Consider the following 237,455-nt stretch of genomic DNA (forward strand, 5'->3'; position numbering starts at 1 on the left):
GAGATGGAGACAGTAACAATCACAGCAGAAGCAGCAGCAGTAACCGACACGCACACCGTTCTTACTGTGGGCCGGGCACTGTTCCAAGCCTCTGAAGTGCCGTTACTCATTTAATCCCCACAACAGTTCTAAGAAGTAGTCACTACTATTCTCCCCATTTTACAGATTAAGAAACAGAGACAGAAATATTAAGAAACCTGCCCAAGGTCACAGAGCTCCTGGCAACGCTCCTAAAATACCACCTGAGGGGCAGCTTTCTCTACCTGGGGCTGGCCCTGGCAGCCCATGGGTGAGGCCTCCACATCGAGCTGCAGCCTGCAGGGCCCCATGTTCCACAGAGTGCCCTCTCCAACAGTTTGCTAAGAAGATTTAGCCTTTGCGGAAACAGTTCCCAAGCTATAGAGTCTTTCAAAAGCCCCTGGAAAGCTTGTGAAAGTACAGATTCCTGGGCCTGGAATTTGGAAATTTTGATTCAGATCAGAGAGTGAGAGCCAGGAATCTGCATTTTTGATCAGCACCCCCGTGATTGCGATGCAAATAATCTGTGGTATACACTGTGATAAACAAGGCTCTAGGGAATTTATGTGAACCAGATGCTTCTACTCCGATTGTGGTTATTAGATAGCTTCCCCCTGGTTCCCTTTTTATAAGACAATCAAAAGATCATAGCAGCCTCCAGTTTCCTTTTGGGGACGTTAGCGGTATTAAGAATTAGACAGATCTTCCATGCAGAAATCCACTTCAGAACACCTCTAGGAGCCGCCTCTCTGGGGGTGGCTTGAGAACCTGCATTTTTAATGAGCAGGGAGGCAAATCCTATATGGAAAATGTGAGACCCACTGATCTTTGCAGACAACTCTGTTTGGGGCTGTGCCAAGACCCCATCATGCCAGTGGGCCCCACTGGAGAGCCAAGGAGAGACTTCTTACTGTCCTGGCCACTGAGGTTCCTGAAAAGCTGCTCTCCACGTCCAGGTGGGCATTCAGTGGATTTGGTTTGAGCTTTTCCTCCTTTATGGGACCTAAAAACACATTACGGCCCATCTTTCATGGTGTGGAAGAGAATCAGACAAGAAGGTTGCTTCATTTTTTTGCCAATCCTCTTCCTACTTATTAAACCCTCACAGAGGACTTGAAATTGAAGCAGACTCAGCTGAGAGCGATAGGATTGTCCCCTGATTTCAGGAAAAGTCTCTAACCTCTGCTAATTACAAGGGTTACTGATGGGGATTTTTAGGCTGCTTAATTTTAAAACGGTTTATGATGAGGATTTTTAGGCTGGTTACTTTTAAAACTACAGATAAGAACCAGGCTCCAAGGAGTGGAATTTGTTTGCCCTTTGATCAGAGACAATTGCATTTGTAAAGGAAATCTCCATGCCTCCCTCTCTGGAATTTGTTTGCCCCTTGTTGGGAAACATTTACATTTCTAAGGGAAACCTCTATCTGTGAAGATGCCTCCCTCTCTGAGCCAGGAGGAAGGGGGGATGGCCTTATCTCTGGAAACTGTCTGGCAACCTCATGTAACTGACCCTCCCCCCAACAAATCCTCCTTTTATCTTTAGCCGAGGATAAAATTCAAGCGGTGACTTCTGCCATTTACTCAATCCGGTTTGATTCTTATCTAAAAGTTGTGGGACCGCCAAATGGCCAGACCAAACGGGCACTAATAAAGAGATAACTCACATACCTATGCCTTAAATTTGGCCCTAACCCTCAGTTCGGGGCAGCAGCAGGAGCTCTGACTGCCCGTGGGTCCTGTCCCCACGCACCAGCTCTGCCTGCCCATGGGTCCTGTCCCCATGCCAGCGGGGGCAGCAGCAGCAGCTCTGCCTGCCCATGGGCTCTGTCCCCATGCCAGCGGGGGCAGCAGAAGCGGCAGCAGCAGAAGCTCTGACTGCCCATGGGTCCTGTCCCCATGCTATTCCACACTATTCTCTAAATAAAAGAGCACTACTGCCAGATCTTGAGAGTCTAAGAAATCTTTCTTTCGACTCCTCGGCTCACCGACCCCGCATCAGTTACCACTACCCAAGAGGCCAAGTTGGACCATGGTGTCAGGCAGGAAAGACTGAACACATGGGAATGGTTAAGTAAAGACAAGACACAATTGGGACGGGCTTTTCTCTGAAAGGAAACATGATCCTGAAGAGAAAAAGTCTAGCTGTTTTCTACTGTCAAAAGACGAAACTAAACCAATTTAGTAACAAGTTTGACGTCCTTTATTCAAGGGAAAACAATCCATGGATTGGGGGAGTCCAGCGCCTCACAAGCAGTGGTGATTGACTGGGGTTGAATATCTGATCTTGTTTAGCAAGATCAAGGAACAATGAAAGAAGTTTAGAGCCCAGAGTTGGCTTGGCGTTTGGGGATTGGCTGACCGGATATATTGCATTTCTGGTTAAGCGGAGCATTTACAGGAATATGAGAGTTCAGTTTGCTGACATGGCTTCCCGGGCAGGAGCAGCTCCATCTTGGGCCTAGAAATTTATTTCAACACTACTGTCCCTGAAGTGAGGATACAAGGAAACAGGCTCGAATTGCAAGAAGGACACAGTTGTTAGATACAAAGACTTTCCTGGTCATCTGAGGATTCTTGGATTCTAAAGTGTGGTAAGGAGGGAGACAGCGTTAGTCAGAGAGAATAACACCAAAGCTGCAGGCTGGTGGTGAGGCAAGCACGGACAGACGAAATTCTTCGGAAAGAGATGGTGCTGGAGAAAGAATAGGTGGGGCTCCATTTGGGGCTTTTTCTTTGTCCTGGGAGGCGTCATTCAGTTCTGTGGTCATTTAATGGAAGCAAGATGATGGTAAGTCCCACACGTAACTTGATCCAGGGAACAAGAGGTTCAGCCTTCTTAGAAAACAAATGGGAATTGTAATTGAATTTCCCTCTGAAAACCATGAAATTGTTTTTGGTAACAGCTGATTCTTTTATGCAAGTGGCCAGCAGCTCTGTTCAGGCCCAATTGCATTATCTGATACTTCAACAGGAATCTGAATTAGCACAAGGGGAAGGTGATAGGAGGGCTTGTGGGGGACATTATTGGAAATTCAAGGGGTAATTGGTCAAAGTAAATAGGCTAGCTAAGGAGGCTTCCTGAATTAGTAGCAGCTCTGTTTGTGTTCATATGTGGAATCAAATTTTTAAACATAAGTTGATCTTCTAATTATCAATGGGGAAGACTACAGTGGCAGCCACTTCCAAAAGCAATGTCACATATTACACACTACAGAGGACAGCTTTACACAGACACACAAGCAGGAACGTCAGTCACTGATAACCTGTGAATGGATGGGGCTCAGTCACAGCATGCCAGGAAAGGAAGAAAACTAACAACATCTCGGTGTTTCAGTTGAATTTCTGGGAAAAGCAGTTTGCTAACCCTCTACAAAGTTCTCTACCTTGAATGGCATTTCTTCTTATTCAAATAATAACAATTATTATGATAATAACCAGATGACTTATCAGGCACTTAATACTTTGCAGGCACAGTGTAAAATGCTTTACATAAGCTATTTCGTATAATTCTTATAACAATCCCAAGAGGTAAGAATCATTGCCCTCATTTTATAAAAGACCGAGCTCAGAGAGGTTGTATGTAGTATCCAGAACCTGAAAAAGATCAAAATAGAGAAATTAGTGTAACAATGTGGTTCTCTTTCCAAAGCAGTCTCCATTCTCAGTTGATGAGCTATACCAACCTATTGTATTCATTCATTCATTCATTTGTTCACCCATGCATTCATCCATAAGATTTTTATTGAGTGCATCCTCTGTGCCAGGCACTGTGTTAGGCACTGGGGACACAGCCATGAACCAGATGGATACTGACACTGTCCTTGCCCTCACAGAGCTTAGACAGAGGTGAACATCATGGGGAGGCAAGTACCCTCCAGCATTTTAGTAGATCTCAAAGTAAAGATAGATCAACAGGCAAATAGATGAATAAATTGTGATATATTCATAGATCACAGTAGACTCCCACTAGAATATAATAGAATACACATTAGAATACGGTCATCACTGAGTACTAGTCAGCAATGAAAAAGAATTGAACTACTGATACACACAACAACATGGACAAACCTCGAAAGGATTATGCGAAGTGAAAGAAGCCACATACAAGACCATATGCTCTGTGATTCCACTTACGAAAAACACTAGAAAAGAAAAAACTATAGTAATTGAATCTGGATCAGCAGTTGCAAGGGGCCAGGGTTGGGAGTGGAAGGAGATTGACTACAAAGAGCAAGAGGAAACTTTTGGGGGTGATGGAGGTATTCTATATCTTGATTATGTTGGTGGTTATGCAACTGAATAAATTTGTGAAAACTCAAGGAATTGTGCACTTAAAGCTGGTGAATTTTATTGTATGTAAGTTACACCTCAATAAAGCTGATAGAAAAACCAATGGAAACCCTGGCGTCCACATCTCACCTCTTCCGCTGACATACCGTATGACATCGGTCAAAACATTGAATGGACGTTTTGGTTTCTTCTTTCGTAATATGGGGCTAATGAGAGCCGTTCTGCTACTTTTATTACTAGGTCAAGAGAATTTCAAATGCGCAGGAGAAAAGCTTTACCATGTATTAAGTACCATGTAAATAGGTAACTTAATTGCTATTGTTCCCTCACTGAGGACCATCTATCTCAATTCTCAGGGGTCTAGAGTGAATTTAGCTTGATAGGTTTCATAACGTTTTAGTCTTTGATCTTGTAGGCAGGGCAGAGCAGAGGCTGAGACGGGGCTTCCTAGACGTGTGTCAGCATGTTTTGGAGAAGACCCACCCATCTGCTCTGTATTTGGACCATCAAACGACTGAGCAGATGGAAACATCATCTTCTGAAGTTTTTTGCCAATGACCACACATCCCTACATAATTAACAAGTCCGCGTCCCCGTCTGTCTGGATGAGAGACAAATGCTGAGAGTGGTTCCATGGAGACCAGTCGCAGAATAAAATAAGCAATTGCTGGTTGGCTGTGTTTGGAAAAGCTCTTTGATTTTCATCCAGAGATTTATCTCTTTAGTGCTGGCTATTTTCCTGAAGAAGCAGAATTGCTTTCTTCTCAATTCTGAAAGCAATTCTTATGCCACCAATTTATATTTTAATTAAAAATAAAATTGCCTATTTCATTTTCATTTTAAAAACAAAATTACTTATTTTACAGTTCAATATGTCACTAATTTTGAAACTAGTCACACTAAGAAGGAACATGAGTAGCACAGATAATCCAGCTTGACATATTAACCAGCCAGCCAGTATTTGATCCAGTCACCAAGATGCACAAGGGCCCATGCTGAATGCTGAGGGAGAAACCAAGAAGAGTACTGCACATTCCACGTCCTCAAGACCCTTTTACATTTAACTTTTCCTGAGAGGTCAGCCTCTTTGTTCATTGGGTCAGAAAAAAAAAGGTTATAATATTAAAACATGTCCATTATGGAGTATTTTTAAAATTTAAAAATATATAAAAAAGAAAAATCACCATGAATTCCACTCTTGACGCATAGTCTGTTTCCTTCCATTTTTTAAGTTTATAAATGCATATTTTATAGTAAGACAAATTTTGACCACTAGGGCCTTCAAGGAGTGGTTGAGTTGGAATGTCATTTAGTTTTCCTAAATTATTCTTCTCAAGAGCTCTCATCAGCACTCGATCCTCCCCAGCAAGCTATCACCGGTACAGAGCCCCAGCAAAAACACTGCGGGTCCTCGGATAACTCAGCTTTCCAAAAAAATAATGTTTATTAAGTTTTCCTGTAATCACAATTAATAGTTATTCAATGCAAAAAACTGGAAAATGCTAACTTTAATTCCACTACCCAAAATAACCACTACTGGCATCTTGGTGTATGTCCTTGATATTTCCCCCATGCCTATTTTTTTTCATAAAAATGTTGGTTACGTTAGATTTACAGCCTGGCTTGCAAATGCTTCCTCGTGTTGATAATTATTCCTCAACAACAAGCTTTTCAGTGACTACATTCAATTCCACTGAATGAATATCCGGGATTTAACTGACCAGGCCTGGGTTGTGGATGTAGAAGTCATTTTCAGTTGGTTTTGCTTAGGACAGGTAATGCTAGGGTAAATATCCTTTCGCATTGTATGTACCTCAGGCTGCTGCCTTAGAACAAATTCCAAGTGGAATTGCTGAGTCAAAATATACTTTGTTTTATTTTTTTAAAGGAATGTAATTACAAAAGATCTCCAATGTCCCCACCCTCTGAAAGCATGTCATAGAAAGGTGAAGGTAGTTTGAACTCCTTTAGCCAAAGACCCTAAGAATGCAGGAAGTAACTCTTTAAGACAGAAACAAAGTAATTTTACTGTAGTTTGGTGGCTTACAAAAGGCAACACAAAAGTGAGAGCTATTAGGGCTAATACCATGGAAAAAGTATTGTCATTGTTCCATTCTTTGTTAGATGCTGTAAAACAAGCTAAAATACATTTAGCGAGAGTAGCAAAGTATGTTTCCTATAATGGGATAATGATTGAAGTTTCCTTCAAATGGGATAATGATTACAAACACGATAGACATGACAAGTCTCTTAAGGCACAAAGGAAGTCAACTTTTGTTACCTGTACGCTACAACCAGAATAGAGCCAGTGTTTATGTCATTATATCACTTAATCTTCACTCAAGCCTTTTAATGTATGTTATGGACTGAATGTTTGTGCCTGCCCCTCCCCACATTCATATATTCAGGCCCTAACCCCCAGTGTGGCTGTATTTGGATATGGGGCCTCTAAGGAAGTAAGTCAGGTTAAATCAGGTCATACGGGTGGGGCCCTGATTCTTATAAGAGATACCAGGAGCTCACGCTCTCTGTCCACGTGCGTGTATCAAGGAAAGGCCACGTGAGGAGACAGCAAGAAGGCAGCTGTCTCTAAGTCAAGAAGAAGACTCCCACAGCAGCCGAATTTCCCCGCGCCTTGATCTTAGACTTCCCAGGCTTCATTATTTATGAGAAAATAAATTTGTATTAATTAAGTCACCTGGTCTGTAGTATCTTGTTGTAGCAGCCCGAGTAGACTAATGCCACAAGGGCATTATCACCATCATCTATGTCATACATGAGAACACTTTGACTGAGAGCGGTTAATAATTTGTTCAAAGTCACACAGTAAGTAGTAATCAGCTTTTAAATTCACCTCAGTCTGCTGTCACAGCCCATGTCCTAGCTGCTTTATCTCCCTGACTCTACAAAGAAGGACCATTGGTGACCATCTTTTAAGTGATTTGAGAAACTCTATTCGTCCCTTCTAGGCCCCCGAAACATGCCTTTTATCATCTGTCTCAGTTCCTAAAAATCCACTATTAAAGAATCTTTGCCCAGTGTTCCAAAGTCTTCTCCCTTTTCTTGGAACCCCTTATAAAATTCTCAAACCCCTGAAAGAATAATGTTTTAAGCCAAGGAATCGGATATGTATCCCCTGCCCGAAGGGACAACCCATCTGAGTTTTCAGACTACATGTCTAATCATCTCGACTATGAATGAGGAGACCAGCCAGGCTTAACCAGTTGCCTACCCATGCAGTTACATTGCAAACAAATGTCAGCCAGGAGGCTTGAATCAACAAGTGATCATGATTAAAACCTAATGTGATGATTACACACTTTAAAGCTGATTTAATTTCATTGTAATTACATCTTAAAACTGGGGCATCATGAAAATTTACTAAGAAGAACAAGACAGAGAAGAACAAAGTTTCCATTATGCCCTTGACTTTGTCTTTTTAGTCTCATCAATACTTGCAAGCCAGGCATGGACTTTCTCCAATCCCCTTGCTATCAGTTAAGTGTCCATGTGAACATGCACACACACACACACACACACACACAAGATTTCAGACTATGTGTCTCAATCCTCCAAAACTCGTAAACAATTCGCCTATTAACTTTTTTTGGTCATCATTTATTCATTTAGCCTGCTCTTGCTCTCATATTCCGTACCTCAGTTACCATCTATCCAACCACCCCAAACCAGCAATATAGGAAGCATCCTTGCCTCTTCCCTCTCATGGAAGTTAATCTCAGTAAATTCTGTGGATTAACCCTTATAACCAACTCTCAAAACCATCCACTTCACACCCTTCCCATAGCCCCCATGCCATCGCGGGTCAGCATCACCCCTCCCTTCTATAATTGCATCAGCCTCCTAACCAGCATCCCCACCAATTCCCTCTAGGTAGCTTGAGAAACTTCAAGAATGTTTAAGGAAAAGGTATCACTAAAAGTATGGTATATTTGCCATACCATAGGAATATATTTCTCTTGACACATCTCTACGTAGTCTTTTATGGATACTCAGCATGATAATGAAAATCATGAAAGGTCATAAATTCTTAGCAAGACCTCAGATTTGTGATGTTTTATGGTTTGAGAACAAGTCACTTCACTTCTTTGAGCTTTGGTTTCCTTATCTATAAAATGATGTCATACCTTGATGATGCAACATCTCAAATTCTAAGATTCTATGATGTCTTGAATAAACTTATCATCCACTTCTAAGATTTTGTTTGCTTTTATAATTCAAAGCTAGGGATGCAGTGTGAACATTGATGAGGGCTACTGTGTTTAGACTGTTCAGTACTTCCTGACTGAAATCTTTCTTTCGTCTTATATAGTCCACAAGAGGGCGCCCGCTTTCTAGCAAATTGGACATTAAAGCCTTGGTTTCACAGAAATCAATTCTCTTAAATTTAGGGAAATTCTGTTAAGCACAGGATTATAAGCAATTTAAACTGTACTCGTAGTTTATTTAGTTATTTCAAAAGATAATTCTTAGTACAAATTGATTTCAATTTTTTAAAAAAGAGTATCTCCACCAATGGGGTAAATTTGTGATTTTACCCATGATATTTCATTTGTGATGAAATATATGACGTTTGCCTGGAGCTAGAGTTGAAGTTCTATTCAACACTATAGAGAATCCCCAATTCCTTAACTTACCCACTTCCTACTTAATGGTTGTGCTTCCCCATTACTTCTGCTTGATTTACCTCAGAGGACTTTATGGAGATTAATTTAAAGGATATGAAAACGGATTTGGAACACCATCTAAATGTAGGCTATTGTTATTAGGCAGGAGTTTATTGCTGAAAAAAAATCAGGACTTAGGATGTGTGTTAATTGTCTTAATTATAATTAGATACTTGTATGAGAAAAAAGAAAATGAAATCATAGAAAGATCCACTTTGTCTTTTTGAAATGCATTTACGTGAAATTCCCATCAAATGGAAGAAAGGTACCACATAAACAGCATGAGTGCACTCAACAGCGTCCTACTTTTTATGCTGCATGGTGGCTTTATCAAAATAAGGCCATTGAGTCAAATGTTTTCCTTATAAAAATTATTCTGGGCACAATTCTTCACAAAAACGAAATATTTTGGAGAAAGAATAAGTAGTTTTGAGGGAAGATTTTTCTACCCATTGAGCGAAGTTGATTCAAGGATGCATATTTATGGGCTTTAGGTAAATTATGATGAAATTTGGTGGTGGAGGTGGTAGTGATGATGAAGAGGATGGGGCCAAGTTGATAGGGATAGGGAAGGGAAAAGAAAGGAGTTGGGAGATCTAGTGGAGGGGGTGGGCGGAGGACGAACATATCAGTAATCACAGGGACCTTGTGGGCGGGCGTTAGGTCAGCACTTCTGACACCAGAGAGCAGCTGTCAAGCAAACTGGACACGAGGTGGACTAGCAAGTCTCATAAAAGGCAGAGCAGCTACCCAGAAGGCTGGTCAGGGCATCACGAGAAGGTGTGAGATGATGTCCATGAGAAGGGTTTCTTATATGAGGTTGTAGAATTAGTAGAAAGAGCATGGGCGTTTTCAATATGGGTTTGAGTGACCCTGAGAACATTAATTAACATCTCTAAGGCTCAGTTTCTTCAACTGTGAAATGAGCGTGATAATACCTACCTCTCTGTATTGTGTAAAGATTTAATGACTTAACGTGTATAAAGCCACCCACGGCAAGTATAACAAAACACAACCATCGTTGTGAGCTTCCTCTCTTCCTACTCCTCCTCATTTTTATCTTCATCATTATCTCCACGTGTTTTTTTCATTCTAAGGCCTGAGGATGAAAGTCCTTCAGTGGACATATCTAGCTAAAGGCTCCTGTGGCTTCCCATGGATGAAAACTAAATTGAAAACAAAACTCTGATCAAGTTTAACATACACCTACCCTCTGACCAAGCGATTCCACTCCTAGGTATTTACCAGAGAGAAATGAAAATATGTGTAAATAAAAAGTTGTGTACCCAATATACATTGCAGTTTTTTAAAATTGTAATGAGAACATCTAACATTAGATCTAACTTTTTAACAAATTTTTCAGTGTACAATACAGTATTGTTAGCCATAGGTGTGTTGTACAGTAGATCTTTAGACTTTGTTCATCTTACATAACTGAAATTTATTCCCATTGAACAGTAACTCCCCAATTCCCCTTCACCTGAGTCCCTGGCAACCACCATTTTATTCTTTGCTTCTATGAGTTCGGCTATTTTTGATATCTCATATAAGTGGAATCATGCAGTATTTGTCTTTCTGTGTCTGATTATTTCACATAGCCTACTGTCCTCAAGTTGCATCCATGTTGCCACATATGACAGGGTTTCCTTCCTTTTTAAGGCTGAATACTATTCCATTGTGTGTATCTGCCACATTTTCTTTATCCATTCATCTGTCAGTGGACATTAAGGTTGTTTCCCCGTCTTGGCTACCGTGAGTAATCTTCACTGCAGTTTTAATCATAATGGCCTCAAACTGGAAGCAACTCAAGTGTTCATCAATTCCTATTATTATGAACTAATAAATAAATCGTGCTATATTCATCCAGGGAACAATCTACTGACCCAGTCAATAACATAGCTGAATCTCAAATACAGTATGTTGAATGAAAGAAGCCAGGCACAAAAGAATGCCCATGAATGATTTCTTGATATGAAGCTCAAGAATAGGCCAAACTAATTTCTGGTGACAGAAATAAGAACAGAGGTCGAGGGGATGAGGCTGAGGAGGGTAGAGATTGACTGGAAAGCGGCATGAGGGAACTGTCTTGGGATATGAGAATGTTCTGATCATGTTTAGGGTGTAGATTTCATGGGCAAGTGCGTTAAACTGTTCACTTAGGCTTTGCACATGTGACATTTGTAGATTATACACCAGTAACATTTCAGTTCTTTGGAAAAATAAGACAAAACAAGAGAAACAAGTCTATGATACTTGACTAGCCAAAAAGAGCTCACAAAGCAAAGCTGAGCTACCAAGATATAGTAACGGCAGCACGTCCAGAGATAGCTTCCCTGGCAAACAGACAGAAGCATATAGTGTTGAATAAAGCAAGAGCAACTTTCCAGAAGAGTAGGCACATCTGTAGTCATTCAGAAAAAGAATCAGCTGACAGAGGCCACCCCAGCAAGAGGATTTCCTCTGTGAAAGCTGAATTGTCATCAAATACAATCAAGGTCTGTGAAAAAGGGTTGATGGGGCACAACCCGAGCATTTGTCTATTTTCTGTTAATTTGTGTATTCACCCTACAGCCGGATCCTCTGCTCTCCCTCCAAAGTACGTCCATAATCTGGCCGCTTCTCGTGGACTTCACTGCAGCCACTGCAGCCCAAGCTGCCATCATCTCTAGCCTGATTGCAGCCATAAGCTCAGTTACTGGTGTCCCTGCTTCCCTCCTCGCCTGCTACAGCCTGTTCTCAGCACAGTATCCAGAGACATGCGGTTGAAACTCCCCAGTGGTTTTCCATGACCCTTAAAATGAAATGCTCAATTCTCGCCTTGGCCCACAAGGTCTACACAAACTCACTGCTCCACCCCTCCCACCTCGGCTCCTTTCCTGAGGTCCCCCTCCCAGCTTCATGCTCCAGCCGTAGCGACTTCTTCCTGTAGCTTGGATATTCTGAACTTGTCCCAAGTACACGGTCTTGTACTTGCTGTTCCCTCCACCTGGAATCATCGCCCTCCACACCTTCTTGCTTTTACTTCATTTAGGTCCCTGTTCAAATGGTCTCTCCTTGGAGATAACTTCCCTGACTCTACTTGATAAAATGGCGCCCCCAGTTACCAACTTTCGTGTTAACCCAGATGATGGTCAATTTTATGTGCCAACTTGACTGGGCCACAAGGTGCCCAGATATTTGGTCAAACATTATTCTAGGTCTTTCTGTGAGGGTGTTTTGGGATGAGATTAACATTTAAATCAATAGACCAAGTAATGCAGATTGCCCTCTATTATGTGAGTGGGCCTCGTCCAATCAGTTGAAGGCCTGAATAGAACAAAAGACTGACTTTCCCCCAAGTAAGAGAGAATTGTCCTGCCTGACAGCCTTTGAACTGAGATATCGGCTGTTCCTGGCACTATAACAGCCTGCTCGCTTTCAGAGCTGAATGGAACATTGGCTCTGCAGATTTTGGACATGCCAGCTTCCACAACTGTGTGAGCCACTCCCTTATAATGAATTGAGAGGGAGAGAGTGTGTTCCATTTTTCATTTTTTGAGGAACCTCCATCCTGTTTTCCATAGTGGTAAGAGAGAGTGAGCTCGCCTCGAAGTTCTGTTCTCTGGAGAACTCTGACTAACACAGCCTGCTTTATTTTCCCCACAGCACTTCTCACCCCCTGACGAACTATGTATTTCCTAGTTTATTTGTTTATTGCCAAGCCCCCTCACATAAGCTCACGAGGGCAGGGACTCTTATCCTCTGCTGCACTTAGTGCCCAGCACATAGCAGGTACTCAGGAAACGTGAGATGAGTCATGCTACTTGAAAGGCTACTAAGAATACACAAAAGCCTTTTGCAACACCAGACACCTGGAGTAGTGGCTCTCCATTTTCGTTACACGTGAGAATTAATAAGAAACTTTTACATATTTTATTTTATGCTTTTAAAATATGATCCTGAGATGAGGCCTGTAAGCATCACCAGACAACCAAAGGAGTCTGTGGGACAAAACAGTTAAGAACGTCCGCTTCTCTAGAACTTCCTCTATAGCCCCAGCGCTGACCACCTTGCAGATGCTCGGTACACGGGCGCTGAGCAGAGCAACCGAGGGGAGCACCTTGGTGGGCTCCTGCTGCCAAGACCACATGGCTGCTTAGCAGGCTCTGTGCCAGGCCCTGTGTGGAACGCCGCGCACGCCCCTGTCACTTACTTCTCACAGGAACGATCCTTTGAAGACAGTACCATTATTTTCCCCACTCACAGGTGAGAAATTCAGAGAAGTGAAGTAATTTTCCCAAGGTTGAGCTTCTCATGGATCCGTCTGACCTGGGAATCCAAGCCGTAACCACTAGGCTATCTGCCTCCTAGGGGCATCTCTCGCCTGGGTTTCTCCAGTGCTGTCATAGCTGGTCTTCCTGTCTGTGTTCTTGCCCTGCTCCAATCTGTTTGCCACGCCACCATGTCACAACCAAACCTGCCTAAAGCCCCTCAGAGCTTCCTCATGGCCCTCAGGACACCATTCAAATGCCACACGGTGACCAATTGTGACCTGGCTTCATTTACCCTCAGGGTCACCCCCACCCCCGGGGTCACCATCTGCCCTCATCTTCCCTGCTCCTTCTCACATGCTGTACTCCAGCCTTGTGAACTCGCTTTCATCCCTCAAACTCAACATACACCCTCCCACGTCTGGGCCCTCGTAAGGCGGTTCCCTGGCCTGCAGAGTCCTCTCCCCAACCCTCCTGCTGCTCTCCAGCACACCCTTCAGTTTTCTGTTCAGATGCCACTTCCTCCAAGAAGCCGCCTCTGACTTCCTCAGACTGCTTTCTGAGTTCCAGGTAAGGGTTCCCAGAGAGCCCTGGGCCTCACCTTTCACAGCCCATCACCTTCTCTTGGTTTCGGATGTTCCCTTGCGGCTTCCTTGTTGGCCAGGATCTAGTCTGTTTTGCTCCCTGTGGGGCGAGCACCCAGCATGGTGCCTGGCACACCATGTGTGATTCTGGGATAAGTTCTTCAAGTGAGTGATTGAGTTTATAAGTAATAGAGACATGATTATCGACTCTCAAAAACCCATTATCTATTTGTATAAAGTGTCTAGAAAAGGTAAATCTATAGAGAAAAAAAACAAATCAGTGTTGCTGGGAGTGGAAATGGGAGTCACTAAGCAATGGGCAGGAGAGATCTCTTTGGGGTGACGAAAATGTTTGAAAATGTTCTAAATGTTCTGAAATTCTAAAAATCTTTGGATGGTGCACTTATAGTGAGAACAACTTATGGCATGTAAATTATACTTTGAAATCATTGTTTAAAAAAAAAACAGGAACTAATCTGGTGTCTGCTGGCTTCTTGCCAGCCAGTTCCAGAAGTTTCTCTGATGGCAGGAAAGAGACTTCAAAATCTTATGAAGCTTAATATTTTGATAAAAGCAGTAATATCCAGACTTCAAGTTTCACTGTTTCACATGCAACCTCACCCTCTCGGTGGAAGGTATTTTGCTGCTTTAGCTTCTGAAGGGTCTGTGATCATCAAGTTTCACGGGCAAGTGGCGAGGTGGCTCAGAGTCACACGGCCATGAGAATTCCTGCACTGAGTGTTAAAAAAGAAATCTTGGTGGCTTCATTTGCTTAAACTCTAGCACGATGTGTGCATGTGTTAGACAAGGCCAGAGAAATGTCTCCGTGTGAGCAGGCCAGACATAGGAAGACGCTTAGAGAGTAGAAGCTGTTCTGTCAAATTTCTGGACCCCTTGCTGCAAAGTTGCTAAACAGCTACATGGTTTCTAGGGGACAGAATGCCTCTGATTTCTTGTCCACAAATTTAGCAAGAATTTGGAGTTCCCTAGCCCTACGTAAGGGAACATACGTGGGCAGGCCTTGGCACCCCAGTCATATTCTGGGAGGGAGCTGCCTCTTTGCCCTGATCCGATCAAATGAGATGGGGCAAGAAATGGCTTGCTGAGGGCCGCTGCTTCACCAGTAAAGCCGCCACATGCCATGCTTTAGTCCCCAGACAGAAATATCATGGTGTTTCTCAGGCCTGAGGTCCATGGAGAGCTCAGGGCTGGAGGCCCCAAAGTCCCTTGATCCCATGGAACCTAGGACTGCCCACGTGATGAAGGCAGAGCAGCAAAGCCAGCAGGGGCGAGAACTCCATCACGCCAGCCCCGCACTTCTACCTGCTGGATATTTGCTCTGTTGCATGGGAATTATTGGCGATATTTGATTGCCATGTCACTGGCCTAAGGAATTTTACAAGATGGAAGGAACAAGCCTCAGGAGGAAGAGTGAGTCAATGGACAGATTACTGGACTGGAACATCGAAGGCCTGAATTCAGATCCTAGTTCTGTAACTAACCAGCTATGTGACACTGAGGAAATCACTTTTCCTCTTTGAGCATCCGATTGTCTATCCGTAAAATGAATTTGGGCTAGATGAATTTTAAGGTCCTTTTGACTCTGATAATAAGAATGGTGATAACTCTACTTTCCTAATCATAGGTGCCAGGTACATTTGCATTTAGTTCTTGGAGGAAGCATAGTTTTTGCTGTTTACGAAAGAGGAGTGAAGATAAGGCAGGCTAACCACACTGCTCAAGTTCAAAGTGCTTGGAGACAGAATTGCTTGGACTCACCCAGATCTGTCTGCTCTCCACTGGGTCCTGAGCTCCAACTACACAACAGAGCACCAGGGAATCAGTCCTCATTTCTTGGGCTTGTGGGCACCATAGACATTTCCAAAGGCCACTTGCTGCTATAGAAAAGACTTTAGACATTTTTCCCCCCAACATTATATTTAGAAAACTCTTAAACAGACAGGAAAATTGCAAGAATTTTACAGTGAACACCCTCACACTATTTTCTACTAGCTCTTACTGCTTGCGTTGTCACACAGTGAGCCATCTCGCCCTCCCCCTATTCCTCTGTCAGTCTACCTTAACTTTTGTGGCATCTTTTGGCTTTGATTAACTTTGAGAAAGGTTTCTCCCATCAAGTTTTCTCAATCCTTTCTCCCTGGCCACATATCATTTAATCATCACAAAAGCCAATGCAGCAGGTATGATCCTGCCTTATGGATGAAGAAACAGGCTCACGAAGGTTAGCAGCTGTCTCTGTCACTGAGCTGGGAAGCGCTGCAACCCACATCTCTCTTGGACTGAAGCCTAGACTCCCTATGCTCTCGTGCCCTCTGACCCAGCACTTTTCCAAAACATAGGCATTATGCCTTCACTTTGACCAATCTTCCGCTATTTCCACAGGGGATTTTTTCCCTAGGCAACTAACATCTTTCATAGCCAAATGAAACAAAACGAAAACAACTCAGGGTTTATTCATAAGTACAGTATCTTAAAAGAGAATACAAAAAAGATGTGGTCCTTCTCCCAGAGAGCTTAACGTTTACAGTTTTGTGCATGTATTTTCCTGTGTGTGTGTGTGTGTGTTTGTGTACTTGTGTGTATTCTGTAATATCTGTTGCTTTTACAAACCAATGTCTTTGAACTCAGCTCACAACCTTGGCTGTTTGTTTTTGGTTTTTTGCTTTGTTTGTCATGTTCTTGAAATCCTAGAAGAGGTTTCATCAGGGTGCATAGTGTGTCAGTCCTTGGGTGATGTGAGATTGCTCAAATTGCTCAATGTGTCTCTCCAGATCCAAGCTTGTTACTCTCAATCTGTCAGCTCGGCTCAAATAAGTAAACAAACTCTCTTGCCAGTCTGAGTGAGCAGAGGGGTGTTGTTCACCAGAAATACCTTAGATGATCCAAAACCCAGTCGTCACCATTTATGTTTTAGACTAGTTTTCCCCTCTGCTTTCATTTAAACATGGGCGTGCCTGCAGTTATGGGAGCCATCAGACTTCAAATCAGGAAGACTTACCATGAAAGGGCTTAAATGTCTTGTCCCATGGGCCCTTTGGCCATCTGGTGAAGCCTTGGACTTCTTCTAGGAAAATGTTTTTAAATTAATAAAATGCGAAAGAGTACAAAGAAAACCAACTTTATTCAAGTGTAATTATCAAAATATTAAAATAACAGTTTGTGATTCTTATTTATGTTCATTAATGTTTCAAATAACTAGGCACAGGGATAATTCCAATAGTTACAATAATTTCCAACCAATGATGAGTGTTAATTCTATTTCAAGACATCTGAAATACTATCAAAATATTTCATAATCTGAAATACCATGATTTGTAATATCAGGTGAACACGAAATGAAAATATTGGAGATGTCTGTGTGCGACAAAGTCATAAGAATTGCTAATATTTCTGAGTTTTGTGACCCAAATTCACAGTTGAAGGAAATGCTAAATTTCAGTTAGGATAAGCAAAAGTAAAGATGCCTTTTCCCCTAGAGAAGTTCACATACACCCTAAATTCTATGGAGTCAGAGGAACGTTTAGTTTGGAAAGGACTCAACAATTACTTGTCTCAAGGGTTCTAAATCTAGACGACTTCACAATAATTCCGCAAATATTGAAGAGAGAGAAATTCCTGGAATCCAGCCATGATTTATTGAATTAGAATCTCTGAAGTGAAATCCATGTATTTTTCACAAATTCCAGAGGTGATTTCGAGGCATAGCCAATTAGGGAATTCATTGAACTCCTGGTATCTCCGAAGAATTTCTCCAAGAATTTCTGCTATATATTCCCTTTTCCACCCTCTCCTCTCACGGACCTGGTGTTTTGAAAAGCTTTGTCTCAGCGTACACGTTAAGTAGTCATTAATTCCTTCCTCCTATAAAAAAAACTATTTATGATATAATTTACGTATAGTGAAATTTGTACTTTTTAGTATGCCGTGCAATCACGCGACCACCACAACTATCAAGACATAGAACGGTTACTTACGTTACCCTAAAAAATTACTTGTGTGTCTTTGTAGACAACCCTTTCTTCTGTCTCCAGTCCCTGGCAACAACTGATCTGTTTTCTGTTCCAATTGTGTCTTTCCCAGATTGTCATATAAGTGAGTCATACAGTATGTAGCCTGTGTCTAGCCTTCTTACGCTTAGTGCATTTGAGATTCGTGCATGTTGTTGTGCGTATCAGTAGTTACTTCTCTTTTATTACTAAGTAATATTAATTTCATGGTATTGATGTACCAAGTTTGTTTCACCAGTTGAGGGCACTTGGATTGTTACCATTATTTTTGGCAATTATGATTAAAGCTGCTATAAATATTCACATACACATTTTATATAAATGTCAGTTTCATTTCACTTGGGTACAAATCTAGGAGTGGAGTTGCCGGGTCATATGGTAAGAGTATATTTAACTATGTAAGAAACTGCCGAATGATTTTCCAAAGTTGCTGTACCATTTTGCATTCCCACGAGCAGTGAATGAGGGTTCCAGTGGCTCTGTATTCTTGTGAATGGATGCTATTGTCAGTTTCTTTTTTTTCTTCCATTCTAACAGATGTGTAATGTGTCTCATTGTAGTTTTAATTTGCATCTCTTTTACAGCTAATGAGGTTGAGCATCTTTTCATATGTTTATTTTCCATTTTTGTATTTTCTTTGGTAAATTCTCTGTTCCAATCTTTTGCCCATTTTGTAAATTGTGTTGTTTTTATGGAGTTTTGAGCTTTAAAAAAATATATATTGTGAATACAAGTCTTTTGTCAGATACGTGTTTTGCAGAGAAATTCTCCAAGTTCGAACAACTAAACAATGTCTTTTGAGTAGCAGAAGTTCTTACGCATCATTTTTTCTATTATAAACAATGCTTTCAGTGTCACATCTAGGGCATCTTTGCCTAACCCAAAGCCACAGAGACTTTCTCCTTTTCTTTGAATAGAAGTATTAAAGTTTTGTGTTTTATTTTCAAATCTATAATCCAGTGTGCATAAATGTTTGTATTAGGTGCCAATTATGAATTGTTTTATTATTATTATTATTTTGCATGTGGATATTCAATTGTTCCTATACCATTTGTTGAAAAGACTTCATTGAATTCTCTTGGCATCTTTATCAAAAATCTGCTCAGTGTATTTCTGTGGGTCTATTTCTTGACTTTCTATTCTGTTCCATTAATCTATGTGCTTGTATTTCTGCCAGCATCACACTGTCTCGATCGCCAGTCACTGCCTTGAAATCAGGTAGTGTGAGTCCTCCAACATAGGTCTTTTTCTAAATTTTTTTGACTATTCTAGTTCCTTTGCCTTTCCTTAAAAATTCTAGAATTGGCTTGTTAATTTCTACCAAAAGAATCCCTAGCAGGATTTCCGTTGGGATTGCGTTGAATTTACAGAACAGTTTGGGAAGAATTGATATCTTAACAATATTGAGTCTTCCAATCAATGAATATTTATATCTCTGAGTTTATTTAGATCTTCTTCGATTTCCCTCATCAGTTTAATAGTTTTTAGCATACAGATATTGCTTATATTTTGTTAGACTTATGCCTAAGTATTTCACATGGGCTTGGTGCTATTACAAATGGTACTTTTTACATTTTTCAATTGCAAATAGTTCATTGCTAGTGTATAGAAATAGGACTTATTTTTTATATTGATTTTTCATCCTTTAATCTTGCCAAATGCACTTATTAGTTCTAGTAGCTTTCTCTGCAGATTATTTGGAATTTTATAAATAGACAATCATCTCATCTGAATAGACAAAGTTTTATTTCTTCCTTTCCAATCTACATTCATTTTTTTTTCTTGCCTTATTTCATATGTCAGAACCTCCAGTATAACGTGGAATAGGAATGTTAAGACATCCTTGTCTTGTTCCCAATCTTAGGGAGAACATATTCAGACTTTTACCATTAATTGTGATGTTAAGTGAGGTTCTTTTGTTAGATGGCCTTTGTTAAGTAGGTTTTCCAAGTGTTTCATTGAATTTTGTCAAATGTTTTTTCTGCATCTATTGAGATAATCATATGGTTTTCTTTCTTCAGTCTGTTGTTAATGGTGAATTATCTAAGTGATTTTTGAAAGTTGAACCAGCCTGGCACTCCTGGGGGAAAAAACCCACTTAATTGTGATGTGTTCTCTTTGTATATATTTTGTATATTGCTTGATTCAATTTGATAGTGTTTTGTTAAGGAATTCTTCATGTGTGTTTATGAGAGATATTGGTCGGTAGTTTTCTTGAGATGTTTTTGTCTGTTTCTGTTATCAGAGTAACGTTGGCTTCATAAAATGTTGGCAAATGTTCCCTCATCTTCTATTTTATGGAAGCATTTATATAAAATTGTTATTATTTCTTCCTTATATGGTTGGTATTTGCTAGCAGAGCCATCCAGGCCTGAAGTTTCCCTTCCTGGATAATCTTAACTACAAATTCAATTTTTAAAAATAGATATAAAACTATTTATCTGTTTCTTTTTGAGTGAGCTTTGACAAATTGTGTCTTTGAAGGAATTTTCCTATTTCCTATAAGTTGTCAAATTATGGACATACACAGAGTTGGTCATAGTATTCTCTTGTTAACCTTTTTAATGTCTGTAAGTTTCTCCCATTTTTACTAATCAAAAACTATCAAATTTGCTGTCAGATTAGCAGGAACCAGGATCATCTCACCGAATTGATATAATTCCAGACCAAAGCAAAAATTGGATGTTTGAACTCATCCGGTCAGTCTTAGGTAGTGAGAACAAATGATTTCTGTTAGTCATTTTGAAATATTATTCTTTCAATGTCCTCATTGGCATGTTTGCAATCTAGTGACTTAATTAGTTCTCCAGCTTTTCTTTGAGATTTTCTAAATAAACAATCATGTCCACTATGAATTCCATCTTTATAAAAGAGAAAACTGAGATCAGAAATGTTAAGTAGTTTGCTAAGGAACATTTATGGATGAAGACTAAAAACCAAGAACTCAGCTAAATCCAAAGGAAAGGAAGCTGGGAGAGCTACAAAAGAATGGGCTTGAGGATTCAAGTGCGACAGGTGTGTCCTGCCCCCCTACGTCAGTAACTTATTGATCATTTGATTTCAGACACATAGCTTCACTAAACTTCCGTTTCTTTCTCTCTAAAAATACTGAACTTAGTGGGTGAGTACAATGTTTTGAGGAGATTGATACAAAACCCCTGGCCCATAGTCACTGTTCAGTAAACAGAAGCTTCTATTATTTGCCATGGCAACCAGCTCAGCAACCTGAGTTAAACTTGTGCCAGTTTCTAAAGGTTAGGCTTGGAAGTCAGAAAGGTCAAGTTCCTCCATGTTGCAGAGAAAACCACCCTTAATGTCTTACAGACTCCAGCACAAGTTCTCTGAGGTTGTTTTCAGACTGTGTGTGGGAATCCTTCCTCATCTTCATCTAGAAAAGAGTGACTCCCATTTAGTCAAGAAATGTGTATCAAACGGTACAGGTGACTAGCATTGTGCTAAGCCCTATGGGGGAAGCCAAAGAAGTACTTGCAGAGCCTTGCTTTCAGAGAGTGTAAAGGAGAATCAAGCTTAAAGTAGAGGAAAGTGATATGCATGGACCAATTAAGACAAAAAGAATAGGATTATAAATTTAATAAGAACTCAACCCAGGGCTGGATTGTGTAGGCCTTGTAATCTGAGAAGGCTTCTTGGTGCAAGTGGACCCTGAAGGAGGCATAAGGTCTGGAGATGCAGGAGGGAAGGTGGACAGTGCCCAGCAGAGGCAGCAGGAACCAGGACCCAGGGCGGAGGGGCAGGGCAGCACAGTGGGACGTGGCCAGGCTGTGAAGCTGGATTGCTCAAGTCCAAGTTCCAGCTTTGGCCCCTGCCAGCTGTCTGACCTGGGCAGATTACCTAACCTCTCTCAACCCTTGTGTCCTCACTTACTGTAACGATTACCTCAAAGAATTATTGAATGGGTCACAGTAACATGCCTAGTGCATAGTGTACATATTACCGGCCAGTGAACAGCCCAGCTTGGCAGGCACCAAGGGTGCAGAGGGAGGAAGATTCAGAAGTGAGAGTAGATGATGGGCTTGGCATCAGATAACAAAAATTCTGTTATTCTTCATAGTTTTGATTTCTGTATTAACTTTATTTTAAAAACCTGTCTTTTCTCTGGAAATTATAGTCCCATGCAAATAGTATTATTCTTGATCAAAGTGATTTTAAGAGTCTCCTTCCAGAGAGATGATTTTGGGTGTGTGCATGTGTGTGTAAGGAAGATTGGCCCTGAGCTAACATCTGTTGCCAATCTTCCTCTTTTTGCTTGGGGAAGATTGTCTTTGAGCTAACATCTGTGTCAATCTTTCTCTATTTTATATGGGACATTGTCACAGTGCGGCTTGATGAGCAGTGCCAGGTCCGTGCCCGGGATCTGAACCTACAAACCCCAGGCCCCCGAAGCAGAGTGTGCGAACTTAACCACTATGCCACCGGGCTGGCCCCCAGAGAAATGTTTTAATCTACAGTTTAGTCACTTTATCTTCACTTAATTACAAAAATGTGGTGGGGGCGGGTGGGATTCAGGAGTCAAGATATTGCCTCCCGAGCCAATGTTGCAATAATAAAAGAAGATGAACTGAATGATCCTTTTAAGCACTACAGGATACTTCAGTGTGAAATATGGGATTTGGTTGCCTCGGCTTTTGGTTAAGTGCTTTTCTTTGGCTTCACCCATGAACTTTCTCTCCCCGGGCTTTTACGCGAACGTTGACTGCCAAAGGAGTACACAAATCAGGAACAGAAAACAGACTGTGGGCCCTGATGCATAAGGTCAAGGATGAAGGTCAGAACACTAGGAAGAAAAACTTTACCAACACTGTTGGCCAAAACCAAGCTATTTGGGACTCTTTCTCAAGTAATGCCAAATAACTTATGCTGTTAAAAATAAATCCGACCAGCTTCTTTGACATGATAAATACTAAACAATAAGACTGTTGACTGCATTTTTTGTGTTTCTAACCAGTTGCTTTTACTTCATGGAGATATACCCTGAATGGTACAGTTCTTAGAATCTGTTCAGTAAATTTTTATTTTTAAAAATAAGGTATAAAACTTTCGATGGCCAAGAAAAGATTTCCGTGTAATTCAGTCGTTGGCCGGAATAAAAACCTAATAGCTATGCTGAAGAGCATTAAAAATATATAATGTTATTTATCCTTTTGATATATTAGAAGTATCTCTGAACTGAATCAAAAGATTTGGGTTGTAATCTTGGTTCTGCCCTTCAAACTTCGTGGTGTTCAATAGCGCCACAAGAAACGTTCGTTAAGCCCTACTGATATACTAGGTAACTCTGCTCAAAGACATGACATTGAATAATCAGAGAATGTCCTCATTCTGTGATCAATACTATATTAGGGTTCTCCAGAGGAGCAGAACCAGTAGGATATATACGGAGATATAATGTAAGATTTATTATGAGGAAGTGGCTCATGTGATCACAGAAGCCACAATCTGCCATCAGCAAACTGGAGACCCAAGAAAGCTGGTGGCATAATTCTAATCCAAAGGCCTGAGAACCAGGGGAAGCCTGAGAAGCAGAGGAGCCGAGGGTATAAATCGCAGCCCAGGGGCAGGAGACGGAGGTCCCAGCTCCAACAGGCAGGCAGGAGGGAAAAAGTGGTGATCTCCTCCTTCCTCCGCCTGCTGTTCCATTCAGGCCCTCCCTGGACCCCATGGGGCTCGCCCACGTTAGGGAGGGCAACCACCTTACTGAGGTCCACTGATTCAAATGCTAATTTCATCCCATAACACCCTCAAGACACACCCCAAAATAAGACATAACCAGATATCTGGGCATCTCCTGAGCCAGTCAAGTGGACTGTCACGAATACTATCATTTGAAAGACTTCCGTGTTAGTTTGCAGGGGCTTCCACAACAAAGTACCAGACACTGGGTGCTTTCACAGCAGAAATGCTTCGTTTCCCAGTTGTGGAGGACGGAAGCCTGAAATCCAGGTGTTGGCGGAGTCGGCGCCTTCTGAGGGCTGTGAGGGAAGGATCTGCTCCAGGCCTCTCTCCTCAGTTAGTACATGGCAGTTTTCTCTCTGTGTCTCTTCACATCGTCTTCCCTCAACACGTGCCGCTTTTCATAAGGACACCAGTCATATTGGTGAGAGGACCACTCTACTCCAGTATGACCTCATCGAAACTAATTACATCAGCAGTGACCCTATTTCCAAATAAGATCCCATTCTGAGGGGCTGGGGGCTACGAGTTCAACATATGAATTTTGAGGGGACACAAGGCAACATATGACAGCTTCCATTTCTCATCTGTAAAGTCAAGACAACAGCATTTTCCAGTCTTTTAATAACTTGATTCATTTTTTTCCCAGCAAACATTTATAATTATGCTTCTAGGCAACGGGCATCCAAAATTGAATAAAGTACCCGCAGTAACATACACCCTACTCAGACCTCATTCATCTTTTGATTCTCAGAACCAAGCATAGTGTTGGACACAAAATATGGGCTCTATAAACATTTGATGAAGGCAAAAAGCAAATAAGGAAAGAAGGGGGGAGAAAGGAAGGAAGGGGTGGGGGGAGGAAAGATTCTGTTTACCTTAGACCTTCCCTAGTGACAAAAAGTCATTGCTTGTCATTTCTGTGAGCTCAGGCTTTGTATAGGTCCCAAATTAATGCTTCTAGCAAATGTGACCATCTGAATGTAAATATAAGATTGGATGCCCAATATGACTTCATTAGGGACAAGATCTTGTCTTATCTTGGTTTCTTAGCCAGCCTAGGTCTCAGGGTCCCAGGCTCTCCTATATAATATCAGCATTAGATGTGAGCTTGGAGGTCTCGCTCTGCCTCTTGTTTCACAGGTAGAGGATCCCGTCCCAGAATCAGTGCCCACAGTCACGCAGCCTGTTCCCTGACAAGTCAAGCCTAGAATGGCCTCTCTCCTCTTCTACTGTCCAATGCTGACCTGCTTCCTACACAATAATGTAACAACTAATTCCTCCCTCCCAAGACGGTGGGAGAGAGCAGGTGAATTTTACCCCAAATAACACAACCTCCAGCTGCTGCAAATCCTCACCTAGGCCTCACCGCAATGGACTTGGTATTGCCGCCGAGTGAGGGCGGGACGTGCGAAGTCCATCTATTACTACCTGTGCGCCTTGCGAGGGATGAGCCCCTGGTACTGTGAAGGAATCCCAGCCATGAGGCTACTTGACTGAGAGCTCAACCTCAAGGGGCAGAAAAATAGATGGGCACCTTCATTCAGGGCTTTGGTGGGCTTCAGAGAGAACACTGCCCTCTAGTTCCCCCTCTGGACTGATGCTAACGCTTGTTAGCAAGCCATTCTTTGTTACCTCTCTGGGACACTGAAGGTTGTGAAAACAAGAAGCAACACAATAATTGACATGAACTGACCCTCACCACGTGGACAGCATTGTTCTAAGTGCTTGACATGCATTCTCTCATTTAGTCCTTACCACACCGTGGAATAGGCACTGATATTCTCCCCAATTTACAGATGGGGAACCCTCCCAAGGTCCCACAGCCTGAAGGGTTAGAGCTCCATCCAGTCCAGGCAGGCTTTAAAGGTAGCCGAGGTAGCCTAGGGTAAGCCACTCAACTTCTGAGAATTTCAGTTTGTGATGTCAGCTGGGGACAATGATACCTGCCTTGCAGATGCATCATGCAGATTAGATATAAGACATGTAACATACTTAGTACAGAATCTACATTGCAACACATTCTTCATACAAGGAAGCTGTTGGAGTGTCCTCTTCCTGTTGTTCTCATTTACTGTACAAAATCTTGTGGAAGAAGAAACATATTCCTTCTCCTAATGCCTTGATGAGATTAACAATGAAAGGAGGACTTGGTGAGGACACTGAGAAGCCATGAGGTTATGGATGCAGTAAAGGACCCTAAGAACACTTATCACAGATTGGTCTGGGTCTGTCCAGCCAGTGGAAGGCAGGCTATTATCCACGCCATGAAATTAGATAGGGGGGATTTATGGACTGGACAATGGAGAACCTCACTTGACCCATAAAAGGCATTATTCCCAGACCCCTTCGGGATTCTCAGGGAAAAATTGAGCTCACTTTTATAGTAATATAAACCCCATGACATGGACCAATTACAAAGTGCCAATGTCAGCATCTGACGCACATCGTCTCATCTCACCCTCAGCAACCCCAGGAAGGAAGGATTATTTCGCCTGTTTCTTAGAGAACGATACAAACCTAAGTCTGCTTGACTCATAACTTCATGACCTTAAAATACCGTACTTACTAAAAAAGACTGGTTGCCAGGGGAAAAAATCAATTCAATATACTGTAAGCAAAAGAGGAAGTATTATGACGAAAGTAGTATTTCACAAATTCCCTGAGTAAGGAACCAGAACTGGAACCTAGAAAGTCGTACGCCCTCTTGCTCTCTCTCTCTCTCTCCACCTTTTCCTGTCTTCTCCTTCTCTTTGTAGGACAGCTCTCCACACTCCCGCAGCCCTACTGGAGAATTAGACACTCCTCACTTCTGAGGTTATATGCTACTGGTCCATCTTCTCAGGAAGACTTCTTTTCGAGTTCCCACGGGAAGAATCTTTTTTCTTTTCCTTTATTATCTAGGTTGGGGTGCAAAAGCCACAGAGGGAGCCACTAAAATTCCAGAGAACAGCCGACTGCTCCATAGGAGTCTTGTGTATCCTTGCAGCCCACCCTTTTCAGTTTGGACCCCTCCAAGGCCGCCAGTTGTATTGTGGGAGTCCTGGCTGTTAAAATACCCTCCGTTATATTGCTCCTGCCTCTGTTAATTCCGCTCCGTGGGTCCATCCCATGCTGAGGGGGCAGGTCTGGGAGGCAGCCCAGGCCCGAAGGTTTCCCAGTCCCTCCCATGCCAGCCCCTGACCCCCGACCTCTTGGTCATCAATGTTCCTCTGAAAATGGGCACCCAGACCAGACTGCCGCCCTCTAGGTCTGACCTCTAGGCAAAATTTCCCTGCCCTATGGTCAGCACAGTACCTGGTGGCCAGGGCCCACAAGGACAAATTGCCCCAGAAGAAGAGCCACGGGGAGTCATTCACTGGCCAGAAGCAATGATGAGGGAGGAAGTGGAAGTGGAGACCACCCTGCTCCTGAGGATGCACAGGGAAGTAAGCACTCCAGGAGGGTCCCAGACAGGTGGGAGGAGCTGACTCCACGGCCTCCTCCCCTCTGGGCCCAGTTCAGGCTGACAGGCCTCCAGCACTGCTATTCTGAGGGTGTGGCCACCGCCGAGGGTGGAGGGGAAATTGTGGAGAGGGGACTCCTTGAGGGGGCTGAGGACTCCCAGCGGGCGGGGCCTCAGTGAGGCAAGGAGGGCCCACTGAGGGAGGGGGCTCATCCTTGAGGGGTCCATCAGTGAGGAGCCCCGTGAGAAGCTGGGGGCTCAGCATAAGTGAAGAGGGGTAAACGATGGGGAGGGGCTGAATGTTACAGGTTGGGCCCTTTTCTGCTTGCTCCCCTCCCGCCCCACACCACTCTCTCCACCCACAGGTCTCTGCACGAGCTATGGTTGGTGGTCCGGGAGACGTGTGAACCTGGAGAGAAAGGATGGAAACTCTAGAGGTCAAGGGAAACGTGGGGTGGGTCAGGAAGAACGTCAAACACCCCAAGCCCCCTGAGCTTAGCCTCAAGCTCCAGAACCAGCGGGCCCAGGGCCTCCCCCTTCAGACTCCCCGGAGAAGAATCTTCTTGGTCCAGCTTGAGTCAGGTGTCTTCCCATGTTCCTATCTGTTGAAGACCAATACAAGTGTGACCCGCAGGAACCACCCCTGAGAATCACAGGGCGCAGAGAAAGGGCATTGATGCTCGGGATGGCTCAGCACTGCAATAGGTACCCTCCATAGCTCACTACTTTCCTCTAAGATGTTCAAGCATTTATTCATTTCAGAAGAGTCAAACCAAACACGGCCTGTATTAACATAAGCATTAACTGAGGATGCATAATAAAGACATTGGGTACCTAAAGACATTGATTTAGGCGAAGAAATTAGTAAACTTAGAATGTGGGGCAGCCAATTAAAGGGCACCAGGCCAGCTACCTGGTGGGGGCTTTAAATATTTTCTGGTTTCCATAGCAGTGCTAGCTGATAAGGGAAAAAAAGCAAGCTACTTATGTAATTTTAAACATTTCAGTAGCCGTATTCTTTTAAAAGTGACAGGAAAGAGGTAAAATTCATGTTCATAATACATTTTATTTCACTCAATATCCAAAATATTATCATTTTGACATGTAATCAATATTAAATATTATTCGACCTTTTTTACATTTTTTGTTCTAAATCTTCAAAATTCAATATGTCTTACAGCACACATCAACATTTTCATTGGAAATACCTGATCTGGATTTAGATTTCCTAAAATATACAGTTGAACAATTAGAGCTGTAATCACATGTTCCATTATTTTACGCTGTCTCTCATTAGTTGTGTGGGATTAAATTAATTCATGTCAGGGCTTCCAGTTAATTCTCCCTGAGCTGGTCTATTGCCCAGATTCTTCCTTCTATGCAGAAGTGATCATGGGTAAAATGGCGGCCCTGAGATTGTGGGTCCCTACCCCACAAAGGAAAAAATGGCTAGAAACTGGGAGATACATTTGTTCTCCTCTTTGCTTGGTCTATGTGACAACAAACAATTTTATTTCATAGATTAACTGAACCAAGTGTGTTGGAGATTTTCGAGATTTTGTTGTTACTTTTCTCTTTTTTTCGTTGAAACAATCAAGTTTTCTTAGGAGGACCTCTTTCTTAGCCCCCTGAAATTCCATAATTGCGCCTAGGGGGTTAGGAGGCACTCAGAGTGCAAATCGCTGATGACAAAATGCAAGCAGCTGATATTTATTCCCTCCTGGTAATTCTCATGGGCAGCAGGTATTAGCAAGGAGGCAACAGCCCATGTAGAGATCACCCAGGCCAGACTTCCAGATTGAATGACGGGTCATGAGCTCTCGGGGAAGCCGTGAGGGTAATGGCCTACAAGTGAAATCACATAAAGACAACACGCGCCTAACACTTTCCAGTCTGGCGCCAGGGAAAGTCTCCCATCGGAAAATGTAGGTTCCAGTCGCTCAGGCGCCGGCCTCCTCACCATCTTCTCCCCTTGGTATTGCTGAGCCTGGTGGGGCCTTGACTTTTCTTATTCTTTTTCTTATTAGTGTTTTGATTGGAGGAAGGAAGAGACAGCTCCAGCTCCCTTTTCTTGGCGTCCCAGTCTTCGTCCCTCTGGTCCAGCGGCAGCCCCTGCTGCCTGGCGATGCGGCGGTGGTCCCGGCACTCCGGCTCGGCCCTGCCAGAGGGGAACAGGGCGGCTCTCAGCGCGGACAGGAAACAGACCTCACTTCCCGCCCCCTGCACACAGCCTGGGGTTTCCGTGGTACAGACAAGAAGGGAGGAGGCCAAGTTGGAGCATTTCCAAGTGTCCCCTTAGGGAGGTCTTAGACACTAAAGAAACTACTTGGAGGTGGAGAAAAATGGCGTGCTCGGAGTGGGATGTTAATAGAATCTGAGACAGGCACTTAACTTGAAGAAGACACTGCTAATTCTTAAAGTGCTCACATTTATAGAGCAACCAGCATATTATTGGGAGGCTGTTTTCCTTCATTTATTTTATTTTTTCTTTTTTGAGGAAGATTAGCCCTGTGCTAACATCTGCCACCAATCCTCCTCTTTTTGCTGAGGAAGATTGGCCCTGAGCTAACATCTGTGCCCATCTTCCTCTATTTTATATGTAGGACTCTTGCCACAGATGGCTTGATAAGCCACGTCTAGGTCAATTCCCAGCATCCCACCTGGTTAACCCCAGACCAACAAACCAGAGCAGGTGAACTCAACTGCTACACCACTGGGCCAGCCCCCTTCATTTATTTTTTAATTGTAGTTTTTCCTAATTATAAAAGCCATGTCTCTTCATTGTATAAAATTTTAAGGTACAGAAACATCTAAAGAAGAAAATAAAAATTACTCATAATCGCATATGTATTTTATGTATAGATGGATTTATGTAAGGAATAGTTAGATGATACATAGATGATAGATATAGAAAAATAGAATAGATGATCAATAGAGAAATAGATTGATGAATTGATCATCAGATACACATGGACAATGGGAAGCATACAAAAGTACCGTTTTATATATGAGGCCAAAGGTGAGTGTGTGACTCACTTAAAGATGTGGCTTTAATGTGAAATGTGAAAGCCACTTCACAGAGATAAAATTTGAGCCAATATGAGGACAAGTGGAATTTGAGAGGCTAGATGATGGTATGGGGAGGGCAAACAGTATCTTAAGTGCAAAGCATTATGAAAAGCACAGTCCATTCAGAGGATAGAAGCACAGTCCATTCAGAGGATAGTAAACCTGCTTGTCCGTCAGCCCCCATCTCCCTGAGCAAGCTAGAAGTGACCTCTCCATATTCAGACCACATATGCTGTTTTGTCACTTTCAGTCTTGTGTTAGTGTTATTTATGTAAACAAGTTATCTCCTCTCCCAGCCAGGGAACTTCTTAATGTCCAGCACTGTATCTGATTTATCTTTGAATCCTTTTTGGTATCTAGTTCAATGCCATGCACATAGTAGGGCTCAAAAATATTTTTCGAATGAGAGATTTACTACTTAGAGAGGTGGAATCAAAAGTTGAATTGTTCCGCTAGGATCCATAGGATAGTCAGAAAATTATGAAATACTGTCTAGGCTTCTTTTGAAATTCATTTATACCGTTCTCTTCATCTTCCTAGCCCAGAAATCCACCCTCTTGCAACATGAAGCGTTAAGAAATTCCTTAAGTGAGCTCCTTGCCTACAGGCTGAGTGCTCCAATGCTGCCTGCACAGCACCACGGCCACCTCTTCCACTACAGGAGTGACTTTGCTAAAGTGTCTGTTTCACCTTGTCAATCCCCTGCTGAGTTCACATTCATCTGCTTGCCCAGCTCTCTGTGGTCACCCACCCACCCAACCTTATTCACTACTTCTCTCAGCGTGAATGCTCTACTTAGCTAGCCCACTCATCCCTCCACTATCCCTCCACCTCCTCACATATACACACAATGTATGCACATTTCCAACTTGATGCCTTCACGCCAAATCAAGACTCTTTCTCCCTCCTCCGTTAACCAGATCTTAGCTATATTTCAAGATCCAGATTAATCTCCCCTTAACCAGGATTCCTTCTCTCTAACCACTCTTTCAGGAAGGAAGCTCCTCATGATGATGATGCTAAGTAGAAATGACTTGCATGTGATATGGGAGATGATGATAAGTAGAAATGACTTACACGTGATGTGGTTGACCTTCCTTGTTTTTGTTGGCTCCGCACTTCCTGCCCACTTTTCCTGGTGATAGCACTCCCCATTATTTGGAGGAACCACTCCTCCTCCACGTCAGTTATGCTGGAGTCGTGTACCATGTTCACCCACCCATTGGTCATGAGGGTGAGACTACTCAAAGAAAGTCAGTAGAGGAGAGTCACACAGGACACTGAGGAATTTCAGCATCTAAAAGGTATGCAAGAACAGGAGCTTAGAAACATCATGAGAGGAATGGCCAGATAGGTAGAAGGAGAAGTAGAAGAGAGTAGCATTAGATAAAGCAAGAGAGAATTATCAAATAGCAAATTAAGTGGCGGTAAGATGTGAATTGAGAAGAGCTCACTGATTTAGCAACAAGGATCTCCCTGGAGGAAGATTCAGTACAATGATGAAGAAAGGAGCCTGCAGAGTGAATGAGGATGTAGAGACGTTTACATAGATTACCTTTCAAGTAGCTAAGAAATGTAGGGAAGATGAAAGACATGGTAGACATCAGAAGGGCCTCCAACCGTGTGTTTGTTCAATAAGATCTATTTAAATATGTTCATAGGCCAAAGAGAAATGAAGGGAAGAAATAGGAAAAAAACTGAAAATACAGAAGAGAGAGTGAAATATACAACAAAGAATATGGATGGATGATCTTGTAGGAGACGCAAAGGATTAGATCAAGGGTCTGTAGGGATGGATAACACTTCTCAAGAAGGATGGACAGGATGGCGAGAAGAATCAGATGTAGATTTATATGCTATATGTAGGTGTAAGAGGTTTAAAAATGTACACGCATGGCTTCAATATTCTCTGTGAACTAGACAGCATACCCTCTGCGGGACAGGCTGTGGTGGGATGGGGACTTGGGATTGTCAAAGAGGAAGTAGGACAGGAAGAGACAGATAAACTGCTCTGAGGGCTCAGCTGAAGACAGAAATCTTAGAACTTCTGGTGACACCTACTGATCTGGTGGTCTACTGATCTGTGGGCTTTTCTCTAGTAGACCAAGCATAGGAATGGAGAAGACAGAGACTGATCCAAGGTTGGGAATTCTGGCTTATATGCTACAGAAAGACAAAAGATTAGAAACTTTAGAAAAGTGGGAAGAGAGTGGAAGAAGCAGTGTATCCTAGTGTCCAGATAGCGACAGATGGAAGATAATGAAACCTTCAGGCAGGTGATAGATTGGGAGGGAAAGAAAAAGTTGAGTGAGAAGAGACCTTGATGCACTCAAATAACTGTGTGATGATCCAGGAATGGGTAAAATGAATATGGTCACACTGTGGTATGTTGAAGTTTTAAACAGTTCAGAGAACAATGTTGCTGATACTGAGGTGCACAGCTGATGGAGATCATTGAATGTAGGGGATAACGGCAGGATGGGGAAGAAGAAAGAGGCTTCAGGTCAGGACTCCAGGTTATGCCTCTTTACTCCCCATATCATCTTGATTATGATTTTGAATATTTTTAACATGGGTCATCACTTGTAAGAGAAGTTCTCTTGGGTTACTTCTGCAGATAATCAACCTCATCACAGGCAAAGATTTTACTAGTTTCACTTTCTGAAGCTAACTTTATTTTCAAGTTTTTAGGAGGACATTTCACTGTCATGAACTGCCCTAATGATACGTTTGCTATTATCTCATTTTATCAAGCAATGCTGTCCTCACTCTCTAACTTTCCTGTCTCTTGTATGAATTACTTATTAATTCAATCAGATTATAAGCTCCTAAATTTTATTTCCATTCCTCTCAGAGCACTAACTGTCATGTACATCATTAATACTTAATTCTATTTGAATGCTTGGCTAAGAGAAAAAATTAACAAATGCTAGAAAAGTTCTTATCTTTGGCAGGTGTGTGAGTAGGAGATTCATAGATGAGTAGAAGTTTTAAAAAGTAGAAGGGTCCATATGAATGATAGCTGAATTCACCTGCTTCATCTTAAATATGAGGAAACTGAGGCTCCGGAAGGAGATTTAATTTGCCCAAGGTCAGGCAGCTAGTTTGAATACCTTTGAGGAATCGGAGGGGGTCCATGAATCTGGTACCATGTCCCATTTTCAAATTTGGTGTCCCACCTCTCTTATCTGAGATCATTTTTGTATAATCCAAAACAATAATTAGAAATTATATTATTAAAATTATAATAATTATAATTTTTGTACAATTTAAAAACAATAGATCTTACATAATCTAAAACAATATAGTTTCCACCTCCAACTAGTCATTTCAATGGAAAATTAATAAAAACGACTCAAACAACAGTTGGCTGGATTTCCTCACTTCATTTTTGTCAACCTGAGACCACTGAGTCTGCAAAGACTTTAATCACAGGCTCCTGGTTCTCTGCCCTTTCTAGAGCTGGAAATAAATGAAACTTACTTCTCCAGGAATGCCACACAGGCTTTCTGCCCATAGATCTCTGCGATCCTCTTTGGTGTGTCTCCAAAGAAATCAGGGGCATCGATGGCGGCATGCAACGCGTGGAGAATTTTGAGCACATTCAGATGTCCTGACTCAGCTGCAAAGTGAGCCGGGGTCCAGCCCACATCAGTTACCAGGCAGGGCCTGGCTCCGTGTTCTATGAGAATCTGCATCACCTCCATATGCCCTTCGATGTACCAAGAAGAAACAGGAGGAGATTAAGATTAAAATGTCTGCCAGACTGAGGTGAGAGCGGGCCTAGGTAGCACAAAAAGAGGTGAAAACATTTGCCTTTGAGGCCCCTCCAGTTTCCTAACTTCAGCCCCTCCTCCCTTCTCCCGCTCCTTCCCAGGGGACTCAGTGCCCCACCCTTATCCCAGGGACCTCACTCCTACCTGGGGCCTGAGCCCTGCCATACCCCCTCACACTCCTGCCCGGGCACTCCGCTCCCCTGTCCCTCCCCGCAGGCCCTGCCTAGGAATCTTGCTTTCTCTCCCAAGTCACTTTGCACCTGCCTCTGCTGGCACTGGCAAGCCTCACTGGGCTTTCAGCAGTCCCAATGCTGGTTTCAAAAACAAATATTTTGCCACAAAACGGATGGGCTTTGAGGGCATTATGCTAAGTGAAAGAAGTCAGACAGAGACAAATGCCATATGGTCTCACTTATATGTGGAATCTAAAAAAAAACGAAGCTCATAGATGCAAAGAACAGATTGGTGGTTACCAGAGGCAGCGGGTGGGAGGATGAGTGAAATAGGTGAAGGGGGTCAAAAGGTACAAAACTTCTAGATATAAAATAAATAAGTCGTGGGCATGTAATGCACAGCATGGTGACTGTCGGTAAGAAGCCTGGACGGCATATTAGAAAGTTGCTAAGACAGTAAATGTTAAAAGTTATCACAAGAAAAACAATTGTGTAACTACATATAATGACAGATGTTAACTCGACTTACTGTGGTGATCACTTCGCAATATATACAAAAGGCAAATCATGCTGTACACTTGAAACTGATATAGCATTGTATGTATATTATATCTTAATATAAAACAATTTAAGTTCTACTTACATTCTAGCTAGCACAGCTTAAGAGTGCAGGCTTTCTAGTCAGATAGATGTGGGTTCATACCTGACAATAAATACCAGTGCGAAGTAGGTACCCCAGACAAGAAACAAACGTGTGAGGCTCAGTTTCCTCATCTGTAAATTAAGGCTATTACCACTTACCTCACCTAGTTCTTGTCAAGTACAAATGAAATCACAGACGCGCGTGCACAGCACAATGCCCAGAAAACAGCAAATAGTCACTAAAAGGTGCTCTAGCATAGCTACCATCACTTCCTCCTTAAATTTCTACAAAATTCTCCCATCTGATTTCTCTGCAGCCAGTCTTGCTTCCTGCCAATCCGTTCTCCATAAGGAATCAAACAAATTTTTACAAAGCAAAGTTGACTATAATACTTTCTTATTTAATTTCTTCAATGGTGTTCTGTTGCCGAAGGCCCTGACAAGCCCCTTGGCTGAGTTTTTGCCACTATCTATCTCCAGTTCCATAACTGAGCCATACTGGGCATGGGAGATACAGTGATGAGCAAGGCAAAGTCCCTGTCCTACAACAGGAATGATGCTCCATTCCTGTTAGAGGGCAAGAGGGCAGAGGACTAATATTAACTGACAGCAGACGATGTGATAGGCACTGTACGCCCATTCTCTTACTGAATCCTCCCCACAAGGCTCCAAGGTAGCATTATTGCTCCCATTATATAGATGAATAAATTAAGGCCTAGAGATGTTAAATAACTTGTTTACGGCACTACAACCAGTAATTGGTGGTGCCAGGATGGAAATGTTCTGTCTGGTTCCCAAGAAGTGTTCTTTTTACAACCCCACACAGACTACTGACTGATAACTTCATGAATGGTGGACTCAAAGGGGTGGATTCTACCTAAGCCCACTCACCGTTGATTGCAGCCCAGTGAAGTGGGGTTCGGTCATTCCAGTCCACGTCCTTGTAGTTTGGGTCACAGAGACCTTTCTTCAAAATCTTTTTCACTAAACTGTAATTCCCCGCAGCCACAGCTTGGTGGAGCTTTGTCATGTCCGACATTTTGGTCAGTGTTAGTTCCATGAGAAAAAACAACTGTGGGAAAAGCATGCCGCTTAGGAAATTCTACAACTCCTTATTCCTAGTGAGTGATTCCATAGGATTCTTTATCGTTTATTTTCTTTCCTACCTCATAAATTTGCATCCAGGGCTGCTTCGTGTGCATGCTCTGCTGAGTGTGTGTTTGGATCTTAGCCACTGCGGTTAGTGGATGCCAGTCCCCTGACCCAAAACTATCAATGGCTCCCCTCTGCCTACAGGATTATCAGGTAAACTCATGGGGCTGGCATCTGCTATTTGGCCTCAAAGCACTTTCCAGTGCTATTTCCTACTCTTGCTCCAAAGAGCAAGTAGTGTGACTCTGAGTTAGTTGTGTAATTCTGTGCCTTACCTTTCTCACCTATAGAATGGGTATAATTTGCCAGGGTCGTTGTGAGGATATAATGATGATCCATGTGAAAAGTTTATATTGAATACAGATCAAGTACTCCCTGGAAATTAAATACTACCGCTACACCAATTCAGGAGATGAACAAGATGTAAACATACAAATAAAATGGCTACAAATTGTTTACAACATTAAGATATAAACCAAGAATTCTCAAACTAGAGTCTAGAAACATTTAGGAATCCCTGGGATCAGGGGATCCATGAGGTCAAAGTTATTTTCATGATAACGTTAAAATGTCATTGGCCTTGTTCACTGTGCTGACCATTGCCCTGATGGTTCAAAAGCAATGACGTAGAAGACTGCTCGTGCCTTAGCACGAAGCAAGGCCCTGGGCAGTGACGCGAAACTGGGCTAGCAGTAATGGTATTCTTCACCACCACGCACACACAGTTAACAAAAGCTGGTTTCAGTAAAGCAACTAAAGCAGTAAGATTTATTTTTATTAAGTTTTGACCCTTGATTATATGACTTAATAAAAGCAGTTTAGAAATATTGTGTAATGAAATGTGTCAACATATGGAAAGGCTGCATAACTCTGTGAACCACTATTTTCCATATGACAAGTGTATGACGTTACAAAATCATGCATAAGTAAAGAGATCCATGCAAGACAGGGCAAGGGAGTTTAGTGGAACAGGGTATGAAAAGTACATTGAGACTGTTTCAGATCCCAACTAACCTTTAAGGCACTGCCACTTGTCCAGTTTCGGCATAGTATTAAAGAAGAATATCCACAATTATCTGAAAAGACTATAAAATACTTTTCCCTTTTCTAATTTTAAATATGTGCAAAGCTATATTTTCTTTATAGACTTCAACTGAAACAAGAAATCGAATGCAGAAACAGATATAAGAATCCAGGTGTCTTCTATTAAGCTACATATTAAAGAGATTTGACCAAAAAAAAGTAAAACAATACTACTCTTCTCACATTTTTTGTTTTAGAAAATATAATTACTTTTCATAAAAATGTTATTTATGTCGTGCATTACAGTTATTATGATTTTTGTATATGAATTAATAAACATTTTTAAATGTTCTCAGTTTTAATTTCTAGTCGGGTAAATATTGATAGCTGTAATCCACATAAACAAAAGCTCTCTGGGGTTGTCCATAAGTTTTGAGAGTGTAAAGGAGTGCTGAGACCGAAAAAGGTTGAGAATTACTGATATAAACAAATAAGGAGCTGAGATAGAAAAAAAAGAACCAGGAGAGAGTCACTTGAGATGGGGCCATTGGGAATGTCGCTTTGATCTCAACATTTAAGTTGAGATCTCAAGAAGAAGTTGGAGTCAGCCATGCAAACTGTGGCCCAGCAGGAGCAGCACCACTCGAGAATTTGTTCCAAACACAAATCAGATCTACTGAATTAGAAACTAGAGTCGGGGGTTAGTGACCTGAGTTAGAGTAAGTGCTCCAGGTGAGTCTGATGCACACTGAAACATGAAGACAGTCCTAGAGTGGAGAGAAAAGAAGTAAATAACATAATTAACGTGCAATGCCCTAAGTGTCATGATGGCAGTGGTTTTCTGGGGACAGACGGAAAGGACCATTCACCAAGACTAGGAAGTGAAAGGCACTTTCCTCTGAAAGTGACATAAGCTGGGTCCCAAAGCTAAGAATAAGAGTCATCTTGGGGACTGACAGTGGTGGAGGATCCCAACACGGGCACAGAATGTCTGTGGCGGAGAGGCACATTCTGCAAAGTGCACATAGCTCCAATTTAATGTGCAGACCAAGCACATTATGTAAATGACGAGATAGGAAATTTTTTAGGCTCTGTAGGCCAAGAAGCAAAATTAGGATTATTATGCAACAAGAGAAAACTCCTGCCCTGTTTACCAGGTGTGGGCCATCCTGGGGGAGGAAGGGCTGGTGGTTGTGGATGAGCATGCTTTGTACCCGGGAGCCCTCAGCTGAAGATATTCTCAGGGCAAAGGGCAACCAGCCTGAGGGGCAGCGACTTGGCCTGTGGGATGGTCACTTTCACTCTGCCCCAGTGATGCCCAGATCCCAGCGCCCCCTCTCTCCTCTCCAAACCCGACCATCTCAAGTTGACAGCTGGCGAAGGAAAGACGACTTGATTAGATTGAGATTGCACTGCTCATTGCCCGGCAGCTGCCAACAGCAGAGTCCCCAAAGTGTAGGTGGTGACCAGCAGGGCCCTGGGCAGTGGCTAGGCACAACCATGGTCTTGGGAGGCAAGTGCTGGGAGCAGACAGGGGAGCAGAAGTAGAGAGAGTCACCTCAGCTGGCTCTCCCACTGAGATCCACCACCCTAGGTGGTGACCATGGGTCTACAAAAGCAGAGGGTGAGCCAGATTTTGCCTGTAGACCATGATTTACCAACCTCTGGTGTATTGTTAAAATATAGATACTGCTTCGGTAGGTTGGCAACGGGACCTGAGATCCTGCATTTGTAACAAGTCCTCATGGCAAAAAATAAAAAACTTATTTAACTTTATTTTAAAAAATAAATACCTGGGCCTTCCTCAAGTGGTTCAGAATCTCTGAGTGCATAGGACAAGGACATGCTCCTTTGCTTGAAGTGGGTGCTCAGTACAAATGTTAGGTAACAGAAGACGGCACAGAATGCATTTTATCTTTTTGGTTTGTTTGTTTTAGTAGAAAACCTTTACACTGGAGCATTTGATCAATGACAAAATAAAGCAGTAAACAGAAGTACTACAGGGTTTCTAACCTGCAGGTGTCATGAAAGCCAAACCATTTCTAGAATCAGTGTCTAGAAGTCTCTTTGCTTGCTTTTCACACAAATCTTCAAGCAGATTTACGCTTAACCACATTTGAGTTCCTATCAAGGAAATTCCACAACTTCCCATGGATAAGGTATAATTCAAGCAGAAGTTTTCAATGGGTAACTAAGTTTGTTTGAAGAGAAATTGATGAGGTGATCCTAAAAACTCATATGGAAATGCAAGGGACTCAGAACAGCCAAAACAATCTTGAAAAAGAAGAACAAAGTAGAAGGACTACACTTCCTGATTTCTAAACTTACCACAAAGACGGTAATCAATACAGTGTTGTACAAAGTACACTATGTGGCATAAAGATAGACATATAGAGCAATGCAACAGAATTGAGAGTCCAGAAATAAGCCTTTACATTTATGGTCAATTAATTTTCAATAAAATTGCCAGGAAAATTCAATGGGGAATGAATAGTCTTTTCAAATGGTACTGATGCAATTGGATAGCCACATGCAAAAGAATGAATTGGGCCTCTATCTCATGTCATATATAAAACTTAACTTAAAATGGATCACACACCTAAACACAAGACCTAAAAGTAAAACTCTTAGAAGGCAACATGAGAGCAAGTCTTCATTACATGGGGTTAGGCAGTGGTTCATAGATGTGACAATAAAAGAACAAGAAACTAAAGAAAAAATTAAATAAATTAGATTTCACCAAAATTTAAAAAAAATTTTTTTCCTTGAATGATACCTTTGAGAAAGTATAAAAGCAGCCACAGAGTGGGACAAAATATTTGCAAAACATATATCTGATAAGGGACTTGTGTCCAGAAAATATAAAGAACTTTTGCAACTCAACAATAAAAAAACAAATAATTTAAAATGATCCAAAAATATAAACAGAAGTTTCTCCAAAAAAAAAATAAACACAAGGTCAATAAGCACATGAAAAGCTGCTCAACATCATTAGTCATTAGAGAAATACAAATGAAAACCACAATGAGACGCCACCTCACGCCCACTAGGATGGATATAATAAAAAAGACAACAATAACAAGTGTTGGTGAGGATGCGCAGAAATTGAAACCCTCACACACAGTGGTGGGAATGTAAGATGGTGCAGCCCCTTTGGAAGGCAGTTTGGTATTTCTTCAAAAGGTTAAACATAGACTTATCCTATGACCAGTAACTCTGCTCCTAGATATCTACCTAAAAGAAATGAAAACATACATCCACACAGAAACTAGTACACACTGATTTATAGCAGCCTTATTCATAATAGCCAAAAGGTGGAAACAGCCCAAATGTTCATTAATCGATGAATGCCTAAAGGAAATGTGGAATAGTCACACAACAGAATATTTTACGACAATAAGAAAGGAATGAAGAACTGATGCATGGGACAACGTGGATGAACTTTGAAGACATGCAATGTGAAAGAAGCCAGACACAAAAGCCCACATATTGTATGATTCCATTTATGTGAAATGCTCGGAATAGGCAAATCCGTAGAGACAAAATGTAGATTATTGGTTGCCTAGGACTAGGATGAGGTGGGGGTGGGAAGTGACTGCTAAATGAGTAGTACAGGATTTCTTTTTGGGGTGATGGACTGTCCTAAAATTACATAGTGGAGGGTGACACTTTCATAACTTTGAATATATTAAAAACCACTGAACTGTGTACCTTATATGGATGAATTTTGTAGTATGTAAAGCGTATCTCAATAAAGCTGTTTAAAAAGTAAATGAAGGGCATAGTGTTTAAGTTTGCACACTCTACTTCTGGGGCCCAGGGTTCGCAGGTTCGGATCCCCGGTGCGGACCTGTGCACCCTACTCATCAAGCCATGCTGTGGCAGCTTCTCGCATACAAAACAGAGGAAGACTGGCAACAGATGTTAGCTCGGGGCCAATCTTCCTCACAAAAAAATAAAATAAAATAAATGATACTATTCATTAGAGGCTTTCTTAAAAAAACAAAAATTTATTTGTAGAAAACATATGCAATCCACTAGCTTACCACTGACTACTAAAATTTAGCAAATACACATGAATCTTTGTAACTGATTAGGTGCACTCGAATTTCTATCTTTCTGGTACAGGTGTCTCAATGTAAAAATGTAGCCCATAAATATAAGTTCTAATCAGTATGAATGAACTATAATAACTGCAGTAAACATCTGAAGACAAGGCTAATGCAAAAATACTTACTGTCTTGGCTGAAACTGGAGGTGCTCCACTCCGTGCTGGAGGGAGTCTTAGCTGCCTGTCTTGTTGTGTTCACTCCATGGAAACCGACCCCTCCTTCCTCATTAAAGCCAGCTCGTCAACATCAACGTCAGCTTCACCAGGAGGTGACTGTCTCCTGGAGAGCGGACTGCCCTTCCGCTGTGCACTGAAGCTGCTCCACAATTCCAGTCTGCTTCCGTAGTCCAAGTGTGGTCCCTAACAGGTTCTTTTCAAATAGCATTTTATAAAAAAAAAAAACAAAAATTGAAAAACTGATTGCCAGTTCTCAGGACTTAAGTTTTTCTTTCTCCCTCCTTCCCTTCCTTCCTTCCTCTACCCGTGCCAGGTACTTGATAAATTATTTCAGCTACTCTTCTTTCATAGCCCTAGGAGAAAAGTATTACAACTTCATTTTCTTGGTGAGAAGAAGAGGCTCAGCAAAGGTAAGGGCCTTGCCCAAGATCTCACAGCTGGTTCCGAATGTGACGGGTGCACTGTCTGCATGACTCCTCAGAGGTGACCGAACAGCTCCCTTACTCTAAGCATCTACCATCTTTATGATGATGCTGGTCTAACAGATTTTATTCCTCCTTCTCTTCCTCTTCTCTCCACTTTCTTCCTTCCCTCCAATTCCTCCTCCACCTCCTCCTTTTTCTCCTTCCTCTTCCTCTGCTCTCTCTCTCTATCTCTCTCTCTGTCTTTCTTTCCTTTCTTTTTTCCTTTATCCCTCCATTTTTCTCTTACCTTTCTTCTCACCTGTGTTTATTGAATACCTTATAACTGCCAGACACTGTCCTGGGCCCTAGGGAGAACAAGGCACTCATTGTTCCTGTCTTGAGCTTAGAGTCCAGAGAAAAAGACAATAAGCAAGAAAACAAATAAATGTATGTATAAAATTACAACTTGTGTAAGTACTGTAACCAACAACATGCAACAGCAGAGAATAATGGGAGAGGCAGGGTGATCATGGATGTCCTGAGGCAGTGACATTTAAGCTAAGACCCAGCATAAAAGAAGAAGCCAGGCATCTGAGGAGCTGGGGAGGTGCTCCGGGCAGAGAGTGAGAAATGAAGAAGAGGCGGATGCATGTGGTCTATGGGTGTGGGCAAGTAGAAGAAGATGAGTTTAGAATAGGCAAAGACTAGATCATTCAGGGTCTTCTAGGACATGGCAAGGAGTTTGGATTTTATTCCAAGTACAAAAAGAAGTTATTGACAGGTTTTAAGTAAGGACCAAGATGGTTCAATGTATATATATATGTATATTTTTTTTTTAAGATTTTATTTTTTTCCTTTTTCTCCCCAAAGTCCCCCAGTACATAGTTGTATATTCTTCTTTGTGGGTCCTCCTAGTTGTGACATGTGGGATGCTGCCTCATCGTGGTTTGATGAGCAGTGCCATGTCTGAGCCCAGGATTCAAACCAATGAAACACTGGGCCGCCTGCAGCGGAGCGCGTGAACTTAACCACTCGGCCACGGGGCCAGCCCCTTCAATGTATATAGTTTTAAAAGATAACTTTGGCTTCTACACAGAGAATGGACTGAAGAGAGGTAAGATTGAAAGCAGGAAGACCACTGAGGAGGCTATTGCCCAAGTCCAGAGAAGGAAGGATACTGGCTTTGTGTACCGGGCAGTGGAGATGGAGAGAAGTGAATGAAATCAAGGATTATTCAGGAGAGAGGATTAACAGGACTTGTCCATTGATTAGACATTGAGCAGCTGGGGAAATGGAGGACCCAAGGGTGATCCTTGGGTTTCATATTTAACCAACTTGATGGTAATGTAGTGACATTTGGCAGTGTTGTGGTGACTGGGGGAGGGCCATGTTTGGGTAGCCGAAAGGTAGTTTAAATTAAATGTTCTGTTTTGAATGCAAGTTTGAGATACTTGTAAGACATCCAAATATCAAACAGGAGTCCAGACTTTTGTGACCTTTGGGCTGAAGATCCGCATTTGGGAGTTGTCAGCATATAGGTGATATTTAAAGGGATAGGTCTATGTAAGATAAGCTAAGGGCAGCAGGTACTGAGAGGAGACGTCCAGCATTCTGAGATCTGGGAGCAGAGGAAGAATTATCAAAGGAGACTAAGAAGCACTGCCAGGGAGGTAGGAGGGAAACCAGAAGAACACAGCCTCAGAAGCTAAAGGAGAAGAGTGTGGTTGGAAAGAGAAATGGCCAACCACATCAAGGAGAGCGGAGTTTAATGAATGCCTATTATAAGCTGGAAATGATGCGCATTAGACCCCATGCCAACCCTCAGAAAGCTCAGTGTCTCATCGTGGTTTTTAAGCCTCGTAACAGTTCCAGTTCAACTCGATTTCATTCAACAAACATTTAATAAACAACTAATATGTGTTGAATGATGCAAGGATACAAGGACAGAGATCCACCCTCAGGACACTTGTAATCTAATAAGGGGTAGCTGGTAGGAAGCTGTAGCTGTTGCCATCAGCAAACGGCATGTATCTGGGGCCGCACCCCCTTCTCCATGTCTCCTTCCCCTAATTATAGCTTTCCGACCCCTAACTCCTTGACAAACCAGGAGCTGGCCAGGGAGTGAGGCAATCAAAGGGAAAGAACCTCGAGATATCTCATAGATCAAGAGTGAAGGTGAGATACTTCCATTGCATTAAAAAAAATGGAGAAATGACTAAAAAAGGGTACATTTTGAATCTAAAAAAACTCAAAATTTTGACCAAATGACACACAAGTCTACATAAAAATAAGATCAAGATGAATCCTGATCTTACAAAAATATTAATTCTTTGTACACCCCAAGTGGTAGGATCTGCTAACGGGATACTCAGTTTGTGTGGTAAATGCTTTTCAATGGTGTCAGTGCAATCTTGTGACAGAATGAATAACTTCATCTGGGGTTAATGTCAAAAATCTTCCCTTGAGGGTCTCTTATCCATATGCTGGGCAATATCTGTGGGCCAGTCATTGGTCTTTGGTCACGTTGGCTCAAGCAGTGACACTAAAATTTCTGACTGAGGTGACTCCTGTGAAGTCTTTTCTCCACGGCATCAAAGCCACTCTTAGATCAGGAAAGGACTCTAGAAACCAAGAGCCAAAAATCATTTTATAGATCAGAATATTGAGACCCAACTGAGGGGCATCCCTGCACCCCTCGGCCCTTCTACTCATCAATTATTTATTATTTATTGCTTTTAGGAGAAAACCTCTATAACATTTTAACAGAAAGCAGCAGGTCAAGAATAATATATAGATACTTCTTGATCATCCAATTAACCAGCAAACTTAGAAGGATGATGCATATATATATTTAGACAAAGAACTGGAGGGAGAAGGAAACATTAACCAAATAGAGGCCATAAACCTAATTCGACATCTTATCTGGGCAGGATTCCTTTCTGATTGTCTCAAATGGGACTGTGTGCTCCTCCATTAATTAACTGAAAAATATCTTGAAAGTTACCTGCAGGTGGTCACCTTCTCTTACTATATCTAATTTTCCCGGGAGGTAGTGCCTCCCAAGCAGCCACCCAAAGGAGTGAAAACTGGAGGTTAAGAAAGGAAAAGGAATGAAGGGCAATTAGAAGCAGCACAGGTTTCAGAAGTATATGAGGGGCCAGCCGGTTATTCTTCACCAAGGGGCAACCCTGCACCCCTAGGCATTAATCGGCTGGACCCTGTCAAACAGCCGATCAAATGATGTAGCCACGGCTCCCGGCAATTGAGACCCACTGACATTAATTTATTTAATTAAAGTCACGCTACTACTGTGTTTTAGTTCATCTCTGACGACCTCCCTCCTCCCTAGTTGAGCTCAGCATACAGAGTAGATGCACAGTGACTGCCAAGTTCAAGTGTGGGCTGGGCAACCTTGCCACTCCCTTGCATTTGGACTCTTTACTGTTGACCCTGCTTGGGACACTGATTGGATTCTCTTCTCCCTCCTCCAATTCCAAAGGAGACAATAATAACAAACCTGTATCGGCTTTGTTCTCAGGGCTTTAACATTCATTAGCAAGTTTAATCATGTGAGGCAGGTATAATTTCATCCCTACTTTACTGAAGAGCAAACTAAGGCACATAGTAATCAAGTAACTTGCCTAAGGTTACAAAGCTGGTTGTTGGACGACCAGGGAGTTGGGTTGCAGTGTCCATGTTCTTATCTCCTCTGCTACATCACCTCCTCAGATGGTGAGTCAAAGTCACATGCAAAAGTTGTTGAAGTTACGGCCTCTCTGCCTGGAAAATGATGCAATTCCATTCCAAACATATACTGTGAAAGAGGCAGTACAGTGAGGTAGACGGAATACAGAATGGTGATCTGGGAACTAGGAGTGGCAAGAAGGAAGTGAAATATTTGTTGAATGCCTCTGTGCATCAGGCACTTTTCTTAGTGTTCTGTGGATATTATCTCATCAATCCGAATACCAAGTCTGAAATACGGATAGTTTACAAGCAAGGAAACTGAGGCTCAGAGGGCTTAAGCATACTCAGACCAGGTCTGTCTACTTCCCGTTGAGAGTTGAGAGTGAGAGAGGTGATCAAACTCAGTGCCTGATGTTGTTACTATCAGGGCCCAGATCTCAGGAAAGTTCCAGGGTTTCCTGCATCCTGGGACTGGGAAGGTGAGAGTTGGGTACCATTTGTGACTTCCAGGTCCTTCTGCCTACATCCATCTTGCAGGAGCTGTCACAGAGCTTCCACGGAGGCTTCTAGTCAGGAAGGAGGACCTTAAGGGGTGGACATCTTGGGCCATCCCTGGGATCAGACTGGAGAGGAAAGACGGCTGGGTCTAAGATTCCAGCATTACTGTTGATCAGCACAAGCTTGAGATATGTGCCAATCCAGCATGAGGCTTCTGAAATCTTGTCCTGGAAGTTAGGATTTCCAGGTTGGCCATGTTTTCTCTAAGGTGTTATTTCGCCATCTTCCATCCTTCAGAGACACAGCTGTGGTTCTTCTCTCAGCCTCTACTGGGTGCTGCACAACCTGAATATGGGTCTATGAAGCTCCCGCCCATGCTGACTTCTGGATGGGGCTTACGTAAGGGTTCTGAATTACTGTCTTGGTAACTGGTACCCCTTCCACCTAGCAGCCCTTATGTAGGCATTTCATCTTTTCTACCATCTCCTATAGGCCTGTTGCCTCTGGCTCAACTCCCTTGAGGACACTCCTTCCATTTGTCCCATCGGACCCACGCTCCGCTATTCAGTACCCTGGAGGCATACCCGTGTGGACAGTATCCACGGGCTCCTGTGCCCTCTAGCTTCCAGATTGGCCAGGCCAATTTTCAGCAGGTGATCGGAGGGTGGATGGAAAGTGGGCCTGGAATATTTAGTCCTTAGGCTTCCTGCCTAGTTGTCAGGGCTTTGCTGCAGAGGTCACAGCTCCTGTCAGGAGGCCTTAGAATTACCCTCATCAGGTCCCCATCATTGCTTCTCCTCCCTGGTGTTATTTGCTTAGAGGCATGGCCCACTGCCCTTGTGGGGTTGCCTAAATTCTGCTCTCACCTTTGTAAACAGTCCCTTTATCAGACACTCATCAAATAATCCAGTTAAGGATGCCACATGCTTTCTATCAGGACCCAGACCAGTAAAGTAAGAATTCTACAAACAAAGAGGATGCCCCAACAAGGAGTCCAGATAGTCAAGTGTAAAGGGAGTTGAACATAAGAAACCTAAATGAAAAGGAGTTTGAGGCCAGATCTTGGAAGCCCACAAATGCCGTGTCAGGACATCTGAACTTTATTTCTCCCTTTGTTGAATGGGAAACATTGACACTTTACGAATGGGGAAGTAAAATGATTACAAGTTCATCATTTACAGGGACGTAATTTTGCCACAAGAAGGTATAATGATTTCTGGGGTGAGGGACACCCCTGGAGAAGGGAGAAAGAATTAGAAGGCAATAAAAATGCATACACATTGACTCAGAAAATCCATTTTTTGGAATTTATCACAAAGGAAAAATTAAAAACATGCACAAAAATTTAACCGCAAGGATATTGACTGAAATGCTACTTCAAAAATTAAAAATTGTAAATGACCCATATTTCTAATAAATAACCCAAATTTCCACTAATAAGGGAAATGTTATGTAGGCTTTTAAACTGATATTATAGATGTGCATTTATTGGCTTGGTAAAATGTTAATATTATACCGCTAAATTAAAAAAAATCTTATCAAAATGACCAATAATTTAGTACATATGTATGTACTTGTTTATGTAGAGAAAAGCTTAAAAGATACACATTGAATTTGTATTAAATAGCATTTTTCCTATAATGAGCATGTACAACTTGTATCAACAAAGGAAACATTTTGCAATTGTTCAGGGTAGAGCTTTTGAGGACCTTGATTATCGTGGTGACAGTAGGAATGGGAAGGAGGGAATTGATGACATTGCACGTATAGAATCAATTAACTTGGCAACTGGACAGAGGAGCCGGGTGACTGTGAATCATAGTGCTGCTGAGAGACACCTGGGAGTCTTGGACCTGGCACAGAGCCTCCTGCACCTTGATGGAGGCCACAGGGGCGTTATCAAGGACTTGGGCAAGGAAAAACGTCCTGGAGATGGGTTTGGTAAGCTAGATCCTAGAGTCCAGTTACTGAATGCATAGAGATAAGTCAGTTGTGGCATCCACAGTTCCAGGGTCTCCAAGTAAACCAACTCTACAAAAGGCTTTAAGACACCATCAAAGAGCAGTGAAGACTAAGCCTGGCATTGGATAATGAATTTTGGAATTGGTTAAAATATTGAATAAAAGATTCTTCATCTTCTCTCTACTTTAGAAACTTAGAGGCATGACCATCTGGAACCTGTCGTCCTGTGGAAGTGTTTCCCTTCTGAAGTCTTATGCTTCAAATTACACTCTCCAACTCTGACAATCTACCTTTCCACTTCTGCCACTCTGCCTCAGGGCAGGTTCTTCCAACCCACTCAAATCACCAGCATTTTTCAGTCCTTCCTGATTATATATGTTACGTGTGTACGTGTGTATTTATATACATGAATTCTTTCTCATAGGTGTGTGTGTGTATATACATATATATGTGTATGTTTCTACACGTATACACACGCTTATATGAAACTCTTGCCAAATATTGTTCCAAGCAATTTACATGCATTATCCCTTTTAATCCTCACTGCAACCCTGTGGTATAAATGCTATTCTTTCCATGTTACAGACTAGGAAACTGAGGGGTTAAAAGGCTATGTAACTTGACAGAGGACGTAGAGCTAGTAAAGGTAGGACTGGATTCGCGCCCAGGTTTATCTGACTCAGTCCTCTTAATTACTACACTTACGTCTGGAAAAATATCTGGAAGATATGTACCAAATGTTAAATAATTACCTAATGAGGTTGGGGATATTTTTATTATTAGTTTTTTATTTTTATTATTTTTCTATTTTTATTATTTTGTTTTGTTTAGGTTTCTAACAATACAAATATATTACACCTTAACTAGAAAAAAAAACTCTTCAAATTGTCATCAATTCCCTCATTTTCTTTGCCTTTGGCCAATCACTCTTCTAGTTCCCAAGCCCAAATAACCCTCTTCTCTGTTCTTGTTCCAGGACTGACAAACATCACCAGGAAAAGCACATCATCAGACAGATTAACTCCATGACTAACGAGTGAATTCCAGCCAGCCCCATGCTGGGGCTCAGAAAACTTCAAATATCCTCAGGCAGATCCCATGACCATCCCCCAGATTTTCACCCTCCTAATGCTTTCTCTCACTCAAGCTACAGCCATGTCGCTTTCCTTTCCTTCTCCATAAAATGTCTTAAAAGTAGTCTATACTTATCATCTTTGTATCCTCAGCTCTACTCCTTACTGACTCCCTGCCTTCATCCCTCTATTATATTAAAATTGGTTTTAGGGTCATCAATGCCATCCTAAGTGCTGAATCCCATAGCCCTTTCTTCAGCCTTCATCCATTCTGTTTAATCAACAGTGTTGACCGTCCTTATCTTTAAAAACTCTTTTTCCTCTTGACTTTTGTAGAGCTTCTCTCTTTGTTTTTCTTCCTCACTTTGACCAACCTTTCACGATTTCATTCACTAGCTCCTCTTCCTCCTATCTTCCATGAAAGTGATGTTCTTTAGAATTCTGTCTTCTACCTCTGCTCTCTTTAAAAACTCTCAATGGCCAATCCTATGCACTCTTGGCATTTTCACTTCCAAACAAACAACTTCTGCCCAGGTCTCTACACTGAGCTTAAGATCTGCATAACTACCCACCCATGAGATGATTCCGCCCAGAGGTACGCCAGCTCACAACAAGGGAAGAAAGTTCCATGTGGTAGTGTTTGCTGATTTCTGTGGCATGAAGTCCCCACTATGGCTGATTTCAAGCTATCAGCGTGAAGTCACTGAATACAGAGTTGGAAAGAAATATGCACAAGTGGCTCTCTGGAGCAGGAGTAAGATGACTCCACACACCATTTGTTCTGCCTGGTATCCAAGGGCAAAGGCTCTCAAACATTTTTTTGACATATGGTAGAAAATATGTTTTATGTCAGTTACATGCATATATACGCAATGGAAATAAAAGTTCCATGAAACAACACTTAACCTTACCATGTGATACACTTTAAAATTTATCACGTTCCATTTCATTAAAAGTTACTTGTCTCAACTCACCAAGTAGATTTCAAAAGCCATTAATGGTTCAAGACCCACAATTTTTAAAACGTCATCCTCGGGTCTTTCAAACTCAATATACGCAGAATTGCATTTATTAACTCACTTCTACAACCTGTTCCTTTCCCTTATTTACCTTTCTCAATAAATGGCTCTATCATCTACCAGGTTTCCCCAGCTAGAAATCTCAGGGCCATTTTGGACTCATCCCCCTTCTTTATCCTTCACATCCATTATAGCCTTATTAATATCTCTCCAGTTGATCTTCCAATCTCAATTCCCACTGTCACTGTCCTGTTTTATATCATCACTTTTCACCTAACAGCCTCCTAATTCACCCCCTGCTTTTGGTTTCCCTAACCTCAACTCATCTTTTGTCAGTACAAAATTATCTTTCAAAAATAAGTAACACTACTGCTCTGCTTGAAAACTTTGACGGTTCCCTGTTGCCCCCAATGAATATTTTTCATTCATTCAGAAAACATTTATTGGGCAACGACTGTGTGTTAGACTCTGTACTGGATGGCAGAGTAATAAATGTGAGTAATTCCTGTACTCAAGGAACTCATAGTCCAAACTCCACTGCATTACTCAGAAGACTCTAGTAGCAGTCCCAGCTCACCTGCCATCCTTCCCTTCTGCTATACCCTATCTATGCTCTTGCCACAGTGGAGAACTTGACATTCTCAAGGCATATCATTCGCTTTAGTCCCCTGTGCCTTTGCTCATTCAGTCTCACATTCTGTAGTACGCTCTCTCCTTCTCTTTCCTCCAGATGAACTCCTTCTCATTCTTGAAAGCCACTGTCTCGGCTAAGCCTTTCTTTTCACAAATTCCTATTCTTAAAAAGTTTTAAATATTTAATCAATATAATCATGCACATACTCTGAATAGTTAAATAGTACTGAAATACTAAAAGAGTCTCCCATCTCAGTGGACCCCAATCCCAGATCATTGCTCCAAAGATAATCACTCTTAACGATTCCTGTTTTTAAATTTCTGGTTGTGATCTCCATGTTTCCAAAACAATATGCTATATTATTATTTGTTGGTGTATCATCTTAGGCACTATCTATCTCATTTCTGCTAGGAGAATGAGCATTTGACTCACATACACACTGGTCCTGTCTTTTCTCATCCCTAACCCTCCTAATAGATTTACATTTCTATCCTCAGGCCCTCTACTGCTCTCTTTTCTGCAATGTTACTATGCATCCAGACCTTTATTTCCTGTTCTACCAACTATAGACAATATCTCTTGACCCTCAACTTTCTAAAATGACACCCTTAGTAACCAAACCTTCTCTCCACCCTGCTCCCCACTTTGACCTCCTTCTACCTATCTTTCCTTTTTATTAAAAAAATTGATCATATTTACATTCCCTGATATAATTATAGCTAATTCTTCTTTGGGTTCTTTGATTCTAAAAATTGAAAGCAATAAGCAATAACCATGAGAATATGTGACTGTTGTTTCCTGCAGCCTAGTGGAGTGCTCTGATCATACTTTCTTCTCTGGGGCATATTTTGGATTTCAGGTTTAAATGTAGTCTCTGTTTTTAGATACCTCTCCATAGCTCAAAATCAATCCACTGTAAATTGCACCACACTTGCATCATGCCTCTTAGACATTTCACCCTTGGAGTTCCTAGTTTTAACTTTAATTTTTTTTATTTTAAATTTAAGTAATTTAATCTTTAATTGTTTTCTTTGTATTCTGTCACCTCCTAAGAATCTCAAGGGGTTTCCAAGTTCTCAATCATACTTTCACTTTCATTGAATCCCATTTTTTCCTCCAGTTTAATTATTTCAGTCAGGATGGGTTAGTTTCTGGGCCTAGGCACAGCTGTCACCCTGGGACTTCCCTCCTCTGCTTTTCTGGATTGGAGTCTTTTTTCCTTAAATCCTGTGCAGTGGGGATGGCTTTGACTTCCACCCCTTGCAAGGACAATTGATAACTGACTTCTCTGAACTCCCACAGTCCTGTATTTACCTACACAGAATAGCACTCTGTGTCATTATTTCCTTAGCCTCCAGGGCACAGACTGTGTCTTATTCACCCTTGCAATGGTACCTGACATACAGTTGGCCATCAACAAATGCCCTGGAACACTATTGAGCACATGATTACTATTTAATCCATTATCATGATTGAGAGGAGAGGCATCATTTTTGCTCATATTAAAGAGTCAATAAGCACTTCTGTGTTGATGAGAAGTGAGAGTAAGAGTTAAAGAGATAAGAAATAGCTCAACAAAGAATCAACTTATAAACACGAATACATTATTTTTTTCTTCACTACATAATATTAAAACCAAACCCATATCAGACCCACCTTATAATTGGTATGTCCGCGCTGACTTGCCATCCTTTTGAAATGTGAGGCCCATTCTTTATTAATTTCTTAATTTCACTGGACTAGGGTTGCCAGGTAAACTACAGGATGCCCAGTTAAATTTAAATTTCAGATAAACAACAAATAATGTTTTAGTTTCAGTATGTTCCAAATATTGCATGGAACATACTTATACTAAAACCTTTTTGTTCTTTATCTGAAATTCAGATTTAACCTGGTGTCAGATTTATTTGCTAAATCTGGCAACCCCACACGGGGCATTTTCTCAAGGCAATAACCTGCTAAATGCCAACCACTCTGAAACCCTCAGAGAATATGATCTGATGATGATGGGAGAAGGTATAGAGCTGCATTGAGAGAAAGGAATAAAATATTTCATATATGCCTTTAAAGACCTGCTTTCAAAGCCCACCACACTTTTAGGTGTGATGCAGAGTCCCCTGCTTCTTCATCCAGTCTTAAGGTCAAATGGAGGAGGTCCTTAGAGACATATTGGGTAGGGCATAATGTACTCTACTAGATTAATATTCTGGAGCAATTTGTGTCATAGGAGGGTAGCGCAGGAGCTACAGGAAAATGTCGTTGGATTGATAGAGTTTTATTTAAACTTTCATCTATTATTGGTTTAAATAAGTCACTGCTTCTTTAGAGATATTCATATCAGATAACAGTGTGAATGCTTTCCACGTGCCAGGCTCCCTTGTCCTAAGCATTTCATATGGTTTTATATTTCATTCTCACAAGGGGACCTCTGACTGATGTACTTTATCTCCATGCCGCCTAGGAGGAAACTGAGAAGCAGAAAGGATAAAGAACTTGCCCAAGGTCACACGACTAATAAGTGGGGGAAATGAGCTGTAATCCATGCCTTCTGACTGCAGAGTCCTGAGAATAAAAATAAAATTTATTTTACATATATTTATATGTATTTTGATATATAGAAAATGTTAATACATTAAAATTTATTCTTAATATCTACAGTTGTCACCTTACCAAAAAACAAAATCACTATTTTAAAAATACAAACTTTTAATACTCAAGAATAGCATTAAAGATAAAGGGAAGGAAAATACCAAAAACAAAGATAATCTGTCATTTAATCATAAACTCACAATACAAGGCAGAATAAGATGTGAGAAAAACAACTTAGGAGGGGAAGAGGAAAGGGACTGAATTAGTTTAAGAAAATAAGAGGCCATCAGAAAACAGATTATCTTCTCTACGAGATTTTGAATACAAACCTCATGGTAACCACTAACAAAAAAGCAGAACAGAGACACAAATAATAAATAAGGAGAAAACAAAGAAATACAATATAAGAAACTACATAACTCAATTGGTAGACTGAAACACACGGGATGAAAAACAAAGAACATACAGGAGAACCAGAAAATGAGTGATAAAATGGCAGCATTAAGCCCTCATATATTGATAATCACCCTAAAGGTAAATGGATTGAATTCTCCAATAAAAAGACACAGAGAGGGGGCTGGCCCCGTGGCCGAGTGGTTAAGTTCACGCGCTCCGCTGCAGGCGGCCCAGTGTTTCGTCGGTTCGAATCCTGGGCGTGGACATGGCACTGCTCGTCAGACCACGTTGAGGCAGCGTCCCACATGCCACAACTAGAGGAACCCACAACGGAGAATACACAACTATGTACCGGGGGGCTTTGGGGAGAAAAAGGAAAAAATAAAAATCTTTAAAAAAAAAAAATTTCTAAAAAAAAGACACAGAGAGGCAAGATGGATTAAAGAACAAGACCCAACAATATGCTGCCTCTAGGACACACATCTCAGCTCCAAGACAAACACAGGCTCAGAGTGAAGGGATGGAAGATGATACTCCAAGCTAATGGCAAACAAAAGAAAGTAGATGTCGCAATACTTATATCAGATAAAGTAGACTTCAAGAGAAAACAGGTAAAGAGAGACAAACAGGGGCAGTATATAATGATTAAAGGGACATTCCACCAAGAAGACATAACACTTATAAATATCTACGTACCCAACACAGGAGCACCAAAGTACATAAAGCAACTATTAACAAACCTAAAAGAAGATATTAATAATAACACAATAACAGTAGGGGACCTCAGCTCTCCACCCACATCAATGGATATCTCATCCAGACAGAAAATCAACAAGGAAACCGTGGAATTAAATGAAAAGCTAGACTAGTTGGACTTAATAGACATATATAGAACACTCCATCCAAAAACAGCAGGATACACATTCTTCTCAAGTGCATGGAACATTCTCAAGGATAGACCATATGTTGGGAAACAAGGCAAGCCTCAATAAATTTAAGAACATCTAAATAATAACAAGCATCATTTCCAATCACAATGCTATGAAGCTAGAAATTAATTACAACAAAAAAGCTGAGAAAGGGACAAAGATGTGGAGACTAAACAACATGCTGTTGAACAAGCAGAGGATCTTTGAAGAAATTAAAGGAAAAATCAAAAAATATCTGGAGACAAATGAAAATGATATACCATACCAACTCATATGGGATGCAGCCAAAGCTGTATTAAGAGGGAAATTCATAGCAATACAGGCCCACCTTGATAAACAAGAAAAATCCCAAATAAGCAATCTCAAACTACACCTAACTGAATCAGAAAAAGAAGAACAAACAAAGCCCAAAGTCAGCAGAAGGAGAGAAATAATAAAAATCAGAGCAGAAATAAATGCTGTTGAAACAAAAGAGGCAGTAGAAAGGATCAATGAAAGAAAGAGCTGATTCTTTGAGAAGATAAACAAAATTGACAACCCCCTAGCCAGACTTACAAAGAAAAACAGAGAGAAAGCTCAGATAAATAAATTTAGAAATGAAAGAGGTGGGCCCAGCCCGGTGGCACAGCGGTTAAGTGCACACCTTCCGCTTCGGGGGCCTGGGGTTCGCCGGTTTGGATCCCAGGTGTGGACATAGCACCACTTGGCAAGCCATGCTGTGAGATTCCATGCACATGAATTGGAAGATAAACATAGTCAAAATGTCCATACTACCCAAAGCAATCTACAGATTCAATGCAATCCCAATCAGAATCCCAATGACATTCTTCATGGAAATAGAACAAAGAATCCTAAAATTCATGTGGGGCAACCAAAGACCCTGAATTGCTAAAGCAATCCTGAGAAAAAAGAACAAAGCTGGAGGCATCACAATCCCTGACTTCAAGATGTATTACAAAGCCTCAGTGATCAAAATAGCATGGTACTGGTACAAATACAGACACACAGATCAATGGAACAGAACTGAAAGCCTAGAAATAAAACCTCACATCTATGGGCAGCTAATCTTCGACAAAGGTACTAAGAACATACAATGGAGAAAAGATAGTCTCTTCAAAAAATGGTGTTGGGAAATCTGGACAGTCACATGCAAGAGAATGAAAGTAGACCATTATCTCACACCAAACACAAAAATAAACTCAAAATGGATCAAAGACTTGAAGATAAGTCCTGAAACCATAAAACTCCTGGAAGATAATATAGGTAGTACATTCCTTGACAGCAAACTTAAAAGGATCTTTTCGAATATGATGTCTTCTCAGACAAGGGAAACAAAAGAAAACATAAACAAGTGGGACTTTATCGACTAAAGAGATTCTGCAAGGCAAAAGAAACTGGGATCAAAAAAAAAAAAGACAACCCACCACCTGGGAGAAAATATTTGCAAACCATATATCTGACAAGGGGTTAATCTCAGTAATATATAAGGAACTTGTACAACTGAACAACAAAAAACCAAACAGCCCGATCAAAAAATGGGCAGAGGATATGAACAGACATTTTCCCAAAGAAGATATACAGATGGCCAATAAACACATGAAAAGATGTTCAACATCACTAATCATCAGGGAAACACAAATCAAAACTACCCTAAGATACCACCTTACACCTGTTAAACTGGCTATAATCACTAAGACTAAAAATAGCAAATGTTGGAGAGGTTGTGGAGAAAAGGGAACCCTCATACACTGCTGGTGAGAATGCAAACTGGTGCAGCCACTATGGAAAACAGTATGGAGATTCCTTAAAAAACTTAAAATAGAACCACCATGTGACCCAGTTATCCCACTACCGGGTATCTACCCAAACAACTTGAAATCAACAATCCAAAGTAACATGTGCACCCCTATGTTCATTGCAGCACTATTCACAATAGCCGAGACCTGGGAGCAATCCAACTGCCCATCTACTGATGACTGGATAAAGATGTGGTATATATACGATGGAATACTACTCAGCCACAAAAAAATACAAAATCATCCCATTTGCAACAACATGGAAGGACCTGGAGGGACTTATGCTGAGCGAAATAACCCAGACTGAGAAAGACCAATACTACATGATTTCACTCATGTGTGGAATATGAACAAACACATGGACAAAGAAAACAGTTCAGTGGTTACCAGGGGAAGTGGGGGGTGGGGGTGGGCACAGGGGGTGAAGGGGAGCACTTTCGGGGTGACAGACAAGAAATAATGTACAACTGAAATTTCACAATGATGTAAACCATTATGAACTCAATTAAAAAATGCAAACTTTAAAACCACCACATATACATTTCAGACTATTTTCCCTGAGTCTCTAACTGAAGCTTTAAATGAGTATGTTTTTGTTAGAAAGTGGATTGAAGAGAAAGCATCGGGAAATGAAGGAGCGAATGTCAGTTAAACCCCAAATAACTGGGATAAACTGAGCTATACGAGATGACCCCTTCTTACACCATTTCCCAGAAGTCATAAATACTCTGCCTGACTACTTTTCGTTATATTTCCACGGAGAAATGAAACTAACACAGTGGCAGGCTTTCTAATCCGGAGCGTAGTCCACATAATTTCTGAGTTGGCATCCACTGTACAATGTACCAAAATGCAGAATGCGCTGGGCATTTCAGCTTACAGATGGAAGCAGAGCAACTCGGCATTTAGTGAAACAAGCAAAACTGGCTGGATGGGGGGCGAATTAAGCAGAGAACAGATCCGATCAGAACCGAGTCTGAGAACAGGCACTGCGGGGTAGAACACCCACCCCAGGCGCTGTCTGGATCCACCTCGGGGCAGGTTAAGTTAACTCGCCGGTCCAGGTTGCGGAACCCCGGGCTGGGGAGAGTGTTGGGTGCGCTGAGCACGCTCGCGTCCCAAGCTGCCTCTGCTTGTGGGAGGCTGGTGGCCACACGCTCCTCCCCGGTCCCTCGGTCACTCCTCCCCCAGCACAGGGAGGAGAGGGTCGGGGCAGTAAGACCGCGCGGGGCGGACGGAAGGCAAAGGCCGCGCCAGCCCACCGCCCGCCGCCCGCGGCCACGGGGACTGCGGCGGCCAAAGGCCCGCGCGCCGGAGCGAGCAGCAGCCGGGCCAGCGCCCCTGCCGCGTCGGTGCGCCGCGGGACGCGCCCAGGGACCCCGGGTCCTGCGAGCTGCTCAGCCAGCGCCGGGTGAGGAGGGACCCCGGGGCGAGGCGGGAGCCCGAGGGGAGGCGCGGGGACCCGGGAGCGCGACGGGCTGGGAGATGAGGTAGCTGGACCCTCGCCTGCCCTCCGGGCGGGTCCTGGGCTCTGCGTCCCCGCCGCCCTGGGAACCGCGCTGGGATTTTTGCGAGGAGCGTGGTGGAACTCGACCCTCGTTCTCCCAAACCTCTTCCCGAGGAAGCAGCCCTAAGAATTCGGTGCAGAGAGGGAGAATCAGGCCAGAGCAACCGGGAACACAGGGAGTTTTCTTCTCTGTGGCTCTCCCGCGGGGACCAAACAAACAGACAGCTCCCATTGGGGGAGTTTGGCTTCTTCTGGAGCCCAGTTTTGAGTAGCTGTTGTAGGACCAGAATTTTAAAAGCAAAGCAATACCGCCTCCGCTCAGCTCTCTCCCTCCACACCTCCCAGAGCTGCCCGCTGGCGTCCAGATAAGATCAGGGCTGCTCTTCTCTGAGTCAGCAAGGAGGCTTGTTTTTCAAAGGTCAAACAAAACCAGAAAGCAGAGAACATTCTCTTCCCCATCATCCCCTGGAGCTTCTAGTAGAATTTTCTATCTCCAAAAACAAAAAGTTTAGGCTTTCATTCAAGCCTGTGGTTCTTGGGGTTGCTGCAGAGGTGATGAGCAGGGAGGAGGAGAGGTGTGTGCTGCGCATAAAGAGGAGCTTGCCTCCTTTGAGGGACACGGGGGTTCAGGTTGGGGAGGGATTTGTGTTAACCAGTCAGTCTTGCACAAGTTACCTTTGACCCCAATGAAAATGCTGAGCTGGGAGACTGGTGTGTGAGTAGGAGCTGGAAAATGTATTGCTTACAGTGTTGACAGTCTCAAAAGGCTCAGGACCAATCTTGGGCTAACGTGGAACTCAGGGATCAGAGCCTTGAGTATTAGCCTGGTCCATAAGGAGATGGCCTTCTGGCCACCACGAGGGACTGGTGAGCTGCCAGCCCTGGGAGGAAGCTTTCCTCACAGAGGGAATTCTGATGACCCTACAGAAGCTGGTGAGAGAGCCCGCCGACTTGGAGTTTTCCAGCCTGCGGGCTTCCACTCGAGTGTTGCCTGTGGGCACTGAGGCTTCTCTGCCTCCCCCAGACTTTTGTGCAGGACTTGCTGGTGTGGACGGTGTGGCACGGCTCTTCATTGAACTGAGCCTTTCGTGCTCCAGGCTGACACCACAGTCTGTCACCATAGAGTATCACCAAGGCTGTCACCGTCTGTAGAGCTACTGAGAGAGAAGGAGTAGCAGAGTGGGGAGAGATAGTAATGTGGTTCAGCTACTCATCGTACAGTTGAGAAATCCCTTCTGAGGTGTGAAAGGGCTTGCCCGGCACCCTGAGGCGTTTCCTGCAAGCAGAACTCTGAGCAGCTGGTTCCTCAGTTCCTCTCCGTGGGATGTCTGTGCCTTTTGCACTTTAGTGTCTTGAGGATTATGCATCCCCTCACCCAGCTGGGTTTGCAGACGGTAACAACTTACCATCCTCCTTGAGGCTCTCTCAGCATAGAGCCTTAAGGAAAGTGCTAACTAGGTACCTGAGCAGCTGGAGTGGGACCCCTGGGGATGTCAACTGGAATTTAACAATCTGTATTCCTTTCCCTGACACCTCAGAAAATGGATATTTCCTGGAAAGGAAGGTGATCATTAGGATATTTATACCTTGGTTCCTCTTAGGCCTGGTTTTTTTTCCAAGACCCATGAGAATTGGCCTGACTGACCTGAAGTTGAGAAATTTCCATAAAAATGAAGCATTGAAGTATTGGGTGAAGAGAAATTGAAGGGGAACACTTAGCTCTAAAATCATATTGTTCCAGAATTCTGAGGAAGCTTTGTCGTTTGAAGGGATGTCAGTGGGTTCTTACTGCCTTTCTCTATGAAGCCAGGCACGTGTTCTGTGCCCTCACTGTCACTTTACTCCATTTTACAGGTATGACTCATAACACACTAATAGAAACAGTCTAATGTCTATAGGCTTGTAGTTTATTAAAAGCATAATCTTAGCAGTTGAGGAGAAAGAAAAAGTCTATGATAAGAGTAGATACTTGATTGAATTAAGTGAGCTCGTTGATTCCTAGTACAAGCTTTGTTCATTCCTCCATTGGCTTCAAGAAATATTTATTGAGCACCTACTGTGTGCCAGGCGCTGAGCATAGAGCAGTGAAAAGACAGATACGGTCTCTGCCCTCCTGGAGTTCACGTTCTAGAATCGAGGGATGAGCAAGGTAAATTTAGACAGTACTAGATGTTTTGAAGAAAAGGAAAAAGTGCTGTGGTAGAGTATGGAGTATTGTGTGTGTGTGTGTGTGTGTGTGTCTGTCTGTGGAGAGAGAGAGAGGAAGAGAGAAAGAGAGAGATGGACTGGTGGGAGGGACCCAGCTTCTTGGATTGGGTTTTGAGCAGAGACTTCTCTGAGAGATGCCCTTGAGTTGAGCAGACACTTTCAGCGGAGGGAACCATAAGCACGCAGTGCTGGGAACAGGCTCAGTGTGTTCCAGACACAATTGGAAGGCGGTGTGGCTGGAGTGAGGTGAGGGAGGAGGAGAACCGAGGGGTGAGGTTGAGGGGCAGGGGCCAGGTCACGCGGAGCATCTGAGGCTGAGGTAAGCAGTCTGGACTCTCAGTGCGGAGGGTAGCGAAGAGCAGAGGCGGGACGTGATAGATGTACACGTTTTCAGAGGTTGCTCTGGGTATTAAGTGGAGAATGGATTTCAGGGGGAGAAGAGGCGCGGTCAGGAAACCAGCTCCAGGCTTGTTGCTGATGATCTAGTGGATGGCACAGCAGTAGGTGGGCAGAAGCTATTTTTGAAGGTAGAGTGGGAAGTTACTTCATGTTTCTCTCTCAGATTTGCCACCTGCATAATGACAATGACATTGCTACATCTGACCCACTTGTCTTATAAAAACAAATAGGCTGGTGGATACACTCTTAAGGGTAATTTAAGATTTTATTACTGTTATTATTTGCTAATATTGTCTTACTTTGAATTCCCTGTGCTTCATTTTCCAAATTTTTATATTAAATTTCAGCATCTTTATTTATTTCATTCTTTTCAACAAATATGATTTATTAGACATAAAGAATATTTTGCTCTGTTCAGAGTATTAGGAAGCCTTAACTAAGAGTTACCAATATAACGCACCAGCATAGAATGCAGTGGAATTAATAGCCAGCTTACTTTTAAAAGTTAATGTGATCAGGTAAAATTCAGAATAGAATATTTGAAGCTGGGAATTGGAAAAAATACAAAAAATAGTTAAGAGCTTTGCCTTTGTCCTGGAAGCAGTTGTGCACAGGTATCTGCGAGTGCAAAGTTCTGTTGGTAATGGAAAATCGATAGTGGCAGCGGCATTTCTGGAGAGCGCCGGGAAGCAGAGTTGAATGGGATTGTTTCCCTTAATGAAGCATTCTCTCTCGGATGAAACTCTTGAACTTTTCCTACTTGATCACTAGCTAAATATGAGAGGGCGGGGGAAGAGCTTCGAAGTTGTTTACCAACTAGGGTAGGGGTGACCTCAGCCCCAACTAGGGTAAGACAATTAACTGCCACAGTGAAGCAACCCTCTTTCCTGCCTCGTTTTGAGGTGCAACTTCATAGAAGGAGATGCATCTGTTGAGAATAGAGGCTCTTCCTCATTTGCATTGTGTGCAGTGGAAGACTCAGCTCTTAGTGACTTGATCTGTGCCTTATCTTCTGTCGCCAGACTCCGAATTATTTATTGGTCAGTGCGTCTGAATTTCAGCGTGAAGTGGTCAGTCTGATGATTCAAATTGCAGACAAAATGTGACAGTAGTTCTGGGGTCTGTATGGTTTCTCGTCTGCTTTATCTACCATCACAGTCCTTTAGGGTTGGAGGTGGTTGGGGCGTCTTCAAGGGAGAGGAGGGTACAGTGTCTCCTGGAGGACACTAATCTAGTCTGCTTGATTTATATAATATTTTGAAATGTTGAATTAGTTGCTGTGCTTTAAAAATCAGTAGATTTTACTTACAAATATGGTTTTCCAGCTTTTCTTGGGGAAAAAAATGAAGATCTAGTAACATGGAACTCTCCTTCCTTTGTGGCAGCAATCAACTAGAGTAGAGTGGTGTTAATCCCTTTCAGATGGTCCCGTTTGCCATGGTCCCCACCGTGGCTTTTTCTGTTTCAAAGGTCCTGTTTAATTTATTTAAGTTACCCGGCTGGCCCTTGTAGACGTCTACTCTTACACCTCAGGTTTAGGGTTATATAGTCCAGCATGTCCATTCCACTCTCACCCTCATCCAATGCAGGAATCCCTTCTTCAGTTTCCTTGCTGGTAGTCCCCAGACCTGCACTTAAACTGCTCCTCTGATAGTTCAAAGTAATTGTTGAAAAGCTCGTGCTAACAGAGTTCTACTGTCTGGGTCCCCATAGGACGTGTCCCTTTTCCATAGAAGTGTGGCTGTCATGTGCCATCTGGGTTTTCCCCAGAGTAAACATCCCTGGTTCCTTCAACAGCTTTCTCATGTGACTTACGGCTTTGTTCCCTCACCAGTCTGGTTATTGTTGGGTTTATTGTCCTTTTGAATGAACTTTGACTTAGTAAAGTCCTTAAAGCCCCACCAGTTCAGTGAGATGTGATTTCACTGGTTGTAGAATGTCCCAGTAGGCTTCCAGTATGGCAGCAAACTGCCCAGTGATCTTAGATAATGTGTAACATTTGTCACCTTAAAGCTGTGTAGGGCACCAAACATCTGGATGTTTGCAAACTGGATGCAGATGGGTTCCCATTTTCAAAATGTGAGTAGAATCAATTAATTTTGTTTTACTTGCAGCTGTTAAGTATTTGTACTTATAAATAGCTGTTCCATTAAATTGTTTCCACAATAGGGAAGTGCTTTGTATTTGCTTTTTTGACCCTCTCTCTTTTCTTAGGTTGTGAAACGATTACGCAAGACCTGTATCTACAGTGCCCAAGATCAGAGGCGTCAGACGCTTTTGCACTTGAGCGTTGTACATTTGCAATACTGTCCAGATTAAGCTTTAATTCCATTAGCTAAGATGGTAGAGAGAAAATAATATTAACAGAGTAGGTATTATCTTTTCTCTTTCCTAGTTTCAACATTAGCAAGTATTAAGTAGGGAATTTTTGCTGATGCTTGTAAAAGGAATCAGTATCTTAGATAAAGATAGAACCTCAAAGTCCAGCCACACCCATGCACCTGTCCCTTTTTCAGCATCCCAGCAGGGGACCAGTTGGCAATGTTTCAGTCCTTCTGATGACAGAGAACTCTCTCTACATTGTGAGGTATACATCCCAAATGGCCTGATTATTGAAAAGTTCTTCCTTGTGTTGACGTCTACCTCCCTGTAGCCTCCCTATACCTCCCTATAGCCTGTTTCGGAATGAAATAAGTATTTCTTCCTTATTAAACGAGGATATAGTTTCTCCAGCCTCCCCTTAGACCAGGGTTTCTCAGTCTCAGCATTATTGACATTTGGGCTACATATTTCTACGTTGCGGGATCTGTCCTGTGCATTATAGGATGTTTACAGCATCTCTGACGTCTACCCACCAGAATCCAGTAGCAACCTCGGACAAAAATTTCTCCAGACTTTGCTGGATGTCTTCTGGGAGGCAAAATGGCTGTTTTTGAGAATCACTGCTATCGGATAATGTTCCAGCTGCCTTTAGCCTGTTTCAGATTGAAGCAAATATTGTTTCCTTATCAGACAGGGGTATAGTTGCTTAAAAAATATTGCTTATAGAAAACTGTATGAGGTTATTTATATCTAATTATGAACAGGAGTTTTCACTAGTTCCTGAGCAGGGGAGAAAATAAGTGTAAAGTTATAGAGATGTGGACTTTCAAAGTTACACCTTTCTGTAACTTTTGGATTTTTCAACGGGGAATATGTAACACTAATGTAAAATACCAACAAAAGATACTGCAATAAAAAAATGGTAAAAATTGCTTAAAAATCAGGTCCAGAAGACTGACAGTCTCCTGCCTTCATCCTATTTAAAATATCCAAAGCAGAAGATTTTGTGTTCTTCCTCAATAATTCAGTTTGGTATTGGGTCAATTTTGAGATAGTTAAACTACTTTCTGCGTCTTTAGTTGAAAGTTCATTGGCCTGTTATTTACAATCTTGTCTCGTTCCGTATCTTTATATGCTCTGTGTTCTATTACTGCTGTAACAATTGATCACAAATTTACCATCTTACAGTTCTGTAGGTCAGAAGTCTAACGTGGCCTCCCTGGGCTACAGTCCAGGTGTCATGGGCTGCATTCTTTTCTGGCAGCTCCAGAGGAAAACCTATCTCCTTGCTTTTTCCAGATTCTAGAGGCCGCCCATATTCCTTGGCTCATGGCCCCCTTCCTTAGTCTGCAAAGCCAGCAAGGGTGGGTTGAGTTCTTCTGTGTCTCGTCACTCTGACTTCGTCTTCCCCTCGTCCACTTTTAGGGAGCCTTGTGATTACATTGGGCCCACCTGGATAATCCAGGACAATCTCGCTATTTTAGAGTCAACGAATCAGCAACCTTAATTTCCCTTTCCCACGTAACGTAGCATATTCACAGTTTCTGGGGGTTAGGATGTGAACATTTTTGGGGGGGAAGGGGAGTATCATTGTTCCGCCTGCCGTCTACACCCATTCCAAAAATTCATCAGAAATAATTCGACAAAGAGAGTGCTGATATTTGTGAAAGAGCATTTTCTTGCTTTTTACCAGTAACAGAAGAGTTAAGGCATATGCCCTAATCTCTGGCCAGGACTGGGTTTTACTTGGATTTATCACCAGCTTTTGACAGAAATTCTGGACTTGAAAGTGGACATTTTACCTATTAGTCTGTCTTTTGTTCCAAAAAGAGAAATGAAGCCTGGTGAGAATTTAACAGTGACAGACAAAGAGGGGAAGATAGGATTCGCAGAGGTCACGATAGCGTGTGGGGAATCTCAGCTGAGGTTTGAAGCGAAACTGGTTTCAGTGGTAGACACGAAGTCCACAGAAGGAAGGCAGAAGATGGTATCAACTTTTCAATGGATTTAAATAGAATTTTCTCTGAGCTCTTATTTAAAGGTCTTCTCCATCTGCCAGATTGATATTTTATTGCCAAAACTGAAGAAAATGATTTTCAGGCTTTACTGTTTAAAAAATTGTTGATTATTTAAAGTAAATATTGTCATTAATTTAAAATACTGGAAAAGGGAACAGCAGAAAGAAGGATACAAAAAATTACCTTTAGTTTCTAACTATACAGAACTCTTCAAAGAAGATAAACTTTGTAAATATTTCTTTTTATTTATTTTGTTTCTTCTCATTCTTGTTTTCTCCTCCTTCTTTGTCTTTATTTTTATGTATCTGAGATAGTGGATAATTCTTTTAATTCTCTACGTAACATTTTACTTAAACATAAATACTTTCATGGTCATACAAACTCTTCTTATATATCCTCTTAAAATTATTAGTAAAGCAATACATTTTGTTGTAAAATATGTGAAACAAAATGGGGAAAACACTCATAATCCCATCACCCCTATTATATTAATTAGTAGTCTTTCAGTGTGAATTTTTACATGGCAATTTTATATTGTTTTTTCAATTAATACTGCATTGTAAGCAGTTTCCTAAGTCATAAAGAATTATTTTGTAACTCTCACCTTACTAACTGAATAAAATCCCGTTGGTGATATCCTCTTACTGTCTGACATTTGTAGGGTTTCCATATGTGTGTGTGTGTGTTGGCTCTTACAAATACAGTTGGAATAAACGCTATAGTGCGTTATGTTTTTAGGGTTTTACTTCCCTGTGTATAAGATTTTTTGTGTGCTGATCTCAGAAATGTTGTGGAAAGGTCAAAGGATATGGACAATTTAAGGCTTACCAAATTGCCTCCCAAAAATCAATATACCTATTTATACCCCTGCTAGAATTGCTGACTTTGCTTTGGCAGATTTTGCAGTGTCAAAGAATAGGTAAGTCCTGTGTTCTCTGGCTTTTGGGTCGTCAGTTCTTGCTCTGTCTGGCCAGTTAGGAAATTTTGTGTTAGCTGGTGGTAGTAATGGATTTTCATACATTATGCTAATGAAGACTGCTGTATCAAGGGTTTTAGTGTTGTCGCCTTGAATTTTGCAGTTCTAAATGTCCAAAATAAATATTAGACTTTTCAGAGTTGTAGTTCACAAAAGTAAATACCTTTCTAGCTAACTCATATCCCACAGTTGAGAAAACAGCACTTTTCTGTGGAAAGAGAACTTTGAGAATTCGAAGACTTCTTGTGAATTATTCCCCTGTGTTCACATTCAGAATCCTCCATGGTCATCCTCTCAGAGATCTCAATGACCATCAGAAGACACAAGAAGCTAGTGTCCGAGGAAGCCAGGGACTTGCAGCCGTTTATAGTAGCTCTTTGTTCAGGAAAGCAAGAAGCACTCTTTGATTTTAGTGCCATGGAAAGTGTTTGGTCGTATTTACCTAAGGTGTGTAGTACTTCTATAGAGGATTGGTGGTTGCTTATAATAAAATCACAGGAAACTATAAAACAGCTTATATAGGAAATAAAGCTAGAGAAATGGACCAGAAACCAGAGAATGTATTATTAAGCACCCACCGGACACATAGAACTGTGAGAAATCTAAAAAGATGAAGGGTATTGGATCATTTTCACGAGCAGCTTCAATCTATTTGGGGAAAGAAAATGGACAAGAAAATATTTTAAATGTTAAAAAGCAACACATGAATTAACTACAAAGTAATAGCATGGAGTGAGCATGGTTTATGGGTGCCGAGGAGGCACTGGGAGATGCTGATATGGTCCTCGACTGAGCCAAGATCCCCTTGACTCAGGAAGGGCGAGGCTGGAGCCTGGAACCAAGAGCCGGTTCTAGAGAGGAGGGGCTGACCTTTGGTCTGGTATTAAGTGAAGGTAAAGAGAAGAGCTTGCCGAGGGAGTGTAAGCCTGGTGTTCTCTGTTTTCTTCTGAGAAGAATGTTTTCAGGTCTTCAGTTGTAAGAATAGGATGACAGGGTGAAGGAGAGTGTGTCCATTTAAGGGGAGAAGACTTTAACCTAATGAGGAGAGGTGAGCTAAGGAGGGAAGACGGGGGCTGCCATGAAATCACTAGGATATATAGTGGATATATATGGCAGAGCTGAACTGCAGCCTGGGGGCACAGCTGTGTTCAGAGAACAGGTTGAGGCTCCAGACCCCTCTACTTTACATTCCCTGTAACCCCCAAAACGCACACACACATACGCACGTCACTGGAATAAGGACACACAGAGATACCATTCTGCAGGACCAAAGTCATTCCTGTGTTAATTCAACAGACGTTCATTGTACATCTGGTAGGTGAAAGACCCTCACTGCTAAGTGTAGTGGGAAATACCACTGCCTGCGGGACACAAGTCCACACTCAGATGTACTGCCAGCATGGGTGTCTGTTCTGCCCCCTGCTCTTACCTCAACGTCCTTCCTCCCAACACCCACCTCCTAATACCTCCTACCACCCTCTTACTGATTCCTAGGCTGCATCACTCTCAGTATTGTCAGCGTGACATGCCTTCCTGCTTCTTCCCATTAACCCAGGTCAGTCTGCTAAGGCTCCTCCTCTTTCAACAGTCAGCTCCAGCGCCACGTCCTCTAGAAGGACTTTCCATAGCTTCCGGCACCACCCACCCGCAGACTTGACCTTTCTCCTTTGTGCTCACACGGAACTCACTTCTGTTAAACTATCTCAAATTCCAAATTGTATTTAAAAAATCCACGGCTCTCTCCATGCCTGCTCAGCACTTAACCAAAGCAGGATTAAGGCCTTGAGAAGCTCCAGGTGCTGCAAATACTATAGGATCCTCATCCTCTGTGTGAAATTCAAGATAAAGACAATACTAGGCCAAAAAACATAAAACTCATATGTATATTGACTTAGAATAATTCATTTCTAGATTTTTCTGATTGAAATATACTAAATACATTCATCAAGGCTGAAATTTTCCCATAGCTGTGGAGCCCCTGCTGTACTGTTTTTTGCATGGGGTTTGGTGTGCTCAGAGTAGAAGGCAGCCAGACATTTAGCCCTCAGTACTTGGCACAGGCATGTGCTTAGTAAATGTCTGAATGGACGGTTGGGTCAGTGGGTGGTCTGGTGTATAGGCCATTGAGGTACAATTCACTGTGCAAAAAATAAGCACTATAAGAGAGGAGCAAACAGTGCTGTGGGCATTGTGGGGAGGGGCAGGTACTTCGGCTGGGGAAACTAGCAAGGACATTATGGCGGAAGATCCCCAACCGGATTAAGTAGAGAATACGATAAAAGTCAAGTGCAGTGATGCATTCTTGTCACCAGTTGAGTACATTCAAGCAGGATTCACATATCTTTGTCAACCTACACAGACAAACAAACCCTATGTCTAGTGTTTGATAAACCTACTTGCTTATCAAGAGGGCTCCTAGTTTCAGCTATGTCTCTTAAAGTAGATGGTTTTCCACCCTGTCCCATCTCCCAGGTGAGGTAGACCCCTGGCTGTGTCTGCTTGCCCTTTATGTAGCCCAGTGGTTCTCAACTGGGGGCCATTTTACTTCCCCAGGAGACACTGGCAATATCTGGAGATGTTTTTGTTTTTTGAAACTGAGTAGGAGGCGTATTGTTGCTGGTGTTTGGTGAGTAGAGGCCAGGGATGCTGCTAAACACCCTAGAGTGCACAGGACAGCCCCCCAGCAAAGGATTACCTGGTCCCAAATGTCAGTGGTGTGGAGGCTGAGAAGCCTGATGGAGCCTGAGCCTGCACCACTGATGTTGCTTTGGCAACTAGGCAGGATAAAAATCACCAACTCTCACACCTCTGGGCTCTTTCTTTTCTCACGATGTAGTCTCTAGAGTCTAACATATTTTGGTCCCAATGGGGCTAAGCTGGTTCCTGGTGAAGAAAGGAAAGGACGTTCATTGAGAGTTAGTGTGTTTGGCTCTGGGCTGGCACTCTCCCTCACCTCAGCAACCCTATGAGAGATATTATCAATCTCGTTTCACTGATTAGGAGACTTAGGTTTCGGATGTGCAATGACCAGTCCAGAGTTGATCCTTCCGTTTGCAGGTTCAGGCCCTTCTCGTTGCCCTTGGCAGCCTCACAGTCCCTGTTCAGATCTCGGTGGGAGCCATGTTCTCCACAAAAGAGCTCAGATGCATTCTACCTAGAGTGTAGGGCTGACTGATGTTGCAAACCTGATGGCCTGCTGACCAGGGAGCAAAGTATTTTGATCCCAGCTTGGCCACTAATTGTCTGTGTGGTTCCAGGCAAGTTGCTTCCCCTCTCTGGGCCTCAGTTTCCTTATATGTAAAACAAGGGGATTAGACTAGGTAGTGTCCCATACTTTGACCAGAACTCAAGTAGGTTATGTCCATCTTTATCTAGACTACAAAACCAGGCACTCTTTAAGCATGGTATTCTCTTTTGTTTGTCATCTTGCACCTTACCATACCCCGTAAACACACACATACATACACACACACACACACAATGGGCCTCCCTTAAAAGCCTAGCACAGCGCCTGGCTCATGGGTACTACTCTGAAATTGTAATAACTACAAACCACTCATTTTTTCAGGAAAAAATCCCTACCCCAAAATTTCAAACTGAAACTAAGCGTACCTTTTTCCTAAAATTATTGCTTCAAAGCAAAGCCTCAAGTCCAATATTACCTAAATCGGACCTCAAACCTCTAAGGGTTCAGCTTCTCTCTGACAGGAAGCCATTTGTTTAGATTTTGTTGCCCAAGGAAAGAGCTAGGATTTTGTTTTTTTTTTTTCCTAATGCGTGTTCATTGTTGACACACTGGAAAAGTACATGTTAAAAAAAAGGAAACTGAAGTCACCTATAATCCTGCCACTTAAATATAACAACTGAGAACGTTGTGGCTTTATATTCATTGTGGCTTTATATTCATCCCGACTCTTCTTTTTCTATTTGTGTGTAAATGTATATGTTTGAATAAAAACAAGAGCACACTTTACTGATAGATGTTTGTTGTTACCTCGGAGTCTGGGCTGGTTGATCAAGCCCCTGAAACCTGTCAGTCATATGGGTCAGCCAGTGTCCCCGACGCTCAGTGTTTTTTAAGTGTCAAATGGAGGTGATAGGACCTGCCTACCTCTACTCCTCATGAGGATGAGAGATTACAGAAAGTACCTGGCTAGACAGTGCGCTCAATAAAAGGTAGGTAGTTATGCCTCCAATCACCTTCTTATTTCTTAACGAAACCAGTAATCGGATTTTGGATTCAGAAGGTCTGAGTTGCAGTCAAAATACTTCTTTGTATATCTTTAGCAGTTTCTGCCTGATGTTAAAGCCAGTCAAAGCCCAAATCAACAAGCTGAGAAATTGGAAACCAATCCCGGGTCTCTTCTCAGATGCCGGAGCTGAGTTAACAAGGAGCGTCACTGGGACTTCCGGAGGCGTGCCTCTTCAAGTCCTATTCCTGGTCCAAGGAGTTCTTGTTCAGGTTTTTAGAAAATGTAAAACTGAGTAAAAAATGCCTATCAAAATCATCTTTCTTATTTCTTCTTTAGTCTTCTGCCATAATATTAAAAGGACTTCTTGTTGAGACCCACTTGTTTCACTATTAAATCTCCTGAGAGAGGACTGGCTTATGTCTCATCAAATAGAGAGAAAAATTTGTTTCAGAAGAGAACAATTTTTCCATTTTTGTTTTCAATTATAATATGAGAAGAAGTGGCATCCCAAGAACAGAACTGTTTGCTCCGAGGCTTTTTCCCCCTTAAATATTGTCTGTTCCCTCCCTCAAACACGGAAGTTCCATCGCAATCTCTGCTCTGAAGAATTCAAGCTCCTGGTTTGTGGACTGTCTCTTCACTGCAGTGCTGGATGTTAGAGCACCACGTCGCTCACTCTTGTCTGAAGCTTGGTGGCCAGAGGGTGCTGGGCTGGGCAGAGTGGCTTACTGCCCATAGGATCTGATTTGAAGACAGTAAAATTCCTCTTGTCTCCAAAGCATTTCTTTCCCATAGCATGTGATTCTTCCCTTTGGAGTAAATTTTCAGGGACTTTGATAACTTGCCTCCAGGAGACCTTGCTTAAAAGAAAGGATCTGGAAGGAAAGAAGGAAAGAAGATCCTTCTTTGTTAAGAAGGATCTGATTAGGAAAGGCTCCTGAGCACATTGGTACCTTGTAGCAGCTTGTTAGATTAGGGGTGTGGAACTTTTGCTGTTTTGTGAGGCATGCCAGGGTGGGAGACCACAAGGGGTGCCCCAGGCATTATCAGGGCACTAGCAGCCTGCAGAAGGGAAGAAGGGCAGTGAACACAAAGTTCCCCAAGAAATGTAGGAGAAATGCTAATTATAGTGCTAGGGGAAGTTGGAGCCCTTAAATAAGGAAACCTGTAAGGTCTATTCAGCAGAACCGCCTATGGACAAAGGGGAAAATGACCTTGGAGGGATTTCAGTCAGCAAAGAGAAAGTCTTCCTGTTCCTGTCTCAAGGTCCTAATTCACACCTTAGTTTTTCTTTAGTTTATTGAGCAACTGCTTAAGGGGAATGCATGAGGCTAGGAGTACAAAGTGAGTAGGCTAATGTTTGTATTTAGCTACATGCAAAAACACTATTTTCCATATTTTTATCATTTAACCCTGGGTAATATTATTATCATCCTCAGCCTCATTTTACAGACAAGAAAATAAGGCACAGAAGGTCTCCATAGTTTGCAGGAGGTCCACTGCTGGTGTCAAGGCTGGGATTCAGACCCAGACAGTGCAACTCCAGGCACTAAAGCCCACACAGTGGACCCCTCCCCACGTCAGTGAATTGAAAAGTCACATCCTGCTGTGAAATCATCTGAGAAGGTGTTTCTGGGCTCCCTGGCAGTCCACACCAGAAAGAAGACAGGATCCCTCATCTTCATTCTAGAAGCCTTTACAAGTGCTTGCTATATGCTGGGCCCTCTGCTAAGTAGTAATAATAAAAAGACAGATGAGGGGCCAGCCTGGTGGTACAGCAATTAAGTTTACACATTCCGCTTTGGCAGCCCAGGGTTCGCCGGTCCAGATCCCGGGTTCGGACATAGGACCATGTGGCAAGCCATGCTGTGGTAGGCGTCCCACATATAAAGTAGAGGAAGATGGGCACAGATGTTAGCTCAGGGCCAGTCTTCCTCAGCAAAAAGAGGAGGATTGGCGGCAGATATTAGCTCAGGACTAATCTTTCCCCCACCGCTCCAAAAAAAGACAAATGAGACCAGTCTTTGCTCTGGAGGAGCTAACAGGCAACTGGGTGAGGCAATGTTGTGAACAGAGCATTGCAGGGGAGGGTGAAAAGTGCCTGAATGGAGGCATGTACAGATACTGCTGGAGCAAAGAGGAGGCTGCCTTCGTGCTGCTAATGGTCCCGTGGCCTGACTGTGCCCAGACCCGTGAGCCTCTGTTGCTGAGGTGGAAAGTGCCTTCTCCTCTGGTACCCCATGGAGTCAGGCCCAGAGAAGACCTCCTTTCCTGACTGTGGGAAAACTTGGGTGATGGTGATGGTTGTCTCTGCCTTGGACACAGCTGTCTTGCTATCAGCTGGGGACAGCCTTGGCATATCTTTCTCTCCCACAAAGCACATCAGCCAGAGGCAATGGGGAAAGGCAGTGCATTTTGTGGCACTGGGAAGGTGGAGAGAGGAGAGCCATCCCATTTGGGTCATTCTGTCACTCGGTACATGGGGGAAGACCCTCCATCTGGTCCTGCCCATGCCAAAGACTCACTGTGTGACCTTAGGCAAGTGGCATCGCCTTTCTGTTTTTCTTTGATCGTCATCCCCCAAAATGAAAAAGGGAGGTCCTAAAATTTGCTTCTCTTCTTTTATTCCCACTAGGCATTTTCTCATACTACATCTCGTAAATAAGCTGCAATAGCATTTGTGATGATTGTTTGACAGTCTTTCTCCCTGCTGGGGGTTTTGAAGACAAAAACCACATCTGCTTGAGAAATCTTTTTATCCTCGACATAGTGACTGACATGTAGGCACTCTTAAAACTGAGTAAATAAATACATGAATAAATGAATGAATGAATGAGTTAGCCAATCATAGATTATTTAGAGGATTATTACTTTGAGAATGAGGGTGGTGAAAAAACTCTACACAAATAGTACTTATATATTCCACTGCAGCAGTTTCCAAGCACTGTATAAATCCTGGGATTGACTGTATCCAGATCCCTAGGGAGATAAAATGCAGATGCCTGGGTCGGCCATCTGAAGATTCTGAGGCAGTAGGTCTGGAGTGGGGGTCAGGAATTGCAACGTTTGAAAGTTCCCTCAGTGCGTTGGTAGCTTGCGCAAGGTCAGGTTGGTAACTCCAGCATGCCGTGTCACCCAGCCTTAATTCTGCCTTGTTCTGCCATGAGGATGGAGGTGTTAGCCCTGGCACTGGTCTGGTAGGAAATGCGGGGAGGGCAGAGCACCCCACTCCTGCTTGGAGGACTTGGGGAAGCCCTGCCGGCCATTGGCTGTCTCTGCTTCTTCCTGAGGCTGTTGACATCGAAGATGTGATGAATACCAAGGAGCTGTGGGCAAGCTCTCCTTTGGGTTAGTGCGGTGTTCCTAAAACTCAGCTGTGGATCTGCTTGTGTGTTTCACTTTCGTCTCTTCATCCTCCATGATCGTCCAAGTGGCTGAATGACACTCCCCTTATTCAATCACAGGCTGTCAGCACCAGGGGTAGAAGTTCCTAAAGCCCTCGGCTTGTGTCTCTGTAAATATTTTCTGTGCATGATGTTATTTGAGGAAAAACCAAGTTGTAACAGCATAACAGTGGGGTAGTGGTGGCAGCTGGGGAGCATCTAGCCTCTCTTCAGCTCAACTTCTTCTGTTGCTTAACTGGGAAATTCAGGAGCTATTTCTCTGGATTCATACACAGTACTCTGCTGTTTCCAAGGGTCTTAGCATGTTGCTCCCGATATAAATTAGGGCAAGAACAATGAGACAGAGTCTCATTTCATTAAAGAACAATTTCTAATTCCTTGTTAAGTCATTTTCTCAATCCACGAAGCAGCTCCTGAACACCTGAGCATCATTGAAATAATTGTTCTGTTCATTAACTTTAGAAGACGTTGGTTTTAGAGTGAATAGAAATTGATGCTTCACAAGGATGGTATGTTGTGGTTAAAAGCAGGGAGTCAGATATTCCGGGTTTAAGCCCTGCCTCCAGCATTTGCCAGCTGTGTGGTAAGGACGAGCCCATTGAACTCTCCTTAATTTCCTCATCAATAGAATGGGGATAATTAAACCTCCCTCACAGATTGTTCTGATGATAATTGATTAAGATGCCATGTGCCAGAAACTGTGCACAATGCTTGGCGCATAATAAGCATTCAAATGTTAGCAATATTATTATCCATTTAGTGAACAAACTTTTGAGCACCTAAGTGCCATTTTAAAAGAAAAAGAAAAATTATAGTGCTGTGTGCTCATATGAAAAGATTTCTACAACATATTATCAAATTAAAAATGTAAGTTGAAATATAAATGAATAGTATAAGGTTTTATGAACAAATTTTAAAACTATATTTATATATGTGTATGTATATTTATTTATATATATGTGTGTGTATGTATTCAAGTATAGAAATACATCTGGAAAAAAATCTATGAGCAAGTGATTAGCAGTGAAGAGACAACTCAGTTTTTTATTTACCTTGTTCTGTCTTGTTTGAATTTTTGAAATCACATATTAACTTTGTAATAAAAATAAAAATGATACTTAAGTAAGATAAAAATCAACCAAAATTATAAATAATCTAAAGAATTCCACTATGCATACTTTTTTTAACCAAAAAAGAAGAGATAGAATAAGGAAATACAGTCACTCTACAAGTAGCCCAAGAAGCTTAGAGCTCCAGGGACAATTTTCCCAGCTACCTGTCTGGATTTTTAGCCTGTGCCATAAGAGCTGACCTGGCTATAGTCTGTCTCCTCTGAAATCTTTCTCTCTGAATTCCTGTTGCCCTGAGAATTTATGCCATATCATTTTAGAATTTTAAATATCCCTGTAATTTGCTCTCTTCCTGTATTATATATGCTGGTCTTGACCCTGAATCCCAATTGTAAGCTCTTTTAAAGCAGGGGTTGTGTCAAATTCTCCAGTATTTACCGCAATTGTTGATATCAGAGGGTATGTAGTATTTGCTCAATAAATACCCATTGACTGAGTGCCTGCAGATCTGACATTAGTCAGGACAGGCCGTGCTGTGCTGCAGTAAGGCAGAAACAACTTCACCTGGAAATTTCAGTGGCTTGACCCAACAAAGGTTTATTTCCTGCTCATGGACAGCCATATGAATTGGCCGGGCACTTCTCTATTGGTGACAAGTGATCCAGGGTTCCTCTGTCTTTAGACACCACATGTGGCTTCTGAGTTTGCTGTGTGAGGGAAAGGAAGCGATGGGGAGGACATACCCACTCCTAAGCGTCCTAGACCACTCCATTCAAATTCCCATTTATCAGAAATCAGTCCATGGCCCCAGTCCAGCCACAAGGGAGGTCAGGAATGTAGGGGAGCACACAGAGATTTAGGAACACTAACTCTCTGTGCCACAGGTCTGTGTTTATATCTGCCTGCTGAATAACTATGCCAACTTGTTAATACCCCATTAGTATCAGTGGGACCAATACCCACATGGATCGTTAACCTTGGCTCAGTTTGTGTTAGTAACCATGTGTGTTAGAAACTACTAGGATTCAGAATTTATTCACTCAACAGGGGCTTATTGAGTGTCTCTTGTGTACTAAGCACTATTCTACGTCCTGGGAATACAGCAGGGGAAAAAACAGTTAAAATTCCCTACTCACAGAACTGACTTCCTAGTGGAGGAAGATAAACAATTGACAAATAATGTCCAGAGCATGTTAGTTGGTGATAAGTATTATGGAGAAAAATTAGGTGGGGGAAATAGGGCGTGTATTGGTGTGGAGAGCGGGGTTGGGTTGTAATTTTAAATTGATTACGGAAAGGCTCACTGAGATGGTAGAAAGGAAGCAAAAACCTAGAGGTGAGGGAGCCGGTCACTGGGGTCTCAGGACCAAGAGGCTTTCTGGAAGGAGGGGTCCATGTGAAGATCCCAGGCAGGGCAGGGAGTGCCTGGATGTTTGGTGAATGGCAAGGAAGCGAGTGTGGTTGCAGTGAGTGTGTGAGAAAGGATGGGCTAGGATCGGCGTCTGTTGAGTACGGATGATGTAGAGCCTTGTAGGTTGCTTTAAGGTCCGTGGCTTTTGCTCTGTGAGATATGATGCCATCTGGGAGCAGAGGAGTGACCTGATCACTCTGGCTGCTACTTTGGGAATAGCCTACAGGGGCAAAGGTGAAGCTAGGGAGACCAGTTGGAAGTTATTGCCAAAATTCAAGTCAGAGATGGTGATGCCTCAAGCCATTCCCATCACCCCAAAAAGTTGAGGGGAGAAATTTTAAAGGGAATAAGTGATGCACAGATACAAGATAGTTTTTGCAAAGGAGATGTTAGCATAGAGCCTCATTGTAATATAATTTATTATTACCACGAGTTCGATTTCATCCGTCAATTCTACAAACATGTTCAACACCAACTGCAGGCCAGGCCCTCTGATAGGCATTGGCTCTGCCTTTGGGAAGCTTTCAGCGTAGGAGGATCAGAGAGATCACCAAAGCTAGGACATGCACAACACCAAAAGAACCACAGCTGCAGCAAAATGATCATTTTATAATTATGATGGAAACATTAGCCAACACTTAGCGAGTGTGTACTATGTGCCAGACAAGCCGGGGGACGTTATTATGATTATGATATATGGTTGTTATATTTTGATACTATTCTTTATAACCAAACTAGACAGCTACAGAGTTAAAGAACTAGTGACCCCAAACCTAATATAACAGCCAGAAGTATTATTTCTGTGCTCTACAATCCAGATTACCCAGGATTTTGCCACCCTAGTGCCTATCAAAAACCCAGCCCAGAAAATGCATGTTGTATTTTTTCCAAATGTCTTCTTCCCTTACCATATATAAAATCATGTTACTAGTACCTTAGTCTCATTGATTTGTCAGCCTAAGTCCTCTTTATTGCATGTTTTTTTTTTTCTTTTAATAACCTGCCTTGAAGAAAGTTAAGCTGAAACCGCTGCTCAGCTTCCAAGATGTTGCCACCCAAATTGCATGTGCTTTTCTGCCTCTGCAGCTGCCTTGTGCTGATTCATCCTTTTGACTGGCAAGACCCAAATCCTGTTGCCCATATTAAATCATCAGGTAAGAGGTATATTTGTTCAGGGGTTTGAGTGACTCACCTGTTGCCAGAGTCAAAGTGGCCCCAGAGAAGTTGTGTGAATGAATTTCTAAGCAGATTCTATCAAGAAGATGCTCATGGAGACCCTCTGTCCTCCTAGAGAATGGGGGAGGGCCTCACTTTCTCCTCATCCCACTGAAACTGAAGAAGCACCTGTCTTCTTCAATATCGTGACTGCAGGACAGAACCAGGATGAGGTGTTTTCAGACAAACTGGAAGCTCAGCTTGCAATCGCTGTGGAGAACTTCCTCGACGCCGTCCCTTCTCTCCCTCTCTGCCCTAACCTACTCTCGCTCGAGCGCAGTAATACAACTCCCCTGGAGTTTCCCCAGAGGCAACCTCAAAACCCGAGTCCGCGAAAGTGAAGAAGAGGCAGGTGTCTTGATCAACAGATGTAGTCCTGGTTAGTAGTGGGGTGAGAAGATGGCAATTTAGGATCTTGGGATTCAGAGGGAAACAATCTTTTCTTCCTAACGACAGCGAGAAGTAGGGACAAGAAGGCACTAAGGATCTCCAGATGAGAATGGAGGTGCATTACATGCTCTTTCTTACCTTGTGGAGGGAGGGAAGGAGAGGAGAGGACGGCTCAGACACGTCCACGAGGGGTGGCCAGAGTGGGACAGCCATCTCTAGGACCTTTTCTGTGGAGAGATTGCTTCTGGAGCTTTGTGAATTCCTGCCAATGCCTGAGAGTTGTGATGCGTGAACTTCTCTATCCAGTCTCCTCAGGTGAGCAGTGTAGGTGGCTTCTGCATGGTGTCATACCGTCTGTCTCCGCATCCCTGTGCACCTGGGTAATGTGGTCACACTGGATCTAGTTGTTCAGGCTTGATGGGTGCCTTCTTACTACAGCATTTACGAAAGACTTTTCACAATCGATCACCTTAGAGATAAATCTCACCCTACTTTGTAGTTGGGGAAACGAATGCATCAGTAGGAGAGGAACTGTGTCATCTTCCTGCATTTGCATAGGAAATGGAGTGATATCTCACAGGGGCCTTCATTCTACAGCACTTGGCAGGAAGCTGAGGCATCGGTGATACACTGGTGACTAAAAACAAAGAGCTTGGAGGCAAGTTCAAGGAGCTTGGGACCTAGTTAAAATTAAGTTTATTTTTCCCATTACTTTTTCCATAGATTGAAAACAAGTGACATCTTACACGAGGAGCAAATGATCACCCAAGAGACATTTATATCGTGCACTTTTTACTGGGCCAGGGTGAGAATTTCAGAACATGTTTTATATCGCCTAATGTTTGACAATCATTGGAAAGCTGTCATTGGACTGGCAGAAACTTGAGGACAGGGACACTGTTTTATTTATCTCTGTAGTCCCAGCGTTGAGCCCAATGTCCCACTTGTTCTAAATGCTCAAAAATGAATGCATAAATATTTTTAAAATTATTAGAAATAGTTTATTAAATAAAAGATTAAAATAGTAGATGATTCTTTATAGTCTTACTAAATGAATACATAGAAAATGTGGTTATGCAGGTAAAGGCTAAGTATGGGCTGGAGATGTCCTATTTGCTAGTGGAAGAGAGAAAGCCATATAAGAGAATATAATGTTCCTAGCATGTCTACAAACCCTATTCAAACCCGGGAATGAGTATCAGGAATACTTGACAAATAAATGCCACCAAGAATGTATAATAAGATGAATAGCATACCCACAGGTTGCAATGCTCCTATTAAAGTTGAAGAAAAATAGGAAGTGACATTTCTAAGTTCTGACCCACAAAACTGTATCATCGCAAGGGTGGCATTCAACCTGACAAGTCTCTTCCCTGCCTCTTCCTTCATGATGAGTCCTGATAGACGGTTAGAGAATGGGAAATCCGGGATCACGATCAGATCAGCTGTAAGCCGGGGAGCCTTCTCTGCAGCCATCCTGGCACTGGCCAGCAACAGGGCCCTGTAGACCTATACCCAAACCTGGGTCAGCTCAAAGCTTCCTGGGACCTCGGGGGTCAAGTGTCCTGGCATAGGCAGACCCGCAGTCTCACCTTGACATGTGGCTCCTGAAGGCTGAGTGGGGAAGCTTTTGGGTAGAGCAGGTTTTAGAGAACCAGGGCACTTCTAGGTTATTGGAAAAGGTTCCCAGAGCCTTGGTGGAATTGAGATCTCACAAGGGGAACCCTGTGTGACTTGGAACCCTCCCCTGGCTCTAGAACGGAACTCCCAATTCCAGAGGCAGTGCCTCCAAGGCAGCTGTGGGTTCTCTGGGGCTCCTCACCAAACTGGGAGCCCCGAGTCCTCTCCCAGCCCCCTTGTATAGCCACACCATGGCTGCCTGTGGGCTGGGCACAGCAGAACACAGGCAGCTTGTCCTGGAAGAAAAGGCAGGTGTAGCTTACCCTAGCTGACCTTCCCTATTACACCACGAAGTGTGGCTTAGTCTTAAATGGGAGAGGAAGAGCCTTTGTAATTCAAAATAGACCCTAAAGTGTTAGCCTTACAGGTAAAGGTTTTACAAAAAAATCTGAGGAAATACCTCGGATTTTGGATCTGCCCTAAAGGAAAATGGTATGGTCTAGTTTTAGATCAGCTAAACTCCTCTAAAGGCTTGAATTTAGGTAGCCAGAGTTAACTAACTCTAGGTAAGGGACAAATAATATCAGTTGTCCACCCATTATGTTGTCTTGCATTCTGTGCTAAGTACTTGACTTACATTATCACTTCATCCTTATGACTGTCCTGCAGGCTAGTCAAGTGTTTTTATTCCCACTTCACAAATGAGGATAAGAGACAGGAGTAAATTGCTTAGACCAGAGCATCATAGCTTGTGACTGGAATCCAAAATAGGCTCATCTGACTCCATTACCCAGGGTCCATTCATCTTACCCCCTCCCTTCCTCAGAACTACCTTCTAACGTTTGACCATGAATTGCTGACGCATGTGTCAGGCCAGGTGGTCTGGTACCCTAGTCCAGTGCTGCTAAACTTTAATAGGCGCACTTTTTCAGATTCGGTAGAATTCGATTACCTGCATTACCTAGCTCCTAGGTGATGCCAGTGATGCTGAGCCATGGACCAACTTTGAGTAGCAAGGCATTATGTATGGGGAAGGGCTCATCGCTGGCAGGCATTTCACACATTAGTCATCAATGTGGAGGGTGTAAATGGGCTTCTTCTCATGACTCAAAACCTTTCTGGATGACGCCCTATGATATCAATGCGGGTGCCGTACTTAACATAGTTCTAGGTGTCTTAGTGCCAGAGAAAGGATGTGATGGAAAGCAGGAAAGAGTCTGTCTAGCAGAGTGATCAACTGCAATAGAAGGGTAGGAGTGGGCAAACTGAATCTGGAAAAGTGAAGGTCTGGATATACTGATATTTGGACTCACCATCTTGAAATTAAATATGGACTTGATTGGGGTTTAGAAAGGAGGAGAACAGGTGAACCTGCAGGTGTGTTGAAGGGTTTTGGTACTAGAGAGAGGAAAGGTTCAAGAGTGGTAAAAAGAATGTATACCATAAAATGTTTGATGGGAATAAGAGAGACCAGTGGCAATGAAAAGCTTAGTTCAGATCATTTTCACAAATATTTATTGAGCACTGACCATGTGCCAGACGTTGTATTAAGATCTGAGAATACAAAGACATGGATACAGCTCTTGAGAAATAGCCTAGGGTGGGAGACAGAGTGTGCAAACACATAATTTCAGTATCATATGATAGGAAGGATGATAAAAATATATACAGGGAATTGATTTAATACTGAGAATGAAATGATGAAGTCTGGGAGATCAAGCAAGGCGTCAGAGAAGACCTGACACCTGATAAGGTGTTAAAGGTTGAATAGGAGTTTCAAGCACAGGGCATAGCATTCACAAAGGTGGAGAGGCATCGAATAGCCCAGTGTGTAGCTCAGGAGTGCTGGAACACATGGAAGGGAGGTAACCTAAAGGGAAAAGTCAAGAGAAGAGTAGGAGGCAGCAGACCTCCCGATCATGGAGGGTCTTTCTTGCAGCGCCCAGAACCTTGGGATTTAACTTTTGCACCTGTGAACCTTGACGCATTTCAAGCCCAGAACGAGGGAAGGCTAGGCCCCACTGGTGCCTCAAGTAGCAGTGGAAGTAGCTCAGGAAGACACCTGTAGATATAAAGACCACCTACAAACTGCCGTCCAAAAAGATTCCAATACATTTCTCTTTCAAGAAAACCACCTGGAGACCAATAAGAAGCCATCAAAGGGTTTTAAGAAGAATTGCCTGGTGAGATTTGTGCCTTAAATCACTCCAGAAACTGTGTGAAGGATACATTTGAAGAGGCCAAGATCCAAGGTGGATAGGACAATTAAGAGAGGTGACAATTGCCTGGTCAAGAGACAGTGAAGATTTCAGTGAGACAGTTGAGCTAGAGGGCAAGGGATATGTTGGAGAGATAATTCTAAGCTAAAAACAAATGTTAGTTGTTGAGATTGATTGGATGTAGGGGTTGGTAAGAAAGAGGTGGGAGAGAGGGATAATTCCCAGGTTTCTGGCTTGGGATACCCAAAATAGGGAATTCTGGAGTTGCAGGCTGTGTGATTGGAGGATAAGGAGGGGGAGATGGGAGCTGGTCATTTAGTTTGATTTTGGACCATTGGTTTGATGTTCCTATGGGAAGAACATGAGGTGGAGATCCCCAACCTCGGAAGTTGTAAGCACAAGTTGGAAATGTGAGATAAAGTTCATGTTCAGGAAAACCAGATTTGGGAAGTGATCTTTAGTGTGCTCTGGATAAGAGTAGGAGGTAAGGACAGGGCTGTAAGTATTAGGAGGTGATGGTCCTAAGCATCTTGGGAGAAGGGCTATGTCTCCCTTCATCTTTTTCCCTCACACAGTACTTTGCATACAGCAGGCCCTCAATAATTATTTGTTTATTTCACTAGTTAGCAAAGAAATAGAGGAGGCCAGAAACTACGGGCAGTAACTGATTCCCTTGGAATTCCTTTGCATAATAAAGTCGGGGGTGCAATGGATGACAAATGAGATCATATTTACCTGTTTTTCAGCATGGGTCAATAAAATCCAAGCTTTGATGGCTGCTGCAAGCCTTGGCCAAACTAAAATCCCCAGAGGAAATGGATCTTATCCCGTTGGTTGTACAGACTTGATGTTTGATTATACTGATAAGGTAAGGCTTTGATTAATACCACTTGTCTTTATATTCTAATATTGACTGTTGCCATGACCCACTATCAGGTTCTGAAACTTGACCTTGCCCTCACCTGAGACCAACTCATTGTGCCGTTTGCATCGTTTCACAGGAAGCCTTTTGCTAGTTCAGTCATTCCTCGATTCGTTGCTGTCATCTGATTAATTTTTCTATAAGCTCTCTTCTTTTTCTCCTTCCTTAATGGTTGAAAGCAGACTGCTCATCCTCTCTTCACTCAGAAAGCATACTGTTCTATTTTGCATCTCTTTTGACTGTATTCAGTCACCACAGCAGCTTAAAACATTCTCTGGGTCTCTTCATGAACAGCAGAGGTATTTGGGTCCCCACTAATTAAATATGCAAGATCGGGGCTGGCCCGGTGGTGTAGTGGTTAAGTTCGCATGCTGTGCTTTGGTGGCCCGGGGTTTGCAGGTTTGGGTCCCAGGTGCGGACCTAACACCGCTCGTCAACCATGCTGTGGCAGCATCCCACGTAAAATAGAAGATTGGCACAGACGTTAGCTCAGAAACAATCTTCCTCAAACAAAAAGAGAAAGATTGGCAACAGATGTTAGCTCAGGGCCAATGTTCCTCACAGAAAAAAAAGGAAAAAGCAAAATAATTATTGGAATATATTTGAGAAGCAACGTGATTAAAATTACATGAATTTCTTTCCTCCATAGGGCACCTTCTTGCGTTTGTATTATCCATCCCAAGATGGTGATCGCTCTGACACCCTTTGGATCCCAAACAAAGAATATTTTTGGGGTCTTAGTAAATTTCTTGGAAGACACTGGCTTATGGGCAAAGTTTTGAGCTTATTATACGGTAAGATTTCTATTGATCCTGCTTTGTAGGCTCTAGAATGTAAGAAAATCTTGAAAACAGCAAGAGTTTCGGGCAGTTAAAGACCAAAGTAGATTTTCTCCAGTCTAAAGTTCTCCTAAGATAACAAAAAAAGTATTTCTTAAAAGCCCAGGTAACTTTCACAGAATCCAGAGTTCTCATTTTGTCCATTCTGTGTATGATGGAGAGTATGATGGTGTGGAGCTGGAGATGGAGGGAGTTAAAGTGTCAGACTTTCAGTCTGTCGCTAGCTGCTCTCCATGGCTGGTCTCTAGTTTTCCTTCTTACGTACTGTCGGGGAGCAATAATGTGGTGAGAGTAGCAGGTTAGCTAATGTAATCACTGCCCCATACGCTCTGTGCTAAAGTGCTTTTTAAACTTGGGCAAAAGTAGAAAGAAGTAGAAGCCACCATAACTCTCTAGATCCAAAACAAAGGAGTGAAAGGTAATTTCTTATCATCAATAAGGAGACTCTACTCTCATTCCCATCACCCACCCCCAAGGGACCACCCTCTCTCACTAAGACAATCTTATGTGCCTTCGTCACTTAATTGTCTACATTTCACTAATACAGACTTTTCCTTCCTTATCTGTTTGACCAGATGGTACTCTTGGGCTGGTGTTAACTAGGCCTTCAAATTTCCCCTTCAAAACTACCTACAACTTTTGGCATTCATTTTAAACATCTCCTTGGAGTTTTCTTAAAAACCACTTTATAACAGAAGTGATAAAAATACTAAAACTACGCATCTTTATGGTGCTGAATAACTTATAAGTCACTTCTACAGCAATCATCGCATTCAATGTTCATGACCACATCTCCATTTTATAAGTGAGAAAATGAAACACAAATTGATGAGGATGATGACAATAAAAATTGAGAAGTGAAGGAAGAGAAGATGATATCTTCCATTTTTTGAGCCCCTTACTATGTGACTAGATAAGTGCTTTAGGTATATTATCCACTTGAATATAATTCTCACAAAAACCATATGAGGGAGATATAATTTTCTCCTTTTTACAGAAGAGGAATCTGAAAATCAGACAGTTCTTTTAACTTACCCAGGATCAATAGCTAGTAAGTGACGGAGCTGCATCTGCAGCCACATCTAGGTATGAAGTCCATGATCTCTCCAGCTTTCTTTTGATCACTACCATGTTAGAGTCTCCAACTCAAAGATCCTGGCTCTCAGTGTAACGTTCCTGAGGTTTACTGGGTAGTTTGGTTTCAGAACATTCCCTTTGAAGTGTTGCCAAAGCCTGGGGTTGGTGAAAGAGAGCAGCCTTCCCCAATACACCTGTAAGTGGGAAACTGTCTCACCTTAAGTTCAGGGCTGACAGTGAGGACTGAGAATTAATGACCCTGTGGTCGTAAGAAAAACACATGGTTCGGGTCTTTGGTTGGTGGGTATCTAGTAGCAGACTTTTTAATGAATTTGCCGTTAATACACAAAAACGTAAAAATAAATTCCATGGGTCAGGACTTTATACTAAGGAGATATAAGTTAAATTAACCAGCAACATTCAAGTCAGAGACAAAACACTAATCATCATCCTCCATTGTTGTCTAGGTTCACTGACAATTCCTGCAAGCTGGAATTCCCCTCTGAGGACGGGTGAAAAATACCCACTAATCATTTTTTCTCATGGTCTTGGAGCATTCAGGTAATGTTTGAGAGGTTGAACAATTTTAACCCGTAGGGATCAATGACTCAATGCATTGTTTTCCAAAAAAAGGAATAGCTGATTTTGGAGTATCATGCTGGTCCCTGTCCTGAAGGAATTGGGATTCCTTAGGAGTTGACTATGGTCTGTCGATCGGTCCTAGCCCTGTCTCGTCAAGTAGTTTGTTCCCTCCTTCTAGCTCATGGGGACTGGCCTCACAACAGGAAAGAGAAGGTGTTGCATTTTGGGTTGTTATCCTTCTATATATAACACACTCTCAAAACAATCTTCTGTGTTAGTTCAGGTCCTCTGAGAAATAGACACCAAGATTGGATTAGCTGTGAAAGACATTTATTGAAAGAAGTGCCGGTGACGGATAGAGGGGAAGGAGCAGGAAAAGATGGGGAGAGCCTTCACCCCATGATGCAGGTTGGACACTCAGGAGGGAGATGGGAAATGGAGAAGGATTGGGTGAGAAGAGTCTCAGACTACAGCACAGTTCTAAGAAAGACTGGGCCAGGCCAACTGAGGGAGTGCTTGACCCACAGTTGCTCATCAGAGGAGTCCTGCATCTCACTGGAATGGGCCTAGGTTAGTACGCACGCTGTGCCCAGTCACTGGGAGCAGCCCACAGGAAGCTTAGCTGGTGGTGGTGGATCCAGCGGGGCAGGAGCTAGATGGGTCTTTAGTCATCTTTGCTCTCTGTGGCCTGATACCTGAGTGATACATTTTCATGACCACCACACCTTCTCCACTACCTTCTTCCATCTTCTCGACTGCCTCCCCTTCTTTTATCTCAGGCAATTGTAAGACTTTCAGAAAATAAGAGGTGGCTTTTCGCTGGCAGGAAGTTGGGTAGCATCTGCAATAAGAACTTATCTTCAATACTTTAACTGTAGTCTAGCTAGTGATTTGATTTCTACTAGACCAGTGGTTGGCAAATTAGAATCCAAGGACCAAATCCCACCTGCTGCCTATTTTTGTAAAGAAAGTTTTATTGGAACACAGCCACACCCCATTTTTCACATTGTCTATGGCTACTTTTGTGCCAGCGCAGCAGAGTTGAGTAGTTGTGACAAATACTGTACGGCCCACAAAGCTGGGAATGTATACCCTCTGGCCTTTTGCAGGGAAGGTTTGCTGATCCTGTACTAGACTATCTCTCCCTCCTGAGTAGGTCTTGTGTCTTCAGCAGTAGAAGACACAGTTCCCACCGACCTCCTTTGTATATTCTATGCACGTTTCCTATTGAACGCAATGAAAATGTATTAATTTACTTAATCCTTACAACAATCCTATTAAGTACCATCCTGTTATCACATCACCCTTCTACAGATAAAGAATCAAGGCAGAGAACACGTAAGTGGTTTATCCAAGGTAGACAGCTAATAAGTGGTAGAACCAGGGTTCAACCCAGGTAATTGGACCAGATGATTTCTTGTTGTGGAGCGTCATCCTGTGCATTGTAGGATGTTTAGCAGCTTCCCTCTATCCCCTAGATGCCAGTAACACCCTCCCTCAGTAGTCGTGATAATGAAAATACCTCCCTTGTCAAATATCCCCTGAGGGCAAAATGGCCCCATTTGAGAACACAGCTCTCTGGTTTACCCCAGGGCACTACTATAGGAAAGTAATGGCCTCCGTGTTCTGGAGTTTATTAGTGGACCCCCGCCTTGTAAGCGTGACTTGTAGTTCAATGCTTCCCTCCTTTTGTTTTGAAGGACAATTTATTCTGCTATCGGCATTGACCTGGCATCTCACGGGTTTATAGTTGCTGCTGTGGAACACAGGTACGTCATCTGGTATGTAGCTGGGCTCTAACTTTCATAAAGGTTTATAAAAAAATGTTGATGCAATTGTCAACTGTGATTACATGATGAGAAAAAATGGAGACTGAGTTAGATTCTCAAGACTTAAAAAACAGCTAACATTTCTACAGTGTTTATTGTGTGCCGTGTCCATACCGCACCTCCTATAATCTTCTTGGCAAGCCTACGAGATGGTTACTATTAGCACTGTTTTAAGGAGGAGGAAATGAAGCTGAGAAAGGGTGAGTCCTTTGCCCAAAAGCACACAGCTAGTAAGTGGCAGTGCTGGGATTTGATTCCAGGCGTGAGTTTTCAACACATCCTCCCAGAACTGTGAAGACAGAATGCGTTGAGTTTACCCATGACAATGTCTTTTTCTTAGAACTCCCTTGGGGGCCCCTTTGATTTTAAAGAAAAATGCAGAGTGGAAGAAGAAAGGGAAGTCAGAAGGAGAAGAGTGAAGTTGAGTCAAGGATGGATAGAGGAATGTGGGTGAGATGGGGAAGGGAAAGAGCAAGTCGAAGTAGTTGATTCTGTTTGTTTTGTAGAGATGGGTCCGCATCCGCGACTTACTATTTCCAGGACCAGTCTGCTGCAGAAATAGGGAACAAGTCTTGGCTCTATTTCAGAAGCCTAAAACGAGAGGAGGAGGAGGTGCTTGTACGAAATGAGCAGGTACATGGCAGTAAGGGGAGAGGTGGCATGGGGACTGGAAAGCATCTGCAGCCTGATGACATTGCTGATTGACGTTTACATACGGCACACGGTGCTCCGAGCTCTCTTACTTGCCGTTCCCAAAAGAGCTGCAGCGAAGATTCTCCGAGTAATAAAATTCTCTTAATGAAATGTCTAGGTCATAGTCAAAACGTAGACAAAAATTCTGGGAGATGACAGCGAATATACAGAATATTTTTGCATTAGAACTTCTAATTTTAGAATTTCAGAATAAATTCATAGACATCCCCCCCCCCCCCCACACACACACACCAGGGAGTATAAAGAAGGCTACTTGGGGCCAACCCAGTGGTGGAGTGGTTAGGGTCCCATGCTCCGCTTTGGTGATCTGGGGTGCGCAGGTTCAGATCCTGGGTGCTGACCTACACACCATTCATCAAGCCGTCCCACGTATAAAGTAGAGGAAGATGGGCACAGATGTTAGCTCATGTTAGCCAATCTTCCTCACACACAAAAATAAAATAAATAAGACTACTTTTCAGAGAGGTAGTATAGAATAGTATTAAGGATGTAGGCCTTAGAATCCAACTTTCTGTGCCTGATCCTGGCCATCACTTTGCACTGGGGTGATCTTGGACGAGTTACTTACTCTCTTTATTTTGCTCCCATGTTTTATTTGTTACAAAATAATGAACAGCAACAGTATTTTTCTCACAGGGCTGTTGGGAAGATTAGATGGAATAAAGCATTCTGGCTTCCCCCTTTGTGCCAAGCTTTATAGTGGGTACTTTATATAAATATTCTTATGTAAATATATTTTCTATTTTAATTTTTTATTTTAATCCCACCCACATTTCACTGAGGTAGGCATTATCATACAATAAATGGAAGCTCGGAGAGGTTAAGTAGATCCTCTGAGGTCACACAGTGGATATGCAACAGAGACAAGATTTGGACTAAGCTATAACTACGTGCAAAGCTGGTTCCTGTGTCATTATGCTAGGTGTTTTCTAATCACTAATCGCTCAGCAGACATTTCCAATTTATAAGAGACCAACCATTTTCCCCACATCTTCCTCTATACAAACTTTAAAATAGGCGTTACAACGTTTACTGTGTCATTTCCTTCTTCCAATAATCATATTAGGTACAGCAAAGAGCAAAGGAGTGTTCTCAAGCTCTCGATTTGATTCTTGACATTGATCATGGAAGGCCAGTGAAGAATGTATTAGATTCAGAGTTTGGCGTGGAACAACTGAAGGTGAGCTAAGAAGGCCATTTCCCTCATCTTGCGGTTCTTTACTGTTCTTTGTTGTCTGCTTTACTGCTGTGATACAAGGTACCAGATGGTAAAGGGCTGCAAAAAACAGTGCAGGTAAAGTATTACAGCCGTGAGGAACACATTAGGTGGAACTATATATGAAACTGCCAACAGTCAGTTTTGATCTACAAAAATGGCAGTTTCACATGGTTCAACTTAAGACCTCCAGTGCAAGTGTCGTGATTTCTTGGATGGCTCCTGCATTTTTCTGAGCTTGATCCTGAAAAGTTGGGCCAAAGTGTTGGACAAAATGTTGGGAGGGGGTGGAAGAACAGACCGAGTAGACAGCCTGAACAGAGACTCAAAAGTGTGTGTAGGGAGGAGTCTGGGGGATAGAGGAAACTAGAAGTGTTCAGTTTGAGCATAAGATGATGGTCCATTCTCTAGATGCACTGGAGTGTTTGTTGTCCCTCAACCCGCCACTCTCTCTGCTGTCTCCGTGCCTTTGTACATATATGTCCCCTTGGCCTGACACACGCTTCCCCCTGATAAGTCCTGCTGAATCTTCAACTCAAGTCAGGCATCACCTTCTCCAAGGAGCTGTCTTGGACCCCAGTGCCCACCCATGGACCGAGTTAGCTATCTATCCTATGTGCTCCTTGCCGCCACTCGATTGCATTTGCATCATGTATGTGTCTCTCTTCCTTCCCTAACAGACTGTGAGCTCATTCAAAATGAACTACAATGCCTGGCACAGAGCACGTGCACAATCAACACTCACAGAATGAACACACTAGTAAACATCATGGAGTGGGGATAGGGGAAGTCAGCAATGATGATGTTTCAAGTGTGGGTGACTAGGAAGACCATTAAGTTCACTTCTGAACTTTTGCAAATGCTCAACATACATGTGCGGCTGTATTTGTATATATATGTATGTATGTGTGTAAATATGTATGTCTATACGTGTATATATGTATGTGTACATATTTCTTTTCTAAGAAATTAAGGTACTTAACCATGCCCATGAAATGAATAATAATTGTATGATTCACGAAATCATTTAGTCTATTCTTGTAACAACCTGTGAGATAGTTATGAATTATCTCATGCTTTTTCACATAGGACTCTATCGATAGGAATAAAATAGCAGTAATCGGACATTCTTTTGGCGGAGCGACGGTTCTTCAGGCTCTTAGTGAAGACCAGAGATTCAGGTAAGAGAATAAGGTAGCGATAACCCTTGTGAGACAGAATTTTTTTCATCAGATTCTTAGTGAGGAAGGGATCCTTTGGGGCTTACAGGTCTGTCCTTTGGCCTCCGCAAAGTACTGTATACAAATTTCCCTAGGCAGAAGCCATCCGTCTACTTCTCCTGCTGTGAAAAACTCTCCCCGTCCCCCTCTATTTTCCATTCTTATTTATCTGCTCAAGGGCTTAACATTTTCACTTGAAAATTTATCTTTATATATATGCATTTTATCTGTGGCATCATGATTATGATAATAATATTGCCATCTTACAGTATTTCTAGACTTGCCCAGTAGGGAGGACATTTTTAATGAATTTTTTTCCATCTTTAAGATGGAGTGAGGTCTAAAATTACACGGCTGTTTGGGTGGGAGTCAGACCAGACCTCAGTCTTCTGACTTGCAGAAATATTTTGTTTCAAATCACTTCATCTGAGATGGATGAAATCATGTAGGGCCAACTGTACAGAAAGTGGGCAGGGTCATCTGCGAAATTTCACCTCATGCTTCTTAAAATATGTTTCAGTATAAGGGAATTCTCTACTTTCATCCATTTAGCACATAAAACAGAGCGCCCAAAAGGTCAAGAAATGTGGCATAAACTTACTTTAAAAAAGAAAATTCATTACATTGTCAAATGATATGCTCCATAGGTTTTTCTTCAACTCCCAGACAGCTCTAAATACAAAGCAATGGGTCCAATGGTTACTCTGAAAAAGGTTTAATAAATACACTACAGTGTCCTGAAGGTCTGAAACAGGGAAAAATAGTGTGTTTATTATTCTTTTTTAGATACCCCACGATTTTGAAGAAATCATTACATATTTTAATTTATTTTGAAAACAGTCTAATGAAAAATGAATAATAAAATTGTTTACAGGTCATATATTTCTAAATGCCTCCTAAAGAAAATGATTATAATTCCAAGTCTGCTACTTATAAAGCTAATCATATCTATCCTCTTCCCACATTGAAGTATAATACCTCTTAAGCCCAGTGAGATAACCCACAATAAACTGGTATGATGTGTGTCATTAATACTAGCATTATTAGAAATTCCTGTGTCGGCCAGTATGTAACCCGACCTCTTTTATCCTTGTCAACACACATCTGCAGGTGTGGTATTGCCCTGGATGCATGGATGCTTCCAGTGGGTGATGAAGTATATTCGAGAATTCCTCAGCCCCTCTTTTTCATCAACTCAGAACGGTTTCAATATCCTGCTAATATCATAAAAATGAAAAAATGCTACTTACCTGATAAAGAAAGAAAAATGATTACAATCAGGTAAGTATAAGTGACTTATTTCATCATCTGAAATAGCAACTCAAAATTTAGAAAAACATCAACAGATACCATTTGTTAGCCATTATAGAATTGTTACATTCATTGTTCAGACTCTCAATAAGGAAGAATATTGGAAAATCTCATTTCTAAGTGCATTTAGACTTACTCTTTTTAAAATGCCAATGCTTTGAGTAGTGGTAATATGTGTAGAGCATATACTGATAATTAAAAGTTGCGTTGGGTGCCTGCTACTTTTATCTAAACACAAGAGCAGCAGGCCTTCACGTTTCTGAGTGTAGGGTAGGGGAAAGTATTCCATCCTTAGGCTAGGCTACTAAACTCTTCAGGGAAAAAGTCAGATCATCTGTTGAGACTCGCAAGGTGTTTACCTGTTTAGAAAGAATATGAATTTGTAAATTCCCCAAAGCTATAATGGAGTTCCCTTGAGTGTCGGCAATAAGCATATATATCAAACATATGATAATACTCCCAGTAGGGTTTTGAACTCACAATGAGATGCTACAAAGCAAAGATAGAGCTCATCCCTCTCCTATCTGAAACCTGGTTTATTTGGGAGAAAAGAAGAGGCGGCAGGAAGGAGACACACGCAGTGTAGGCAATAAACACTAGGGCAGCCGCAGCAAAGCAAAGAGGAAGAGCTGCACTGGTTGGGGCTGGAAAGATGTGTTTTAACCTTGGAATTTCTTAGCCAGTGACTGGGAAATCTGGGTAGACATGTCTGGCCACAAATTGGAAAAGTACAGAATATGTATATTATAGATGGAAACTTTTGGAGTAAATAAGACCGCAAAGTGAGAAACGAATTGGTCTGAGAATAGAACCTTCAGAAATGCCTACATTTAGGTGAAGAGCTGAAAACACAGTAGTTAGAGAAAGAGGGGAAGGTGTAAAGTCCAAGAAACCAAGAGAAAAAGAATGCAAGAAAATCAAGTGTCAGATGTCCCAGAGGTAGTAGAAAATGAACCCTAAAAAAAATGCCATTCTATTTGATGTTAGGCTGTTGGTGAATTTGAGCAGCAGCATAAGTAATATTTATAAGGTGCTTACAGTTTAATCAATACAAGGAAAAGTTGTTGTTGTTTTTAGTCTGTTTAATCCAAGGTTTAAATGCAAAGTGTGTCGACCAGAATCAAATAAATACCAAGTTTAGTGGTGCTGATGAGGGAGCCAACTTCTGGCTCTGAGTTCAGAGCCTCTTCAACATACAACACAGTCCATGTACTCAAATTAGAAATATTCTAGTGCGTCAAAAGACTAGAATCATTACTTCTAAAACCAAGATGCCAAGTAAGACGGGAGTCTTTGAATTGTTTATCTAGATGAAAAGAGGAATATATACGCTAGGATCCCTAAATGAACACAGCGTGTGACCCTCAAATAAATCTAAGGAGATCAAATCTACAAGTTTTGTTTCCTTGATTTTTGATAAATAGGCCAACCAGGCCAGTATCTTTCCTGCACCCTAACTGCAAAAATAATTTTGTCAAACAATGATTTGTAAATGTCTCATTTCTCTTTCAGAGGTTCAGTCCATCAGAATTTTGCTGACTTCACTTTTGCAACTGGCAAAATAATTGGATACATATTCACATTAAAAGGAGATATCGATTCAAATGTAGCTCTTGATCTTAGCAACAAAGCTTCACTAGCATTCTTACAAAAGCATTTAGGTAAGAAAATAATATTCTTTCATGACATAAACCATGTGATTCTCAGGGCAAAACTGTCTGTCTGAACGCAGCATTAGTCCCATTTTAACTGTCTCTGGTGGGTTTACAATTTAACATAGCAGTAAATCAGTTTGAAAACAAAAACTTGGCAAGTTTGATTTTGCTGCTTTGGATACCATGTAGCATAGACAGCAAGTCTCCCTGTTAAAGCTAATAGCCTTTCTGTGAAGACTGGGGGGCTTCCACGCTGAGGATACTGAGGGCACAGTACCTCCATCCCATGTCCCCTGCAGACGGAGCAGCTGAAGCAGCCACGTGGCTGCTCAGCAGAAGACCTTGCCTGTCTAGTCATGATGCCGTTTGTGCAATCTGTGATGCTAGGATGCCACCTAGAGGCACTGAACTGTTTAATCCTCTTCAAAGTTTAATATGTTTGCTAACATTTATATTTTACAGGACTTCAGAAAGATTTTGATCAGTGGGATTCTTTGATCGAAGGGGAAGACGATAATCTTATTCCAGGGACCAACATTGACACAGCCAACCAACATGTCACTTTACAGAACTCTACAGGAATAGAGAAATCGAATTTAGATTAAAAGAGCTTTTTAAAAAAGTCTCATTTAAAAACTGTATGTGTGTGTGGTGTGTGCATATGATTTTAATATATTTTCTTAACTCATATTTAAAGATGTAGGCTATACCATAATAGTGATTGGAGCTTGGGGTAAGATTTTTTTCCTTTAAATGTAAAGAAAGACTGCTATATATAAAAATCATATCAGGCTAAATTTTAATTTTACTAAAATGATCCCTTTTTAGTGTCAGAATTAAAAACTGCTTTTACATTACTTTAATGGACAAGTATATTAAAATAGGCACAATGCCAATGAAAACACATTGCAGTGACATAATACTCCCTAAAAATAAAATCAAAACAGATTTTCTTTCATCTTCTTTCTATAATGAGCCGTAGAATTGAGATTTAGCAACGTGGTATTCTAGGTGGAATTTCACAGCACTTCCCTTTGACTTGTGCTCATGGTAAGAAAACTTAGATCAAGCAGACAATAAAGCTACTGCTTTCCCACAGATACTACACAATTTCAATATGATGATTAAAGGGGACGTGGACAAGGGTAAGAATCTCAGAGACAAGGCAAAGGCAGCAGATTAAAGTGGATTAAAGAAATTTGGTAATTGGTTTGCATTCACTTTAGTGGTTGATCTCTGATGCATTCTACTTGCTAAAGAAAGGCCAGGGGTCCCAGCCATCACACGTTAAATTAGTTATTCACCCAAAAGCTGTGAAGTATAAGAAAGGAAACCTTGAGAAATAATTTTAACTGCTTCATTTTCCATTCGTTTTATTTAATGAATGTTAATTCTATACGTAGTAGTGGAAGTAGAATAGCATAATAAGTGGAGCTGAAAAGATAGCTTAAAAATGTATGCACTTATACATCTGGGAGTCACAGAAAATGTTTTTTGTTTCCTACAGGGTATAAAAATTTATGTCACTCATTTGTTAAGTATATTTTCGTGTAACTATGGTCTTGTTCCTATGAATTCTCCATAATTAAGTTTAATTTAAGCCTGTGTGAACAGGGATAATCAGTACTTAGTAAGCAAGCCTGGTTAACTAGAACTGTTTCTACTTGTGCCTTTTGCCCAGTTAATAAGTGACTATGTGTTTTGATTTGGCCCTTCCAGCCTGTCTTAATGTTTTAAGGTGCAAAATCACTCATTTGGAGAAATTTGATTCTCCTATCCTTTAGTCATTCAGATTAAAAATTTTAAAACAGAGAGTTAGATAGAAGCTCTTAGCATGAAACTGGCAGCTTTCTGTAATCTGGCCCTAAAGCATCTTCTATGATGTTTTCTCCCAGTAATTCACAACTGTATCTCCTAGGTGAATGAACCAAACTTGTCTATTCATAATCCCGGGAACAAGCAGTATACTCATCTACCTCAACTATGTTTAATGCAAAACCTTCTCCTTTCCACTAACTGAAATTATACTCAGCTTTTAAGGTTCCTAATTCTCACTCGTCCCATCAGGCTTCAGGGTCTGATAGTGTTTCATAGACCTACATTTTTTCTCCACTCTTACATAGCAAACCTCCTTACTCACTTTAGAAATGGATAACTATTCCAATTGTTTTGATGTCCCATTCAATAGCACCTCTTTAAAACCCTTTGTTGGTGGCACATGCCAGGGTTGAAAGGAGAAGATAAATGCTGGAAGGATCCAAGGAGTTAAGATTTTTTTTTAAAACCTAGCATAGCGCATACTGCGTATCTTTCAGGGAAAAGAAGGAAATATTCATCGAATGCCTACTCCTTTTCAGGCACTTTATGTAAACCATTCCTAACCTTAAAAACACTGCAAGAAAGGTTTTATTCTCCCCATTTTGCAGATGAGGAAGATCAAGGCTCAAAGATATAATATAACCTGCCCAGGTCACACATCTTGTAAGCAGCAGATAGCGAAGATCGTTTCCTAAAGGTAGGATCTGCATTCTGCATACGACCGCCTACACAAAACCATGTTTGGAGAGCATGGGCTCTCAAGTTAGGTGGGTCTGGGTTTGATCAAGCCTCTGAGGCTCACTAGCTCTTTGACCTTAGGAAGTTATTTAACTTCTCTAAAAAGCTTCAATTTTCCCACCTATAAAAAATATGGATAATAATAATACACATCTCAGAGTCGAGGATTAAATGAGAAAATGCATTTAAAATACCAGTCAAGTGACTAACACATAAAAGCTAATGTTTAACACTGCAGTTTCACCCGATTATAGAATTGTGGTTCCATTACTACAGATATTCCAGATTCCTATGTCCTTTTTAATGAAATGAGACCACCACACCTTTAAGGATAAATTTTATTCAAATCTTATGTCATATAAGAATACTTCCAAATTCAAACAAAATATTAGCCAAATGTTTAACTACACAAACAAGGCAATGCTTCAGAAAGAAAACAAAAATTCTGAAGGAGTTATGACTAACAAAGCCATCCTCCTAAGTAGCATCATATAATATACTTGTCATAAACCTATTATTTCCTATTTTAATTTAAACACTGCATTCAAAAGAAACCAAAATAGTTTTTTTGAGATGTGAGTAATGTGTTAGCAAATTGTCTAGCAAAATAAATCTTCCCAACTGATTAGAAACATAGCACATTCAAAGGAAGGAGAAAGATCCCAGATCTGTATATACTGCAATGCCACTATAAGGACACGCATGGTCAACCTGACGTCTATTTTGTTTTCAACACATATCAAAATTTTTGACAATGACAACTTCTTGTGATTACATGCTCTCAATTTGCTCAAATGCTCTGTTGGTCTGGGTAAGATGCCACTTGTTTAAGAGCAGCTCCTGACTGGCCACATCTATGGATCCACAGTTAAATCTGTATCACCTCCAGACGCCTTTTCTGAAATGAAGAGAAAAACCTCAAGTTGAGAAAGACACATAAAGACAAGAAAATTATTTACATGAGTTCTACCACCTTAAATGTAATATCCTCTCAAAATGGGGAGAGGAGGCAGATGAGCATTCTAATCTCTATGGAAAATTATTCCTACAGAAATGGTTTTTTTCTTTTCAGTGTTTTGGTTCTCTCACTCTACCTATTATCAAACAAAGCTTCTCTAAAAGATTATGAAATTGGCATATTTTATGTTTTGCTAGAGTGATGTTAACAAGACTGATAACCAATTAGTCCTTTATTCTGGTTGATTAGAGTGTATTTTTCCCATAATAATAAAGCCAACAAGAGCTGATTTCATTCTTAATGTGCCTTAATTCTAAGAACCAGTGTGCTACTTATGCACAAGATCATGCAACTACCAGGATCTTGCAACAAAGTGAATCTTATCATGCAGACAAACTGAAAATCCAGAAAGAAATTCCAAGAAATCACTTAACATACAAAGATAATTTAATATATGGGCTAATTAACACGGAGAAAATCCTTCAAAATATGAATTTATCAGATTCACAATTTAATTTTTAAGATCAATTCAAACAACAAACAAATTCCCTATGATATTACAAGAAATCCACTTCTTGGGTTTTTCCCCATAAGCACATTTAACATTTTTAGCTCAAGTTTTAAATTTTCTTTTGACTACTAATGTCCAAGGAAATTGATAAAGCATTTTTGTGCGAGGATTTAGGGTAATGGTATCTTTAAGACTTGGCAATCTGGGTAATAAAAGTATTTTATTTTAAAAACACGAGTTACCTTTAATTGTGGTATCATCTGATGACACGAAGTCAAGATCTTTTCCCAATGTTTGGAATGTAGCCTAAGAAAAGCAACCCTTAGATTAATACCAACTCTTTATTATAAGCACAAAATAATTAAAATCAGAAAGAGGACCACAGATAAACCAAAAAAATGGTAAACGACAAAAAGTAATCCTTGTAAAAGTAGGACAATCTGATTTTATAGTGAAGAATCACTTCAAGTATATTTTCTATTCTTTAAATACTCATTTCTCTGGAACACCTCCACTGGAGCATTCTACACAGGGAATAAAGTACCCTTTTCCAACTTTTAGCCTCCAAACCCACACAACTCTGGTGTTTGGTGCATTGTTCAAGGGGCTGCTATTCAACCATTATCCATGATGAGCCACAAATGCTTCATTAAAGAATTAATAAGAGGGATATTTCTCCTATATTCCTTTCAACTAATAGCGTCGTGTGCACGCATGATGTCTGTACAGAAATTAATTCAGGAGACATATTCTTATGGTGAAATGAAATAGCCCAGATGAAAAAAAATAATTCTCAAACAATGTAATCAGAAAGACTCCCAGATCATAGTGACTTTCATGTGTCACAAAAAAAAGTCACACATAATTTAATACCCCACAATCTTCATTTTTTAAGGAAACCTAGCTCATTTCTAGACAGGCATCCGTATGTAAGAGTGTCTTCATATTTCAGGAAAGCATCATTTAAATCTCATTAATAACCAAATGAACAAATGTAAAGCCTTACTCGTAAGTAGTGCCTATGTTTGCTAACTAGCTTAAAGCCAGAGGTCGTTGAGTCTATATTATTTTATGAACACTTTAAATTGTCTTAAATGGTTCTCTTCTATTTGGCAGGTATAAGGTAGTTTATCCAAACAGAATCTTGTATGTATATATCTAAGATAATTTATCCAAATAGAATCCTGTATGTATATATTTATGTATTTGGCTGTGGATTCTTGAAAATTAACAAATGGAAAAAATCAGAATGTAAAAGTTTTAGTAAATACTGACGTAGCATAAGTGAAGCAGGCTGTTATTTCAACAAGTAAACAAAAAATGGAATTCACATAAGAAGAGAGATATTCGATGATTTTTCATAGTGGAAAATTTCAAATGACCTAAATGTCCAACACCAGGAGAAATGGTTTAATAAGTTGTTGACCATTAATGCCATGTAATATTATGTAGTTATGGCCTTCTGGTTGCAGCCAAGATGGAGTAAGCTGACTGTAGCCTCTTTCTTAAGCTGATTACAACTAAAGACTCTGGAAAGAACACAAAAAGCAACCACCTTTTGACTCTGAAAAGTAAACAGGATGAGGCAGATAGACGACTAAAGTAAAAACTTGAATAATGACTCATAATGGGTGAGTTTCACAGGTTTTGGTTTTTTCTTTTTTTCCTTCATCTCCTAGTTTTGACCTGAGGCTGGACCAAATCAGAGCTGCTCAGCTCAGGTGGACAGCCAAACTCAGAGAGATCCCCTGTTTCTAGAGAGAGGCTTGGGAACAGCAGCAGCTGAATGCTAGAGAGTGGGGATTGAGTGGGAAATCCCTTCGTTACGTTTCTTGTTTTTCTCCTGGCCCTGTCCTGAGAGCAGCCCCAGTCACTGCCTGGGGACAGCAATTGCAGTGCTGGAACCTTAATCTGAGAGAAGACTGGCCAGTGGAACTGGGGAAAGGGCCTTCTGTTATCTGAAGAGTAGCGGGCGTTGGTTATTTTTTTCTCTCTTTTCTCTTATGTGCTTCACTCCAAAGGCAGACTCAGTCAAACAGAACTGTATGAGAGCACAGTGGGAAACCTTGTCAGAAACATGTTTTCTGGCCAGAGGCCCAGGAAAAGGGGCCCCTGGGGCTGGGTAAGAGGACTCTTAGAGCCATAAAATGTGAAGGAAATCTCAGAGAGAAAAGGAATTGGAAAAATTTGAACCCCTAATACTATACGCAAACTGCTATAAGCGCCAAGGTCACCCCTGAACTATGCACATGCAGAACAGAACCAAGCAGGCACAGCAAAGTCTTTAACACCTAAACTACTATAGAAACCACTGCCCGAGTCCCAGCCTAGCCCCCAAGTGGCTTATGTCCCGGGCAGACCCGAACATCACAGCAAAGGTTTTGAAAAATAAACTGCCTTGGAACCACCAAACACAAAAGGAGAGAGAGAGAGAGAGAGCTTGTAATGACTCTAACTGGGTTGATTACCTACTATATTTTCTAGAAGATTTTTGACAGGATCCAGAGTCTTAAAAACATAATATTCAAAACCTTCAGGATATAATCCAAAATTACTCAACATACGAAGAACCAGGAAAAGCTAATCATTTCTCAAGACCGTCAGTAGATGCAAACTTGGAGATAACCAGATACTGGAACTATCAGACACAGATTCTGAAGCAAGAAGTTCAACAAACTCCAGACAGGATATGCTCAAATGCCCAGACATATCATAATGGCATGGGAAATTGCCCACCATATAATCTTAAATGAAGAACACAGAATATAAAACTGTATGTAGAATGAAATCAACTATGTTCAAAACATGTAGATGATATACTTATATTCCATATAAACAGAAAAATTATGAAAGAAGGCCAAACTGATCAATCTGTTTGTCTTTGGATGGATGCATTACAGGTGATTGATACTTCCCCCTTTTTTGCCATTTTCCCAGATTTTCTGCCTCAGGCATATTTTATGAAGGTCATGGACACTAAACAATTTTCATTCTTTAAGTCTCAAAATGAAAATCAGAGAGTAAAACATTAATAACTAGTTTTCCCAAAGGGATACCTCGCATAAAGTCCAGAAACATTGATTTCGTTATTGCTGTTTTTCATTGTTGTTATTACAAGATTAGTATTTTTTTCTCCATTATTCCTAAACACAAGGGCTTTGGAAATAGTATGTCACCTTTCAAAATGAAGGACAATGCTCTCACTAGTTACTAGTTGCATGATTCCATACCTCAGATGGACTCTTATCTGATTTGGGTATGCCATTCCAGACATTCTCAGGGTTCACCATCTCCTCCAAACCATTTGAAAGGTTTAAAACCTACAAGAGAGAAAAACTTAATAAAAACTGGTAGTTTCCAAAAACTGTAACTGAATTATGTATCATAGCAATTCTTTTTAAAATGAAATACCTAAAAGGCAACGAAAATGATTTTATTAAACTTCAATCTTATGTTTCAACTCAGTGGTACTTTGGTTCAAAAAACATATATTGAGTATCTATGCCAAGAGATCAAAGATAGGTAAAATTTAGATCTCAAGAAGTTCAAAATTTGGTGGAGAAATAGATCTCTAAGCGGATAATTACAATACCATGTAAGAAGTATAGATTTTGGCAGCAAGAGGTATAGGAATATGATATAGGTATAAAGCTTTGTTAGGGGTGGATGAAGAGATGGAGAGATTTAGAAAATAATGCCAGTGAATGCTTCCTGGAAGAGATGACGGCTACGGTAAATATTTTAAAGATAAGCAGAAACTAACCAGTTGGGGAAGGGAATAGAATACAGGCAAATAGAACTGCCTATTTATTATTAAATACATCAAAGAAGCCAAGCAGAACTGTATACGTAGGAGGAATCAAGCAGTTTGACGTCTACCTAATATAAGGTAAAAACATAAAGGAGCAAGACCCAAGGCTGGAGAGGTACACGGACACTCAACTCTAGAGGACCATGCCATGTTAATGAGCGTGTCTTTTCTATTCTAGACCAGTGGGTCTCAAATTTTAACGGTATAAGAATGAACATTCCTGGTCCTACCCCCAGAAATGCTGACCCAGCCAGAGCAAGGTGCAGGAATCTACAATTCAAGAAACACACCAGGTGATTCTGACAGGCAGTATTCACAGGAGAAACATGAGCAACTGGAAGTCCCTGAGAGTAAAGTTTTACCATAGGAATGATGTAGTCAGATTTGCATTTGACGGACTTCACACTGGCAGTGAGAAGAATCAATTGAAAGAAGACTAGAAGATGTAAACCAAATAGAAGGTTAGTAGAGTAATGTCCTCGTGAAATGAGAGGCTTAACCAAGGCAGTGGCTTTAGGTATAAAAAGTTTTAACTAAGAGATAAGTGGGAAGTGTGGAACTTTGGTGACTGATAGGATATCAGGCATAAGGGAGATGAAAGAACCTATGATGATTTCTTGCTAGGAGGCTTATATAGGAGCTTTTGAAATGATTTTTGCACTGCATCTGATTATCAAGGAGAATGAGCAGGTAAACATATGTTCAATTGCATTTTCTAGTCTGACAAAGTTTGGTAAAATTTCCTTAACAGTCTGCAAGTACATTTTGAGATAAAGTACTTTAACTTTACTTACTCTTGTGCCTTCTTCAGCTATTTCCAAAATCTCACATTTAGACCACGTGTTTCTTACACTTGACCACACGACACATTTGGATCCAACAGTAAATCCTTTCAGAGTGTAGATGTTCTCTGGTTGAGCTACCAGATTGAACAGAATAAGATTCAATGCACACCTCCTCATTCCTTAATGTTAGATAGACAAGCAAAGCATTTTCCTAAACTGCATTTACTATTCCTATGTAAACAATATCATGTATGGTACGTGTTCTAAGTCTGTCTCCTTTCCTCAATTTTATTTTAAATTCTTCCAGCGCCCCCTCTCCATGATGTGATGTGTTTTCTTTTTTCTTTTTTTTAAAGATTTTATTTTTTCCTTTTTTTCCCCAAAGCCCCCCAGTACATAATTTTATATTCTTCATTGTGGGTCCTTCTAGTTGTGGCATGTGGGACGCTGCCTCAGAGTGGTTTGATGAGCAGTGCCATGTCCGCGCCCAAGATTCGAACCAATGAAACACTGGGCCGTCTGCAGTGGAGCGCGCGAACTTAACCACCTGGCCACGGGGCCAGCCCCATGATGTGTTTTCTTAATGATGTGAATCTGATTTCTAACATTGAAAATTACTACTGAAAGCTAGTTATTGCTGCCACATGTGGTATGGTCTACGGTTACAACAGCCCCTTCTATAGCAAAGCAGCATACTGCAAGTGAGCAGACCGTCTTATCACAACGCTACTACTTATTATTAAATTGTGACAGTGAGGGCTAAAAATGTAGGGTAATATTTAAATAAATTGTTGTATACCCAAACGATGGCATAATATGGAATTAAAGTATTTTGAAAGCACATTTACGGGACTAAAATGCAGAATTCAATACTGGAGGACAGTATGATCTCTATTTAGTTTTTAAAACTGTGTGTAAACAGACATACACAGAGAGGATGGAAGACAACAGGAAGGAAGGACAGCACAGTGTTAACAGTGGTCATTTCTCGGTGGTAGGCTCCTGATGATTTTCATTCTCCTTAGTCTATTGTTTTCTCTATTTGGTACAATGGCTCAAATTTAATAATATAAAAATTGACATTTAAAATGTCTAAGATTGATTGTAAAAAAAGCCCCCAAAAGTTAGCCGTTTCTTGTATCTTTTAAATCTTATTAAGTAGCCAAAAAAATAGCAGTGAAAACAATTTATAAAAAAGTCAATGACAATAAACGTTCTCCAATATTTACTCATGGCTAACTTTTTTGGTTAATAGAGGCTGTCTAAACTAGTTTTTGTTTAAGGGTTTCTAAATGAATGGCAACATGTATGCATTGACACAAAACAGTTATATTTGAAAACTCTGCTAGAAAGACCCTTATCATAAATTCATGCCTAGAGTAGTGCTTGGCAAAGGAGCGCTATGGTTTTTTTAAAACTTACCAAAACACATAACCTTGTCATTTTAAAGATGATTCGTTTACATTTTGAATGTGATTACTTTTTGGAGGCACAGATTTTAAACATTCTATTTTAAACACAAAGTTAATAATTCACCATTTCACTCAGCATATAAAGTATTACTTTACAAAGATTTCAAACAATTTCTCCATGTTTAAAATGCCCTTTATAAAATCTAAATCTGATTCTCTTTTCAGGTTTTAATCTTTTCCCCAAGAAATTAATTTAAAAAATTCAAATAAGAATTCTTCTCTAAGACAAATAAGTACTTTTGAAAGACACTAAGTTAAACTTACGTAAAAGTGAAAGAAAAAAATTCACATACCTGGCACATGATCTGGTAAAGCATTACCGTGTTTCCTTCCATCTCTGGATTCTTCTCCAGAGAACAAAGAAGTCAATGATGAAATGGCATCTCTGCTTTTATATGCTGTGAATTCTTCTTGATATACATTCATTTCAATCTGAAGCTTGGGATCACAATTCTTTCCATGTGGATGCAATGATAACCTATGCTGGTCGTCAAAACATTCGACACAACTTGACTTTCTTGTGTCCTCAGGACACATGGATTCTTGGGCTTTCTGACTAAGTCTTAAAGACAAAGGGTTTATTTTATCATCTAGACACAACTGGGCTGTAGGTAGCTCTAGTTCTGGCTGTTTCTCGGCTTCACAGTTGAGGGGCAGCTGTACTGTAAATGGTTGCAGGGCGGCTTCTGTGTCACAGCCTTGTGGGAGGGGCACCATCGGAGGCACCAGGCCTAGCTCTTCTTTCTCTTCATCCCCGACTAAAGAATGCTGTAGTTCAAGGGATTCTAGTTCCAAGAATTCTTTTGATTCATCATCAGGAGACAGCGGTACCTCAAGGGAATTCAGTTCTAATATCTCCTTTGTTTCACTGGCACGCGGTAACAACGTGCTAAATCCTGTAACTAGGTACTTATCATCAAACTTTGCTCTGTCAACAAAATGGCACTCTGCTTTATCTTCTGGTAACTCAGGGCCAATGTTATCTTTGCGTGGGTTTTCAAAAGCTTCAAAAACGTCATCAGTTTCAGGGTCATAGAATTTACTTGGTTTGGTCTCGATGTTTAAGTCATTTTCGGCTCTTTCAGAGAGCTCATCCATCTGTGACTCCACATAGAGTGTTTTCTCTTGTCCAGCTTTACTACTAGCTCTCTTAAGTCCAACATCAGGACTGGGGGACCCAAGAGCTCCCTTTATGCCTAGGCAATTTTTTTCATCAGGCAGATCACTGTTACTATTACCGATTTTAGAATATTTCTTCATTTTCTCATTAATACTTTCTCCTTTGCTTTTCAGGTCAACAATTGCTAAAGGGATACCACAAACATCCTTTTTGATTTCTAATATTGTTATCTCCAGTACATCTTCTGTTACTATTTCATAAAAATAGTCATTCCCCTCTTGAGGGCACACACCTTCTGAGATATCAAATCCTGAGAGGCAACATGGAAAGGCCTGCATGGGAACGACCAAAAGTTCAGAAGGAATGTTCCAGAGAGCTTTTGGGTCCACACAGTCTTCAATGTTTCCAAAGTCCACAAGCCTGACAGATACAAGATAATCTTCACAAATATTGGTGATGAGAGCCCTATAATAATGCCCATCATCTCTGTATCTCACTATGCAAGGATCTCCAATATGCGGACATGGGATACAACTCCTGCAGTCTGTCACCTTTTCTCCAGCAGTCTGCACTTCTACTTCTAAATACTGAAGTTTCTCTGTATCAGCAAATTGACACCAAAAATATTCAGGTCCATCTATTACAGTGGCATAAGCTCTTATCATCTTCATCTTTGGATTATACCAGTTAAGGAATACTGAAGTGTCTATGTCTGTTCTCTTGACAGACATTGAACAGGCATCTTTAGTTATTTGGGTAGAAAGTCCTATCTGAGATGTTTTACTGAAAGCATATCCACTAATCATATCTTCTGCGATGATCCCGTGTTCATCAGCAAGAATAACTTCCCATCTGTCTTGAAATCTAACAAATTCACATCTTACTTGAGACTCACCTGTCCTCAGGGAAAAGTAATGCATCATTTCCTTAGAGTTGAAAATCTCAGGAACCCAAGGTCCCCGTAAGGAGCAGTGAATGCACAATCCTGGTAACAGTGCATTAATAAGGTCAAGCTTACCTATCTTGTTAGTGTGAACCACAGAAACATTGCCATAATCAATAAAGTGTACAGAGAGAAGGTCATCGGGTAGTTGTTCCCTGACCACAGCACGATACCATAAATTGTCTTCTGGAAAAATGGCACATATTAGATCTCCTCCTTGTAACGGTGGACCTGCATAATACTCAGGCCTTGTTCTAAAATTGTTTAATCTCTCTGAAAGACGATTAATTTCAGCTTCATCTTCTGTTAGTTGAACATAAAAGTCTGAAAGATCATTTATATGAGAAACATATACAGTTGTTTTAAAGCCAGAAATTATAGTCTTCTGAGGGAACTCAGAAAATCTTAAAGGCAAATCTGTGTTATAGGAATCTCCAATTTTTCTCTCCGAAAGACTGGCTTCTAGTTTTGTGGCTTTCAAAGGTGGCTCAGCAAAACTTTCATCTTTCTTTTCTGTTGTTAATGGAGACACTTGATTATTTTTATTTCCCACAGAGTACTGATATTGGGTGACTAAGTTTGTCTTTGTTGAACTTTGTAAAAGTTTGAGCTCCTTACATGCTGAGCTGATCTTGGGTTTGTACGATTCTCCCAAAATCTCCATACTGTGTAACTTCTTCTCTACTGATTTACTTAAATACTCTGTGGGTGACATCATCATATTTTCCTTTTTCACTTCAAGAGTTTCGGTTGTAGAGAGAAGTGCGTCATTTTCTTTTTTTTTTCTTTCCCCATCTTTGTAAGCAAGTAGCCCTAACTTCTTATTAATACTAGCATTAATTTGAATACTGTCATCATACAGTTCCAGAATCAGTCTTCCATCTGGATCTTTTGCTACAACCAAAGCCTTCAATGACTTATCTAAAATAGTCTCCTGAAACCATGTTGTAACTTCTTTTGGTACGTGATCAGGAATGTCAGACAACGAACATTTAACAGCTTGCATGGGCAAAAGTAAGACGTCACACGTATCACTAGGTATTGGAAGCAGATCATCATTTGTTATCATGTGAATGTTCCCAAAATCAACAAAGAAGACTTTATTTGGTTCTTTTTCTATTATTATCCCCCTATACCAGTTTCCATCAGTATACTTGGCAAGGCACAAGGTTCCAGGGATCAAGGGGGATGTTTTTAAATTCAGCAAAATTTTACTTAATTGTGTAATATTACATGACAACTGTTCTAAAACATTTGCATTTCTTCCCAGCTGGCAATAAAATGTCCAGGGGTCATCAACGTGTGTTATATACACTGATTCTTCACTTCCAATTTTCACATCATGTGTAGAATAGTAGTAAGAATGTAGCTGAACAGAGGACTCCAGAGGGTTCTGAAGTTCTACTGGTCTTGCAAGGCTCTTTTCTACCAGAAAATGGCACACGCTCTGAAAGGGTGTTAGCAAATCCACGATAGTAAATAGTTCTTTATCATGTACTGAAGCCAAAGCAAATATTGTGCATTTTAATTCTAGATTGTCTTCCTCGGCATTATCTACAAATTCACTAAAAGCTTGTATTGCCTCTTCATCCCAAACAAAAGGACTGTGACCAGTTGGTTGGATTAAATTATAAAGACTGCACCTAAAAGCCTGAGCCTTAACCTTGAGAAACTCTTCACTAATTGCATAAATATTCTTCACAGACACCATATCTTTGTCTCCATAATCTACAAACACTACTGTGACATGCTCTGAAGATTGTCCTCCGCTAATCAGAGCTCTGGACCATTGTCCATTTATTGTTCGTTTTGCCAAACAAGTGGGGGTGGTTCCCTGGTAAGGAGTAGCTGTATTCTTGCAATAGTCTTGAATATCACACATTAGAGATTTGAATTCTTTTTTGTTCTGGGTCAGCTGGCACCAGAAATAGCCAGGATTTTCCACATAAGACACTTTGACTTCTACTGTACTTCCAACTTGTAGCTCTCCTGTACCAGAGGAAGCTGGCTTCATTTCCAAGAAATTCTGTATAAGAGGAGAATAAACAGATACTCTTTTCTCTTTTTCTTGCACAACTAGTCCTGCTGAGACATTGGCAACAACTGTTGGGTCACTCAAAGCTTCTGCAACAGATGTAGCTTTATTCTCTCTCTTGGCTTTCTGTTCTACTTCTACCTTACTGGAAGAAGGTATTTTGTTATTCTCAGAAGTGAAATGGTTTGAAACACGCCCTGGAGAGCAGGCAGTTAAGGGAATATTATCCTTTGTTTCAAATTCCTGATACTTGGCATATCCAGCTTGAGCAATTACTTTACTAATGTTTTCTTCCCCTGTTCTTGATTCATCAAGAATCTCGATAACATATTGCTTATCTTGCTTATCAAGGACATGGATAACTAATTCTTTGTGCAGTACAGTCTTTTCAAAAAAGGAAATTGCCTCCTGGCTCCAACTCTTCCCCAAAGGCCAAATGTCAGCCAGGGTGCACCTCAGAGCCAATATTGGGAGCTTCCTAAACTGAGGAAGCAGCTTCCTCACGTCATACCAGTCCACGTTTTCCAAATTGCCACGGTCAATTAAGAATACATCCACACTTTTCTCATCTAATCTGGTGACCGTAGCCCGAAAATAGCCATTTTCTTTCCATTTGACACAGCAAAGGTCATCAGGTTCGGGTTTCAAAACGACCCCATCCAGCTTACTGGCCGAGGAGTAAAAACTGCACATTTTCCTCATCAATTTGCTGAAGGTGCCATTGTGTTTCCTCAACCGAATCCAAAACTCTGAAGGATTTTTAACAAACTCTACCTGGGCATCATAGAAGGCGTTCATCTTTAACCTGATGGGTCTTAAGGCTGGGAGGGACATCTCTTCATCCACTTCTTCAGCAGGAGACGAGGACTGAAGAGCTGTTTCTGGTTCCTCCTCCTCCTCCTCCTCAATTCCCTGGCTCTGAAGGAATCGGTCAGCCAAGCAACAGGACTGTACTCCAAAAACACAGTTAAGATTAATCCCGTCTTCTCCATACAGGGTGACATAATACACATGCTCAAAGGAGCAGTAAAATTCAATCTTTGCATTCACTGCGTGGCCCAGTATCAGTGCCTTCAGGTCACCGACCTGGGACCGAGACCAGCCTCTCCCAGCATCCCAGAGTCCATACAAAGCACAAGGGTAGGTCACCACAGGCATTCGAAAATATTCAGGCAGCAGGTAGCGAAGGCTGCTACAACTCACTAGCTCCTTCCTTCCATAGTCTACATGAAGCACCTGGGCACAGCGCTGGGGCCGAAAAGTCTCCAGCAAGAGCGCCCTGTACCAATGTCCATCCAATCCATAGGATGCGCACGGGGAGCCCGGCTTGTCTGGGCTCTCCTCCCTCTCCTCCCAGGTGGCACTGGTAGAGTTCTCATCTCGCGTCCCCGTGGAAGCCCGGTATATCTGGGCCATGCTCTCGGAGAGGCGGTGGATCTCCTGCGAGAGGCTCCGGAGCTGGCAGTGGATGCGGTGGGGATGGCACACCTGGGTCACTACCACGGGCTCCGTCACGCCCAGCTGCAGCTGCGGGTAGAAGTAATCCAGGCCCGGCTGTTGCGCCTTCGGCAGGCCCTGCGGGAGGGCCGGGGCCCCGGGGCCCACGCCAGCCGCGGCCGCCTTGAGATAGCGCTTGAGCAGCAGGTGGAAGAGGCTGTCGGGCACCTGCCGGGCCAGGCCCAGCTCCTGCATCTGCTGGCACAGGCCAGGCACGTCCAGGAGGACCAGGCGCTGGGGGCACAGCACGTCGAGCACGCGGCCGTGCACCTCCTTGCCCTGCAGCTGGCTAAGGAAGTCCACGGCGCCGGGCGGCCAGTGCTGGGGCTCGCCGCTGCCCGCGCCGCCCGCGGGCACCAGGCCGGCCAGCACGCAGCCCAGCGCCTCGGAGGGCAGCTGGAAGAACTCGCCGCGCCCCGGCGCCAGCGAGCCCGCGCCGGCCGTGACGGTGCGGCCCTCGTCGAGCAGGAAGACGCGGCTCTCCTGCGCCTGCCGGCTGACCACGCGGCAGCGGTGCCACAGCAGCCCCACCCGCACCAGGCACAGCTCGCCCGGCGAGGCCGCGGCGCCGCCCAGCGCCCACGGGCCGCGCGCCGCCGCCGCTTCCTGGATCTCCCGGCTCAGCCGCACGTACTGCTCCCGCCGCTCGCCCACCAGCCCCCAGAGCCGCACCGGGATCACCTCCGCCTGCACGTCCACGAAGGACACCCGCAGGGCCAGCGCGGTCCCCGGCGCCGGCAGCCCCGGCGTCGAGCACATCCCCCCGGCGCGGCGCGGCCTCGGCTCGCTGCGGGGTCAGGGCGGCGCGCCCGGCCGCTGGAAGCGGGGCACCACGAAGCCAGGCCCGGAGACCGAGGGACGGGAAGGACGCCCGCCAGGCGCCCCCTCGGCGACGCGCCCGACGCCGGGCCGCACGGACTCCAGCCGCCGTCTGCTCACACGCGGCGGCCCGACCAACCGCCCGCGCTTGCGCCGCCGCCGAGGCCTGGGCCGCGCGCGGCGCCCCCTTCCGGCCGCGGGCGGCGGGCCGCGCCCCCGGGGGTGGTCCCGGCGAGGGGGAGGCCGGGGGCAGGCAGGCGGGGCTTCTGGGCCGTCCAGGAGGCCTAGAGGTGGCCGGACCCGGACGCGGCCTGCTCCTCCTCAGGGCGCCGGCCACCCGGGAGCAGGCGGGGAAGGCCTGGCAGCGGGCTGCGGTGAGCGCCAGGCCCGAAAGGGACTTCGCTTTCGGCTGTCCGGCGCATGCTGACGGAGCCCGTGAGCCAGAAACGGGAAGGAGGGATGGAGGCGCCGAGGGCATGTGCCTGGCCAAGTGGCCCTGCGCTCCGAGGCCCGCGGCTCCCGCCTGAGGCGGTCGAGGGCGCCTGAGCCCCGCGGGGCCGGGGTTTGCTGATGCTCTTTCGGTGTTGGGACCTGGAGCGAGGTGCTTATCCTGTCCTCTAGGAACCTGTTTGATCGCCTGAATTGATAAGACTTACTAGGGTTAAAATGAAGTATGAGAGTATACGGAGACTGTTAAATGCTTCTTTCCCCACGTTGCTGGTGGAATGTAAAAGGGTGCAGCCACTTTTTAAAAACTAAATATGTACTCGCCATATGACCTAGCAATTACACTCTTGGGCATTTATCCCAGAGAAATGAATACTTATGTTCATGCAAAAACCTGTACAAATATGTTTACAGCAGCTATATTCCTAAGAGCTAAAAACTGAAAACAACCCAAGTGTCAAGGAGTAAATGTTTAAGCAAACTGTGGTACATCCACTCCACTGGATACAACTCAGCAATAAAAAATAAAAGAAATGAACTATTGATATATGCTACAACTGGGAAGTTTCTCAGGGAATTATGCTAAGTGAAAAAAAATATATATATATATATCCCAAAAGGTCACATACTGTATGATTTCATTTATATAATATTCTTGAATCAACAGAAATATAGAGATACAGAGCAGATTAGTGGTTGCCAAGCATTAGGGATGGGGGAGAGGGGGTGAGTGCCTATAAAGTGGGGAGCATGAGGGAGCCTTGCGATGCAGCTGTTCTGTATTCTGAATGTGGTGATGGTTACAGGAAGCATGGTTACAAAGATGGTTACAAAGGTGATAAAATTGCATAGAATTAGACACACACAGATGCTTGTAAAACTGGTGAAATCGGAATCTGTGGATTATATGTCGCTTTGCTGGTTTTGATTGTGTACTACAGTTGTGGAAGATGTTAAAATTAGAGAGGACTCAGTGAAAGGCGCATGGGACTTTCTTGTACATTTTTTTCAACTTTATGTGAATCTAAAATTTTTTCAAAATTAAAATTTTAAAAAGCATTCTATGAAACTCAGATTTTAGTGTCCATAACTAAAGTTTCATTAGAATACACACACACAAATAATTCAAGACTATGCCATTATAGGGGGACAATTAGAGTAGAAAAAGCAAGCCAAAGCAAATTATTTATCTATCTTCTTGTTTCCACATCTGAAAATGAATGTAAGGACACACGTAGTTCTGAGGCATGAACTAATGTAAGTACAGTTAACATGTTTGCATTAAATAAATACTTGAGATGCAACAAAACATAGTGGAAAAAGCAAAGGCTTCAGATTTTGAAAGTCCCTGTTTCTTATCTCAGGGTGACATGGACAGTGAACTTTTGAGTTAGTTTCCTCATCTAAAAATGGAATTTTACTTAACTTTATTATGAATATCGGATGACCCAATATATGTAAAGGGCTCACAACAGTAGACATATAACTATTAGTAATTATTGAATAAAATTAGTAATTAGTAATATTGACTAAAATAAAAATGTAGTAATAGTTATTAGTAATATTGAATAAAATAAAAATTTGAAAAAGTTCTCTTAAAGATTAAAAAATCTTAAATTAGACTTTTTTTTTTAAAGATTTTATTTTTTTCCTTTTTCTCCCCAAAGCCCCCAGGTACATAGTTGTATATTCTTCGTTGTGGGTCCTTCTAGTTGTGGCATGTGGGACGCTGCCTCAGCGTACTTTGATGAGCAGTGCCATGTCTGCGCCCAGGATTCGAACCAACGAAACACTGGGCTGCCTGCAGCGGAGCGCATGAACTTAACCACTCGGCCATGGGGCCAGCCCCTTAAATTAGACTTTTTAAAAATTGGGTTTGAGGCATAATTTACATACAGTAAAACTCACCCTTTTATTGTGCAGTTTGATGATGTTTTGACAATTGTACAGTTATACATTTGTATACAGTGTGCGTTTGTATTCAACGTAAATGCACAGCACTACACATGTACAAATGCATACAGTTGTAAATGTACACCACCACAGCTAAAATAGAAAACATTTTCATTATCTAAATAGTTCCCTTATGCCTTTTTGCAATCTATCCCCTCCCTCCCTCATGGGCTCAGTCCCTATCAACCATTGGCAACCACTGTCGCTGGCAATCACTGTCCCTATAAGTTTTGTCTTTTCCAGAGTGTCAGATAAATGGAATCACACAGTTTGTAGCCTCTTGTGTCAAACTTCCATCACTTAGCATAATGCTTTTGAATTCATCCATGTTGTCTGTATCAGTAGTTTATTATTATTGTTGAATATTTTTCCATTGTATAGACATACCACATCAATTCAATAGATTATAGATAGTTTTTGGTGATTACCAATATAGCTGCTGTAAACATTCATATACACATATTTGTGTGGACATAAGTTTTTATTTCCCTTGGTTAAATAGTAGGAGTGAGATTGCTGTGTCATATGGTAAATGTATGTTAACTTTATAAGAAACTTTCAAATTATTTTCCAAAATGTCTGTCATTTTGCATTCCTACCAACAACATATGAGCCGCTCTGCATCCTCATCAGCACTTGGTATCGTCAGTCTTTTTCGTTTTAGCCATTCTTGTGTTCGGTAGTGGTATCTCATTGTGGTTTTAATCTGTATTTTCTTAATGATGTTGAACATTCTACATGTGTTTATCTGTCATCAGATATCTTCCTTGGTGAAGTATCTGATCAACTCTTTCGTCCATTTTTAAAGGAGTTGTTTGTCACCTTATTTTTGAGTTGTAAGTGCTCTTATATATTCTGATTACAAGTACTTTATCAGATATGCGTTCTGCATGTATTTTCTCTCAGTGTATGGTTTGTCATTTTATTTCCTTAGTAGTGTCTTTTGAAGAAAAAAGTTTGTAATTTTGATGAAATCAAGCTATTCACGTATTTTTTTCTTTTCTAGGTGGTAGTTTCTGTGTCCCAAGAAATCTTTGCCTAAACCAAGGTTAAAAAAAACTTTCAAAGTTTTCTTCTACAAGTTTTATAATTTTAGCTCTTGTATTTAGGTCCATGATCCATTTTGAATTAATTTTTGTATGTGTTGTGAGAGAAGCACTGAGGGTTTTGTTTTATTCTGTTTTTGCATATGGATATCCAATTGTTATAGTGTCATTTGTAGCAAAGACTATACTTTCCTGATTAAATTATCTTGGCACATTTGCCAAAAATTAGTTGACCATATGTGAGTGGGTCTATTCCTTGACTTTCTATTCTGTTCCATTCATCTATATATCTATCTTTATGCCAATACCACACTGTCTTATTGTCATTTTAAACTGCTTAAAAGTCAATTTTGAAAGTAAGTAATATGAATCCTTCAACTTTGTTCTTTTTCCTCACTGGGCTATTCAAGGTCTTTGCTTTTCCATACGTATTTTAGAATACACTTGTCAATTTCTGCAAAAAAAAGATAACCTGTTGGGATTTTTATGAGGATTGCATTGCAGATAGAGATCAATTTGAGAATTGACTTCTGAGCAGTATTGAGTCTTTCAATCCATGGACACAGTTTCTCTCTCCATTAATTGAGGTCTTCTTTACTTTCTTTCAGCAATGCTTTGTAGTTTTCAGTGAACAAGTCTTGCACACATTTTTTTAGATTTATCTCTAAGTTTTTCCTGTTTTTTGATGTTATTGTAAATGAATTTTTTAAATTTTAAATAAAAAAATTTCCAATTTTTTATTGGTAGTACAGCAATATATTTCTTTTTGTATATTGACTTTATATCTTGTGACTTTGCTAAGACTCACTTATTAATTCTAGCAGCTTTTTTGTAGATTCCTTGGGACTTTCCACATAATTATACCATCTATGAATAAAGGCAGTTTTATATCTTCCTTTCCAATATATATGCCTTTTATTTCTCTTCCTTGCCTCATTGCAATAGCTAAGACCTCTAATACAGTTTTGAGTAGAAATGGTGAGAATGGATATTCTTGTCTCGTTCTTAATTTAGGAGGAAGCCTTCGGTCTTTCACAGTGTGATGTTAGCTATAGGTTTTACTTAGATCCCTTTCATCAGGTTGAAGAAAATCTCTTCTGTTCCTAGTTTGTTGAGAACTTTTATCATGAAAGAATATTGAATTTTGTCATATACCCTTTCACATTCTATTGAGACGATATGTTGTTTTCTCTTTTTGTTTGTTAATAAGGTGAATTATATTGATTGATTTTTGAATGTTGAACCAACCTGTCTTCCTGGGATGAACCCCACTTAGGTATGATGTATTCTCTTGTTTTTATAATGCTAAATTCAATCTGCTAATATTTTTTCACTTCTAATGATTTTTAAATTTTTTCAGCTGTTTTCTAATGTAATAAAATATACATAAAACTTACATTTTAACCATTTCTAAGTGTATGGTTCAGTGGCATTAAGTACCTTGACATAGTTGTGCAACCATCACCACCATCCCTCTCCAGAACCTTTCATCATCCCAGACTGAAGCTCCGTACCCATTAGACATTGACTTCCTTCTACTCCATTTCCACCCCTGGTAACCACTGTTCAACTTCTGTTTCTAAGAATTTGATTATCCTAGGTATCTCACATGAGTAGAATCATACAATATGTGCCCATTTTGTTCTGGCTTATTTTAATCAGTATAATGTTTTCAAGATGCATCCATGTTGTAGCATGTCCCAGAATTTCCTTCCTTTTTAAGGCCAAAAAAATATTCCATTCTATGTATATACCACATTTTATCTATCCATTCATCCATTTATCAATAGACTTTTGGACTGTTTCCTCCTTTTGGCTCTGTGAAAAATGCTGCTGTGAACGCTGGTGTACAAATATCTGTTCAAGTCCCTGCTTTCAATTCTTTTCGGTATATACCTAGAAATGGAATTGCTGGATCATATGATAATTCTATGTTTAATTTTTTCAGAAACCCCATACTGTTTTGTATAGCGGCTGTAGCATTTTACATTTTCACCAGCAATTCAGTGTTCCAATTTCTCCACATCGTCACCAACACTTAATTTTTTAAATTTTTTAATAATAGCCATCCTAATGAGTGTAAAGTGGTGCTTATGGACTTTTGCATCTGTGTTCATAAGAGACACTGGTCTGTAGTTTTCTTTTTCATAAACGGATTTAAGCATTTTGGACACTAAGTAAAGAAAACAAATGAGAAGTGAAGGATGTCCTGAGGTTTCTTGGCTGCAGTATTGGGTATGTAGTGCAAAAGAAAATCCTGGAGGAAGAGCATATTTTAAAGGGCAGGGAGGAAGGATTGTTATAAAAGATACTGATTTAATGCTGGGAAATTTGAGCTCACAATGACTGTGGCCCACCCTGACATACAGTTGCCAATTGAGAAAACATGACTAAAGCTTGAGCAATGAGTAAGGACCAGGAACACAGATAATATAGTAACAAGTATTTATTGAGTGCCTATTATATATTTGGGAATTACCAGCCTAAGTGTAGTAGCTGAAGTTACAGAAATGTGTGGCTCTTCCTCGAGAGAGAGTGAACATTGATAAGAGGGCCAAGAACAGAATGTTGAAGAACCAAAATTTAAGGACTTGGCAGCAAACAGCCAATAGAAACTGAAAAGTAGTAATGAAAAATATAAGTGACAAGAGGGAATAGTATCATGGAAATCAAAATAGAACATGGTATCAAAAAAGAAGGGACTAATTTTCTGGGGCTGGCCCCGTGGCCGAGTGGTTAAGTTCGCGCGCTCCGCTGCAGGCGGCCCAGTGTTTCGTCGGTTCGAATCCTGGGCGCGGACATGGCACTGCTCAACGGACCACGCTGAGGCAGCGTCCCACATGCCACAACTAGAAGGACCCACAACGAAGAATACACAACTATGTACCGGGGGGCTTTGGGGAGAAAAAGGAAAAAAAAATAAAATCTTTAAAAAAAAAAAAAAAAAAAAAAAAAAAAAAGAAGGGACTAATTTTCTAATGTTTAAATTCTAACATTTTCCTTAGTAAGTATGTCTATCACTGTAATTATTACTTATCCATCTTTTTAGTCATAGCAGAACTGGATTAATAGGGAATATCCATAAAATAAAATTTATAGCGACAAGGTATGAGTGTCCTTTTTGCTAATATAAATATTTCAAATATGACATTATAAATTAGGCCACTATTTATTTCAATTGAGAAAAGTAAAGATTAAGAATTAATCTCTAAATTTATTATCATTTTAACTCAAAAATACACCAGGAAAAAACAAAACCCTTAACAACCAATTAGGCATTTTAAAACATTTATTTTAAAAATCAGAATAATGCACTATATTTACTCACATATATTCCTGTTTGTTACCAGATATTTTCAGCAAACAGACATCTTTAAGCCTCTTCATCTGCTTTTATCAAGCCTTCAAAGTGGCTCCTGCTGCTGTTGACAATCACAGCAGCCTGTTGGGGGTAAAGTATGGGGAGAGAAAAATAATCATGTATTCCTCAAAATTCAGAAATAATAAAACACTTGAGTGGGTAAAATGTGCATTTGTATGGTATCAGTGAAGGCCAAAATAGTGATATAATTTCCATATACGCCCTAAAATGAAGAATATATATACTCCTTTCTTACTCATTAACTATCAATCAATTAACCAAATATTTTGTATTATTTAAAACTACCAAATTCTAGATTTTTGTGGAATAGCTATTAAACTGATGAAGATAATACTTCTTAAAATTATAATAATTATGTTTAAACACACATGATCTTTTGAAAATGCAGTTAAGCACTTAATATGGTAAAGAATATAATGAAATCAAGTGTTATTGACTCAACTTAATTATTCTGAAGGTAGGTGGAAAACAGCATATGACTTAACCGTGTGTACATAAATGTTTTTCTCTCTCCACCCCCCAAAAATCTCTGAATTCAACAAATACCTTTTACTTGGCTTCTATTGAAGTTTATAAGAGATACAGAGATGTATTACATGGTCCTTGCTTGCAAGCAGTTCATTCTGTAGAGGGGAAGTAGGTATCCATCCATCCATACAGACATGCATCTGCAGTAGGGGAAGCTATGGGAGCATGGAGGTGCGGAAGATGTTGAAGTCTTCAGAAATCATCCTAGATATTAAAGTAGGATTTAACCAGTGAAAATGAAAATGAATGGTGGTAGTGCTGGGAGGAAAGTTAGGTGGAGAGCACAGCATGAATACTGCATGAAAAGTAGCCAAGAGAAGAGCATCTCCAGAGAAATAAATGGAGCAATGTATTTACAAGGAGGTAGAGTGCACATATGCAGTGATATGCAAAGGTTAGAAAAATGGGTTGAAGTAAGATCGAGATGGTCTTGGATATAGTATTAAAGATTTTATTTTTTATTGTGTGTGTATGAAGGAACAATTGAAGGTAAGAATATGGGGTGATGTGCCCAGAGTTGCCTGAAGGAAGACAACTCTGCTACTCTGAGAAGGATGGATTTCTGGGTGGGAGAGCCCAGTCATATAAAAAGTTTGTATTATACTTAAAGGCCTGAATAAACTTTTCCCAATCTTGAAATATAAGAAATTAATTAAATCTAGGAAAAACAAATCCTAATAAATTTTTTTTAATTCCCATTTTTTTCACATCACATCAATATAATGGCCCTCTTCAAGTATATGCAAGTTAAGATTCTAGGGTTCAATCACTTAATCTTATAAAGAAACAGAAATCAAGAGAGGTGAAGGGACTTGATCATGATTACAATGCTTTGTCAGAATTAGCCCAAAATAGGATAAAGGTCTTCAGGATTCAACTTCAGTCTTTTCAACACATGACCTAGCATTTAATAATAATATATTTTTGTTTAGTAATTATCTTTAAAGAGTCTTGGTTTAAATGGGCAGAATCAAATATTCCTCCCCCCAATTATTTTTACCCATCAAGTATTAAAATTAAACATTTTTCTTATGGAGGACCTGAGGGAATATGTTTTCATGAACAGAGAAGAATATGTATAACTATTTCAATTGTAAATAAATGGTTGTGCTTGAAAACTTGAAGATGAGGGGATAGCAAATTTTCTTTACATTTAAAACCTCCCTGAATTTGTTTCTTTTTCTTAGCAAAGTGAAAGAAATTTCAGACTAGTCTTACGATAGTCACAGATTCTTAAAATAATGAAGACTAAATTAGTTGATTCATGCTATATATAACTATAATCAATCTTGGTTGTATCTAACAGCAAAGAAATGCTATTAATGACAATAGAGATTTGTATAAAAACAAGACATGGTCCTACAACTAGCGGCTTATAATCAAATAGTATTTGAAACACTTGATAAAGACACATTCCTTATTAAAAGAAAATGTAAGAAATGTTATCTCTTTATTTGGATATATATGATTATTCACTGATACATATAAAGAACAAAGAACTGTATATAATTTAAACATATATTTCAATGGGAAAAAATCATTTGGGAGGAGAAAAAATGTGGAAGCTAAGCAAAAGAAACTTAGATATTAAGTATTATTAATACCAAGCTGCAGATAAATACCACATACAGAAGTAGTATTAATAAGAAAGTGAGATGGAAATGGTTAAGTCTTTCAGTATGGACCCCAAATTACTGAAGTTTTTATTCCTTTTTATTTACTTTGGATTATTTTGGAGAGGAACAAGATGATTTCAAGTTGGTAAAAATAAAGCAAAGTTCCAAGATACATTGATGAATATGATCTCACTGGAAAAGTATTAATGTGGTGAGATCTATCTGTTGGACATACAGGATTTGGTTAGATTATGGAGGGTCTTAATGTTCAAGCTCAAGCTTCGTGACTCCATTCTGAAATCTATGCTAAAGGCTACTCAAATTCATTTAAAATGAAAAAGACAAAGAATGTCATAAAGAAAAAAATCTGTTTTTGGAAGACAGAGCATTGGACTGGGTTGTTGTGAAGATGACATAAGACATATACTCAATACTAATTAGTGTGCAGTAACTGTCAGGTGTAATAATAACGAGGAGCTCTGTATTTTTATCTTAGCTCTGCAACTAAGTAACTTATGAGCATGAACAACTCTACTTCTCTGGGCCTCAGTTTCCTAACATGTAAAATGAGAGGGGTAAACCAGATGATCCCAAGGAGTCATTTCAGGTTAAAAAATTCCAATTATTCATCTTGAATCTGGATACCAAGGAAGAGTCTCAGTACTTAAGCAACGCCTAGCCCCTCAAAGAATAAAGCTAAATAAATTTTCCATGGTCCAGTTTGCATATAATTATTTTGATCCAGTCTTTACTTAGTTTTAAAAATTATAGAACAAAAGAACCCAAAAGTTCCCCCAAATGGTTCCAGTGCAGAACATTTGGGAATTTAAGTACATAATATTTTTTTAAACATATTTAACAACTCAATTCATACAGATTGACAAATGCAATGGAAAAGTAGACCACCTAAAGATTTTAAGAGATTAAACTCCACATTGTGCAAATTCTATAGAAAAACAATCAGCCACTGCATATTAGCGCATCACATTAAAATGTATTTTAAAGTATACTTCCTCTCTTAAATGGCAGTGATTATACATTAGTGCCACCACAGAGCACTTGTAAACTTTTTTACGTTCAACATCATCCATATCCATGATAAATTGTTTGGTGAGCTCCAAGGTCTTTCTTGGGTCTGAGCTTTTTGAGTTTTCCTACTTTGACATTTACAGCCTCAACTCATAACTGCAGCCATCCATCCAGAAATGCCCATTGTCTAATGTTGGGGAGCAGGTGGTACATAGGTGAATCTGAAGAAATCTCTCACCTTTCGAAAGTGATAAAAGGGATGTGACTCAGTGATTGGAGACATAACTATATACCATGGGCAGTTTATACTTATCACTTTTTAGGAAAGAAGCTTGGTCAAAATGAACGAGACTCAGGCTGGAGACAGCTCCAGTGTGATTCCTGATCCTCTCTCTCTCTAGGGCCCTTAGTGTTAGGGAAGGGGAGATAAAAAGGATGCATGTCAGAATTGGCTGACTTCATCTCAGCCTTGCTTTTAAAATGCCACTGAGAGGCTGATGATAACACAAGTTGCTTTATAAAAAGGACCTATCCACCGGAGCTTTAATCAAATAAGTTACTTTTTTTTTAAATATATTGAGATTCTTGAGAGCTAGCAACAAATCCAAATTGGAAGGGGATATGTAACAAAGCAAATACTCTTCTCTGTTTTCATCAAGATTCAGAGTCTGTGGCTGTCGGGAAGTCCTCAGCATATGCAGTGGAGTGCTAACCAATGAACAGATCTAACTAACGAGGGGCACTGACAGAAAGCAGCTTCTTTCCTCGAAATCCAAACATCATTTCGACTTGTTTGTTTTCATCCTCCTTGTAAGAAAAGGTACATCAACTTCCTTCAACACTAGGGAAATTGAAAATGTTTATTCAGGAATTTTCATTCACCTTCCTTTAAATTACAGTATGTTACTTTAACAACAGAAAAGTGAATTATCAAATTTCCGTTGTAAATACTGACATAACAGATGAAATATATTTTTCTTAGTCACTCCATGTGTCTGTATTCTTCCACATTCCTATTGTCTACTCCGGGTCTGAGATGCTGTCTCCCTCTGGGATGCCTCCTCTAAGCAGGCCCCTTCAGCACAGAATAGCATCACAAAGGTCAAATCTTCTCACCCAAGGTAAGTGGTCAGGATTCGAGTCTTCTTTAGAAAACGCTGTGCTGGGTCTCATTTTGTGTGATCCAACCAGATTGCTTTTGAACAAAAAGAGGAGTCAAACAGAACTTGGGTTTCCAGAGAAAAATAAAGTGCTGCCCCCTATAAATCACAGTCTCTGTGGAGAAAGGTGTCTTCCTAAAGAGGTAGAAATAATAGGGGGGTGTGTTGCAGGTGCCCATATTTCAATGATACTGAACACTGTATCTTTAAGGGCTTAAAATGGACTGACTCCACTCATCTCTCTGATTTTTTCATAAGTAAGCCAGAACACCAGTGACCAAGGGGTCTGAAAGATTAACCAAAGAAGTTAGTGCATATTTCAAAGCAATTATAAATATTCTACATATATGCATATACATCTTTGAATGATGAAGTCATTTGGAATCGACTCAGCCTAAAAACAAATATTTTGGCATTTAGCCTTTGTAAAGCACTTTATAATTTACAAAGCATTTTCATGTCTTACATTTCTGACAGATTAGAGAATAGAGCTTCCAGCTCAGAAAGAGTTGACTAACTTGAATGAAGGTGTAACTGTACCAAAAGGAATTATATATAAGGAGATGAGGTTTATTCAACAATAGAAGATATAAATGCTAAAGACACAGAGGAAAGTCACAGAGTAAAGATTAGAATTAATCAGCAGAGAAAGAGTGTCATGGATCCAATTCCTGTCTGGTTTGGTTCATAGGTGATGGGTAATACTGACCAGAGAGAACCTCTATCATACTGGAGAAATTAACATAAGCAATTAGAATGTACAAATTATTTGGTTAGAGAGTTTGTAAAGCAATATGTATGCCATATATGTTTGGAAATATTGAGCATGTTATATTGGTAGATGGGAATCTGCTAAATAGTGGATTTAAGAGAACACATCTTGGTCAGTTAAATGTATGAAGACATAGACAAAATAAAGAATATGAAGCTGTGACAATGCGATATTCTTGTGACAACAAAAATGAGTGAGCCCATAACTGTAATCGGATCAAGGAGTAGAGGTCTTAGGAAAGAATGGACTGCGCAATGATTCCTGATTGCTTGATAATCAGACTGCTTCCTCAGGTTTAACAACACAGCAACTAAACTATACGCAAATGCCTAAATATTAATCAGGGATTGAGCAAAGCTACCTCTGCCTAGTGGAGGGGATTGGGCTTGAGTTTAGCTGGGTTTTGAATAGAAGTTAAAGAGGGTGATCATGTAGCCAGATAACATGAGTGGTCTCTAAATTGGATATACTGCGCCTCTGAGCAGGAGTGCATGTGCGCAGTGCGGGTTTACTTGCTTTTTCCTCACTGGCAGAGCTGTACCATTGAAAAGGATCCAAGTGTGTAGGAACCCACGTTGTCTTCTCTGGTCTGCCTGTTGCCATAACTACTGGCAGAGTCCTTCATGCCTATTACTGTGGAGCCGAACACAGGACTCGTGGGTTGATACTCTTGAATATTAAGTTTACAAATAAGCTCTTCCTGTTATTAATCTGTGTTCAGCAAGCAACCTTCTGATTATAACTTGGCTCCTCATATAGCTTGAATTTAGGAGGAAGCACGCTGTCCAGAGGACTTCAGCATCTGGGTCACTTGCTAAATGTGTTTCTCAATGTGACAGCTGATATTGTGGTCCGATCATCAGTTTCAATGGGTTCAGCTGAAGTGAGTCTGTATTTGCAAGGCTGATTTACTTGCAAGTGCTCATGAGTCAGGTTTCTATGCTCGGGGTCACACAGTGTGGCAAATCAACAAGGTCATGCCATCCTGCTGATCTTTGGTGGTTAGCCAGTCTTTCTCTAGTAACATCTCTCCATCACCACACACTGTCTCTTTTCTTTTAAAACTTCTATAATTAGCTGCAGGATTTTGAGAAACTCAGTATACTGTAAGAGTTAGGAGCATGGGTTTAGAGTTGAACAGACCTGCAGTCAGTTCCCAGCTCTGCCACATACTAGCTGTATGACCCTGAGAAAGTTTCTTATACTTTGAGCCCTGGTTTTCTCATTTGAAAAATGAGCATAACACCATCTGTTTTACTAGGCTCTTGTAAGACTTTAAAAAGTAATGTGTGTAAAGAGCTTAGCACAGTGCTGGTCATGTATTAAGTACTCTTTTTTTTCTTTGTCATTTATACTTCCTGAGTCTCATGTATAGAGAAAATGGGTTGATTAAGTAGTCTCAGTATTCTGTACTTGGATATCTTCCCTGCCCCTCATCCCTCCTGACCTTGATTTGTTTTTGTTTTTGTTTTTGTTTTAAAGATTTTATTTTTTTTTCCTTTTTCTCCCCAAAGCCCCCCGGTACATAGTTGTGTATTCTTCGTTGTGGGTTCTTCTAGTTGTGGCATGTGGGACGCTGCCTCAGCGTGGTCTGATGAGCAGTACCATGTCCGCGCCCAGGATTCGAACTAACGAAACACTGGGCCGCCTGCAGCGGAACGCGCGAACTTAACCACTCAGCCACGGGGCCAGCCCCTTGATTTGTTTTTCATTAATGGTTTCACCCATCCTTACCATCTCCTACACTAGAAACTTAAAAGTCCCATTTCCTTCTTTCCCTCCCTCACCTTATACACAGAATCAGTTACTCAGTCCTGTCGAGTTAACCATCACTGTTCCTAGAAGCTGTCTTCTCTCCACGTCTACAAGCATCTCCTGGCTAGACCACTGCCAAAACTTCCTTTCTTGTATCCTAGCTTTTAATGTATCTTCTGTATTGTTGCTGAAGTAATCCTGTCCTGAAACAAATCTTAGCACATCGCTCCCATGGTTAAGCAGCTGCTGGCTCACTATAGGGTTACACCTAAACTACTAAATGCCCCCCACGAGGTCCTTCTCAATGTAGTCCTTAAGTACTTCCCCAGGATTCTCACCCTCTGAGGATCTATTCTCCAGCCACACTGAATTTTCTGCAGGTCTCCAAATATGCACCTGACCTGATGCCTAGGCTCATGTTGCTCCCTCCTGCTTTTCTTGACAAATGCCTACTGATCCTTCAAAGCTCCTATCAAATACCGCCTCTGTGAAGCCTTGTTTCTTCCCAACAGCTAAAGCCATTTTTACTCCACCGTCCATGTTCCCACGGTGTTTTGTTCATACCTCTGGCAGGGCCCTAATACAACCTCCTTAGTGAGACTATGTCCTCTGGAGTCAGACTCCCTGGGTCGGATGCCCAACTCCATTAGTTCATAACTACCTAGCCTGGCCTAGTTATTTAAACTCTTTAAGCTTTTGTGTCCTCCTCTATAAAAGACAGATAGGATAGTAACCTACTAAAAAAGATTGTTGGGAGGATTCAATGAGTTAAGCCATAAAAATGATTAGCACAGTGTTGGCCATATACCAAGTGAATCAGCAACATTAGCTTTATTATTGCTGTAATTATAACTACCTACATATCTATCTTCTCCATCACATTATAAGCTTATCTAGTGCAAAAATAAACTCCATTTTATTGCCTAGTGGTATCAGCACTTACAATAGTGCCTGGTTCATGCAAGCCAAATCAAAATCTCCTTTCCAGTAAGAAATATCCACAGACTTGAGACAATGTCAAGGTATAATCAAGACAATCAAAATAATGTTTTATAACTTGGGTACACTTTTGTATCAGATATTGCCAAGGACTTTGGCTATTAATTTCATGTTAATAGATATCTACTATCCCTGGGTGATGTCACTGATTCTCAAACAAATTTATTTATTACCATCTATATATGGACAGTACTAAAATCTAAATCGCCATCTCATTAGTCTTTCAAAGATGCAGACTGATATATTAAGCTAGTCATCTAGACATCTCTGCTTAGATGTCCTATGAGCATCCAAAAATTAAGATATGTGAAACTCACTTGTCACTCTGAGTCTACAACATCTTCCCTGCAAATGATCCCCATTTTAGGAAATTACATCATCGGTTGCTTAGGTGAGGAATCTGGGAATGACTTCTCCTTGTCTTCTCTAACCACTTCCCACTCCCAGTCATGTTTCTATCTCTGTCTCCTAAATACTTCTGAATCTATATTCTTCTGTCCCCACTGTTACACTCTAATCCAGGCTATCATGGTCTCTCCTCTGTCAGTACTCTTGAGGTTTTTCCAACCCGCTTGGCAGCCAGAATGATCTTTCAAAGAACACACGTGTCATCAAGTCAGTGCCCCTCCATCTTATGGGTCCCAGGGCCCTGCCGGATCTGGGCCCTGCCTCTGTCTGGCCTCACCCTGTGCTGCTCTCCTCCAGGTCTCTATGCCTTGGCCCTCTAGGCTTCCTTCAGTTCCTTGAACTCATCATATTCCATGTCCACTCCAACTATTCTCTCCATGTAGAATGTTTCTTTCTGCCCTTTTCACCTGGCTAAGTTCTATTTATTCTTCAAATTTAAATTCAAAAGTCCATTCCTCCATGAAGATTTTCTTCATCTCCCAGCCTAGGCTGCACTTACTTGCTATATCTTTCCAGAGCAGCATGCACTTTTCCCTACCATTCATCCTTCTAGTTTCTTGCTCAGTGTTTTCCCCTCACCCAGACCAGAGGCTCCAGCACCAGTGCAGCAGCTGCGACTCTTCTGTTCACCCCAGAGCCAGGCATTTAGTACAGGGCTCTGCATAGAGTGGGTGTGCAGTAAATGTTACTATATTACATTGTGTAAAGTATCGATTGTTTGAATCCAGACCTATAACTCATTCATTCTCTCAAATATTTTCTAACTTACAAAATACTTGAGTATCTTATTTTTATTTATTTATGTTACTTAAATAAGTCTATCTAATTCTACATCTTAGTTCACTTCAGTAAAAAATAACATCCAAACCAAATAAAAATGACATAATGTTTTCACACTAAGCAGAGCTTTGTGGTAATAAGTATTAACTAGTAATGCAACATTTGCCATTAATGTAGATTTTGTTTGAAACAGTAACATTTTCATAGGGATGGTCTCTGGTATAAAATCTGTATACCTCTCCCCAACTACAATATTTTGGCTAAATAGACTACTAAAAATTTTACACTGCAGAAAATCTACCCACTGGTTTTGTAACAACAGAATATCAACCCGTTCATTTCTGGATGAAACTGAATTATTTTACCTTAATCTGCCAAGGAAGGTAATATGACTCTGAGGAGAGGTAAAAGAAAACAAAAAGAGATATAAAAAAGAAAGAAAGAACTGTGGTTTGGGGGCAGGGCCATGCCAAACAGCAGAAGAGAAAAGGGAAAATATTTACAGATTAAAAGTAATTTAAGTACAAAGAAAACAAAAACCAAGGAAGGAAAAACCTAATTTTACCATTCGCAGCCAAGATGGTAAAAAGCCTTTATATAGACTCATGAATCCTTCTCCTTGCACAGCCTGAATCAAGCAGTCAGTTGATGATTTATACAGAAGTCCCCTAAAAAGGAAGCAAAACAATGCTGTTAAATTTCCTGCGCATAAATAGATGTATAAATAAAATACAAATAAAAAATAACCTTAAGGAAACTGCTGATAAGTTAAATATTTTCTGCTAGTTTAGAACAGATAACATTTGTGATTCTGTATATATAGATCACCCCTTCAGTTTAAAGATATTTTCAAAGTCAACTCTTCTGATCCACCCCACCCTTGGCCTTGTACTTAGAATTCACTCCACCTGGAATCCTCCAGAGAGAACATCTGTTTTATATGAAATCAAATTCTCCATGTTTCCTGGAAGTCACAAGCTTCTGAAGAAAGTGCTCTGTAAATTCTCAGCACAGTATGTTTTCAAAAACTCTTCGGAAACAATAAAGTCACAATAAACACCTTGTGTCTAAATAACATGATGGTTAAATTAGCTTATTTCCCTAAATGCACAGTACTTTTCCATCAGACAAAGAGCAGGTAATTGCATAAAAACAATTTCCTGGTTCAACACATAAACACACAAATCGATTTCTACCAAGAATAAATACAGGGAAGTGTCTCTAAAGGACAATATTATTACAGACTTTCAAACACATGCATAAGGAAGACTGTCTATCTACCTTCCTTGTTTATCTCGTGGTTGATTCATGATTCGGCTTTTGATGACATCGGCTGGTGTTCCCAGAATAGAAGCTACCAGTCCAGAACATAAACTATAGATACAAATAAATAAAGTTGAAAGATAATATGTAGCAGTTTCTAAATCTTACATCAAGAGAATTTGATATTGAGAAAGAATGGAATGCCAAATATATTATAATCATATTCTTCACAATAATGCTCTTTTAGCTTAAAATCAATGCTAAAGTAATTCCTTAAAGAGGTACAAAAAATTAAAACAAAAAGAATGACATTGAACACCTACTGGTGCCAGGCACTCTTCTAGGCAGCAAATAAGACAGATAAGATCCTTCCCACAAAGGTACTTACACTCTACTTGGGGAGAGGCAGAGGAGAAATGAAAAATTTCAGATGCTGGTAACTGCTTTGAAAAAAATTAAAAGGGGTAAAGTGATAGGGAGTAGCTGGGTGACAGACAGTTAAAGAAAGCCTGTCAGGGTGACAGCAGAACTGAGACCTGACTGGTGAGAAGGAAGCGTCCATGTGAAGACCTGGAGGAAGAGTGTTTCAAGTAGAAGGAAGAGCACATTAAAAGCCCTGAGTCAGGAACACTCTTGGTGTGCTTAAAAGACAGAAAGCAGCATCCTGAAGGAGGGAGAGTCCAGCCAGATGAAAGACAAAGAAGCAGGCAGAGATTAGCCCAGGAAGGCTATTTAAGGAGTTTGATTTTATTCCAGATGTGAAGAGAAGTTATTGAGAGGACATTAAGCAGGGGCAATCGCATAATTTGGTCAACAGTTAACAAAAAATTCACTCTGGCCACTGTTTAAGCCTCACTTCACTAAGCTATTCCATTTGAATATTACGACCTTATCTTCTTCTCTCCATCCTAAAAGGTCTTTCTAAAATACAAGTCTAGTTTTGTCATTTTTCCTACGTAAAACCACCCAGGGCTCATTCCCTATGATCAGATTTAGCTCATACTTCCGGCCATGTCATACACATCACTCCAAGACTGCATCTCTCTTTGTCCCTTAGGCTCTAACAGTACAACTAAGGGTAGGTCTCTGTACTTACCACACTGGGCAGCACCTCCATGCCTTTAATTCTTCCACTTGGAATGTCCTGCATGCCATCTAATTGGAAAATTCCTGTTTTTCCTTCAATCTATGCTCAGGTGTAAGGTTTGATGAGTTTCTGCTTATCCCTTCTTTCTTTACCCAACAAGGTTAATCACTCCTTGAAAAAGGCTTCTTGCAAATACTCAAAACAGGCAAAATGGATGCAGTCAATCTACTGCAGAGTAAATCAAGATTTTGTCAATGAGTAACTGAAAAGTTAAGAAATCACCAGCAGTTCATTGTATATGTGGACATGAGAGAGGCAATATTGGAACGTGATCAAAATTTCATAAACTGAAAACCCATTCAGTGCTTTAAACTTTTCCAGGAGAAAGATGTGATGAGAAGATTGTGGTCAAACTCTATCACTGGAAAATAGAAGGCTGAGTCCAGGTCCCAGAAGCTGGCAGCTGAGTCCACAGACTCGGGTCACGAGAGTCTGAAGAATAGCTTATGTTTGGCTAGTGGAAAGCTAGAAAGGAACATCGTGGAGAACTTTTATGTCCTTATGGCACATCAAACACCTCACAAAAATGAGCACCACTGAATTCTGTGCCAGGATTTGTGAAGTCTCCGAAGGCTCTGTGATAGGAAGTTGAACTGCACTAGGAATTTTCATACTCGCTCTTTCTCTAAACTGCTGTAGCAGAAAGCACCCTGGCTCCTTCCACCTCTTTGGGGTCAGGATTTAAAATTCAAAGGGGTAATCACATTACAACTATTTGAATTCAAGAGATGGAACCCATGTAACCTATTTACATATTCCAGCAAATGACTCAACTGTGCGTAACTCTTCTTGGGTCTCTGTCCACATAATAGCCATTGGCTATGTGGAAAGAACTTATTGTTTCCCCATGTATATTCCAGTAGATGCAGACTACTGCTCTTTTTATCTTCTTTCCTGTTTGTCCAGATTCTTTCAAAGTTGAATTTTTATATCACTGATTTTAATACAACTTCATATTTTCACACAGAAATGTCTCAACTAACATATAATTCACCTAAATTCTCAAACTATCTACCAGAAACAACATACAAAACAACATAATCAAGAGGTAAGGGAGAGCAAAGAAATAGGATAGAAACAGTTACACAGCTTTCCTCTCTTTGTCCAAAAGAAGGACACACCAAATTTTTACTTATTCATTTGCATCAGAGAGGCCAGGTACCAGCTCAGCTTCACACATAAGTGGCAAGAGTAGAAACTACTTCTACCAGAGTGTTAATATTAATGAATTCTATGTTTAAAATGTGGGTATCCCTCACAATGGGCTAGCAGAGATTTTTTTTTTTTTTTTTTGCAGGGAAAGATTCGCCCTGAGCTAATGTCTGTTGCCAAACTTCTTTTTTTTTTTTCCTCCCCAAAGCCCCAGTGCATGGTTGTATATCTTGGTTGAAAGTCCTTCTAGCTCTTCTATGTGAGCTGCCACCACTGCATGGCAACTGACAGATGGGTGGTATAGTTCTGCGACAAGGAAGTGGACCCCAGCCCGCTGAAGCAGTGATGGCACTGAACTTTAACTACTAGACCATCAGGGCTGGCTCTAGAGAATTTTTTTTAAGCCATATCCTAACCACATCAAGGACGCCCTTCAGCAGCTGTGGGCCCCACATGGCACACAAAGACTTTAGGATGCAACTGCCAATGGCCTCATCTTCTCATCAAATTGTTTTGAGGACATAGTGTGAACTGATTAGACTTCTTTAAAAAATAAATATTAAAAGAGAGCAAATAATGTATCAAGGAGACCTCAAGCAAGATGGTATATAGAGCCAAAGTGAGAAGATGGAGGAATAAAAGTATCATGGATTTTGCCAAGCTGCTGGGGTTGTAGTGGATGTTGCTGCTTTTTGCTATAGACTTTTCTCGCTCCTGGCTAGTAACACCCCACAATGAAGCCCAGGACACAGCTAAAGTGATAACGGACAGAGACTGATCGTGCAAGGTCTTCAGTTCTCTGCAGGGGACCAAATGGCTAGCTGCAAGACTGGTTTCAAACATTCCGCCAGTACTGTGTCGGAATCAGCGATGCTCTTCAGGATCAACTAAATAATCACGCTCATGGATCATCTTCGCACAATGTAAATGAACCTTTTGCACAGTTTTACCTCTTAATAGCCTCATGATTTAAAAAGAAAAAGGGGATTATCCTGATCTTTCTGTTCTATCTCATTTCCTGACCATTAATGCAACTCCTCACCTTTCCTCTGCTTCCCTTATTAACATCCCTGCCACCTGCCTCCCATCCCACTAAACTCCTGGTCAGTCCCCTACTGCTCCTGCTCTGCTGCAGGACTTCACTCTACTTCTATCATTTTTTTTAATTGTAAAATACACATAGCACACAATTTACCATTTTAACTACCTTATGTGTACAGATCAGTGCTTATACCATTTTTATTCTTCTTCTTCATATCAAACTCATTTTTCCTCAGATGTTGAGAGTCATATAAAGCTCTCTGATTGGACGGCTGCAGTCCCCTTCAAGCCTCCATGAGCATCCGTTTTATCTTAGGCCCCAGCATCCAGAACCTCCAGGGCACACAGCACTGTCTACTGACATCTTTACATAATCACTTAGATTTGAGTTCATGGTTAGCTACTTTTGAGCTGCCTCGTATACCACACATACTCAAACCGACCCATTTTAACACCTGATTCAGTGGTGGTGCTCAAAAATGAACCAAAGTCCAATCATCCCATTTTCTCAAAACCTGAGTTAGAGAGCAATAAGACTAAGTTATTTCCAATAAGGGCTGGAATATAGTGACGGGAAATCCTACATCTTTAAAAAAAAAGACAGATCTATTATGTGGAGTAGTGTACATTGGGCAGATTTACATCTGCCAGGAATCTTAGGTTAGAACTGTGGCATTTCAAAGAACATTTGGGTAGAAAGACAATGAAAAAGAAACAGAGGTAATATCACTGTGCGACTACTGGATGGGCCTGAATATCCTGCTCCTAGAGTAGATCATAACACTGGAACAGACAAGCGTCTTGAAAGATGAGAATGTCTCACAAGATGACTTGACTGGGTGAAAACCGGGGAGGAAAGTCTCACAGGAAGAGCAAAGAGCATGAACAAAGATAGCGGAGGAAAGAAGGTAAGGGTAGGTACAGAGATAACACTAATGTTTATAGGGAAGGAGGTAAAAAATGGAAGGAGGCCTAAAATCTTCAGTTTTCTCACTGAAAGGGGAGGCCAGACTTTTGGCTAGAGAAAGACTGGTGTAGCTTATAAACACACCTGGTAAGAGTTTGGAATGGGAAAGGGCGGTGAGCAAAGACTATAAAAAGATCGCTTCAGCAGCACTGAAGACAACACTTATTTTAAAAGAGGAGGAATGGAGAAAAACTACTCTAGAAATATTAAGTTAAGGTGAACCTGAAGTTAGGAATCTTTTATATCTATATGTTTCCAAATATCATTGATTTGACACTATTAATATACTTTTGGGATTGTCTAAACAGCATAAAGCGTTCTAGAATTTGGAAACGAGATCAGAAGCTAAATAAAACCACAATAATGTTAAGGACACTAGATATCGATGAAGTAACTCACTCGAATGGATAATCTGAAATTGTGTTGCAAAGAGATTAAGGTACTGCTCCTCCCTGAGATGCTCTTCTTCCTGTCTCTTTCTGTCAAGAGCCACAGCCCTTCAAAACACCTAATTCCATCTCCTCCGTAGGCCTTCCAAGTGATTATTTTAATCCCTCCTCTGAACTCTACAGGAACTAGTCACTTTCTTTGGGCATTTACTGTACAGTGTTTTTATACTTGCTTTGTTTTCCCGCTTGGTAAATTCCCCAGGAAGGAGTTGGGTTTACCTTTTGTACCTACTGCAGGGCCTTGCACAGTGCCCTTAACATGAAAGATGCTCAAACATATCTGCTGAACTGAGTTGGAGAAGCGATCATCAGAATCTGACCCTGGGATGGCCCCATCAAGGTACAAATATTTAGGGAGATTGAATCTGAAACATTCTGCAGCTCTGTCCCTTTCTTCCCCATTTTAACTGCAACAAACTTTAAGAAAGTTCCTCTTTATAAATGTACTATCACCTTTCTCTAAGCGTGATATCACTAGATTCCCAATCAAAAGAGACAAAAAGTTAGAATTTATGCCAAATACGGAAGAAAAGATGATATAGAAAGAAAAAAAAAAGAAAGAGTTAAACTAAAACAATCACTTACCTTGATAAACCATGAGTCATGATATTGTCCTCAAGTGGTGTATTCAATACCAAGTAGTGTTTCACTGTATCATAAGTGGTTAAATCTGGCAACAGAAAGAAAAAGAAGGCTTAAATATTCATTCATTCAACAATGAATGTCTTGTGACAAGAATATGCTAGGCTTGGAGCAGGAATGTGCACAAGGATGAAAGATATCATTCTTGTTCTCAAGCAGAGGAGAGCAGAGCCACAGATGGAGGGGGAGGAAAAGAGGAAGAGAGACAGACACTCAATTATATCACTGGAACATCTGAACGCAGCTATGCCTAAAGTCGGCCCAACCCCTGGGCTTCTCAGTAATAGAGCTGGTAAATTCCTTTTTTAGCCTGAGTTAGGTTGAGTTAAGCTTCTGTCACTTATAGACAAAAGGTCCTGACAACTTTTCTACACTAAGCTTTTTATACTTTTTTCTAATGACAATGAGAGCTGTTGAAGAGTTTTAAATAGGGGAGTGATATATCACAATACTGGAGTTTTATAAAGATGACCAACACTGAAATATAGGGAAGTGAATTGTAAAGAGGCAAGAATGGATAGGTAGATTTGATCATTCACCATATATTTGAGTGTCCATCGTGTGGTAGGCATTATTCCACACACTTGGGAAAGAGCCATGGACAAAATGAACAAAATCCCCATTCTCTGTTGAGAGTGAGACAATAAACAAGTAAACCACATGGCATTTCAGATGGGAGTAACTGCCCTGGAAACAAATAAGGCAAGGGAAGGGGATAGGGAGTAACAGAGGGTGGGAAGATGGGTATACATGAATTTTAAAAAGGGTGACCAGGGAAGGCCTCTCGATAACTTTTGAGCAGAGACCTAAAGCAAGCCTGAGAAAACAAACCTTGGCAGATATTGCAGAGAAAGTGTCCCAGGCTAAAGGACAGTGTGCATTACAACCCTGAGGCAAAAGTCATCTCGGTATGTTGGGGGAACAGCCAGAAGACTGGTCTAACAAAAGCAAAGCCAGCAAGGGTCAGAGATGGAGAAGAAGAGCCGAGCCAGGGGAGGCTTCTGAGCAGGAGGGACTGGCCTGGTTACTCCGACAAGGATCACTCTGGCTGTTGTGTTTGGAGCAGACTACAGGGAGGCAAGGCAGATGGGCTGAAGACTGCTGCAGCCATTCTGGTGAGAGATGAGGATGCTTGGACAAGGTTGTTGTGGAGCGCTGGTCAGATTCTGGTTACGTTTTGAAGGCAGAAGCAACAGGATTAGCCAGCAGATTGAACATGGAGCGAAAGAAAGGAATCAAAGATGAGTTGAAGGTTTTGAGTTTGAACAATTGGAAGGACAGAGCTGCCATTTATGGAGATGGTGAAAATAAGAATTGACTAATTTAAAAATTTTTAAAATAAAATGGTAGGCCCTGGTGACCTTGATAAGAGCAGTTTCAGAGGCACAGTGGGACAAAACGGCTGTGGGGTAAATATGGGGAGACGAGTGAGGAGGCTTTTGTAGTGGTCCAACAAGAGGAGATAGATAACACTTTGAGGAAGGAGTGGCTCCAGGGATGAAGAGAAGTAGACGAATTTGACATATACCCGGGAGATAGAATCGGCTGGACTTGGTGACTGATTGGCTATAAAGAGTAAGTGAAAGGAAAGAGATGAAAATCACGCCTAGGTTTCTGGGTTGTCCCAATGACAAAATGGTGATATCATGCTTTGAGACTGGGAAGAACAGAGAAAGAAGTGGTTTGATAAATGAGTTTGGTTTGGACACATTCAAAGCAATATATTTCAAATAACCAAATGAAGATGCTGAGTAAATAGCTGGAACTTAGGTAAGAAAATCTGAGCTGCAACAGATTTTGAAGCAATGAATGAGAAACTACAATCAGAAAAGTTTCCTGACAATCGAAATACCTGCCAATATGATGCAGTGGACATGGATGGACTGAAATAGCAAAACAGAAAATAAATTTACTTCCTTTTATGTTTAAGTGACATATTACTATAACCCTCAAAAATGCTATTTATTAATTTCTTAGAATCATATAATTTTAGTCTTAGAGAGGACTCTTTCATTCATTAATTCATTCATCAAATGTCTATTGACTATGTACGAGGGACTGGGAAAATAAAGATCAATAAGACACAGTCCTTGCCTTCAGGGGTCTCACAATCTAGTGGAGGAGAAGGCAATGAAATGAGGTACAAGCAATAACAGGGATAAGCACAGAGAACCCCAGAAACACATAAAAGGGCATCTAACACAACATGACTAGGGAGGGGTGGTTGTGGGAAGTTCAGCAAAAATACACTGATGGAGAAGACACTTTAGCTGAGTATTAAAAGATCTGCAGAAGAAAACTAAACAGAAGAAGAGGGTGAGGACAGAGTGTACTGAGATGAAGAACGGTTTGGTATGTGCAGGCACAGAATAAAGGAAAATGCTCTAGGGAAAATATTCAATTGTGATATTACAACATAAAGGAAGACTCAGCAGTTTATAATATTAAAAACAACAAAAATTTTCATTTTCCCTGATATAGGTGCTTAGAATTATGATTAAGGCAATTAGGACTTCTCAGAATTCAATAAAGTTTCCATTACCTCCCATATTCACCAGCGCTGCTCTTTGTATATTGGGTACCCAGCCTGCCCAAAGCCCACGTATTCCTCCTTCAGCTAAGATTTTTGCAAATGCATGATGCACGCCACGAAATCTAAGGAAAATAACAATGAAATGTGAAAACTCTATGCATTCCTATATATGGAATGCAATTGGACAAGCTTCACCTATAGCTGTTAGGATGTGAAGTAAAATAACATGTTTATCCAGAATTGTTATTAATTGAAGCAATCCACATAAGTCTAATTTCCAGGTAAATTTAATAATCCTTTAGAAAAAAGGCCAACATTTGATTTAAGCATTTTTTTATGGAAATCTTTATAAACTATGTCATCTTCTTATCCTCTCAGGTTATTGAACAGATTAAAACTTCTTTCTTGACATTTTACATCATCGGTGCAAATATTAACTAAACGAGGGAACAGTAATCATCAGATAACTGAGTTCAATTTACTAGCATCATGGGAGACTGGCAAATTGTGTAATTTCACCAAACAACGACATTAAAAAACATTGATACTCACATAGTCTCAAAAAAGAACTATTTTTAGACCAAAAAGTAGGAAAGAGAATCTCATAATAAGAGTTCTTAAAATTGAATACTTTTGGCTTAAGAAAGTTTACTATCTTATCCTTATTTTTCTGTACACAGATAAGAAATGGTGCTGAATCACGAGCCAAATCTGGAAACCTCTGGTATAAAATAAAGCTCTGGGTTTTTTTCGCTTTGTTTTTGCTGAGGAAGATTAGCCCTGAGTTAACATCTGAGCCAATCTTCCTCTACTTATCTATATGGGTCACTGCCACAGCATAGCTGACAGGTGGTGTAGGTCTGGGCCTGGGATCTGTACCCATGAACCTGGGCTGCTGAAGTGGAGCATGCTGAACTTAACCACTAGGCCACAGGGCCAGCCCTAAAAGTCTGGGTTTTATATAGTCAGAAATACCTGGAGTCAAATGTCATCTTTACCACTTAGAAGCTGTGTAGCTTTTACTCAGGCATTATGCTCTCTCAGTCTCTCCAAAAATATAATATGACACATTTATTGGGCATGCATTATTGTTACTATGCTACATGGGAAGTTATGCTTATAAAAGATGGTCACTGTAGCTAAAATTTATTGTGCACTTATTAAATGCCAAACTTTTTATATAGGTAAGATACAATTTAGTCCTGAAAGCTCTGTGAAGTGTGAATTGTTATTCCAATTTACATCTGAAACTGAGGCTTAGAGTGTTTAGGAACTTGACTAGGGTTACAGAGCTAAAATGTGGTCGGGGCTGGATTTGAATCCAAGGTTGTCTGATCTCAAGGTTCATGTTCTTTACAACAACAGTAAATGTTTTTTACTACTACATCAAACCAAAAATTTCCAACATTAGAGACAAAGAGAGGGGGAAAAATGGAGGTGATCAGTTAAAAGCTCAGATATTTCTAGGTCCCAATAGTTAGTTCTCTCCATGTATCCAACCAGGGCAACATCACTTCTCCCTGCTACTTAGTAACTAGAAGTTGTTACGAGATGACAAAATGGACCCTGGGATTCTGTAACCTACTTGCTCAGACAGAGTGATACCCTTTTCTCCTCTGTGGTGCACGTTCTCTCCCTGTTTCAAAGGCTGCAGGGGAGCCCTGACTGCCACAGCCCAACCTCATTTTCCACTGAGTCAGCTAGAGGAGCAGCAGTCTGTGGTGAGCTCCCAAAGGAGGCCCCAAACTCCCCCGCCCCTCTGGCCAGCAGCACACCTGCAGTGTTCAGAGCGGCAGATCCTTTGTACTTAGCTCAGAGCATCCTGTACTTTTCCTCTTTCCTGGGAGAGTCTATCTATCTGTGAGATTTTGCCCCTTTCCCAGGCAAAACTGGCTAAGCAGTATTTTAATAAATTGTTGGACGTGAAGCCTTTGAAGACAGGCAGACTTTGATAATATAAGGTAATGCAACAGGAGGCTTTCATATCACAAAGTCATGATTTAAAAAAAAAAGTCCTTAAATTTGGGAAAAAGAGGAGGAGTGGGATCAGACAGGGAGTGGCAACAATTTGCAAGGTCAACCTTGCTATTTTCCTTCCTTGCTATTTTTCCTGCAGGGAAAAAGGGAAAGCTTTTAGGCAGCTTATGAGCCAAGCAGTCTAACTGTCATGCAAAGCTTTTGAATGGCTCCTTTTAAAGATGAAGAAACAGAGACTAGAAATGTTAAGTGACTTCCACAACACCAAGCCACAATGGCAAAATTGGGATTCACATACGGGCAATTTTTAACTGTCAGCTTCTTTATGTCAAGCTGTAACAGAAGACCAGTCTAGCTGCCTTGGCTGGGAAAAGCAGCAAAGAGCTATGCACACGTACGATTTGTCTGGCAGAGAACATGTGCACCTTATCCTGCAAAGAAAAGGGCTATCTCAGCTCTCCTCATAATGAATATAACTTCTGAATTAAAAGGCAGAATTACTGTCTCGGTTTTACTGAATGTTAGATTACAAAAGTGCCTAAGTCACTAGGTAAATGTTCCAAACAAGGTGGTGGCAAAGGGGAAAGGAAAGGTCCCAGTTAAATGGAGATCTTACCGCAGCGGTTTTCCTTCAAGTTTCCTTTTTCCTTCCATTTGCATCTGAACCTTTACTAGGTCAGTTGGGTTGGCTAAAAATTGGCCAACAACACCAGCCATCATCCCTCCAATCACTGATTTCCTAATTGTAAAAGGAGATACACTTTTTAAAGGTTACCATTAATTTCACAAATTTTGTAGCAAACAGTACCGAGCTGGTATAGCCCTGCATAAGAGATTAGGACAGAGTGAAGAAAAGGAGAGATCCAAAAAAAAATCAGAGAGGAAAGTAGATGGCTTGTCTGTTTACTGATGGGAAGGTTAAAAGACCACGGAGAGTTGAAATTAAAATCTGAAGTTTCAGGGGCTAACATGGCCTGAAATTCAAACCAAGGGCAGTAGCTTCAAAGATACAAACATCTGAACTGGTAATTTAACTGCAGTTTAATTCTGACCACATGGGGAGGAAAACAGCATAGATGTAATAATCAGTCTAACAGACAAAGGCTGGTAAGTAAAATTTTATAAACTACTATTTTAGTAATTTTCAAAAAAGGGAGTTTGAAAACTTTCCTCTCTTTGAAGAAACTCTTTCTGTCTCTAGACTCTTCCTTCTCCTCATCTCCCAGAGCCAACGGTGGTCAAGTTTTGACTCTTCTATTTAAACATGCTTTGAATCCATCCTTTTCTCTCCTTCCCAGCTGCTCTTGTCTCAGGCCAGCTCCAATCTCTTAACTCGATTATTCCCATAGTCTCTTGGGGCAAAAGGGGCATTTTCGTTCTTTTTACCCTAAAACAATACTTGAAGAGGTACAAAGGGGTATGGAGTAAAAAGGGTCCCTCTCCCCAGTTTGCTCCCCTCTGAAGCAACCACAGGGACTAGTTTCTTATGCCTTTGTAGAGATAATAATAAGCATTCACTGAGTTTATGTCAGGCACTGACACGTTTCAAGCATTTTAAAAAATATCATTTAATTCTCATGTCAACCCTGACATTAGTACGATTGTTATTTCCTTTTTATAGATGAGGAAACTGAAGCATAAAGTGGTTAAATGACAGCTCAAATCACACAACTAGTGAGTGGTACAGCAGCCAAGATGTAACCCCAGGAGTCTGAATGCACCGCCCACAGTCTTAAATACTAAGTTACAATCAATAGTTTGTGCACACACAAACGTGTATGTCTAAATATTCCTTTTTAAAAGCACAAATGTAGAACGCCAGGTTGTATACAGTTCTGCACTTCAATTTTTTCCCTAATAGCATATCTTAAAGCTTACCCCTATCAGTTCACGTAGAGCTGTCTCATTTTGAAAAATAGTTTCATAGCATTCCATTTTATGGATACACCATAATTTATAGAGCTGGCATAACTTCTCACTAAGAAATCTGAACATTTACATGACATTTGATAGATCCTGCCTAACTGCTTTCCAAAGAACTTGCATCAGTTCACACTCCCCCCACAACATAGGAGGGTGTGCCTGTCTCTCCTCACGATGATGAGCACAGGACATTATCATTGTGTTTTCTCTCTCAGAACTTTATAACCACTACTTCCTCTGTAAGTGTTACATAATTCTAATTGTTTAGGCATCTGCCTATATTACTGTGAGCTCAGCGATGGCAGGCACCATGTCTTTTTCATTACTATAGCCTCAGTACTAAGTACTGGACTGGCACGCCATAATCATTCAATAAACACTATTCACTGAATGGATGGTTCTGAGTGGCTCAAAGGACACCAAGCCAGTCTACCCTGAGAGGTGACTCCACAGTGAAATATTTCCTTTGAACTCGTTACCTGTACCTTTCCCTTCTGGAGGGAATTACAAAACGCAAAGACTGTCAGTCTATTCCATCATTAACTCCAGGAAAGCAATTAGTGTAACTTAGTACATTACAATTTTTAAAAAACAGGGCCAAGACAGTTTGCCCGCAAGGTGAAATTCTGCTTATTGCATTTTTTTTCATGGTTGTGACTTGGAATTTTTTAGCACAGAAAACATACTACAGACATCTTTATATGTTAGTCATATAAAACCTACCTCATTCTTTCAAAGCTGTGTTATGTGTCCCTGTATAAATATATCATAATTTATCTAACTACTTCCAAATTGATATTTAAATTAAAAAAAAAATTGCTATTAACAACACTCCTACAGTCAATATCTTTGCGTGTGTTTCTTCATGCACAGGTACAAGTATTTCTGAATGATTATAATCATAAAGGAGGAGTTTCTGGGTCAAAGGATCACACATTAAATTTTAACAGGAACTTTATGCTCCAAAAGGCTATAGTAACTTACATTCTCATTAACAGTTTAATGTCTAAAAGATAATTTTAATTAATTTCCCTGATTACTGGTAAGGTTGAACATTTTTATATGTTTAATGAACATTTGTATTTTTTCTTTTATGAATTGCCTATTGATATCCTTTCCCCATTTTTCCTTTGTGTTCTTTATATATGTTTTATTGGTTTATAGGAGTTCTATGTGTATTCTTTATAACAACCTATTTTTCTCTGTTTCTGTTACATATGTTATAAGTGGTATGCACTTATATTCATCATTTCATCTAATCCCACAAAAACAAAAGCCTGATGGTAGATATTACTTCTACAGCTAGGAAAACTGAAGACAAAAAAAGGTGAAGTGGTTTAACTAGACTGCACAGCAGCCGAGCAGGAATTTGAGCCAATTTCTGTGTGACTCTAAAGCCCGGGATTTCTCAGTAGGAGGAGGAAAAAAGAAGTTGCTCTTTAAGAATTCTTTTAATATTAAAGTATTAAATAATATATACAAATATACACAATTTAATATGCATAGGTACATGAATGTTTGTACAAATTGTGCAGAAGCTGCTCAATTATTTAGACTTATATTGCAATTATTTACTATTTTATACAAATCTAATAGATAAACATCAGGGCCTTAGGGGCAATCGTATATTATTTTCAAAACAAAAACTCACCAAAGGGGATAATGCTTATCTTCAGTTTTGCCAAACACGACTTCACGGAGATGTTCATATGTGACCATTCGACCTCCAGAGTACACTGTGTAAACAGATTAGTACAAAGGTGAACTCAGCTATCTGTTTAACAAAACGAGAGGACACTCTGACCTGGCCAGTCAGTCTCTCCAGCTGTGTGTTTCTCTCATGCACCCTGTGCTTCTGACACGTGGGCTTCTTGATGTTTCTCCAAATGTGTCATGCCTTTTTTTTTTTAAGCCTCAGGCCTTCTCACGTGTCTGGTCTTTCTTGAGTGGATTCTCCCTTCTCTGCTTTGCTAACTCCTCCTAGTCTTTCAAAACTCAACTCAAAGAACAGGTTTTCCAAAGTGCTCTCCGACCTTTCCTCCAGTTTTCCACACTGACACTGCACCTGCCATGCTTCTCCCCTGTTTCCCCAGCACCACCCAAGCATACATCTAAGATGGCATTTATCATATTGATTAGAGATTAACTTGATTTTCTTGCTCATCTTTCCATCACATCATGGGCTTTGTAAGGCAGGTTTTGTGTGTTTTCGTTACTCTATATGCCCTAGTACAGAGCTTGCTACCTAGCAGACATTTTCATCCAATAAACACGCTTAACTTCACTGGATAATTTATTATTTTAAGGTAATTTTTCAGTGAAGTCTCAAACATGAAGTGAACTTTAACTGTAGAACTATACATAGTGGTCAACAAAATACAAATGAAAAGAAGTGAAACTCAAAACGATCATGGGAAGCAAAGGAGAAAATGTAAAAAAAGGATGGAAAATAAAAATCATGAAAATCAGTACATGGTATTCGTATAGAGAACTTTTCTTGATATTTCAGGAAGTTCGATAAAGTATTTTAAATATTCAAAAACATATGAAGTACCACGACAGTAACAGTCACTGTGCACACTTCTGGATAGTTCTTGATGAAAACACTCTAACTCATCTGAAGAACTGAAGATTTAAAAATAATCAGCCAGTACATATTAGTACTGGGCACTTTTCTGATCAAGGGTCCCTATGTACTTGAGGAAACACTCTGAATATAAAGGAGACAAATTCTACACCAGCCCTACCTCCTTTTGAAGCCAACTTTATGTTCTCCTGTCCACAAACTAAAAACCCAACAAGTTCTGTCTGTGTGAATGCCACTCTGGAAGCAGAGCAGAAAAGTGTTCTTATTGGCTTAGTGTAGTTATGACTATTTTCCTTTAAGACTGACTAAGGAGTCACATGGCTGGTTAGGGAGTCTGAGAGCGACCCACCAGCACTGCATTTCCTCTACTGCCAGAGGTGGGTTAGACAGTCATTCCTGCCCTCTTTCAGAATAGCCTGGTCTCTAATGTATCAAGACAGAGACTGGGGAGACGTGGCATTGTGGTCAAGTATATTTTAATTTTCAAAGAACACAGAAAAATTAAAATTTTGCATGTAAAGTTTCTAAAGTGGAGAAAAACATCAATTATTCGTACGTTTCTTAAACTTTTAAAAAACTTTTTATTACGAAAATTTTCAAACATACAGAAATGCAGAGAAAATAATATGACTCCTTCTATATTTCTCACTGAGATTTATCCATTGCTAACATTTTTGCCATATTTGCTTCATTCTTTTTTTGTCTTAATTATTTTAAAGTACATTACAGACATCATGACAGTTCATCCCTAAATACTTTTGTATGCATTTCTAAACATTTAAGGCAATACTTCCTTAATAACAATTGGTAGTTAATTTTCTTCAACTTAAGAAACTATATATTCATTTATCACATTCATAGAAAAATCTAGGTGGTGTTTGGATACAGCTAAACAGAAAAGCAGAGGAGACAAATACAGAACTCACAACAAACTTACCAGCTAGAATCAAGATAAATACCTATGTGTCTGTAAATGGCGGGGGTCACTCCTTGCCAAAGCTTTCGAAAGCCTTCCTCTTGGACAATCCCTAGGGCCGTGCGCACCATGCCCCTGTAGGGAGCAGAGTCTCTTGCACTGTCTCCCAGCCGAGCAAGGGCAGCTTCTCCTTGCATTTGGAGTCGAGTTTTTGTGAGATCGAGGGGAAAGGTTGCTAATAAACACACAAACAAAAAACCATAGGACTAATATTTTAATCACCACAAGATCAGTAATTCTCAAATTTTACAACACATCAGATTCAACTAAGGAAATTTTTTAAGATTACAGATTTCCTAGCCCCATACCTATGGATTCTCAGTAGGTTGATGTGGGTTTACAAATCAGTTGATTCTTCTGCACTCCCAAATTTAAGAATCACTGTGCCAGAGCACCCCAGATCACCACGAACAAAAGTGACAAGCCTTGGAGTTTTGGGGTTTTTTTTAAAGATTGGCACCTGAGCTAACATCTGTTGCCAATCTTCTTCACTTTTTTTTTCTTCTTCTCAAACCCCCCAGGACACAGTTGTAGATTCTAGTTGTGAGTACCTCTGGTTATGCTACGTGGGACACTGCCTCAGCATGGCCTGATGAGCAGTGCCATGTCTGCGTCCATAATTCGAACTGGCGAAACCCTGGGCTGCTAAAGTGGAGCACACAAACTTACCACTTGGCCACAGGGCCGGCTCTGCCTTGGGGTTTTTTAATTCAGAAATTTCAGTCTAAAATCTACTTTAATCCTTAGTTTTTGCTTTCCAATGGGAATAATTTCAGGTATCCATATTCTGTGATGTCCCCTTGACTGCAACCATGCTTAAGGTCCAGTGTGACTTTTAGAATACTGTACTACTTACAGTAGGTTCTTAATTAAGTTCCAGAGGAAGCTGAATTCTATAATTTCATGAGTGATAGTCACATGCACATGAATCACTGACCTGATGTTTGAAATATAAGATGTAATATGGAGTTTATAATGTCTTTTATATACAGAGAGTGGCATGGTCAATATTTTTTCGATTAAGGCAAAGACTTAGTTGTTTTCCCACCACTGCTAAGTTTTATGCAAGCTTTCCTTACAAGTACCAACTATACTTGAAACATTTTTTTCTAATGATTATATTCTGAATTAGAGATAGACAATTTTATCTCAAAACAGAGTGAAGCTAACTGGCCCACACAAGGAAGTTCAAGCTCATACTTTATACACACAATGTCCCGCATAACTGAAATAACTAGATTCAGACAAGTTCGCGAACATTACTGACATTACATAAGTCTTTTCAATGACCACTACCTGACACAAAACTATAGCTACACCTTTCCAAGAGAAAACAGAGTCAGGGCAAGAGAATATTAAATCTTACCACTGGTCTTTGCAAGACTTACTATCTTGCTGATAGTTTCCTAAAACAGAAGTAGTTTTCAAATAGAGAATTCGAGCAATGCTTTATCAAGATATGAAACCAGAAAAGTCTTAAGATATAGGAGCCTCCATATTAGCATAGGTTATGCTTCTCGAAATAAGTTTGGTTTTCTTGCTGGTTACTTAATGCTTCAGGTTCTGATACTAAATTGTTTTGTACTCACAACCATCTCCTATTTTGATTCACCCACCTCCCATTTCCAGTCCCCACAAAATTCTCCATGAAATTTTAATAGAAGGAATCCTCCTTGATAAAAGCCATTGGTCACAGGGGGAAAGAGGTTAAAAAAAATAAAACAAAACTGGAAATTAATCATTCAGCAGTCTGCTTTTAAACTTTTTAAAAAGTTGATGACTTATATTTCAGCAAAAACAGTGAATAAAAATTCTTCCTCAGCTTTGGGAGGAGAGACAAAAAAAGAATGTGCAAAAGGCAAGAGTGGAGGAGCACACAGGGCAAAACAACAGATTATGTGCTGGCTCTGCTGGAAATGCAAAATAAACTCATTTTAGAACAGGACAAACTAGCATTTACAAATGATTACACATTGGAGCTGTGGCTTTTTTTTTTTTTTCTTTTTAATGGTCAAGAAAATGAAAGGGCAATATTAAAATGCAGAGTGAAGCCTTCACAGGGAACACACAGCCACCCTACTCACAAAATCCTTGGAAGAAACACCACCAGCTCGTGCAAAAACATCATAATTCTGCTCTAGGTAGCCTCTTAAGTTTTCTCTGACTTGCTTAGGCAGATAAACTGTCCGTCCTCTACGCTCTTATGATACTTAATAATACCTTGATTATAATAAAGAGCACAATGTAATTGTCTGTCTCTGCATGTCTCCTCACCAGCCTCTCAGAAGGTCTGGGCTGGGTCTTTTTAACTGTATCCCCACAGGCCCTAGCACTGTAGTAATTAAATAATGTTACAATTAATGGGTGCCCTGCCTTGGATTCAGCATTTACAGATTAGCGACTTCTCAGAATCCTGCAAAGTAAACACAATATAGATGAGTTAAGCTCAAAGCGGTCAACTGGCAGATGATGAGTAGATGCTCAATAAGTGATAGATTAATAACAAGTCCCACAAGTTGGGACCACAATTTGGAACCCCCCCCAAATGATATAATGAAGCTGTGTAAGAACATAAATCACAGAGATTATCTGGATTAGAAGGATGAAAAGTGGATTGTGGTTTTAAAAAGGTCATCCTCACTCCCATAGAGGAACGACAGCTCATGAAGCTTCTGAAAGTCCACATCCAGGCACAAAAGCCCACCTCTGAGGGAGAAGAAATTGGAAGGAAGAGACCTTAGTGACCTCCAATCCCTCCTCCTCACAAAGCTGGCCTTGCCCCCACGCTGCCACATCTGCCTGCCGGACAGACGTGGGAGAAGAGGGCGCAACGTTGCGGCTGCACACCCCCGGGAGCGAAGCGGCCGCCAGTCTCCCCCGACCCCCACCCCCAGCGCGGCGCCTCGACGACTCGCAGGGAGGCCCAGGCGTGGGCAGCCGGGTACCTAGCTCGGCCACGGTAGCCGCGCAGCCCGACAGGAGGAACTTGCTCGCTCGGGGCCATCTCTGGGCGAGCGGCAAAAGCCTCTCCTCATCCTCTGGAACCGACATTCAGCAGGACAGACAGGACGACAATGCAGCCCTTCTGGCCGGCGCCCCGCGCCGCAGCTGGCCTGCCACCCTGCCAGGGCGGCCACTCTTCAACTGACGAGTGGCAGGGCGGGGACCATTTCCCTTGTTCGGTTCGGCCAGGGGGTCTCGGAGAACCAGCAGCCTCTCTAACAGCCCAGGCTTGAGTGGTCCACGACTGAGAACAGAAAAACAACGCGAAGCCCACGAGGCTTCTGGGAAATGTAGTCCGCCGGACTCCGCGCCTTCCCGGCCGCATTATCTGATTGGCCGGGAGCCGGGCGCCAGCCGCGCGCAGCCCCCTATCTCCATGGCAACAGCGCGTGTTCTTCCTCCTCCACCTCTCAGCATCGTCTCTGGTTCCGTCCCGCCCCATCATACCGTCCCGGGTGTCCAGGAATTGAAAGAGAAGTGGAGTTGGGAGGGAGCGATGTTGCGAAAGTCACCTAAAAATTGGGGCGGGGAAAGGAGGCTACAGTTAAGAAGGCGAGCAGGCTGCGGAAGTTACAGCGGAAAGGTTGGGAGGTCCGGTGGGTGCCCTATCCCAGAGGAAAGGAAGAAGTGCCACCGCAGGAGTTTTCCCTTCTCTATTTCTAGAAGGTGCTATCCAAAAACATGGAGCTAATTTATCCAGCAGGGATTATAATCCTTGGTTGCGTTGCTCTTTTATTATTCCTTCAGTGGAAGAATTTGAGTAGACCCCCATGCATAAGGGGCTGGATTCCTTGGTTTGGAGCTGGCTTTGAGATTGGGAAAGCCCCTCTAGAATTTATAGAAAAAGCAAGAATCAAGGTAAGTGGCCTTATGGGGGGGGGGGGGTTTCCGGGGGAGTAATGTTTTCTTTTTTATTTCCTTTTTTTGGCTCTCAAGTGCAGTGTTACCACATGGGGAACACACCTGGTGTGCACAATGAAACGATCTAGTCGTTAATTCCTCAACTAACAACATGCTTTATGCAAAGTTTTTCGAAAGAAATAGATTTTTGTAATTTATGAAATACAGTGCAGCTTGTAGCTGCCTTTTTGGAAGTAGAGATTATAAGTGCTAGTTACTTCATTATTTTAAAAAATCCTAGGTGTATACATATTAACTAAATACTTGCAATAATTGGGAAAGACAGAAGTGTAATACAATTAGTTTCAGTTTATGAAACCGCATAATAAATCAGTGTGGAAATCAAAGTCAACAGGCTATTGTAAAAATTGCTTGCAAACTTGGTCTTGACAAATTTTGCTGGCAATTTATTTTCAGCTGTTATTTGATGATGGTGAAATTCAATTTCACTGCGCACTAAGGAGATTAGTTTCCTTGTAGTAGAATGTTTTTGTCTTTAGAATAGCTTTCAAATATAGTATATCTTTCAAAAATAGTATATAGGTTACTGCCAACTTTTTTTCCTTATTTCAGCCAATGTTTTAATGAACATTCTCATGTGTGTGTGTGTGTATGTATTGTGTGGTTGGGTTTTTTGCACTTATCTGATTGTTTCCTCAGAATAAATTCCTAAAAGTGGAATTGCTTACTCAAAGGACGTGAACATTTAAATTGTTTATATTATTGTGTTAGCTTTGCAAAAGGAAGTAACAATATACACTTTTTCTTTTCCTTCTAGTGTAGGAGATTGCCTATCTCCTCGTATTCTGGCTCACAGCAAGTACCATAATTCTTGCTAGTCTGATAGATGAAACAATATCTTTTAAAGAAGTACCCTTTTGTCACACATAGCCTTCCTTAGGCATATGATTTTGATAAATTTTAAGGAAGGTTTTTTACAAGCTTGTTTCAGAAGGTCAAACAACATCACAAAGATTATTCTGTTTTCTTCTAAAAGGTTTATAGTTTTGCATTTTACATTTAGGTCTGTGATCCACTTTGAGTTAATTTTTTTGTATGGTGTAAGTTGGAGTGAAGGTTAATTTTTCCCCATTTGGATGTCCAGTTGTTCCAATATCATTTCTTGAAGAACTTTGCTTTTCTCACTGAATTGCATTTGCAGCTTTTCAAAAATTATTTGACCATGTATATGTAAATCTGTTTCTAGCCTTTCTGTACTATTCCATTGATTTATATGCCCACTCCTTTGTTAATACTACACTGCCTTAAACATTATAGTTTTATAGTAAGTCTTTAAATCAAGTCGTAAAAGTTCTCCATATTTTTTTGTAAACTGGGACTTAGCATTCAAGATTATTTGCATTTTAATATAAATTTTAGAATTGGCTTGTCAATATTTATAATAAAGACTGCTGGAATTATGATTGGAAGTTTCTTAACTCTACAGAAAAATTGGAAGAGAATTGACTTTTTAATAATACTGTCTTCTAATCTATGAATGCTGTATATCTCTCCACTTATTTAGCTATATAATTTCTTTCAGAAATATTCTGTAGTTTTTTCGTGATGTGGTCTTGCTTGATTGTTATTTTAGGTATTTTATATATATGCGTATTTTTTTCTAAAAGATTCGCTCTGAGCTAACATCTGTTGCCAATTTTCCTCTCTTTTATTTTTCCCCCTTCCCAAAGCCCCAGTACATAGTTGTATATTTCAGTTGTGAGTCCTAGCTCTTCTACATGAGCCACCGCGACAGCATGGCTACTGACAGATGAGTGGTGTGGTTCAGTGTCTTGGAACGGAACCCCGGCCACCAGAGTGGAATGTGCCAAACTTTAACCACTAGGCCATTAGCGCTGGCTCAGTATTTTATATTTTTGAGCTATTGTAGATACAATTGTTTTCACATTGTTCTCCAGTTGTATCCTGCTGGCACATAAAAAATACAATTTTTTTTGTATGTTAACTTTGTATCCTGTGATCTTGCTAAACTCACTTATTGATTCCAGTAATTATTTTGTAGGTTCCTTAAGAAGTTTTTGCATAAACAATATGTCCTGCAAACAGATAAATTTCATTCCTTTTTTTCTCATCCTTATGCCTTGTGTTATTACAATCAGTATGACCTCTGTTGAATAGATGTGGTGACAGATGACAAGCTTGTCTTTTTCCTAATCTTAGGGGACAGGTGTTCAAAATTTCACCATTAAGTTTAGTGTTAGCTGTTTTTTTCAAGGTGCCTATTTCAGTCTTGACCTTCAACCTAAGTCCATAATTCACAGAATTATTCACCTCACTAGGTAAATAAATAGTAACCTATTGTATATTCACTTCTCTGCAGTTCTTTGTCTGTGGAATTTTAGTCCATTTAGTTCTTATTATTTCCCCAACTGTCAGATGCTTTTAAAAATATGATCTTTGTAATCTGTTCATCTTTTCCTACTTTCCAGTGAGATCCTTGAATCACCTGGTTCTACCTCATCCTACACTGACGGAAGCATCTGCATTTGTTTTAAAAGCTACAAAGTATCCCCTGAATCATAGTTCCCTTAAACAGTCACTTAATGGTTGATATGATTTGTTTTCCGTAGTTTTCTGTTATAAATAATGTAGCAACAAATGTTATTTATGTCTGTGCAAGTGTATCTGTACAGTAAATTATCAGAATCGAAGAGTAAATGCATTTGTAATTTAGAATGAAATAGGAAAACTTTTAAGCAGAGGAGCAATGTGACCTGATTTAAATTTTAAAGTGTCAGTTTGGCTGCTCTGTTAAAAATAGGAATATAATGGTAAAAGAAAGAAGATAATTTGAAGGTTATTGCAATAATTTGAGCTTGAGGTCATGGTGGCTTGGACCATGGTGATAGCAGTGAAAGTTTAAGAAGTGGCTGGAGATAGTTTGAAGGTGGAAGCAACAGAATTTACTGATAGATTGATTGTGGTTGTGGGGTATAAAAGAATGAAAAGGGTCAAAGGTGACTCCTGGAAGTTTAGCTTGAGAAAATAGAAAGTGGAGTTACTATCAAGTGAGATGGACAAGATTGCAAGAAGAACTCATTGGAAGGGAAGATCAGAGTTCACTTTTAGATACGTAGGAGTTTGGGATGTTGACATCCAAGTGGAGGTGCTGAGTCAAGCAGTTGGATAAATGAACCTGGAGTTTGGGAAAGTGGTCCAATTATGCGTAGGTTTAATCTCTTTTGCCTCTCTTCTATAGCCATCCTTTCCCCTGCAATTCTTTTCACATATTTATTTCTATGTCATATTTCTATTTCTATACTCTTTTTCTCTTAGACTCTTTGTTTTTCGTGACTCTGTCTCCCTTATCCTTCTCATAATTGTCTTTTATTCAGAAATGTTTTTATCGTCTCTTTCTTTCCTGAATTCCTTTATTTCCTAATATTCTTCTATTGTCTGACTATTTCTTCCATAGTTTCTTATATTTCTATTTTGTTTATTTCCTTTGCAGCTGCAACAATAACATTAACTTTTTAATTTCATAAAAAGAATTTAGCATTACAGATTTTATGTACTCTATTTAGCAAATATTTGGGGAGAGTTTCTTTATAAGGAACTTCTGCTTCTCTTTTCTGCTTTTCTTTCTTTCTTTTTTTTTTTTTAAGAATTTTTCTTATAGTACTGAAGTTTTCCTTCATGTTTAATCGTATCTTAAGGAATTGAGTTGTCTTGGACCAGCTGTCAGCAGGAAGTTTTGGTTGGGGCAGTTGCTTTCTGTGTTTCTTGGCTTAAGTTTTCTATCTTCTCTTGCTACAGTGGAAATATAGTGTCTCTGCATCCATGGCTCCTCTGTCTTCCAGGATCGAATCTTCCAGACTTGAGCTCTCATTGCCTTTCCTCAACAGCTGCTGCTCCTAGAAATTTTAGAACTGATAAACTACAATGGTTAAAAAAGAAAGAACATGGATGGTACAATAGCACCATGGAGAAGAGAGAGAAAAGAATCAGTGAAGTTGAAGAAAGATCAATATAAATTATCCAATATGAATAACAGAGAGAAGATAAACTGAAAAATGAACAGAGCTACAGGGACTGTAAAACTATAACAAAAGATCTCACATTTATGCCATCAGATTCCCAGAAGGAGAGGAGAAAGAAGGTGGGGTTGAAAAACTATTTGTAGAAATAAAGGCTGAAAAATTCCTAAATGTGGCAAAAGACATAAACCTACAGATTCAAAAAGGTAAGCTAAGTTCAAACAGGATAAACCTCAGGAAATCCACATCAAAATCCACATCAAGACACACGATGGGCAAACTTCTAAAAACTAAAGACAGAGAAAGAATTCTTAAAAGCAGCAAGACACAAATGAAACTTTATTATAGTAAGGGGGTTCAATAATGGAAAAACTCAGAAATATACACTCTGAGATAGGAGAAGGCAATACACAGAGTGGGAATCACTGTGAGATGGGCTAAGATAAACAGGCTATGGATATTGAGGAAGGTAGCAAAAGATGACGAAGAAAGTTCTCAGAAGGTTCTGGAAGGCACCATCTTCTAAAAGTGAAGAGAACACCTGGGAAGACAAGGGTTGTATCTCTTAGGAGCAGCAGCTATTGAGGAAAGGCAATGAGAGCTCAAGAAAACATGTTCACAAAAAAACCCGTACATGAATGTTTATAACAACTTTTTTTGTAAGAGCCTGAAACTGAAAAGAGCACAAATGTTCTTCAACAATGTTCAAACAAACTATGGTATATCCATACCATGGAATACTCAGAAATATAAAGGAATGAGCTACTGATACATACAACAACCTGGATGGATCTCAAGTGAATTATGCTTAGTAAAACAAAGCCAATCCCCAAAGTTTCCATACTATATGATTCTATTTTCATAATATCCTTGATGTTCAATCTTAGAGAAATGGAGACCAGGTTAGTAGTTGCCAAGGGTTAAGGAGGAGGGGGGGATGGGAAGGAAATGGCTGTGGTTATAAAGGGCAACATGAGGTATCTTTGTGATGATGGAAATATCCTGTATCTTGACTTTATCAGTGTCAATAGCCTGGTTGTGATACTGTACTATAGTTTTGGGAGATGTTCACACTAAAGGAAACAGAGAAATAGATACATGGGATCTGTCAGTATTATTCCTTATAACTGCATGTTAGTCTACACTTATCTCAAAAAGTTTAATAAAAAAATACACAAGCACCGCTTCTACAACATACTGTGTGTGCTTGCCTTTATCTCATAATACCCAGAGTGCAGTTGTTGCAAAAAAAAAAAAAAGAACGAAAGGAAAGCAAATAAGACAAAAACCCACCACTGCTACAGTAATATCATGTAATAATTCACATGATCATTTGCCATCTGCAATTGCTTTGCAATAAGTTACTTTAGATACCATGTGTCAGCAGTTATCTCAGATATTCAATATGTTGAACTTGGCTGTTCTGCGCTGTGGCCTGGATGCCTATTTATGTTACAAAGGCCACTTTCCTAATGGAAAGTTAAGAATTCTCATTTGAACAAAACTTAAACAATGAAAATTATGCATCTTCCTCTAAGTATTGCTTAACAAATAATCATTAATAAGGAATATTGGAGAGCAATTAGATGTCTGGATCACTACTGTAAGAAAATGAGACTCTGGTGTTCAGTGGCTCGATGATTATTGGGCCCACATTTGCCTCATAGTGCCCAGCGGTGTGTCGTAAGAATGATCATGTGCTGTTTCATAACATGTCTAGAAATAATTGTAATATTGAAGTAGTGATGAGCATAAATGATATTTTGAGGTATTTATAATAACTGTAATGGGATATAAAAGTATGGGTGGTGGTTCTAAAGTTGTACACGTAGGATGTAGTATGGTAAAGTCATTGCAGCCACAGGAGGAAATGAGGATGAGACTTGGAAGGAAGAAATTTATTATATTCACAGGTCTGAGGCTGGTCACTGCATGCCATGCAGGGCCACAGGGAAAAACACCAGTGTCAGCCAGGATGCAGAAGATAGGAGCAAGAGCAAAGCTTAGGCCAGAGCCTTTACTGGGGCTTCCTCAGGAAAGGCAAGGCAGGGCAAGGTAAACAATTCAGGCCTGGCTAGTTTAAATAATTCCTACAGACTTTGGGCTATGGGGCTGGCCTCTAGTTACCTGGTACCTGGCCCTGGGATGGTTTAGGGCAGGGAAAATACTCACTTGGTGTGTGAGAGTTAGATAGGGAGGTAGTAGGTGATATAGGCTCAGTATTTGTTGGTTTGCATGTGAAAGGCATGCTCCTGGCTGGCTGAGCCCTTTGCTATCTCTAAGAATTGGCTAGCCCTGGGAGGTCTCTCTCTCCCCAGTAGTGATGACACCAATGCCAGAGCATCAAGAATAAGAAAATAGAGCTTAAATAATTGGCCCTGTGATGAATGGATGCCAAATAGGCACAGAATCTAAGAAAATACAGTTGGAACAGTGGGTTCGTTTGATGATCAAGTCGTGGATAAGATTGTAGTTTGTTGCCTACACTCACAATTGGAGAAAATGCTAAATTACAATTAGAGGTCAATGAAAATAATGATATATTTTTCTCCCGGTAAAGTCATATACTCCCTAAAATCAAACCTGGCACTACAGTATGTTTGTAGGCTGCTGGGAGCGATCTGATAGAGATGGCAAACTCATGATGTAGAGGAGAGAAGGCATAAATGTACAGCAAAGAGAAGGTAAGAGAGTGTGGAAGCCAGGACACGAATAAAGAAATGTTGGTGTTTCACAGGGGCAGGACCTTCCATCTGTGTTAACCTGACGGGAAGCATTGAGAATGGGTACAAATGTGTATCTCTGCAAGATCTGGTGGTGAGAAGTGGAGAGTAGTCGAACTTGATTGCCTCCATTTTCCTTGTGAGTTAGAAAGCGGGAACACTATCTCAGAGTGGAGAGGGTTGGGCAAGGTGTCCAGGTGAACTAATCATGTTGGAAAGTGAGTAAGTGAACGCGTTAGAAAGCTTTTTAGGATTGCAAGGCGCTGTTGAGTGACCACAGATTTATGGTAAAATCAGTCAGCAATTTTGTGTGTTTTTGCTAAACAAAGTTGAGCTAGAGGTTGCTTATAAACCTACTGATATCTTGGAAACAGTGTTCAAGAATCACAGTGTTTGATTTGATTTCTAGTAATTATTTCTAACGAGAAAGGAAGGTGCAAGAAAATAACGTGATCAAAAGGAAGGTTAAGTATTAGGACAGAATAAGTTAAGATTCATGTAATTTAGATTTGGCTGAATCAGTCAAGACTTATGACTAATTACCTTATATAATCATAATAATTCTTATTTTGACTATAACTTCAGCATTGGGGTTCTTGATGAACACTGTCTTAAACATAGCCCATAGCCCAGTAACTTATTTAACACAAATGCTTACTAATATGACCTGTATTTGTGTGTTTTCTTTCAGTATGGACCAATTTTTACAGTCTTTGCTGTGGGCAAGCGAATGACCTTTGTTACTGAAGAAGAGGGGATTAATGTGTTTCTAAAATCCAAAGAAGTAAATTTTAAACTAGCAGTGCAAAGTCCCATCTATCATACAGGTAAAGAATATTTTCAGCTATTTCCTTTAAAATACAACATCGGAATCCAAGAGTAGTTTTAAGTAACAATTACATCATCCTCACTCTATCAAGAATGAGGGGGCCCATTTTTTTATTCTTTAGAGTAGGGATAGAAGGAGGAAAGAATTTATGATGAGTTTGGTCATTGAAAAACAAATTATTGGCAACTTAATCCATTTAGATCTTGACTAGACATGTGTAAGAGATGAGGTTACCTCACTGATGTTTACTTTGGAAAGTATGTGGAATCTGTATTCTGTTGCAGCTCTCCACACTGTGACTAACTCTGTTCTGCTGCTGCATATACAGTGTTCCACAGGTTACAGCTCTAGGCTTGATCTCATGTTGCCACTCTTCTCCCTGAACGTAGAATTCCACTGCTTAGTAAAGCCTTTACGTGGCATTTCCTGACATATTCCGTAGGGCTGTTAAGGTAAGTGGGGCTTGGCTTCATGTAATTGATGCCCTTTCATTCTCCATCTTCAGAGACTGCTGGATTGTACTAGTCAGCATGCTTCCAGTATGACGGTCTGCCTTTATTTCTTCCCAGGCTGCAAACATGCATGCTGAGGTCATTTGTCTTCCCAAGAAGGCAGGGCCCGTTCATTTTGTGCCTGGTCCTTTTCTCTGCTTTCACAATGGCTGTGCTTGCTTCTACTGTCTGTAGCTTCTTTCTCTTTGCTTCCCTTTCTGCTTTTTTCTTAGGTTCCTTTTCATGTAGTCTCTAGTGCATTTCTGGCCATTAAGACACAAAAGTGTGTTTTAAAAGCTGTCAGTGATCAATAGCATGATTATTTTTCTTTTTGTTTGCATGAAAATCACAACATGTTGCTTAAATTCCTTGGCTATTTAGTACTTCTTGATGTATGGACTACAGAATTCTAGATCAAAGAATTAAAAACTTTGAAGGCTCTTGATCTCTAAGTTCACATACCCCTTCAGGGAAATATACATGCTTACTCACCTGTCAGAGGTATACGGAATTGATCAAGTTTTCTCACTTGTGCTTCCTCTGGGACTTTTATGTTTAAATATTTCTATTTAACAGATGAAATATGTTAATATTTACTCTTGAGCCAGCCTCTCATTCCTCTTATATATTCCCCTACCACAGAGAAGATGTATGCTCAGGAAATCTAAAAATTATTTTTAATTAACTTACACAAAATATAACCTACACAGAATCGAGTGATGAATTACAAAATAAAAAATTATTTTTTGAAAAAGTTACTTCGAAGACAATAAAACAGGATTAAAGAAAAATATAAAGGAAGAATGAGTTTAAAAACTCACTTTTCCTCTCACCACCTCAACCCAGCCAGGAGTGTGTATTGTGGAAGGAGCATGAACACTAATATAGAGGAAATAGTGGGGTCAAAGCTATTCACGAGTTTAGGAAAGGCCTCCTGCTGGAAGTAATATTCGAGAAGACACTTGAAAGAGAAACAGAAATCAGCAGGAGAAATTTATGGCTTGTCGATGTAGGAGTGTGGGGGTAAGGTTGGTCAAGTAGAGAATGTTCTGAGCAGATAGAACAGCTCACGAAAATGCTGGGATGTATAAAAGAGTGTGTGTTTTCAATATACCTGGATTTGGAGGGACAAGGGGCTGGAAATATCATTGGAGAGCTAGAAAGATGGTAGGAGACCTTGTAAACTTTGTTAAGGATAGGAAGCCACAAAGGATTTAAAACAGGGACATAAAATCACCAGATTTGTGTTTTCCAGAGGCCTTGTTAATCACCCCCTTATAGATCATCCCTTAAAGTGAATCACCCTACATACTTCTACTGTCTCCTTTTATTTGAGGGAGCTGGTTTGATGTACTGGGTGGACTTTGGCTACAGTCCCTACTGACCAGGTATTAGTAGGGGTATATTTACTATTTGCTTCTTTTGATAATAATTTTCTCTGTTTATAGCATCAATTCCAAATAATGTCTTCTTTACAATGCATGAAAAACTTCATACCATGATGAAAGGGAAATTAGGGACTAGCAATGTGTATCGACTCACTGGACAACTGACTGAAGAACTTCATGAACAGCTGGAGAATTTAGGCCTTCACGGGACAATGGACCTGAGCAACTTAGTCAGGTAATTGGATGCATTGGTATGATTTAATCTTGTTTATTTGGAATAAAAATTTTAAAAATCTGAAGTCTATACCTTGGACTTCAAAAATTATCAGGTGGATTAATGAAGTCTACCTAACTAAGCAATTAAGAGATATTAATCTTTTAAATTCTAATTAATGGGCAATTTTCAGTTAGCACTCCAATTTTAAGGTGAGCAAATAAGCCAATATAGTCATTTTAATACATTAATTTCTCTTTAGTCATTCTATACAATTGTGTGTGCTCTACATGGATTTTCCTCCTACAGTTGTCATGCATCCGTCAGAATTTTGATAAAACATTCAGTGTAATTTGTGATTGTTAGAACAAGTGGACATTGAAAGGACAGGGAGGAGGACAGAATCGTAACGTAGATGACAAGGGTCCAGGAGCTGTTCGAGAGCCTTGCAAGGGTGGCTGAGACAATATGGGCCTCAGGACTGAGCCCAGGGTCCTCCTAGAGGGGAGGTGCTGAGAGACAGGTGAGCTAGGAAAGGGCAGCGGAGGGACCCAGGTGTCACTCAGCCTTGTTCTGAAGCTTTCTGGTACAGGTAAGGGCTGGGCCTGGGAGCCGTGGGAAAAATTCTCCATGTGCATAAGGAGATTTGGTAAATTATGTTACCCATAAGGCACTTTTCCATCTCAGTGGGATACTGGGATGCTGAAGGCAGGATTCAACAGTTGAGATTCATAAGACAGAACAACATTTGATATTTTGTTAGAGGTCCAGAAAAAGAGAGAGAGAAAATGAAAATAAAAACAAGCAACCAGCCAAACTTTTAGCATGCCTAATATCTACAACAAAACAAAGCAAATTCTTGGATATCTTTAAAACTTTGGGGTAAAGAGATCCTGAAAAGTTTCTAGTGAGGATGAGATGGTAAATAAAAATGAAATAAACAGTACTTAGTGTTACTAATCTAAGGCATATTAACAATCTTTGATATTCTTTTGCTTAAGTATGCCACAGTAATCATTTTATTCACTTATGTTAAAATTTACTGATGATAGGTACTATATTTCAATATGCAATATTTCAAATTTGTAGGATCCTGTGAGATATTAGGAAATTTGGTCCCTAATATTGATTCTTTGGTTACTTTTTGCTGCTCTCTAAAGACATGAGCTATATCTTAGTTACTGGTTCTTTTTGTTAGTGCCAATGAATCAATTCCAACCCCTAGTGATCCTGGGTACAGCAGAGTGGAGCCCTGCCCAGTCTTTTTGCGCCATCCTCTCACCTTCTGACACAACATCGGACAGTGCTCCCCTGCTGTTCACAGGGTTTTCACAGCCAGTTTTTTCAGAAGTGTGTTTTTTCTTAGTTTCTCTTAGTCTGGAAGCTCTGCTGAAACCTGTCCACCGTGGGTGACCCTGCTGGTATTTGAAATCTCAGTGGCATAGCTTTCAGCATCACAGCCAGTTGCAGCCTCCCCAGTCTGACAACCGACAGACAGGTGGTGTGGTTCCTTGACAGGGAAACAAACCTGGGCTGTGGTGGTGAGAGCTCCGAATCCTAACCACTAGACTGCCAGGGATGGCTAGTTATTGTTATTTGTTAAATAGATGTTTGCTGAAATTACTTCTAATCAATTTATTTCTGTATTATCATCTCACATTTGTCAGGATCTAACACTGCTTGCTTAGAAGGCATTTTAAAATCTTCAGATAACTAAGACCACGATTTCACTTACCTCTAAGTCACCTGAACCACAATAAGCAAATATTAAAACCTCTTATGAATGACATTTTCCCAAAAGAATCTGTCACATCCTATTATCCACCACTAGTATATAGCTATTAAATATTGCCCTCTTTGTCTCCTGTGCCTTTCTTTTTTGGTCATCGGGTCTGACTTTTTATGTGTTTCTGTCTTTGTAGGCATCTCCTTTACCCAGTCACAGTGAATGTGCTCTTTAAAAAAGGTTTGTTTCCCACAAACGCAAAGAAAATCAGTGAGTTCCGTCAGCATTTTCAAGTTTATGATGAAGGCTTTGAGCATGGGTCCCAGATGCCAGAATGTCTCCTAAGGTAGAGAGTTGTTTCCTGTAATTAACTCATTGACCAAGCTCTTCTCAGCAATTCATGCATTTCTCTGTTCTAAGTGATATGACAGCAATTTAAGTGGAAGAGAGAGAAGCTATTTCTCATGACTAGACTGTTTTTGGTCTGTGTGTGAATTGAGGGAGGAACTGAAGAGGAAAGACGTACTATTTCCATGTTTTTCTTCTTTTGAGGAGCAAAAATAAGAGAATATGAGAATGAAATGAAGAATTTATTTTGAGGCCTTTTATCCCATTTACAGCTTATTAGAATCACATTCATTGCTCCAATTTGGAACCATGCTAAATCATCAAGTGTAACCCCTCTCAGAATCAGTCATTATTGTCCTTACTCTCTCTGAGCAGAAGTGGGTGTGGTCAAATGTATTCTTCACAGGTGGCTCACATAAATGTTTATAAAATGATTCGAAGGCAAAGTAACTCATGATTTTTAAATTTCTTGGCAGTTGGTCTACAGTGGTAACTGGTCAGAAAAGATTAAAAAGATCGTAGCCAGTTTGCTTTACCTGGATTAACCCAGCAGTGGGTCCCTGTGCTAATTTTTCATGTTCTCGCAACTGACAACAGCCAGAGTAAAAGTAGACCATCAAGTCATGGGCCCTGTTTTCTTATTCAATGCCAGTTCTACAGGAATTGTAACATTTATTTGCAAAAGACACTAAAATGTGGCGCCTTGCCCCTTCAGTTTTCCTCGTGGACTGAGAAGTCTGAAGGTAGACCACTCATGAAATTCTAGCTGAAAATGAAGACATTTGGAGAAAAAAATCACGGTTCCATAGACATTCTCCCTCTTGTGCTGTGACATATCACTCATAAAGTGCTCTCGAATTAATTTATATGCAAATTTTTTCACCTAGAAACTGGTCAAAATCCAAAACATGGCTTCTAGCACTTCTTGAGAAAAACATGCCAGATATAAAAGCATACAAATCTGCAAAAGATCATTCCATGGTAAGTATTCCTTAGCTTTTTTGCTAAAATATATGAGATAAAAACAGTAATAAACTATGATTGTTAAAAATGTATTTTTGCTCAAAATCATGAGATTACAAAAATGCCAAGCACTGTGTTGGATGTTTACATATATTATTTTCTTGTTATGTCCTCACAACAGTGAGGCCGGTATTAGTCCTGTTCCACATAAGAAAAGACTGAGGCTACAGACAACAATATGAAACAAAACTCTGAGGGTTTTTTTTTTATTGGTTTGTATAAGACACAGTTGGCTGTGTCAACAGTGACAGGTGGGAGTTATGGCAAGTTAGGCCAGGATAACAAAGCTCTACAAAGTAGCCTTTGTTCTTGAAGCTACAACCACTAATTATTTCTCTCTTCAAATGTGAAGAGGTACTGTGGTATGATTTAAGAAGCAAGGCTCTGTGACAGTCAGCATCTTAAGTGTCCTAGATCCGTGGTTCTTCAAGCGTGGTCCCCAGACCAGTGGTACCAAGAGCACCTGGGAACCACTCAATCAGGGGCTCTCTGGTGGAGCCCAACAATCTGTGATTTAATAAGCCTTCCAGGTGTTTGTGATACTTGCTAATGAATGGGTCTCAGCCCTGGCTGCTCTTTAGAATCTCTGGGAGCCTTTGAAAACTATGTGATTCTCCAGACCCACCCTCAGAGACTGGGATTCATTTGGTCTAGACTGCTTGGCTCAAATCCAGTCACCAGTTGCATGACCTTGGACATGGAACCTAACCTCTTGGCCTCGGTTTCCTCACCTACCTCATAGAGTTATGGGGATTAAATGAGTTAATATTTGTAAAGCACTTTGAACATAGTAAGGATTAGTAAGAGTTTATCATCATTATTATTGTTTAAAAAATCACTTCTGATCTTTTAGTATGTGAATATGATATCAAACATTTTTGTTTGTTTGCTTTTACTTGTTATAGCAAGTATTACCACAAACACCTCTGCTTAACACTGGAGAGGAAGACAGCCTTAAAAAAAAAGGGAATATATAAATGTTTAGGTATCTCCCTCCTGAAAAAAGGGAATAGAAAGCTGTATATACTGGAATGCCCTCCATTGACAAACTATGTTTCAGCTAAGGATTCTATTTTACCAACAGACCCAGACAAACACACATTTTTGTTTGCAATATTTTTCAAGATTTAGGGGTAAAGCCACATGTATAATAAAAGCTGCACCCAGATAAGTCTGTAATCTATAGGCCTAGCAAACAGGGTTTTTAAGGTCCCAGCTAAAACTCCCTACCAACAGTACTACTAGAATAGCACTTATTTTGCTTACTCTGAAGAAATGAGGCATTTTTAATCATTGGTACTCTAATTCCCTATTTGAATAAAGACAAATTTGGGGAGCGACGTTAGCATCATGGCAGAGTGAGTTGTTCCCTTAGCTTCTCCCTCTAAGTTACAACTAGTCAGACATCCAGTGACCAACAGAGGGCTCCCTGCACAGCACACCAGAACAGCTGAGTGATCCATACATCTATACACCTGAACAGGGGTGGACTGCACCCCTGGGAGGCAGTGGAACTAGGGGAGCAGTCCCCTCCGCCTCCCCGGTGGTGGTGATCCAAAATGCAGATCCTCACACCAGTGCACATGCCAGCCACCACAGGCTGCAAGGGCAAACACAGCACTCCTGGCTTGGCCCATGCCCCCCACAGTAGTAGTGGGTGGCGCACACATTCCAAGGCTCCAGGACACAGAGCAGAGCTGGCAAGCCAGCCACCTCCCCTTCCCCTGACAGTAGCACTGGACTTTCCAGAAGTGGGAACTACATCCAAGGCATAAATTTCCTCAGCAGGGGCAGAGTGTCCTGACCTGAGGTTTCACAAAGCACACTGGCAGGCACCAGTGCCCAGAGATTGCAGGGCCAGCAACAACGTTTGCAGCATAGTCTCTATTCCTCCCCCAGCAGGTAGCACCTGCAACCTGAGGCTTCAAGATCACAGCAGAACTTGAGACCCAGCCCCTGGTGGTGACACCCCTGTCACTGGCTCTGCTGGCAGCAAGGACTGCATACCCAGGCCCCCGATTGCAACAGTGATGCCTATGAACCTAGTGCCCCTGGCAGTGGCACTGCCAGCACCCCACAATAACCCAGGAGCAGCAGTGCAGGTAGTGTATGGGGCAGCACACCCCAACCTATGGAGAGCCCATGGAGAGCAAGTAGGGGACACAGGACCCAGGCGACCCCAGAAGCAGCAGAAGTGCTCACAGCCTAGTGACCCCAATGGCAATACCTGAGACTACAGCGACATCAAAAGTAGCAGGGCACCAGCAACCTCAGAGGCACAAGCAGCACACGAGGGCACTGACGGTGCCTCTAGCCCAGGCAGTGGAGGGTGGAACGTGCAGGCTCTCAAATACAACCAGAAGCAGATCAGAACCAGAGTAACTGAAGCTGTACCCAAAGAAAAAAGGTGTTTATTCCCACAAATGCACAGGCAGAGGATCAACTTATCAAACACCATGAAGAACGACAGTAACACAGCAGAACGGAAGGAGAATGACAGCTCTCCAGCTCTCCAGACTTGAGTCACAGAAGATTACAATCTGACTGACAGAGAATTCAAAACAGCAGTCATAAAGAAACTCAACAAGTTACAGGAAGACTCAGAAAGACAGTGCAGTGAGCTTAGGAATAAAATTAATGAACAGAAGGAATACTTCACCAAAGAGATTGAAGCTCTTAAAAAAAAATCAAACAGATATTCTGGATATGAAGAACACAACCAATGAGATAAAAAATAATGTATAAAGCTTAAAAAGTATAGCAGATCTTATGGAGGAGAGAATCAGTGAGGTTGAAGATAGAAACCTAGGAATGATCCAGGTGGAAGAGGAGAGAAAACTAAGATTTAAACAAATGAAGAAATTCTTCAAGAAATATCTGACTCAATTAATAAAAGTAACATAAGGATTATAGGTCCCCCAGAGGGAGAAGAGAGGGAGAAAGGAGCAGAGAGCTTATTGAAAGGTATAATAGCTGAGAACTTCCCAAACCTGGGGAAGGAACTGGACATCCAAGTAGGTGAAGCTAATAGAACTCCTAATTGCATCAATGCAACAAGACCTTCTCCAAGGCATATAATATTAAAACTGTCAAAAGTCAATGACAAAGAAAAAATATTAAGGGCAGCAAGAGAGAAGAAAATAACCTACAAAGGAACCTCTATCAGGCTTTCAGCAGATTTCTCAGCAGAAACCTTGTAGGTTAGGAGAGAGTGGAATGATATATTCAAAATACTGAAAGACAAAAACTATCAACCAAGAATACTCTATCCAGTGAAATTATCCTTCAGATGTGATGGAGAAATATGAACTTTCCCAGACAGAGAAAAGCTGAAGGAGTTCATCGCTACTGTATCTGTCTTACAAGAAATGATGAAGGGAGCCCTCCTACCTGAAACAAAAAGGCAAAGTTTTACAAAGCTTTGAGCAAGGAGTTAGACAGACAAATCAGAAAATTGCAGCTGTATATCAGAATAGGTTAGCAAACACTTATAAAATGAAGGGTAAAGGGAAAGAAAGCATCAAAAACAACTATAACCGCTTCAATTTGGTCACAAACTCACAACACAAAAAAGAATAATTTGTGAGAACAAAAACGTAGAAGGGGAAGAGGAGAGGGATGGGACCTGCTTAGCCTAATGGAGATGAGAGGCTATCGGAAAACGCACCATCTCACCTATGAGATCTCGTATACAAACCTCCTGGTAACCACAAAACAGAAAATTAGAGCAGAGTCATAAATCATAAATAAAGCGAAAGTGAGAAGGCCATCACAGAAAACCACCAAACTGAAATGGCAGACAGAAATACAAGGGAAAAGAAACAGTGGAAATATAGATCAACTGGAAAACAGAAGGTAAAATGGCAGTATCAAGCCCTCAAATATCAATAATCATTCTAAATGTAAATGGATTGTTCACCAATCAAAAGATAGAGAGTGGCTAGATGGATTAAAAAAACAAGACAAATTTTGAACTTTGCTAAAGCTAGTTTAATGTTTAAGACTTTGGGACAGAATTCACTTTGTACATTTATGAGCAATTTCACTTCATTTCTAAATGTATCGCCTCTGTTTTCCTCCAGCAATGTTCACGCTGAACTTATGTTTTTATACTCACACTTTTTTTAATGTGGGCTAAGAAAAAAAGAAGATTCTGTTGTCTTCTACTGCATACATAGATTTCAGTGGCTTAGTTAAGCAAAAGACTGGAAGAAGTTTTTTATTTTTGTTAAATATTATGCACACATTTTATCACATCATAATTTTATCATGTTATAACATGGGTGATTCCTCCCATGTTATTCTAGATATATATTAAACTAGTATTTTAATTAAAAAATTGACTGTAGTACAGAATAGCATATCAAAAGAATGAAATACATCTATAGAATTTTTCATGAGATGCAAACTTTGTGTTGTAACAACTTACATTGTAAGTATGATAGAAACCAGGAGTAAATAAAATTTAGACCTAAATTATTTTAAATTCTGCTAATCCATTATTACAAAAACAGTAACAGTAAGAGACCACTAACATTTGTGGGGTGCTTACTCTGTGCTAGGCATAGTGTTACACATTTCACAAATTCATTGTTCATTTATTTTTCATGACAACTTTAATACCCAGGAAACTTGGGATTATTAAAACCAGAAATCTTGGCATTAGAGTGGTTAACCACTTATGAAACATTACATGCCTTAGTAAATAACAGCAATAGTCTCTCATCATGTAATTTCTTTGACACAGTTTCATCGTTATTTTCTGTGTCATAGGATCTAAAGAAAAACTACTACATTATGGTATACTGCATTTGTCCTAATTCTTAACCCATGAGTTATGGGCTGTGTCTCTAACAGGACAGTAGAGTGTAGTGGAAGAGTGTGGGCTCTGGAGGCAGGGCCAGGCTCACAGGGTTTGATCCCAGCTCAACCACCCACAAGCCATATGTCCCTGGCAAAGTTCCCCAGCTTAATTATGCTTCAGTTTCCTCAAATATAGAGTGGTGAAGATAATAGTATCTACTTCTTGGTGAGGATTGAGTGGTTAAATATATAAAGTACTTGCCTTAGCAAGCAATGACTAGACATGAGCTACCCTTATTTCTGTCACCTAAACCTGAGTTATTTAAGATTCAAAGTGTACGAGTAACTTAATGAAAATGTTATAGTGTCTGTATTTCTTCCTTGTGATGGGAAATGACCATTGGCAAAGGCAAATCTGGGGAAACCGTCCAATGAAGAAAATGCCTTCATGGAGTTTGTATGATGACCTGAGAGCAAGCATAGTAGGTGGCCTTTGATGGGGCCCTGATCTGACTTGGCACAGTTCAAGACAAATGTCAGTTCTCTGCATAGTTTTCAAGTATTGCGGTATTTATAATACACTGGCTTAGCAATTCTCTCTCCTACGGTGTATAGGCTGAGAATCTGCATTGCACGTGGGGGTAATGTCTTCCCTGAATGCTCCAGAGATCGGTGTTTCTGTGTTGCCTGCATTTTCCTAAGAGCAGAGGTTTATCAAACAAAATTTTTTAAGATAAAAGCATTTGTCAAAATGGTATTATGTACTAAGTTTGGTTTTAAGTACTTTATGGGTAGTAACTCATTTAAATGTCACAACTGTCCTATGAGGTAGGTACCGTATTATGACTATTTTATAGATGAGGAAATTGAGACACAGATAGCTTAAAGTAACCTGTTCAAGTTACCCAGCTCTTAGATAACTAAGCCAGGTTCCAGTTCTACATATAAGGGTCTTGGAAGTTGTCACTCCATCCTAACAACAAGTGAAAAGCTGAACAGACCAAAGAATCAACAATTCTTCTTGGATCCAGAACAGAGAGGGGTCACAGGGCAAACCACTGCCTCCAAGACTGGGGAGACCAACAGACAAATACAGGAAGTTGATGCTTCCCAGAGCAGAGACTCAAGAGCAGAAGCTGCCGTGGGAACTGGTGCAGGGTAGGAAAACCCGAACGGTAGTTAATGAACTGCTGGAGGCTCAATGCGGAATTCTCAGAGTTAAAAACTCCAAGAGGACCCGGTCATAGGGGCACCTCCACGATATTGTAAGACTTAACTATAGGAGCTTGATCAGGTTCCCATAGTAAATACTGGAGAAAAATCCCCTGTGCTTCTGACCGTGGGAGGAGAAAAGGAACCAGTTTGAAATATGCCAGAGCGCTCTGTTCTTAACAAGGCCTGCCTTAGGGGGAACCTGGTAACCAGAGCTTAACGTGCTGGAGTATTAACAGCCTCAGTGACCTGGGGAAGGGAAATACCTAGCTTCAGCCATCCTGTCCCACCCGAGGACGGAGAAAAAAACTGAGAAACACTTGTGACGTTCACAGTCCAGAGGCACAGACTCACTGAAAGCCTGAGACGTAAATTATAGGACTGTAGAATGCTTCTCTTCCCCTCACACCTCACTACCACATTACTAAAGGTCTATTTACAGCAGTTCCTTTTACCCAGTGCAACATGTCTGAATATCAAGAAAAAATTATGAGGCATACCAAAAGGCAAAAAAAAAGCACAGAGTTTTAAGAGACAGAGCAAGCATCAGAATGTGGCAGGGATTTTGGAATTATCAGACGGGGACTTTAAAACAGCGTGATTAATATACTGAGGGCTCCCACAGATAAAGCAGACAGCATGCAAGAACAAATGGACAGTGTAAGCAGAGATGGAAATCCTAAGAAAGAATCAAATGAACACTAGAGATAAAAAAACACTGTAACAGGAATGAAGAATGCCTCTGATGGTCTTATTAATAGACTGGGCACAGCTGAGGAGAGAATTTCTGAGCTAGAGGATATATCAGTTAAATTTGCAAAAACTGAAAAGCAAAGAGAACAAAGGCTGAAAAAAAATAGAACAAAATATCCAAGGGCTGTGGGAGAACCACAAGAGGTGTAACATACATGGATGGGAATACCGGAAGAAGAAAGAGAGAAAGGAACAGAAGAAATAGTTGATATAATAAGGACTGAGAATTTCCCCAAATTAGTTTCAGACACCAAACCACAAATCCAGAAAGCTCAGAGAATACCAAGCAAGTAAATGCCAGAAAACTACACCTCAGCATATCAATTTTTAAATTATAGAAAATCAAAGATAAAGAAAAAAATCCTGAAAGAAGCCAGAAGGAAAAAAACATAACTATGGAGGAACAAAGATAAGAATTACATCTGACTTCTTAGAAATCATGCAAGCAAAAAGAGAATGGAGTGCAATATTTATTTTTTTCTTTGAGTTTTTATTTACTTTCTATTTTGTTTATTTATTGAGGTAGTATTGGTTTATCGCATTATATAAATTTCACGTGTACTTCATTATATTTTGATTTCTGTGTAGACTAGATCATGTTCGGCACCCAAAGACTAATGACCATCCATCAGTGCCTTATCACCCCTTTAGCCCTCCTCCCACCACGCTTCCCCTCTAGTAACCACCAATCTAATCTCTGTGTTTATGTTTGTTATCTTCCACTTATGCGTGAAATCATTTGGGATTTGTCTTTCTCTGTCTGACTTATTTTGCTTAGCATAATATCCTCAAGGTACATCCATGTTGTGGCAATTGGCGAGATTTCATCTTTTTTTTTTCACAGCTGAGTAATATTCCATTGGGTGTATATACCACATCTTCTTTATCCATTCATCCAGTGATGGGCACCTAGGTTGTTTCCAAGTCTTGCCTACTGTGATTAATACTGTGTCTTGTTAATTATTGCCATTCTGACGGGTGTGAGGTGATATCTTATTGTAGTTTTGATTTGTGTTTCCCTAATAATTAGTGATGTTCAGCATCTTTTCATGTGCCTGTTGGCCATCTGTATATCTTCTTTGGAAAAATATCTGTTCAGATCCTTTCCCCATATTTTAATTGGGTTGTTTGCTTTTTTGTTGTTAAGTTGTATGAGCTCTTTATATATTTTTAATATTAACCTCTTATCAGATATATGATTTGCAGATGTCTTCTCCCAATTGTTAGGTTGTCTTTTTGTTTTGTTGATGGTTTTCTTTGCTGTGCAGAAGCTTTTTAGTTTGATATAGTCTCATTTGTTTATTTTTGCTTTTGCTTCCCTAGCATGGTGAGACACGGTGTTCAAAAAGATGGTGCTAAGACTGATGTCGAAGAGTGTACTGCCTATATTTTCTTTTCGAATTTATGGTTTCAGGTCTTACATTCAAGTCTTTAATCCATTTTGAGTTAATTTTTGTGTATGGTATATGATAATGGTGTACTTTCATTCTTTTGCAAGTGGCTGTCCAGTTTTCCTAACATTTATTGAAGAGACTTTCCTTTCTCCATGTATGTGCTTGGCTCCCTTGTCAAAAATTAACTGTCCCTAGGTGTGTGTGTTTATTTCTGGGTTTTCGATTCTATTCCATTGATCTGTGTGTCTGTTTTTGTTCCAGTAACATGCTGTTTTCATTACTACAGCTTTTGTGGTACATTTTGAAATCAGGGTGTGTGATACCTCCAGCTTTGTTCTTTTTTCTCAGTGTTCCTTTGGCTATTTGGGGTATTTTGTTGTTTCATATAAATTTTAGGATTCTTTGTTCTATTTCTGTGAAATTGTCGTTAGGACTTTGGTAGGGATTGCACTGAATCTGTAGTTTGTTTTAGGAAGTATGGACATTTTAACTGTGTTAATTCTTCCAATCCATGAGCACAGAATATCTTTCCATTTCTTTGTGTCTTCAATTTCTTTTAACAATGTTTTATAGTTTTCAGTATACAGGTCTTTCGCATTTTTGGTTAAATTTATTCCTAGGCATTTTATTCTTTTTGTTGCAATTGTAAATAGCATTGTATTCTTAATTTCTCTTCTTGCTATTTCATTATTAGTGTATAGAAATGCAACTGATTTTTTTTTTTAAGATTTTATTTTTTTTCCTTTTTCTCCCCAAAGCACCCCCAGTACATAGTTGTATATTCTTCGTTGTGGGCCCTTCTAGTTGTGGCATGTGGGACGCTGCCTCAGTGTGGTTTAATGAGCAGTGCCATGTCCGCGCCCAGGATTCGAACCAACGAAACACTGGGCCGCCTGCAGCGGAGCGCGCGAACTTAACCACTCAGCCACGGGGTCAGCCCCAAAATGCAACTGATTTTTGTATGTTGGTTTTATACCCTGAAACTATATTTGTTGATAATTTCTAATAGTTTTTTGGTTTATTCTTTCTACAATTTTCTCTATATATAATCACGTCATCTGCAAATAGTGAAAGTTTTGCTTCTTCCTTTCCAATTTGAATCTGTTTTATTTCTTTTTCTTGCCTGATTTTTCTGGTTAGGACTTCCAATACTATGTTAAATAATAGTGGCAGAAGTGGGCATCCTTGTCTTATTCCTGTTCTTAAAGGGATAGCTTTCTGTTTTTCACTGTTGCATATGATGTTAGCTGTGGGTTTGTGATATATGGCCTTTATTATGTTGAGATACTTTCCTTCTACACCTATTTTATTCAGAGTTTTTATCATAAATGGATGCTGTATCTTGTCAAATGCTCTCTGCGCCTATTGAGATGATCATGTGATTTTTATTCTTCATTTGGTTAATGTGGTGTATCATGTTGATTGGTTTGTGGATAGTGAACCATCCTTGCACCCCTAGAATAAACCCATTTGATCATGGTATATGATCTTTTTAATGTATTGTATTCAATTTGTTGGTATTTCATTGAGGATTTTTGCATCTATGTTCATCAGTGGTATTGACCTGTAATTTTCTTTTTTGTGTGCTGTCCTTGTCTGGTTTTGGTATCAGGATAATGTTGGCTTCATAGCATCAGTTAGAAAGCATCCCTTCCTCTTCAAATTTTTGGAAGAGTTTGAGAAGAATAGGTATTAAGTGTTCTTTGGATGTTTGGTAGAATTTGTTAGGGAAGCCATCTGGTCCTGAACTTTTGTTTTTTGGGAGGCTTTTGATTACTATTTCAATCTCCTTACTTGTGATTTGTCTATTCAGATTCTCTATTTCTTCTTGATTCAGTTTGGGAAGGTTGTATGATTCTAAGAATTTATCCATTTCTTCTAGATTATCCAATTTGTTGGTGTATAGCTTTTCATAGTATTCTCTTATAATCTTTTGTATTTCTGTGGTGTCCATTGTAATTTCTCCTCTTTAATTTCTGATTTTATTTATTTGAGCCTTCTCTCTTTTTTTCTCAGTGGGCCTAGCTAAAGTTTGTCAATTTTGTTTACCTTTTTCAAAGAACTAGCTCTTGGTTTCACTGATTTTTTTCTGTCTCTATTTCATTTATTTCCACTCTGATTTTTATTATTTACTCCCTTCTCCTGGTTTTGGTCTTTCTTTGTTCTTCTTTTTCTGGTTCCTTTAGGTGTACTGTTTTATTGTTTATTTGAGATTTTTCTTGTTTTTTGAGGTAGGCCTGTATTGCTATAAACTGATTTCTTAGTACCGCTTTTGCTGTATCCCCTAAATTTTAGTATGTCATATTTTCATTTTCATTTGTCTCCATGTATTTTTTTATTTCTCCTTTAATTTTTTCGTTGATTCAGTAGTTATTCAATAGCATTTTGTTTAATCTCCACATATTTTTAGCTTTTCTAGTTGTCTTCTTGTAGTTGATTTCTCGTTCCATACTGATGTGGTCAGAAAAGATGCTCGGTATTATTTCAGTCTTCTTAAATTTATTGAGACTTGTTTTGTTGGCCTAATATGTGATCTATCCTGGAGAAGACTCCATTTGCATTTGAAAAGAATGTGTATTCTGCAATTTTGGAATGAAATGTTCAGCATGTATGTACTAAGTCCATCTGGTCTAATGCATCATTTAAGGCCAATGTTTCCTTATTGATCTTATGTTTGCATCATCTATCCATTGATGTAGGTGGAGCACTGAAGTCTCCTACCATTATTGTGTTATTGTCAATTTCTCCTTTTATGTCTATTAATAATTGCTTTATACATTTAGGTGCTTCTTTGTTCGGGGTATAGATATTCACAAGTGTTTTTTCCTCTTGTTGAATCATTCCCTTTATCATGTAGTGCCCTTCTTTTTCTCTTGTTACAGCTTTTGTGTTAAAGTCCATTTTGCCTGATATAAGTATTGCAACCCCAGCTTTCTTTTTGTTACCATTTGCATGAAGTATCTTTTTTCATCCCTTCACATATATATATGGGTCTTACTTTTTTATCCATTCAGCCCCCTTATGTCTTTTGATTGGAGCATTTAGTCCTTTCACATTTAAAGTAGCTATTGATAAGTATGTATTTATTACCATTTCCTTACTTGTTTTCTGGATGTTTTAGTAATTCTTCTCTGTTCCTTTCTTCTTCTCTTGCTCTCTTCCGTTTTGATCTGATGGCTCTCTTTAGTATTATGTTTGGGTTCCTTTCTCTTTGTTTTGTGTATTTATTATAGGTTCCTGGTTTGTGATTACCGTGAGGTTCATATATAGTAAGCTATGTAAATAGCAATCTATATTAAGTCAATGATCTTTTAAGTTTCACCTCTTATTAAAAGCCCTACATTTTTACTCCTCTCCCTCAACAGTTTATGTTTTTGATATCATATTTAACCTCTTTTGTGTGTGTATGTGTGTATCCCTTATCCTCTTATCATGGAGACAGATATTTTTACTACTTTTGTCTTTTGACCTTCTTACTAGCTTTATAGGTGATTGATCTACTACTTTTACTGTATATTTGCCTTTACCAATGATATTTTTTCTTCGATAATCTTCTCGTTCCAATTTATGATCTTTTCTTTTCCAGTTAAATAAGTCCCTTTGACATTTCTTATAAGGCAAGTTTAGAGGTGATAAACTCCTATAGTTTATGCTTGTCTGGAAAACTCTCCATTTCTCCTTCCATTCTTAAAAAAAAAATTTTTTTTTGAGGAAGATTCTGAGCTAACACCTGCTGCCAATCTTCCTCTTTTTTGCTGAGGAAGACTGGCCCTGAGCTAACAGCCATGCCCATCTTCCTCTAGTTTATATGTGAGATGCCTACCACAGCATGGCTTGACAAGGAGTGTGTAGCTCTGCACCTGGGATCCAAACTGGTGAACCCCGGGCTGCAAAAGCGGAATGTGTGAACTTAACTGCTGTGCCACTGGGCTGGCCCCTTAAAATTATTTTTAAATGTTTTCTTTTTATTGAGGTAACATTGGTTTATAACATTATATACATTTCAGATGTACATCATTATATTTCAGTTTATGTGTAGATTTCATCATGTTCACCACCCAAAGGCTAATTACCATCTATCACCTTACACATGTGCCCTGTCACCTCTTTTGCCCTCCTCCCTCCCACCTTCCCCTCTGGCAACCATCAATCTAAACTCTGTATCTGTGTTTGTTTGTTTGTGGTTGTTTTTATCTTCTACTTATGTGTGAGGTCATACAGTGTTTGACTTTCTCCTTCTAACGTATTTCACTTAGTATAATTCCCTCAAGGTCCAGCCACGTTGTCATAAATGGCAAGATTTCATCTTTTTTTATAGCTGGCTGACTAGTATTCCATTGTGTATATATACCACATCTTTACCCATTCATCCCTTGATGGGAACTTAAGTTGTTTCCAAGTCTTGGCTATTGTGAATAATGCTGCAAAAGATCTGAACATTTTTCCAAAGAAGTTGTACAGATGTCCAACAGGCACATGCAAAGATGTTCAACATCACTAATTATTAGGGAAATTCAATCAAAACTATGATGAGATATCACCTCATGCTCGTCAGAGTGGCTATACTTAACAAGACAAGAAATAACAAGTGTTGGAGAGGATATGGAGAAGAGGGAACCCTCATACACTGCTGGTGGGAAAGTAAACTGGTGCAACCACTATGGAAATCAGTATGGAGATTCCTCAAAAAATTAAGAATAGAACTACTGTATGACCAAGGTATTCCACAGCTGGGTATTTATCCAAAGAACAAGAAAACATGAATGTGTAAAGATATATATGCTCTCCTTCCATTCTGAATGATAACCTTGCCAAGTAAAGTGTTCTTGGCTGTAAGTTTTTTCCTTTCAGCACTTTCAATATATCATGCTCTCCCAGCTTGTAAGGTTTCTGCTGAGAAGTCAGTTGATAGCCTTATGGGGTTTCTTTTGTGTGTAACTTGTTTCCTTCTCTGGCAGCTTTTAGGACTCTCTCTTTTTCTTCAATTCTTGAGATTTTAATTATAATGTGTCTTGGTGTGGGCCTCTTTGGGTTCAGCTTGTTTGGTGTTCTCTGTGCTTCCTGTACCTAGATGTGTGTCTCCTTCCTTAGGTTAAGGAAGTTTTTAGCTATTATGTTTTCAAATAGGTCCTCTTCCCCTTTGTTGCTCTCCTCTTCTTCTGGGACACCTATAATATGGATGTTAGTACACTTGATGTTGTCCCAGAGATCTCTTAGACTATCCTCATTCTTTAAAATTCTTTTTTTCTTTTTTCTGTTCAACTTGGGTAATTTCTTCTACTCTTTCTTCCAGATAACTGACCATACTTCTGTGTTGTCTCCTCTGCTGTTGATTCTCTCTAGTAAGTTTTTCATTCCATTATTGTATTTTTCAGTTCGGATAGGTTGTTTTTTATATTTTCCAAATCTTTGTTGAAATTATCACTGTGTTGTTCTCCCCAGATCATGGAGTATCCTTATAATTATTAGTTTGTACTCTTTATCAAGTAGATTGTTTATCTCCATTTCATTTAGTTCTTTTTTCTGAGGATTTGTCCTCTTCCCTTATTTGAACATATCTTCTTGTCTCCTCATTTTTCCTACTTCTCTGTGCTTGTATCTTTGTATTAGGTAGATCAGCTATGTCTCCCAATCTTGGAAATGTGACCTTATTTGAAAGATGCCTTATGGGGCCCAGCAATGTGCTTCCCACTTTTCACCCATTCCAAATGTTCCAGGAATGGCCCCTGTATGGTCTATGTATATCCTTCTGTTGTGGCAAGGTTGCTCTTGTTGTGGGCACATGGGTAAGCTAGGCTGGCCTCAAGGCTGCCTGGTTGTAAGGCTCAGCCACGTGTAGTTGCTATGGTCACTTTAGTCACTTTATTGGGCAAGGCAAGCCCCTGCATGCCTGGCTGCAAGGTCTGATAGCACAGAACTTCTGTTGTTTTGCTGTTAAGTAAATCAGGCCCCCAGCATGGCTGGTTGCTAGGCTCAGGGGCTCACAAACCCTGCAGGCCTTCTGTGTGTGGCTCCTTGCAAGATGAGGCTGTTGTCAGTCTCTCAAGAGTGCAGATGGGTGGGGCTGGCGCCCCAGGCATGGCAGCAAACAATCCTTTCAGGCATTGGAAGGCTGGGGCAGGTCCCCTGTGTGGCTATTTGAGATAGCCAGGGACACAAGTCTGCTGTGGCTTATATTCCCAACCACCTGGGGTGGAATTTCTTAAGTGATGAGAGCTATAAATGTGTCTCTTGTTACATTAATTGGATAACTTTTGAAATGCCCCTAGGTCATTTAAGGATGGGGGAAAACTCCCAGAGGAACCAATCATGTTATTAGAGGGTTCTAACTTTCAGTTCCATACCCTGACCTTGGGAGATGGGCAAGGGGTTGGAGGATGAATCAGTCACCAGTGGCCAATGATTTAATCAATCATGCTTGCATAATGAAGCCTCCATAAAAACTCAAAAGGACAGGGTTCACAGAGCTTCTGGGTTAGTGAACACATGGAGATTTGGGGAGAGTGGTGTGCTCAGAGAAAGCATGGAAGCTAAGGACCCTTTCCCCCTATGTGCCCTACATAACTCTTCCATCTGGATGTTCATCTATATCCTTTATAATATCCTTTATAGTATCCTTTTATAATAAACCAGTAATCCAGTAAGTAAAATGTTTCTAATTTCTGTGAGCCACTCTAGCAAATTAATCAAATCTGAGGAGGAAGTTGTGGGAGTCTCTGATTTATATAGCCAGTTGGTCAGAAGTACAGCCAACAACCTGGAATTTCTACTGGCATCTGAAATCCAAGGAGTGGGTCATTGGAACCTCCCATCTGTAACTAGTCAGTCAGAAGCACAGGTAATAATGTGAGCTTGCAACTCACATCTGAGGGGGTGAGAGGGCCCAGTCTTGTAGGCCTCAGCCATTAACCTTTGGAACCTGATGCTATCTCTGAGTAGATAGTGTCAGAATTGAATTGAATTGAGTTGAGTTATAGGACGCCCAGCTGGTGTCCTGAGAATTGCCTACTGGTGTGTGAAACCCCCCTCCACACACATTGGAAGTTAGTACTAGAAGCCCTTCAGCAATGATGTCCCCTCTCACCACTCCTTTTCAACATAATACTGAAAGTCCTTGCTAATGCAATAAAGCGAGAAAAGGAAATAAAAAAGTTATACAGATTGGGAAGGAAGACACAAAACCATCTTTGTTCACAGATGACATGGTCTATATGTAGTAAATCCAAAAGAATCAACAAAAAAACTACTGGAACTAATAAGCAATTATAGCAAGGTTGCAGGATACCATGTTAATATACAAAAGTTAATTGCTTTCCTATATATCAATAATGAACATGTGGAATGTGAAATTAAAAACACTTTACCATTTACATTAGCACCTCCAAAAGTGAAATTCTTAGGAATAAATTTAATAATATATATATATAAGATTTATATGAGGAAAACTAAAAAAACTGTGATGAATACAATAAAAGAACTAAATAAATGGAGAGATATTCCATGTTCATGGATAGGAGGTCTCAACATTGTCAAGATGTCAGTTCTTCCCAACTTGATCTATAGATTCAATGCAATCCCAATCAAAATTCCAGCAAGTTATTTCATGGATATCGACAAGCTGATTCTAAAGTTTATATGGAGAGGCAAAAGACCCAAAATTGCCAAGACAGTATTGAAAGAGAACAAAGTTTTTCAAAGGAGTGACAATGCCTGACTTGAAGAGTTATTATAAAACTACAGTCATCAAGATAGTGTGGCATTGGCAAAAGAATAGACAAATAGATTAATGAAAGAGAATAGAGAGCCCAGAAATAGACCCACTTAAATATAATCAACTGATCTTTGACGAAGGTTCAAAGGCAATATAATGGAAAAGAGATAGACCCCTCAACAAGTAGTGCTGAAACAACTGGACAGCCACATGCAAAAAAAAAATCTAGGCACAAACTTTACATCTGTTACAAAATTTGACTCAAAATGGATCATAGACCTAAATGTAAAATGCAAAAGTATTAAACTACTGGAAGATAATGTAGGAGAAAACCTACTTGACCTTGGGTATGGGGGTGCCTTTTTACATATAACTCCAAAGACACAATCCATGAAAGAAATTATTAATAAGCTGGACTTCATTAAAATTAAAAACTGTTCTGTGAAAGACAATATCAAGAGAATTAGAAGACAACCTAGACTGGGAGAAAATATTTGGAAAAGGCTCATCTGATAAAGAACCGTTATCTAAAGTATACAAAGAACAGTTAAAATTCAACAATAAGAAAACAAACAACCCAATCAAAAAATGGGCCAAAGACTTTAATGGTCACCTTGTTAAAGAATATACAGGTGGCAAATAAACATATGAAAAGATGCTCCACATCATATTTCATCAGGGAAATGACATATATCCATCAATTAAAACAACAATAAGATACTACTAAACAGCTATTAGAATGGCCAGAATCTGGAACATTGACAACACCAGATGCTGATGAGGATGTGGAGGAACAGGAGCTTTCATTCATTGCTGGTGGGAATGCAAAATGATAGACATTTTGGAAGACACTTTGGTTGTTTCTTACAAAAGGAAACATGCTCTTACCATACAGTCTAGCAATCACACTTCTTTGTATTTGCTCAAATTATTTGAAAACTTATGTCCACACAAAAAACCTGCATATGGATGTTTATAGCAGCTTTATTCATAATTGCCAAAACTTGGAAGCAGCTAATGTGCCCTTCACTAGGTAAATGAATAAACTATAGTACATCCAGAGACTGGAATATTATTCAGCACTAAAAAGAAGTGAGCTATTAAACCACGAAAAGACATGGAGGAACCATAAATGCATATTACTAAGAGAAAGAAGCCAACCTGAGAAGGCTACATACCGTATGCTTCCAACTACATAACATTCTGGAAAAGGCATAACTATGGAGACAGTAAAACAATCCGTGGTTGTCAGGGAGAGGGTAGAGAGGAATAGGCAGAGCATAGAGGATTTTTAGGGCAGTGAAAATACTCTGTATGACATTGTAATGATGGATATATGTCATTATGCATTTGTCCAAACCCATAGAATTTATAACACCAAAAGTGAACCCTTGGGTAAACTATGGACCTTAGGTGACTTTGATGTGTCAATGTAGGTTCCTCCTTGGTAAAAAATTTACTCTTCTGGTAAGTGATGTTGATAACAAGGAAGGCTATGCATGTATGAAGGTAAGGGTTATATGGGAAATCTCTGTAACTTCCTCTCAATTTTATTGTAAACCTAAAACTGCTCTAAAAAAATAAAGTCTTTGGAAGAAAAAAGCCAGGATTTGAACCAATGTAGTTAGGGAGTTGAGCTCCAGAGTCCCTACTCCTAATTACTATACACCCACTCAGGATGTAAATCCCTTATCATGCCTCAAACTGCAAACCTAGGAATGGCAAGAATAATATTTTAGACATTATTTCCAATAAAGAAAAGAGGGGCCGGACCCGTGGCCAAGTGGTTAAGTTCGTGTGCTCAGCTTCCGTGGCCCAGGGTTTCACTGGTTTGGATCCTGAGCACAGACATAGCACCGCTCATCAAGCCATGCTGAGACAGCGTCCCACATAGCAGAACCAGAAGGACCTACACCTAGAATATACAACTATGTACTGGGGGGCTTTGGGAAGAAGGGAAAAAAAAGATTGGCAGTGAATGTTAGCTCAGAGCCAATCTTTAAAAAGAAAAGAAGAATAAAGCAGTGCATGGTCTTTGTTTATTAGCATCAGTCTTTGTTGCGTAGCTGTGGTTTGACAATATTTATTTCTTTTAAACAGACAGTCGTACAGGCTATGATGAACATCATAGAGATGGAAAAAAATGAACAAAACCAACCCAATTATGGACTCTTACTACTTTGGGCTGCTCTGTCCAATGCTGTCCCTGTAAGTATAGTAGTAAAATAAGAGTTACATTTCTGTTCTACTGTACTTTGAATTTTTCTCTTCATTTTTCTTCCTTTCTTACAGTCTTCTAACTTCTTATTATGGAGAAGAGAAGACTGCAGTGGATTTGGTTGTGAAATAGAAAAACAAAATTGAATGCCTAATGAAATCTGATAAGATGACAAAGGAGGCCAAGCAGAGATCAGAAGGGAAGTCTGCCCTCTGAAAGGCCCCGTGTCACATAAGGGGAAAGCTTGCACTGTGGGGCCAGGTGGCAACACCTGCTCGTGGAGCACTTTGTGTGTCAGGCAACATGCTTTGTGTTGGTGCTGCAAAGATGAATAAGACTTGACCCCGACCTTTTAGTAGGGAGAGAGGAGGCAAACGGATAGTTTCAGAGAGATGGGGCTTGAATCCAGATTATCTCCAGCCGTAGCGATAGAATCTCATGGAAGTAACTCCAGCTTTCTGAACCTCCATTTCCTTACTGATGAAAAGGGAATAATAAAACTCCTAGTAGGACTTGAGTGCTTAATAAATGGTAACTCCCATTTCTCCACAAGGTTGTTGTAAGGATTCAGCGAGATAAACCCAAGTGACACCAATGAATATTAAAGTTCTCTGTCTTCCCCGTGCATTCCCATTCTCCTTCTGTGCATCGTTCCCATTTGCATTACTTGGCATCTTGGTCCTGTAAGCTTTTCAGGAGTGGAGCTGGTGACATTGGAATTCACAATACTTGTAAAGAGAGCAGAGACTTTTTAACTGTTTCTTTTTAAAGCTGTTGTGAACTAGATTAAAGCCATGAGATTTGTCTGCCATTTCGTATTCTGTGCACACCGAGGTCCCGTGTCAGAAGGATTTCACGTTAGCTTAAGCCTCACTTAGATTAGTTGAGAACTTAAAGGGTGAATCTTTTTTATTTATTGGTTTCTACTAAGCAGGAAAATTCAACCCATTTCTAATAATAAATGTGATCATTTTTCTTTCTTCTTCCGAAAAATAGAAATAAGGATTCGAGTATTATTTACTTCTCCTTCCCCTTAGAAAGGTTGTGAAAGGCTTTCTAAGTCCAGATATTCTAGTTTCCTTTAACCTGTTATAAAACTTATTGGATAAAGAGCAGAAATAGAAATTCTTGCCTCTGTTGAAATGTGTGTCGGCCTCTAGAATATGTATTTCATCTGGCATAAGCGAGTAAAAATAGTCTAGTCCTTTCCCCTTCTTTACGTACCTCTAATATTATTATCTGATTTTTTCCTTATACAGTTTTCTTCGAAGCTGATTAAGCTATAGCAGAATTAAAAACCAAACATCACAATAACTCTCCAAGCAGCAACAAAACAGCCACTCCTGTCACAGGATTAATTCTCAAGATCTCATTAGAAAGGTCCCCTGGAAGAAAAAGACACAAAGCCCCATTGATCTGATACAGGGGAAGTCAGTTCTGTGGAATTTGTTCCTGGCACTGGTCTGAAAGGATTTAAGTCATTAATTTCAGAAAGGAAGTGTCTGATGATTAGCAAAAGTTCCATCTTGCTGGCTCTTGTTGGCACTTCCAAGAGGCAGCTGGTGTGTGGGCAGAGACCCTGGAAAGGCTTTAGAGTCAGGTCCAAAGCCAGATGCCGGGGCTGGGTGACAATGGGCCAATTGTTTAACCTCTCTGAGCCTCAGTGTCCTCATCTATAAAATAGGGGTAATGTCATCTATCTGATAAGATAGTTGTGAGCCTTATATTTTTAAGAAATGGGAAGTGGCTAATAGTCCCAGAACGAAGTAGGTACTCCATAAACATTAGCTTTCTTCCCTTATAGAAAGTAATGCCATGGTTTCAATCAATCATTATTGTCAATGGCCTATTAATAATGGACTGCCATGGCTTCCACAACTTGACCATTCAAATGTCCCGGGATGGGAGTGGCTGTCCTGGCTTCTGTGACTTCCCATCGCTGCCCAGAAGGCTGCTGAAAACCTGCCAGAGGTGTGGGTGGTGGGGCCTGTCCTGTCTTGGTGCCTGGATCATGTTCTTGTCTTCCCTCCTACTCTGGGCTCCGCCTCAAGTCTCACGGAGCTCAGAGCTCAGGCTTCAGATGCGCTTGGCGCAGGTCACTAGGAAGCCTAGTGGTCTAGGTGAATTTTGATGGACTTGCCCAAGACATTAACCATAACTCATGAAATTATTTCTGTGGGAAAATCATTTCCAGTTTCCAAGAGATTCCTGACTGCCAAATGAACTTTTTAAGAACATTTTTCCAAAACTAATTTCAAAGCTGACATTTTACCTTTTTTATTGCTTCTCTGAAGCTTTTCCTAAATACTTTCAGTAGTGACCACTACCCCACCCCACCTCATCCCACCCTCCCCTTAAGTCCCACAGCATTTATTGTCTGTACCCCCCATTGCCTGTACATGTAGCTCTGTTTTTCTCCTGTGTGTGTCTCATATCCCCAACTAGATGTGAAAGTTCTTTGGGCGAGAATTGAGTCTTATACGTGTTCGTGTTTACCACGATCGGTAGAAGAGAATCTGACGTCTTATAGAGACTCCATCCATATTTGTTAAACCATTTTTGGAATGGATAAAAAAATGATGCTGAAGAACATCCTCAATTCATCTTCTCTCTGACGCAGCGTGGCAGAGCTTTCCTCCTCGTCCCTTCTCACGTTGGTTCTTCTCTCTCCAAAACAATGGAAAGGGACTGTCGTGGCTGCTTTAGAAGTTCAGAGAAGCGGGAGGCCCTTCTCCTTTTCGCACAGCCCTCAGCATAGACTTGACCCCTTTAGCAAAATACTAACGGGTACTTTGGGAGCAGTTCGTAACTCCTCTCCCAAATGTGGCTGCACAAAGACCCCAGGTCACTCACTCTTGTTTGTTGATTCAGTAATATATATGAACTTCTTATCTACTCTTTACTGTCTTTTACATGCCTTTCATTTTTAAAAAAGTCGTTTGGTTTTTAAAGTAGAAGACAAAGATTTTTGGAAGAGAAATCTCTTAAGAAAATAAGCATTCAAAATGGTAACTAAGACCATGGTACAGCCACTTGTAGTTTATTTGAATTCCTTGTGTTTGTCATAAAAGTACTACTGAATTTTAGTGAATCTCTATAACTCTGATTTAGCACTGGTTAATAAAACCCCAAACCTCTCTTTTGTGTAACTGAAAATCTGTGTACTCTCTCCAAACTATTTTTATCCCCCAACGTGAATCCTGACTCTTTAAATAAGATGAACTGAGTATGGAGTGGTCTTTAATTAAATGCAGTAATTCAGCACTTCCGTCTATAGCTAACAGTAGAAAGGGCCGGGGCGGGCGGACAGAAGGGGCTATCTGAGCACGTTTCCTCTCTGTAGGAATGAGCTAGGTGATCTCCAGGGTGAGTCTGTCATAATCTGGATAATGCCACCGAAAGAGGCTGTCCAGCTTGGAGGGCCCTGGGTCTCCCGTTCTCTTTGTTTATGTAAACAGTGCCATATTGATCCTTGCATTGTCAGTTTTAATGTCACAAAGGGAAAGACAACGAGCAGTATAGAATTTGGCTTATCTGAGTGCTTGCCTTCAGACGGTTGCTCTTCTTCTTTTGACCACAGAGGGGAGTATCGGGTTTATTTAAAGGTACTTAAAGTCACCTCACAACAGGGACAAAAAGACTTGTGTTTTTGTGTTATTAATAATTTATTATAATTAATTTAATAATATAAATTTAATAGGTTATATGTATTACATACATTGTAAATATATTGACCATATGTCTATAGTCCTTGTCATTTCAGGACTGATTTTCCCAGATGAAATCTCTTTCATAGTACATGTTTACAGAAAAAAATGAAAGAGAAACCCAAGCTTCTTTTAATGATTTTATACAGGTTTCCTTTATAGTGTAACCTAAAAATATACACAGGAACATCTACCTGAATTAGTGGAAGTTAATTTTTGTGATGTATAGCAGTGTAATTTGAATCTTATAATACCACAGTGAGGAAAGAGATGAAAAAAATTTGTTTGGTCTAGAGAGAGAACTTGCAAGTATGCCGTGTGCAGTAACATTCAGGTGTGGAAGGACCCTATTTTTTATGTTGAGTATTCTTATAATTCAGTTTGTGAGTTTCAATTATAGTTTCTTGGCTTATTTAAAATCACCGTGTTTCATTTGCAGAATATATGATTTGCTAATTCATTTGTATTTCAAGGAAATTAAATCTTGAAAAATGGTTTTGTTTTGGATTGACATTCCTCAGTGTCATAATTTGTTGTTTCTGAATATTTAGTGTATGCCTATATATTTTATATTGTGTATTAATAAAAAATTTCACTTTATTTTTTAGTAAAGATAGTTTAATTTATATGAACAACATATTAAACTACAATGAGAAAATAAAATTATAGATTTGAACTCTCAGAGATATATAACATCTTTTTTGTTTATAAAATCTAGTTTCAAAGATGCTCTTTACTAACATACCTTTTTTTTTTTTTTTTTTTTTTGCTGAGGAAGATTTGCCCTGAGCTCACTATCTGTTGCCAGTCTTCCTCTATTTGCTTGAGGAACTTTTGTCCTAAGCTAACATCTGTGCCAGTCTTCCTCTATTTCATATGTGGGTCACTGCCACAGCACGGCTACCGACAAGTGGTGTAGGTCCGTGCCTGGAACCGAACCCAGGCGCCAAAGCAGAGCACGTGGACTTAACCACTGGGCCATGGGGCTGGCCCCTTTACTCACATGCTGTTAAGTTTAATTTAAACATTTTCCTTGTTTGTTTTAAACGTTATGGCTAATACTAAGTATGCTTTTGTTGACTTTCAAAAACAGTTGTGTTGTTTGATACATATTTTTCTTTTTAAGGTTACGTTTTGGACAATTGCATTTGTCCTCTCTCATCCCAATATCTACAGGACCATTATGGAAGACATATCTTCTGTGTTTGGTGCAGCAGGTATTAAATCTGAATTAAATTACATAGTTAAAGAGAAATTTGAATAATATATGCTTGTCACGTGTTGTGGGAAAAGCTAAATGCCCCTAATTTTAGAGAAATTCAACATAATCCAAAATTGAACACAATTTGTTGTGTGTTTCAGGATGTGAATTGATCAGGTAGAATCGTAGAATTTTCTTATTGTCAAGGATTTTCGAGGTCACCTAGGCTAACCCCCTTACTTTCCAAGTCATGAAATAAATGCTAGAGAGATTGTGATTTGCCTGACTTCCCTACTTTAACATAAATATATACATATACGCAGGTATTTTCTTCAAACCTCTTGACCCCTTATTTCAACTGAGCTACAAGTCCATAGTTTTGGAATTTAGGATTTCCCAGATCTTATGAAAAGTAGTATGGTGCATATTCCATATATTACATAACATGACTATTGGGGTGTGGATGTCAGGTAAGGTTTCACTGCCAAGGGCATTATTTTAAAAGTTACCATTGTTAGAGATTTGGAGCTTGGACCTGCAGACAGGGATTACTGCCTTGCACTTCTTAGTTTCGATTTGGACTCTGCAATTGTCATCTATTTTAAAAAGCAGAAATAAACTTGAATGGAGAGAGCTCAACCACTTGTTTATTTAGCATAATTTAACCTATTTGGGAGTGGGTTATTTTTTAAAACCTTAATATGTTAAATTATGTATTTTGATATAAAAAGAAGAAGAAATGACTTGGTTTTCTTGGAAGAAAATGATATAATAGTAGGACAAAAGATATGATGCCAATTAACGGGTAGCCCCCCCTTCATGATTGCTGAAAATATTTTATTTGGAATTTTTTCTTAATTTTTTACTGCTGCTTTTTGAGTTAAACAAACAAGCAAATTGGCTTAACCAACATGACTATTGAAGCCATACTGTCCCTGAACCTGAGTGTTCATCAGCAGTGCTGGTCTCATCTCATAGAAATGGTGAGCATTAGAATCATTGAGTACCGACAGTGCTAACAAGTTAGATTCTGGAGGTGCACTGGTGAGTATTAGAGAAGACTGTTTCCTTGGTGGAGCTTATGTCTATGAAGCTCATGGAAATCTGCGTGCCTGCATGTCTGCAAATGATACAAGGGAAGGCACCCTGGATTGTCATATACCCTCCTTACCATTTCCTTACTAAAGTCGTCTCCTGACTTAGGGTTCTCCAAACTCCTGGTCTTTAGCAATAAAAGAGTAGGTATGGGGGTGGTGGGGATAACGTGGGAAGCCTGTTTGACCCAAAGGCCACAACAAAAGTGTTATATTAATCTAAATTTCTGCAGTGCTTGAATCTTGAACTCTTGAAACAGTTCTAATGGAGAAAGACAAAGGCTTTTCTCTTTTTCTATATTCTGCTTTATTTTTACAACCTATTGTTCTCCTCTGACAGAAAAGTGCTCCTTGAAATAGTAGTACCAGTGTAATAGCTATACTATGTCAGTGCTTTCAGTCTGTAAGACTCTTGTAGGATTGAAAACAATTGATTAAAAATAGCAAACATTTTTGCCATGTTTATACAGAAGCAATTCAGATCAATTCATGCATAAGATGTTGTAGCAGCTCTGGAATTTAGATGTTGTGAGAGGAAACCACAGATCTTTGGAGGCTGATATCAAGGAAAATATCCATGTGTCCGTACAAAGGATCCTGACAGAGAAAGGATGTTAAAGTGCATGGATCAAGAATCTGACTCAATGGCTATTCTCCCATTCTTACTCTCTTCTCTATCGCAAGATCACCATTTCCTTCTTGGAGATGTCCTTAGTGGATTTCCAACTCTGAATCTCTGGCCTCAACACTCACCCCTAGAGCTCATGCCAGACACTTTGCCCAACTTTCTTATAACAAGTCTCAAGATAAAAGCTGCTCCTGAATACTTGGTCCTTTGTCTGGCTTCTTTCGCTTAGCATAGTATTTTATTTTATATCATGATGTTTCACACTAATTGATTTTAAGATTACATTCCTGAGATAAATCCTACTTAGTCAGGGGTGTATAATCCATATAAAATGTATAATTTTTTATGTTGCTGGATTCAGTTTGCTAGTGTTTTGTTAAGGAATTTTGCATCTATATTAATAAGGGATATTGGTCAGTAGTTTTCTTGTGATGGAGAAGACTGTCTGGTTTGGGTATGAGGATAATTCTGGCTTTATACAATGATTTCGGAGGTGTTTCCTCCTCTTCTGTTTTTTGGAAGAGTTTGTGAGGGATCGGTGTTAATTCTTCTTAACCATATGGTGGAATTACCAGTGAAGTGATCTGGTCCAGAGATTTTCTTTGTGAGAGGTTTTTTGATTCATTCATTCTCTCTGCTTGTTATAGTTGTACTCAGATTACATGTTTCTTCTGAAGTCAGTTTTGTGGTTTGTATCTTTTAGGAATTTGCCCATTTTATCTAGGTTATTTAAATTGTTGGTGTACAATTGTTCATAATATTCTCCAGAATCTTTTTTATTTCTGTAAGGTCACTAGGAAAGCATCTCCCTCATTCTTGATTTTGGTAATTTGTGTCCTTTTTCTTTTTTTCTCCGCCAGTGTAGCTAAAGGGTTGTCAATATTGTTTCCAAAAAATACTTTTGGTTTTATTGATTTTATTTTTCCTATTGATTTTCTATACTCTATTTCATTTATTTCTGTTTTGATCTTTATTCATAATTTCTATCTTTTCTGTCTTTATTGATATTCTCTATTTAGTTCTTAGACATGACTTTTTTAGTTCTTTGACTATATTTCAAATATCTTTTCAAGTCTTATTTTTAATAAGTCCAACGTCTAGGTTTCTTCAAGGATAGTTTCAATTGATTGATTTTTCCCTGTGTATGATCTATATTTTCCTGTTGCATGTCTTATTTCATATTTCTTGTTGCATGTCATAATTTTTTTGTTGAATACCAGGTATTTTAAATAACGTAATGTGGAAACTCTAGAAATCAGATTCTCCTCTCTCCTCAAGAGTTATTGTTTTTGCTGCTTGTTGTTCTTATTTGTTTTTTTAGTGACTTTTCTTGACTAATTGTATAAAGTTTGTGTTCTTTGTCATATGTGGCCACTTAGGTCTCTGCTTGGTTAGTGGTCAGCTAATGCTTGGACAGAGGTTTCTTTACACTAGGAAACAGTAAGACTGCTCTTCCTTGCCAAGGGGCTCTGTCTGCATGTTGGGGCATGCCTTCAACACTCGGCCAGGCAGTTGACAACGCTGCCTTAGCTTTCGCTTCCTGCTTGCACAGAGCCTCAAAGTCAGCCTTAAGTGAGACCTTAGGGCCTTCCCAGGTCTTTCCTGCACATGAGTAAAGCCCTGGGCATGTGCTCAGCCCTACACAAGTGCCTCACCTTCTGTGTTCCCAGGAATATGTTGGACCTCGTCAAAGCCCCTAGGACATCTCATTCCCTAACTTTTCGTTTTAATCATTTTGGTTTGCCTGTTGTTTGTCCCAACTGTTATCCATTGCCTCAGGTAGCTGCCAAGTTGAACAATTATGTAAAGGTTTCCAACCAATACCCCTGGGGAAAAGACTTTTTCCAATGGGTGAGCTCCAAGTCAGGTCAGATAAAGAGTCTTGCAAGTGGGATCTTCCAGGGAACTGCCAGTCAGGTCAAATAATGAGAGTTCTGTAGAAATGAGATTTTGAAGTAGTTCCAACCCTGTTTGGCCCCCTCTGGTGGCTACTGGGCTGCTGGTGTGCACTGGGATTGCAGGCTGTTATCTTCAAGACTACGTGGACCTGTGGAGAGGGGTGTGGAAATAGGGCAAGTTAAGATGTCATTAAGCTCGCTGTTCTTACCAGGATTCAGCCATTTTTCTTGGATGAACACTCCGTGGATTGCTGCAAACCTTTGGTTAATTTCCAGAGTTCTAAAAAAATTGGTTCTGGTATTTACCAGGTTCTCATTGATTCAAGGAGGGAGTTTTTGGAGTCCTTATTCTACCACTTTTGCTGACATCATCCTGAACTATAATTTAAAAAATTTCTTTTAGGAAACCTTCTAGATTCATACAGGTTAACCCTTTATTCATCTGTTCATTGACTTGGCCCTCAAACATGTTTTGAGTGCCCACCGTTTCAAGGCACTTGGTGAAGTGTAGGGCTATGAAGATGAAGAAGGTGTGGTTCATGCTCTCAGCTCACAGACAAAGTGCTTTTTGTAAAAGTGAAAGCAGGCTTGGAAGTATCCAGAAGATGTTAGGAGAGAAAAGTGAATATTTACAGTTTCTTTGGAGAGGTGTACATGCTGATGAATTGTATAGATTTTCTGTGCCTAGAACCCTTTCCCCTGTTCTTGTTCATCTTTCGGTCTGCCTGAGTGTCATTCCTCAGATAGGTCTTTTAGGCTTACGCTATCTAGAGTCACTTTCTTTAACTCTGCCCTTAGTGATTTTCTGACTCATCTCACTCCTTATTTCCTTCATAAGAATTATTTTTTATTTATTTGTATAATTATTTATTTATCCTCTGCCTCCTTCACCAGAATGTCATCTCTTCAACAGCAGGTACAGTTACTTTCTTGGTCTCTGTGGTATTCCCAGTTGCCTAGAACCGAAACATTACTCAACCGATATTTTCTGAATGAATTTAATGAACAAATATAAGGATATATTTTTAAGAGATGAGAGTCTTGGTGTAGGCTTCGTTTGTGGCTCTATCGCCCATCTCACTAGACAGTTCGTATTGAATGGGTGTTTTGTGTAGGGAAGTTTTTGACAATTTTCTACACTTAATGTTTTTTTTTTTGCGCTGAGGAAGATTCACCCTGAGCTAACATCTGACCTTCCTCTTTTTTTGCTTGAAGAAGATTGGCCCTGAGCTAACATCTGTGCCAGTCTTCCTCTATTTTGTATGTGGGTTGCCACCACAGCATGGCTGACAAATGGTGTAGGTCTGTGCACAGGATCCAAACCTGCAAACCCAGGCTGCCAAAGTGGAGTGTGCCGAACTTAACCACTATGCCACAGGGCTGGGCTCCTATACTTAGTTTTTGAGTTAGTAGAACCAATATCTGATTAGCCAATATCTGATCGGTACTTAGAGAAACTAAGTAGTCTTAAGCTCAAGAATTCATATGAATGGTAATTAATACTGACATTTCTCTAGAGTTTTGAACTCTGTAAAGCATTTTCTTGCCTCTGACTTTATTTTTATCCCTTGATCTTGAGTGAAATATATATTATCAAATCATTGAGGATCTGATAAAGAATATTTTGCTTTATTACAGAGTTTTGGTGTACAGTTCCTGAAAATTAGTAGTTTTGTTTTCAATTTTAATTTGTAAATCACCACACATTATTATTATTTTTTTTTATGAGGAAGATTGTCCCTGAACTAACATCTGCTCCCAATCTTCCTCTTTTTCTTGAGGAAGATTATCACTGAGCTAACATCTGTGCCCATCTTTCTCTATTTTGTATGTGGGATGCATGGCTTGATGAGTGGTGTGTAGGTTTGCGCCCAGGGTACGAACCCATGAACCCTGGGCTGCTGAAGCAGAGAGTGCAAACCCAACCACCATGCCTTCAGGCTGGCCCCCACCATATATTATTTTAATTGCCTGTAATAACCTCAAAAACATGGTTCAAGTACTTGTGCCACATTCCCTGGGTTCAAATTCAGTCTAAGAAACTTAGGAATGGTATATCCTTACTCAAGTTAACACATTTTTTAAGCCTGTTTCCTCTTTAGGAAAACAGCAAAATAAGAATGCCCGAATCATGGATTATTATGAGGATATAGCAAATATAAAGTAGATGGCATGATGCCTGTCACAACACAGTTGTTTTATAAATCTGTTATGACTGAAACTGATATAATCATATCAGTTATATGAAATTTTATAATCTCATATCATGAAATTAGTAACTATTATGACTTCAAGTTTTTCTACTTCCAAATATTACTTGGTGTTGTTTTTTGAAAGAAGGTGGTTTTCTTGAGTGTTTACAGCAGTAAGTGAAATACTTTTCTATCAATTGGCTGTACTTTTGGAGAGATTGAAGTACAGCCAAAATACAGTATGAGGCGATTATGTCTAATATTGTCCTAAAGGAAGGAAAGAACCACTGCAGAAATAGCGAACCCTCAGATAGCGCTTACTAAGCACTAGGCCCTATTCTAAGTGCTTTTCCTGTTGACTCACTCAATCCTCGAATCATCCCAATCCTTGAATCATCCCTCCTCAATGTTATTGTTCACCCCCATTTTAAACTTGAGGAAAATGAAGCACCAATTAGGTAACTTGCCCAAAACCACACAGCTAGTAAATGGTGGAACTATGATTTGAACCAAAGTTTGTCTGACTCAAGGACTGATAATGTAAATTAGCAAATCTCCTTGTTTCAAAATTTTACTCGAGAATGCTTGAATTAAGATGTTTAGATGCAATTTCCAGCTTGATCCCATTCTAAGTTGCTCCCATATTGGTCTTCCGAAAGCATAGCTCTAGTTAGAAGACATGTGTATTTAGAAAACATTCCTGGAGTGACGTTCGTACGCCCGAGCCTGAAACCACGGCCTTGGTGGTCTGACCCACCTTTGGGTGCACAGTCTCAGTCTAACTCAGGTAGACCTGTGAGTACCCTCTAAGAACGCTGTTCATTTTCTTTCTGCCGTGTGTTATGTTTGTAACACTAAATGCAATTTAGTTTTGATACCTTTATAAGACTTTGAACAAAAGTAAATTTATAGATTAGAAAAAAGATTTTCTAAACTATGCACCTCATTTTTGGTTCAGAAAATAAGACTACCATATTTATAATCAAACTGTTTTCTAAAACATTATGGTGGGAGCGTCAGGACATTAAAATTTACCGAAGAAAATAATGACGACTGATAATAAACACCATAAAAGAGATCTGATTTGTGGTTTCTGTGTAGAATCATCTTTACTCCTTGTGTACCTATCCTGCCTTCTGACCAAGGCCACCCAGACGTGTGGATCCCAACCCCTCTAATTGTCTCTGATACCGTGCAGTCTTTATCACTAATCCCTTGGCGGGTTCAACCTCTCTTCCTCCACTGGTTCTTTTTCCTTCATCTGTCAGGTCCTGCTGCTCTGCTCAGCAACATCCGGTGGCTTCACATCTCACTCAGAATACAATCGAAAGCCTTCATGTGGCCTTGGAGGCTCTTTGTCATCTCACCAATCTCTCGGCCAGCCTCCTCCTCATTTATTTCACCCCAGCCACACTCATTCATTCATTCAACAAATACTCACTGAGCCCCTGTTATATGCCAGGAACTATTTTAGGAGTTTGGATATATGGAAAAAAAACCCACAGCTATTACTTTTGTTTTGGCGCTCACATTCTGGTAGAGGAGACAGGCAATTAAGAATAAACATGATATAGAAGTAAACTCCAAAAATATTAGACTAGGTGATAAATGCTATGTAACAAAGAAAACAGATCAGAGTAGGGAGGATCAGGAGTGCCGGGAGTGGGAGCAGGTGGCAGCATTAAATAGCTGGATCAGAGGAGGGCTTGTAGATGAGATTTGAGCAAGGACTTGGAGATGGTTAGGAGTCAGACGAGCAGAAATCTACAGGAAGAGCTGCTTGCGGCCAGAGACTGCAGGCGTGGGCTCACTGTGTCCTCATCATAGAATTCTCTGAGATCGTCACCATCAGTGGCATTTCTGTGGCATATTTTCCAGAGAAGAATGTGAGCACATATCTAACAAGTGGTAAATAACCTGATTTACCATATTTAGAGAGAACATATAAAGAGGAGAAGATGTCATGGCTTCCATCCCCACTGAGACTTTTCCCTTCTTCTCTTGACAAGCATATGCCTGTCCTTCCTAGTTTCCATCACCACAAGAACCTGCTAGGCTCATGGCTTTCAGACTTCCCTTTTCACCTGACCTTCTGCCCTCTACAGACATGAAAAGTCCACTGCGCACTGATCCCAGCAGAAAATCTGGGTGGATGTGTCTTCTCCTCCTCATCCAGCTTACCCTTGCCACCATTGGAAATCGTGCACCTTCCCCTCCTGTGGCTCCATTCACCTTCCCAATAAGCTGTACTTTGTCCCTTCCTTTTATTTCCACACTGCTTACTCTGGTTACTCCTTCCGTAATTTATAAGCTAGTTTCTTAGAGGCAACAGCAGAACCTAACTATAGCTCAATTAGTAAAAACCAAATGTATTAAAAGTTTATTAGGGAGTTCACAGAATTTCTAGGAGGGCTGGACAACCAGGCATGGAGGGTGCATGGCCTAACATAATGCTCCAAATCCTTCTGCAGGCCTGGTGTGGCAGGCACAACAACTGCCACTAATGCCAATTACATTGTGGCCACAGGCAGAGGAGGCTGAATTATGCTGTGTCCCCAGGGACTTCATCCTACAAAAACTGCAGTTGCTGCCAGAGGAAATTTTTTCAGTCTCCATTTCTTTACATCACTAACTCTTTTTTTTTTTTTTTTGCTAAGGAAGATTGGCCCTGAGCTAACATCTGTTGCCAATCTTCCTCTTTTTGCTTGAGGAAGATTGTCCCTAAGCTAACATCTATGCCAGTCTTCCTCTGTTTTGTGTGTGAGACACCACCACGGCGTGGCTTGATGAGCAGTGTGTAGGTCTGCATCTGGGATCCGAACCTGCAAACCCAGGCTGCCAAATTGGAGTATGTGAGCTTAACCACTATGCCACTGGGCTGCCTCTACATCACTGACTCTCGATTGAAAGTCTGGGTTGGTAGATCCAGTTGGCAAAGTGTTATTTTCCTCTTAATGTCCTAGCTTCAAGGGAGGCAAGGAAAGCAAGAATCTGGCATTTTTCTGCTCTGTGATGATAGACAAGCTTCTGTGGAAGCAAAGGGTTCAGCTATCACATAGCCAAAATTAACAAATATTGGTGTGTGTGTGTAAATAATATATATGTTTACATATGTATGTGAGTATAAGAAATAAGTATATTTATCATATTACTGTATAAATATTTTTATAAGTACAAATACATTTTATAAATATAACTGTGCCTTTATATCTGTGCATCTGTGTGTATACGCACATACATTCTTGTGTGTTCCCGGCTGAGGTGACCTCTTGCTTGCAGACTCAGTGCAGTTAAATCTCCTCACCTTTCTCATGAAACCTCATAGTCGTGTGAATCATGCACAATTCTAAAAAATAGTTCAATAATTAACTGAAACACCTGTGTGCTGACAAAGACAAATGCTCATCTCCTTTCTTCTGTTCATTTAAAACTCCACACACTCTTAGATCAACCAAGCTTTATTTTGTATGTTTTGATAGAGAGAAGTCTTTTTCCTAAATCTCGTCCTCCTCCTATAGGGTTTTATCTATTTTCAATGTTGTGAACGTTGCTGTACCCACAGAGCTGAAGAAGAAAATTAAGTTATTCATATTTTTACTATAATGTTAACGATATATTATGACATGCTCAATTTTATTTAAGTATTTACATTTTAATTTAAGTAGCATTTCAGTAACCCACCATTATGGTTTTCTTTTATTTTTTATTTTAGTTAAAATGTAGGAATACGTACTTAAATTCTTCTTGCATTTTTAGCTTCATGGTACTTTGTTTCTTCAAGATAACTGCTAAAGGATTACTGGGTCATGAAAGATTAATCAACACGGCATAAATATTCATATTTATGGCAACTGACCCAAAGCACTCAGGCATTAACATTTGGGTCCTATTTAGATTGTTTTAAAGCAATTTTCTTTTCTAATTCAGGACTTCCACTGTGAGTGTTTGCCCAACAGCAAAAGGTCATCTTCTCTTAAAAACAAATAAAAGTGTGCTTGAATTTTTTAACTGGTTACCTTTGGCTTTTCCACCTATTCTTTTTAATGTAGGGTAGTATACACAGCACAGGTTTTTTTTTTTTTTTTCTTTTTTTGCCATTCAGTTTTACTGTGCATTTATTTAAGGGAAAAATTAGTAAACTTTTATTCTATTAGTTTATGAGGAATCAGGTTGTTAGTAGAAATGCACCTGCATAGAATTGGTCTCTATCTTCATAAAGTCATGATTTTTGCATCATAACAGGTACATTATAAAATTTCCATGGGATAAGAGTTAGGTATTTGATTCATGAGTTTCAATTCTGTCACTCACTAATTGTGGGACTTTGTATAGAAGAGAAAATTTGCTCAGAGCCAACCAATCAAGTTTCTTGGCACCACTGTGTTGATTCAGCAGCAATCCCGACTGGGGACATACCGACACTGCTGAATGGCCAGATGCTATTACGTGGGGACATTGACTCACATGGCTACACTCTCCATATGCTAGTGAGGAAAGATTCTGTCACTGCTCATACTTATAAACAAGTGTAAGAAACCAGCAGAGGGATAAAAGAAGCTCAGATCCCATGGTGATGTTCTAGGCAGATTCCATGCTGCTTGCATTATTTTCATTGGTTCATAAGTTTTATTCATTGCATTTAAACCTTTTCATTTATTCTTGAAACCTTATTTTTAGTCATCTCTTACCCATATTGTAACTTGTATACAGCTTCCATCCACTTGGATGTGTCCCTATACCGCCTTGCCAACCAATATCAATGTTGTCAGAGGACTCCATCATGGCATGTCAAGACCCAAGTCCCTCTAACTAACTAGCTAACTAGCTAACTGAAGAAGCTCACTCTCATTACCCCCTGCAGCTGCCAGGCTCAAGGCTCGATAGCAAAGTGTGTCTGCGACAGATTCTTGGCCCTTTGTGTTGCATATTGACCAAAATATTGAGGAAAGAGATCAAGTAGCAGAGCCAAGGGCACTCCTATGGAGTTAGAAACAGAGGAAAGTTATTTTATTCAGGAAAAAAAGTTCTCTCTATTCCCACTGTTCGTCTGACAATATGAACCTAATATGGAGACTTTGGAGACTATAGCCTATCGTACAGGAGATTACTTACTTCCTGAAATGGGCCCAGGAAACGTTAAATCACACCAGAGCTTCTCACAAACTACTTCTCACTCATAAACCATGAAGAACATGTGTAGATTACCTAAGAAGGTATTTATGAACGCAGATTTCATCTGAAATACTCTCTTCCACTCCAAATACATAATTGTATCATCTTCTTTTTCCCTTGACCTAGAAGACCAAGATGGTGTCATTTTCGAACTCACTAACCCAGCTGCAAAGAGCAGGCTAAAACTTGCATGTGTGACATCTGGTCCATGAGAGGTTTCCCAGGAGGCTATGATTCTTCTGCTGTTTTCTGACTTTAATACCTGAAGTGTGTCTTGTGACGTTGTAACTCAGTGGATTTTGTGTGAAGTCACTCTCTCCTCCTTTATTGCCTAGCTCCAGCAGGCTGAAAGAGATGCCTGTGATCGCCGTAGATTATTGGATATCCCATTTAAGTTTACGAGCTTGAAGACTGGTCCTGCTCTGGTGCGTCTCGTTTTATTAAGCCTTTGACTGCCTCCACCCGGGGCGGCACTATTTATCTGCTTCATTTGTCCTCTACATTTTTCATTCAGACACAGGACTTTTTTCTCAGTGTTCTGTTGGAGGATTATTCAGGCCTTTGGATAGTCTTTTTTCCGCTTTAGAAAACACTGAGCTAAAGGTCTTTAAGCCCGGTCAACATGTCCCCAGAGAACACAATCCAAAAATTCAGAATCATTATGCAGAGTGTATAAATAAAGGATATTTCTCAATCAAACTTCATTTTACATGTTATTATCTAACCATTGTTGTCTTATTTAGTCAGTATCTCCCCCTTTTATTTATTATAAATTGGACTGTGTCCTTTATTCCTTGAAGAAAGTGTCATAACTGTGGAGCAGGCTCTATTTCATCTTCCAGTAGATAGAGAAACTGATCATTTCTTTTTAATATGTGAGACAAATACTTCTGAAAATAACATGAGGCATTAGTTTTTCAGAAGAGAATCTTATATGGTTGACTTGGTATGGTGGCATTAAACTTTTCTTGACATGACAGAGTGGGATTTGGGATATTTGTATATGCACGTGGGTGGATGGAAGAAGGGGTGAGGACTCTCAGTCTGCTCGTTCTTATCTCCTTATCTTTCATCAGCTGTAATAACCTGTTCTAAGCAACGTTGCAGTCCTTGGTATGTTTGCTCAATCCGTTGTTATCACTGCCTCTCTCATACTTGGTCCGTTGATGTGTTGTCAAATTGAAGCAGCTAAGCAGAGTCTTCTTCCAAAAGGTTATTGCTTATAATTTTTCAATAGATGTCAGGCAGAATACCACGCACTAGTTATCAATCCCAGGGGAGGACTCTAAACACTTCTGCCCACTGCATCTTGGTATCAGAGTCTCTAAGGAAAACACAATGCGGTCATCAAGCTCTGAGTGGAACAACGCTTTACTCACATACAGAAGAGACAGAGCATGATCAGCTTCAATAGTGGGCATAAGTCCCCCATGGCCAGTGGCTCCCTCCCTGTGGCTGACACAGAGCAATTGGCCTAAGTGTACCCCTCTCATGCTGCAGTGGAAGGAACCCCGTCCCCTTCTCTTGGAGGAAGATATAGCAGTGGGGTCGGCCAGGTGCCATATGCTGCACACGCTTTAAGCAGAGACAAATAGGTACTCATTGCTCCTGAAACAAGGAACGATATTCCCACACGAGTGATAAGCCTGGCACAGGCTGTGTGTGCTCGTTATCTCCTGGTAAGACAGTGTTCCAGGCCCAAGCCCATTCTTATGTGGCTGAGTTGGGGTCAAAAAGCTGTGTGCCATGAGATGGTTTTTCCCAACAATAGGAATATGTCTCTTTTATAATAAAATTTTATCCTAAATCCTTCAGATGCCAAAAATCCATAGTCACCCCTGGAAAAATCAAAAGAACCAGAGACGGAAGCTCAGAAATAACTGAGGGATTTGGAAGAAGCAGGTGGCTTGAGGGGGGAATTGAAGGTGATGTTGCTTGCAGGCTGCAGCTACGATTCCTGACCCTCGAATGCCCATGTTCTGAGTCCATCGACAATCCCTAGGCTTATGCTTTGCTTTTCCAAGTCTGTATCCACCACAGTACCTTAAGCTTCCCTTCCCATTTTGCATCTGAATGAGGCAGCAGGATATAACTAATCTCCAGGGATCCATTCTACTTTCTTTAATTAATTCATTACCTTTTTCTTCTTTTTTTTTTTTTGGTGTTAGGAAAATCATATTTACTCCCTAATTATTTTAGGTACCCCATAAACTCTTATTCTGTATCTTCAGATGCCGTAAATTCAGAGTCACCCCTTACAACATGCAGAAGGAGCTGGGGATTCTTCAAGAGAGAGGAAGGGGGGCTGGCCCGGTGGTGCAGTGGTTAAGTTCGCATGTTCCGCTTCTTGACAGCCTGGGGTTGCCAGTTCGATCCCTGGTGCGGACATGGCACTGCTTGGCAAAAAGCCATGCTGTGGTAGGCGTGTCACGTGTAAAAAAGTAGAGGAAGATGGGCATGGATGTTAGCTCAGGGCCATTCTTCCTCAGCAAAAAGAGGAGGATTGGTAGTAGTTAGCTCAGGGCTAATCTTCCTCAGGAAAAAAAAAAAAAGTGGGAGGAAGGAAAAGGCAGGGAGCTAGGGAGGAGAGAAGATGGGAGGAGGAAGGACTAGATTGGAAGACTGTCTTCAGTGGTAGGCTGGATTTTTTCAAAGCTCAACTCTCCTACCCAGGGGAGCTCCTGGTTTACTCTTCAGGCCTCACTACCTAGTGACCTCTCCATCACTCCCTCCCTTCTTGAAAGCGAAAAAGCCTCTCCCGTTTCTTGACATAGCACTCTTTTGAATCTCCTTTATTCCTTTCACATCTGCTTTAGAAATCCATTTAAACTTGGTTTGTCCTATTTAAAGACGTTTGGTTGTGGTGTGCTCCTTGCCCCACTGGCATCAATGGGGTCTGGTCTGGCGGCTCACACTACCTGGGGCAGGTCCAGCCCTAAACGGAATCTGCTGCATTAGGGAAAACCTGGGTCTCATTGTGCAGAATCAGCAAGTCCCTCATAATTTGCACCTTGCTTCACCGACTCAGCTCTGCGACTTTGTTTCCTCACTAATTCTTTTATCATTTCCTTTCTTCCTTTCCCTGCTACTCTTTGTTTCTCAGTTCTGGTCTGCCTCTGCTCCAGGCATTTCTCTCACTATCTCTTAGTCCTCAGGAATAGAGGGAAATCCATTTTTGGAGAAGGAAAAGGTCATTGGGGTCTTTATCCAAAATTGAAAATGAATTTTCCTTTCCAATAATCAAAGATCAATTTCACAATATTTTGTTTCAAATTTAAAAGCATAATTGCAGAAAGGGGTTTATTACTTACCCCATTTGGGAGACAAGTCAACAAAAAAATCTTCATCTCGCCAAAAATGTCCAGAAATCTGTAACCAGAGCATTCTCACTACCTATAAATAACTTCTGCAGGGTCATCTGACATAGAAAACCTATTAGAAATGATATCATCTACTTCAGGCCATTTTATCCATTCTTACTATTTTTATTTGAGATGTGCCAACTTTTTCCAGTGAATGTTAGGTTTCTTCTGAGAAGAAAACAGCAATTTTGTAAATATAAGAAAATATTCCTGAAATAAAGTAGAAGTATAATTTTTAAAAATTGAAGTTTTGAGCATTGCTTATCATATTGCAGTTTTTTAAATTCTTGAAATGAAGGGAAGGCTGTAAGATACTCCTTTTTTCCCCCTTTGGAATATTGTAAATTCTCTTTATTTGTTTACTCTGTTTCTCTTTAGCTTTGTCTATGTTCTCTAAAACTGGTTTTGTTTTTCAAGAGCATGTTTTCAGGTCTCTAGTTGAGAAAATATACCAGAAAACTAGTTTCCTGCCCTTATTCTCTGTCAGCAATTGATGTCATTGCGTCATTATTTTTGAGTGGAAGTCATAGAAACACTGCATGTTTTTCAAAGCTGTTACATAATTTCCCTAAATAAGAGTCTAAAGTAGACATTAACTTTTATTATTTGATTTTACTTTTTAAATAAATTATTAAAAATTTGGGAAGCAAATTTCTTGACCAAATTTTGCTTGGAATCCTTGCTTAAGGTTGTTACGTCAGTTTCTTTATTTTCCAACCTTTATCTCATGCATTCTTATTCCAGGTTCATTCTCCCTCACGTGGATTCTGACCTTTTGCACATACCTAATTTTGTAATATTTTAGACAAGCTGTTCTATGAATATGAAAAGACAACCTCTGTGAAGGAAGCTTACCTCCCAGCACAGGACAGCAGACTGAGGATGCGTGCTTCCAGACGTAACGGAAGTGGTGGGCTGTGCACTGATGCACTCTTTACATTTCAGTGGAGTTTATTATTTGCTTCTCTTCCTCTTTCCTTGTGTCCCTTGAGAGTCTATACACCTGTGTATATGCACATACACACACAAGTATATATTTGTGGAGGAGCACAGGGCCTCCGTGGTGTTCAAACCCACTGTGCAACTCCGCCTTCTGAATCAGTCTCCTCAGAATTATGTCTCAAAAGGTCTGAATGACTCAGCAAGTACCTACCATTCTTCTTCTTTTCTGTCAAAACGTAGCCTATTTCCCTAAAATTATTAGTTAAATCCTTATGTAATCTTATTCCAGGACTACAGAAACAGAGTTTTTATATTTAATGTATTTACTTACTATGTGTGAGTGTGTGTGTATGTAAGGAAAGGGGGCTTGAGATATTAAGGAACCAAAGGAGCCATCTCTCAAAGGACTTACTTTAGTAATTCTGTTTGAATCATGTTCCTTTTTTTTAAGTCCAAGAAATCGTATTTTTAGAGTTAATTTTGGAATTTAAGTTACTTTTCTTTCTGCCTGGGTGAGTCCTACTCATCCTGCTAGGCTTAGCTGAGACTCGAGCCGTAGGCAAGAGGGGATGAATGCCTGTGACACTCAAATCCTCTCTCATGAAACTTATAGTTATCTATATCCAGATATTATTTTGTGTCCTTGTGTCCAAACTCCTTTAAGGTGATAACTGTGTCTTTCTCATTCCTTTCTCCTCTTAGGGCAAGCGATGGGACATAATAAGCAAGGGCAAGGGCTTGCAGTGTAGACAGACGTAGGTTTGAAGGCTGCTCTGACACTTTCAACTTTCTCCTCGGACTCATTAGCCTCTCTGAGGCTCATAGTTGGCAGGTAGTTATGAGGGATAAATGAAATGATCCAAAGTATTTGTAACGTTAGATGGTCAATAAATTAGTTAGTATTATCTCTTCCTCTGCTTGGGCTAGCGCATAACAGATATGAAGCAAATTCATATTGAGTGACTAAGTGGCTGAAGTAATAGAATTTCAATCTATTATATATCCTTAACAAATATAATTTATAGTTCCTATGTTATAACATGCTTATCATCATATCTGTGCAATCCCAAAACTGTATGTAGTATTTTAGAAACATTTTTTGCTACTTCTGAACTCAAGAATCACCCTTTCTTTTGTTTGGTTTCAAATATCCTACAATTTGGCTTGACCTTTATTGCATTTATGTCAAGAGTTAAACAGATGGTTTCTGAATTTTACCCCAGATCACCCATAGTTTCTTCCCTGGCTGTCTTCTGTACTGGTCCCGGGCTCCATTAGGCTCTGGTCCTTTGCATGATTACCTTGGCATTCTTCCAAGTGGAGCCTTCTAATTTTAGAGTCAAAACACTGGAAGAACAAACCACAGATGTGCATTGAAATATGCACAGTATGGGTACAGAGCCATTTCTGAGAGTTATAATAAGAAAGGTCTTTAACCTAAAGATGTTGTTTGAAAACTTAGCATATTTCCTGTTCTTTTTCTTTGTCTAGTCCAAGAATACTACCTTGTTTTTCTCACATCACACTGGGATTTGAGAAACTAAAAATATTTTATCAAAATACTTATTTTCCAAGAATAGTCTACGTCTCTCGTACATGTATAGATCATAAGAGATTTTCAAGATTATTTTCCACTCAAAACAAGCTTTTGTTTCTATATAATACAAAGCTTTTTTGCACTTTATAATTCAATTAATCTCTTAAGGATACTTAATAAAAAACTTTTTTTCCAAAAGGAGGTCAGAAACTTCACTATTACTAAACTCCAAACGTTTTCAAGGCCAGAATTATGCCTGTCTCATAATAGGTAGTCACTTCAGAGTCACACAGATCTGATTTCAAACACAAATCCTGAATCTTGGTAGTCATCTTTCCTTGATCAAGTAGAAAAATATTTATTTTCTGTATCCTATAGCTGCAGCAAAGTAAAATAGAAAAAATAAATAGAGGGATTTTTTTGGTGGATTTGTCTAAGATAGATGCTCTAAACAGATTTTTAAAGAGAAATTTTTTTGGAAAAGTAAGATTTAGAATCTGCATAGTAGGTTACCGCTAATTTATTTTTAAGATCCATTTGTCAAGGGTCCTAGCTTGCTGGGGCCACTATGGTTTTCAAGATAAAGGTGAAATTGGTCTGAACCCCACCCCAGAGTTCTAGGGATCTTTGGAGGGAGAAATGGAGGAGGCTTGTGTATCTTGTAGCTTTCTCTTGACTGTTTCTTACATTTACTGATTTCTCCGTTTCCACTCTCTTCTCTCTTCTGCTTGTTCTGCCTCTTTTCTGTATTGCATTGCCTCACTGGATATCACACAGATCTTTATTTCTCTAAGTATTAACTTACAGTTTTGTGTTAGTTAACTTCATTAACATTTTAAAAATATGGGACAAGGAAAGGGAGAATTACATTGTAGCCAGAAACAGCTTGAAATTCAGTATTTGACATAAAGTTGAATTTTCTCCTGTTTTTGAAAGTGCCGTCTGCCATTTCATCCCTGGAGAATTTTCCTTAGTCTTCTACTAGGTTGTCAGTCCCCTGTGTGTAGCTGGGTCTCCGCTCTTCTCTCACCTCTGTCACCTTGTCTTATGTGCCTCGAAGACCCCAGCACCTCGCTTCCCTTTCACTTCCTCTGAAGAGCCATTGACTCTCCATTTGTCCCGCCACAGACATTCAGGGTTTCTACCACAGGGCTTCATCTTTCGATACATGCCATCAGGCAATGGTTTTCTTCTCGTTTCTTTTTAACTCAAGTACACTCTAGAAGAATTTTGGATCCCCTCACGCACGTTTTTAAGTTGATGTCTAAAATTTGTTTTCTTGTGTTTCAATAATTGCAAAGGAAGTCATTCCTGGTATATTTCTACATGCTTTTGGTCTATTTAAAATATTTAAGTTTCAAAAGTTGTAGATTTAGTTCACTCAGTTCTGGAAAATGACTGCCATATAGCCTAATTCCCAAAGCCAGTCCTTACTATCAAACTAATCAACCCATCCAACTCATTTTCTAACAGAAAAGATCAATTCAAATAAACATGTTAATATGTGTTGCTGTGACACTCATCTCACATTTGAATTCTAATTCTAAGATAGACAAGTGGACAAACATGGAAACATATATGGTTTGTGGACAAAGGTCTTAGTAAAGAGTGGGGCTGTAGATCACTGTTTCACTGTTGAGGTTTTCACTCTCCCTTGGCCCAAAACAGGAAGTCTCCAAACTGTCTAGTCTCCAGACTTCCCAGAGGGCGTTGAAGACCCTGTGCATGGCCTTAGCGGATCTCTCACTGTTCCATCACATTTATCTTGCTTTTCCGGGCAAACTAGACCGATTGCCTTTGCCTGAACATATGTGCTTTCTGCAGTCTTCCTTTTGTTCCTCCTCTTTCCTTTGCCAAGAGCATCCACTCATTGACCTCCCCATGTTGAAGCTGGACCGTTTGTTTGTTTGATACGTATTTACTGAGCTCCAGTCTATGCGAGGAACTAACTATACTTGTCATTTTAGAGAAAGATACTGATAGAGTGTTTTGTTTTTCCTTTAGTTGGATGCGAATGCTCCCTGCTTTTAAGTATCTTAGAATAGTTTGCATCTCACAGAACAGTTTCCTTGCCTGCGTGGTACACCAGTTAACTGTGTGCTTGTCCCTTACCTCCTACTAGATGAAGTGTATTGGAAGCAGGAGCAATGCCTTCATTGTTGTAACTCCGGTAGAGCCTCAGTCAGCTCCTGGCCCTTACTCAGTGCTCAAGAATCTGTCACATTGAATGGCGTCTAGAGGCACCCTATGGGGATTAGTAGAACCAGAACTCAAAAAGTCTGGTTCCAAGACCCCACTAACCAGAGGCATTCACTTCTGACTCCTCAGGAATTCCATGTGTACTGACAGATAAGTTTTCCCAGGCAGCACCCACCCAGCCCTCTCCTGCAGAAAGGACTTGCTTTAGAACAAGCTTCATCCAGGGTCAAGAGAGAGAGGCTGGAGACCCTGCATTCCATTCTTACCCACCTATTCCCTATACAGTTGGGAAGCACATGTGAAAGTTGACTTAATTAAACTGACAATGTTGTTGACTTTTATTAAGCAAATACTGTCAAAACCAAATTGAAAGCTAAGTTATTTTAAGTAATTTTCAGGGTGCAAACATTTTACTTGAAATCCCATTAACTAAACTGTCTAATTTGGCTGAAAGCCCTGACCGTGCTTTGGGTCAGAAAGATTGACCCCCATCCTTTTTCTGGTGGCTTCAGACTAAATATCAGCTCAGGTGCGCATGTCACATTAGGAACCTTTGATGCACCTGTGTTCAGAGAGCTCGCCATTCCAGATGAAGTACGTGTGCCCCATCACCTTTAGCCTAACATTCTTTTTGGGCCTTCTGAAATGTATGACTCCAAAACCAAAAGTAAAAACAAAAAGGAATCAGGGAAGAGACAGAAGAAGTAAGCCAGGTGGCTTTTCAGATCTTTTACTTTGTGCTTTTAACGTCAATCTTTTATTGCTGTTTCCTTAAGTGGAATAAGAATTTGGACATGAAAGAATGAAATGAGTGAAAATTGAGCACCTTTCTGACAGAGACTATCTTAGTCATTTGATAGTCATAGGACTGTGAGAACCAAGGTTGGATACCAATCCATCATGTCAACAGTGATCAACATTGGTTTAGTTTTTCATGTGCAATATTTTATCTTGGTAAACAAAAATGATAAAAAGAGGCAATAAATTACTAAACTTGGTATGCAAAAAGTAATAGTAATATTAACACTTGCTGTCAGAGGCACTATTTAACCTGTGTTGATGAGGTCACATAAAATCACTGGCCTCTTAAGTTCATTGTTTTTGCTTTCTTTTTAATTCTCTTTGCAGGTAAAGATAAGATTAAAGTGTCTGAGGATGACTTGAAAAAACTCCTTCTGATTAAATGGTGTGTTTTGGAATCCATTCGTTTAAGAGCCCCTGGTATCATTGCTAGAAAAGTGGTGAAGCCGGTTAAAATTCTGGTGAGTTTTTGTTTAGTCTTAAGATAATCAACCTTCTAGGAAATAACAAAAGTACATATTTTGCCCATATATCATTAGGTAATTCTTTAAGTTCCATTAAGCACTAAGTGACCCTGGAACAGGTTGCTAATAAGAGCTGTGCAGCAACATTTTATTAATATAGATATTTATCTGTCGGTGACTATTTTAGTTAAAACATAATAATAATCATTTAATAATCATTTTGGCTCTGTGATTTTGCATCAGAATTAGTGTAATCCTGTTTCAGTCGAGCAGGTGGTTTGGATAGTCTCTTCTCTGCTGAACCAACCATTGACTGTTCCTGAGCAGCAATAGGTTGAGGAAATTCAGGATGTCAGGAAAGTTCTTTAGGATGACTGCAAGACAATTTCAGGCCACAGATCACAGCTGTGGGAACAGATGGCAGGAGTGCCGTGGATAATAGTGGCTGTTATTAGCAATCAGCAAGTGAGTGAGGGAGAGAGGTCCTTTCTATGGGCAAAGTAGAAGGAAGTTCTCGAGTGCACTATGATAGGTATGCCCATGGCAGACTTTCGGTTCAATATTTGGTGAATCAATCAGGCAGAACCAAGTATTTCTTTCAGAATGGTTTGGCTTGGAGCCTGCATCATCCAGGTAGATCACATTTAGTCAGCCTTCCGCTCCTGCTGGCTTTTTATACACAGATTGACAGTGCTTGCGTTTAACCAGGAAAATTTATAGTGGTAGAACGCAAAAAGACAAAAAAATCCAAATTTTATAAAAAGTCGCAACTTGCTAAATCCAAAGGAGATTTAGTTTAACTGATCTTACATAAATTATATATTTATGTATAAATATATATTTTTATAAATTAAATATTTTTTATAAATTAAAAAATATTTTTAAAATATATAAATATATTAACATAAAATTATATGTTTATATATCTTACATAAATTAGTTTTAGTGGGATTTTAACAATTTTTGCTTTTAAATAATCAAATTATTAATTACTTTAAACTATGAGTATAAAAGAGCATGCTTTGAGAGGAAACAGTGAAACAACTTGGTGCAATTAAGTGGAGCAATGTGTTTATTACTCTGAATATTACTATCATTTTTATTGAACTTTAGGTCTTATTTATATTCTGGCTGGTAGATAATTAGCTGAATTGCAGAATAGGTATTTGTCTGCCAGTGAGTATCTTGATTGTTACTTTAAGCATACAGATCCTATACATGTTTTGTTAGATTTATACCTAAATAGTTCAGTTATTTGGGGGCTTTTGTAAATGATATTTTTAAAAATTTGGATTCTCCATCTGTATTTTGACCTTGTATCTTCAGCTTTAATAAACCTAGTTATTGGTCCTAAGCGTGTCTTTGTAGGTTCCTTAGGAGTTTCTATGGAGACAATATTGTAATTTCTTCCTTTCCTATCTGCATGCTTTTTATTTCTTTTTCTTGCCTTATTGCACTGGCTCTGACTTCCAGTGCTATGTTGACTAACAATGGTGACAGCAGATGTCCTTGCCTTGTTCCTGATCTTAAGGGGAAAGTGTTTAGTCTTTCACTAAGTATGACGTTAGCTGTAAGTTTTTGGTAGATACTCCTTATCACGTTGAGGAAATTCACCTCTATTTCTAACTTGCTGGTAATTCTCATCATGATAATTTAATCATGGGTGTTGGATTTTTGTCTAATTCTTTTTCTGCATCAATTGGTATAATCATATACTTTTTCTCCTTTAATCTCTTGATGTGGTGGATTTCATATACTGGTTTTTGAATGTTGTACCAGCCTTTCATACCATGAATAAATCTCATTTCATCATGGTGTATAATTCTTTTCATATGTTGTTAGATTTATTTTGCTAATATTTTCTTGAGGACTTTTGCATCCAAGTTCATGCAAGATATTGGTCTCAGTTTTCTTATGTTTTTGTACTATTTTTGTCTGGTTTCTATATCATGACAGTCTCTTAAAAGGCGTTTTATGTTTGTCCTGTCCTCTTCTCATAAGCACTCAGATTCCCCTTTTTTCTTCTTTCCTCTCTCCTCCAACCTCCCTTCCTCCCTTCTTTCTCTCTCTCTCTCTTCTTCCTTCCTTCCTTCCTTTCTTTGTTTCTTTCACATTTATTTACTTGTGAAAGGCAGTAGAGAAAAAATCTGCATATGATTCCCCTCTTCTTCTTCCTTAATTCTTTTCTTTTCCTCTAATTTTCTCTTTCTAATCTAATTCTTCAAGTTCTTTTGCCCTGAAATCTCTCTCCATTAAAATTGCCATTTCACCTCTACAAATTATGCCCATGCCCAAAACAGAGAGAAAAAAACTATAAAGATCCTTATATCTAAATTCTTGTAGATATTCTTTTTCCTGTTGCTTTTGCATCTTTTTCTCTCTCTCTCTCTCAGCTTCAGCATGGCTTATGGAGCTTCAAAACATTCTGTCTTGGGCTTCTCTGACCAGTCGTTCTGCTGCCACATATATGGCAGCTTTCCATGCCCCTTCTCAAACCCAACACCTGACTTGTGCTATTTCATTAGCTAAATACATGAGACCATCACAGGATAGTTTTATAACAAAAAAAATTTTAATTTGTTACAAAGATAGATTTTCTTCCCAGACCCAAATAAAAACCTTTCTGCACATGCCACTTTCGAACCAACGTAATGCACTTCTGCGTCTGCGTTCTTTTTGGCTTCTGCTATCCTGACCTTCAGTACAGTCTTATGTCACTTAATGATGGGGATGTGTTCTGAGAAACGTGTCATTAGGCAATGACATCATTGTGCAAACATCATAGCATGTACTTACACAAGTCTAGATGGTACAGCCTACTACACACCTAGGCTATATGGTACTGATTTCACGGGACCACCTATATATACATGGTCTGTTGTTGGCCGAAATGTTGTTAAGGGGTGCATGACTGTGTTCTTATGCTGTTCATTTATCTTTTTTTGCTTGATTATACTTACACCCCAGTACTTCTCCCTTCAAATAGATGCTCCCTTTTCCTTACTGTTCTCTTGTCACACTGTAATCATCCCCTTCCTTTTCCTTTATCTTTTACTGTACTATCACCTGAAGTCTATCTTCTTTGCCCCCTCTTTTTTCCCTTCTAGTAGTACTTTTCCACTGGGTAGATGTTAGTTTCATGGTTTTTTTCATTTTAGGACCCTTGAAGATGAGTCAGTTGATTTCTCCCTTCCTTGTTTTTATTTTACCATAAGGTGTTGGCACAAAGGTATTTGTTTTGCACCATAAAATTTCTAGGCAACTCACTTGTTTGCTGGTCAAGTTGCAACATTGCTTGATGCAGTCACTCTACATTTCACCCCCCCATACACCACCTGAAACACTTTTCTATCCTTAAGCAAGTAACTCTTGGGGGAGCTTTTAACTGCATATCCTTCTCAGGACTGTGTTCTACCACAAGGCCTTGTAACTTTTGTTGGGGCTATTAATACCTCATATTTTTTCAAAGGTAATTTTTACTTATTTCAACAGCTTTACCAAAAGAAACACCCATGCTGAAACCATGCACACACATATACATTCGGGCATATACAACCTGCCACGACCGCTTAACTGTACACAATTATCTAACATGCTCTTTGTATGCCATCAATACAGAAACCTATGTTTCATTGTAGTGTAAATCCATCATTTAAAGAAAATTTTTAACACTATTCTTCACATTTCTTGCATCTAGAGAATTTTCATATTTATTTCAATGGCCACATCATTGTACATTGAGTTGGTAGCTTAAATATGTATTTCCTGATGCTTGAGAATTTAGATTGTTTTCCTTTGTGGCTATTTTAATGTGGTAGTTATTTGTATCTTTGTGCATAGTACATTTTCTTTTTTATTTTTTTAATTTTATTTATTTATTTATTTTTTGAGGAGGATTAGCCTTGAGCTAACTACTGCCAATCTTCCTCTTTTTGCTGAGGAAGACTGGCCCTGAGCTAACATTCATGCCCATCTTCCTGTATTTTATACATGGGATGCCTACCACAGCATGGCTTTTGCCAAGCAGTGCCGTGTCTGCACCTGGGATCTGAACCTGTGAAACTCAGGCTGCCAAGAAGCGAAACAGGCGAACTTAACTGCTGCGCCACCAGGCTGGCCCCATATTTTCTTTTTTAATGATTACCTTTGAATTATGTTTTAACAGTTGATTACTGGTCCAAGGGTATAAACACATTTGTTCACTGCTTATAATCCTCTTACAAAACTTATGGATTCCCAGTAAAATTTTTTTAATTAAAAATAATAGATATCCAAAATAATTTAATGAATTATAAAAAAAAGATTAATAGTGGGGCTGGCCCAGTAGCACAGTGGTTAAGTTTGTGCGCTCTGCTTCGGCGGCCCAGGGTTCACGGGTTCAAATTCCAGGTGTGGACCAACATACTACCTATCAAGCAATGCTGAGGTGATGTCCCACATACAAAATAGAGGAAGATTGGCAACAGATGTTAGCTCAGGGCCAATCTTCCTCACCAAAAAAAAAAGTTAATAGTCTCTTACTTCCACTCACTTTCTTCCTAGAGGACATGAGGCCCAGATGTATCCAGGCTCCTTCCAAGCCCTAGCAGCTGGTTATGGCTATCCTAGTGGTAGAAACATATGCTCAGGCTGCCATCTACTAAGTTCTATCATTTCCTTTCATTATTTTTCACAATATTTTAAATATTTGTAATATTTAATATTTGTTTCCTGTACTTATTATCTCTTTTATAAATAAACACAGCCTTTTGTCTTAGGAGGTCTGGACTAATCCCTGTGAAGTTCTCCCAGCAGAATTGAGACTTTAACTTTAAAAATAATAACTTGCACAGCTATTATTATAACCATTATTACTATATTATTATAATTATTATTATAACTTGCTTTTTCTTATTATTACATAAGTAAAACATGGTAATTAGAGAAAAAACAGAGACCATAAAAAGAAACTGAAAGAAGAAATTAAAAATTGCTGAAAATCTTGCAAGTCAAAGGTAACCACTATGAATATTTTGGTATTATAATTTCATTCTTTTTTTTTCCTGTAGTATGTGCATTTTAAAAACACTAAATTGGGGTCATACTATGCTAATTTTCTCATAGCTTCTTTTTATTTTATTTAATAATATCACAAATATCAATAAAAGACATCTGCACCATTTTGAATTGCAGCATAATAATCTAATATATGGACATATTATAAATTTTTGAATCAGTTCTCTATTCTTGAACATGTATGTGGCTTCCAGTTTTTCACTATTATAAACGGTGTGAAGATTAACATCCTTACAGCTAAATCTCTGTGTACATTACTAATTATTTCCTTAGTATAAATTCACACAACTTGGTTCTTTTAAACTTTGTGTATTTTCTAAAACAGTTGAAATGTCTTTGCTGAATGGACTAACGTGTTTCTAGGAATTCGGATTATAAAAAACATTTCATGTGTGATCGTCTGTGTCGAGTAGTGACAGGCTCATATTTTCTCTCCTGTCAGATAACCAGTCGAGGTTCCTTGCTATGAATGCTGGAAGTATTTCCCATCGCTCTTCTCTAATGTAGTCTAAACAGGGTATCATTGCTTATTTCTGCTTCTGTAACCATTCCATTCCATATTTTTTGGAATACATTAAAATGGTTAAACACTATCTACTTTCTTTGATTTACTCCATTCCTTCTTTCTCTTTATTATACCACCTTTCCAAACTCTTAAACTTCTCCCTGTACTCTCTTTTCAAGATTTCATATTTTTAGTACAAAGTTAATCTGCAAGAATACCAAGGAAAGAGTAAACAAGGAAGTGTTGGAAAATATGAATAATTAAGGAATATTAATTACCTTCTTAAAGTATTAAAACATGTTATAAAACTAAAGCAATTAAAACAGCAGGGTAGTGGTATCAGATCAGACGTTCAGATCAATACGCCAGACTCGATAGGCAACAAAGAAACAAACCTCCTTGTCCATAGGAATTTAATATAGTATAAATGAATCATTGTAAGTCAATGAAGGGGGAAGGATTAACATATGGTTTGGGGTGACTGGCTAAACGTGGGTATTGTTTTTAATTTCTTGAGTAGCTGTTCTCAAACTCTCTGGTCTCAGGATCCCTTTCTACTCTTCAGAATTATTAAAAATCCCAAAGAAATTTTGTCTATGTGAGTTATATCCATCAATATTCTATATTAGAAACTAAAGCTGAGAAATTATTAAAATATTTATTTAGTAAGTCATTTAAAAAATAGTGAGAAACCTATTACATGTTAAAGTAATAGCATGGTTTTATGAAACATAACTATATTTCTCAACACATAAAAATTGTAGAAGATGATGGTTCCTTTGGATGTTAGTCCCCCATCTGTCCCCTTGCTAGCAAGCTGTAATAAAAACCCTTTCTCTCCCACCACCTTGCCTCTCGACTGTTGGCTTGTCTGGCAGTAAGTAGAGGAATCCCTTCTTTTGGCAGTAACAAATTTGGTGACCCAGATGGGACTTTAAGTCTTGCTCACAGCCAGTCGACCTTGGATGGGCGACCTGTTGGATAAGCCCCTAGCAACTGTTGAGGCTGCCTTTGTCTCAGGGATCTGCCCATCCTGCTCTCCTGTACTGATGCTGGCTGCCTCCTAACGCTGCCTGTGGTAGGAAGACAAATGGCTACATCTGATGAGTCCACAGGCTCAGTCAGTAATAGGGTGTAGCGTCAGGGACACCCAAGAAATCCCTTCCTCTCCATCTGGAGTCCTTCCATTCATGGCAGGACCATCTGGGTGTGCATTCAGAGTGGGAGTAGTTGTAGGGCTTTTTACCCCAAATCTGGGAACTAGTTCACTGGTGTCTGGTTTTCTGTGTCTGTGTCTGTGTTGGTAAACAGCTCCAGGATCAGACATCTTTTGGGTGCGTGACCTCATTAAAACATGCCTGTGCCTAAAATTGTCTATCTCATCAGGATCATGTGTTAGAGGCCCCACTGGTAAGATTTTTTTTGCTGAGTTAAAGTCCCAAGGCTGGGATTGTGGGTTTAAGGGAGGCAATACAAAAGAGTTACAGCCCCTGGGGAACTCAAATGATTGGGTTAGAGTCACTAGCTCTGGGTTAGAGTCCCAGAATATTGGATTTCGGTGTCTCTTCCTGTTGTCTATGTCTGACTGTTTTATTTGTTAAAATTGGCTGTCTGGGGACCGAGTTTCTCAGTGATCATAACAAATTCTCTTTAGAAATTACGTTGTTTGTTATGGCCACTTTGGGAAAAGCACCCTAAAATAGGGATAATTGTAAATAGCTGGCAAGATAAACTGGGATAATTTAAAATTACAGTGGGTATTTTGGCCTCTTTTTGAGCCTCAAAACCAAGGAACAAGGAAAAGTCTTTAATCCCTAAAGAGTCAAGGGCTCCACCTTTTGACTCAAAGTTTCCAGAAGCTGTAATTGTTTACAGACAACAGCAGAATCTTACCAAGCTTATTTTGTATCCTGAGGGTTTGGCTTGGTAATTGTCAGGTTGGGGGACGGTTGTGGGGGGGGGGGGGGTCCCAAAACTGCAATGGGACAGAAAAATGCGGTTGCACTCCATTCTGCCGTCAGAGATGGTTGGACAGAAATGCAGGTTGCACACCTGTTTGTGGCTAAGGGTCCTACCAAACTGCTGTCAGCCTCAGGGAAATTACATTGGCCTTAAGAAGAAAGCCTTGGCTTGGCCTTCATTGTGAAGGTCTTGGTTTCAGGGATACCTGAAAATTTTTGTGATTTGGTACTGGCTGCAGGATAAATATACTTCTGACTGGCCAGGTCTAAATTCTGAAACAATGGGAAGTGGAAATTCAAGCCCCACCTGTAGCCCCTTAGGCTGTATTTTCCCAAATTGGGTGACTTTTAGCTACAAGTACATAGTATGAGCTACTGGGTACTCATTGGTTTATAGATCCTTCCCCTCCCGGAGATGGTCACTCTGTCTTTTGTGTCCTTTGTCATAAAAAGGAAAAACTATAGAGCAAGATGTAGGCATCTCCATAAGCCTGTTATCTGGGTGAGCCTGCAGTAAACATTGCTGTAGGGCCCACCTATGGAGTCTGTGCATAAGGTGGGAGCTGTTGCTAAGGGACATCTTGGAAGCCGAAAAAGGCAGCAAAATTGGTGGGCACAGGTCAAGCAGTAAAGAGGCATTAGGGTGGTCACCACCTCAAGAAGACTTTCATGATAGGATAAGTTGGCCACAGAACAGGGTAGATGATGACAGGTCCTCCACCAACATCAAGAAAATGTCTGGGCAGCAAAATACTCTATAAAGCACACATGATCCCTAACCCCACGGCTCCTCCCTCCTAGGGATTAATCTGGCTCCAAGAGACCCAAGGCTTAGCTAAAGCTCTTAACGTGCATATAAGATGAGGTTTTTTCTTTTATCTTGCTCTATGTCTTAAGAGCTTGGCTTTGTGACCTTTCTGGTCTCTGCCATCTGGAGGGTGCAGATACCAGCATGTATCTTGGTGGCCAGTCAAATAGACTGGGGTTCCGAGACGCACTCTGTTTGTCTGGCTGTGTCAGCTCTCAGAGGAGTTTGTCATAAGGGGTCCCAAGTGCTTTCATGAAGGGCCTTTGTCATCTCACTGTTCGTTGCTTGTTCACTAACTGCCTTGCAATGAAGGTCTTTGCTTTATTAGACTATTTTTGGGAGTGACCTTTCTGGATCTTGTGAGGGCTGCTTCTTTTGCACTCTCTTTTGGGGACGCCTCTTGCATCCATGGTTAGGCCATAAAAAAGGCTTATTTGTTTGCATCACTGGTAAGATCCTACTCATCACTGTGCCAGATGATGGATCGCTTAAATTAGAAAAACTAAATTGGAAAAAATTTTTAGAGAGGTCTCATCATAATTGTTTTGTTCTTACCTATGAAAAGACCAAATTAAAAAGGAAATACAAAAAAGAATAATGAGTAGACTTAAGACCGTGACTCAGGCTACAATTAAATTGAGATATTGAGACATTAGAAACTGATAAGGCAAATATGGCCTGGAAACTCCATCTTGAAGAGAACTTGACTGCTTTCTCTGTGCCTTTATGACGTAAATTTTCTACTCCCATCTTCTCTAGGACCTTACTGCCGTTCTTTGAAATGCAGATGTTTCTCATAAACTAGGAAGCTTTGTATTGCACCTGATTCATAAAACATTAATAGAAGCTATATGTCTCCCTGTGTGCTCATGCATGTCTATATCTATGTTATATGTCTGTGATATTTTACCTCCAGATGGTATGGCCAAAATTAAGAGCTCTATTTAATTGGCTTAAAGTAAGAGCTTACATAAATTATTTCTAAATGTAGTAGAAACTAACTCACATGTCTTTCAAGTTAACATGATGTGAAATAATCTTTGGTAAATAAAAGCTTATTTAAGCTTGTTGGTTTGATTAAAATAGGCATGTCCTCAGAGTTACCAGAATTGGATATGATGCAGACATACAGCCTAGGTTTACTAGTCAAATAAGCTCATGTTGTCCCTATTATAAATTTGTCAGCAAAATAATAGCTTAGAATGATAACTGATTTTGTCTGATGTCTCAAAGTCTTTATAGGCAATCTAAGTAATTATTGGAAACAGTTAAACTTAATAAATTTTAAGAGGGTAAAAGTTTTTGGTGAAACTTTTCAACAATGATTCTGTGTTACAATGTATGTACTTAAAACAACCTAAGATGATGGCTAACTGCTTTAACATGACATTAAGTTTTTCTGAGTAATCTAAATATTATTGTTACAAACAAATGGTCTAGATGTAAGTGAGATAAAAGTTTAGAGATAAACATTTAACAATAATTATGGTTTATGACAAGTACTTAACATAGCTTCCAAAATCTCTTTGGTAACTTGAAACATTGAAGTTTTGCTAGGCTAAAATAAATGATAAAACAATTCATTGGTTATCTGGGTCATTTTCAAATAGGATAAAATACTGAAACATTATCACTAAACATGTCTAAGTTTATCTACTTTTATCTTCTTATTACAAAGAAAGTAAAAGGTGTTTGGGTCTATTAGTAAATATGTCTTGTATTTTATTAAAAATTGTGCTATGGTGTAGCATGTTTCTAGAAATTATGATAAGCGTGTAGAATGCTATGCTAATATAAAATACAGTTCATACTTGTTTACTTTTTAGTTTTCACTAAGGTCTGTAAGGGTTAAAAATTCTAATTAATATATATAATTAAAGCTACTAAAAATTAATAAGGAAAATATCTTCGTGTTCAAGGAAAGTAAGATACATGTTTTCAGTAAAGAAGGTATAAAGAAAAAAATGTGGAAGAATAGCATCATTTTAAATTTTTGCAAATTTATCTAATGCCTTGCTAATTGAAGACATCTGGATTTCTACATAAGTGTCTGTAGTCAATCTGTTATGATATAATGTTTCCCATTGATGGAAATGAAGAAAATCCAGCCTCCCACAGACGTGTAACTGGAAAAGAAGGAGTATTTCATTAGCTTTTCAGCTATTTGTGGCTGTTCTTTGATACTACACTGAAACTCAACAGTGGTAATTTCTCAAAGGTTTGTTGCAATCTGAAAATATATCAATGAATTTTTTGCTCCGTTACATTAAAATACACTAGTCTATCCTATACTTTGAATGAATCTCTTACCCAGGAATGATTTTTGACCTGACAGCTCCTCTGAAAGGTTTTGGGGACTCCCGGAAGTCCCTAAACCACTTGTGAGAGCCCCAGTTGTAGAGAGAAGAGGGCTGCGTAAGCTTTGGATTAATCAGCAAAACCACGAAGCAGGTGAACAGATTTGAATGCAGCGTATCAAATGTAACACATCTTCTGTTTTTAAGTATAACCTAAGTTAAATGTAAACCAAATATTGGGAATAAATGTCATGTAAATGCAACACAAGGGTAAATAATTTTAATACTTAAAAGATTCACAGATCAGTAAATAAAGCACCGGTATTACATAAGTTAATGAGGACAGGACATGAGCACAAAAGTGTATAGAAAAAATAACAACATGGAAAATGCTAAACAAAAACATAACATTTTAAGTAGAAATCAAAAATAACCTATTAAAAATGTCAGATTAGCAGATAAGAGGGCAATGAAATTGACACTCATAAATTGTAATTAGAAACATTTGCTACAAAACTTGAGGAAACAATTGAGCAACGTGTATTAATAGCCTTAAAAATATCTGTGTCCTATGTCTTCTGAACACCTGTGTTAAAAGATTTTAGGGGCCAGCCCCATGGCCAAGTGGTTAAGTTCACACACTCCACTTCCGTGGGCCAGGGTTCCTCGGTTCAGATCCTGGGCGTGGACCTAGCATCGCTCATCAAGCCATGTTGTGTTGGCAGCATCCCACATAGAAGAACTAGAATGAGTCAGAATTAGGATATACTACTATGTACTGGGGCTTTGGGGAGAAAAAAAAAAAAAGGAAGATTGGCAACAGAGAAGATGCTCATGATGGCACTATTTATTATAGAAAAAATAGAGAATTGTTAAATTGATTGTGGTTTAATTTACCCGATGAAAGATTAAACAGCCATTGGAGAGAAAATTACTCACAATGAGTATACAATAAAAAGAAAAAAATACTTATGCTATAATGTTAAGTGAACAAAATAAGGTTCAAAAATTGATTATTCAATAGGATAAAAATTATGATTAACAGCTATAACAAAAGAGCTAAACTAATGTTAGTTAAAAGTGCTGGAGGGAAGTCTAGCCAATTGATGACTGTCTTTTGTTGTCAACACTCTGGTTGTTTCCTTTTCTAGTTTTTTCTATTTTTCTGAATATTCCAAAATTTTTATAGGGAACAGTTTTTTGTTTGTTTGTTTTTTATTAAGGTTATGAAAGTTAACATCCTTGTGAAATTACAGTTGTACATCATTATTAGTCATGTTGTAGGTACACCACTTCACCCCTAGTGCCCTCCCCCCACCCTCCTTTCCCCTGGCAACCACCGATCAGTTCTCTTTGTCCATGTGTTAACTACCACCTATGAGTGGAGTCATATAGAGTTCGTCTTTCTCTGTCTGGCTTATTTCACTCAACATAATACCCTCAAGGTCTATCCATGTTGTTGTGAATGGGACGACTTTGTCCTTTTTTATGGCTGAGTAGTATTCCATTGTATATATATACCACATCTTCTTTATCCAATCATCAGTTGCTGGGCACTTAGGTTGGTTCCATGACTTGGCTATTGTGAATAATGCTGTGATGAACATAGGGGTGCATGGAACTTTTGGAATTGCTGATTTCGGGTTCTTAGGATAGATACCCAGTAGTGGGATGGCTGGGTCATAAGGTATTTCTATTCTTAACTTTTTGAGGAATCTCCATACTGTTTTCCATAGTGGCTGCACCAGTTTGCATTCCAACCAACAGTGTATGAGGGTTCCCTTTTCTCCACAGCCTCTCCAACATTTGTCAGTCTTGGTTTTGGATATTTTTGCCATTCTAACAGGTGTAAGGTGATATCTTAGTGTAGTTTTGATTTGCATTTCCCTGATGATTAGTGATGACGAGCATCTTTTCATTGTCTATTGGCCATCCATATATCTTCTTTGGAGAAATGTCTGTTCATGTCCCCTGCTATAGGGAACAGTTTTTTATCACACACAAGAGTATACTCTTTAATTTTTAAAGTATTATTTTTTAACCACTGACACCAACCAAGCTCCTGGCCAAGAGCTAGGAGAGAAGGCCTGTGCTTTGGACCTCCTAGGATAGATGCTTTGCCTTTATGCAAAACCTCCTTTCTCTTCAAGATTCTACATTCCTTGCACCCACTTTGTTCTCAGCATCGTTCTTGAGTTACAACAAAAAGTCCTGCCTTTTCTTCCTTCTTTAAGTCCCATCTCCAGACTAGCAGAAGAAGCTCGTTTGGCCTTACAGTATCCCTGTTCAATTCTGCCTGCATGAGAGATGCAGTTACTGTGCGTGTAGAAGTTATGACTTCCCTTTGCCAGTGATCTGTGTTCCGGTCCTATGGCTGTTTTGTCTCCCTCTTGATCTTTCTTTTTGTCATGTAAACAATGACAGGGACTGTTTAGACTGGGCTTGATGATGTCCATCTGCTCAGAGGGTTCCTTTGATACAGCCAGCTCTCACATTCTTTTATGCCATTCATCAGCCTGGCATTCGCTGCTGCAACAGGAACTTCTTTCTGGTCTCCTCTCTGTTGCTAACGTTAATGCTGTTACTGAGGCCCCACTTGAAGTCTTCCTCTACTCGCCTGCTTTGTAGGCTGCAGCAGTCAGCAGTCTCCAAGTAGGATCCTAGATCAACAGCCACTGAAGAGGACTATGGGGTGGGGAGGGGAAGGACAGCAATTGCCCTGACTGGAGGCCTGTCCCACAGCTGCCCTCAGTCCTGCCCCCTAACATATCAGGGCCCTCCGCAGCTGATTTCGGAGCTCCCACTTCAGTTCCAGCAGAGGAAGAACGAACACACAGGATTGGGATCTCACAAGTCTCTTTCCACTTTAAAAATGGTAAGAGGGCACCAGCAGAAGCCTCGCTCTCTTCCCGGTTCTGGGTCTGACCCCTCCAGCAATCCTGGTACTGAAATTACCAAACTCAAGCAATACACAGCTCCCATTGGGGCTGACAGGGGTTCTCCTGGATTAAAGATGATGACCACTCTCCATGCCCCCCCCTTCCTGCTACCATAAAAAGACATGTTTTTAATTGTGAGGTGCTAATGTTCTAGATACATGAACTTAAAGTAAGTGTTTTGCAGATATCCTGAGGACATTTCACAATTATGCAGAGTTAAATAGATGTGGCTTCCAGTGATTGGCAGTGGGAGTTAATAATAACGTGTCTTCTCCTCGTTAAAGTAGGTAGCTGCCTATTGGTCACACACCATGGGAGAGCTCTTTTGTCCTGTGATTGCTGAACATGGTGAAGTGAGGGTGATTTTGTGAAGCGGTTTTTAGTTCTTGGTATAGTTTATATATCATAAAAATCCAATATAACGTGGATGGGGAAGGTAAGGCAGACTTTGCTGCTTGAAGTATCACACTGCTTATCCTCAGTCCCACAACCATCGTGACCTCAAACAAATCCAGCCAAGTAAATGCACAACACTTGCTTTTTCCTCTGCCTTCCTAACCAGTTGTCTTCATATTCTTTCTGCTCTAACAGCTGCTACTGGAGTGAAACAAAAAAGAATCCACTGCCCTGCCCTGACACTATCGGGAGTGTTCCCAGGGACAGGACATCCATAGCCCCGTCCAATATAGGACATCAAAACATCCCACCCACACCACTGCTGCAAATCCCCAAACCGAGCATAAACAGTGCATTCCAGTGGATTCAAACTAATTTCTAAAGTTATCACATTTATCTAATATTTTTCCCCATGTAACCAAACATATATGTACCTGTAACTAATTATCAGAATTAGAAATCAGCCATTGCCTAAGATGGAAAATAGAAACAATCCATCCAGGAAGGAGTTAGATTTTCTTGCCATTGATTATAAAACGTATATGTCTTCTTTGCCATATAATTATAGCATTATTTTTAATGACCCCCCACTCTCTTTAAAGCAGATTTCAAAAAATAACTTGGAACTGATTTTTCTATCCTAGAATTACACTGTTCCTTCTGGTGACTTGTTGGTGTTGTCTCCATTTTGGCTACATAGAAACGCAAAGCATTTTCCTGAACCTGAATCGTTCAAACCTGTAAGTTATCTCTTTCAATATACATTGTCCTTTAATTTTAATTTGTTTTTATGCCAGGGGTATGAATTCGTAAACTAACTAGGACTATATTATTAAGCAGCCATATTTCTCTAGGAACAAAGGCTACAAAGTACAGATTAGATTTGTAATATAGACAGTATAAGGCTTATGATCAGATAGAAAAGTTTTTGGAATAAGCTTCACCAACTTTAAAATAAATTTTTATCTGAAACCAGCAGGGCGTGTTAAAGTAAATATGCCTGGTCCTGATAGAAGATTTATTCCATGTTCTTCAGGCAGTTGCTTCTGTTAATTGGTTTCCAAGGAGTACAAAAAAACAAAAATGAAGCAAATTAAAACTGTGTCCTGATCGTTCTTAGAATTGGCAAGTTACAAGCTTGAATAGAATTTTAAGAGGTCGTTTAGTCCATTCCCTGCCTTTAGGTAAAACTGTCAAAATGGCATCCAGATAGATTCCTTCTACATCCCAAGCTTTCTGCAACAAGCAAGGCTGTCAGTGTCTTGTTACTAAACTTATTACCAAGGGCAAATTTATAATGGAGCCTGAGGCCTTATTATAAATATTCTTCCTCTTCTGAGGTCAATTCTGTGGTTGATTTACGTTATCATTTACATTTACCACTTAACAGAATTCTTTTTAAACCTTTTTATTTATTAGTTCACGTTCCAAAAACACAATTGTGTCTGATATTAATAACAGGTTGGAAAAAATTACCAACAACCCTGCAACTTTATATGCGAGGATTAGCTGTACAAGGTCATTTTTAGCCTAGAGAAATAAAGTTAAGCTTATTTATATAAGACTGATTTGGAAAAAAGAATGCTTTCTTCCCACAGGAACGTTGGAAAAAGGCAGATTTAGAGAAGCATGCTTTCTTGGACTACTTCATGGCATTTGGAAGAGGGAGGTACCAGTGTCCTGGAAGGTCAGTGAGACAGCGGGGCCACATTTATCCAGAAAGTCTGCAGAAAGATGCTGGCTCGCGGGGGGAAAGCTGTGGCTTAGTCCCTCTTTTCTTTATTATCAAAGTTTAGAGAAATCCAGGAGACCAGCTTTTGTTTGGTTGGCCAGTTGTATTGTGTGATGTCTTTGCAGGAATGTCTAAAGTAGCTTCTGATAGGAGACCTCTTAAAAAATATCACATTTGCAGCTGCCAGATGAAAACAGCACTTATGTTTAAAATGCTCAGCTTTCATATAATTTGAAGTGGTTTGAGTTCTACCTTTTTTAAAGATAAACATAGAAATATAATACCTCTTTAACTACATTATTGTGGACATTTGCTGGGATTATAGAACATCTTTAGCTTGGAGCATCACAGCAGCTTACTAGATGGTTTTTGTTTATTGGGTTATTTTGGATCTATAAAAATTTTCCTTTGGTACCTTTTTTGTTTTTTTGTTTTTTTTTTTTAAGATTTTATTTATTTTTTTTTTTCCTTTTTCTCCCCAAAGCCCCCCGGTACATAGTTGTATATTCTTCGTTGTGGGTCCTTCTAGTTGTGGTATGTGAGACGCTGCCTCAGCGTGGTCTGATGAGCAGTGCCATGTCCGCGCCCAGGATTCGAACCAATGAAACACTGGGCCGCCTGCAGCAGAGCGCGCGAACTTAACCACTCGGCCACGGGGCCAGCCCCTCCTTTGGTACCTTTTATAATTAAATTAATCTGGCACCCAGGACTCCCCTTGGGTGTGATGCTCTGTTCTAGGGCAAGTGTACTTCATTTAATGAAAGATATTTAATGTTTATTCATTCAATCAGAAACTGTTTTTGAACATCTCACCTGTGCCAGGCCCTCTGCTAAGCATGAGAGATCGAGCACTGAGGACGATGGACATGGTCCCGTACTTCATAAAACTTACCGTCTACATTAAATAAGTCGCATTTCTTCACTGCTGATGATTCTGTGGGAGAAATGTTCGTACCTGTTTGTAACAAAATCTCACTCAGTGAATGTCCAAGTCATTTAAAAATCTTATTTTGGAAAAATTGTAGCTTCTTAACTGAAGAAGTCGATCGTCTTCATTGTTTGAACAGTAATACCAATCCATCTTTGCAATTATGACTTACTCCACAGCATCCATTCTGCCCCTCCTTTGTTTTATGTTTTGTATTATCAGTATGCTTTTAGTAATTTTCACCTCCCCCAAAATGGTTTTAATTAGTCTTAGCCAACCATGGGAAGTCTATCTTCCTTTTTAGAATTTATTCTAGGAGTCTGAAGGTAAGCATATTAGTGCCTATAATTTCCCTGGAGACAACTGTTTGTCCAGGGGTAGGTAGTTGACCTAAACTGACCAATCAGACTGAAAGGACTTTTCTTCCACGGTTAGGAGAGAGGCTCATTCTGTCCTCTCCCACTGAATATGGACAAGAAAGCAGGTGGCCCCAGTTGTTACTCACAGCGAGTTCAAGCAGCAGAAGCCTTATGATGGTGCAGAGTTTGTGGACAGCAGAGCAGAGATATGGAAAGAACCTGGGCCATGTGATGTCATTGTGTCAGTGAATCATTGGTTTTGAGGAACTCTTCTACATCCTGTTATGTTAGATTTTAAGTGTCATTATTTTTTAAGACAGTTTGAGTTGGACATTCCATTGTTTAGAGCTGAAGGCATGCTGCCATACCCACCAAAAAACTCCAAAGTTAAACATTGTAATTGAGTGTCAGATACTTTAGGGGCATAGGACAACAAACAAAAACAATAATAACAACAAAAACCCATCATGCTCATCCTGTCTCACATATTACTTTGACTTCAGGGAACCAGTTCGTAAACCAGTAACACATTTATTATTTTTGTCTCCTATAAAAGTATCAATGTTCTAAAAGCAGCTCTTCTAAAAACAATAGATGTTCCTTTTTTCAGGTCCCTTTACATATGTTCCCAATAGCAGCTAAAGAGTTTATTATAACCATTTTTGAGCTAAGAGTATTTTAAACCAAGAACTGAAATACTTTGCAGTGAAGCATGTAGTATGGGCCAATGGTCAAGGGTTAACTAATGACTGTTGTTTCTAGGAGGGGCTGTTATGACATTACTGTATCTTTTGATGCTGCTAGACATTTGCTTGAGTTTGACAGTAAAGTTTACAATAGAAGGGAACCAAGACATTTCAACTCCATCAATAGCATCTTATTTATACAGAAACTGTACATTTTTGAATGGACTGGGCTCTTACTATATGGAAGGCAGTGTCCTGGGGACTCCAGGAGCTTCGGGTTAGAGTAAGACATGTTCTCAGCCCTCAGGAGATGATATCTAGGAGAAGGCAAGGAGGATAACAAGTTCATAAATAAAGGCAAGGAATGCAGGATGAGAGATGCCTGAGCACCACACTGTGGAGATTTAAGAGAGAGGGTTCGTCTGGTGAGGGTGATCTTAGATTTCCTGGGCAAAGTGGCCTTTGAAGGGCTGAATGAACTTCCAGACTGAGGAAATAGAGTGAGCAAGAGGTCGTTAAGTACAGGAGTATGTAGGTTAGGGGGTCATGGTTTTCCTGCTATTGGAACCAGATTACAGGTAGTGGTGGGAAGTAAGACTGAAAAGGTACATTAGCCCAATTGGGAAGGCCCCTTAATACCTGTTTTTGGAGTTGGCTCACAGCTCCCAAGGCACTAAGTGTTAAAAGGTGTAGGGTAGAGTGGATTCGAGTGGGGCATAATTTAGGTTATATGGTCATGCTAATATTCCATGTGAGACATATGGAGTAGTAAAATCTACCAGATATGGAAAATAATTAGAGGGAGGATTTGAGGAAGACTGTGGCTTTGAATCTAGGTAACTGGAAGAGATGGAGGCAATAGAGAAATCAGGAGTGGGACCAAGTTTGGGGACAAGATGTTGCTTTCCTTTGAAAACTTTTGAATTTGAAGTGTAGCAAAATGTGTTCATATAACCAAAATCCATAAGTTAAACATGAATGTCGAATAAATATGACTTAATAAACATAAATCTCCTTAGTCTAGTTTTCTATTAACGTTCTATTTTTAAAAGTCTTTAATTTTTCTTTAGTTATTTAGTTATTTATTTTAAACAGCCAACCCATAAAACATTTTGTTTTTAAAGACAGACAAAACAGAAAATTGTTCACGAAAGTGAATGACTTCATCTGGACAATGTATACCAAGATAGATCTTTGCACTAGAAATTTAATCCCACAAACCCTTAGTATAATCTGCAGAAAACTGCATCCATTCTTAGTTTGTATGCCAGGAGCCAACTTATTTTCTCATGCACCAAACACTCAGTGAGTCAGAGAAAGTTGCCTGAAAGTAGCTAACGATCCAAGATCGTCATGAACACAGTCTTGTGGCCTCACAGCTGTCACCTCTTGGAGTTCAGGCCACTGAGGCAGTATGAGAGCCCCTCTCACAACTAACACAGAAAGTTATGACAAATTTACTAAATAAGTACTCAGCGCTGCCATCAGCTGCCAACCAAAAATCAGAATGGAAGAACTGTGGTACCTCTTCCAAACGGTGGGAGTTCTGAAAATACATTTGGAGGAGGAAGGCCTTGCTAGGCACTACCCTGTAACTGGGAAGCTCCTGGGGCCACACAGGAAGGGAACTCTTCCCGGTAATTCCATTGCTGGAGAAGTCTGGTAGTTTTGCAGAAAAACCGACAGGAGGAAGCAGCATGAACTACTAGACTTCTTCAGTAATGGTAGCATTCAAAATGAAGAGCCTCATTATAGTGGACATTCTCCTCTTCGACTATGAATTTAAATGGAGGAGTTGGACAGGAGCTCTCTAGTGTTGAGTGGGTCTCTGAGAGTTGATGATCTGAGCAGAAAAGGATGTGCTTGCTATACCACACCCTGGAATGTACACCAGAGCCAAGAGCCGTGAGTTTTTTTGGTTCCCATCCCTGCAAGAGCATGCCTGGTTAGCTGTATCATTGTGCTAATTGATACGGGTAAATTCCAGTGGAAAACAATAGCCCTGATCTTTGGCAAGATAACCCCGCTTACAAAGGCACGCTTGGATAAGAGGGTGTAAGAAGACTAAGGTTGCAGTACTTGAGAAATGGAAACGAAGCATAGATTCCTCGGAAATAGAAATGGTGATTTCTACTTGTTTGTACACACAAAGTCATAAACTTGTCTTGAATTACTAATGAAAATCAAACAGATATTGGAAAATTAATTCAAACGTAGGTCCAGCTGATAGTAGATTAGTAATATTATTATTCAACCTAACGAATATCTCTTGAGCACCTAGTATGAATGTGATTATTCTTGTATTCAATAAATATTTATCGAGTATATGCTACATGTCAGGGTAGGGATCTAGGAGTTACCTTGAAAAACAAAATAGTGGATGAAGCCCCTTTCCTCAAGGACCTTATAGTCTAACTCAAGTCACTTTATTAAACACCAGGGAGATTCAAAGGCACATAAACACTCCTGAATAGCTTATAATGTGGTTGGGAGATTAGACATAGCAACATGAGAAACAAGCCCTGCTTAACAGCACCGGATGGCTCTTGAGAAATGCCGGATGACTCATATACATCATAACTGCCGTCGGCGTTCAGGGGAAGGGGCATTAGAAAAGGCCGTAGGAACGAGATGAGAATAATCAGTAAACAGCCTGGAAGAAAGCACACCTTCCCCAGGGGCAGTGATATCAAACTTTGAGGGGAGAAACAAATTAAGCGCTCAGAGGTATGTGACGTACCTGCACGCTACTGATAGCAAGGCAACCATATATTTAGTGTTTGTGAAGCTCTGGGCACAGTTGTTTCTATATGCTTATATTAAAGATAATGTCATTTTAATAATTGTGCTTTGTTCTGTAAAATACCCTTGCACAATCTTGTATTTGAGACGTACTGGAAGTAGCTTTTCTCCCTTTTATGCTTAGAAGTAGCTGATTGCTTTTGAGGAGTGAGCAAACTCACGTCCCCATGGATTTCATGAGAAGTTGCAAACTTGATTAATTCTGAGGAATTTGTTACATAAACAAATGCATCGCCTCAAATCTCGTTGTTCAGTAGAATTGAATGAACTGTATGTCCCTATATGATTGTTTCCTAACATTTTCACTATGGTGTGCACGTGTCCTGGAAGGTGCATAAAAATGGTTCGGAATGAGAGTGGGAAGGGTGGATATGGTTAATTCCAGGACTGAGCCAGGCTGCCGGAAACCTTTATTCAGTTTTAGCCGTGCTTCTCTCTTCTTTCTGCTTTGCTAAGAAGCAGTGACTCACTCAGAGGAGCACAGAAACCATACGCAAAATTGCGCTCATCTCTTTCCCAGCCATTTCATTTTGACTCTTCATTATAAGGCTAAGATTTGTCCGTCAAGAACAGAAGCAGCAATTCGAGAGTGATTTTTGATACGTAGGTCAAAGTGCTTCTAGAATAAAACATACTCATTTCTGAGCAAAAATTTCAGAAGGGACCTTCTTTTCCTTTTATTTACAAAATAGATCTTCAGCCCCTCCGTGGCACACAGAACAGCTGGGCAGGGTTTGTATCTGTGGAGAGAAGGGGCTCTTTGCACTGGCTATCTCCCACCCACTCCCCATTTTTTTTGGATGGGTCTTCTCCCCTCCTCAAACTCAGTGACTGCTCTTGATTAAGTTAGGAGTCAGCTGTTCAGAGAGAGGAACTGAAGTTCCCAGGAACGAGGACTGGAATTAAAACTGTATCACTGTATTGCCCATAGGATTTTAATTCCCCATCACCTAATGCCTTCTCCTCCTTTTCTAAAAGCCCTAGTTTAATGGAGATCCATGGGATTCTGGGGTGGTTATTCCACCGGCAGCTCTATAGGAGTGGAGCACTGTTCCCTAAGCCAATCCGCACATCCCATCCCTATCCCCTCCCCACCTTATTGCTGTAGGTGTTGGCATATGCTCTAAGCAGTACAATTAACTACAAGGGTTTCTGTTGAGACTTCTGGGTCAAAAATAATCATTCCCTCTAGGATGTGAGTAAGGAAAGCACTTGGCCCCAGAAACTGTTGTCAGCTATTTTGAGACTCAAGTAGATGATGTTAGGATGAAGTTGGTACATAGAGCGGGGCAGCAGAGGCCACCTGGCTCCGTGGTAGCATTGCTGAGCTGCTGGAGTGATCTCTGCCTGAGGCCTGTTACCAGCTCCGGATTTTTCAGGCACATAAAGCAATGCATTCCCTTCAACAGAGAAACCAGTCTGATGTGGGTTTTCTGTCACTTGCAACCAAAAGCATCCTAAGTAATATAATTTCCATAAAAGCAAAAGTTTTCTTTCAAGATTTATTGAATTCCATGAAATAGTGTGTTAACATACACCCACCACACACAATAGCTTTCTAAACAGCTTGTGCTTTGTAAAGGGGCTGAGTTTCATTTACTTTGGGTATGTCACAACCAAAACAAAAGCAAATGTCACTTCTTGAATATTTCCTGGAAGGTCTGGAATTTAAAATATACCATGAGATCATTTCTATTTGGTGAATACTTAATGAAGTCAGTACTGTTCCTTTGCCCTTTTCTTGAAAGATACCAATTTCTAGCTCATACGTATGGGGGCTTCCCTTCTAGGAGGAGTAGCTGTAGAATCACCATTAGAACAATCCTGGCTGCAACTCTGAACAACAGTGACTTGAGACAATACCCCCCGACCAGGAGCCAGTTCTCATCTTCCCAATGAAACAGAAAACAGTATCTCCAATGAAGAAGGGCTGAGGTTCTCCAGTCCTTTCTTCTCTGCTTTCTCGCCTCCTTTCCCCCTTCTAAATATTTCCCGTTCTCTTCCCTTCTTCATGTGTTTTCTTCTTTTCCTTCTCTTCCAACTTACCCTTATCCCATTCTTCTCTTTCCATTTTATTCTGGGTTTTTCCTCTTGCTTAATATAAACATCGACCTCTTCACTTTACCAGCTACACCCACACCATCATTCCCAGTCACAAGTTTGCTACCCTAGCCGTAGTGTTCATGTCTAGCTGAGATACTCTCTGTAATTATAATTTTGTATGGTAAAACTAAAAGGTTCGATAAACTAGATCTTTTAACATATTTTTTCCCGTTTCTCCTTGTCAAGTTTCTCTAGATCAGTGGTTCTTCAAGTATAATCCCCAGACCACCAGTAGTACCATTACCTGGAAGCTTGTAAAAAATGCCAACTCTTAGGCCCTTCCCCCGACCCACTGAATCAGAAACTTTGGAAGTGGGGCCCAGCCATCTGTGTTTTTACAAGCCCTCCAGGTGATTCTGATGCACGCTAAAGTTTGAGAACTGCTGGTCTGGATTATTTTTCCTCCTGCCACCAAATTGATTTTATTTTCCTACAAGATTTCTTCGGGGGCTGAAGTTGTGGGAAAGGTACTTTCCCTTTAACTCGAACAGCCATGCTTCAATGAAGGATGCCTGTGAAAGTATGTCTGCATGCTGCCTTCTCTGAATTCCAGGGCCAGATCATTCTCTTTTCATAAGCTGCAGCTGGTAGCAACTAGGAATATACTTCAGAGCCCCTGCTCCTGGCAACAGTGGCAGTTTTCCAGCCCAGGCTGGCACTGCCCACAGTGACTTCTAGTAGGAAAAAAGAGACAGATTTTCTTGTTAAAAGCAAGAGAGAGAGATTCAGTCTCAAAATCAAGACATCTAAAACTAAAATCATTAATTTCCCCTAATTCTTTCATTTTTTTTTTTTTTTTTTTTTTTTTTTAGCACTCTGTTGCTTTTCAGTGATCACCCTTCTCCCAGATCCTTACTCCTTCCTCTTCTTGGGCTCCCGTGTCCTTTCCCACCTCCTAAACCAGGTGTTTCTGCCTCAGCATCAGGTGACACCATAGTTTCCTAACCCTTCTCCTTCGTTCTAGTATCTCTTCTTTCAATCTGTCTTACTCGCTACATACACATTAATTTTCCTTAAATAATCACCTCTGATTGTCTCTCTCTTATTAAGACTCTTGGTGCCTGTGGGCCAAACTCATTAGCCTAGAACTCCAGGCTCTACACCGTCTGACACCAAGTGTACCTTTCTGAACACCTGGGAAGCCCTCCCCAGAGGGTTTATGGGCTGTCCCCTAACTACAGTGTCCCTTCCTCCCCTTGCCTGTGCTTTCTGTGGGTCTGGAACGCCTTCACTCAACATGTCTACTTATTTAAAGCCTGTCCTCTGTCAAGGTCTAGCTCAAGTTTCGCCTCCACATCAAGTTGGCGCTGATTGCTTGGGGTCCTGGTGCTCGCTTCAGACTCCAAGTTCCCACTTCCCTTGGTTTCCACCTTATCTGATCCTGTTACCTTTCCCATCTATCCATGTCCACTTCTAGCAATGTGAAGGTGGAGTAGGTGTTTGGTAGGACTTTTTGTTCTCAAGGCCTGTGTAGTGCTCCTTGAGTGTTTATCTACAAATCGGGAAAATGCACAGCATTAAGTCTTTAAGGAATTTTCAACATGTTTACATTTTAATGAGCTTTATTTGTAGATGTGTAATGTTTTTCTTGTAAGTGAAAAATCTGTTATAAATAGTATGCCTCATTATTTTCACTGTTTTGACATTAGAAGTATTAAGAAAACATTCCTAACATGAACATAACTCAATTTGCTTCTAAAGAGCTTCTGTACAAATACAGATTTATGAAGCCCATTTTTTTTTTTGACATAAAAAGCTTTTAATGTCTTGGATACATATATGTTGGTCTGGTCTCTGATGTTTTAGACATTGAACAAAACTCAGTAACATGGAAAGACCTGAAAACACAATTTATTTTTTGCCATTGCAAAAAATTTAACTTTATTTAGTGGATAATTGAGGTAATTCTGCCAGAACAGCCAAAAATTTGGATTCGGAGAAAATAAGATTTTTAGCACATATTAGTTTATTATCTTTATTGTGAGTTCATCTTAGTTTTCCTCTAACTAGAATATAAAAATGTTTAGAACTGATAAGAAATATAAATATATTAATATTTACAGTATTTTAATAACTAATACTACTTTAATAACTAACCTAACTTAACACTCAAAAATAAAAGGAGAAAAATATTAAAATCTCATTAATGTATGGTATGAATTGGTCAAAAGCCTGAATTATAGTCTTACCTTAAGGGAAATGCAGTTTTATGATTTTTAAGAACATCACAGGGACTAAAGTTAGACGAGGAAATGCTGCCTTACAGATTCTAGTGGAAAACTATTTTAATGAATTGATAAACATTATTTCCAATCAAAATGTACCTAGTATTTCTAAAATTGTTGAAGTTTATACTCTTAAATAGCTTGTGAACGTTAGTCTTGCTTAGTTCCTCATTTGCGTGATAGAAGAAGTGTTGATTGAGGCCTCCTATGTGTAATAGTGCTTAAAGAAGCTTGGTTTTCAGACATAGGTATAATTTTTAATTAAATACAATTTATTCACTAGGTCTGCAGCACTTTCAGGATCAAAGTCCCAACACTGTCGAATGACACACTCAAGCCCTCCATGAACCAGCTCCTCCTGCTCTGTGCAGCTCCCTCTCTCATCACCTCACCTTCTGCAAGGGAGGAAACAACTTGCAGGCCCCTGGCTCTTCCAAGGCCCCTTTTAATTCTGTGCCTTGGGACAAGTTATCCCTCTGCCTAGACTGCCCCCTTCACTGGGACAGCCCCACCCTGCCCACCACAATGCGTGTTGTCTTTATTGCTTGTTACACTGCCTCTCTTCTAGGGACTTGAAACGAAGAGTGCAGAGGTCCTTTACCCCCCGGCGCTGAGCTCAGAGAGATGCATTGGTCTCTAGCGAGCTAATGTTAGAGAAGGGCTAAAACCAGAGTTTTAAGAAAATAGCATCTGTTTGGGTAGAGTGGAACCTATAAAACTGTTCTATAATTCACAAATGCAAAATTAGCCAGTAATTTTTCTGGTGCTGCCAGGTAAACCTCGAATCCTGGGGTGTCTCTGCATATTCTACTGAACACAGAATGTCAGCTTGGTTATCTGAAAGAGTGATCTCATGTAATTTACTTCTAGGAAGGGAGCAAAGTGCTGAGAATTGGTCCTTGTCTGTTAAGTGGGAACTTTGAGGTCTAATTTCACATGTTGGTACACCTTGCCACCTTTTCTGTTTGCTAAGGGCCTCTTTCTTCAGGGCCATTAGGGATCTCACCTTCTTTTTGTTATTCTACCCCTCCAGCCACTTCTTCTCAGTCTTATTTGTTCCTCTTCCTCACCTTCAAATTTTGGAGTGTCCTTGGACTCTCTCCTCAGATTTCTGATTTTTTCTGTTTAACTTACTCCCTAAGTGATCTCATCCTGTCCCATGGCTTTAAAGAATTGTCTGAATAATGATGGCTCTGTGTTTCTGTCTTATGTCTCCCGTCCTCACTGAATTCCTCCTAAACACCAAGCTCATTTCCCCAGCTTCCACTCAACATCTCCACTGGGTGTCTCCAGGGCACTAGTCACAGCAAGCTTGACTTAGGTGAAATCTGAGCTCCAGATGACAACTCCTCAACCTGCTCTTCCTTCGATCTTCCCCATCGCTGAGGTGAATAGCAGCTGTATCCTCACATTTCCTCAGGTCAAAAACTTGGAGTCGTCTTTGACCCTGCACCTTTCACATCTGTGATGCAACCCCCAGCCCATCCTCCAGAGCATACCCAGCCTCTAGCCATGGCTCATGACTGTTCACCATCCTCGCCCGCGTCACCACCTTCTATTGTCTGGAAAATCGTAAAGGCTTCCTAATCAGTCTTCTAGCTTCCATCCACATCATCCTGGTATTTTATCCTCATAGTAGCAGCCAGAATGATCCTTTTTAAACTTAAGTCAAGTTTGCTCAAAACTATCCATAGTGGCTTCCCATGTCACGGAATAAAATGAAGCCTTTAACATGTCCCACGAGGCTCTCTATGTGCCTGGGGTATTTCTCTGACGTTACCCCTTTCTTTCAGCTACTGTTGCTGGAGTGTTTGTCTTCCTTATTGTTCCTCCTCCTCCTCCCTCTGGTCTTTTGCACCTTTTAATTCCTCTGCATGGAATACTGTACTCAGATATTCCTATGGCTTCCTGTTTTACTTTATTCTAGTATCTGCTAAAATGTTACCTCGTTAGAGAGGCCTTCCTTATCTAAAATATGTTAGCCGACACCTCCCTCGCTCTCTTTCTTCTCACCTTGTCTTATTTGTTGTTCTACTGCTTAGTCTCATACTTGATATATGCATTTCTTGTTTATTTATTTATTTTCTGCCTACTACCTCCCTACTAGAATTTAAGCTTCGTGAGAGCATGAATGTTGTTTTCATTTATTGTTGTAACTTCAGCACTTGGAAGAGTATAAAACACATGAAGACAATAAATATTGGAATAAATGAATGAGTGGAGATCTTATTTTATTACAAGAACTCTTAGTGTACAACCTGTCAGTTCACCATTCCCGTAAATGTCACTCTCTTCCAGGGGCAGTGGGAGCAAAGGCAGGTGTCTTACATCCACACTCTAGTTGTTCTCTTAGACTTTGACTCTTGGTGTTCTGTGATCTTTGCTGCACTCCCAGCTCCTCACTGAAGATGGGATGCTGTCCTTTCACACGATCTCCAGCAGAGGGGTGGAAGTGAGGCTCTTCACACTTCCTGCCATTTTATCGTCTCTATTCTTCACTATACCATAACACAAAACAATGTAAGTGCATCAGATTTAAACGAATTTTTTAGGTAAAAATTGCAGTGTAGGCAGGGAAATATTAAAGTTGTACATAAAATATTTCTTTTCCCATCCTTCAGGGGACAAGTGTTTAAGTTGAGCACTTCATAGAAAGTCCCCTATTCCTAACTGTTTAATCCTGTACACAGGGCTGTGCTTGTTTCTTTTGCAAAATGACCACAGAGCAGCCATCCTCCTCTTAGTGTCATCCCTCCCCTGAGGAGTTCATCTCACCCCAGGATCCATCTCCCTTCCTGCATTAGAACATTTCTCGAAGTCTGAGTATAGGATAACACCAGGGGCTTTCAGCAGGACTGTCCATGGTTGTCCCTGGGACTTGAGTTCCTCAAAACATGCCATTGTGGGCACAGGTGTACCATATCCAGTTCCCTTAAGATATGTCTAAATGTTAATTCTGCAAATTCTTTACTGAATGGTTGTCATTTCAGCATCTCTCTCTTTCTGTCTTTCACATATCTTCCCAAAGACAATCATCTTTTTTTCCTAGAAGATGGTATAATCCAAGTCTTTTAAGAGGAAATTAAATATCTACCCCCAAGGTATGAAGACTGGCCTCTCTCACAGTAGAGTTAGTGCATTATTATAAAGACTATATTAGCTCCTTTTCTTCATACCTTGACAGTTTATTTTTTTCTTTCAGTACTTTAAAGATGTTGGTCCATTGTCTTCTGGCCTTCATGGTTTCTGATGAGGAGTCTATAACCATTTTAATGATGTTTTGCTTTATTTATTGTCTTTTTTTCTCTGACTGCTTTTAAGATTTTTTCTTTGTCACTGTTTTTTAGCAGTTTGATTATGATTTGCCTTGGCGTGGTTTTCTTTGTGTTTCTTCTGCTTGGGGTCCATTGAGCTTCTTGGATCTGTAAGTTATAGTTTTCACAAATTTGAAAATGTTTCACCTATTATTTCTTCAAATATTTTTCCTGCCCACCTATCTGCATCTCCAAATTACATGTATGTTAGACTGCTTGATATATTTCATAGACCACTGATACTCTGTTTACTTCTTATCTCTGTGTTTTTAATCTATGTACTTCATTTTGTATATTTTCTGTTGTTAAGTCCCATGATCTTTTCTTTTGCAGTGTTTTATCTTCTATTAATCCAATCCAGTATATATATATATATATATATACATACATATATATATAGCCAATCTTCCTCTACTTTATATGTGGGTCACCATCACAGCGTGGCTGAGGAGTCGTGTAGGTCCACACCTGGGATCTGAACCCGGAAACCCGGGCCACCAAAGCAGAACACACCAAACTTAACCATGATCCCACGGGGCCTGCCCCAATCCAGTATATTTTCATTTAAGATATTGTGTTTTTTGTTGCCAGAAGTTCAACTTGATATATTTTATATCTTCCTTTTCTTTCTTCATCATGCTTCTACCTTTTTGAACATGTGGAGTATATTTAATTAGCTGTTTCCAATTGCTGTCATTTCTGGGTCTGTTTCTTTTGGATGATTTTTCTCTTGCTTATGTGTCATATTTTCCTGTTTCTTCTAGGCCTGGTAATTTTTGAACAGATGTAAGATATGAATTTTAAGTGTCACAGATACTAGATTTATTGTATTCCTTTAGTTTTAGGCTTTACTATGGCATGTAGTTAGTTGCTAAGAAAAACAAGTTTTCAAAATCTGTTGTTAAGCTTTGTTAAGGTAAATCCAGAGTGGCATTTAGTGTAAGATAATATAATCCCCCTACTAAGGCAATACTCTTTTAGGGGCTCTACTCAATGGTCCATGTGTTCTAAGATCTTTCCACTCTTGCTTGTGGAACACAGACTTCCACGTCTGTGTAACCTCTAGGCATTATTCACCTTATTGCTCTCTGGCTTTCTTTTCCTCCTTCCTTCTCCAGGGTCAGTAGTTTCCTCTCACGTATACAGAGGTCGCTATTCAGTCAAATACTCAAGGAGACCCCTGGAGCACTCTTGCTCTCTCTGTGAAACTCCCTCCTCTCTGATATTCTTCCCTGCAAGTTCTAGTCTCCTTAACTTGCCTGAACACTGATCTGTCTCCGTAATTCAGTGTGACTGTCAGGTCTGTGTGGGCTTCCCCTCCTTGCACTGTGGCCTGGAAACTGCCACAGGCAGTAAGCTGGGGAGCATAGGGCTCACCTCACTTCTTTCCTTTCTCTTGGGGATTTTCATTTTGCACTGAGGATCTTGTCCAGTTTTTGAGTTATTTAAGGCAAGAGGATAGCATTGATTTCTGTTACTTCATCATGGCCAAAAGTCTAAGTTTTACTTTGTTAGACATTTGACAAAACTTAGTTCTGAGAAATTCTGAACCTGCACACAAATTAGCAAAATTTCTTTTTCTTGGAATCACTGCTTAATTTTATCTGAATCAGTAAAGATTGGGTGTTTTCTATTTTTTAGACATTGATACTCTGTTGAAATAAATCGTCTTTAGCATTACAAGTAAGTAGAGTTAAATTTGCATCATAAATATTCATAAAGAATTGATGTGGTGTCTAAGCAAGTTATAACATTACCTAGAGTGCTCTGGATTTCATTTGAAATAAAATATAGTCAAGATGTTTCAAGTACCAGTGGGAAATAAATCTAATTATCTGATATGAGTTTCAGATTATTCATATTCATTCTTTACTCATTCAATCAGCAAACATTGAGGATTCAAAGATAAATAAGGCATAGCTCCTGCTTTTTGTAAGATTATAGTCTATAAGAGGAGACACTTATGCAAATGATTAACTTTAATATAGTAGGATTGTAGGATAAAGACATTTGTTAAGGGATGTGTAAAGTGCCATAGAAATACAGAGAAGACTGGAAGGGGCAGGAAATTGAATCTACTTTATGGGAGGCATCACCTTCCATCATCTGTTCTCTTATTCCGTTAACATTATTAGGCACCAGTAGTGTGCTATGCACTGTGCTAGGTCCAACAGTACAATTCCTCCTCTAGAGGAAAGATGGCTAATATGCAATTGCAATTCAGTGCCATCGATGCTGTGGCTGAGATGTGTACAGGGAGCTGCAGAAGTGGGGAGGAAGGGCACCTCAGCCCAGAAGCAAGGGATCAGGGACTGCCTCCAGAGGAGACTGAGCCTCAGACAGGGAAAGGGCTTGCAACAGAGCTCATCACCATTCAGGGAACGTCAGGTGTGTACATTGTGGCAAGAGCATGGGTGTCAAGGCAGAGCTATGGAGGAGGAGAGGTTGGGGAGATTGGTAAGGGGCGGATCTTCAAGGGCTGGCTGTGCTCTCCTATCGCATTTGGAAGGGAAGCTTTGACAAATTGTGCGTTTGTGTAAAATGAGGAAACAGTGATAGATTTATGTTTTAGAAAGTTCACTACAGCGGTACAGTGAAGAATAGAGTAGAAGGAAGTGAAGCTGGAAGCAGAGAGACCAATCTGGAAGCTGAGCTGATTCAGTAATCCAGACAGTAAATGAAGAACTACACTGAGAGAGAGGTGGAGGGACTGGAAATAAGGGGATAAGCAGAGGGATTGGGAAGTAGTTAAAAGACCAAACAAAAGGACTTGGTGCCTAACTGGATGTGGAGGGTGACAGAGAGGACTGAGTCTACGATGACTTCCAGTTTTCTGACCTGTTGAACTAAGTGCGTTCAGTAAGAGCTATGACCCCTAAAAGGGTTTGCCTACACTGAGGAGAGCTCAAAACAACCCACTGGGATGCAAGAAAACATAACAGAATTCCATTTCCATTTTCTTAGTTTCTATTTGTCTGTGTCTTACAAAGTAGACAATAAACTAATGCAGTAGTATGTGTGTACAATTTACAAATAAATGACTATCAATATATCATAGAGTATGCTCAGATGTCTTATTATTGGGGGTATGATCAAAAAACGTGGAGACATCTGAGTGAAGGATTACAAAAGGAAGAACAAATATGGTAATTATGCGGCATTTGAGGTGCCTATAGAACATTTAGACAGTGATTTCCAGGAGGCAATAAACATCTAGATCAGACAAGACTTCCCAGAACTTTTCTGTGATCATGGAAATGTTCTAAACATGTACTGTCCAATATGGTAACCAATAGCCACATATGGCTATTGGGCACTTGAAGTATGGTTAATACAACTGAGGAATGGAAATTTTTCACTTTGTTTAACTTTATGTAAATTTGAATAGCCACATGTAGCTAATGGCTACCGTGTTAGAAAGAACAGATCTGAAACAGGAGAGATGCCCTGGCTCTCATTTATCGAGTGCTTCCACTGACTAAGCATTTTACATACATTTTTAAGCAATTTAATCACCCCAACTACCCCATGGAGTAGTATTATAAAAGAAAAGAATAAGTTCTTTATTCTTTTCGTAGTAAAAGTTTACATTACAAAGAAGACCATATTTGCTTTGAAATGTGTGTACTTTGTAGATACTCTCTATTGGGAGATATTTATGCATCTTTGACAACCAAGTAAGAATTTTGTATTTTTCTTTCAGGTGGTTTGCTCTGTTAGAGATTCAAATATGTGTTATTTTAATATTTTATTATTATGACTGCAGTCTTCTAGACCCACTGCCAAAACACGTAAGTGTTTTCAGAATTTTGAACAGTGTGACTTTCAAATTTGATATAAACTCTAACCCCTTGGTCTTAATCACTAGGGATGAGCTGGCTGTTTTCTTCACTTAGGCCTGATCTTAACAGATGCCTTGCATTGAACCAGATTGAGAAGATATTCCCTTAATTCCGGATCTAATCTGTGTGCCCCAATACCATAAGACCAGAACCCAAGAGCAGTGTTTCCACCACTTAGTATTAGGAGCTCCTCAATGAATTTACCAATTTTGACCCTTTTCCGTGAGTCAAATAAACATGGCCTTGATGTTGACCTGTTCTCCTTAGAAAGGCATGTCTGTGGGTCCAAAAGTGAACCATCAGTATTGGAGGCAAGTCATAGCCCTTGCTCCGTTTGGAAAGCAGCGGCATGGAAGAAAACTACGCCAACAGTGCAAACAGTGAACAAAAATGAAAAGGCCATGACCTTTTCCCATCTCTGACCATTCAATATTCTACTCATTTAACTCCTCTGGGTTTCTGTAGATCTGTTCCCCTAGACCAGTGGCTCTCAAACTGGTGCGAGCATGGAATGACCTGGGGGGGCTTGTTAGAACACAGAATTCTGGGCCCCACCCCTAGGGTTCCAGATCCAGGAGCTCTGCGGAGGGGCTCAAGAATTTGCACTTCTCACAAGTGTCGGGTGCTGCTGGTGCTCCTCCTCTGGGATGCCACTGTCCAAGGAAATAGGGAAAGTTCAATGTAATTCCAAGTGCTTCGAAGTTATTTTGAAAACTCTGGATATAAAGTGCTATTTAAACTGAGGGTAAAGCTCAGAAATTAAGCATTGTAATCTCAGGGCTATTGACAGCATTTTGTGCTTTGAGTTACTCTAGATATAATAAGGCTATGGAGGGATAAATAACACTCTTGGGTGACATTTCACTAGAAATTGTAAGTGCGTAAGTGACACAGATGATATTATATTACTCACAAATATGCACACTTCAGCACTTTCCCTTGATTTATTTTGCACTCCTGTTTTGAGTATAAGTAACTATCAGTGATGAAGAGCCCTAAAAATCCTACAGTGAAAGGGAATCAAAATGCCCTTCACAAAGGTTTGGAGCAAGTATAGCTTTGTTGTCAAAATGAAGATCCAGGCCAGGCTTTCACTCACCAAATACCAGTTCCTGGTCCACTGAGTTAGATGTCACAATTTTGCCTAGAACTGACTCAGCATCCAACTATTTTCCCACCAACAAGAGGACACAGGGGTGCCTTTTCAGATTAGGATGGCATTTGTCAAAACCATGTAATGCCTAACCCTAGACATCAGTAATTTTAATCAGTTCCTTGGGCAAGGTTTTGCCCAGCACTTTCTTCCTAGCTAAGAATTCCATTAGTTGTACTTATTATACTGTTCTATATACATCCTATTTCTGTTTTGACACTACTAAGAACATATTTTAAAGAAATGTTATCTCAGTTTGTAAAAAGTACAGCTCTAAGTGAATTCTTCTAATCTCAAAGGGAACTTCACAATTCTTATTCTAGAAAGAGAAAGATCAATTAAGATTATTTAATTATTGGACGTGTTTTAATAAGTTGTAAAATGAGGTGATCAAAACATGCAGGAAATGACCTTCAAATTACCAAGGTCTTGTAAGAGATGGGAGGGCTGGCTTCAGGGCACATTCTGAGCACTCTTTTGTCAAGAGCAGGGCGATCACTGGGCTTGGAAATCAGCTCCCCCAAAGGAATATACCTGTCATAGTAGTGTAAATCAAATGCCAGAATCGCCAATTTCAATTTTGCAACAGCCCAGTGTTTTATTTTACCTCAAATGGTCTTAATAAATTAATTTAATTTCAATTCTCTCCCATTAAGAACCAAACAATAAAGAAATATACAAAGCTCCCCAGGATCCAGGATTGGGCAGCAGTGTCCAGCTGCTGGCGATGGAGTATTCCGTTGTGAACATTCTTAAGACGACCAACTTCAGTTACCTTGCAAAAGCAAGCCCATTTTTCCTAACACACTGGGGTTTTGTTTGGTTGGTTGGTTCATTTTTTTCTGTTTTGCCTTTTAGGGAATCATGGGTCCTTAGACAATCTCACAAAACCTGTGAATCTCCTTTCTAGAAAAGTACATATCTCTTCATACACTCATAGCTGTACAATTGTGGAATGCAATTTCAGGGAGTCCCTGGAAACCCTGCACCTCATTTTACCAACTCCTCTAAGAATCTCTTTGCTAAGGAGCCCATTCTGTGCCCTGGTGCATTCAAACTTGACAACAGACTGATGATCTAGATTGTACCGACAGCCTCTTTCCTTACTCCTCATCTGCCCCCAACCCTCAAGGTTGACGGCACAGTTGCTTTTCTTTTTCAGGCTCCTAAGCCTCAGTGATCCCTATGTATTATTTTCAACAAACTGACTTCCCTTCAACCCCGCACACATTCATCCCTTGCTTATAACTAGGACATATCAGAACATACCAGAACATTTGGAACCCATAAAATATCCTTCTGGAAATTTATTATCTTAGGTACACTGTAATAGTGGCTCACACCTCCAACGCCATGTTGTTTTTTAAACATCTATGGCATGTGGCATAGAGGTCTCATCCAGTGATTACAAGTGAGGTGTCATAGCTTTGGGGACAGAAATATAGAAGAGCCTTATTTGTGGTATCCTCTTTAGTCAGACAAAGTGAAGAGTGGTTGGCAGGCCTGTAGCCATGGGGCATGTGAAACTGTGAAGAGATTGCTATTAAAATAAGAGATGTGCCTCCTGTTCTGTTCCTTGAATGGAAGGCTAGAACTGATGCTTGACAATGGGAGATGCATCAAGCAAACACTTCCAGTCTTTCAAACCTAAACTCTGTACCTTTTTGAGATATTACAATTGAATAAACCTTAGGTCTAAAACTGTTGGCTTATGTCTGTTAATTTCTATGTTTCTTCTGCATTTCTGCTTTTAGAGTCCTCTCCATTTGGTGGGTGTCCAGCAGCCAGAAGGACAATGCCGAATTGAATTTAAACGAAGAAAATGACATCTGCTGGGCCTAAGGAGGGCCAGGCCTTGTGGAGGAGTGACTGCCCCCAACCACCAGCTTGGCAGCATTTAGATCTGAGCTCTGCTAAAACACACTGCCTAACTTTGTTTTAGGATTTAGTTCAAGAAAACGTCCAAATGTTGTGTTTGTTATCTCAAGAGTAGACCAAGAATCTGACATCACTCTCACTGATGTAAAGACCCAAATACATGGTTTATAGAAAATGTTTAAATGAATTTAAAAAATGAGGCATTTCTTAAGAAGTTGGAATTTGGCTTCATGCATAACTGTACTAAAACTTTAAATAGAAATATGTCATTTGAATGAAAATCTTAGTACAGTAAATTCACTGTGAAGGCAACATAATTAAATTTCTATTTTGAAAAAGACTGAAAGTCTTAGACTCTAAAGAAATATTAAGTAATGATTTCTGGAAAATTTCTATTTTTTTAATATGATTCTTAACTAGTAGTTGGAATTCTTAAGCTCTATTAATATAATTCTTTATTGTAAACATTTCTAATGCTAAAAGTCTGAATAAAATGAGAGCTTTCGGGGCTGGCCCTGTGGCCGAGTGGTTAAGTTCGCGCGCTCCGCTGCGGGCGGCCCAGTGTTTCGTTGGTTCGAATCCTGGGCGCGGACATGGCACTGCTCATCAGACCACGCTGAGGCAGCGTCCCACATGCCACAACTGGAAGGACCCACAACGAAGAATATACAACTATGCACCGGGGGGCTTTGGGGAAAAAAAGGAAAAAAAAAAAAATGAGGGCTTCCTAGGACCTGTGAAGACAGGGAGCAGTTCTTACAGTTATTTCTACATTCAACTACGCCTAGGACAGCGCCTTCTCTATAAGGTATGTCAACCCAAATAATCCATAAAGAATCTATAAATCAAAATTGGGGTGAGTTTATTATGAGCCAACTCCGAGGACCATATAGCCTGGGAGAGTCCTTCCACAAAGGAATGGAGCACTCCAAAGAAGTGGGGGTGTGCAGAGTGGTTCTATAGCATCAAAGAGCATGTATCACATATGATTGGAATGTCCCTTTTACAATAGTCATTAGATTGCTTTGCTGGCAGAGCAATTCAGCGAACACAGAGGGTCAGTGTTCGCAAGGTGGGTGGTC

The 237,455-nt window shown here is 40.2% G+C and overlaps 5 protein-coding genes across 21 annotated transcripts; 2 read left to right on the forward strand and 3 right to left on the reverse strand.

The window, feature by feature from the left end:
* Positions 1-28,039: 28,039 nt before the first annotated feature.
* On the reverse strand, positions 28,040-41,196 carry ANKRD66 (ankyrin repeat domain 66). Of its 2 annotated transcripts, XM_070514808.1 has the most exons (5): positions 41,066-41,118; positions 37,538-37,595; positions 35,545-35,725; positions 33,546-33,774; positions 28,040-29,151 (listed from the first exon to the last, which is right to left on the reverse strand). In XM_070514808.1, exons 2-5 carry the CDS (start codon positions 37,583-37,585, stop codon positions 28,950-28,952), a joined length of 660 nt encoding a protein of 219 aa, XP_070370909.1. In that variant the 5' UTR covers positions 37,586-37,595; positions 41,066-41,118; the 3' UTR covers positions 28,040-28,949. The 2 variants fall into 2 exon arrangements, with proteins under 2 accessions (XP_070370909.1, XP_014693001.1); XM_014837515.3 differs by lacking the exon at positions 37,538-37,595 and having other exon boundaries at positions 41,066-41,196.
* A 15,747-nt stretch (positions 41,197-56,943) lies between these two features.
* PLA2G7 (phospholipase A2 group VII) lies at positions 56,944-93,061 on the forward strand. Of its 10 annotated transcripts, XM_014837511.3 has the most exons (13): positions 57,192-57,514; positions 76,698-76,765; positions 76,983-77,205; positions 81,802-81,923; positions 82,627-82,771; positions 84,361-84,454; positions 86,176-86,244; positions 86,811-86,937; positions 88,085-88,198; positions 89,324-89,415; positions 90,565-90,735; positions 92,278-92,426; positions 92,883-93,061. In XM_014837511.3, exons 3-13 carry the CDS (start codon positions 76,995-76,997, stop codon positions 93,023-93,025), a joined length of 1,437 nt encoding a protein of 478 aa, XP_014692997.2. In that variant the 5' UTR covers positions 57,192-57,514; positions 76,698-76,765; positions 76,983-76,994; the 3' UTR covers positions 93,026-93,061. The 10 variants fall into 10 exon arrangements, with proteins under 10 accessions (XP_070370917.1, XP_044632745.1, XP_014692997.2 ...); XM_070514816.1 differs by lacking the exons at positions 57,192-57,514; positions 76,983-77,205 and adding an exon at positions 56,944-57,144; XM_044776810.2 differs by lacking the exon at positions 76,983-77,205 and having other exon boundaries at positions 57,140-57,514.
* A 141-nt stretch (positions 93,062-93,202) lies between these two features.
* On the reverse strand, positions 93,203-109,002 carry TDRD6 (tudor domain containing 6). The gene is made up of 5 exons (XM_014837509.3): positions 102,807-109,002; positions 101,051-101,175; positions 99,676-99,765; positions 96,688-96,751; positions 93,203-95,874 (listed from the first exon to the last, which is right to left on the reverse strand). Exons 1-5 carry the CDS (start codon positions 108,865-108,867, stop codon positions 95,831-95,833), a joined length of 6,384 nt encoding a protein of 2,127 aa, XP_014692995.3. The 5' UTR covers positions 108,868-109,002; the 3' UTR covers positions 93,203-95,830.
* Positions 109,003-115,644: 6,642 nt separating this feature from the next.
* Positions 115,645-144,742, reverse strand: SLC25A27 (solute carrier family 25 member 27). Of its 7 annotated transcripts, XR_011504956.1 has the most exons (11): positions 144,405-144,742; positions 141,443-141,634; positions 139,548-139,632; positions 136,590-136,712; positions 134,006-134,118; positions 131,407-131,491; positions 126,084-126,176; positions 125,711-125,832; positions 125,368-125,470; positions 116,302-116,487; positions 115,645-115,815 (listed from the first exon to the last, which is right to left on the reverse strand). XR_011504956.1 is itself a non-coding variant. In XM_014837508.3 (9 exons), the coding sequence occupies exons 1-9, from the start codon at positions 144,508-144,510 to the stop codon at positions 120,076-120,078; spliced, it is 948 nt and encodes a 315-aa protein (XP_014692994.1). In that variant the 5' UTR covers positions 144,511-144,742; the 3' UTR covers positions 117,717-120,075. The 7 variants fall into 7 exon arrangements, 3 of the variants coding, with proteins under 3 accessions (XP_014692994.1, XP_014692993.1, XP_044632750.1); XR_011504955.1 differs by lacking the exon at positions 125,711-125,832; XR_011504957.1 differs by lacking the exons at positions 115,645-115,815; positions 116,302-116,487 and adding an exon at positions 120,106-120,123.
* A 73-nt stretch (positions 144,743-144,815) lies between these two features.
* CYP39A1 (cytochrome P450 family 39 subfamily A member 1) lies at positions 144,816-236,884 on the forward strand. The gene is made up of 12 exons (XM_014837506.3): positions 144,816-145,320; positions 152,775-152,910; positions 154,852-155,026; positions 156,928-157,077; positions 157,967-158,060; positions 176,076-176,183; positions 181,027-181,117; positions 201,254-201,387; positions 215,996-216,091; positions 216,950-217,038; positions 233,204-233,291; positions 236,250-236,884. Exons 1-12 carry the CDS (start codon positions 145,144-145,146, stop codon positions 236,319-236,321), a joined length of 1,410 nt encoding a protein of 469 aa, XP_014692992.1. The 5' UTR covers positions 144,816-145,143; the 3' UTR covers positions 236,322-236,884.
* Positions 236,885-237,455: the final 571 nt, after the last annotated feature.

The sequence above is a fragment of the Equus asinus genome, chromosome 8, assembly GCF_041296235.1.
Source record: "Equus asinus isolate D_3611 breed Donkey chromosome 8, EquAss-T2T_v2, whole genome shotgun sequence".
NCBI lineage: Eukaryota > Metazoa > Chordata > Mammalia > Perissodactyla > Equidae > Equus > Equus asinus.

Coding starts and splice junctions, on each gene's coding strand:
- ANKRD66 (XM_070514808.1), bottom strand. CDS start 37,585: ATGTTTCAGTGTGCATCAGACTCACCTGGAGCACTTACTCTAACTCAG. Junction 35,726..37,537: donor GAGCACTTACTCTAACTCAG/GTCACTAACCCC, acceptor CTTTTCCCACAG/TTGTTTTTTCTCATGGAACT. Junction 33,775..35,544: donor TCACTGGGCTGCAATCAACG/GTGAGTGGGCTT, acceptor GGTACATCGAAG/GGCATATGGAGGTGATGCAG.
- PLA2G7 (XM_014837511.3), top strand. CDS start 76,995: ATGAGGTGTTTTCAGACAAACTGGAAGCTCAGCTTGCAATCGCTGTGG. Junction 81,924..82,626: donor TGTTTGATTATACTGATAAG/GTAAGGCTTTGA, acceptor TTTCCTCCATAG/GGCACCTTCTTGCGTTTGTA. Junction 90,736..92,277: donor AGAAAAATGATTACAATCAG/GTAAGTATAAGT, acceptor TTTCTCTTTCAG/AGGTTCAGTCCATCAGAATT.
- TDRD6 (XM_014837509.3), bottom strand. CDS start 108,867: ATGTGCTCGACGCCGGGGCTGCCGGCGCCGGGGACCGCGCTGGCCCTG. Junction 96,752..99,675: donor CAGATAAGAGTCCATCTGAG/GTATGGAATCAT, acceptor TGCTTTTCTTAG/GCTACATTCCAAACATTGGG. Junction 95,875..96,687: donor AGATGATACCACAATTAAAG/GTAACTCGTGTT, acceptor TCTTCATTTCAG/AAAAGGCGTCTGGAGGTGAT.
- SLC25A27 (XM_014837507.3), bottom strand. CDS start 144,510: ATGTCGGTTCCAGAGGATGAGGAGAGGCTTTTGCCGCTCGCCCAGAGA. Junction 134,119..136,589: donor CTTGAAGGAAAACCGCTGCG/GTAAGATCTCCA, acceptor TATTTTCCTTAG/ATTTCGTGGCGTGCATCATG. Junction 131,492..134,005: donor AGCGCTGGTGAATATGGGAG/GTAATGGAAACT, acceptor TTCTGTTGCCAG/ATTTAACCACTTATGATACA.
- CYP39A1 (XM_014837506.3), top strand. CDS start 145,144: ATGGAGCTAATTTATCCAGCAGGGATTATAATCCTTGGTTGCGTTGCT. Junction 158,061..176,075: donor CTGCAAAAGATCATTCCATG/GTAAGTATTCCT, acceptor TCTTTTAAACAG/ACAGTCGTACAGGCTATGAT. Junction 181,118..201,253: donor TTCTGTGTTTGGTGCAGCAG/GTATTAAATCTG, acceptor TTCTCTTTGCAG/GTAAAGATAAGATTAAAGTG.